The sequence below is a fragment of the Nymphalis io genome, chromosome 23, assembly GCF_905147045.1.
Source record: "Nymphalis io chromosome 23, ilAglIoxx1.1, whole genome shotgun sequence".
Taxonomy (NCBI): domain Eukaryota; kingdom Metazoa; phylum Arthropoda; class Insecta; order Lepidoptera; family Nymphalidae; genus Nymphalis; species Nymphalis io.
Genome location: NC_065910.1, coordinates 9,369,600 through 9,657,957, shown reverse-complemented (window position 1 = coordinate 9,657,957; position 288,358 = coordinate 9,369,600). Strand labels below are relative to the sequence as shown.

The 288,358-nt window shown below is 35.0% G+C and overlaps 9 protein-coding genes and 1 non-coding gene across 13 annotated transcripts in view; 7 read left to right on the top strand and 3 right to left on the bottom strand.

Moving 5' to 3' along the window:
• Positions 1-412, top strand: part of LOC126777502 (sporozoite surface protein 2-like) — an 18,505-nt gene extending 18,093 nt beyond the window's left edge. Inside the window, exon 19 of the mRNA XM_050500515.1 lies at positions 1-412. This exon is cut by the window's left edge and continues 2,505 nt beyond it. The gene's annotated coding sequence lies outside the window, so the exon portion shown is untranslated.
• A 939-nt stretch (positions 413-1,351) lies between these two features.
• On the bottom strand, positions 1,352-24,650 carry LOC126777488 (uncharacterized). Its single transcript, XM_050500496.1, has 19 exons — positions 24,414-24,650; positions 23,802-23,873; positions 21,505-21,621; positions 20,273-20,453; positions 18,904-19,065; positions 17,772-17,899; positions 17,049-17,147; positions 16,434-16,578; positions 16,173-16,324; positions 14,579-14,723; positions 13,738-13,858; positions 12,868-13,179; positions 12,466-12,536; positions 11,880-12,307; positions 11,611-11,742; positions 5,353-5,663; positions 3,434-3,546; positions 2,601-2,782; positions 1,352-2,089 (listed from the first exon to the last, which is right to left on the bottom strand). Exons 1-19 carry the CDS (start codon positions 24,438-24,440, stop codon positions 1,922-1,924), a joined length of 3,066 nt encoding a protein of 1,021 aa, XP_050356453.1. The 5' UTR covers positions 24,441-24,650; the 3' UTR covers positions 1,352-1,921.
• A 1,707-nt stretch (positions 24,651-26,357) lies between these two features.
• LOC126777553 (insulin gene enhancer protein ISL-1) lies at positions 26,358-79,838 on the bottom strand. The gene is made up of 9 exons (XM_050500611.1): positions 79,412-79,838; positions 43,903-44,092; positions 36,137-36,267; positions 35,766-35,833; positions 35,299-35,401; positions 30,291-30,408; positions 29,288-29,450; positions 28,673-28,870; positions 26,358-27,893 (listed from the first exon to the last, which is right to left on the bottom strand). The coding sequence occupies exons 1-9, from the start codon at positions 79,512-79,514 to the stop codon at positions 27,783-27,785; spliced, it is 1,185 nt and encodes a 394-aa protein (XP_050356568.1). The 5' UTR covers positions 79,515-79,838; the 3' UTR covers positions 26,358-27,782.
• A 56,764-nt stretch (positions 79,839-136,602) lies between these two features.
• Positions 136,603-211,362, bottom strand: LOC126777490 (S phase cyclin A-associated protein in the endoplasmic reticulum). The gene is made up of 22 exons (XM_050500498.1): positions 211,345-211,362; positions 210,819-210,929; positions 205,246-205,400; positions 202,101-205,025; positions 201,508-201,703; positions 201,183-201,258; positions 200,765-200,867; positions 200,605-200,694; positions 200,204-200,362; positions 198,267-198,437; positions 194,903-195,064; positions 191,586-191,725; positions 190,806-191,388; positions 190,380-190,492; positions 189,916-190,036; positions 183,049-183,230; positions 152,617-152,734; positions 151,956-152,147; positions 144,079-144,187; positions 143,409-143,509; positions 139,931-140,092; positions 136,603-139,652 (listed from the first exon to the last, which is right to left on the bottom strand). The coding sequence occupies exons 2-22, from the start codon at positions 210,901-210,903 to the stop codon at positions 139,554-139,556; spliced, it is 6,042 nt and encodes a 2,013-aa protein (XP_050356455.1). The 5' UTR covers positions 210,904-210,929; positions 211,345-211,362; the 3' UTR covers positions 136,603-139,553.
• On the top strand, positions 195,399-195,471 carry Trnak-cuu (transfer RNA lysine (anticodon CUU)). Its single transcript has one exon. It is a non-coding gene; the product is annotated as a tRNA-Lys (tRNA).
• A 530-nt stretch (positions 211,363-211,892) lies between the features above and the next one.
• LOC126777600 (40S ribosomal protein S11) lies at positions 211,893-215,366 on the top strand. Of its 2 annotated transcripts, none has more exons than XM_050500675.1 (4): positions 211,893-211,955; positions 212,708-212,824; positions 213,872-214,077; positions 215,217-215,366. In XM_050500675.1, exons 1-4 carry the CDS (start codon positions 211,944-211,946, stop codon positions 215,338-215,340), a joined length of 459 nt encoding a protein of 152 aa, XP_050356632.1. In that variant the 5' UTR covers positions 211,893-211,943; the 3' UTR covers positions 215,341-215,366. The 2 variants fall into 2 exon arrangements, with proteins under 2 accessions (XP_050356632.1, XP_050356631.1); XM_050500674.1 differs by lacking the exon at positions 212,708-212,824 and adding an exon at positions 212,535-212,663 and having other exon boundaries at positions 211,894-211,955.
• A 1,511-nt stretch (positions 215,367-216,877) lies between these two features.
• On the top strand, positions 216,878-225,476 carry LOC126777544 (MIP18 family protein galla-1). 2 transcript variants are annotated; one of them, XM_050500602.1, is made up of 3 exons: positions 216,878-217,086; positions 217,170-217,433; positions 222,519-222,883. In XM_050500602.1, the coding sequence occupies exons 1-3, from the start codon at positions 216,942-216,944 to the stop codon at positions 222,614-222,616; spliced, it is 507 nt and encodes a 168-aa protein (XP_050356559.1). In that variant the 5' UTR covers positions 216,878-216,941; the 3' UTR covers positions 222,617-222,883. The 2 variants fall into 2 exon arrangements, with proteins under 2 accessions (XP_050356559.1, XP_050356558.1); XM_050500601.1 differs by having other exon boundaries at positions 216,891-217,433; positions 222,519-225,476.
• A 1,406-nt stretch (positions 225,477-226,882) lies between these two features.
• Positions 226,883-244,488, top strand: LOC126777493 (cleavage and polyadenylation specificity factor subunit 1). The gene is made up of 28 exons (XM_050500500.1): positions 226,883-227,270; positions 227,741-227,961; positions 228,533-228,706; positions 229,186-229,349; positions 230,589-230,728; positions 230,859-230,969; positions 231,467-231,648; positions 231,732-231,879; positions 231,973-232,401; positions 232,668-232,783; positions 232,903-233,041; positions 233,574-233,713; positions 234,007-234,111; positions 234,882-235,019; positions 235,442-235,633; positions 236,284-236,466; positions 237,023-237,152; positions 237,639-237,817; positions 238,213-238,427; positions 238,712-238,858; positions 239,998-240,070; positions 240,900-241,052; positions 241,457-241,651; positions 242,194-242,308; positions 243,005-243,109; positions 243,390-243,519; positions 243,835-243,943; positions 244,357-244,488. Exons 1-28 carry the CDS (start codon positions 227,108-227,110, stop codon positions 244,435-244,437), a joined length of 4,377 nt encoding a protein of 1,458 aa, XP_050356457.1. The 5' UTR covers positions 226,883-227,107; the 3' UTR covers positions 244,438-244,488.
• Positions 244,489-252,429: 7,941 nt separating this feature from the next.
• LOC126777487 (MAGE-like protein 2) lies at positions 252,430-255,802 on the top strand. The gene is made up of 2 exons (XM_050500495.1): positions 252,430-252,525; positions 255,290-255,802. The coding sequence occupies exons 1-2, from the start codon at positions 252,430-252,432 to the stop codon at positions 255,800-255,802; spliced, it is 609 nt and encodes a 202-aa protein (XP_050356452.1).
• Positions 255,803-258,400: 2,598 nt separating this feature from the next.
• On the top strand, positions 258,401-280,202 carry LOC126777524 (chymotrypsin-like elastase family member 2A). Of its 2 annotated transcripts, none has more exons than XM_050500570.1 (6): positions 258,401-258,958; positions 271,153-271,297; positions 277,683-277,789; positions 278,426-278,569; positions 279,303-279,417; positions 280,011-280,202. In XM_050500570.1, exons 1-6 carry the CDS (start codon positions 258,437-258,439, stop codon positions 280,184-280,186), a joined length of 1,209 nt encoding a protein of 402 aa, XP_050356527.1. In that variant the 5' UTR covers positions 258,401-258,436; the 3' UTR covers positions 280,187-280,202. The 2 variants fall into 2 exon arrangements, with proteins under 2 accessions (XP_050356527.1, XP_050356526.1); XM_050500569.1 differs by lacking the exon at positions 258,401-258,958 and adding an exon at positions 259,902-260,733.
• The last annotated feature ends 8,156 nt before the right edge of the window (positions 280,203-288,358 follow it).

The window sequence follows — 288,358 nt, the reverse complement described above, 5'->3', positions numbered from 1 at the left end:
AGAGAATGGTATGTTACCGTATATTTATTTAAGAAATTGTTTTATAAGTTATCCCGGAAACAGCAGAGGAAAATCTATGAATATTTTAGTAATATATACTAGATAAAACGTTTTACGAATTTAAAGTATTCAATTTTTAAAACGACTTTCTTGCACTTGTAGTAGCGACTTTTCTTTGTAATTTTCCTTATATGCATTACATACATACATTTATTTATAAGGTGCTTATTGTATTATTACTGTCTAACTAATAGACCTTGTTTAGCGTGTGTCTATAGATACACACAATGTCTCTGTCATCTGTAATTTGACATACGAAAGAAAGAGACAGCGCTATATGCAAGAGCGCTTCTGTATGTAAATTGTAATTTGTGTGTCATTTAAACGAAATCAAATAAATTTTTACACTGAGTGTATGTATTTTTTAATCGGTTAATGAAAATTGACAAACAGATTGTTTGATAAGTATCTGTTTTAAGACTCACTTTCGTTTAGTGTTCTAATGTAAGTGCGCGTTTGTATTTATTAACATTGTTCTTTGTATAGATATTTAGTAATATCTGTAACACAATGACTAGCAACGGATTTAGGACTTTTTAAGGCGACGGAAATGAAATTGATATGATTTGACCGTTACCAAAAACAAATTTTAATGCTTTTTAATTTGCTTATATAATGTAATGATATAACTTAACGGGTGATTTAATTATTGTAGATTCAATTATAAGAATAAAACTGTGTCTATAGTTTTTCGACACAAAAAGACGCCAAACCGCCTAAGGCCTAAATCCGATCCTGGTATTTTTTAAGGAATTCGTGTTTCAAGAACATTGTCAGCTCCTACAGTATAACATTACATCGTTTAAATATTTGTTCTTACAATTCGTGTCTAGTTAGTTCCTTTGAGAAAATTTTAATGTGTAATAGTCGATATAAGTAAGTCTTAAGAATTTTAGGTTTTCAATTATCATACCTTGTGACAAATAAAATATGAATAGTTATTATAAAAGTTTATTATTTTGTAACCTGAGCGAGTCGATCTCAAATAAAATAATCAAAAATGAACATTTATGTTGTGTTTTAATTATATTATTAAGGTTTAATTAATTATTTTATTCGTATATAATATGAATAAATATTTTCAATCGTAATTCCTGTTGTAAATATATTTAAGTCATTATCAATAATTAATTATGTTTATAAAATCAATGTTTACAATATTATATGTGAATAGTATAATATTCTAAGCACTGCTATATATGAAGACTGACTTTTAAAATAAAACATCTCAAATATCTTTTGGTATTTTTATTTGAACAACCCTTATATATTTATTTAATACAAATTAATGATATTATTCAACACGAGTATACATAAGTACAATATCCAATTATCACCTAAATGTTAAACTGTATTTGAATAAGAAATAAATTGATACAAAACTAATATCGGGAGATTTTGTTCGAGTCTCGTATATAATTTTTTGAGAATCGTTATTTTACATTAAAAATCACATTTCTTTAAAGCTCTATCAATTGTAGAATCAACTTTAGAATGAAAATATTTTTATAGAGACATATGAATGTCAAAAACACAAATTTAATTATACAATTTGATTAAAAAAAAGAAACAATCCATTCATATAAGATAATCAATTCTTAGGATCACAACCTGTAAATATACTCCAGCTGGTCAAAGATTTCTCCTTTTGTGGATACATAATGTGGCAGATTATCCTTCGACGCTGAGCACATTGAAGTATCAATACATTTTTATATGCTTAATATTTTTTAATATAAAGTAAATTATTTTTAACCATTAAAATCGATATCAAAAATCAATATACTTGCAGTAAATTCAATTTTTCCATGACCCCCAAAGATTTATATAACAGGACTTCATAATTAAATTATTTAGAAAATTAAAAAACATAGTTACTCCTAAAAGATAAACTTGTCGCAATATTAAAGTATTCCGGCATAACGTCGAGCAACATCCGGTACTCTGTGGTGAAGTGTTCCGGGTGGTACACTCTGTGGGCGTGGTGGGAGATGTCGGCGAGTATGTCCGACTGCAAGTGCCGCGGTACCTGCAGACGGTATAGAAAGAATAATATTAAAGATTAAGTAATCCAAATTACGTCACTAATTTAAAAATGCTTGATTCTCGAATTAGCATTTTATTAAATTAAATGTGGACCCATCGATTCGGAATGCAGATTCTATCGAGAACAAGCGGCAAGAAACAACGAAGTCCAAATACATTTTAATGGTAGTTTGTCAAGAAAATACATTTTAACACGGAATACGAATTAGATTGATATAGATTTTTTAAGCAATTGAATCGAGTGCCACTTCCAGTAGTAACATATTTTCTGAATAATGTTACTACAACGAAGATAAAGCTGCTGCAGGTGTATTAAAAACCCAAATAGCTAACGTTTTAAGGGACGCTCATCTAACGTATATTTATACATACATATATAGTTACAAAAATTCCGAACAACGACAAGATATAATATAAAATGTCAAGGCAGTCGGATAAATTAATCAAGTTAAATAAATAAAATAGTCAAGCGAGGGACAAATACCGACACTCACCGAGAACGTCAGCGAGAACTCCAGCGGCTGGAACACGTCGCTGTAGGTGGACGTGAAGTGCGTGACGACGAACAGCGCCCGCCCGAGCGGCGCGCCCGCCGGCAGTGGCGCCGCGCGCAGCGACCACGCGCGCAGCCGCACGGCGGGGCGCGGCCACACTGACAGCGCGCTGTACGCGGGGCCTGCGCGGGCGGGGGTTAGTTTATATTGGCCGCGGGGCGAATGACTCCACTCCGCCTGATGTAAGTAGTAGAGTGCAAACGCGCCGACGGCCTCTTCACGCCGTTTGAAGGAACCTAAGTTATGAGAGGGGACACGTGTGCTGGTGAAGAATTTTGGAGGTGCGACATAGAAGAGTTGCCAAATTTCTTCGTGCGCGATAAAATTTATATCACAATAGGGTGAGCGGAGCGATAAGGTGGAAAAGGGTTCAGCGAGTAAAAAACCTTTCAAATAAAATATGTGGCAAATTTTATGCTCTACAATTTTTATAATAGATGGTAACACGATTGGAACAGTGGAAAACTAGATAATCGCAATTAACAGATTTTTTCTTACGATTGACCTTGAACCCGACACGAGACAACAAGACACTATTGAGACAACTTTTAGAACGCCAAAATGAAGTTATATACGAAAATTCAGCTTATTCATTCCGAGGTTCCTATATATTTGACTAGATTATTGAGATTTATCTCGGTGACAATGAACACGTATGTATATAATAGATAGTTAAATAAACAAAATAAAAGACATAGTATAATATATATTCTCCAAACCAGACTTGAGATAGAGAAAGAGAGAGAAAGCTTTGTAATATGTAAAACTCTTACCGTGCATTATGAAGCTCAGTACACAACTGTCTTCAACGCAGGATCTGTTCACCAATTTCAAAGAATGTTCGAACTCCGCAGGCGGGCCCATTGTTATGAACAAACTGCCTTTCCTAGAAACGAAACGAATAGCGCTACTTTTAAACACATAAGTATTGTATATTTTTTCTATAAAAGTATATAAAAAAGTTTTTTAATATAAATATATCAAACGTTGAAACAAGTTGGTTTTTAATCTACATTTTTGTCGATGTTCAATTTAATGTAGCCTATTGTTTATAGTTAGGAAGCTCATGCTAAGGAAATCAGTATTTCATTATATAAATAAATTATATTTTATAACGATAAGTTATATAATATAATTAAGACTATGCTTTTATATTTAATATTTATTGGTTTTGACGTCAGGTTAGATTCATTAAACGATTCTACGTCGCTTAAGTTTTTGCATTTTCGAATCGAATCGAATGTGGTCTCCACCGAGAAGAACCGACAAGAAACTAAACTTTTGTTACTTCCTTCGTACAATCAGTAGCAGAGAAATAATTCTGCTATAATCGGCAGCCTTAGCAACGAGTGCACATAAAAATAGTTAGTAAGTGAGGCAACGTTACACACAACGAGCATCCCTCAAGCTTGACGTCACGATACAATAAATACCGAGCACAGAAAATATAACATCACTGATAGATGAACAGAATCCTTACTGATATTATAAATGCAAAAGTGCGTTTGTGTGTTTCCACGTTTTAATTACTCACCCAATCAATTGTACTGAAAATAAATAATTAAAATAAGGTGTCTATAAAGGAATCTTATGCCAGTAAACATTTTATTTACGAATATATTTAAATCTTCGGTTAAGATATATTATTTTCCGACGCAATTAAAATAAATTTAAATTCTGCCATATTATAGTAATGTAGTGCAATCCAAAACTCCTTAAGAGAGGAGAAGCCTAGCAGTGAGATGACATTTATTATAAATAATAAAACTGTGCTTTTTTTATCTTTGAACTGTTAAGTTGTTAAAAATTTAAAATATGACGTAATTCGGTCGAAGTCGAAATCGAGTGCAACCTTTCTATATGTAACGTTATGAGTGAAACTTAAATAGGATACTGCGCGCACATACGCAGCATCGGTACTTACCCTCAAGTACGATTGTGGTCAAACGTAAGCCTAGTCAATAAAAAAAACCGACGTATTATTTATCCGAAGACAACAGCAACGATACTAAATTATATTTATATATTATATAGGTAGGAATTATATATTATATAGGTAGGCAGACGAGCAAATGGGCCACCTGATGGTGTAAATTAGACTACCAGGGACAATTAGAATATAATGGCCCACCCATTATATTCTGACTTCATTTCTTGTTAGTGCACCCCCTACACGGGGACAGTTATGTATCCTGTGTCAGTATATTTTTATATTTTATATATATAAAATATATGTATTTTATATCTGGTCAACAGTTTAATCTATCAACGTATTCCACTGTTGGTTAGAGGAATTTGTGAACTGCCTCATGTTAGGCCTTCGACAGAATTTAAGAGAAAGAAATTTAAGGATACATAAAATGGATTACATTTCTTGTGGTTTCTATAAATTGTTTTTTTTATCGGAAATTAGTAGGCAAGCAAATGGGCCACCTGTTGGTAGGTGGTCACCAAAAAAATTTACATAAATATCGGCAATGCGCCACCAACCTTAGAAATTAAAATGTTATGTCCCTTGTGCCTCTAACAACACTGGCTCACTAACCCTTCAAACTGGAACACAATCTGCTGTTCGGCGGTAGAATATCTGATGTAAGGGTGGTAAACGGGCTTTCAAAAAAACCCTACCAACTTTTTAAATATTTCAAATAAATGATCATGCAACAATAATGTTAGTAAAACAAAAAATTACACAAATCTGCCGAACCGCGTCGTGTAGAGCGGCAAGTCGCAATACACATATTTATCGCATTTATCCGACGAGTATATATTCAAGTCGCTGTCAGTTATTTTGAAACTATTCACGTCGCCGTTGTTCCGACTGACAGTTTTGTTCGTCTGGCGGTCAATCTTCTTCATGCCGCTGTCCTGTCCGTACAGCGGACTCTCCTTGATCGCCTGTAGCGCGGACTGCACCGAGTACACATCTAGTTTGCTGACGAGAACGCCCGTAACATTCTCTACGGGCGTAAGATTCCTATCGTACGTTGTTATTTGTGAGTGCTGAAAATCATTACAATTAATTTATTATTTTATACCAACTATTACAGTTCAAAGAATCTTTATTCTCAAAAAAGACGAACGTCACTTACATGAGATCAACACGACATCAAGTTAAATATAATAATGGGCGCCACTTAGGTACTCAGATAACGAGATATAAAGTAAGTTTCTTATGTCATCATGACATCAGTATTAATTTTCCAAAATGTAACGTGTGATCCGATACTTGAACTCGTTAATTAAGCTTACATTTTTTATAGTGGGTAGTAATTTGTTATAAAGTTGTACTCCTTCAAACGATATATCTTTTCGTGCATACTTAGTTCTAATTTTCGGGAGAACTAGTAAACTAGGTCCGCGAGTGCTACGCTTACTTACATGCTTCACAAAGGACAAATCAGAATGTATGGATTTGCTAATGATTTTTCGTATTAAGATACATGAGTTATATATATAAAGCTGCAGCATAATTAAAAAAGCCGAGATGGCCCAGTGGTAAGAACGCGTGAATCTTAACCGATGATCGTGGGTTCAAACCCGGGCAAGCACCACTGAATTTTCATGTGCTTAATTTGTGATTATAATTCATCTCGTGCTTTACGATGAAGGAAAACATCGTGAGGAAACCTGCATGTGTCTAATTTCACTGAAATTCTGCCACATGTGTATTCCACCAACCCGCATTGGAGCAGCGTGGAGGAATAAGCTCCAAACCTTCTCCTCAAAATGAGAAGAGGAGGCCTGTAGCCCAGCAGTGGGACATTCACAGGCTGTTTCGGTTCGGTTCGGTAGCATAATTCTTGTTTCATTGTAATTTTTTTTTAAGTGAAACTCGGATACGTGGACGAAAATTGAGAGTAAAATTTAAAGGACACGTCACGTCACGTTTGTCTAAACATTTCTTTGACATGAGAGAGAAGAAAGATATGATGAAAGAAAGAGAGCTATATATTTTAATAAGTTTCACTTCAAACTATTATGTTTTCTAAATACGTTGTTAAATAAGGAGTAGAGGGTCTATTAAATGGTCTCCACCGTACAGACATTCGCACTCTAAGATGTTTAAGCCGTTACATAATCATTACATATGGAAGATAAGACGTTATAACCCTTTTTTTTACTTTTTTTTTATTTTTTTTTATTTATTTTTTTACGTTGGAAAAACGCATTACGCGTTTCCCCCACGGGAACAGTGGGGGGGTATGTGGGGCTCGCCGATGTCCGAGGCGCCGAGTGCGCCCCGAACAACGGAATATCCACTAAAAAACCAGCGGTATCCTTTCCGTCATAACGAGGAGCGCCACAGGATCGCTTGCGCATGCTACCGCGACGCTCTGACGGGTGGCCTGCGTATGCAGGCCTCCATTCTATGGGGATTACCAGGGTACTGAGAGCCCCCTAGCCCCAGCGACGCCTATTGCGGCGGAGGGAGTAGGTGCGCATAGCGCCTCATTCTTCTCCCCAGTCTTCTTCGGCGGAGCAGGTTTGCAGCGGCGTCCTCTTCCCGCTCCCGCTCCGCGGCCTCCTTCTGTAAAAATGTAATGTCGCATTCCAGACCATTTCCGACCAACACTTATCGCTTCCGAGCATCGCGTTGATGATGCTCGGCAAGGAGAGGTCTCCGCCGACAACTGCCACCAGAGAAAGCCTCTGGGGCCCCCACGCGACACACTCCGTCAGGGTATGTTGCGCCGTGTCGGTTGGCGCACCACACTCGTGGCAGGAAGGTGACATTTCCCGCCGTGCTATCTTGTGCAGGTACTTACCGAAGCAGCCGTGTCCGGTAAGTACCTGCGTTAACCTAAACGAGAGCGTGCCTCGTTTTCTTTTGACCCAGCGATTTAAGTGGGGACGTACCGCCTCCACTGTCGCCGGGCCCGCTGTGGGGGACCTCAGATCTTCCTCCCATCGGGCTATCAGGGCTTGCTGGGCTAGAGCCCTGATCCGCCCGACATCCGCCGACCCTGGACGGTCGCCGCGGTCTCTCGCCTCGGCCCGGAAGCGGTACACCTCTGCCAGCACCTCCGCCTGGAGTCCACAGCGTCGCCGCTGTCCAAGACACCGTACGATACCCTCTTATCGCTCTTACCGCTATGACCCTCTGCGGCCTCCGCAGGAGGGCCCGGTTGTGAGCAGTGAGCGCATCGACCCATATCGGGGCACCGTACAGTGCCATCGACCTCACTACGCCAGCATAGAGGCGCCGACATAGCGATCCCGGTCCTCCCACGTTAGGTAGGAGGCGACCCAAGGCGGCAGCTGTGTTGATGAGCTTCGGGCCGAGTTGCACGAAGTGCTGTCTGAAGCTCCATCGCATGTCCAGGATCAACCCAGATACTTCATCTGAGCCTGCACGGACTGGACGGTGATACTCGCCCCCCGAGGGGGGCCTCTCCGTGGACCGTGGAAGAGGAGAGCCTCCGTTTTGGATATGGAGACTCTCAGGCCTAACATTTCCATTCGGTCCACGGTCAAAGTTGTTCCAACTTCGGCCAGGCGAGCCGCCTCCCCAAAGTCCCGCCCCATCGCGGTAATGAGGGTGTCGTCCGCGTAACAGAACACCCCCATACCGGGAAGGAGGGGTGCCTTCAGAAGCCAATCAAAACCGACGTTCCACAGAATTGGGCCGAGGACCGACCCCTGTGAAACGCCACAGCCTACCCGACGCCGGACCAACTTCCCGTCGCCTCCTGCCCATGCGATCTCTCGGTCCTGGAGGTACGCCTCCAACAGTCTCCTCAGATAGATCGGCACTCCTTGGTATCGGAGTGCCTTCCTGATCGTCTCGAATGGGAGACTGTTAAAGGCGTTTGCAACGTCTAACGACACCGCCAGGACCACTTTCCCCTGGGCCACTGCTTCCGCGGTCCGAGTCTTCAGGGCGTTCAAGGCGTCGATCGTTGAACGGCCCGCCCTGAACCCGAACTGAGCCTCCGAGAGACCCGGACCGGCCTCGTCGAGGTGTTGAACGAAACGAACTGCGAGAATTTTCTCAAACAATTTGCCCGTCTCGTTCAGCAGCACTATCGGCCTATATGCCGAAGAGAAGCCTGGTGCCCGCCCCTCCTTTGGCAAGAGCACCAACTTCCCTTGCTTCCAAGGCTTCGGAAACTGCCCGCTGCGCAGACATTCGTTGAACAGCTCCCGAAGCCTTGTACCTAGGTATTCCAGGGCATCGCACAGAACACGCCCTGGAACACCGTCCGGACCCGGCGCCGTTTTTTTGGTCCTCAAGCGGCCGAGGCCATCTCCATTACTCGCTCCGTGATCAATGGTGGAGCCACTAGGTCTTCTATCACAGAGCGAGAGGCCATCTGTGGAGGGACAAACTCGCCTGAGTGGGGAAACAGTTCCCCGACCAGGCGCAGAACGAGCTCCGGCGGTAGCGTCTCCGTCACGGGGGTAGTTTGGGTGCGGAATTTTCCGCGAACCCTTCGATATGCTCGCCCCCATGGGTTTCGGTTGAGGCTCACCAGCAGCTCTTCCCTCGCCTTCTCTTTGGCCCGACTTATTGCCAGTTGCAGGTCCTTTTTTAGCTGGCGGTAAGCAGCCAAAAGCTGTCCCTCCAGGTCCACATCGAGGCCGTTGCGTCTTCGACAGCGGAAGTAGGCCCGCCGCGATCGATTGCACGTTGCCCGAAGCTCGGCTATTTCGGGCGACCACCAGTACACATGCCGGCGCTGGGCTCTGCGACGGGTCCTCGGCATGGCTGCATCGCAGACCTCTTGGAGGGCATGGCTCATGCGGCCCGCCAGCCCTTCCACGCTGGCACCCTCACTCCGTCCCGCGGAACCCCACCGTTGCACAATGGCGGCCTCCTTGACTAGCTCGCGGTCTAACTGGCCAAGAGACCACCTCAGCAAAGTGGTCGGCACCCTCTGGGGTTCCGCCAGCCTGCGAGAGGTAGAGATCTCGAATCGGATGTAACGGTGGTCCGACAGTCGTCCACCTCTTCCTCTATCCTCCATTCCGACACTCTGCGTGCTACGACAGGTGTGGCGAAGGAGACGTCCACCACGGACCCCCCGTTATGGCGCACGCAGGTGTGAGCCTGCCCCTTGTTCAGTTGGGATAGGCCGGAGAGTAGTGCCCACACTTGTACAGCCCTTCCTCGCAAGTTCGTGGCGGGGTTGCCCCAGGCGCGTGACTTCGCGTTTAAGTCGCCGAGAACCAGAATAGGTTTCGGCGACTGTCTGGCCAACGCAGCTCTGAGCGATCCAAGAGCTGTCTCGAACTCTATCAAGCTGCGGTACGGGAGAAGTACGTTCCCACAACTACGTACTCTCCCCACTCCGCCACTACGTAGCCCGAGCCCCTCTCAATGAGTGAGAGGGGAGGACCTGTTCCGTTGCGAGTGAGGACCGCCACGGTGTCGTCCAAGTCGCCTGCCCAATGACGTAGGGGAGGGACGTAATAGGGCTCGCAGGCCACAGCCAGGTCGATCTCCCACTCCGCCATGGACTGCAGCAGTAGGTCTTGAGCCCCGGCTCAGTGGTTTAGGTTCGTCTGAAGGAAGCTGAGTTCTGCATGACATGCATCTCATGACGACATTGCAGCTTCCTCCTCGGCCTGGTGCCGTCCGACATTGGTGGTGGTCTGTGTGCCTAAGACCACCTTACTCTTCGTGATGGGTGGGTTGCACTCCCTCGACCTTATCATGTGCCCGGAGGGCTTTCCAGCGTCCGCGCACACTGCGCAGCGCAGCTTCCCCGTGCAGCCCGCCGATTTGTGGCCATCGACGCCGCACCGGAAGCAAAGCCCCGGACGTTCAGCCCTAGATGGGCAGAGTGCCTTGATGTGGCCAAGACCCATGCACTTGAAGCAGCGCAAAGGACGCTGCTCCAAAACGTATACCCTGGCTGAACTCCATCCAACCAGAAGACGACCGCTGTCAGACAGTTGTTTCGCCACCGCTATCGGACATGTCACACGAGCCATACACATGTATCCGGGTCCACGTGACATCTCTCCGCACCTAATCGCCTCAACGGGGCAACTCCCCTCACGAACGATAGCGGCGATTAACTTTTCCCTAGTGACGGAGTCGTCTAGGCCCGTCACTCTTAAGTCCACCTTCATTGTGGGGCGGACAACGTTAGCCACCCCATCCAAAACCGTGCGGAGCTTCTCGGCAAGCTTTTCTGCTTGGTCTGACTGCACCCTAGGCAGCTCCAGGACTCTGGCACCCGTCGCAGAACGACGGAGTTTAAGTCCGCCACAGATACCGAGGTCCTGAAGCTTTACACCCTGCTTGGCTCGCTCCAGGACGTGGGCGTACGTGACACCCTTTACTTGCGCCTCCGGCTGCAATGTTACGATCACTGCAGCCGTGCGATGGGTGTGCAACTTCGGTTTCGGAGCTTGAGGTGCTATTGGCTCCATTGGCGCAGCTGTAGTGGGTACAACAGCTGTGGGGGAAGGTTTCTTTCCCTTCCTCCCCTTTTTTACTACGGTGGACCAGGACGACTCCTGGGCAAGACGTTATAACCCTTATGCCTTTAATTAAAGCGACTGACTCACTCTTCGAATCATAATGGAGTAATACAAATTATTATAATAATATTTGACGATATAATTACCGAATTGGGCCTATTTAACAAAAGATACAATGTTGATATATTCGTTGCAACGGCAACAGGAATAAAGATAAAGACACGATATGATTGGTCGATATCTATACATCATAATTACTATGGATTCGTGAAAAAATGGCGTTGTTAATGTCGGCGAAGATGCTATTGGAATTGAAATTAAATGAACATAAGTATTTAAGTTGAATAGTGTCGTATTATGATTAAAGATATGATGACCAAGAACTGTTTGTAGTTGTATATAACTGAGCTATTAGCAAGTCACGTGGAATATGTAAGGTTTGTTTGTCTTTATATCTTTCGCCATTGAAATATATAATTGAATTAAATATTTGTAAAAACCCCCGAGTACTCACAAACCAGTAATGTCTCTGCGTGGTGTGTCCGCGGTACGGGCGGAGCGGGACCAGCGCCGCACACACGCACAGCGCGCACGCACACAGCAGCGCCGCGCACACGCGACCGCCGAACAGCAACTCCAGCCCTGACTGAGAGACTGCGTTAGCGGCGCGGGGGGACGCAGATATTTCTCCTTATTAATTTTTATTTAAACTGCACCACTTTGGTAGCGCTGTGATGGTATAAAACGTTTTGAATTAGAAGCGAGTAAAACGGAGTATCTCACGACAGTGGCGACGGCGAGTGTGACGAGCGCCACGCTGATGGCGGCAATCAGGTAGTCGGGGGTGTCGCTGCCCGAGCGGCCCATGATGGGCACCAGCAGCGGCAGCACGCGGACCGCCAGCGACAGGCACAGCGAGGTCGCCGGCAGCGTCAGTACCACTTCCAGCACCAGGTATTGCCAGCCTGGCGTGGTGTATTCCAAATAAAGGTATATTTTCAAGTAGATCACTGCGATTAATAAGCGGAGAAAACTATGGAGAAGAATTATTACTACTAGTTCTATATATCTAGAGAACAAATATTCAGTATTTCCACTGAGTTTACTATAATTACAAGAGGAATAAACCCAAATAAACAACTTTGGCAACGATATCGAGCGACGCGATGTCATCAGTCGACGGTCGAACAATCTACGATATTCACTATGGACTCAAAATATGTCTCGGGACACCAGGGTCCACGGGCAGAGGTGATAAAATATTGTGTGGGGAGGTGGTCAAATACTCGCTACCTAACCAGTCCGGCCGCATGAGCTCTAAACAAAGGAAGGTGCGGTGTGGAGCGACAAGTGCCGCGCGCAGCGTTACCCCTGAGCTTCCCGCGCCGGCCGACCGTCAGGCACACGAAGCCGGCGAGCGACGTCAGCAGCAGCGGCGCGCTCAGCACGTAGCGCGCGGTGGGCGGCGCCGCCGGCAGCGCCGCCAGCGCCGCGGCCGCCGCCAGCGCGCGCGCCGCCGCCGGCAGCGCCGCCAGCGCCGCGGCCGCCGCCGGCAGCGCCGCCAGCGCCGCGGCCGCCGCCAGCGCGCGCGCCGCCGCCGCCGCCCGCGCCGCCCGCGCGCCGCGCCCGCAGCCCGCCTGCACACGCGCCGCACTCACTGGCCGACCCGCCGGCCCGCGCACTAGGGCTTCGCGGCCGTCCTGAGGCCCGAGAGCTCCACCCCGGCCGTCCCCTTTCCCCCTGCCCCTCTAGTTTATCGAAAACTTTTTACCAGCTCGCCCGGGAGCTTAGCCCTCGAACTCGGGATCTCAGAATCTGACGCCTCAAAAACTCCGAAACGAGGCGTTGCGCATGTCCTCCGGGCCGCTCGAAATAAGCGGTCCTCCGGTCCCACTGGGAATTAGTATCGCCTGCGGTACCAAAATGTAGGAGCAGTCCCCTCTTACCCCCCGTGACCCATCCGACGGTCCACCCTCCTACCTTACTCGATCTCCACGAGTCGAAGCCGTGTGACGCGGCGGTCATCGCTATGACGTACGGTCCTATGTAGAGCGGCACCACCATCCACTGCTCCGATAGATATCTGAAATGTATTATGTGAAAGCGTGCAAATATTTTTTTATTGGAATAAGCCATCATTTATACAGATTAGACATTGTCATTACAAAATCTAATTAATATTATAAACGTGTATGCAGCTCTGTCCGACTGTTTGTTACGTTACATTACTATTGAAGTGATCGAAATAAAAATTGACATGATGTCCTTTCTGACCGATTTCTGCCACGGCGGCCAATCTCAAAGGAGACAAGTGTGTGCACAAGCAAAGATGCACTCTCTATTCCCACACTCTCACAATATGATGGGATGGCAAGAGTTCGGATGCAGGTCCAACGGGTTTACGTGCTTTCAGAGGCACAGGAGTGTACACACTTCCAAGGTCCACACTCCGGGTTGCTACTATTTTTTTTTGACGGAAGAAGCCCAATAAGTATTTATCTGCCCAACCAGGGATTTGAACCCAGGACCTCGAGATTTACGGCCTTATGTCTAGCCACTAGCCCGATCAGGTTATCACCATAATGAAAATTAAGGTAGCTTGGGACCAGGATAAAGGTAAAAAAAATGGCAAAAGTCTAACTTCATCTGTGTAGTCGTGCCGACCATCACAACGGTCATCAGGATGACCGCCACGAGGCCGCACACCACACACACGACGCGACCAACAATCGCCCAAAGCAGTTCTTTGACTGAAGACCATCCTGCAATGTATTTATTATAGAATTATACTCACACGGCTTTTTATTCAATAGGTAATACAACAGTTCACTGGTGGTAGAGCTTTGTGCAAGCTCATCTGGGTAGATACCACCCACTCATCAGATATTCTACCGCAAAACAGCAGTACTTGGCATTGTTGTGTTCCGGTTTGAAGGGTGAGTGAGCCAGTATAATTACAGGCACAAGGGACATAACATCTTAGTTCCCAAGGTTGGTGGCGCATTGGTGATGTAAGCGATGGTTAATATTTCTTACAATGCCAATGTTTATGGGCGTTGCTAAGCACTGACCATCAGGTGTGGTCATCCGCCCACCTATACTAAAAAAAAAAATACATAACGCATTATATTATTCGTAAACAAAACCAAATAAGATTAAACATATATTATATCAGTTTCCACTCGCGACTTCCCTCGTGTGTGAGAAACTTTACGTTCATGGACAACACACAGGCACGCACTCACACATGCACAATTAGATTTCATCTATATACTCATCATAGTTTTACTTTAATTACCATTTTCTAATTTGTATTATAAATGTAAAAGTGAGTTTGTCTGTTACGCCTTCACGTCTACTAAATACTCAACCGATCATAATGACATTTTGCATACACCTTAAAGATAAGAGAAAACCTTTGTCCAGCGGTGGGCGTTTCCGAGCCGTTACCTATTATCAAAGGATATAGAATAAAAACTCACGCAGTCCGAACAGCCACAGAAAGTACACCACGCTGGACAGACCCAGGAGACCAATGAATAGATCTACGAAAAGGGCGGTACTCTTGGAGTACGTCACCAGAAACAGTCCCATGTAGTCGTAGTAGACCTCAGAGGATGGAGACTCCTAGAAGGTAAACATACTTAGAATATAAAAACATTAATCATTATACAAAAAAATTGTATACATATATCAATTTTCAAGTTTCTTGAATTTTTTTTTATAGAATAGGAAGGCGGATGAGCATATTGGCCACCTGATGGTAAGTGGTCACCAACGCCCATAGACATTGGCATTGTAAGAAATGTTAACCATCGCTTACATCACCAATGCGCCACCAACCTTGGGAACTAAGATGTTATGTCCCTTGTGTCTGTAATTACACTGCCCCTTCAAACGGCAATACCAAGTACTGCTGTTTGCGGTAGAATATTTAATGAGTGGGTGGTACCTACCCAGACGAGCTTGCACAAAGCTCTACAACCAGTAAAGTTATACTGTAATAATGTCAAATGAACATGTGTATTTGTCCCGAGTCTGGGTGTAATTATCTATATAAGTATGTATTTACAAAAGAAAAGTAGTATATGTAGCATATCAGTTGTCTGGTTTCCATAATACGAGCTCTGCTTAGTTTGGGATCAGATGGCCGTGTGTGAATAATGTCTTAAGATATTATTATTATTATTTATTTATTTTTTAGTGAAATAAAACTGTACTTTACATCAGATTAGGTATGTGGTGTTTGATTATTATTATTTTAAACAGAGTTTTCATTTTGTTTCAGATGTTCAAAGTTTTTTTTTTACACTATTTCATTTATAGTCATTAAATTACGCAGTTCCACTTTTATTATTTAATTTATGAGTTCTTACTTTTGGATGGTGACAGTTGTTTTATTTTTCTCAACTGAAGTGTAATAAGGTGTTTGCAGCAAATTATTTACAGAAAGTTGTCTTTGCTTTTAAATGATTTTGCAATAATCGTGTTAGCACTTTATTGACGACCTGTATCGGTCTATTGAATATAACTTGTTATAAAATTACATCCGGCCATTAACTGTCATAATGGAAGAAGATGACTGTCATGGCAGCGGTTTTGAAGAAAATGGAGGATCTAAGAAATTCATTATTTTTGGAATAAGATATATCGGAGAATAAATAACATTATATTGACAACGGTATCATATTTCGGACCAGCTTAAACTCGGTACAAGTTTTAATTATATGTCCTTTTAGTACTTACTTATGTAAAATCGCTATCGAACCAAAATAATAAATAATAATTTTAATTTTTACTTGGTGCAAGCCCGTCTGGGCACAGCCCACTTATCATTTATTGAGCCGCCAAAGAGCAATACATAGTGTTGTGTTGTGTTCCGGTTGGAACGGTGGGTGAGCCAATGTAACCAGAGCCATAAGAGACACATCATAGTTTCCGAGGTGGCGCACTGGAAGGAGTGGTGGTATGGGCAGTGGGGATTACATACCATCAGTTGGCCCCCCTGCCCGTCCGCATTTTTTTTATAACACATACATATATATTTATAATTGATTATGATTCCTATTCAGCAACCTTATTCTCCAACTCCTGGCTGTCGGCGAGTTCCCTCACGAGGCTCAGCAGCATGTTGCCCGCGTTCTGGATGACTCCATCCTCTATCAGCTCCGGCCTGTCGTTACGGGTGTGGTAAACGTTACCACCCTTTATGAAAGCTATATCTACACCTGAAATATTACAGATTAAAAATAAAATTTGATGTTTAAGAAATCTGATACTCTATCTCCTGTTTGTTAACCGTTTTTATAACGAACTTTAGTACATTACCAGACTCACCATATATACCACCAAAATCTCTGAAAATCCTGAAGTCAGTATCTGAAGGTATGATCCCCGACGCGAACAAAACCTCCCCCAGGCCTTGCGCGTTCGGTTTCGAGCAAGTCCTTTTGTACGCTTCCAACACCCTCGAATCCGTTACCTGCATGAATTGATATAGCAATTCGTCTGATATATTTAATCTATAATATACATGCAGACTACATGTTATGATACTTAGAATAATCTCCGCTGATATGAGAAAACAGAAGCCATTCCATGATCTGTCAATGTACGAACTATTAAAACAAAATTTGCTTTATATTTTATGCAAAAAATTGAACTGTCTTACTGATCTACCAAACCTTACCATATTAATTCATCGTATTGATACCTGGTAGACCACTCATACAGAAGTATTATTATGTATATTTTTTATCTTCCTAAGCCAAAGTTGTCAAAGCCAAATAGTTTTGCTTTTTGGAAAACTAAATTCTGATATAGATATTATCAAAGAAGAAGATCAAAGGAGGATCGAAGGTCAAAGAGTTAGAAAGAGTCTGTTTGACATGGAACTTTTTTTTAATTTATTATCATTCATTCATCATTTGTAATTGACAAAGTTTAACTCACCTGAAAAACGTTCGGTTTCCCGTTCATTCCGGCCGAATCTAAATTGACAACGTTCGTAACACCCTTAGACCATGGGTGACTCAGGAACCCGTGACTGCCCTATAAAAGTTTTGCTATGATGTACAAACATTTTTCAGTTTCAGTTTACATTTCAAACAACAGTAACAATCCCACTGCTGGGCAATGACACTTCCACTTTTAAGTTAATATTTTGGAGATGTAGCTGTATTGTGGGAGATAGCCTTATAGTCAGACATGGCAACATTGATTATACTGGTGATGATAATGATGATGGTGACGTCCTCCCGCTATGTCATATAGTTTAAATCACGTCGGCTATTCTTAAGTGTGCCTATTCTACTGCGAAGGATATCATATATTCCACAAGTGATACTTTACGAAACTAAATTATCTAAATAAAAACACTCACTGCTTTTATTTTAAGCAGGTATCCACTGCTCAAAGATATTATCAAATCAAAGCGCCACCAAGTTTGGTAACTAAGGTGTTATGTGCTTGGTACTCACTCACTCTTCAAACCAAAACACAACAATACAAAGTATTGCTGTTCGGCGGTACAATTTATTTAATGAGTGCGTGAGACGAGTTTGAAAAAGCCCTGACATCTAATAAGTTTTATCAGTAACCAGACTTTAGCATTTCGTCCACCAGATGTCACCATATACCTCCTATATATTCCTAATAGAAATCAATTCCACTCACCAAAAGGATACTTTCTTCAGCGCCGTTGAAGAGGAAAATTATGTTGTGTTTGAGTTTTGTCTTCCTTCGAGATAGCTTTGACAAAGTTTCCGCCATCGCGGCGCAAAACACGCCATTGTCTGACGCGCCTGGACCGGAGCGTTCTCAGTATTAGAATTGAGATTGAAGTCAACATACGAACGAGATTTACTAACGGTATTTACCATTACAAGGTCATTATGTCTGACCTAACCCTTTAGATACAGTGTATATTATAATGGTTTTGGGGTAAGCCCATTTGAGAGGATCGTAATTATTCTTTAGTTATTCTACCACCCAAGATATTCAATTATAAACCATGGCTATTGTAGATCTATTTTCCAGTTTGACATACAAATCAATTAATGAAAAAACAAATATGCAAATATATAAGCCAATATTGATATCGTCGCATTTAAAAGCTGCTTGCAAGTGGTAATAAAGTACATGAAAAACAGAGGACTTAAATGCAATCCTTGAGGCGCACTTTATATACGATTTTATGAGCCTCTCTGCTATATAACTTTCGATTATTATACGCTTTGTTTATATAAGCCGTAAAATCAAACAGATAATCAAATAACATATTAACTAATAATAAAAATGTGAAAGTGACTGTTCGTTTGTTATGCTTTCACGTTTCACTGCTCAACCGATCATCATGAAATTTTGCATACACATTCTCAGAGATACAGAAAAGTATCTAACAGCACCCTCACTACCACCCACCATTCTTCATCGCGGCTTAATCCGCGGGCGAAAACTAGTATATACATACATAATATATATGTCAGAGATAATAAATTTAAGCTGGTATACGACGTCACTTATTAGAATAGCAACACCACACAACGTGACGTCATGTAGGTTGGTCGGTTGTCAGACGTCAAGTGTGAAACATATAAGACGGGTGGCTATTTTACTATGTAGCCGACTGATGGAAATATAAAATACAAAGGAGTATGTCAGTAGCGCGTGTGACCGCTTGTCGCGCGAGCCCCGCGGTCCCGCGCGCTGACTGATGTAATAAAATGAACATATTGGACGACAATGGCGGCCATTTAAATGGCAATCCATTTTAATCCGCGACATATATATATATATGAATCCTTACCAATAGCATAAGGTACCGAGTCGTAGTGGCAGTTGACCAACAATGATGTGCCGGTGGTACCGTTGGGATGGAAGCCGCTCTCGCCTTCCAACACCGCTATAATATTCGACAGGTTCTGGTAACTGTTCACGTGCGGGGAACTTGATGCTAACCAGTAATCACCTGGAATACATTTCCAAATATCTTTAACCCTAATTTAATCTTATAGTATGTGGTCTTTTGAATCTGGATAGAACAGATAAATCTTTAGCCAAAACAGATATAATAATAATAATGTCCTCCAGACCGATTTCGGCCACGGCGGCCAATCTCAAGAGAGATTAGCCAACTACGCAGGAGATGTTATAGTGCACAAGTGTGTGCGCAAACACAGGTGCACTTTCTATTCCATAACTCTCATAATCCGAAAAGACGGCAATCCGACACGACCGGAAAGAGTTCAGGCGCAGGACCAACGGCTTTACGTGCTTTCCGAGGCACGGGAGTGTACACACTTCCAACTTCCAGACTCCGGGCTGCTACTGAGAATTTTTCTGACAGAAAAACCCAATAACTTTTTATTGACCCGACCTGGGAATTGAACCCAGGACCTCCGGGTCTGCGGCCTTATATCAAGCCACTAGACAATCGAGGCAGTCAAAAAAACAGATATAGAGTAAGTATTAGATCGCGATACATTTTTATAAAAACTCTTGAAAAAAGTAGTAGTAACGCTTTTCTCTAAGAACTCACGTCATTACTAACCAGTGAATTTTTGATAACCGACTTATGTTGATACACTATTTCGATGCGTGTATTCTTGAAATGCTATAATTATTATGGTCAATATCGCATATCACTTTCTGACATTTCCCGACATTTTTGCGACGAGTTTCGAGTTTGTTTCTACAGAAAATCCCTACAGCTTCACAGTTACAGCTACAGCAGTAGCGATGATTCCCATCCAACACATGCGGGTTGGATGGGAATCATCAACAACAAGATATAAATTAAAAAAAAAAAAACAAATTAAGCACATAAAATTTAGCGGTGCTTGCTCAATGAACCCGCAATTTATGAATTAGATGGGCCCTAACGGGCCAGGGGGCCACCTGACACCTCACCTACCACCACCACCCACTTATCAGATATTTTACCGCTAAACAGCAATAGTTCATATTGTTGCGTTCCGGTTTGCAGGATGAGTGAGCCAGTGTAACTACAGAAACAAGGGACATAACATCTTCGGTCCAAGGTTGGAGGTGCCTTGGCGATGTAAAGAATGGTTAATATTTCTTACACCGCTAATGTCTATGGGCGATGTAAGTCACTTAACATCAGGTAGCCCATTTTCCCTCCGATTAAATAACAAAAAAAAAAAAAAACTTACCAGAAACAAATTGCCAATCAGTTCTGATGGGTATATTAGCTTTGCTCGCAATTTCATCAACGAGATCTTTAATGTCTCTCGTTTTTATCAAGTGGTACAAAGTTCCTGCGACCCTGGGCTGGTCTCCGAGGATACGATTGAGGTAATTTTTGGCGTTTTCTTCGCTAAATGTGTTTGAATCCTGGAAAAATAGTTCGATAGTTCAATATAGGCTCATTGGAAAAGACTAGTGAGTTGTCATCAGAAAAAAAAAACTAAGAATAAAACACAATTATGCAAACAAATACATATTTATCTATGGTCTATTCTCATCACAAAGAGAATGGAGAGATATAAAAATATTGTTTTTGAATTGAAGCGATATTTTTGGACCAGTTCATGGTATTCTATGGTATTCATTTAGGATTCGCAAAATAATGGCTTTTTGGGTATCCGAACTTTGAAAGTTTAAATTAAAGTTGCTATAAATAGTTAATTGGAATAATGTTGTATTATAAATAAATAAAAATTAAGCAACTTGTAGCAACTCGCATGTGGGTAGTATATAAATCTAAGGTATTGTTATTTCATTTTAGAAAATATGTAAACGATAATTCATTGTATTACTATTAGCTTAGTCATTGGGCTGGACTGAGTACTTTTTAAAACGAGATAATAGTAAGTGCTCCTCAATCAAAACATTCTTTATTCAAGTATATTATAAGCACTTTTGAATTATCATAATACGTGTGTTCGAGTGTTTGAATTAATTGTAAACAATCTTCGATTCGGAATGCGGATTCTATCGACAGAACCGACAAGAAACTCGGTAGTTGCTAACTTAAGTAATAAGGCTGAAGCCTTATGCGCGCGGCATAATATAGTGCTCGAATGTGCGCGCAAAAATAAGTGCACTCTTTGTTCCCTCTCTCTCATAATCCGATGGGATGGCAAATCCAAAACGACTTGAATGAGTTCAGGAGTAGAGGAGTGTACACACTTCTAGACTTCGGGCTACTATTGATAATTTTTTGACATAAAACCCCAATTACTTTATAATAGTGCGATCCGGAATTTGAACCCGGACCAAGGGATCTGTGACCTTATACGCTAGCAACTAAACCAAAGAGGTAGCTAAATAACTGATCATACGGATAGTTTATTTTGTGACTCACAAGACACAATCCCTTGCAGCCTTAAATTAAATTAAAAAAAAAATAATACATGGAAAACATTATAAAACTGTTACTTACATCGTTTGGTATGTCTCTTTCACGGATAACCGTCGGCATATCATTCTCGATAACTATGATTATATATGTAAGTAGCAAGTAGAAACCAAACAATAATAATATATATGGACCAGGCACCTAGAAAGATATCGTTTCATTTGACATAGTTATTAAGTTATATTGAAACAGAGCTGGTCCTAGGTTAGAGCGAGAGGAGCGATCGCTCTAGGCATCGGGTAATGTGATAATTATTATTTGTATAACATGAACTGAAATGCAATTTATGTAAATTGAAAGCGTCGACCCAAGTGCACTGAAAGACAATCTCGCTGTACCCTGACCAAGAGCCAGGGCCGGCGCTGCACCAAAATGAATATACTTTTTAATATAAACTATTGTTACCACAGTGAGCAAATTTATTATCCAGTACAGTACAGTAATAGCCTGTGAATGTCCCACTGCTGGGCTAAGGCCTCCTCTCTATTTTTGAGACGGTTTTGGAGCTTATTACACCACGCTGCTCCAATGCGGTTTGGTGGAATACAAATGTGGCATAATTTCTGTGAAATTACTTAACGTAACATGTATGTTTTTCTTCACCGTAAAGCACGAAATGAATTATAATCACGAATCAAGCACATGTAAATTCATTGGTGCTTGCCCGGGTTTGAACCCACGATCATCGGTTAATATTCACGCGTTCTTACCACTGGGCCATCTCGGCAAATTTATATACTAATCATTATTGAAAATATATGATTTTGTATGTTTTGAATTTTCTTTCACATTTTCTTTTCTTGGCCGCCGAGCATGAGGTGAATTATTAGGTATATCATAATTCTGTGATGCTTCCCCGTGTTTGAACCCACCAACCGTTAACAAATGGTATAACCACTGGATAATCTCAGCTCTTTTCAGAGCATTTTTTATTATTTTGTTAACAATTAACCAATACAACTTGACACACTAAATAATGAATTGTGTATGTGAACCCATAATGTATGCCATCCACAACTGTACAATGTTTTAACTTAATTTAATATATAATATGCATAGAATATGAAAAGTAAATAATGGCTTATATTATATACATATAACTATATCCAACATTCAATACAAGCCACATATTCCACTTAAAAGAGGTGTCATTAGGAAATTGTTAACCACATTATAAGAAATATAAGGATAAATAATATTATATACCAAATATAAGGAAAATGAAATATCCTTTTCAAACATGTATATGCATGCTTAATATACTTTATATTTGCACATTTTTTTTTTATTTAGTCCACAAAACTGACTGCAATTATACAATCAACAATGATATACATTAATACATTTAACCGAAAATATTTGCAATCGAGTCTTCTCGATGTGGACATTACATGCGTACGTGAAGTCTAAAAAAAACAAAAAAAAAACTACATTAGATAGTAACTACAGCGTAATATTAGAACACACATTAAAAAAAAAGAAATGGTAGAAAGAGGCCAATTATCTCATCAGATATTCTACTACAAAACTTGGTATTGTTGTGTTCCGGTTTGAAGGGTGAGTGAGCCAGTGTAATTATAGGCACAAGGGACATAACATCTTAGTTCCCAAGGTTGGTGGCACATTAGTGATGTAAGTGATGGTTAACATTTGTTACAATGCCAATGTCTATGGGCATTAGTGACCACTTACTATCAGGTGGCCCATATCTGCCTTCCTATTCTATAAAAAAAAATTTAAAAAAAAACTGTATATATTTCTAATATGTTTAAACACATAATATGTTTAGTAAGTTCACTATAATTTGTCTGTATATTATTTAGCGAGTCTTTAATTAAACAGACTTCTCTTTCTTTCATCATTTAACATTCGAAAGAAGAAGACAAATCATTATTTAAATAAACAACCCCTAAACCACATTTATAGGTGAAGCCTTGGACTTTCTATTATTGCCAGGGCTAGGTTTAACAACTGGGAGTCCCCTCATTAGGGAATTCAACAAAGGGAATCCCCTCATTACTTACAAATAAATTAGACAATTTTTTCAGTTAAACAACAACAACAAACAACTTAAAACACTCATATGTAGATTTAGTAAATTACAAGAATGATACTCATAAATCAGTATATTTACTATATAATTGGTATATACTATTAAAGTAAGTAAATATGAGTGAACTACTAATAAAAGTATGAATATTTTTTAAATCTAGCACTGACTATTGATTTATTATGAATAAAATGTCAGCAGTTTGTTATTATGAAAATAATTAGTCAAAACATGCATTATAAATAAATTAAAATATGAATAGAATAACAACCCTTTCTGAAGATTTTTCCTCGTGATCATTAGTCTCGACGGTTGGAAGACCAGCAATAGATTGTCTACTCTTCTGTAAATATCAAACAATAACTACTTTTTTTTAAGTAATAATGTTAATTGTTAATTTTATCTTAATAAAATACGCTACATAGAAAATATTAGTTAAATGAAATATCTATGACTATTATTAGGAATTTTTATTAATTAACATTTCACTATTTAATCATGCTTAGTATTATACCGAACAACCTTTGGTCTATTCATTAGAATATAGATGTCGATGGAAATTTTTAACATACTTATTACTAAGTATTAGAGATAGTTCTGTTATCAATAATTGTTACTTCTCGAAAATGTACTTGTTGTTCTATGCACTCAGCAAAATTTTAGCATATGTATGTATGTACATAGATTTTTTATAAGTATTTTATGTGATAATGAAATTTAGTCCATTGTTTATTAGTAATATAATATTTATCTTTAAGTTCAACTTAAGTTAGAGAGATAAGTTTTTATATAAGAAAGTATACATTTAAATAATATGCAATGGGATTTATTAAAATCATTAATCAAAAAGTATAATAAAATATAATCTTGAATATTTACTTACGGGTGACATTTCTTTAGAAAAACGCATTGATGGTACCGGACACCGGTAGAATTTGTATTACCAAAAAAAACAATAGTAATACTATATTGTTGTCATACTTATTTATGAGTTATCGTTTCTAATATAAAATATCACTTTTCAACCCAATTATTTACATCGAATAACGTTTTATTAAACAAAATAGTAATATTTATATTTACACAACTGTCATCTAAAACCTGAAGACGAACAGTTGTCAATAACGACGTTATCTTATTTTCAAAAGACTTAAACGAATGTTGCCATCGTCTTAATAAGTTACCCTTATATCGTATAATATAAAACTTGAAATGTGAAATAAAAATTTTAAGCACTATGTATAAACAAAATAAAAAGCAAAGATTTTATGTCATTAAATCATAAGTTTAAAAAGGTAATTTTAAAGTGCTATTGATAATCTTTTTAAAATATATATATATATATATATATATATATATATATATATATATATATATATATATATATATATATATATACAGGGTTACAGGGTAATATGTCACGATCCTTTTAAAGGGTTATAGTTCAGGACAATAGCTATCAAATGACCCCCAAAATGCTTATGCAAAAGTGTATCGTTTTCGAGTTATTAATTTTTTAATATTTTTTTTATTTAAAGGATGTTTAAGATTCTAAAATTCAATAAAAAAAATCAACGTATTTTCCCTATTTTTTTTTGTATTTCTTGCTAGGGTACATCCTAGTTAATAATAACCAGTTATAAAACAAAAACAATCTTCAAGCATTTTTAAATTACAGATCCAAAACTGTACAACTTTTCGATTTTTAATTTTGATTCTTTAAGTTACTCGCAATTTTTTTGTAAAAATCACTATGGCTCTTATCGTGCGGATCATTTTAAAAACATCTGCGTTTCCTTAGCTATCCATCGGTACATAAAAAGTACAGTAACAATCATAAACTCAGGAGAAAATTAGATAACAAAGAGACCAGGTAGGAAATTCTAAGAAATGCTATTGTTAAGAAATTAAATCTGGATCAAAGACAAAAGGACCTCAATGCAAAGTAGTTAAAGATTATTTTTAATAGGGGTAATAGGTAAAAAAGGAGAGATAAACCAGAGCTGTCATTGCAATTTTGAATTTAAATCAAAAACAAAATACTTAATCTTTTTAGTTACTCCATACTTTCGAAATTACACTGTTTATTATTCATAATTCGTGTTCAAAATGAGATCCCCTATTTCGTATACAAATACGCATTCTTTTTCTTAATTCACTTTTTACTACAACACTACTCAAGCTATGTCGAATAGAATTTGCAGCATTCATTATTCTTGTTTTGAGTTCTTCAATTGTTTGTACTGGTGAAACATCATAAACCAGGCTTTTCATATGCCCCCAGACATAATAGTCCATCGGAGTCAAATCTGGATGTTTATTTTGTTTTACTCACGGACTGACTTGAAAATTATAAATATGATAATGTTTTCTGTGTAGTAATTGCTTTATTCCCAGAAAACAATAAGTCAATGTACAGAGTATATCTTTTTTTATTATTTTAATAATAAAATAATTTATTCATGGTTAAAATCATGAAAGCCAATCGACTCTTGCAAAGTATCTTAATATTAAAAATTATGACTTACAGGGTAAACAGGGTTATATATTTATGATATTTACTAAAATTCTATGACTAATCATTTAATTTTGACGAATAAATTTTATTTATAAATATTGTGATTTCAATTTTATTGGATAATTAATGTCAACTTTTTTTCCTTTTTTATTATTTTAGTCAAATTTAAAATAGTCCCTCCCGATTTTCACCCGATCATCATTGATTGTGATAGTTTTCGCTTTAAATATTAAGAAAAATATTATAAAACTTAGAAGGGCTGGAGCAGGGTAAGCAATAATAGCCATAATATATTTAGGTACTCAATGTTTTATTAATATTATGCTCACAATCTAAGAAGTGTATAGTTTTAACTACAGAATAAATTAAACGTCCGGTAATCTCTATCAAAGATTAGTATAACACCACCCTTTAATGTTTACGAAAGTATAAAAAAATGATTATTTCATTATTAAAATAAGTCACAATATTTTACAATTACGTCAATCTCATTAGGTATTATTGTATCGTTGAAAAAAAATTAAAAACTTTTTTTGAATTATAATGTTTTTTTTTTTTCTAATTTTTTTATTGTAATAAGAATATTTTAAAGGGTTTTGGTTCGTGCATTAGCATTAAGTCTTATTCTATTTAAAATACGCTTATTCAATAGTTCGCAGGTAAATGTATATTATGTCTAAGTTTATACACTTTATTTACAAATACACAAATACAAATGTATATACAATAATACAGATCTTCGCAGTGAATAAAAGTTGATATTAAATAATAAGTAAATAAGTACATTTAAGTTATTATAAAACTAATGGTAAACATCACATAATTGTTAACAGTAAATAATGCTAAGTAAAATATGGTTTAAGTACGATTTATAAGCATGAAAATATAACTTTAAAAAAAATAATAGTGCGAGTGCCAAGGTACTCACGTGAATTGATGTGTAAATAACAAATCTTACGCTGACGTCATCTGACGCTGGAAGTCTCAGTTAGCCCCTACCGTGTATTGAGCGCTAAGACGTTTACACATCAACCGATTAAAATTTGTAAACAAATCGTTTACAATGATAAAAGTGAAAATCTTATTTTGTAACCACATTTTTTCATACAAATTAAGATTTCGACAAGAAAATATGACAGTGATGTTTTGCTTTCGTACTATTATCAATAATACAGAACAAACCTGGCAAGTCCACTTATGCTATATATTACAATACTTTGCACTGACCCATGTATCATCACAATTTTAAACTCAGTTTTTAAATAGCAAAAACCCTTATTTACGAGTAAGGTAACACAGGCGAGATGTGTGTATATTATATATCACCGACATTTTTACGGTTTTTACTTTTCAAAAGATTGATTTTATTAAAATTGTGACGTCATTACTTAAATATAAAAAAAAAAATCTTTCAGGCTTTTCAATAATACTTGATAATGAAGTACTTCAGAAATACTTATAAGTTTAACGTAAGGCGATATCGAAGGATTTAATTAAATCACATATCACGTTTTTATATTTTTATATATTTTATAATATGTCGAGGATTGTTGCTAATTTATTTTGATAGTAAGAAAAGTCTATACCTATCCCTCTCTACTCGTGAATCTTACATGAGATAGCACTATATCGTTCGCGGCAGGCTATCGCTCTAGGCTGCATATTGGCTTTGTTTCCAACCGATAAATGTCTTTATATGCCTCCCCCTATAGAAGGGGGTTAGGTGAGACGGCACTAGGGAGATGGGGGTAGGCTGTCGTCACTTTCCAGGTAAGTGACGTAGTTGTCTTCCCCGCCGTGAGCAGGCCGTGGAGGCGGGAGTGAAGGTATGTCGTAACCGTGCATCTGGAAACATATAATTGTTTTTTTAATTAAGATAAATGATAAAAGCCGAGATGGCCTAGTTGTTAGAACGCGTGAATCTTAATTGATGATCGTGGGTTTCATGTTCTTAATTTGTGATTATAATTCATCTCGTGCTTGATGGTGAAGCAAAACATCGTGAGAAATTATGTCACATGTGTATTCTACCAACCCGCATTAGAGCAGCGTGGTGGAATAAGCTCTAAACGTTCTGCTCAAAAAGGAAGAGGAGGCCTTAGCCGAGCAGTGGGACATTAACAGGCTGTTACTATAAATGATAATACTTAAAATCTCGTAATTAAATTTCACTTTTTTATTTTACATTATTTGGATTTAAAATGAGTTATATATCTTGTTTAATATAATATTATTCACATCCGTTTAAAATTACAAAAAGATAAAACAAAACGTATTTCCGTAACTTAAAATTAAATTGTTATAAATTGATAATAATTACCTCAATAACGGAAATAACTCATCTTAAATCTACAAGCGACAAATTTCAAATAAAAAGATGTCAGGATATCTTGGATATAAAGACATCCAGATTACGACATGCCGTTGTTGTAGCAGTGGGTACCTGAGATCGGCTATGTTATAAACACTACACTATAAAGTGTATTATGTAAAGACCAGAGTAACACAAAAAATGTCTCATCGTTTTAAAACTCTCGCACAGATAACCATTGGTGATACAAGGTTGGTCATCAGCATCGATCTGTCGCCCGTGTCCCATTTACTGGGGTCGTATAGCTGAGGACCTGGTTCACGAGCTGCTGGAAGGCGGCGCTGTGCTGCGGCGCGCGGTCGAGGTCGGCGTGCAGCGCGAAGTCGGACAGCGCCTTCCACGGCGGCTGGTACGCGGTCACCTCCAGCGCCAGCGAGCCCGCCTCGTGCCGCACCGGCGACCCCGCCACTAGCGGCACACCCATGGACATGTAGCCCAGGCGGCGGCCTTCCTGTACCGCACCGTTAATATCATACCTTGTGGGTTGACAATTACTTGTGTCTACTTCGTTGCGAGTTGCTCTGTGATATTCAGTGGTTTAAGGATTTTAATTAAGTTCCGATCAGGAATCATGAAAGTATTCAAAATTGAAATATGTAACAAAATGTGCTCGAGAAGCTACATGTTAAATCTCATAATTATTACAAACTATACTAATGTACATAGATAATATATAGAAAGGATTATATCTATATATCTCTCAGAGCATTGTCTTTGGGTATATCACTAGCCATCAGCCTATTTGATATTTAACTTCCCATTAATTATTCAAAAAAAGATTATATTCTATGCAACCTTAAAGGTGAAATTCCAATTTCAATTACATGACAGAAATATTCAAAATGTAATCATTTATTCAGATTATCACCTTCTCTTGTTGCATTTGCATTTTCAATTGTATCGTCTTCTTCTTATCTTTGCACCGTTTGTTCTGGAACCAGACCCTGATGACCCTCGGACTGAGACCAGTCATCTCGACCAGTTGTTCTTTCATTAAAGCATCGGGTCTTGGATTCGCAGCGTAACAAGTTCTGAGAAATAAGAGTTACTGCGTTTAATTATTTAATTTAGTATATAATATATTTCATAAGAAAATTACAGTTTCACGAAAAATAATACGATTTTATAAGCTCAGACCATTTTACGTTAAAACAAACCGTTTTTAGTGAGAACAATTTTAGTAGTTATTACATTAACATTTTGTTATTTTATTGTTACATTTAAGTTTTCAATGTACCAATAAAACCAAAAGATATTATCAGTTGTTATAGCTAGTAATGTTCTCTAAGCTTAATAACGTTAAAGCTGCTACTGTGCACACAAATCGAATCGCTTTATTAATATTTCGGAATAATTAATTTCAATTACAAAATTATACATAATTATAAAACATCTTGAAGCGTTAAGCGATTATATTTAACGGCGTATCGAATTAACAAACACACACACTTTATTATGATTTGCAATTACTTCTTTATAATAATAATTCTTTCAATTAAAACATAGAAAATCATTTAAGCGTTTTCGTTGTTAATTCGTCCATAAATTTCGATATAGTTTTTTTTTTTTTATATTCGCCGGGAGGGCAAATGACTCTACTCCACCTGATGGTAAGTGGTAGTAGAGTCCAAACGCGACGACGGCCAGTACAGACGGGAAAAGCGTTCTGCACTAGCCGCCTTCGCCTTGCCGGCCCGCAAGATGCCTCTTCACGCCTCGTTTGAAGGAACCCGGGTTGTAAGAGGAGGGGAACACGTGAGCTGGTATAGTACGGATACTATGAAACTTTATAATTAAAAAAACGGTTTATTTGAAAGGTTAAATGACATATGTTTATAACATAAAAAAATGTTTTAAAATAGGTTAATTACCTAAGCGTGTGTAACTGCTTTTCGTTTAGTACGGTGCGTACACGAGTTGGTTTTCCGTCGGCGGCAGCTCCTTGCCGCGCTCGACCACTCTTATGGGAACCTGACTCACTGCCCGAATCTGAAACAGTTTTAATTCTTAATAATACCCCAACAACTAACAATACCCCAAGTGTGTTTAGAATTATTCTAAATAAATTTTAGCAACGCAAAAAAGTTTATCAAAAAAGGTTGTAATATACTCTCAGATCACCATATTCGATAGATTATCTGTTCCTACAAGGAGATTGTCATCGGACAATCGCAAAAAATTTAAAACATAAAGGCAAATCAGATATCGGTATGATTAATGTATGATCGTATTTTCTCATATTAATCAACTACCCATATAAGATATTAATGATCACCTTTAGATATCTGCAATGATAATTCATATTTTTTTTTTTTTTTAAAGAATTACCTATGAATGATATATAATGACATATAATATGTAGGTAATATATTGTACATTTCGATGACGTCGTGTATACGATATGAACAATATAGTACAATCCCACTAGGCTTATAAGATTTGAATAATAATATAATAATAACTTTTATACAATATGTTAAATAATAATAATGGTATTCCCGAATTATTGGCCACATTGACGTTTAATTTACCTCGTAACAATACAAGAAAGAAGGTAATCTTTTACACATAGGAACATACAGGACGCAATTAGGAAAAAAATCACTTAAACCCCGTTTATCAAATTTATACAATAGCATTTCAAAACAAGTAGCTTATTTGGATATTTTCCATAATAGCCCGTCTCAGTTCAAACGCAACATTTTGAATTACCTAAATAGTTGCACTCGTTAAACTATCTTTCAATCGACCCAATTTGACTTATTATTCACTAACTTATGTGGAATTATGACCTTTTTTTTTTTTGTTTTTTTGTTCTCTAAAATTGTTTCTTGGTTTTTTTTTGTCCTCATTTTTTTTTCTCTAAATTAATATGCAAGTTTATACAAATATTAAATATTCAATCGTAAATTTAATAATAATTTCAAAATATTCTTAATAATTTTAATGATGTTAATGTATTTGTATTTTTATGGACTTGTAATTTTTAACTAAAAACTTTATTTAATGACTATGTTTAATGTGACGCTTTAACGAATGATGTGATAAACCTCTATTTAAGTGCCTATGCCTACTGTTGGTTGTCCAAAATAAATAAATAATCACTTTTCGCAACGAAAATAAATTTGCACCAAAGGTATTATAAATTATAACACTTATATATATATATATATATATATATATATATATATATATATATATATATATATATTAATTAATAAAAATATAATATATATATATATATATATATATATTATAACACTGGCTACATTTATAAATTATAAAAATATTTTAAAAGTATCTAAATTTCATTACTATTATTTAATACCTGTTATTGAATTTAAATATTTAACTGATATTTAATAGAATACAAAGAAGTCATGAAAAAAATATTAAACAACAAAAAAACAAAATTATATTTAATTTAATAATATCCCCTATATTTTGGGATAAAACAAACGCTGAACCCCACTCGGCGTGGGAGTAACTAATCTCATATTAAGCCTACTTCACACCTAGGCTAATGTCACTGGACAATTGGACATCCTTAATTAGACATTCCGTATGACGCCTGTTTATAAATTCATAAAGGGTTACTTGTGGATTGTGCTGGGAGATAGTATTCAAATGTAATTATGAATCAAAAGTGTGAATACGATAATTATGTTCGTCAAAGTTAAGTTTTTGTACATTAGTTGCAAAAAAAATTGTAATATATATATGTAATATACATTTATTTAAATGAGTTAGACAACTGAAAATTTTGATTAATATGGGTATTCTTTCATACAAAAAATGTTTTACATAATTTTAAAAATGTGCAGTGTTTGTTAGAAATTTCGATCACTAATAAGAATTCTTATCGAAGGTTAGAAGAGATATAATTTTCGTTTTTATCTGTTTTACTGGAGTCAAACATTTTATTTCACTATAAGGAATTATAATAACGTCAGTTTTTAAAATTGATTTTAATATATACTTTGAAAATGCACTGTGAAGATTAAATGATTATCAGTCTAAAAACAAAACTGGCTTCAAATAAAATTCGAGCCTAAAAATTTTTTATCCCCTATTTTTTATCCCTTCTACGAGATATATGTCCCTGTAGTGTACACATCTACAATAGTGTATTAATTAGTATTTTATAATATGAATATATATTATCTGTGTAACTATCATCTGTCATCTCGTATGACACAGATCGCGGAGCGCGGGAAAATAGAATATATATTGGTATTGGCGGGAAGAGAAGAGTGTGTGTGTGCATAGCGAGCTGATATATAAAATATAATATGTATTATTAAATTTGTAATACCGATATTACGACTTGAGTTAAAGTACGGTTAAATTGTGAACATTACAATACGCCTAGGTGGTATTTTTCTTCAAATTTAAATGACTCCAAACCGAACGTATGCTTACCCAAATAAACATAAGGGTTAGGTTAGGTATTCAAAATAAAAATGAAAAGCGATGAAGCAGCAAACGGGTAGGGTCTGTTATATAAATCATTAACTATATTTTTGTATCTGTACCTAATAGGGCAGTGAAGGTCAGATTTAGGTCGCACAATATAATTACTAGATAAAAGACACTCGAATTTTCACGCGGCGAATTAAAGGCGGCGGCGGCTTTGGCGGCTAACATCAAAGTGAGATAACGTACAGTGAACAGAACAGGTACTGATATGAAAATGTTTTGATAAATAGCTATGTTTAATATTTAATGGTATTAACCGACTTCAGAAAAATGGAGGGTTTTCGATTCGGCTCTTCGATTATTACTATAATATTATTGCTTAGTTTATAATCAAGTAATAGATATCAACCAAAGAAAGAGACTTTTAGAAAGAGAGAAGAATATTTGTGTGTTTTATTGTTTAGATTCAGATAAATTAAATATGTTATATAAAACACGAATTATGAATAAGGGGTTTTTAAAATTATGTTAACGAATCTTATGTAATTTTTTTCTATTTTTTATTTTATTTCGATCGAATACTTTTTACTACAAAAAGTTATACCGTTTGTATACTTTTTTAACGCTGATAAGGGGTTACGCGTTTCCCCGACGGGAACATTGGGTGGGGATGTGGGGCTCGCCGGTGTCCAAGGCGCCGAGTGCGCCCTGAACATCGGAATACCCACTAAAAAACCAGCGGTACCCTTTCCGTCTTAACGCGGATCGCCACGGGATCGCTTTCGCATGCTACCGTGACAACAAAAAGTTCTACCTCGATCAACTACCAACTTACAAAAAAAAAAACTTTCATGGACCAAGTAGTAAATGTTATGGGTACAAAAATATTAATATGCAAGGCATATAATTATTATTATATATGATTATTTATATAAAAGTGTGGATTTATAAGTTAGTATTCGTTGAATTTTGTAAAGCATAATATACATTGAATGGTAGGTTTATATTAATTACTGATTTTCATACCGAATGTAGCTTTCCATTAATTTTTCACGTTGAAAAACGTGTCTATGTTAATTTGTATAAGTTTAGTATTATTTTCTTATTATATAAATAAATAAAAACATATACAATATATTTTTCCGCTCGCTGTACGTTAAATCAGTTCAATCAAAGCGATTATCACATCAATGTTATTACGATAGCGAGTTATCCCTCATTATGCTTGTTGCTGATAATAGCAACAACATCCGAGTGATTTTATATTGATATACAGATTCTAGGTAGATGGGTGTAACTGTCATACAATTATATATCTCTGGTTAAAAATTATATATATATATTTATAACATATGTACATTACTTAAAACGCTAATGTGCCATCAACCTTGGAAACTAAGTTACACTATAACTGTAGTTACACTAGCCAACTCACCCTTCAAACCGGAACACAAAAATAGCAAGTACTGCTGTTTTGCGGTAGAATATCTGATGAGTGGGTGGTACCTATCCAGAGGAGCTTGCACAAAGCCCTACTACCAGTAAGTAGCATGCTACTTTATAATGGTAATGTAAAGTAGTTAACTACTACATACATATTTCGTAAACTATATAGTTGTAATTTAGAGTTAGACGATACAGTTGCTTGAAGGTATAAAAACCATTATACGTCTACAATTTATAACAAACATAAGTAAGTATGTAATTATAATGTATTTATTTGCCCAATTAACGACCGGAGAGAGTTCGAGAGTATACATATCCGTATATATATATGTATTATGTACGTGTTTTGCGAGGCACAGAAGTGTTAACATTGACTATTTCCCAACTTCGGAATGTTATTCAAAATATGCCATCAGACCAACGAGAGCTATTTTTCTATAGAAGTTTCCGCCCGCGGCTTCGTTCGTGTGTGAGAAAACATAGCACAGACATCGTCACATACAATAATAATATTAGGACCTAAGTAAAAGACAATAGATTAAAAAAACTGTAAAACTCTTGTGTGTGTGTATTTATATTTCTATATAAGTGAATTGTATTTCTGTTAAATTATTCCTCTTTTGCGCACGTACCTACTCATACAAATGTCCTGTTACGGTAAATGGTAAATGGTCTTTAAGGTAAATGATAGAGAATGTTATTCGCATTTAAACCATTTTTTTTACAATATATCTACATAAATTTTGTGTCGTGCAATAAAGTGTAAACTGGAGAATAATAAATGTGAAGACTTTTTTTATAACACCTAACTGAAAAACTACTGAACCAATTATACATAAAACTTATACCAGAAGATGCAGCAAGTTTCGGGGAAAGTTTTATTACCTACACATAATATTTTCAATATGTAGCTGCGCTTAGCAGTTTCACTCGCTTTAAATTTTGACTATTGACGTGACAAGCGTGAATTTCATGTACTTGTAAGTAAATAAACCCCAAGAATCTTAGACTTACCTGACATAGAGCCCAGCTCGTGGGGATGGTGTGAATTATTGTTGCTAAGTGTTGTGTTGTTGTTGCTTTCCGCGTTACCGCTGTTGCTGCTCGTGTTTGCGCTCTGTTGGAATATTATAATAATATAGTTTATGTTGAAATTACAAAGAGTCGAGTATGTTTTATCGGCAGCTTTGTGTGACCTCAATTTTATATATAATATTTTTTATTAATAGTATTTAATAATAGTTTTTGGAGTTTTCTTTCAGAAAATCCTTAGTAGCAGCCCGGAGTCTGGAAATAGGAAGTGTGTACTCTCCCGTGTCTCGGAAAGCACGAAAAGCCGTTGGTCCTGCGCCTGAACTCTTTCCGGTGATGTCGGATTGCCATTCCACCGGATTATGACACACACTTGTACACTATAATATCTCCTGCACAGTTGGCTGATCTCCTTTGAGATTGGCTGCCGTATTATTAGCTATACATACTTTTTCTAAAACATCATGATCTTCTCTACAGTATAAAGCACCACCTTCTCGTAACGCGAACTCATCGCCTGCAACAAAAAACATTACAAATTGTAACTTAATTATATGATTTTAATTACGCAAAACTATATACCTACAGTTGTACGTGTATATAATCGATTTTTCCGCTCGTTAAATCAGTTCAATCAAAGCGATTATCGCACAAATGTTATTACGATAGCGAGTTATCCCTCATTATCCGTGTTACTGATAACAAAAACAACATTTATAATAGCCTTATATATAATATATATAATGAATGAGACAGTATAAGTACCATAAAGTGATATCGTGACTCATCTCGTCTCATCTATAAATAGAAGAATGATTACCTGGTATTAATTGTCTTGCGCACGCGCAGCATCTGAAACAGTCGATGTGATATATCTTCGTCTTCGCTCGCATCACGAAGTCGTTTTTACTAAATGAAGCGCCGCACTTGTCACATTTCGTACCGAATAACCTGTTGACAAATTTATATACAATTCAATAAAGTTGGTACATTATATAAAAGAGATTTTTCAATAAAATGTGAAGCCATTGGAATAGACTATAGATCATACACGAAGGTGGGCTTATTGTAGAGCAGGCTTCACTTTTCATGTTCATTGGAACTGGTTTGATCTGTTCAAGGTTTAATATATATATATATATATATATATATATATATATATATATATATATATATATATATATATATATATATATATATATATATTCGCAGTAGAGCCATGTAGTCCCGCAGACTATTTAACTATTTCAACCGATTTGTCGCCTGGGCCTTATAGAACTTTTAACGGAAGAACTGTCTTAGTTCACCTGTGAGTTTTTTGCGTGCCATTATTTTAATTTATTTTATTATTTTGGAAGCCAACGTTATATGTTAAAAAATACATTTTCTTATCGCTTATTAAAAAATAGTTTACAAAATATATACCAATTATAGGCTAACTTAACATTCAAATAAAAATATCTCTAATTGACGAAAAACAAAAAAATCTTTAATTGTAACAACAAAATATATAAACGAATTTTGACATTAACAATATCTTTAGACATTAACATCATGTGGTATGACTGATTTGTAAAACATTTAAGTATCTTGTCTTAACCACATCTGGTGGTGTGTTCAGTGACGAAATACAACGATCGCATCCTTTATATACCTATATATATATATATATATATATATATATATATATATATATATATATATATATATAATTATAAGCTTGTCTAGAAAATCATCAATTTTCGGTGGGTTCTTAAAAATTAAAATTGTGTTGCCTGTTATAATATATCTAATAAGAAATAGATAATACACAGTACGCGATACATAAGTTAAGCGCTTATGTATCAGTTTCGTTACTCAAAAATATTACATATAACCTTACCCAAATTCAGCTTTGTATTTGAATTTCATTATATATAAAGAGGTATCCGGCCCGGCTTCACAGGGATAGAAGGGTATATACAAAACGTTTATATAGTAAATACATATTTCTATTGGTTTAAGCGGCGCGCGCAAGTAAAGCTCCCAGTGGAGTGGGTATGATTTTTTCCGACATCTTCAACAATAATCGTAATATTTCAAACGTTTCATAAAACCTTAATGGTTTGTACACCTAAACTTTCTAATAAATAAACATAATAAAATAAACGAACTAAAAACTAAAAAGTATATGAAAATCCATTCGGTATTTTTTTTTTAATTTATCGCATTCTGACAGAGAAACAGACACGGAGAGTTTTAGGTTTAATGTTATAGTTTAATGTTATTTAAACGAAATCAGAATATACTTAATTCAAATAGGCTCTTGCATTCTTGAATCGTATTTTTTACATGATTAAATTAAATTAAATCTACCACCGGTTCGGAATGTAGATTCTATCGAGAAAAACCGGTAAGAAACTCAGTAGTTACTCTTTCTCGACAATCAAGTTACATAGAATATTAAAAACAATTTAATTATTATCAATCTTTCATTGAATAATACGCCTTGTTAATTATAGTTTCCATCAAATGATTTAAAATTGTTAATTCAGAAAGCTAATAATATTTGAGGAATTTTATTAAAAAACATTACCCATGGAAGAATGAATTGATTAAAAAAAAAACATCAATCTTATTTAAATACTTCTAATCAACACAATGAAATGTATACACTACGCGAGCCATGTACTTGTATCCATAGAATCCTATAGAGCTACATATAAAGCGGTATATGCGATGCTTTTAGCGAAATTGCGAGGGTGCCTTTACTAAGTGCCGGTCAATACCCCTAGAAATAAGTTTACGGTTAGGGTTTTACGATTTTCGCGTTACAGATAACCGTACCGTGAACAGGTTATTTATTTTGTTATTTTTTGTTTTTTTTTTTTAATCTAAGGAGGTTTTAATTTGTTTTTTATATGATGGTTTTTTTTTCTAGCACGATATGACTTTTTTTTTTAATTTTGTTTTGTAAATCCGTATAAATTTATCCAATACATAATAGTAATAATTTTAGATAAAGAGTTTGTTTGTTTGTACGCACTAATATCAGGATCTGTTAATCTGATTTTAATAAATCACTTTGCGTTAGATAGTTCATTTATTAAAAAATTATAGACTATATAAAATCATGTTACGACACACATGGATAGAGCAGTAATGTTTAAGCCGAGTGAAAGGATGCGGAGCGCCTAGTTAGTTAATAATTTACTCGATATTTAGAAAATTCCAAATTAAAATGTAAAAGACTAGTTTTTCAAGCGATATTGAACACAATAATTACTATAATTAAATGTAATAAGTATTAATATAGTGTATCAAAATAAATCTTTGATAATAATGAACAAATATATTTTGTTCTCAAAGAATAGATCAATAAGGGCTTTTTAGGATTATATACCTTAAAAAGTATATTGTAAATAACATTAAATGTAACCAGAATATTATTCTTTAGATACATCTTTAAGGGGTTTTTTTTACAGGGGTGAGAATCGCTAAGTATCCAATCCCTAAGGGAAAGTAAAGGGCTTAAAATGTTAGGGAACAAAACCGGTAAATAAAACCAGTGCAGACACCTTGTATCTATTAGAAATCTTCCCTAAGAACCAATAATATCGTGAATCTGAACCAATAATATACAAAAATGCCACGACCTATCTGTCTGTCAACGCATAATTTATTCTTAGTGAATTTAAATTTGCAAAAGACGTCTATATACACACGTAGAAACTACCCTTTCCACGAAGCTTCGGTGCGTCGGTGCGGGATGATCTGCGTCCGTCCGTATTATCACGGATCGTGGGAAGTCACTTTAATTTCCGTCCATCATTTTACCGTTGGCTTGTGCAGAAACATCTGGATAATACACCCTTCTCCCATAAATAAACCGAAGAATGTCAGCGAGTGAGCCAGTTCAATTACTGGCACAAGGGATATGACATTAGATTTGGTGCCGCAATAACGGTATAATATGGAGTGGTTTAAACTTCTTGTTACCTAAGGGCGGTGTCTAAGTTTCAAAATAAATTATTATATCTCGCCATAAAATACTAAATAATAATAACAACTTTGCACAAAAAACAAACTTATATAATCGCTTATATAATAACGTAGCTGAAGAACAAAAAGTTAAATCCGTAGTTTAGTTTTCACATTTCATTTTACGATGAATTCGCGAGCGCCATCTAGAGATTTCAACATCTGTTCTTCGTTGGAGTGATTGACAGGCAGCTGTGAAAACAACGACCACACATGAGGTGTCAAACGTAATGCGAATGATATTGCCTATTTTACTTGGCCGTATTTTATACCAATATCACCCTAAATATAAGCAGTTTTCGTCCGCGTCTTTTGACAGCTGTTAAGTATAAGAAAGTAGCCTATGTTCCCTCTGCGATAAGCTTGCTTCATAAAAATTGCATCAAAATCAGTTCAGTGGTTTAGCCGTGAAAGCGTAACAGATAAGTTATAGACAAAGTATTTAATTTAAAAATCATTATTAGGAATGCAGTGTAAGTATTTCCTTGTTGTTTTCGTCAAGTTGTTTAAGCATAGAAGTTATTAACTGTATAGTTACGTATATATGTGTTCGTTCGTTTCAAACGTTGTTTGTACACAGTAACGCGAGACGCGCGTGCGGTTTCGTCTTTCGCTAATTGCGGGGCGTGAGGTCGTCCAGATTTAGGGCTGTGTTACCTACGATTCGATTTCATCTCTTGGCAATGTTTTGAAAAACATTATGAAAATACTGAAGAATAACTCTTTTATATAATAATAATATCCTGGGACATTTTTCACACACGGCCATCTGATCCCAAATTAAGCTTGTACAGAGCTTGTACTATGGAAACCAGACAACTGATATAATACTTTTCTTTTGTAAATACATACTTATATAGATAATTACATCCAGACTTAGGACAAACAGACATGTTCATGCACACAAATATCTGTTCTGGGTGGGATTCGAACCCACAATCTTCGGCATGAAAGGCAAGCATCCACCAACCACGCCAACTGGCTCGTCAAACCGTTTTTTTATATACTGATTTAATCTTGATTCATATCATATATTGATTGATAGATCACGGATAGATTTAAATATATTTAATGAAAAGGTATGTGCTAAAACACACACTTGCTAGCCCCAGTCTCATAAGCTTGTGGGATTGCAATCCGACACGACCGGATAAAGTTCATGCAGGCTTTACGTGCTTTCCGAGGCACCATAGTGTAAAGACTACGGGCTGCTATGGAGATATTCTAGATAGAAAATACTTTTCGGTTACATGGTTTACAAACCCAGGACTCGACAGCCATATAAGGTCCGTATTAGGCAATTTATATAGTTTTCAATGTATAAAAATATGATTGTCAAAAATATTTTTTTAAGATTACTTAATAAAAAAAAATTTCGCTTCTGCATAGGTCTTTGCTAAAATTACAAACAAGCTTATTTTGAGTTTAAGCTAAGTAGTAACTTTGCTTACAAAACGTCATTGTTCATAGAAGCAACGAATAAAACGAAAAATTACGATTTTGTCTTGAACACAGTATTATTTAAAAAATGTATGATTCCAAAGTTTTTAGAATACAGATTAGGTTAAAGTCTGAAGTCCAATTATATATAATATTCATTTTTTTGTTTATAAAATATAGATATTATCTAAAATAAACTTACTTTAATTAGAGTCTTTAATTGATATGTCCTTCCTCTGTGTGTTTCCGGAGTTATTTAATTAAAAATATTAATAGATATACTGTAAGGATGTTTAGTTTGAAATTTTATATGTAAACATACATGTCCGTTTTGTTAAATTTCTTTCTATTTATTTTTACTTTTCATATCGACTGCATTGTTTTTTTTAGTATCAAATTTTCATAGCAAAGAATCTGTATGTATACTTACTAAAAAAAAAGTTTTTATTAAAGAAGCTGTTTTAAAAAGTAAAGCTTTTTGCAATAACATAGATATAATACAAACTGGTAAGTATGTATAGGTGGTATCTATTTTCAAGACCAGTAACGTCCTGTGAATGTCGCACTGCTGGGCTAAGGCCTCCTCTCCCTTTTCGAGAAGGTATGAGCTTATTCCGCCACGCTGCTTCAATGCGGGTTGGTAGAATACATACACAGCAGAATTTCAGTGAAACTAGACACATGCAGGTTTCCTCACGAGGTTTTCCTTTACCGTCAAGCACGAGATGAATTATAAACACAAATTAAGTACATGAATATTTAGTGACGCTTGCCCGGGTTTAAACTCACGATCATCGGTTAAAATTCACGCGTTCTTACCACTATGCCATCTCGGCCATATTTTTAAGTCCAATTTATTTAAATTTATTTAAGTCCAAGTTGTTTAAATAAATGTTCAATCAACAATCATGTATGTACCAACTGATATCAAATATGATCATAGATAATACTCAATTTAAATAATCACACCTATAACGATCGACCCATGGGAAAACACGTAAATTAACACAGAAATATAAAAACAAATAATGCATTAGGCTGAAAAAAGTAATCGATCTTCCGGCGAACGGAAACGAACCATAGACATATCGGGTTCCCGCCGCCCGCCGTGCTGTCAAACTGACGTTTGTTTTGGCGCCAAAATACATAATGCCGGTTTGTTTTTCTCGGCACGTCACCGTTCAAAGCGGCAAAGACAATTCGTGTTTCATCTAAATAATTTTTCAAGGTTTGTCATACGAATTTATTCTTTATTACCTAAAGAAAAAAGATTACGTGGTTAGCAAGAACAAAATCGTGTATAGTTTTGTTTGCTGATGTGTAATTCTATATTTTAGCCGCGAGATAGAAGGGTGAAAAGGTAAACAGCCAAGTTATTTTAGTGAATTCATCTTTAGATTTTGTCTGTGTTTAAAAAGTGGCGCCGTGATGAATTATGATTGACATGTTATGGATATTTTTTTTTAAATGAGTTTAGGGCTTATTCTGTACCAAAGACTAAATATAGAGGCCATCTTTTGAGATGTAAGCAGAGTTATAAATAGAATTATAAAGTAAACGTTATAGTCTTTTAGTTGGTTTGTGAGTACGAAACATCTACAAACAAATTTATATATAACTTGACTAATATTACATAAGTTCTCTTAAAATGTATCAATTTGCGATACGCGTAGTATTTATACTTGATTAACCTGAATTAAGCTTTCGGAGAGCCATTAATAACGCGTGTGTAATCGTGAAAAATATCAACAAACCTTATACCATTACGTTTTCTCATCTCAAGCCCAAAAACTGTTTTTATAACAACTCAACTTGATTTATTTCTGAGCGGCAAACTTATATTGTACGTGTATTTTATGTAGACAGATGTTTTAAGTAGGATAGTCGATGTGACTGTTGTTGGTTGCAATTTATAAAGACATTGAATAATAATTATATAAATAAAAAGAGCGATGTAATTAATATTAATGAAGTAATTGTATGTTTTATGAACATTTCAGTTAATTGACCGTTTAAATGAAATTCTTTCCTCAATATGCCATGTAATCGTAATTATCATAGAAATTAAAATTATCTTCAAGATAGAAGTTTTTAAATTTAGCATCACAGCGCATCAAACGGAGATAAGAGATTTAACATATCTTCTTACTAATTACTAATTGACGTAAATTAAAGGTTGAAGCTTTCGATACACTTCAAGAAAAATATTTTATATAAGCACCGAAGTGTTTTATCTAGTTTGATAGTGCGTGTTTTATATAACGACTGAATACAATATACTGTTGCAATAATTTTGAGTAGCTTTCTTATAATTAAATTTCACTTGTGGTAGGGCTTCGTGCAAGCTCGTCTGGGTAAGTACCACTCACTCATCAGATATTCTACCGCAAAACAGCAGCACTTGATATTGTTGTGTTCCGGTTTGAAGGGTGTGTGAGCCAGTGTAATTACAGGCACAAGGAACATAAAATCTTAGTTCCCAAGGTCGGTGGCGCATTGGCTATGTAAGCGATGGTTGACATTTCTTAGAATGCCAATGTCTAAGGGCGTTGGTGACCTCTTACCATCAGGTGGCCCATATGCTCGTCCGCCTTCCTATTCTATAAAAAAAAATCTAACACTTAATCTAGTTTGCTGTAAGTTTTTCAATGTCGTCTGATGCCAAGTCTTGTACCAGCTGCTTGAAAGCCGTGTGTCTAAAAGTTACCCGTCGATTACTGAACACAAGTGACCTAGTTCTGTAACATCTAAAAATAATCTTAATTCGAGTACTGATATAAGAACTTTTGGATCCCTGTTACAAGATTATATTAAACATATTGATAACGGTTCGAATGAAGATTATATCGAGAAGAACCGACAAGGCAGCAGTAGGTACAAGTGGACGTCCCCAATGTACCCATTTGTATTCACCCCCTAACCGTTGACATTGGCATTGTATAAGATATTCCTTACATTGTCAATGTTCCACCTTTCTTGAGATCTAAGATGATTCCATAATCTCTTTATAATATTGGCTCACACGCTTTTCAAACCTTTTATGAATGGTTGGTACCACGTTGGTGCTACATTGGTACAAAGATGGGGACAAAAGCCAATCAGTCACAATATTACAAGTCCACTTACCTAGTGTAATCTCGTTTGCAATACGTCTTTCCGTCTCGCACGAAACACGTGCAGGATTCGTCTAGGAACTGCCGGCATTCCTGACACTTGAGGCACGCGGCGTGCCATTCCAAATCTGGCGCCACACGTAGTATGTACTGGTCGTGGATTTGACCGCCGCATCCCACACAGAGGGATAGGCGGAGTTTCTCTGTAAAGAGCAAAGATAAATGATTAAGTGTTTGTTAAACTTGAAATCTCTTAATTTCTGACAAGATAATTCTTGGACATTTTTTCCTTTTGCGTGATTGATCTATGGGACCTTCGGTAGAGTTTCGAATAAAAGTTATGTACAGCCTTTAAAGATCCAGCTGAACATAGGTGTCTCCTACTGTCCTCTCCAGGTCAACAAATCTCAAGGAAACTTTGATAATCCTGTCCGAACTATACCTACTAATTACATATAACTGGATTCTGGATTATCAGGACTACTATATTCTGCTATATGACACTATAACATATAAAAAAGGTCAAAATAGATTAATATAAAAGATAAGCATATATATAAATATAAAAAACATCGATACCACCTGCGTTTCGATATCGCTATAGCCAGTTATAGCTTAGATTAAATAATTTTATTTTTCTAAACACAAGAGGAATATAACGGTCGGCATTAACTAATTACTTTGGCGATACATAAAGGCTAGCGCAAACACGACGTTTAAATTTTTAAACGCGGGAAAGAGACGAAACGATGGAGACATTAGTGGGTGTGGTTCGAACAGACCACGCCCATCAGATATTGATTCGGGCACAGATAACTTATTCATAATTCCATGTTATACGTTGTCTATGTCATCAGTGAGCGTTTTATCTTTAAATTCGAGTAAATATTAACAGTTTTAAGAAAGCAGATATTATATTTATAAACAATCTGTCGTTATTAATATCATTAAGATGCTAGTCTAGATAATTTTTTGTAGTTGTTTGTTGATTATCGTGGTGACATTTTGTTTTTTTTTTAGTTTATTTGGAGCGTGTGTATTTGCTAATTATGGGCAAAATATTCATCCAATATATATGTCAATGAGTTATTGGAATTAAAAAATTATATGATTAATTCGATAGAGTAAAATTTTTGTGCAAGCTCGTCTGGGTAGGTACCACCCACTCATCAGATATTCTACCGCAAAACAGCAATACTTGATATTGTTGTGTTCCGGTTTGAAGGGTGAGTGAGCCAGTGTAATTACAGGCACAAGGGACATAAAATCTTAGTTCCCAAGGTTGGTGGCGCATTGGTTATAAGCGATGGTTGACATTTCTTACAATGCCAATGTCTAATGGCGTTTGGTGACCACTTACCATCAGGTGGCCCATATGCTCGTCCACCTTCCTATTCTATAAAAAAAAAATATAGGTATTTTAATTTTGGCTGTAACTCACAGGTAACAAAAAAGACATACCTACCCAATTTAATTACAATTATATTCATGAGTTTTTTTTGCGAGGTGCTATGTCATTTCAATTTTCTGTAATACTATAAAATTACTCATATTTTATTAAGTGTTTTTTCCATTTAGGCTTAAGCTCCCTTTCCCTTTGAGGAGAAGGCTTGGAGTTCATTCCACCACGCTGGTCCAATGCGGGTTGGTGGGTATCCACGGGTCAGAAAGGACAAGACAGGAACAGGTTTTCTCACGATGTCTTTCCTTTACCGCTGAGTACGAGATGAAATTGCCTGGGTTTGAACTCGCGATAATCGGTTAAGATTCACGCGTTCTAACCACTGGGTCATTTCGGGCCTAATATGCAGACACATTTGCACTATATATTTCTTCTCTATCATAATTGGTAAATCGGAAACGAGCGGAAAGACTTCATACGCAAGACGCTTAACGTGCTTTCCGAGGCACGCAATTGTTAACAATAAGTACATACCTACTTATAAACTTCATGCAAATGACTGAGAATTTGTTATAGAAAAACTCAATAACTTTTTACTAGCTCGGCCCGGATCTGGTGCCACTTGCCACTAAACCAAAGTGGAAGTCTTTAAAAGATACATATGTATATAAAAGGAGTAAATAAATGTTAGGTAATGTTTTTGAGAATTTAAAATGTTCAAATTCTCAAAGCAATAAAACTAATAATGATTTATTTAAAAGTTAATTTTGAAATAACAAACAGTTAATTTCGTTTCTCAGTCGACGTTTCTGAGAAAAATACACTTTAAAATTACTGTTTATTTTGAACATTAATAATAATGGTATAATTAATTGCACTTTATTACACTTTGATGGATTGTTTTAAGTTTTTAAAAGCAGTTTTATGATCGTGAATGCTTCCGCGATTTTAATTGGGAAAATTAATTAATATTTCATCAAATTAAAAGTAATATTTGCATTGCGATGTATAAAAATTTATGATCTCACAGACAGGCTGGACGTTTTATGTGAATAATTGCTTAAGCAAACAAATGGAGAAAGGATTATTTTAATGTTAACGGTCTTTTTCTTGAAATATCTTTTTAATATCCATCTATACTAATATTTTAAGCATGAAAGTAACTCTGTCCCTGTTACGCTTTCACGACCGTACCGTAAACCGATTTTGATAAAATTTGGTATCCAGCACGCTTAAACCCTAAGGACGAACATAGACTTTTAACTAACACAACCCCTCTCTCTCCACACGCAGGCGAAACCGCGGTCGAAAACTTTTATTATATAAGTAGGCAAAAAAAACATTTCAGCGATACTATTCTGTAAGAACTCACTTCATTACTCACCCGTGAAATGTTGACAACCGACTTGTGGTGATATACTAGTTTGATGCGTGTATTCTTGAAATGTAATGGGTTTCGAGTTTGTTCTTACCGAATAGCCCTACAGTACCTTTTTCTCCTCTGTTTGTCAAGCGATTCCCTTTTTTGCTTGATAGCTATAGAATAGAGCTTTAGTGTTATTAATAAAAAAACTGATTACAAGAGTAGAAATTTAGTATGATTAATTTTATATTTAAATATTGGCTTCCTAGTATAAATAAATAACACACAGTTAAAAATTCAGGTCGTCTACAGCAATTTTTTGCTCAGCTACTTTTTCAATAGAGACGTTTTTTGTAATACCTAAATAAAAAAGCTACTAAACCAATATACATAAAATATATACCAGAAGATGCCGCTGCATCGTTTTGAAAGAGATTTAGTTTAAGTATTTAATATTACATATTTCGTAGTTTTACCCGCTTTAAAAAATATATATTCATGTTATAAATACAAGATATTAATTACAAGGGTGCATAAACATAGACTTTATTCAATTACTTACGTAATTCGTTGAGACGGATCTCCGACACGGCCGAAAGGTTCACGCGCAAGACCAACAGCTGATGTGTTTCCTATGCACGAGTGTTCCCAAATTCTGGGTATCCACTGAGGGTTTCTTGGCTGAAAAGCCTTTATAATCATAAACAGGATTTTAACCCAGGACCACAGGATCTAGAGTGTGCCGCTTGGGGATCTCAGCGCCTGTCCCTGGCGGCCTTAGTCGGTGAAGACCTCTCGCTGCCAAGTGTGATGCGCCATGCTTGGTAGCGAGAGGTGCTGGTTGGAGACAGCCTCCTTTTGCGAAAATATCATGTCGCAGAAGGAGTCAGCGGAGCGGGAGCGTGAGGAGAGGGCCTCCGCTGACACGCTTCGCCGAAGAAGACCGGGGAGAAGGCGTCGGCACTATGCGCATCTTCTCCTCCCGCCCTAAGTGTTTCCGGGGTTAGGGGGTCTTTGTACCCCGAGAACCCCCTAGGATTTGGAGGCCTTGCAGAGGCGGGCCAACCGTCGGGGCGTCACGGTAGTATGCGCAAGCGATCCCGTGACACCCCTCGAAAAGGCGGTGTGGGTACCGCTGGTTTTTTAGTGGGTATTCCGGCGCATGCTCGGCACCGGCAAGTCCCACATACCCCCCCACTTCAAGTGGGGGAAACGCGTAAACACCTTTTTCCAGCGAAAAAAAAGGACCACAGGATCTGCATTATCAGCTAGCTACAAAACTGACGATGCAGTAACAGCTAAGCAAATTGTATATTTGTACGTCACAGCTTCATACCTTGGAAAATGTTAATATTTTATGTATGTATCGTAAAATCGAAGAGGTCGATAAATAATTATAGTACCAATAATAATTAAACATATTATTTACCTTTATTTACATTTATATATTGGTCATTAAAATATGAGTATATATTTTTTGCTTAATATTTTTTTTTTGCAAAACTGACTGCCTCGTTGGTCTAGTGGATAGGTCTAAGGCCGCAGATCCCGAAGTCATGGGTTTAAGTCCCAGGTCGAGGTAATAAAAAAGTTATTGGGTTTTTCTGTCGAAGATTCTCTGTAACAGCCCGGAATCCGGAAGTTAGAAGTGCACACTCCTGCGTCTAGGAAAGCACGTACAGGCGTTCTGCGCCTGAAATCTTTCCGATCGTGTCATTAAAATATCAGAGTGAGGGAATAGAGAGTGCATTTGTGTTTGCACACACACTTGTGCACTATGTTTTTTTACCAATTTTTTTCTGGACTTGGTTATTTTGTTCTGTGCGTTTATAATTAATTACGACAAACGATTTTATAAGTACAAAAGATTTATTAGTTATGAATACTATAAACGGATTAACATTTGTACTATTTTTGTTTATTACCAATCTTACTTGAATGACTTTATGAAATCCGTATGAAAGTCACTTTGTATCCACTAATCCGCATCGGAGCTGCAAGGTGGAATAAGATTCAATTTATTTCCTCAATACGTGTTGGCCTTTCAATAAAAAAAAAAAACAAACTATATATAATGTTTCATATACTGAAGTTTTCGAAGCTGATGAAAACTTAAAAGTAATATCACTTTAATATGAAGATACGGTCAAATTGATTTAGATAAATAGTCCTCATACAAAGTACAAAAAAAAAATCAATCCATATAAGATACACAAACAATTAACTAAAACATCCAATTAATGATAGAGTCATTAACTTTGTAGACGCCGAAAGGACTTAGTTAATGATGTAATGAATTTAACGATTTTAATAAGACTCGCTTCATTTAACGACTCGATTTTTTTATTATTCTTTAATATGGCAGTAGCTAACAGTTAAATTGCGACATAAAATAGTCGATGATAGTTTTATATGTCAAACTTTGTAATAAATAATTACATTGTAACTTGTGAACAACGAAATAAAGACTGTATAAGGTAAATACGGACGTTAAACCACGTTATTTTACGGCTGTTTTTCTGGTTTTAGACCACGCAAATGGGCCAGCTGATGGTAAGTGGTCACCACCGTCAATTGACATTGGTAACGGTAACAGCCTGTAAATGTCCCACTGGGTCGTGGTGTCGTGGGTCAAGCCATCAACTATATTTTCATGTGCTTAATTTGTGTTTATATTTATTCATCTCGTGCTTGACGGTGAAGGAAAACATCGTGAGGAAACCTTCATCTATCTTATTTCATTGAAATTCTGCCACATGTGTATTCCACCAAACCATTGAAGCAGCGTGGTGGTATAAGCTCCAAACCTTTTTTTTTTTTTTATAGAATAGGAAGGAGGACGAGCATATGGGCCACCTGATGGTAAGTGGTCACCAAACGCCCTTAGACATTGGCATTGTAAGAAATGTCAACCATCGCTTATAGCCAATGCGCCACCAACCTTGAGAACTAAGATTTTATGTCCCTTGTGCCTGTAATTACACTGGCTCACTCACCCTTCAAACCGGAACACAACAATATCAAGTATTACTGTTTTGCGGTAGAATATCTGATGAGTGGGTGGTACCTACCCAGACGAGCTTGCACAAAGCCCTACCACCAGTGAAAAAAAGGAGAGGAGGCCTTGGCTCAGCTGTGGGACATTCACAAGCTGTTGCTTACTAAATCGCAAACTTAAGCATAAAAATAATCCTAACTAATATTATAAATTCAAGAGTGAGTTTGCTTGTTGCGCTTTTACGCCTAAATTACTCAATCATACATTGCATACATATTGTCAGAAGTACAGAAAGGGATAAAGAGTACTTAACACCTCACCCCCTTGTAAGCCGCGGGCGGAAACTATAGGATACTAGAATAACTTCTAGAATAACTTCTAATTTTACTCCCTCCAATTTTAAGCGTAACCTTAAGTTTGTAGTAGGATCTTTAAAAGGATTGAATCTGTTATTTATTAAATCGAAAGCCTTTATACCGAGGAACTATTAATGCCGAAGTTCAGTATTCCAGCTAACGGCATATTTATCAACGGTTGAAACTTATTCATAATATTGTGTTAATTTCATAGCTTTCGCCCTAACTGCGTCACGTTTATATAAACATCACACGTACTATCCGGATATAGACGTCACAATAATACGTAAACTTTACTATATCAAATTATATATTACATATGTAAAGTTCTTTGTAAAAAATATTAGCTGATTTCTTTCCATTGAAAGTATTCTAAAGGACGAGTGAAATTCACTGCCAATATCTTTATTATCATTGGCGTATAACACCTCACCGAAGTTTCGTCATAATCATAATAAAGATGAATAGTTTAGGAATAGTTTAGTTTTTTTACTGGTGGTAGGGCTTTGTGCAAGCTCGTCTGGGTAGGTACCACCCACTCATCAGATATTCTACCGCAAAACAGCAATACTTGATATTGTTGTGTTCCGGTTTGAAGGGTGAGTGAGCCAGTGTAATTACAGACACAAGGGACATAAAATCTTAGTTCCCAAGGTTGGTGGCGCATTGGCTATAAGCGATGGTTGACATTTCTTACAATGCCAATGTCTAAGGGCGTTTGGTGACCACTTACCATCAGGTGGCCCATATGCTTGTCCACCTTCCTATTCTATAAAAAAAAAAAAAAGACCAGAAAGAACATAAGTTAAATATTATTTTATTTAATCTACACGACTGATACTACTAACGCAGACTTTACAGGTGTCCATCGATATTGACACTGTAAGAAATATTAACGACTTCATTTATTTCGTGTTTCCCTGGACTCGAACTTGCGATCTTCGTTTTCGGGGACGATGATTAGTATATAAAATGCATGATTATTTATTGGCGATCCGGTTGGCATGGTTGGTGGATGCTTGCCTTTCACGCCGAAAGTTTTGGATCTGTTTGTCCTGAGTCTGGGTGTAATTATCTATACAAGTATGTATTTACAAAAGAAAAATAGTATATGTAGTATATCAGTTGTCTGGTTTCCATAGTACAAGCTCTGTACAAGCTTAATTTGGGATCAGATGGCCGTGTGTGAAAAATGTCCCAGGATATTATTATTATTATTTAGGTATGTGTGAGCGAACTGGGACATTATAAAAACGTTGTACAAGATATAGAAACTTTTCTTGAGAATTTGTTCATGCTAAGTTTAGTACAAAATTATATGTTATAATTTTGTACTAAACCATTTTGTACAGAAACACGTACTTCTCAGCCGATCACGTCGGGGCTGAGATCATCAGTACCGACATCATTCAGAGAGCGAGATGGCTCCACGTTCAAGGCGAAGTCTAGAACTAGCCCTCCACCCATTATTGATGTAAAAACCGGAGCCAATAACCAATACAGGATAAAAAAAAACAACCGTTTTAAGCATTGATGATATAAAATTTACGACCCTAGGACGCCAAACTTCGAAGCCCTTAAGTGGAATCCGAACATCTGGGTTTAACTAGAAGTGGTTTTGTATATCGAGTTTCATTTCTGTCTATATATCTACATTCATAATAGTTAACGCCTAAAATAAAGGCGAAATCATACAAATGAAAAAATACAGTTAATTGTTATGTGATTTGATTGAATGAATTTAGTTAAACTTGTGTGAACGCAACTAACACACACATACGTAACGAACGTGTGTGGAGCTGGTTTTAAAAACGCGTGCGTTAGAATTTATTGTGTCAATAATGAGTTGCGCCGACGCCGAGATCTTTGGATCTGGGTATATAGGGATGGGGGATAGTCGAAAAAAATAAATCTTTATTTGTAATTTAAAAAAAATAGGTTAATTTTTCGTACGATATTATTCACTTCGAGAAACGCCTTTTTTTTTATTCTTAAGCTAATTTCCGCTTGCAGCTTTGCCGGCGTGTGTATGGGAGGTGATAGATGGCCTATGTCCTTTTCTGTACCCCTGACAACGTGTATGCAAAATTTTATGTTTCATACTTTTATATTTCATACTATTAGTTAGGATTGTGAGGAAACCTACACGTGATTATAAAATGTCGAGTACATAAAGAGTCCTATTTACAATTAAAGTCCAATTTACAATTAAAATTATAAATCTACCAAATCGTAGTTATTTTTGAAGATCAAATCCATCATACTTCAGCAGCGTACCTTGACTGTATAAGCTGACGTTTATAATGCCTACAGTGCCAGTGTATAAGGGCGAGAGTACCAATAATTTACCGACAAAAGACAAAAAGCTTTCTTAAAATGAAAAAAAAACTTTGTTGTTGTTAGTATGTTTGGTAATTAATCACGGTCGAAGATCTGACGATGAAAAGATTCTGAAAAAAACCTTGGTAAAGAATATTATGATAATAAAAATATCGATAAAATCATGATTTGAGACAAAGGGTATTTTTTTATTAATACTTATTTGCAAAAATCGTTTTGTTATTATAATATAAGCGACGCGGTCGCCTATATGTACAACTTTTAAAATATTACATCAAGTACTAACAAAAAAATTAATTAAAAATATTTATTAAAATTCTGAATAATTACAACGGATAATAAATATATTAATTATATAAATAATATGATGAAATAACATTAATGTAGATTTAGATCTTAATTGTTAACATAAATAGTTATATTAACTTAAAAATATATTATTATTGCTTGTATAATAATTGTAATAACTGTAATAACTAATCCAAGCTTAAACAATTAAAAAAAGTGTGAATCTTTTAAAAACAGTTCTCGTATACATGTGTCTTATATGCTTTTTTTTTTTATATGCCCCTGGATGGCAAATGACTCTACTCCACCTGATGGTAAGTGGTAGTAGAGTCCAAACGCGACGACGGCCAGTACAGTCGGGAAGAATGTTCTGTACTAGCCGTCCCCGCCTTGCCGGCCCGCAAGATGCCTCTTCACGCCTCGTTTGAAGGAACCCGGGTTGTAAGAGGAGGGGAACACGTGAGTTGGTAAGGAATTCCATTTTTTGGTAGTGCGACAAATAAAGGAGTTGCCAAATTTCTTTGTGCGCGATGGAATTGGATGGATGTCACAGTTAGGCGGTGACATCGAGAACCAGCTCGCGTGGACTTAAGAAGGAAGGGGGAAGCAGGAATTAGAGAGAATAATTCCTCAGAGCACTCGCCGTGATACAGACGATAGAAAGCGCTCAGTGCTGCTATCTCGCGACGCAATTGTAAAGGTTCAAGGGTGTTTGTGACCTTTACGTCGCCAATAATGCGTACTGCACGTCGCTGCAGTACGCATTACATTTATATTAGCGAGTTTTCGTGAAGCTGTTTTTATAATAGCCTCGATGTAATCCCTTGGACTAAGGTCGCAGCGAACGTCCATCCCCAGCATGGCGATTTTGCTTTGTATCATCAGCGGTGTGCCACAGAGGGAGGGATGAGGGTAAAATGGTGACTTTTTCGCTGTGAGAGCGCACACCTGTACAGCTTTCACGCATCGTTCACCCGGTTTAATTAAGACTTTGTAAAATACACTTTAATGAGAATTTCTTGTGTATCAACGTGTAAGATAGATGGCGCTCAAATCGCAACGGATATTTTTTTTCTACAACACTAGAATAAAATAAAAATAGATACTTATTTGTTTTTTTTTTTCATTTTCATTTTGTACAAAGTCGATAGTAACATTGGAATTGTTATATGCAACCAGTATTTTTTTTTAATTCTTAATTCATTAGGTAATGAGTCGTCAGAAAAACAAAATATTTTTATTTAAGTTATTTTAATCCTAATTCCAATGCTATAATAAATTTTTAAAAAACGTAAGGTCAAACTACCTTTCACGGATTAAATAAAATATATATTTAAAAGGTTCGACAGCCCTAGAGTCAATAATCCGAGTCGGCACAACAAAGGCGGCGCGCTATCTACACGATTACCATCAGGGTAGCGATGGTACTCTACACTTCTGATAGTGAATATATCGTAAGAAAGTAGATTTGTCTGTTTGTGTAAACTATACATTGGAGATAGTACTGCATATGGATCAGAAGCAAGTAGCGGTCTATTAAATGAGCGGAGATGACCCAGTGGATAACACAAGTGGTATAAGTTGTATTCCTGGGTCTTGATTTTGTTTTAATAGGCTATTAGACATAAATATTCAAAAGACCGAGGTGATGACTAAGGGCTCATACCAACACAACTGGTGCTCTTACAATATGGGACTATTCAAGAGGCTTAACAGATACCTCAAAGGTCGGCAACGTATTACGGCCCTTGGTTCTGCAAATGTCCAACGATAATTACTTAATATCAGGTGATCCGCCTGCTCGTTTGCTCGTTACAAAAATGTTTTATATGCTTAATTTGTGCAGACATATTATACATAGTCACACAGTCATTAACGGGCCGGTTGGCGTGGTTGGTAGATACTTGTCTTTCACGCCGAAGGTTGTGGGTTCGATTCCCACCCAGGACCGACATTTGTGTGCATGAACATGCCTGTTTGTCCTGAGTCTGGGTGTAATTATCTATATAATGTATGTATTTACAAAAGAAAAATGTATATGTATAGTATGTATGTATAGCATATCAGTTGTCTGGTTTCGATCGTACAAGTTCTGCTTAGTTTGGGATCAGATGGCCGTGTGTGAAAAATGTCCCAGGATATATATACAAGGATATATAATGATCTACCACATGTGTATCCACCAATACGCATTGGAGCAGCATGGTGGGATTATCTCCCAACCATCTCCACGAGCGAGGAAGGAGGCGTTACGCCAGCAGTGTGACATTAAAAGGCTGTTACTTTTTTTTAAAGAAAATTTCCAAATATTCTGTCATATCTTGTCAGTTATTTTCAATTTAGTATGATTATTCGTGATTTTCTGAAATCGCTTCTTATTTTAATAAGGGCATACTATTAGGTACTTATTCACAAATTGGAAGTGTAGCATTATATATGTGACATCAAGAAAAGACGTGATGAGCAATATACTGGTGAGATATCAGTTTCATCCATTTATTTATTCACCTTTCGTCAATATATCAGGATAGCACCAATAATCCTCAATGAATACCTGTTTCTTAGCTTCGAAATGTTCATATCCATATGATTGATATCAAGATATTATTTTCATAATAAGGAAAAAATGTGTCAACCTCGTCCTGTTTGCAAGCTGTAACGCTGCAGATCGAGGACCCGGGATCAAAACCCATTTCGGGCCATTTTTCAATAACAGCTAGGAATCTGAACACTGGGAGTTTTTACACACCCGGGCATCGGAAAGCACATAAAGCTCTTGGTCTTGCGTTCTTTTGTAAAATAGCAAAATTACTATTTATTACTATTTTGACAAATGTCAGATATATAATGGAGTTACAGATATACAATGAAACGATTAGTTATTCCAATTTAAGTCTGAAATTAACGTCTCAATAACCTTCAAATCACGCATAAAACAGTGGTACTGTGGCTTAATGACTTGGTAAACAATTACATTTCACGTTACACTGCATTTAAGGGCGTAAATCCCATGAAAGATATGAGCAAACATAATAATATTGAATCAGTAAGTCGTTGTAAGGTATGGAATAATAACCCGTAAGGAAAGTCTTGTTGGTTTAAAACTGTTTGTAAAGGACGCGGGTTTGAATTAGCGACTACTACCGCGGCACCAATAAAGGACCAAGGGAATGGGGCAGCCATTTTGTAAAATATATTTAGGATTATTTAAATTTTGTTTAACTAAAATTTTCTTGGTCTTGATTGTCCTTCTAAATTTAAATATCTTCTTTTAACTGAACTTTAGTGTTATACTAGTTCTCGTCTATTAAAATTTATTTTAAGTTGATTTATATAATATAATTTCATAAAAGGATCTATATGAAGATCGTACTTAGTCATTATTGTTTTTATGAAAATATTAAAATCAAATTTAAAATAAATATTAGTCATTTTATTTACGTTTTAATAAATCAGCTTGTACACCGCCTAAAGATATGAGTCTCATAACTTTCCAACGCTTACAAGCTTAAACACAAGCTGTATCAAAAAGGACTTATCCTAGCAGTGGAGTCAACATTGTTGTCACCCTACACGAGTTATAATAGATAGAATAAATACACAGAGATAGGGTTTAGTCGAAAAATACCTCATTGTACGAAGCTGGACCGGTGTTTGACGAGTATTAACACGTTAGGAATTAGGTCGTTGTGTTAGCTTAAGTCTAGGTTATTTTATGATTTGTTGCCAAGCAAATGCTTGGTGGTAGGGCTTTGTAAAAGCCCGTCTGGGTAGATACCACTCACTCATCAGATATTCTACCGCTGAACAGCAGTACTTGGTATTGTTGTGTTCCGGTTTGAAGAGTAATTGATCTAATGTAACAGGCACAAGGAACATAACACCTTAGCTCCCATCGTTAATAGCATTGTATAAGAGCAAACTCGAGCACCGTAGAAAATGGTCGTGAAATGTCAGAAAGTGACATTCGACATTGATCATAATAATTATAACATTTCATGCATACACGTATCAAAATGGTATATCATAAGTCGGTTGTCAATATTTCACGAGTTAGTTATTAAGTTAGTTCGGATAGCACTGCTGTTTTAAGAAATTTTCATCTTTAACGAACGATGTCATGATAAAACTGTTATATTAATTAAATCTATAGGTCTTACTTCGTGTTACAATAGCCATCTTATTGCCGCTACTGATAAACGCAGATAGTCGAAATTTTAATTTAACAGGAAAAAACTGCTAATGTTTTTGTCCCCGTTCCACGTGGTCATATTTTGTTCAGTAAATATATAATTTATATTTTAATTATTATATTTAATTACAAGAACATTGACTTTATAATTGCTTATTAATTCTCTGAATTTAACATGAACTGCGAAGTGCATATATATATAACACGCTGCATAAGATATAAGTTTTATGTATATTGCTTTGACGTTTTTTATTTGGATGTATGTTTTATCGGAATCCCCGGTCACACTGGATATTATTATATCATGGTAGAAATGTTTTTTTTTTATTTTAAGGTAAATAAATGTATGTTTGCATATGCCATTTTAAGTAGGCAAATATTTATAATTGTATGTTTTTTTTTTATTAACTTTACATTTTTTTGTTTACTTTTTTTATTTGAATCAACACCTCCATTTTTTTCGTAATTTCAAAGCATTTTTTTAAGGTTTAATTGCCTTCCATACTTCAAAGTTTTTTAGAAAAAAAAGTTGTTTTCGTTTCGTTTGCAATTGCTTCGTTTATTTTTCGTACAAATTTATTCGAACAACCATGTATGCTTAAATCAATCCTTTACTGAACTCCAATATCCCATATACACATATAGAAATGTAGAGTTGTCCGTGCGTCCACTCAGCTCCTTTTTCGTACCGCCAAAGGGTGCCGGCATACCGTGTTTACGTACTGCGGTAAAAAAACTAACTTTTTTTTCTTTTTTATTTAGTGACCGAGACTCAGGCATGTCGTCGCGGAAGTGTATATTTTAATTGCAAAAAGGTTGTAATGTATTTTGTTTTTATTTATGTATGTCGATAGAATTATTTATAGGATCGGTTGGTCGTAGTTTTTTTTTTTTTTTTAAAGTATAGCAATGTATATTATGGTTCTCTCTACCACGCTGCTCCAATGCGGGTTGGTGGATGCTACAGATTTTTATTAAGCACTTGTAGGTTTCTCACGATGGTTTTGTTCACCGCCATCACGTGATAAGTTGTTAATACTGTTTAAGAACGTGAAAACTCAGGAGCCGCTTACCTGGGCTTGAACCTGTAATCTCTGGCTGAGATTGTCCAATGCGTCATCTTGGCTCGTATAATTAATAATTACGTAAATATTCTTTACATTAGTTCCCACCCGCGACTTCGCCTGTGTTAGAGGGAGGAGGGAGGTGTCAGGTGCCCTTTGTCGTTTTCTGTATCCCATATCTACTTCGTGTATGGAATTTGATGACGATTGAGTTGTTAAGTCGTGAAAGAGTAACAAACGATGACATAGTATTCACACCAGCTAGGGGGCTGGTTCAAATACGAGCGAAGTCGCAAGTTGAAACTAGTTTGTTGATAATTCGTGTAGTGCTCCGCCGTGAAAGAAATCATCTTGAATAAATCTGTACACATCGAACGGACGCCTCAAGCCTCCATCAACCAACTATGAAGCTGCGTGGTGGTGGTGGGTGTGTTTTTAATAGATGCATATGTGAATGTTTTTATTATTGTAATGTGAATTGAAATGTTAATAGTGATTTTTTTTATTATTTCTTAATACAAGTAAGAATTTCAGTAATAAGTTCATCGGGTTTTCTCGGACTTATCTCCGATCGTATGACAGTCAGGGACGCCATGTTTTTTTATTTTATAATTCAAGATGGCGTTCGATATGTGAATTTAGATGTCAAATTGAGGCAGAAAGGAGATTTTATCTCGATCTAGCGGCCTTGGTGTCGGGCCATTAGATGTTAGTTATAGCTCTTGGACATTTAAAAAAATAATACCCAATATTATATATGCCGTACAAAAATGCATTGAAAAATACAGTATATATGCATAACAACTTTATGCCTATGTAACATTCGACTGATATACATATTTACATTTATACATTTAAATAAATAAATAATACATACTTTTACACATAACACACCCAGACTCGGGACGAGAATCGAACCCTCAACCCCGGAGCGTAAGGCTGAGTCTAGCTAATAAAAATGTATTGAGTTTTTTGTCAAGATATTGAAGAGAAAAACATTCTGGAGTTAGGAAATTCAGTCCTGCAACTATTTTCAATCGTGTCGCATTACCGTCCGAATGGAAAATGATAGAGAGGGACACACTTGGTCTAGCCAGTATTGATATTAGTAATAATCATTTCTATAAAAGAACAAATGTCTGATTGATAAAAACTCCAAAGCGTACCGCTTAACCGCGTAACCGCTTTCAACGAATTATTATTATTACTTTATCTAACATTATCTTCTAACAACATTCTAATATTTTAGATGCAATAAGATATTCTTTGAAGTCTTTTACAATCTTTTTTATGTTTGAAAACTATACATATACATAAAAGTATGAATAGAAAATTTCATGCTTCGAATTATCTTATTATAATGAATATTTTTAATATGAATTTAGAATCATACGCTACCGCTCGTGCATATCGCTTGTGTATTTCGCTAGTTTAGCGGTCACACAGAGTCCGGTAGCGAGGTACAATGTAGATATTATTGGTATGATAAAGCCTAATGACTTGTACCTTTTTATTCTCACGGTGAGTCAGGAATTATTGTTGACTGCATTGGTTGTAAATCGGTATTCAGATATTTATATTATAAACTGTACCCGTGATATAGTCTGTGGATACGAACCGCATCCTAATTTTTAGAAGCATGTATGTTATACACTTAGTGGCTGGGTTTTGTACAAGCTCGTCTGGGTAGCACCCACAGCAAACAACAGTATTTAGTATTGTTGTGTTCCGGTTTGAAGGTTGAGTGAGTTGTGTAACAGACACGGGGGACATGATGTCTTTGTTCCCAAGGTTAATATTTCTTACAGTGTCAATGTATATGGACGGTGATGACCATTAACCATCAGGTGGCCTATTTGCCCGTCCAGCTATGCTAGCGATCGTTTCATTCCTAATGTGAGCTTTCGTCCATTCACTCACTGTTATGTAATACTAAATAATGCAGAGGGTGCCAAATGAACGTTAACACTATACCTAATATTTACGCCCACGTTAAGTTGTAAGTATATAAGGTTTGCTTGAAGTAATGACGTCACCAATAATCATCTCACAAAACTTGTCTAGGGATTTATTTATTCCACCCACAGCCTTAAATGACTCCACTCTTTTATTCTGTCTCGCTACTCGTGCAAGAAATCATAGTTCAAGGGTTATAACTTTGAAATACAATATAATATAAGCAAAGGAGATTTTACCGGAGTTGGAATAGGAGCGCCACCTCAGGGGGGTCAGAGATTTTATGGGGAGCCCACAGACTTGTTATCTACAAGGAACATTTTTGACAAAAATCAACTTGCAAATCTAAAATAAGGTATCATAGCTATACAAAAAGGACTATAAACATATTTTTATATAGTTAAAGTGAAAAAAGTTAGGAATATCTGATCCAAACAATAAATCCGCCAATCCACAGCATCTCTGTAAGCTGACAGGTTACTCGCGCGAGCTGACGAAAGAACTTATTTTAACACAAAGTTGTAACGTGTTCAGCTCGCTGTCGTCGCGGATATATCCAAGTTCAACCAGTTATGTACTATGTTAGATGTCATTTATTACAATAATATATTAACTTTATTGCAACAATATATTATCTTTTAATTAATTGGCTTAATTAAGAATAAATCATTAGAATAATCATAAATTAAACAAAAAACCAATTAAATTTGACGGTTTATTGACGACACGAATCTTAATCTTTCGGAAAGGAAATAAGGTTTTATATAGATATACTATTAATAAAATAAGTAAAGTAGCTTTTGTTTGCATGTCATTGATTATATTTAAAAAAAAAACTTTTTGAAACTTTAAATAATTTTCTTTGTCATTGTTTGAGAATTAATAAAAAAATATATCAAAAAGAGGAACATATCACAATATTATTTGTGTATATGTTACAGCTGATCTGAGTGTATAAATCAATTTCTAAATATTCTTTATTCAAGTAGGCTTCTACAAGCTTTTAAAAGCACTGTTATAGGAATGGATTGAATGTAAAGGATTATTGATTCTACCGAGGAGGACAAGAAAGTATTTATCTATTTCTTAAAAAAATACTGTAACCTAACTTACTATCAATCGATATAACTATCGTACGAATACTCTGCTATTACAAAGTACTAACTAATGTGTAATATTTATTCAAAATATTAACTTCAACTAAAGAGATGCTAAAGTATATATTTTAAGCATTTTGATAACCAATGGATAGAATGTTGTACATAAGAATTGATTGGTTTTTATGAAACTTATAATTTCCATAGCTTATTTCTTCTATATCCAAGTCTAACCGAATAAAAGCGGTCAGTGCTAGTAATTATTATAAGCCTTAGGTCGAAATTACTTGTCCTTCATTGATGTCAACTAGTTATGCAAATCAGTGCAAAATATATGCATGCTAATATAATCTGACCTACTTTATAAATAAAGATTACGTTGCGTTGTATGGTATGTGTTTTTGTGTTGTTTCAATTTGAGTACTTTACACGTCGGATTATGAGTCTGAGCAGGAATTACTAAAGGTTGGGTTACACTTGGACTTTTCAATTTCTTATACAATAAAGGTTTTCTGAACAAGTTAGTTTTTGTACTTTGTTGATTCTTAAAACTCCTTAATTATTAGAATATAAAAAAGAAACGATTAAGAGGACTTTAAAGTGAAACAAATATATAATTAAGAATTATTTTATGAATACTGTAACCACAATGAGAGATTAAAACTGCGGTAAAATATGTACCAAATGTACAATCACCCTAATATAAAAAAACTGACGGATCCGAGCTACTGTAAAGGATTTATGACAATGTGAAGGATGGCTCAAAGATTATTAAAAAAAAAGAAACGAACTCATAGGCTGTAAAAGTTTTAACCTTTTTTCTTTTATACAAAAAAATAAGTGTCACATTGACATGACAGGATTGACTCCTTTATTAGGGTTTATATTTAATAATTATCGAAACTTATAACAGGTTTTTATTAATTTTCTATCTGTGAAAAGAAATAAAATTTTCTTATACAATGTAAATTGTCACACAAATTTTTATAAACAGAAACTAGTATGTGTCTTAATTATTTTGCGTACTTAGATCTTTTTATATATATAAAACGGGAATCAATATTAAAATTCACGCGGAAATTGAAATGGCAACATTGACTCGGCATTATTTTAGGCGCGAACAAGTTTGACAGTAATAATACGACTGCGACACTTACAATAACAAAAAAAAACATTGGAAGCAAAAAGTAAGATTAACATATGATATTTTTCATAAATTAAACTCGATAAAATTGTGTCACACGTATCTCCACCAATATGCAGTCTTGTGAAGAAATCATTCAGCTCAGTGGACACATAAAAGAGGCTATTTTATTGTTTTGAAAAGCTATTTTAAAGCGATTGCACGAACAACCTGTATTAGTATTTAGAATAAAGTATAAACAATGAGTAAGCTGGTCTAACTGGACGTGTGAGAAAATTCGTTTTAAGCAAATATAAATATTTATCATTAGTTAATTAATGGTTTTCGTTCGACGTTCAATTGTTTGATAGTAAATGATAGGCTTACGTGATGGAATTAATGTGACATACCTTTCGTTTCAACATCTTAGAGAGAGGTCGATTGAAGATTTTTTACTACTTATCATAACCATTAAATGCATTTTATTAACAGCCTTTTTGTTTTAGTAACTATTTTATTAGGCTGTAGATCCTTAGGCTTTCGGTTCAAATTTAATCTCGAATCAATAAAAAGTTATTGAGTTTTTCTGTTAACAACATTCCCAGTAAGTCTGAAATTAAAACGTTGTCAGTGTGACTCTCGTGTTTTTGAATTTACGCAAATCCGTTTATACGTAGTCCGAATTTGAAGATCAGCCTCGGGCTGAAGCCCAGGTTGCCCTCTCCTAAATCCGACTCAGCTATTGGTCCTGCACCTGATCTCTCCGTTTGTGTCTGATTGCAGCCCCATGAATGCATGAGAATGAGAGATACACAGTTTTTGTATTAGTGCTCAGGCAATTTCAAAGTAAAACTTGTTTTAAAAAATTATCATAGTAGCAATTTTTTTAAAGTGTAACGTTAACTTTAAACTCTTCAGGTGTTTTTAACGAATGTCAGTTATGATTGGATATTTTTTACAAAGATTACGAATGCGTAATAAGATCTCATGACAAAACCCTCTTTCGATCCTCTTAAAAACTCTCGAAAACCAATACCTTTAATAAGTATAGCAACATGTGTTGGACTTCCGAAATAAAAAAAAAAGTGATCGTAGTGTCGCCACCGTCACCGACCTATAAATCATTAGGGCGAGTACAGACAATATATCGACTATGGTCACTGACCTACGGGAGACGTAAAAAAAAACAAAATTCTCTTTCACACACCGGATATCAGAGCTGGCGACAAAAGTGTGGCGCCTAGTTTTTTTTTATTTAAGAACGAAATTTACGAAATTCAACTCTTCTGATTGGTACCAAGGTTCAATTTCTAATTGCTCGTTTCAGATAAGCAGTTCCAAATTGTCACCGAGCTATTGTTTTTACGAATTCAACTCAAATTTCAAGTTCACAAAAAATGAGGCCTAAATCAAATAATGGCGTACTCTGCGTCACAATGTTTAGGAATTTGAGTCTGCTGTGATTATGTTCTGAGCAAGCTACTTATCTTAATTTCAAATACTCTATTATTTATCTCCAAACTTTTATCTTGACATAGTACTTTCGTCAGTGGTAGGACTTTGTGGAAGCCCCTCTGAGTAGGTTATAGGTACCACTCATTACATTTTCTACCGCCAAACAGCACTACTTCGAAGAATACGATGTGAGCCAGTGTAACTAAGGACATAAGGGCTATAACATCCTTAGTTCTTAAATTTAATATGACAACTTTGTTGATAGCATATTGACAATATAAGAGATAATTGATATTTCTTACAGTGCCAATGTTTATGGGCAGTGGTGACCACTTACCAGGTGGCCCATTTGCAAGTCTGTCTACCTATTTTAAATAAAAAAAAACCGCCTAGTGAGACATTTACGAGCTGCTAGTTTGACTTCTAATTGATATCCGTAGACTAAAGAAATGACATTTCAATACAATCTGAATAAAATATATTTTTATTTTGAATAAAAATCATATAAATTAAGTTTTACGAATCGTGAATACTATCACCAGGTTATATTCTATAATGTGAACAATATTTCGATGTATTTAATTTAAATCAATGTATGCTAGGAATTTTAATTATTGCAATAATAAAATAACATTTTAAAATTAATAAACTTAATGAATTATTTATTTCCAACATTTAAATCACTATTTTAAACAAATATTTTACAATGAAGAGACGTCTTGTGGTATAAAGATTCCTTTAATAGATTCAGCGTATGAAAATAGAGCTAAAATACATATAGATTCTATGTATTTATATTTAAAAATTATAACTGGTTTGAAAAATATTTACATATATAGGTGTCGCTAAACAGCAATGTTATTACTAAATACCAATTTTAAGGATGAGTGAGCCAGTGCGGCACAAGGGACATAACTTTAGACCTCAAGTTTGCCAAGCATTTACTGTGGAACAGTTGATATTTCTTAAAGTAAATATTAACCAAAATGTACCATTTGAGCCGAGTTATTGTAGATTATGAATTAACAAAAATAGAAGAATCCTAATTTGTCCTAACCGATTTGAACCGTAATTCGTGCGTTCGAATCCGGCCAAGTACATCTCGAGAGCATTAAGGTAAATTAACACTACTATAATAAAATATAATGTTTATATCAATCAATCAATCAATCAACAGCCAATCGATGTCCACTGCTGAACATAGGCCTCCCCCAAGGTGCGCCAAAGCTCCCTGTCCTCCGCCTTCCGCATCCAGTTGGTGCCCGCCACCTTCTTAAGGTCGTCGGTCCACCTGGCTGGAGGGCTCCCTACGCTGCGCTTGTTTATTTATTCCCAATAATTTATACTTTTATTGAATGAAATAAAATATTCATAAGCTTATAAACTTTAATTAATTCACAATTACAAAATTAAATGTATCAAAATATAACATATATATAAATGTGTAAATATATTAACGCATTTGCGTTACGAAATTAAAAAAGAAAGTTTAAAAGCAACAGAACTAATCCTTACGGCGCCAGACTTATCGATTTAAAAAAAATGAAAACAAATATTTTGCTGACACGTCACAGTTACGGGAAAAAATTGCGCTTGTCAAATCCCTGAAAAAAAAGGCTATTGTTGTTAAAATAGTCGTCACAGAGGGCTATGAAGTTGTCGGTTTAATTTGACAGCTGTCAAAGTGGGCGTTGTTTGCGTTAGTTATGATAGATTTCGGTGATTTGTAAAATATTTTTAAGTATTTATTGCTTATTGCTTCGTCATTACGCACGTTAGATCATTGTTTGTACGTTTTTGTTTTATAATAGATCTGTTGAAATTGTTTTTTTTTTATTTTAGTTTTTTTTTGACTGGAAGACAGTCAAAAATAATCTAAAATATAAAATTATGTAAGAAATTTAAATATTATTATTTCGTACCAGATTTATATAGATATATTTTCTTGACTTATAAATAACTACCAAAATTTCGATACAACACTTAATAAGTTTTGATATTTTTTAATTTGCTGATAATCCAATATGATCAGTAGTTTCCGTTTCAAAATTAATTAAATTAAATGATAACTTATATCAAAACCCAACAAGCTGGTTACAATGATAGAGCGTGCCAAAGAAATAGACACACATAAAAAAATCAATTTACATTAATCTAATTCAGATACAGTCGGGTAAAAAAAAGTTATAAATATAGCTTAAATTCCAAACTATCTAAAATTTAAAAACATATATATTTCTTATTTATTTTGAGGTACAGATATAGATACAGATACAAACAAAATATTAGAAATCAAGATGGCAGCTGTCAGTTTTTAACAGCATCCTAACTAATATTATAAATGCAAAAGTAAGTTTGTTTATGTCAAATTTTCAGTTCTTCAACTACTCAACGGATCATCATATAATTTTGCATTGTTACAGCAAGGGACATAGGGTACTTGACAGAATTGCGAGAAAAGCCCATAGCCGGAAAGTAGAGTAATTTTTTCAAATCCGCCTCTGGTACTATATTGTAATTCTTGATTAACCTCTCATAAATTAAGTTTTCTTATACTTCTTTAAAATCATTCTTATTATAACATCAATAGTAAAATATATAGATTAATAATCCCAGCCCACTAAACTGAACGGGTTAAAAAAAATCTCGCCCTTTATCGAGTGTCCCCATAAAAGACCTATAAGATTTAAAAAAAAAAAAACAAAAGATTTCGAAACCCGGCCTTATCTCAGTCCGGCGCCAGTGGTAGCGAGGCGGGGTGACTTTTTTTTTGTTTCGAAGCGAAAATCCAACCTCGTAATTGACAGAATTTACGCAGCTGATAAAGAAGGTTTTATATCATGAGCCCGCGGCATTGTCTGTTCTGAATTTAAATCACAATTTTGTTGAAGTTGCTATGTGTGAGATAAAATAAAAATATTAAGTGAAACCCTTCCAACCGTAACAAGAATTCTATATATGGATATTTAATCTACATTCGAAAATTTGAACTCATTAAATAGATTTATTTGTTATGAATTTATGAAACTTTTTTTTTATGTATTTCATAGGCAATTCGTTTGTCTTAATAATTATCATAAACGATTACATTTGTTTGAATTTGGAACTTAAGTAATTATTGTAAGGATTTGATCTAGACTATCTCCTGCGATTTTATAATTTCCTTCTGATGAAAATAACTGTTATTGTCACAAATATCTTTCCATGCTTCAACCGATCTAACTGTTACCCGGTTCCACAAAGTAAATAAAATATGATTCTCCGTGTTAATAAAAAGCCGAGATGGCCCTGTGGTAAGAACGCGTGAATCTTAACCGATGATCGTGGGTTCAAACCCGGGCAAGCACCACTGAATTTTCATGTGCTTAATTTGTGATTATAATTCATCTCGTACTTTACAGTGAAGGAAAACATCGTGAGGAAACCTGCATGTGTCTAATTTCACTGAAATTCTGCCACATGTGAATTCTACCAACCCGCATTGGAGCAGCGTGGTGGAATAAGCTCCAAACCTTCTCCTCAAAAAGAGGAGAGGAGGCCTTTAGCCCAGCAGTGGGACATTCACAGGCTGTTACGGTTACGGTAATTTTTATTTTATTAAAAGCCTTATATGGTCCCAGTAAAATTAAAGTCTTTCACATATAATATAGTATTAGATAATATATTATTGTTAATAGAAATATTACAGTCTAATTATAAACACACGCGTGATTAGCAAATCATTAAAAATAACTTAAGTGTTCCTCCCGTCTGGCGAGTCCAATCCAAGGGCCGGCGCTCGCCTCAAATGACATCCGTTCGAAGAAGCGCCGGCGTCTTGAGTACCCTTGATATTGCCGTAGTACTATTTATTGGATTGCATAGCTTGTTTTGTATTAGCCGACTTCAAAAAAAGAAAGTTATCACATTGCTTCACATTTTTAAATTACAGATTTTTTTTATGTTTATAGTCCGGCGGACGAACAAATAGGACACCTGATGGAAAGTAACCATCGTCCATATACATTGGTGTTGTAAGTAATAATAACCGTTCCTTACATCGCCAATGAGTTACCAACTTTGAGAACTGAGCTGTTATGTCCCTTGTGCCTGTAGTTACACTGGCTCACTCTCCCTAACCGGAACGAAACAATACTAAGTACTTACGTCTATATTTACATTCAGACAATTTTTTTATGCCATTTTTTTTAAATAGATTTATATTTTAACACAGACCTTTTGACTGTGATTTTAAATATAAAATATATTAAGAAACTTACAATACAATGAAGGGTGAGTGAGCCAGTGTAATTACAGGCACAAGGGACATAAAATCTTAGTTCCCAAGGTTGGTGGCGCATTGGATATGTAAGCGATGGTTGACATTTCTTACAATGCTAATGTCTAAGAGCGTTGGTGACCACTTACCATCAGGTGGCCCATATGCTCGTCCGCCTTCCTATTCTATAAAAAAAAAAAAATACTATAAAAATTGATTAATATATGGTATGTACCATCGATAGCCTTGTCCACATCTTATTTCTATGGCACATCCCATCTTAGAAGTACTATAATACCTTAAGGTGCAGTTAAAGACCACAAAACGCGCCAATATATATAAAATAAAATAAAATATTTTTTTATATCAAAATATAAACAATATTACAAATGACTGTGCTCTTACATTTTGAATAAATCGTATTATTTAATTAAATAATCTAATAAATCCGTTCAATAGCGAATAATTTACATAATATTCACATAACGAACAAGTTCAATACAAGGTACTAGATCTATTTAAACTGTTGCAATTACTTGTTGAAAACGAATGTTCTGGTTTCATTGAAATTACTAGATATTTATTAAGATATGTAACTTAACTTTGTTCATAAATGTATTTAACTAAATGTAACATCAGGAATACATGTTAATTGTTTAATTATCTTCAATTAAATTAACGATTCGTAGAAGAACGATTCTTAAGAATTGGAGTTTACACCACGCTGCTCCAGTACGGTATACGTGATAGGATTATGTTCGACACATTAAGGTATCCTCACGGTGTTTTCATCGCTTAATACGAGATGGAATATAAACACACTTACTGGTGGTAGGGCTTTGTGCAAGCTCGTCTGGGTAGGTACCACCCACTCATTAGATATTCTACCACAAAACAGCAATACTTGATATTGTTGTGTTCCGGTTTGAAGGGTGAGTGAGCCAGTGTAATAACACACACACAAGGGACATAAAATCTTAGTTCCCAAGGTTGGTGGCGCATTGGCTATGTAAGCGATGGTTGACATTTCTTACAATGCCAATGTTTAAGGGCGTTTTTTTTATAGAATAGGAAGGCGGACGAGCATATGGGCCACCTGATGGTAAGTGGTCACCAACGCTCTTTTGGTGATCACATCAAGAAATTGGCGTGTAGCATTGCCATCTCCTTAAATCCATCTGAGATGTTCTTAGATAAAAATAACCCGATTGGCCCGACTTTGAATTCGAACTTTGAACCTTCCGATCTGCTACCTTATAAACTAGCATTAAACCAACGAGGTAATAAAAAATAAAATAAATTATTCATAAATAAAAAAATTGACTTTCCTAAATCATCAAGATATGAGATTATAGCTAAAATTTCAAATTATATTTTATTCAAGTAAGCACTTTTTAATCGACATTTTGAAATTTTAATATTAATATAAAGCTACCACCGGTTCGGAATGTAGATTCTGTCGAGAAGAACCGGCAAGAAACTCAGCAGAGTTACTCCTTTTTAATTATCAGTTGCAATAATAAATAATAATTATTATTATGAAAAAAAGATTTGATATGGCTCTGACACATAATTCAAAGCGAAACACAACGATAGTTCTACCCGGATACTGGTCTTGGCTTATAAAGTCCTACTAAGCCTAATAGAAAAGTAGCTTGGCACAACTTAACAGACATACAGTATATTATAATAATAATTATTTATTTATTCAAGTAACAAGACTCATATACAAAATTACAAAAAAATAAAATAAACACTACTAATCCAGCTGAAACTGTAATTATTATTATTAATTACGAATCAAATTTTTAATAAAATACATAAAAACATTCTCTACCACCGCGTTAGTTAGATATTTAAACGAGAGAACGTTAATTTCTCGCTTAATAAGATCAAAATCTCCGGCGCCTCATGTTCCAACAATTTTAAGTACTGATAAAAATCTCTCTAGTTCCGGTTGGATGGTCAGACAGTGTCGTTTGTCGTTATATATTCATCCTTATGTCCTATACGATATGGTTGATAATGTTTTTATTGTTATCACGTGTTAAGACAATGTATGTAGGCGTTTGTAAATAGAATATTTGAATACTGGAGGCGCTTTGAAGATGATACCGAATTTGAATGCTTTTGGTTTTATCGGTATTATTTAAGATATTTTATCAACTACTGATCGGATGTGGATCAGGGGATAAAACATGTGCATCTTAATTGAAGATTGCGGGTTTAATTCCGTGAAGTAGTTACTGTTTATGAGCTTAGTATGTTATAATGCACGGTGGTGACAGAAAATATATTGAAAAAAATATGCAGATATCGGATATTATTCTGCCCTAAGTTTTTTTGAAGCAGTGTGGTCGAAGCACCGAACATGGTGACTGTTAATAGTTTTTTTAAATGAACCGACGGAACTAATTGGAACTATAATATTGGATATAAAGTAATCATTATATCAATAAATCTGTTCATAACAAGTATACTTTAACAGTTTATATACTCTTCGATATCCTTATATATACCATTTGTAGATATGTTACACAATTAAGGAATTACAAAATATATAAATACAATATCTAACGCACACACATAAACATTAATGTATTCATTATACAAACACAAAAGCAATGTAGTACTTTCTGAAAATAAAACTCGAGCACAAACATATTTGAACATAGAACCTACCTTTTTTAAAATAGGTTACTGATAATTTGCAGCAATAAGTGTTTGGGGTTACCCGGTAGTATTGGTACTGTGAGACTTTAAAATAAAATCACCGTGAATCATTATAAATTAACAATAACTTATTTAGTACTTTTAAAGAGTAACAGCCTGTTAATGTCCCACAGCTGGGCTAAGGCTCCTCTCCCTTTTGAGGAGATTGGAGAAGTTTGGAGCTTATTCCACCACGCTGCTCCTATGCGGGTTGATAGAATACACATGTGGCATAATTTCAATAAAATTAGACACACGTAGGTTTCCTCGCGATGTTTTTCTTCACCGTCAAGCACGAGATAAATTATAGACACAAGTACTTTCAAAAAAACATTGTTATAACGCGATGTAAAATACATCTAACGCCATCTATTGATGAAAAATAGATAAAAATGACATTTGGCATAATGTATTTTGATCTTGAACAGTAGGTGACATTCGCACAATTCATAAAGTAGTTGAAATAGGTTAAAATCCAATTTGAATGTAAAATTTAATTCAATTCATTAATTTTTAATTAGTTGAAAGAGAAAGGCACAAAATAGATAAACTCATTTCCTTTTTTGGTCAAGAACAAATAGTTAAAACGGAATAACGTTTCGAAGGCTTAGTGATTCTTAAGCTTTAGATCCCAAGGTCCTAGGTTCAAACACCGGATCGGGTCAGTAAAAAGTTATTGACATTTTCTGATCACAAATTAATTAGTTGCGTTTGAAAGTTGGATGTGCACTCCTCGTATAGTAAAATATAAAATATAGACAGCAAACTATATTTTTGAATTAAATATCGAATCGTTGAATACATATTTTAATTCGTGAATATTAATACAATAATTATTTTGCTTAGTATTAGTATTATTTTTATTACATGAGATAAGCGGTAAGTGGCCCATATTCGCTCAGTCATCCATCAAACCGGTACACAACAATAATATGCATTTTTGTTTGGCGGTAGAATATATACCCTATCACCAAGTATTATAATATATTTAATTTTTAAAGAAATATATTTATGTATATATATTGCTTTTGTTTGTTAATCGTTTTATAAAATCATACGCGGAACCCCAAAATCTTTATCAAAACGAAAAACAAATAGAAAATAAAATATAATCAACATATGCGAGCGGTTACAGGTGCATGTTTTATAGTGGTTAGATAATTTCGCGTTTACTTAGCGTTTTACTACCGTAGTGTAGGCTTGTACTAGATAACGTATCTCCGAAACATATGTTCACATTAGCCCCCCCTCGACACCCCATGGCCTACCAGCATTTTTTTAATGGATTCACACTCAAAATTATTGAGTGTATTTAGGTAGCATCGTTAGGTAGCAATACAAGACATATGTTCAGAGTAATGCTATATTTGCTTACATTTTATCTGTGGTGGTTTTGGACTAGCGTAGTGCCTTATAATAGATATATTTATATATAAAATAATTGACTGACTAACTGACATACCAACGTACAGCCCAAGCTACTGGGCTTTACACCATGAAAATTTGCATACGGATTCCTTTTACACAGTAGGCTAGAGATAAAGGAAATGAAGGTTCGTATAAAAAAAATTCATTACTGAAAAGAGAGAGAGAGAGAATTGGAATCTAGTAATTCTGAAATATAACGCGAATGAAGTGCTAGTACATATATATAAAAATATATATTAAAATCAAAATATATTTCATTTAAGTAGGTCATAGCCTATATAAGATTATTTTTTTAAATAAATAATTAAATCTATAAATCTACTACTGCTTAATGCGTTTTATATACAAAATATATGAAAATAAATGAATATTTTGAACATCATATATTATTTATATGTTGAGAAGTGTGAAAGTATGTTTGTATGTTTGTCCCGCTTTCACGAACCGATGTCTCGTATTGACGATTCTAAACGCGGTTAGTTCCAAACACGGATACAGAAATCAAGCTTACATCCACAGAAATTAATATTACCAACATTTATATAAATGTTTTTTTCTGTGGGATTATGTTGGTAATGAAATATGTTGGATTAAAAAAATAAAACCTTATAAAAAGCTTTTATTAAAATCTTGTAGGTGGTAAATATAAAATAATGAGCCGTGATAACTCAATGGTTAGAAGTCGCGAATGTTAATCGACGATTACGAGTTCGTATTCCTCTTCACATAAGTATATAAACATGTGTATTTATACTAATTTTCTAACGCGTATTAGTGGGAGGGATTATGTAAAAAAAAACTAGCCTATATAAGGATATAGATTTCATTAAAATCAATTCAGTAGTTCAGCTGTGAAAGCGTAACAAAAATACAGACAGTCAACTATTTTCTCATTGATAATTTTAGTAATCATTTGCAATTATTTATTAACTCTGCCACGCGATTGGGTCGGTCGGAAGGGCGTTGAATATTTTTAATAAAAACGTAAAAGCCTGGATTAACAACTATTCCATTGCTATGGAAAGGCTTTTGTGTATGTGTATATGTTCCAATGCGGATTAGATGCACATGTGGCAGAATTTCATCCGATATTTCAGGTTTCATTCAGCACTGAGCAATTATAAAAATCAATTTAAGCACATAAAAGCAAAGTCGCAAAGTCCGGATCTGAACCCGTAATCTTGTTTTTACGTTTTATAACCACTGAACCGTCTCGGTTTATGTAAGTTTTTATTAATGTAACAATTTTGATTCTAAAACATTGCCTAATCCTGTGAACGCAGCCTTCGGCACGCGCAATGCTCTTTGTTATGATAAGAGACAAAATTTAAAAAACAATATTATTGTCTAGCGTTACCTGTAGCGGCCACATCTTCGGCAATTTAGTAAGCTAGTGTTCGCTCAATAGTCGTACATAATCGTTATGGAAAACATATGTAAATGTATATATTTGGAACAGTTTTTTTGGCAATATTTTTTTATATTAAATATGATGATGATCCGGACTGACTTCCTCCGCGGCAGCCAATCTCAAGGGAGATTAGCCAACTGCGCAGGTCATATTATAGTGCACAAGTGTGTGTGCAAACACAGGGGCACTCTCATAATCCGATGGGACGGCAATCCGACACGACCGGAAAGAGTTCATGCGCGGAAACAACGGCTTTATGTGATTTCCGAGGCACGGGAATGTATACAATTCCCGCTTCCAGACTCTGGGCTCCTACTGACATTCTTCGATAGAAAAACCCAATAATTTTTTATCGGCCCAACCTGGGGCTTAAATCCAAACTCGAGGTCTGCGGCCATATATAGCCACTGGACCAACGCGGCAGTCAGTTTTTAATATTATTCGAGATATATTTTAATGGAGCAATAATTAAATGTTTTATTACCTTTTATTTTACAATCGTTAATAAAACACAATGCTATATATCATTTGATATTTATCAATAAATAAACTAAGTATATGCTTAATTTTAGTAGTTAGGTATATAGCTTAACTTTTTTTCCATATTTTTATATAAATTTAATTGCCATGAAATGAAAATGAGAAGGTACTGAGCTTCTTGCCGATTCTTACTGGGAGGAATGAATTTCTGTACTTATGATGGCTTCAAATTATATTAATCTGTTCGAATAAAGTATAACTTTAATTTGATTTGACAGAAATCGTCATATTTTATATTTATATAGTAATTTAAAGTACCGTACCGTACCGTAACAGCCTGTGAATGTCGCACTGCTGGGCTAAAGGCCTCCTCTCCTCTTTTTGAGGAGAAGGTTTGGAGCTTATTCCACCACGCTGCTCCAATGCGGGTTGGTAGAATTCACATGTGGCAGAACTTCAGTGAAATTAGACACATGCAGGTTTCCTCACGATGTTTTCCTTCACCGTAAAGCACGAGATGAATTATAATCACAAATTAAGCACATGAAAATTCAGTGGTGCTTGCCCGGGTTTGAACCCACGATCATCAGTTAAGATTCACGCGTTCTTACCACAGGGCCATCTCGGCTTTTTAATTGTATATGTAATTTAAAGTAGCTCAAAGTAACTTTTATTCTGATTATAAAATTAACTTTTTTAAGCTCGAGTTGATTAGAAAAAAATATCCGATCTCTAGCTCGATCCTTAGTTATAGATTTAAAAAAAAATATGTAAATACGTGTCTTCACCTCCGCTTAGACGCAGACCGAAGTGATTTCCGGCTATAAGGCGTAAATTGGTAATGCGGTGATCATAGATGCCGACACGTGACTTACCATTGACATCGGCAAGTTTCTATCAAATTATATAAAATTGTTTTTAATTTTTCTAACTACAGATGAAAAATAAATGTACATTATTAATATTAAAATCATTTAGAAAATATTTAAAAAAAGTAGAAAATGAGCTGATGATCTTAAAACGTCTAAACAAGGCATTCATAATTTATAGCTAAAAACCATCTCGATCACATCGGCTTTAATCAGAAAAAAACCACATCAAAATCCACTCGTTTGGGAGCTACGATGCCACAGACAGACACACAGATACGTGAACACGTTAAACTACGTTATAAAAAATGTTGGTAATAACGGCTTTATCGAAAATATTGTATAGAGTTTTAAGTAATACAATATGACAATTGTTAAATAATCGTAGTATGCAAATTATTACATTACATGCAAATTAGGAACGATCCTAATAATTTGGGGATATAAGGAAACGAGATTCTTTGACGGCTATGTATGGTCTAATTTTGAAGTAAATAATAAAACAACACGCTAATAAAATTTGCATTGAAATTACTTTATTTACTTTTTTTTTATAGAATAGGAAGGCGGTCGAGCATATGGGCCACCTGATCGTAAGTGGTCACCAATGCCCATAGACATTGGCATTGTAAGAAATGTGAACCATCGTTTACATCATCAATGCGCCACCAACATTGAGAACTAAGATGTTATGTCCCATGTGCCTGTAATTACACTGGCTAACTCACCCTTCAAACCGGAACACAACAATACCAAGTACTGCTGTTTTGCGGTAGAATATCTGATGAGTGGGTGGTACCTACCCAGACGTGCTTGCACAAAGCTCTACCATCGGTATTTCTTTTACTATTTACCTAAGAGTAAGATTAACTAGTAATTAAATCAGTTTATAGGTGTTTATGGGTCAATATGTAATAACTTTTTGAGGAATATAATTAATATGTTTATAAAATTGAAAAAATGTTTAAAAAAAAATTAAAATATATAGTATTTTTTTAAATAAGTAAAATTTTATTCACAAGCACAGTACGCATTTTCCCGTAGTATTTTTTTGTGTTGGCGGCAGGGGCAAATGTTTAGGAGGTAGGTGTGAACGCTACCGACTTCGCACCAATAAAACTTGCCCTGGTGGTCTCGCTTTATGAGGACCAGGTATAGGGTAGAACAGATAAACGCACGAATACCTTTTTATCCTATAAAAAATACCAATTAGGATATAATGTAATAAATAATTTGGTATTCGTTTAAAGTTATGTTATCTTTAGGTATTTTTAATCAGGAATAGGGTAAGGAAGGTAGAACATTAATCCAATGTATTTGTATGTTACCTCATAAAGCTTAAATATTGCAAAGTATTTTAATTAATTACTTGGTAAATGTTACCAGTTATTTAAAGATTACATTTAGATATGTGGACAGGAGGCATTTGAATATTATTGTAGGTAATATAATTAACAGTTTTTTATCCTTATAATTTAATAATAAAATTAAAAAAAGGGTACCCAAATAATCAGAAAATATTAAGATCCAGATAAGTATTTATTATAATAATTTTAATATTAATATAAATGAATACTTTTTATAGATTGATAATATTTGTAAGTTATTATAGGTAGTTTATTAAAATATGTAAACTTATTGCAAGTTCTCAGTACAAATCACATTCGTGTGAGAGTCTTCGCATAGAACAGACTAAATTGCATTGATAAATTCATTGAGCGTAAAACCTTTTTCTTTATTTTTTTTACAAGCAAAATGTCACAAGTATTGTGACATATACAAACTCTTTTTTAGTATTTGTTTTTAATATTCGAAATAATTTTTAAACATATAAATTAAACAACATAAAATAATTGGGCGTAATACTTACATTTTTGGAAAATAACAATAATTGTAAATAATTTAAATGTGTTTGAAATAATTGTTACATAAATAAAAAATAAAAAAAAAACAGATTAAAAAATAAATATACATAGATGACTAATAATCACCACAGATTAAATAAAACATTCTGTAGATAGATTTTCTATAAGCACGAGTCAATACTATGCAAGTCTTCAAACGAGTTAAATCTAAAAATAGCCGTTAAGCTGTGTGTTTGTCCTGCTACTTAGTGCGTACAATAAACCTCGCTAAAGGCAAGCGTATGTTTGTCTTTGTGCATTTTTGTTAAAGCACCATTCCCTTTGAGGTTTGTAACTTTATATTTTAAGTAATATTTCAAATTATTATATAAAATATCGCGTTCATAAGTTTTGTAAATATAAGTTCTTATTAATTTAACATATTATTGTGTTAATCAAATAATCTAGCAACTGAATTTCAAATCAGTTCCAGTTAAACGATTGATCTGAAAATTTTCACACTCTTGTGTATTGTGTATAATATAATCTAGCTTCATGCATGTACTCAAAGAGGAATGTGTTTAAAGAAGGTGTGTGTATTAATTGAACTTTTCATTCTTGTTTAAATTATAAAAACAATGTATTTGATATATAGAAAATTATATATTTTATGATATATATGTTCAGAGCTTTTTGTCAGTTATTTCGGTAGAATGTATATTCCGAATTATAGGTATTTTATAAGATATATTATATAATATGAATTGAATCATACGTAATAAAAAAAATATTTTACTTATCAGAAAGTATTTTCTTGTATAATATAGATAAGTAGACAGACGGATGGGTAACCTGATGGTAAGTGGTAAGCACTGCTCTAAGACATTGGCGTTGTAAGAAATACTAAGCATTCCTCACATCACCATTGCGCCTCCAAACTTGGGAAATAAGATGTTATGTCCGTTACACTGGCTCACTATAAGTTTTTTGTTGTAAATTTAAATATAGTATTTTGATTTTCATAAATAAAACTTAAAAAAATTAAACCTATGTGTTCAACGTAACGGTAATTTCAAATTTAAATACTTAATTAATCCATTAAATATATTTAATGACTTATTTACATTAAATAAAATCGTGACGAAATAATGTCTTCCAATTGCATTTATTTATCAGCTAACAAAAATTGAAATAGTTTTGTTGTATCCCATCTTTAAACAATTTTGCCCAGTACCTGGTAACACAAGTAACCCCAAATCACGTGGTACCTGGTGGCCCGAATCCTTCCACTGTACGGTTTAGCAATGGATTATTTCCCGTCTGCTCGATTTCAACCCAACATCAAAGTAACTATAATAAATCTCCCAACCCTCTAATGGCCGGTCTCGCTTGCATTAGCAAAAATAACGCCGGGGTTGATTCCTCCCCGCGATTTATAAATCAATCAAGGCCTCCCCTTACGCATTTATTGGTTAAATTCAGGATGATATGATTAAATTATACGTTTTATTTAAGATTAATATACTGAAGAAAGTTCAAAGATTGTTCTAAATTTAAATTTTACAAACGCTAAAAAATTTTTTTAAAGATCATTTTGTTGTGTATTTTTTAAAAGCCAATAAAAAATAATTGAAATATATTAGTGCTTAAATAATTTTACCAGATTCAATATTTAAAAAAAAAAAACAAATATAATATATTTTTTTATTTATTGTAAATAAATATCTATAGACAATTATTGAATTATATAATTAAAGATTTATTTCTAATACTCTAAATGTGCTAAGAACAATTAGAATTTCCTTGAAACATTTCATCTCAGAAATAATTTGATGATTCATATTTCAAAACTGTCCGTTTTTTCCCTCCATTTATAAAAAATAATAAAAATGTTTAGGTACGATTGTATGTGATGTTAATAAATTAACATACTGATTTAATTGTTAAGTTTAACTGGTGGTAGGGCTTTGTGCAAGCACGTCTGGATAGGATATATCATCAAATATTCTACCGGAAAATAGCAGTACTCAGTATAGTTATGTTCTGGTTTGAAGGGTGAGTGAGCCAGTGTAATTACAGGCACGAGGGACAAAACATCTTAGTTCCCAAGGTTGGTGGCGCATTGGTTATGTAAGCGATGGTTAACATTTCTTACGATGCCAATGTCTATGGACGTTGGTGGCCACTTACCATCAGGTGGCTCATATGCTTGTCCGCCTACTTATATTATAAAAATAAAAATATAAAAAAAGTAATTTTCAATTAAAATCTATTTATTTATTTATAGTAGATAAGCAACAAAACATCGTACGTAATAATAATAAACCTAAGTTAAATATTATAACCTTGTTCCTGCTTTATCTAATTCATGGTTTTGTCATATTTTTTCTCTCATTCTATTAAAAAGATTGTAAGAGTATTTGAATTACGAAAATTTTTAAAGGCCTCCAAGAGTCCACTGACAAAAAGTTGATGTTATGAATAGTTTAAAAAAAAAAATAAAAAAATATAAAGTAGTTTGATATTAATAAATTACAAAAAAATACATTTTCTAATATAAATACACCTTCAATTCAACACACCTGTTTCTATCAAATAATTATTCTTCCATTTGTTTTTACTAGTCTTCAATAGTATGTCGCTTACTGCTACTACTTTAGAAAAAAAAAACTAGGATTTTTTTATAATTGTCACTGCTGTTTTTGTATCTATGGCTTAACAGCATTCATCTTTGTCAACGATATTAATGAGCATGATATAAGTATTATTTTTAAAATTCGTACCTAATTTTGTTTTTTTTTTTAAATAGTCCTTAAACTTCACTCTAATAATGCATTGGTAGATAGAAAAAGTAGATATATAAAAAAATATAAAGAGTTAACTCACTGGGCATCATTTCGACATGAGACGACGTGTCCATGATTGTGTGATGGTGCAACATGTCTGGCGGGGACTGCACCAGCCCGCCACCGCCGCTGGCCATCACCATCACTGATGATGGTCACTGTCCCCGTGATGTATCACGCTCCACGACCGAGCCGTGCGCGTTCTATGCTCAATCGATTGACGTTCTCTAATTAGATATATATTTTTTTTAATTTTCTGTTTTATTTTGTTGTTAAATTTATTTAAAAAAGATATTACTTAAAAACACCTAAAGCAGTTCGAAACGTAACACATATGTTCTATCACAAAATAAAAATTACACTGTAATTTATTAAAGAAAAACGCACTCGGTCATTAGGCACTTCGGCATATTATTTTTTACAAAAAAAACTGTCTGTGCCAGTACACACACATCTCGCCACGGCAGAGGCCAAGCCCACACTGCCGTATTATATCTATAATTCTATGGATCGACGCCAAAGCGCATGAGCAGAGTGCCCTTCGTCGGGATTGGTCAAATTTTAGAACGCCTTTCGAAACGTCGGCTCGCGATACGTCGTTAGCTTCCCATTTTCCCGCCCTAATCGACGTTGCCCTCACAAAATGGCGCCCCCCTTATAGCCTTTTGATGCTTTTTTGAACATTTTCTTCGGTAAAAAATAATCCTGTTCGAATATAATGAGCATGATTTATGGTTTTGATCCGTGGTCTCTTTTTTCTTACCGTGTTAATCTAGTCGTGTTAATCTTTAGAGTTTTTAAGCGTGTTGCCCGTGTTCTGTGGACGAATGTTTTGTAATTGTACATTTGTTTATTTATCTAAAACGCGCATTAAACGTGATCATATATTTAATTTTGCGTTTTTTTTTTTCTTTTAATTTTTTTTTATCGTAGCAAGTGAATTTATTATACGTATTTCAATGTTTAAGTAAATAAAAGTAATAATTACGTTATCTTTTAAACCACCTCGTGTTAATAGATGATTTTTATCTTTTTTTTTTCTAAATTCATAGGACACAAATATGAATATTCATGCTTAGTTACTCTAAGGTAATTGAAAGCATAAAAAAAAACTTATGTTACATTATCTGTATTTTCATGTATTCATGTTAAATTGATAGAGCTAAACTCGTAACTAGAGACAAAAAGAGCTTATGTAGAGATACCTACCCTACACCTACACTTGAGTAAGTGCGCCTGCAACTAGACACATATATTATACACACATACTTATAATATTTTTTTATGTGTTCTGTGATTTTTTTATTTTGTTTATAGAAAACAGAGCATTGATAACTTCAAGACAGTTGAAATACTTGCAGTGGTTACATTTTTAATAATGAAATAAATATTATTCTTAATATTATATGACTGATTAAGCGAAGATCAACTCAATGGTACTTAATTATTATATTATAATCCAAACTTGGTATATGTATCATAGTATAATATACTACAGTAACAGTAACAGCCTGTGAATGTCCCACTGCTGGGCTAAGGCCTCCTCTCCCTTTTTGAGGAGAAGGTATGCTTATTCCACAACGTTGCTCCAATGCGGGTTGGTGGAATACACATGTGGCAGAATTTCAGTGTAATTAGACACATGCAGGTTTACTCACGATTTTTTCCTTCACCGTATAGCACGAGATGAATTGTAATCACAAATTAAGCACATGAAAATTCAGTGTTGCTTGCCCGGGTTTGAACCCACGATCATCGGTTAAGATTCACGCGTTCTTACCACTAGGGGCTCCTAGACCGGCTGGCCCCTAGGCCGGTGCCTTGTAGGCCTACATGTTTATTGTAGTGTGTGAGCATTATTTTTATCTATTTATTACGACTTACAATTTGTATTCAGATATGTAGTGATTATCTACATTTCAAATGACTTAAAATATGTACCTAATCGAGAACGGCGTTTGACAAATGCCATAAATTAAAAAAGTGACTAACAAAAAAAAATGTATTCAATATTAACATAACTATTTTACTATCAAACAACAGCGAGTAAGGATTAAATGGTCTTCGTATATTGTACTTAAGCTAAAAATAAAGTATTCTTGGCTAAAAAAACTATAGATACTTAGTAGGTACCATTATATATTACCCTCCAGCCAGCTGGACCGACGACCTTAAGAAGGTGGCGGGCACCAACTGGATGCGGAAGGCGGAGGACAGGAGCTTTGGCGCACCTTGGGAGAGGCCTATGTTCAGCAGTGGACAACGATTGGCTGTTGATTGATTGATTATATATTTGAATTCTTGCTGAAATTAATTTAGTGAATTGATTTTTATATACCATTTTTATGTTCACCTTTTCAATTACAGATTCCATCAAATACAGTTAAATTTTTGTTTATCTTGAAAATTTATGCATTGGAAAAAATGCTGGAAATTATGAATTTTGTAGAACTAGAGAGTAGGAGAAGTTTTTGTTTGTGGTTAAAATTAACTTATTACGAAATTGGATCGGATAAATTTTTTTTTATTATATTTGGGAAACAAACACCACATACATTATACAACAAATTAACTCGATCACACAGCAATCAAGTTTCCACTTAAAAACTGTTAATTGGGCCACTTAATTGGGCCAAATAACCGAATCTTATTCTTTTTCTTTTTTAAAAAATTCTCAAAAGATAGGTACACTACACATTTTTAAGGTTCTCGTTTATTAACTAGCAAAAGCCACTTCGCTAGCGTGGAAATCAATTTGTAACGAAAATCTTTTAAAATCTGCAATTTTATTACATAATGCATATTTCAATGTACATATAAAACAGTAAAATTATTACGTACATAGTAAGTGTAGTAAATAGTAATGTTGTTTTTGTATATTAACTTAAGAAGAAGCATTTATTTTTATCACAGACGGACACTGCAATTTTATTTATTTGTATATATAGAGTACGTATATTTAATCCTTTATTAAAATGTCTTAATATACAATGTTACCGATATTAGGTACTGGTGGTAGAGCTTTGTGCGAGCTCGTCTGGGTAGGTACCACCCACTCATCAGACATTCTACCGCAAAACAGCAGTACTTGGTATTGTTGTGTTCCGGTTTGAAGGGTGAGTGAGCCAGTGTAACTACAGGCACAAGGGACAAAACATCTTAGTTCCTAAGGTTGGTGGCGCATTGGTGATGTAAGCGATGGTTAACATTTCTTACAATGTCAATGTCTATGGGCGTTGATGACCACTTACCATCAGGTACCATATGCTCATCCGCCTACCTATACTATAAAAAAAGTAAAAAAAGTTTAGTCGTCTCACCTGCACAATCTGAGATCCATCTCAGCGATAGCTCGTAGCAGGTGAGCCGTCCTTGCAGCTCGTACGAAGTCCCCGCATTGTCCTAGAGACGCCCCCTTAGCGAAGAGCATGCAGAATTCAGCTCGGGAGCCGCATACGCTTTTTCCGAGAGCGGTACGAAGCGCCTGCTTCGCGTACGTCCGTTCCGCACCCTGTCGACAATAAATTATTCTAGTTTTTTATTTTCATCATCAAACTACATCTTTGACGATAAAACTCAATAGCAATAAGGTCCGTGTAAAATGAGTTATAATCATTAAAACTTCGCGAAAGGAACCTTACTATAAATACTAAAAACAAAGAGAAACAAACATGATATAATATATAACATGGGCGTTGGTGACCACTTACCATCAGGCCCATATCTATTATTTCTTTTTTCTTCCTATTCTATAAAAAAAAGATTAGAAGACGAAAATCTTAACCGATGATTCCGAGTTCAAATTAGGCAAGCACCACTGAATTTTAATGTGATTGTTTTGTGTTTATTATTCGTCTCGTGCTTAACGGTGAAGGCAAACATTATAAGGAAACCTGCTTGTGGCAAAATCTGTCATGTGGTCCTCCAACCAGCATTGGAGCTCCGTGGTGGAGCCAGTTTTAAATATTCTCCTCAAAAAAAGGGGGGTCTTAGCCTAGAAGGGGGACATTTACCGGCTACATTACAGCGAAAAGAGGGGTGTCAACCATTTACATGAATACCTACTATTAAATAACTTTTCTTATAAATGTTTATACTCCATATTACAAAATGATTATGTCCTATATGGATATAAACAACTGCGCAGGACACATTATAGTGCACTATAGTGCACAGGTGTTTGTGCAATCATAAGTACACTGCCTATTCCTTCACCCTCATAATCCGATGGGATAGCAAATCAGACACTACCGTTAAAAGTTCAGGCTAAGATGTCGGCTTTACTCTTAACTGGCTGAGAATTTCTCAACTGAAAAACACAATGGGAACTTTCTATGGAATTACAAAATATCTTTATATAGGTGCGTATTTTATTTAACGGTTCTCTAATTTTATTGCACAATGTTTTGTTACTTTTTTTGTAAAAGAATGAATCATTAATCTACCTCTAATGACATTGTCAACTTTGTGTGAGGTTTGCAAAAAAAAAAGAAAAAAAAACGGCGCCAAATGCTTTCTGCCACGTCATTAGGCAGATAAAATAAGGCACAGATAATAAAATTATCTTAGCAGATGTATAATTAAAAATTGAAAGTATAAAATAGTTCTTATTTTAATGCAATAGAAGCTAAAATTGATCGATATTAATTAGGAAGGAAGTTGTAAGAGCCCTTAAAAAGATCGCACATGTCGGAATGTCACTGATAGGGATTTTCGCTAGGTTACTTTAGATTAGTAAAAAGTTAGAGATAAATTCTTATATGCTAAGTTAATTCAAAAGGTAATATGTCTTATTTTTCCTATTTACTTATAGTTTTGGTTTTAAAAATTAATAAATATACGAAAAGTATAACTCGTGTCTTGTACACTATACATGTTTTTTATTTTAACTAATATTTATATATAAAAATAATTGATATTATGTGACGTAATTTGTGAAAATAATAGGTAGATACTACTGGTTTTTTTCCCGGAGATAAAAAGCCATATATCATAGAATTTTTTTTAAATCTATAGATTAAAAACCTTAAAAAAGATATATTTTTGTAAATACAAACAAACATAAAATAAAAATTTTCATTTTTGAAATATTAACGATTAAAAAACCTTTTACGTTTTGTAAAGTTAAATGACTTAAACATATTTGATTTGATTTCTTCACAGTCTGGTATGTGAAATTATATAACTCTGAATTTATTAAATGGAATAAAATAATTAACGAGAGTCTACCCATTGTGTCGAAAACAAAGAAATTAATCTCATGACCCCCGGACAGTACCGGACGGAAGCGAGGGTAGAACCGGACCGGAAACCGGGAATAAAACCGACTTATTGATTCGGCTACTTCATTTGTTTTGACCTAGTAGTAAAATAGTGACCTGTGATTCAGTTGCAAAACTTCTACTGCGTTGCAAATTCGATATTTATTTGAGACAAGTATTAGCTTTTTATACTTTTTGCGTTTAGATTAATATAACACAGAGAAAAATAATGATACCACCTGGTGGTAAGTCACCCATGCAACATGAGTGTGTTATCTTAGCGCTTTCTTGCTCGTATTTTTTATAGATTAGGTAGGCGGACGGATGAAAACAAGAAGTGTAAATTACATAATTTATTTTATTTTTTTTAATAGGAAGGCGGACGAGCATATGGGCCACCTGGTGGTAAGTGGTCACCAACGCCCATAGGCATTGGCATTGTTAGAAATGTTAACCATCGCTTACATCGCCAATGCGCCACCAACCTTGGAAACTAAGCTGTTATGTCCCTTGTAATCACGCTGCCTCACTCACTCTTCAAACCGGAACACAACAATATCAAGCACTGCTGTTTTGCGGTAGAATATCTGATGAGTGGGTGGTACCTATCCACACGAGCTTGCACAAAGCCCTACCACCAGTAATTAAACTGGCTCACACACTTTTACTGAAAATGCTCGCTTATATTCTATGCAGGATATTTAAGTGCAATTGTATATGATAATGGACCATGTAAGTACATGGTTGATGAAAATAAGTAACTACTCAGTATCTTTCTGATTATTCTTTGACTAGACTCACAGTCAGTTTATCTTGAAGAACCGAAATTTAATAGTGCTTGTATAAAGTATGTATTTTGAATGATTGTATATATTTTTTTAAATTATGGGTAAGGGCAGATATATCTTTGAATCGATTTTTATAATAAGTATTATTATTATTATATATATATAGTATATTGATATTATTATATTGATGTATTGTCGGTATGTCTTTGTAGAAGTACCTCAATATGTTGTTTGAACATTCGTCGATCTAGTTACCGAAGCACATGTTATTTGATTAGAGCCTTACACGATTTGCTTTATAGTATTGACTCCGCGATATGTAGCCGTAAATGTGCTTTGAAATTGATAAAAAGATAAATTTAACCTGTAAGGGATACTATGTCTTTGATTCCTACAAGCTACAATTTATTCGTGAAAATGTAAAACAAACAGCACACAAATTAAATTCGGAAAAATAAGCAGATTATAATGAAAACCATATGTTTATCATTATGTACTTAATGCCTCATTCATGTTTATCAAAAATGTTCATTCTTATCGTGATATAATCTAAACCATTCAACTACTCATTCACTCGCATTCACTCAGAAAGAACGAGAACACAGAACTGACTGACAAGCGTCTCACAATTAGTACATTGTCTGTCTTATTTAGATAAATCCAAGATTATAATCTTGTTTATTACATAATAAAATGAAAAGCAAAAGCTCATTAAACCATTCAAGTAATCATTCACTTACAATTAGTACAGTACAGTAACAGCCTGTGAATGTCCCATTGCTGGGCTAAGACCTCCTCTCCCTTTTTGAGGAGAATTTTTGGAGCTTATTCCACCACGTTTCTCCAATGCGGCTTGGTAGAATACACATTTGGCAGAATTTCAGTGAAATTAGACACAAGCAGGTTTCCGCACGATGTCTTCCGTCACCGTCAAATACGAGATGAATTATAACACAAATTAAACATGTGAAAATTCAGTGGTGCTTGCCCGGGTTTGAACACACGATCATTAGTTAAGATTCACGCGTTCTTACCACTAGGCCATCTCGGCTACCACTTATATTCATTCAGAAAGAACCAGAATACTGAACTCACGATTAGCACATTGTTTGACGAACCGAACAAAGTACATTTGGTTGTTTACATAAATGTTCTAATATAACTGTAAATATGTGTATCGTTTAAATAAGAGCGATCGTGATTCTCTTGTCAATTAGTAAGAATAAACATTTTTAGGCTTTTGAATGTCTTTATTAGACCTTCAGAGAGAAAACTTCATTTACTCAAAATCAAAACATTCTTTTGTGAAGTACTTGTATGTACTTTTGAATCGTCGACAGCAATTATATTCTGTTAGAACATTATTACTCACGCATGAAATGTTGACTAACGACATATTGTGATATACCATTTTGATGCGTATATCCTTGAATTGTTATGATTATTATGGTCAATGTCGCATATCACTATTTGACATTTCACGACCGTGGTCGCGATGAGTTTCGAGTATGTTCATACAGAATAGCCGCACTTGTTTAAATTTATATTATGTCATGTATGAATACTAGGACGCTCACTCCACCCTTTTTTGTCATCCACATATTCTTGTGTAATGCTCTATATTTGTTAATATTAGTGTTATACTAGTTTTCGTCTTCTTATCATCATGAGATTTTGCATACACGTCGTATGCAAAATTCCATGATGATTGGTAGCGAAGTATACTGTATAAGTAGCTACGCTTCGCAGTTTTATCTGCTTTAAATTCAGACTATTGTTGTGACAAGAGTGAATTTCGTGTTTTTGTTGTTCACTAAACAGGTTTTTATTTGTTATTTTGGCCATATTTCTCGGAGACAACCAGACATTCTGTATAAACTTGTTGACAAAGGATTGTGCAGTCGATTACCTACCCGCTGGTCCGACCTGATCCAAAATATAACGGGACCCAATATTCCGACTGCCCTGAGACAAGCCGAAGACGAGAATGTTATGGAGGAAGCTAGTCGACACATCGGTGAAAGCATTTCAGGACAAGCACGACCTTCAGTAATAAAGCACATGAAGAAGAAGAAGAAGAAATAGGTATTTGGTACCAATTAAATAATGTGCTATATAACACAATATATATGTGAATAGTTAGCTGTTATAGCATTGGTCTCAAAGCTTGTACCAGCTTGGCAACAAATGCCACTTGGTTATCTAATGTATGGCGAATATTTCAGGCAGGGCAAATATTCATCAACTGAAGTGAACACTTAATATGAAGCCCATTTCCTTTTTTTTGTTCCAGTAAATAAAACAATAATATATAATAAAGCCAACGTCCGTTATTCGAATATTAATTAATTATCGATTAATAATTATATTTCGTTATAAACAATAATATTATTGAGCCGAGATGGCCCAGTTGCTAGGACATGTGAATCTTAATATGATTGCGAATTCAAACCCAAGCAAGCACCCCAACAGGGTACGGCTAGCGGCACCCCAGCAGGGTAAAAGTAAGCGAACCAGTGTGACTACAGGCGCAAAGGACATAACATATTAGTTCCCATGTTTGTTGACGTATTGGAAGTGCGTCGGTGGTGACCACTCACCATCCTATATTATAAAAAAGGAAAATATCATAATCAGCCTCACTTTTAACTTTATAGTAATAGACTGTAAGCCATATTGCTTTTTATTATAATATATTTACGACAATCGATTATAATCCTTAAATCCATATCCCATACGACTTTAATCTCAAAAACTATAATAAAAAGAAGCTAAGCATCTCTTTCAACAATCACTATACTTACACAATATCATACAATTTTTCAAGTAAAAAATCTTCAGTCGACACGTTTCCAAAATCATACAACAAAGCGACGAACAAAATGGCTGAAACTCGTGTCAAAAGAAAAAAACTTCACCCACTCAGTGACACTTCGCCGACAAAGCTTAGACGGTAAGACTGCTCACGTCAGTCGTAATGTACAAGCTTAATGTGTGAAAGAGACAGTATTCATTCGACGAGCCGGTTGACGTGGTTGGTGGATGCTTGCCTTTCACGCCAAAGGTTGTGGGTTCGATTCCCACCCAGGACAGTTATATGTGTGCATCAACATGTCTGTTTGTCCTGAGTCTGGGTGTAATTATCTATATATTTATTTACAAAAAGAAAAGTAGTATATGTAGTACAGTATAGTTGTCTGGTTTTCATAGCACAAGCTCTGTACAAGCTTAATTTGGGATCAGATGGCCGTGTGTGAAAAATGTCCCAGGATATTATTATTACTCATTTCTACACGTACTAAAAACGTTTCGAAAATTTAAAAAAATGAGCATTTTTATTGATTCAGAAACAAACTTCCCTTTTCAAACAGATTTCCCATTCTGTGTAGGGTAGTTTTAAAAGCTCATCGGTTCAAGGTCATACCTATATCTACGGTTAAAGGGTGATAGTCGTATTCGATTAATCGATCTTTAAGTTTAATCAATCTGACAAGTTATATCATGGAAAAATGGTACTCAACCGAGATGAATAGTCAAGACCAGGGCATAGAATTCATTGTTACCATGCAACAATAAAGTTTTCATGTGTAGGGTGTAATTAGAGCAGCGTGGTGGAATAAGCTACGATCTTGAGAGGAGACGACGCTTTTGCCCAGCATTGGGACTTTTGAAGGCAGATACGAGTATTTTATAATAACGGTTAAATCTTATTATAACATAAATGTTAAAATTAAACTTATCACCTGCTCCCCTTCTCCGTCCCCAGATGTAGGTGAAGCAGAGGAAACCCAGAAAAAAATACTATTTGTGTTTTTATTATATTTATTGTGTTTTTTTAGTTTTTCTTCCAAACAACCGAAAACACTAAAATAGACTACTTTTCCTGGAAAAATAAAAACTCAAATAGAAAGTTAATATTATTCAAAACTGATTATATTTAACAATAAAAATTAATTATTTAATAAAATGTTCCAAATTTAAAATAAAATATATATGAATCTTTGAAAAAGGCCATTTATAAAAAGAACAATAACTCACTGGAAAAAATCATAGATTAAAAAGGCCATAGATTATATAAAAACCTCCTTTGTCAAAATAGAACGCGTTTAACACTCCGCTTGGCGCCGTTTCTTTGTACAATATCGGTTTTAAGATGTGTGGATATGATAGACTAATACGTTTTTTTTTTAAGGATTGGTCTGACTTAATCTTAAAAGGACGCCCGCACTTTATATTATTAAAAATGAATGATATTAGGAAGTTTTTGTAGTCGTAATAGCTTAGAATGGGACATATAGATCTTAAATTTAGTTATAAAAACAATCAATATTCCCAATTTTCCATCTTTGATCTTTAGATCACATGCTCGAACCCAGGCACGTACTGAGCACAACCAAAAACTTACTAAAGCGGGTGAAATTAGCACCAAACCTTCGCCTTAAAAAGTCAATGGCCCCTCAAGTGAGGGATATTTAATTATTCAAATTAGAGACACGTTGACAGTTCGTATGAATTTTCGAAAGACAAAATAATATTTGCATAACACTATTCGTTTGTTTTAAAACACACTTGCATACAATTTGATAGAACAAAATGTTTGAACTAAAAAAATATACAGCAGCTAGTTTCCAAACAGAAGCCCAAGGTGACAAAAAACACAATGAAAGTCCCTTGGAGGGGATTTCACGGTCCACGGTGATGGGATTAAGTAAATCCGATCCTGGTACGGTGTTGTGTTACACGGTGTTGCCCATTTGCAGCTTCGACAATTTATTGTAAACATTGTTAGTAACTTTAATTGTCAAATTAAAAAAATATATTTGTAGAAATGTTTTTTTTTTTTTTTGAGTAAAAGTCTAACGACTTAACTTTTTTTATGATAAAGATAGACAAACTGTCAAATGAGCCACCTGATGGTATGTGGTCGCCACGGTCCGTAGACTATAAAAAATATTAGGCATTCCTTACCTCGTCATTGCACCACTTAGCTTGAAATTAAGCTTGTGCTTATCATTAGTTATATTAGTTCCTTAATCTTCAAACAGGAACACAACAATACTGAGTATTGCTGGAAGTGAACATGTTTTAAGTGTATGGTGACTACCCAGAAAGACTTGCGCAAAGCTCTCTTTGTACTTTATTTCATTAGTTTATGATGATACAAAGTTGAATTTTTCAGTATACGTTATTACTTATAAAGCATATTTTCCTCATATTTTAAGATATCATACCAAAAAATATCATAATGCCTATACCTAGCTCAAGAACAGTGGGTTTAGATTATATCCTTATTATTGTTGTTAGTGAAATGTAATTTGATTACTGTAATTTTCTTGGTGTGTTATAAGGTACAACAATATTTAGAAAAAAATGGTTTGACAGTTTTCAAGAGAATGCAATAGTACTCATATACAATATAAGTGTATTTATAAAGAGCTACTCAAATTTCATGCAAAATATAAACTAAGTTAGCAATGTAATATACTTTCTTTATTTTCTTAAGCCACAGTCACATAAACGATGTTGATTGATTAACTAATTCAAATAACAGTCTGAATAAACTTTAAATGAAATTGAATTTATATTAAAACTTTTATTGGATCACTTTTAAATTATTTTTTTGTTTATCTGTTTCCAAGACTGATTTCGGTCAAGGCGACCGTTCTCATGAGCAAGACAGACTAGCCAACTACGCGGAATATATTATAGTGCACAAGTACGTGCGTACAAAACTGCACTGCTCTTAAAACCCGATGGGACATCTGAGATGCACCTCCAGATCTCCAGTATAATATGTTACTCATTAAATAAACGAGGCGATGTGTTTTATTAAACAACGAATATTATATATACAAAACTAAGTATAACTACCGTAATCTCCTCTGTTTGTGAAACGACTTTTTTTTATTTCGTAGCTGTATAAGCTGTAGTGGTAGTAAAAATTGGGGAAAAAATATTCATAAAATTATATAATTATGTTTTCCTTAATTTTTAATAGTAATTACCGATTATGGTCGAATTTTGGTCACTAGGCGAAATCTAGTTAAATAATTTCAATATATATTGCATTAAAAAATTACAGAAATCTGTTTTGATTGATTTAAAAATATTATTAATGTACATGTTAATTATAATATAAACAAATATTCGTAATATTATTTTTCATTCAACAACTAATGTAAAATATATGACAATCTTGTGCGATTACAATTTCAACACATTTGCAAAAATCTTGAAAATTTCATATGATTGGAAATTAGGAATATTGATTGTTTTAGAAATAACTCAATCTAAATAAAATAACTCAGATACACAAGGATATACGCAGTTGTTTGCTAGTGTATATATAAAATCTCGGTTCGTCTGTCGGCATGTGCTAATCTGGCAACATTAGGGGTTCTCGACGCTTATTGTGTACGTGTTCGGAATAGGATCAGAGGTCGCTGGTGTGTGAAGGATTAACTTTTTTTTACGTTAAATGGACTGCTCTGGAATGCCACTTTGTCTATGGACTGTTTAAGAGTTTTTTTATCTGTATTATGTTTATTGAATATTTTTAAACGTATATTTTTATTACTTGTAATAAAATTGTGACGTTGTTGTGTCTATAAATTTTATTTAAGTTAAAAATATGTGTTTTAAAACTGTTATTCATGTAAAACCGAGGTGTTCAGTGGATTGAACATGTAGAACCGAATATTGCGGGTTCAAATAGTAAGTAACTGACTAAATTTTCATGTGCTTAAATTTTTGTTGATAATTCATCTTGTCCTCCAACTCGTACTTTTTTATGAACTTTTAACTTTTTAGGAAAAGAATAACGTCTTCAGCCAAGATCCATGCGTTTTATCTATTAAGCCACAAGCATATAATATACAAAAATATTTTGCCGTATTTGAATCCACGGTCCCTAAGGATTGTCAAACACATACCCATTGGGCCATCCATCTCTCATATAAGGAAGCTGTTATGTAATATTTATAAAACATCTGCCACTGATAACTTGCACTCGAGATGGACAAACGAGTCCTTGTAGAAATCTCGAGTTTAGGAGATAACGCAACAGGCATACTAACTTTCTCACGGACTTATTTATTAGATATGACTATAAATCTTACTTTATTGTCTTTATGAATATTACTAGAATTTGTTTTCCTCACTGAAGATTTAAGCCCTCAAGTCCCGCAAGCACCACTCACTTTTCATGTGCTTAATTTGTGTTCAAAATACAAATACAAACGTCCCGAGGAAACCAGCACGTGTACTCAATCCGCTTCGGAGAAGCGTGGAATAAGCTCCGAGCCTTCTGACGAGGTGGGAAGGTCTTTGTCCATTACTGGGTTATTTATAGGTAATTCTTTTAATTGCTACTTATAGCTATTATATTATATAGAAAGTCGAGATGGCCCAGTGGTACGAACGCGTGAATCTTAACCGATGAACGTGGGTTCGAACCCGGGCAAGCACCTCTGAATTTTCATGTGCTTAATTTCTGTTTATAATTCATCTCGTGCTTTTCGGTGAAGGAAAACATCGTGAGGAAACTTGCATGTGTCTAATTTCATCGAAATTCTGCCACATGTGTATTCTACCAACCCGCATTGGAGCAGCGTGGTGGAATAAGCTCCAAACCTTCTCCTCAAATAGGGAGAGGAGGCCTTAGCCCAGCAGTGGGACATTTACAGGCTGTTACTTTACTTTTTTACTTTTTATAGCTATTCCATGACAACTCACTTCATCTCATTTGTGAAATGTTAACCGACATAGGGTGATACGGTATATTGGTGTGTATATCTATAATTATTATTGTTATGACGCATAACACTGACGTTTTACGATCTTGTTCCTCGGTGAGTTTTTAACATTGTTTTATTTAATTGTGTATGTTTTTTTAATAATTCGACAAAGAACACATTTCTTCAACCTACGAAAGGATATTAAAAGTGAAAATAGTGATTTAAGAGCTTGTAAATGTTGCAATGGTGGGTTATGATGTCCTTTATGAGAAGGCTTGGAGCCTACTCCGCACTGCTTCGATGCGGGTTGGTTGCATATTTTACACGTGGCATATTTTAACCACTGGGCCATCACGACTCAAGAATATAATAAAAGACATACTTTATAAATTTTTGACAATTACATTTTATAAAAAAATAACTTAAATTGCTGTAAAATGCAGACAGTCACAGACAATACAATTTTATTATATGTATAGATTTCCAGTCAATAAAAGCACTTGAATCGAATTCAAAGCATTACCGTGTAAGTCGGTAGTATACTGTTATCGCGTACGGTAATTCGTATGTCAACAGATAACACGCGTAAAAGCTTGTTTTATGGGGGGGCATATGGTGTTTTTGCGTTTACAATATACATTACAAATATAGAACGAAAGTGACAGCACGATCGATTGATCAAACATGATTCGAACAAAAAAATCAGACTTAAATAGTAAATAGTTATTGGAATAAAATCCTAATTTGTATCATTATAAACAAAGCTAATGTGATAAAGTTCAGAAGACCATCACGCGAGTAACGCAGATTGCTTGTAAGCTCGTCAGGGTAGGTGTTCCAAGTCGCTCGTCAATATCGCGAAACTCATGAACGCACATAAATAACAAGTATATCCATATCATATCAACAGCCAATCATTGTCCATTGCTGAACATAGGCCTCTCCCAAGTTGCGCCAAAGCTCCCTGTCCTCCGCCTTCCGCATCCAGTTGGTGCCCACCACCTTCTTAAGGTCATCGGTCCACCTGGCTAGAGGGCGCCAGTGATGAAGTGATGAACGTAATATGACCTTCACACTTTTTTGAACATTTTTATCCAAATATACTTTATCCGAGTATTCTTTTAAGCACACTTGGCTTATTTGGTGGTAGGGCTTTGTGCAAGTGTCTGTAAGTACCACCCAATCATCATATATTCTACATTCAAACAGCAAAGTTTTGTATTGTTCTGTTCTGATCTGAAGAGTGATTGAGCCAGTGTATCTACAGGCACAAGGGAGATAACACATTAGTTCTCAAAGTTGGTGACGCATTGACGATGTAAGGGATGGTTAATATTTCGTACATATATAAAAGTAAATTACTTCATAATTAACTATCAAATTCGTACTACGTAGATGTAGAAGTTTCAACGCGCGTACATAAGTACAAGTGCCTTTTTTATTATATAATAAACACCTGAAGTAACCCAGTGGTATTAACTCCAGATACACATTTTAATGAAAAAATTAGGTTAAAATCATATTTTCCCTCATGAATTTGAACCTGCGACTGTAATTAAAATCCACTAAGCCATAACGACAATACTAACAACTGTTTGAATTGATATAATTCAACGGCACCCATCACAGAGACGGACCACATTCCGTGTGGCGACTTTGTTATCGCAGATATAAATTTTTGTCCTGTCCTTTGAATACCTGTTTTATTTTCGGATACCTGCGATTGTATTTTAGATGTCACCGACTTGTTAGTAAGTGAATTCGAGGTCGGGTGAGTCAATTTTAATTTGCGATTTATATACGTTCAACGTTTATCCGAAATTCGTCTTGTAAATATCCTTTATTTCTATGACGGAGCTATTCAAGAAATATAATCAAAATCTTTTACAAGAGTTTGATTCGTCGCCTAATAAAACAAGTTAAGTTAAAACTACGACCGGATTTGAATTTAGATTCTAAGCCGGTAAACTGTAGTTCCTGACTTTAAAACATTACCGGTGGTACCTTTTAATTTAGTTCAATCTTGTAAAATAGCAATTCGAATGTGTTTGCATGAGCCTTATCGAATAACGTGTATTTTGATTTGATTTAATTTTATATTTCTGCACATCACATAAAACTAAGAATTAACAAAAACATATACATACGAATGATATATAAAAATATACTTAAAATTATAATACTATATCAATCCTTAATATGTAAAAAGTCATTATATCTCCTGGAAGATATTTTGCCAAGGTAAACTCAACATTGACATTGGTGCTGTAAGAAATATTAACTGTTCCTTTCATCGCCTCTTACGTCTCTTTTGCCTGTAATTACACTGGGTCACTTACCCTTCAAACCGGAACACAACAATACTAAGTATGGCTGCTTAGCAGTAGAATATCTGAAGGGTTGTTGCTATCTACAGACGGGCCTGCACAAAGTCCCACCACCAAGTAAATTTATTATTATACGTCATTCGCTAGTGTGCCTACCGTTTTTAAATAAAATAACTTACATCATTTTTATACAAAATTGTGGTCATGTAGTTCCGTTCACGTTACTGTGAATTGCGTTTTAATTATTCATAATTACTTTACTAAGAACTACTGTAGCTGGTTTTAAGATAAAGAACTTTTACACAGTTTTTTTACATAAGTTCTAGATATTTCTTTCAAACAATTATTAACGTAATTCTCGGTAATAATTACTACTTGTATACATTAAAGACGAAGATCAATATAAATAAAGACAATTTGAAAGAAGAATGTAAACACACAATAATATATATTTTTCTTTTGTATATAATATATTAAGGTCATAATATGTTGTAAGATTTTCTGATCTGTTTGACCTTATGTTATAATTATTTATCTTTGTACAAAAATTCTAATGTTCTTAATTACCAAATAAATATGTATATATCAAGTTTTTAATAATTTTCAGTATAGTAGTAAAGTAACAGCCTGTTAATGTCCCACTGCTGGGCTAAGGCCTCCTCTCCCTTTTGAGGAGAAGGTTGTGGAGCTTATTCCACCACGCTGCTCCAATGCGGGTTGGTAGAATACACATGTGGCAGAATTTCAATGAAATGAGACACATGCAGGTTTCCTCACGATGTTTTCCTTCACCGTTAAGCACGAGTTGAATTATAATCACAAATTAAGCACATGAAAATACAGTGGTGCTTGCCCGGGTTTGAACCCACGATCATCGGATAAGATTCACGCGTTCTAACCACTGGGCCATCTCGGCTTCATTTCAATTTTCAGTATACATAGTTTAATTTATATTGAACGAATGGAATTAGACATCCATACCGTTTCTTTTTTTTTATTTGTCCCATTACTGGCAAAGTCTGCGATTTTAGGAGATTAATCCACCACGTTTCTCTATTGCGACTTGATACTAGTGAATGAGGCAGATTATATTATTCGATATATGGAGATTATACCCAACATCTGCCCCCCCTCCATTCTAACTCAGACGGAAAACTAGTTGTATATATAATAAAAAAGATTTTACCAAAATAAATCCCATCGATTCAAAATAATTTATATTAATTCCTATAATAATAAAGCATATCATTATACACGAAAGCATTACTATTACGATAGAACCCCACCCTTTTTATATAATGACGAACGATTTTTTAGGTCATTTATATCAATTCATATCAACATTTTAGTTGCTTTTTACCGACATACTATGGAATATATTATACGCGTGATTTTGCACTTTTCTATACCTCGGTTTTTTATTAACTTAAAGATGAGTGTGTTTTTTGTGTCAGAAATATTCTGGATATCAATCGATCTATTGCGAATTAAATGAATGAATGAACAAATTAAAAATATACATACTACACATAAATACATACACACAAACACACATAAAACATACGTTAACTTAAATGTTTAATTTTTATCTTTAATTTATTTCATTTAGAACAACAATTCTTTATATTTTTTGTTTATCTGTCTTTACCAATTTTTTATTTTATTTCATTTTATTAAGGACCATTAGCAGTCACCACACTTTTACATGTAATAAAAAAAACAAACACATTCAAGTTACATAAAAGGCCACAACATGCATATTAAGGTACAGTAGAAACAGATTATAACATAAGCAATATTTTTTATAATACTAAATTACTAAAAATTGTTACCACATTTCTATAGAAAAAAAATAATAAAAATAAATAAATAATAATAATTAATAACACTGAAAATAAAGCTGTAAATTTTATAATTAACGAGTGCACTCATTTCATTTATCACATTAAAAATATATAATAAAATAATTTAAATAAGAAAACAATAAATAGTAATAAATTAAAAATTTCAAAATTTAAGTTGAATAATCATAATAACTTTAAATACATTTTTTCATTTTACTAGGACACTTTTTTGCCCCATTGATATTGGCGATGTAAGATATATAGACCGTTCTTCACATCGCCAATGCGCCACCAACTTGGAAACTAAGATTCTATGTCCCTTGTGTCTGTAGTTACACCGGACGGTAACCCTTAAAGCCGGAACACAACAATACCAAGTACTGCTCTTTTGCGGTAGAATATCTGATGAGTGGGTGGTACCTATCCAGACGAGCTTGTATAAAGCCCTACCACCAGTGTTATCGAAACAAAATATTTTTTTAATTAGCCGACTATTAAATTAACTATTACACAGATGAAAAAAAAAGGTTACGAGTTTCATTGTCTTAATAATATTATTATCCATATTCAAAAGCGTTACTAGCTTGAAGTTTCGAATAAAGTATATTTTGATTTTAGTTTTTATTAAACTCAAAATATAAACATGATTTTTAGTTTATTATGTTTAAACAATCGCTTCAAATAATAATAAAACTCCCCCTAATTTAAACGTTATTGAATAATTAAAATGCACAACATTGAAAAGGCATATTTGAAGAATTATATTCGCGCTTTTTTATAATTATTCAGTGCTATAGAATATAATCTTTTTTACATGTCTATCAAAATCACTCAGTTTCAGTTGACGGGGTGGAGTTGGATTGAGACCGCTTGGTACTTGACGAGCTTATTATGGAGCTAAATTATGTTTCAATATTTCATGTTTATTTTATCTAGATTTATTTATTTTTTTCAAAAGAAAGTTAAAAAAGGAATACCTATTTTTTTGTAAGTTAGTGTTTGTTTATTTAAACTCATCAGATCTACCGGCAAAGATCATTACTTAGAATTGTTTCTACATAACATCTTAGTCCCAAGGTTGGTGGCACATTGGCGATCGAAGGGATGGTTAATATTTCTTACATTGACAATGTCATGGGTGGGTTGACCACTTGCCATTGGGTGTCCCATTTACCCGTCCGTTTACATATATTTTATAAAAAAAATAATGAAAGTAATGTTCCAATAAATAATTTGTATAAAATATAATTACCTATAAAGAAAACCATTTATATGTACACAATCAAGCATCAAGAAGTCATAATGGAAGTACATAAAAATAGGTACAACATATGGGGTGCAACAGCCCCGGGTTAGTTGGCGCGCCTCATTGATCCCGACGTTGCGTTTGATGCACTTTATTAAATTACACTTCATTATGTATAACACATTTTACTTTGAGCTACACAGGAGATCACGTCTTAATGATGCTGTTAACGATTATTGATGAATAAAAAGCATGAGTTATCTATTTATAATCGCTGGAGCTAATTTTAGTGCAACGTAAGTGTAAAGTTTGCACGAAATCTTTCTAACGCAGATTACCGGCAAATTGTCGCATCATCAACCTTAATCGTCAAATCTATGAACAGACAAGCGAGTGTAATCTCGGGACACTACAGTAACAGCCTATGAATGTCCCACTGCTGGGCTAAGGCCTCCTCTCCCTTTTTGAGGAGAAGGTTTGGAGCTTATTTCATTACGCTGCTCCAATGCGGGTTGGTGGAATACATATGTGGCAGAATTTCAGTCAAATTAGACACATGCAGGTTTCCTCACGATGTTTTCCTTCGCCATCAAGCACGAGATGAATTATAATCACAAATTAAGCACATGAAAATTCAGCCATGCTTGTCCGGGTTTGAACCCCTCATCATCGGTTAAGATTCACGCGTTCTTCATTCACAGTAACACATATTAACAATTATTTACATTTATAATGCACCGTTCATCTAATGTAACTGTAACAGTACGCGTTCTTAACACTGGGCCATCTCGGCTCTCTCTTTCATTTAATAATCTCGGGACACTGCTAATTATCTTTATGCCGTGGCATAAACTGACGTATAGCATTATGTCTGTACCTGATGTACAGAATCTACCTTTTTTTGTCAGTCTCCGATAGTGTACGTAAGTTATATGTCTTGCTCTTATAATTGATGAAGAAATAAATAAATTAATTTATTCATTATGTCGACAAAAGATAGTAAAAGATGACACAGGCTATCCTTAAGTCGTGGGTGTAGATCGATCTCCGTTATATAAAACCATACCATCTCAACAACTGTTTTGATACTAATTAACATGTGCCATTATTTTTGTATTACCTAAATACACCTCCCACGAACAATGGTAGGGATGACAAACAAATTAAGGAAACAATACACCATAAATTTACGTTACGAGAAGTTATGTATGTACGTTTAAGGGGACATAGATTAAATAAAAAATATCACAACTCGTTTTAGTCTTAAAATATTTTGTTAGCACTGTTAATTGAAGAGACCAAATGAAAAAGATCAATTGTATATTTTACAGCAAAACGTTTTTCTTGAACATCTCATATGGTCGCAATAAAAACGAGTCCATTTATCGTACTTGTTATTAGTCGAATGTGTTCTATTGATGACATATCAAAAGCACATCCATTTTTTACATAAAATCTCTTTTTATTTATGAAAAAAACACAATTAAATTTATACATAATATCACAAGATAATAGAACTAACGATATCTATTCTAGCGACAGGAAAGTAATGATTTATAATATATCCCTGTATAATCAAATCGACTATAAAAATTATCTGAGAATTCAAATAAAACACTGACTAACGCAAACATCGGTAGTGCAACCGCTGCACTGTGTGCATTTCCATTAAAAAATCACCCTATACAAACTAATCGCTAAAGTCATCGGTGTATCGTCCGAAAATCACACTTCCCGTGTAATTATTGACACAAATTTTCCCCGATTGTCTTCTGATTAAAAAGCAAACGCACAATGCGTAGGAAAAAATGTTTTTTTTTTTACCAAACTATACACGTCGCTTCATTATCGATATGGGAAAGTTTCGACCCCCGTGTTTGGATTTCACACCCATGATTTTTTGATTAAAACTCGCGTTAATGTGATGGGGTGTGCCGCAAGGGTGATGTCTAGGTCGCGTACTTTTTGTGATGCATACGTTCGAGTCGACTCAGTCGGAAGCAATATTTCCCTTGATGACAAATGGGTATTGATATTTTGGAATCGTTGGAGCGATTTATAAGGAATGATGTGAACCGAATGGGCTAACTTGTCGTCTCAATAATTACTGGTATTTCTTGAATAATTCTCATACAAATATGTCCAAATCACAATATTATTAATTACAATATGCATAGTACAGTCATTATTATTAAAAATATTTCATACTCAGAAGTTAATTACCAATATAACTTATTAAAAATTTGACAAATTATTCTCTAAGATAACTTTATTTAAAATCAATAAATATATTTTGAACGAATTTTTATTTTATTTCCTTGAAAGTCAAATATTATGTTACGAACTCCCAACGGCGCCATCCCACTCGGCACGTGTCGCAGAATTTATATTTCACAGCTGCCCAGAGTTACGGTTCTTATTTTTTTTATCCCTTATCTAATTTGTCTCATTTCAATCTCCTTAGGGAAATATAGGTTATAGACGGTTAGACAAGACACACGTCGAAATTCAAGGATTTTAAAATGTGTCATCGTAAATGAATCGCGTCATAAGTGGGTCATTGGTAATCACCTAGGTAGGTCATTTATTATTTTTTTATTACGTATAAAATATTTTATTAAACTTCATATTATTATATTAATTTTCTTATTCGTAGAGCCTACTGTTCTAATGAAATATTTTTAAAGACAAACGAAATAACTAAGACTTTCCTGGTTGTGTCGTAACTTAACTAGAAGCTTATCGTTTTCTCACATTTCAAATCGCTGAAACGGACTGTAGCGAGTGACCGGAAAAAATACCAAGGTTAGCCAGCAAAAAACTGGTCTTCCCCCGATCTGGTATTTCCTTAACATTTATGCTAGAACGTTACCTTATTTGCAACGCTTGATATCAAATCATTTGATTTATTTTTTATAAAAGCTACATAATTATTATAAATTAAAATAAATTTCTTCCATGGAAATCGTAAGACCGCACATTAATCTAATCAACACAAAACATTGTAATGACTGTCAAAAGTCGACGCCATGTCGGCGTGTGCGCGCCGCGTGCTGCCGCGTGCCTTCAAATGGATACTATTGTTTTCTTTGCCATCCTTTTACAAAATAACCTTAAAAAACTCTGTTAATACATATTGTACCTTAAAATGTACAGTTCAAAGTTTATTTTTGCTTCACATTGATATAAAGTCGCTTCTTCTACTATAAATTATATAGGATTATAGTAATTATAAAGGTATCGAATTTTCAACTTTATCGTATATTATTAGAGTATTCTTTCGCTTACCATAAATATCTGTAGAAAGTTTAACTTTTTAAATTGTCCGACGGCGTCTATTCGTATCCGTTCTGCCTTCAAGGGTTGTCCTTAGATTTGATGTTTGAAATTTCGTCTTTATTTCTTAGGATGTAGAGCTTATTTTTATATTTCTTTAGATTACACTTTAGATATCCAAGATAATAAAAGTGACATATTGGTGGCCATTGTATAATTATCCATATTGTCAACAGAAACGCATTCGGAAGTTGAAATTGCAGTCCATAATTGGAGCAATTTGTCTTTGTTTGATATAATCGCTGATATAATGCGAACAGTGACATAACTTTGGGATTTAATGGTAGGTACATTTTTATTTTATATATACCAATTTTAAGTTTTTAAGACGCTGTTTTCTTTATACATTACTTACTGCTTTTACTGGATTATTGTTCAGAGGATAGAAATAGTTAATACAAAATCTTAACGTCCCATTCACATCTGAGTTCAGTTGTAATATCAATCCTAAGGTCCACACCACATCCTGAGCCCTCTGAGCGATTCCATCGGTTTTTCACAGTCTTACTCAAATCCTCCCCTGGGGTCATTCTGTGTTAATTTTTCTAATTCTAATTTTTTCTTCTTCAAAAATTATCTTCCCAGTATCATACAAGCTTAAAATGGAATAAAAAATATTAACGAATGTAATAAGTTTTTTTTAATTAATTGTATAATGTTGTTTATTAGGTAATTTTTAAAATAAAATATAGTGGTTATTCATCTTTAGATTAATCTTTACATTTGCGATCCGTGACAAAATCGGCACGCGCCGCCATACTGCTTTTGGAATGGCGGGAACATCCGGTATTCGCAATGGCGGCTTTTAGGCGGTTTTTTGATAATAAATCGTTCCGCTCCCACTTCCGGCGCAGAGATTGATGTTTTGCGGTTTTACTGATGTTTATACGAAATTAAGGCAGTTAGTAATAGTTTGACGCGTTTGTGTATCACCTTTTAGTCTACTGTAAAATCTATGCCTTTATGTTTTTGCATTACAATCGTTGTTTCGTTATATTATTTTTTCGACTCCTTTCTTTCTCGTGACTTTTATTTTATTGAACCCAGGTTGGGCTTATATAAGGTTAAGCTTTATGGTATACGGTTGATAGGCATATCGAGTGATAGTCACAGCTTCGATCCAATTAGCGAAATTTTCATTTAAATACAAGAAAATATTTTCAGTGATAAATCTTTTTTCTAGATTAAGATAAATAATAATATGATTAGTTGTTGATGGAATTATTTGTATACTTGATGTGAAACATTTGTACAACACGAAGAAGAAATGGATTATTGCCGGTAGTTGTAGTTAGAATAATCATAGTAGCGATGTCGCGCGTTGAGAGGGGTGGGTCATGGACGCGCGGGCTGAAATCTGGAATTTTGCTGGCCTTAGGGTGCTCTTAACAGCTTAATCGCGGTTTCAGAACCGGGAAAAGAACCTTTGTGAGCCGATTTTTTTCTACAATTCAATTGTGCTTCTTGAACTGCCCGTGTTATGGGTGACAAATTACCTGTAATTAAATGAAAATTAAAAAAAAAAAAAGAATTAAAACAAATACTAGTCGTTGTGACCTTTGAAACGGGTAGTTCGATATTTTTGTGAGTTTCTTAACATTTCTTCTCACTGGAAGCCGCTTTCCGAATCGGTGGTAGAGCTTAAACATTAGCGAATAAAAAACGTTTTATTCATTTGGCTTGATACGAAGCTAATCGCCATAATAACGTCAAAGTTAATCCTTGTGTATAATTTTCAATCAGATTTTACTAAATGGATAAGCTGCGTATGGGGCTGTAATAGGTGCTAATGATATGTGCAAACGGAGAATCGAATCCGCAGGATTATAGCAATCTGTCACTGGCTCACCGTGCATTGTGAGTCGCCCACGCGGACATGATTTTATGGTTCTACTGGCGATACTATCAAGATATTACTGCGGTGATGCGAAAGGTCGCCAAGAATTTTATTTTTATTAAAGAAAAAAACAACATAAAATAAATTGAACAGTACCATAAAGTGAGAACATTGACCGATTAAGTTTTTACAAGTAAATAATAGGCCTAGTGGTAAGAACGCGTGAATCTTAACCGATGATCGTGGGTTCAAACTCGGGCAAGCACCACTGAATTTTCATGTGCTTAATTTGTGTTTATAATTCATCTCGTGCTTAACGGTGAAGGAAAACATCGTGAGGAAACCTGCATGTGTCTAATTTCATTGAAATTCTGCCACATGTGTATTCTACCAACCCGCATTGGAGCAGCGTGGTGGAATAAGCTCCAAACCTTCTCCTCAAAAGGGAGAGGAGGCCTTAGCCCAGCAGTGGGACATTAACAGGCTGTTACTGTAAGTAAATAATTTTATTGTATATTTATGGGTGATATTTTTATTACACACATAAAACAATTTTTAAACGCGCGCAGTTTCCTAAGTTACATGCGATGAATAACTTCTTGCGTCAAAAACTGTTCAGTCTTTATTTCATCAAAATAACTTCAAAGTTATAACAACTTATAGTTCACGTACATTTCCGTTGTCCACTTTTTTCGGCCTGAAGTTAAAATTACATATTTTAAAGCATTTATTACGTCCCAATGAATTCTATGCTAGCGAAGCGCTTTCAACTAGACCATGTACAAAAATGTACACTGGTGTACTCGATTGTATTGAGACTATCGCATTGTGTGTGCAATCAGCAATGTAACAGCTTGACTGCTGGGAGCCTGAAAATATTTTATCAATCGGTCAAAACGCTTAGCAGAAGAATAATTACGATGACACACACACATACGGTTGTAAATAACTATTATTTTATATTTACTTATTACATATTTTATTTAACAATTAATTTGAAATTAGATCTTAAGAATAACATTTAAATTTACTTAAGTTAATATTTATATATAACTGCAGAATTATTATTTATAAATTTCATTATGTTATTTCACATATTAAAAAAAAATTAAATGAGTACAGATATACTATTTCAAGTTTTAATCCAAATAAAAAAAGTATAGCATATAACTATTTTGATTCGGTTCTTCCCCGCATACAGCCATCCAAAAAGTTGTATAAACCACAAGCTTAAAATAAACTCATGAATGTTTCATAGTTAGCACTGCCCGGAAAATTACAAGATGTATCCTACAGTGAACAGCGCACCAAAACAGTGTACACCGAAATACCATTTATGGCTATACAAATAAAGACCGTATTTGCAATCGATAATTTCTAGTGTCATTTTTGCGGTGATATAAAATGCATTGATAAATGCTCGTGGTGCATTAGAGAAATTGCTTAAACTAACAAGGGTGGTGTCCCCCTGTGGATATATTGAAATATTACATAACACACGTGGGTAGGGTTCGTGGTTTGAGGATTAAATAAAGAATATTCGCTCTTGTTCAATTATAAGTTGTATTGTTTAAGCGGAATGAATGTAGCATCTACTTATTACGGATTCTACCGCTAAACAGCAACACTTAGGATTGTTGAGTTCCAGTGAAAGGGTCAAAGTGCCGGTGTATCTACACAAGGGACGTAACATCTTAGTTCCCAAGGTTGATGGCACGGTGGCGATATAAGGGATAGTATATTTCTTATACAGTTATATGGTACAGTATTTATTAATTCATTTATCGGGATGTCCAACAGTTAGATAACATATTGGTATTGGTAGCAGCCTGTAAATGCTGCTACCAACCACTGCTGGGCTAAGACCTCTTCTCCCTTTTTGAGGAGAAAGTTTAAAGCTTATTCCACCACGCTTCTCAGGCAGAGTTTCAGTGAAATTAGACACATGCAGGTTTTCTCGCGATGTTTACCTTCACCGTAAAGATGAATTATAATCACAAACTAAGCACATGAAAATTCAGTGGTGCTTGCCCGGGTGTGAACCCATGATCATCGGTTAAAATTCACGCGTTCTAAGCACTGGGCCATCGTGGCTCGGATAACATATATCCAACTCATAACTTATATACACTTAAACAAAATAATAAGAAAACAAATAATTCCCAACCACAATAAAGTTGTATATTTGCTTAAAATTAATTCAACAATCAGTATATATTATTATATATACACCAGCTATATACTATTTATTCTAATAATAGAGTACATAAATAAATTATACAAAAAGCAATGGTTGTTTTGTTTAAAAGTACATTAGCAAAACGACTTAGAAGTCATGCTGTGGACACAATGACCGGTAACAAGACAAAATTACTTTGTGACCTAAAAATACATAAAAAAGCTTTTAAACAAACATACGTGTTAATTAGGAATTGTTTGTGTGGATCGCATTTAACGTTTCCGGTTTTGATTTGACGTCTCTTAAGGTAGGTGGGTAGGTAGGTCGTCACAGTAGCATGCGAAAGCGATCCCGTGGCGCTCCTCGTTAAGACGGAAAGGGTACCGCTGGTTTTTTAGTGGGTATTCCGATGTTCGGGACGCAATCGCCGCCTTGGACACCGTCGAGCCCCACATACCCCCCCACTGTTCCCGTGGGGGAAACGCGTAATCGGTTTTACCAGTGTTAAAAAAAGGTAGGTAGGTACAGGTAAGTAACTGTAGGTAGTCTTACACCTATAAGGTCCTCTAAGTGACTAGATATAAGGCCGCTGTCTCAGAGGTCCTCGATTCTATTCCCAGGTAGGAACAATAAAAAGTTATTGGATTTTTCTGTCAGAAAATTCTCAGTAGCAGCCCGGGGTCTGGAAATTGGAAGTGTGTACACTCCCGTGCCTCGGAAAGCACGAAGCAAGCTATTGGTCCTGCGCCTGAACTCTTCCGGTCGTGTCGGATTGCCGTCCTATCGGATTTTGAGAGTTAGGGAATAGAGAATACACTTGTGTTTGCGCTCACCCTTATGCACTACAACATCTCCTGCACAGTTGGCTTATCGCCCATGAGATTGGCCGCCGTAGCCGAAATCGGTCTGGAGGACATTATTATATCGTTTATCGTGTAGGTTTGTGTGAAAAATACAAATATATTCTTAATTCAAATACGGTCTTACAAGAACTCCCACTGCCTTTGAATGTAGAATATAAAAGATTTAATTATCATTGTTATATTTAGAGAAAAGATGTACAATCGCCAATACCATTTCATTACAAAAACCGACACATTCTAAAACTTATGTCAATATAAAAAGTATTTATTACCGGCCAGTGCCGGCGATATTAACGAACGTTACAATTACATACAATTAAATGTATATATTCTGTATGAAACTCGCTCGGAGTAAGACTTTTATCATTTAAATTACAACTCTAATTATTAATTGTATCCAAGGCACTAGGTCTACCTGTGCATCGATATTCATAATAAAGTAAAGTAGTAAAATAAGAGCCTGTGAATGTTCCTCTGCTGGGCTAAAGGCCTCCTCTCCCTTTTTTTGAGGAGAAGGTTTGGAGCCTATTTCACCACGCTGCTCCAATGCGGGTTGGTGGAATACACGTGTGGGAGAATTTCAGTGAAATTACACACATGCCGGTTTCCTCACGATTTTTCCTTCACCGTAGTATAACACAAATTAAACATATGAAAATTCAGTGGTGCTTGCCCGGGCTTAAACCCACGATCATCGGTTCACGCGTTCTTACCACTGGGCCATCTCGGCTTTTTCGATCGTATCATCGGAATTCATATTTACAATAAATCTTTTCATAAACATTTCACGTACAAGTCAACATTTTGTATTATATAGAATATATCTAACTCTCATACAAACGCAAAAGTATAGTATGTTTACATATTTGTTACTTAAACACGTTTAAACGATTGGTCAGATTTTTATTAAAATTTAGCATGGGCGAGCAACTAAATTAAATTAAAAAAAGATAAATTAATTCCCAATGAACTTAATTAAAAAAATAATGTTGAGTGTTTTTTTGTTTAATACCTATCAAATACCAACCTTATAATTTTTTTTAAAAGTTTTTATTTTCTTGATAAATAATTTCTTTCTCAGCTTTGATTTTGGCTGTGTTTCACTGAGTTTTCATTCGTTTAAGAAAATTGAAAATTTTAGAAAATAATTAAGTTTAATTACGTTTTAAATAAAAACTAATTCATTTGAAAATAAATGAAAATATAAAACAGTTTCCATAGTTTTCAAACAACGCGTCATCAGCCGATCGGTCACGTGACACTTTCGTCACGGTGTCGTTCCCACGCCTCCCGCGTTACAATCCGTCACGGTACCGTATCGGGAGGTGTGAAGTGTCACCACACGCAGTATACTCTACTTACTCAATATACTCGAACACATAATGAATTAATGTGCCTTTAGAAATATATATAACCTACTTTTAAAGATAAAAATTTAAAAAAATTGTAATAATGTGTTGACGTTAACACTTTAATTAAAATTCAATTTGTTCCATAAAACATTTTATTCTATCAAAAAACTTGTTGGTATTACATGCATTGGCTAATAAAACGTGTCCATTAAAAACAGCTACGGAGCTGAAAGCGAATCAAAGAACACGATAGAAACGACAAATTAAATATTATTTGAATTAATTATTCTTTACATATAATAAAACAAATGTAATAAACAAGCTGTATACAGCGACTTTGTCCGCGTTTAAAAATCAAGTAATCGTGTAATTAATAACTCTATCCAATTCTCATAGGACTTCAATATCATTTCAATGTGATTGGTCAATAAAGTAACAAATAGCGTATTTTCCGGCTTTTCCAAGTCAGTAACGTCTTTTGTAACGTTACATAAAGAAACGTTACTTACCACATTTACCCTTTCTGAATGAATGATCAGTTCAATAAATGACATATATCATAATAGTAATAGAGCATACCGCGTGTAGCTCCCATTTGTACTATACAATAAGCTGTTTAATTAAGTTCTCACGAACACACCACTACGGTATCGAGAACAATGAATTTATAATATTTACATCCCTATGGATTTATATTTAAATATGTATAAATATAACATACATTAATCAAAATATTCTCTACGTAAGCTCTTTTAAATGATTTTACAAGATCAATTAAACATAAGATATCTGACATATATATATAATTTATATATATTTACTACTAAAAGCCGAGATGGCCCAGTGGTAAGAACATGTGAATCTTAACCGATGATCGTGGGTTCAAACCCGGGCAAGCACCACTGAATTTTCATGTGCTTAATTTGTGATTATAATTCATCTCGTGCTTTACGGTGAAGGAAAACATCGTGAGGAAACCTGCAAGTGTCTAATTTCACTGAAATTCTGCCACATGTGTATTCCACCAACCCGCATTGGAGCAGTGTGGTGGAATAAGCTCCAAGAATTCTCCTCAAAAAGAGGAGAGGAGGCCTTTAGCCCAGCAGTGGGACAATCGCAGGCTGTTACGGTTACTACTTACATACATATATTTGCTATTTACATAGAGAATATTTTGATTATTTAAGCATACAAATGTAATAGTTATATATCTATCTGAAGAAGAAAAATAAAAAATCATTAACAAATTTATTAGTATTTTTTTATTAAAAAATACACACGTCTTCAGTAAGTAAATATTTTTTTATTTTACTAAGCAGCCTAGCAAATGGGCAAACTTATGGGTATTGGTCTCCACCACTCATAGACAACAGCACTGAAAGAAATATTATCAATCCCTCACATCGTCAATGCGCTAACAACCATGGCAACTAAGATGTCCCTTGTGCCTCTAGTTACACTGGCTCACTCACCCTTCAAACGGGAACATACGTAGAATATGTGATACATATGGGCGTGCACAAAACCCTATTCCAGTTATTATCAAGGATATAATTTTCCTTAATATCTATGCACCCAAAAAAAAACATTGTCCTTATAAAAGTACACAATGTACAGTTTATTATATAAATATATCAAATCAAGCTTCACGATCAACTGAAGTGAAAAATAGAAATACCAGTAATTCCTTTTCAAACTTTCAATGCAAAAAATAAAACGAGAATCCTTAGAGAATCGCATGTTTTAAAAATCGAACAATGCAATCATAATAATAGTACATCAATAAAATGACAAGTCATTAATCGTTATAAAACAATAGCAACGAAACATTCGAAATATTAGCCAATCGCTATCGAGCGAGTCGAAACAATGGCGAAATCTGAACGTCAGATTTGATAGATGATAAAACTTCATCTGGTCGTCTGATTTTCAAACATTTCTCTTAAACACTTGAAATAAGTGAGCTTGTCATTTGAATTAAATGTCTTCTCATTTCTATTTGACGGATGAATTGAACAATAAAATAACCTTAACCTAATTTGAAAGAAATTTCGGCAAATAATAGTGATTACTAAATAAAATTGGACCAATTTTTCGAAAATCGCCCCCATTAAGTGGCTAAAAGCCAAAAAACTCGACCCCTAAAGGAAACACCGATTTTGAAACATCACTTTATGGTGCCGACTGTTTTGACAAGGCATTTTATATTCCTCAAAAGTTGATCTATTTTCGGCTCTATCGTTAAGCAAATAAGAACTACCGGCGGTATATATGTTTATTGCAGCGTAAAAGCTTTTATAAAAAACGCTGATAGAATTGTATCGAGATATGAGGTATGAGAAGGCAAAACTGAATACTGATTTATAATTTTACGAGTTGATTGTTGCATGCGACTCCGTCTGCGGCAACGACAGATATAACTATGGACTTGAACAATTGTATAAGCCCATACTTATATCTGCTCTTCAAATTACAAATAACCTGGACAAGTTTAGTGGTAGTATTAAGAAGTCTAGTTAAATTACTATATTGGTAGCGGGACGTTTTAGTACAACGTTAATGTTACACTGAAACACCAGGTGAAGATGGTCTGCTGAGACTGAATAGATGCCGAGTAACACGATACATTAAAGTCTTACGATAACAGGGAGAGTCCTGGTTTTAGCGTCAAAAAACATGCAATTTCTTGCAAAATTTCTTGCAAAAACCCCCGGTAGGTAGAGCGCTTGAACGAATATCGTTGTTAGCAAGATCAACCCTTTTTTAAAAGAGATAAGGTCTTAACCCAGTAAGCGGTGACATTAATAGGCTGTTATACTTATATATTATAGTATTTTATTAAAGTATTTTTTGTCATCAATCCACAAAAAACAATTTGTTTTAACCACTCTAGGACCACGGATCTTACATTATTAGGATGCTGATCAGTTCCATACACCGTAACTTCAGTGTAGTCGGATAAAGAAAACTTAGTCATACAATGAAAACTGGCCTAAAACGGTCGCAAGATAACGCTGAAAATATTATAATTATAAAGTAACGCCGTGTGTTCAATTTAAATAGCTCCCACAGATCATGAAAAAATTTAGAAATGGCATATGTTACTCGTTATATAACATCATACCTCGTAGAACAAGGTTATCCATCACTTTCAGTAAATCTAATCTGAAAAAAAACTTAAAAAGTAACTCGATGGTGAAATGTTAGAAAACGAAATGTGGAATTGATTACAATAATAATAATATTTAAAAAAAATAAAAATAATACCTACATGCATTAAAATAGTATGAGATATACCTACGTATGTAAGTGGGTTCTGCTCTATTTATGGTCGAGTCGAGATAAAACATCAAATATTTTGTTTCTTAACAGCTTTGCAAAACAAGAGGGTGTTTAATCCTAAGTTAATGTTACAGAGATTACAATACAATTGGAAAAAATGATGCTGATGTATAGAAGTAATTTTTTCTCTACTTATATTAAAAATTGTTTAAATATTTTATTTTATTAATATTTGTAGTAAGCATGTATCAAATTCTTGATTCCATGTCGATTATAATCTTGTTCTATGGTCATAATAAATTAAGACGGCCAATTCCAAATCCATAAAAGTAAATTCCAGTAAATTATAGACCGGGAACCACTAATTTCACGACGATAACATCTTACAAATCATTCTCACAGTGAAAAAACGCCTTTATTGCTATGACATTAAAATTTCACCTCATTATTCATTTTAAAATAAAATAAAATGAAAATATTATGACACGCCATTGTTCCTATAAAAAGTTTTATCATAAAGATCTAAGGCATCGAAATTGTAATTATTGAGAAGGTTCTAGAGCCCCGCCCTTTGGAAACGCGGCGCTGTGATTGGCTAACGGACGGCGCGCGCGCAACGAAATATACGTTTTGTGTTCTTGTTCGTGACTTAAAGTCCATTTGACCTTTAGATATGAAAAAGAAAAACATGATTTAAGTCTTGTTATAACCATACCAACTTTATGACGGCGTCTTTCATTTGATATACATATCATAAAACAGGTTGAATTTGCATCTACAAATATTACAGACGTGTATTTGAATATGTTGAACACGCAACTAGAATTATTTACAAACTGATGATAGGGTTTCTGATGAGGGTACTATCCGTTATTCCATCACAAAACAGTAGTAATTCGTATAACTATAGAAAGCCCTTTAGCGAGCCAACGTAATAACATGCAAAAAAAATCTTACGATGTATTCTTTCATTTTTGAGCGTTCTTAGTCGTTGTACAAAATCATTGCACTTTTTACATATGAGAATGCTCTACTTTCTAACGCTAGACATAAATACTTACTATTGCTGTAACCGGTTAGAAAGATCAATCACCTAGTGTAATTACAGTTACACGAGTTACATGGGACTTAACGGCTTTGTACCAATGGTTGGAAGCGTATTCACATTGTAAGGACTAGGTAATATTGAGGTCCTTACAGTACTAATATGAGGTTGGGACCTGCCTTGCCAGTTTTTTTTCAAAGCACGTGTCTCTATACCCTCGCTCTCAAAATTCGGTGATACCCCAAATCAGACACAATTAAAGAATCCAGGCGCAGAACCAATGAAAAACGTCGTGAGGAAACCTGCACGTGTCGAAAGCAATTCTACCACAATTCTCCAATCTGCTTTGTTGAAGCGTGGTGAAATGAACTCTAAACTTCTTTCTCGAGAGGAGAAGAGGTCTCAGTCCTAGCTATGGAACATTTATTTATCTGTTATAATATTATTGATAAAAAAGTTACTTTAACGAATTATTTACAAAAATACAGTACACTACGTATTTAGCAGTATTGTATAATATTTGAAGTTGTAATTTTTATACGTGTTCATCGTATCTGTAATTGACAAAGGAATAAGTAAATAGATTCTTAACTATTTAAAAAAAAAACTACAGGTAATACAAATTCAAAATTTCAACCGAAGCCAGAAGCAAACTATTGTATCTGAACCAATTGCATTGTTTATTTTATTATCAGTAACGTTTCAATTAAAGCACTTCAATAAGTGAACAAATGTACGAAATCAAAAATACATTAGCGATATACAATTATTATTGCGTACGCGCACCCTGTACTTGTATTTTTAGATGAGAACAAAGTTTTTATACTAATGCAACACAGACAGATTTACGATAAGTACGTCTCTCGTCACATTCCATTATAGTTATTGAAATTACTTCCAAAAATTAACACCGAAATTTAAACAGATTGCTTTTATCGTTTAATGGATATATTTAAGTATAATTATTTGATACAATATAACAAATATTATGTATAACTATTTGTTAAGACCGTGTCTCCTCTTGAATTGATTATTTATTTCAAATTTGATGTAAGAAGTCATTTGGGCAAACAGAGCATCGGGAGGTCATAGAGGACACTGTCACCCATAGATCTTAGTATTTTATTTTCTTCAATTAATGAAATCTCCACAAACGTATTGTCGATGCCTCTGGCGTACCTCTTCTATTGTTTAATTGACGTCAGTTCTGATGTATTCTTTTTTAATTACCAGTAACAGTTACCAGTCCGTATTCTTTTTTAATTACCAGGTAGCATCACGTTGACTTAAGACATATTTTACCACCAAACATCAACACTTAGTATTATTGCGTTTCAGTTTGAAGGGTGAGTGAGTGCTACCACAGGCATGGGGACATAATATCTTAGTTCCCAAGGTTGGTGGTGCATTGACGATGTAACGGATGGTTATCATTTCTCATCATGCAAATATGAGCGGTGGTACTTACTCGTACTACCAGATGTACCATTTGCCAGGAAGCCTAACACAATCTTAATTTTAAGATTCCCGATTATTATATACATTTTAATCGTATTCTAATCTCGTAACATTTTGACAATAATGCTTATAATAGTGTTTTTTATTAAATATTTTCGACTTCTGAAAGAATAACCATTATCCCTATAGTCAAGCGCGATATTTACTCAGATGTTGTTCTTTGTGACGCCAATGCCTGGAACAATAACATATATTTTTATATATTAAAAACAAACTTACTTTTGGCTTTTAAATAATACACATAACCATTAGAGCCGAAAACACATTTAAAGCATACAGGAAATATTTTTAACGATAATGGAAATGCTAAAAATTATTTTGTGATGTGAAAGGAGATATTTTTATTATTTACTAATACTGTCTGCAGTTTCGCTCGCTTTTGCAATAAGTTTTTAAAACATGTAATAAAATGTATTGATAAAACCGATTTTTAAATGAACTTTGATAAACTTATACATCCCTTTTGGGGTCGAATTTAAAGTATATATATACAAGTATATCTCGTAACAGCCTGTAAATGTCCCACTGCTGGGCTATAGCCCAGGGAGAGGAGGCCTATAGGCCTATAGGCCTCCTCTCCCTTTTTGAGGAGAAGGTTTGGAACTTTTCCACCACGCTGCTCTCCAGTGCGGGTTGGTGGAATACACATGTGGCAGAATTTCAGTGAAATTAGACACATGCAGGTTTCCTCACGATATTTTCCTTCAGCGTAAAGCACGAGATGAATTATAATCACAAATTAAGCACATTAAATTTCAGTGATGCTTGCCCGGGGTTGAACCTACGATCATCGGTTAAGGTTCACAAGTATATATTTTGTATTTTTATCAAAGTGGTTATATATTTTGTTGTGGTTATATATATTTTTAGTTGGTGTGGTCTGGGTAGGCCCCATTGATAGGACAAGAAACTCAGTAGTCTCACTTTATCTTAAACATAATACATAGTCAACTGCACTTAACAACAACAAACAGACAAAACTATTTCATATAATAATATCAGAATTTAAAACATTCATAAAAATCATAATCATAGTCATAAAAATAATATGCCAATGAAAGTTGTTTTACTTTCGAAAGGTCATAATCATTTATTTAATGATGCAAATACTTGTTTGTTTTGTAAAAAATTGGAGCGGAAGTTCGTCTGCGATTTTGACAAATTATATAACAATAAACGTCTAGAGTAGAGATGTAATGTAAGTGTAGTTAGAACACGTAAATCTTTTCCGATTATTGCGGATTCAAGCCAAGAAACACTGACATATGACTGAATATGAACAATATTAGGTCTAGCCACATGTGTACACCAGACCCGGTGAAAGGGCTTTGTGCAGACCCGTCTGGGTGGCTACCACTCATTCATCAGATATTTGAAGTGTGGGTGAGCCAGTGTAACTCCAGGCACAAGGGAGATAACACCTTAGTTCCCGAGGTTAGTGGTGCATTGGCGATGTCAGGAATGGTTATTATTTCTTACCTCGCCAATGTCTATGGGCGGTGGTGACCACTTACCATCAGGTGGCCCATTTGCCCGTCCGTCTACCTTTAACATAAAAAAGAACACTTTGGAGCTACGTGTTGGAAGCTCCTAATTTTCCTCTCAAAAGGAGAAGAGACCTCAGCCCCGCAGTGGGGCATTTACAGACTACTATTTACTACTAACTACATAGTTTGCGTAATGCAGCTACCAGACCAACGAGGAAATTATTCAGATTATTTTTTTTAACTATAAGAGACACCAGATTAGTATACTAACAATAAGTATCATAAAGATAACCATGACCTACCAATCCTCATGTCGGTTAAAAGCCGGCCCTCACGAGCTATGAACGGAAGCTAAAAATACTTAGCTATTTGTAGAGCACTCAAGATCTAAGTGCGGTTTCTTATCTCCAACTGAAGAACTCTAAAAAATATGGCGCCGGCGGTTCCTTTGACTTGACGTAAGAAGCAAGAGAAATGATGTAATAGAAATTATTTTAAAAATCAAGTGAACTTTTAGTTCTCTATAAGTATATTACATAAATAATCAATGAATTCTCCTATTATTTAATATGGCTGTTTAATATAGAAATATAAATTAATCGTCATGATCTATTGAATGGAACAGTTTAGTCCTGAGGTCAAATCCATTTAAGATGTACGGATCCCTGAAAGCTTCAGACAGCCCTCAGGAAGACAGTAACGTGGATGGTCTTGCGCGTGCGTAAGCGCCAGTAACACTTGCGAGCTTTTTTTTTTAATTCCTTGCTATTCCAAGATTTTTAGCTGAGATATCCCAATGGCTTAAACATAAATATATAAATTTAACCAGAGTTAAACCCGGGCAAGCTTCAAGTGCTTAATTTGTGTTAAAACAATTCATCTGTTGTTCTGAGTTGGAGGACAACATCGTGAGATAACAAACAATTCGCTTTGAAGCAGCGTGGTGGAAGATTCTCTAAACTTACTCATCAAGAAAGGAAGAGAACTTTGACCAGTTTTGGGACATTTATAGAGCGTCACGTTTATTTTTTTCTGATTTAAAAAAAAATATAATCGATGGAATGCGTGGAAGCAAAAATGAAGTTTTCAAATAAAAGTCAAGAAAACTATTCCTCTAAATTCAAAGTCCAAAGGTCGTCTCATGTGCCTACAGGGTTCTCTAATAAAGCTAAACTCATCAAAATAATTCAGAATGTCATTCAGGCGACAGCGAGCGACAGCCGGATATGAAACACATTTGAATATCGACTCCACGAGTGTTTGACACTCGACTTAGATGAATTTAAAATCAATTCGGATACACTCCGGAAAGCAATATCCTTTGTTTACTAAAACTTGAGGAACCAAAATGTATAATCACTTCCATTTTCATATTAAAACATTCGAGTAAAACTTCTTCGATCGCGAGAAGTATTACGTTTATTTTGATTGTTTATAGTGCAAAGAATGAATATGTAACATTTTAGTGAAACGTTTGTAATGAAAAAATATTTTACATCGGTTGAATGTGATTAGTTGCATAATGTTTTTTAAGTAATCGAATATTATTAATTATGAAAGCAATGTTGACATTTCAATTTGTTCTCATTTTTGCCTGAAGGTACGCTTCAAATAAAAAAATTCTCATGGTATTCGACATAATTTTTTTTAATTTATAGGACCATACCATGGAGCTATACTGAACCCAATGCAAAAAATCAACAACATCAGTTCATGAACTAATTATATTATATACGGACGTATTGAGATTTGTTTCGTTTTATTTAATTCGAAAAAGAAAAAGAAAATAATGAAGTCGTTTCATATAACATGACGATTTATAAATGCTTATAAAAACATACTTAAAGAAATAATATGGAGATTAACTATTGATATGCTTATACACCTGTAATTACACAATTAACACACTATCAGGCCAACAACGCAACACTGTTGCTTGACAGCTAGTAAACTGGTACCTGCCCACTGAAGTAGGTCGCTGAAACTCTACCCATTCGTAAAAGTTGCCAAAACAAATAACCCGACGCGTTGCTTATTCTCGTCAGTTGATATTATACTAACAGTATAATACTTCACTTTTAATACATTTTACAAGTGTAATTAATACAAAACTTTGCTGAAACAGATAAATTAAATATAATTATTCATACATTTCTTCATTTCAAAGAACATCATAATACAACGAATTTTAATGAATATTACAATTTTTAAAAACCTTAAATACATTAAGCAATTAATTTTTTACTAAAAATACATTACAACGACTGCATAACGTATAAGAACTTTTCTGACTATTCTTCGCCACTATTTATTTTGGCGTGATAAATAATGTTATATTTTATTCAATTGTACTAAACCTGTACTAAAGTATAAAACCTAAGAGCTTCACCATCCCGACACAAATGCGTACAACCACACATGTGTCTGCTTCTACCAGTTCGATTTAAAAAAATCTTGACGTTTGATATGTGTTCTCCCTATTCCATTACTCTCACAACCAGGAAAAGGTTCAGGCACAGCACCGAAGAGATTACTTTCCGACGCACGGCAATATAAACCTTGTGAAATGATAAACTCCGGCAACTGAAAATAACTAAAAAATCCACTAACATTTCCATTAGCCTGACCTGACCATTATACCAACGTGGTGGCCTATATTATCTAATATGTTGAAAGTAATTATTAACAATTTTAATCTACCATCAATTCAAACGTAGCATGCTTATTACAAAACATGATCCCCATCTATTTGGGACGATGGTAACAGTTGCGATCAATTGCGCATGCACGCGAGTACCATATGCTTGGTAATGAGGAGCGGTCAGATTGGCTGATCACTTATGACCCACCCTTAGTGTCATCTAAGCACGAAAACTTGTTTGGTTTAAAAAATACGTCCACATTAGCACTAATATTGAAAATAGTGATTGAACAATTCAATCGCAAGGTCATGACTCCAGGTCTTGGTTAGCTGTTTTAATATGACAATTCATTCTCATTTAGCTCGTGATTCAGTGTCGAAGGAAACATCATAAAATAACCTAAATGTATGGGATGATCTTCTGACATATTATGTTATAGTATTTTACTTCAAACCTTCTTAAAAGGGGGAAGGAAGACGTAGTTCATTTCATTCACACTTCACCCGAAGATTGTGGTTTCAAACCAGGGCAATTCTTCTCAATTCTTAAGCGCTTAATTTTTGTGTTAACTTGCATGTATTTTCCTTTATTTATTTAAGAGGTCAACCAACAGTGGACACAATATCACATGAAAAAACAATATTACATTTTCAAATTATCTGTGTATTAATGGTCTACTAAATACAGGTAGTCTCAGCATGCACTATACAAGAAACATTAGCATAACTGTAAATATGAATTAATCACCTAATATATGTCAATAAAAACACATTGAAGTAAGAAGAGATAAAATTGTTGGATAAAAATCTGTCACAAGGCTCGTAACCTTCTACTAAACAATGAGCCCTTAGCTCAGAAGTGTGACATTTAGAAACTTATACTCAGGTGAAATAAAATATTGTTTTTTTTTATTATTTAAGCGGAGACAATAAACCAATGGAGCAGCAACAACCTGCAACTCTCACATCACTGTTCTGCATATCGTCAAGCTATTAGGGATGTGACGACAATAAAATATACATTTATAATCGATCAGCGCCTTCAAACAAACAGTATATAGCTATACATATTATTATAGATTATATAACAAAGTGAAAACGCGGCTTTACAGGTAGCATTTGCCTTAACGTTACAATAAAAAATCCATCGCTAAACTCCACTATGCAATATATTAAAGAGCCGCATCAGTTCCGGGTCAGCGCCGGGACGCGCGACTAATACCGCCGAGTGGCTTCGCTTGACTGCACACCCTACCAGGAATTAATATTGGGTATCGGAGTGTTTCGCGAGAGACGAAATGATGGAATGGTTTTATATGAAACAAAAGAACTAAATCATTGTTGAGATACAATCGTTTTTAATAAAACGAATAATGCAATAATAAATATAACATTATATACTAAGGTAAAAAGTCTTGGACTTTTTGGCAACAAAAGCAGAACAGTTTCTACTAGTTAGCGATTCTTCTCCAACGAATTTACGGCCCTATGACAGTTATTTTAGTAAAATTGAAATGTTTTTTTAAAAGCTGACTCGCATAAAGTTAAATTAAATTTTGATTAAAGCAAATGCGTTTCATTTAAAATTTTCTAAAATTTCAGAAAGAAAGAAATTGTTTTTATTTATTGTAACAAAAATGTAAAGGAAGTGAGTATATGAATAATAAAGATAATTTTACATTGTAAATTGTTGATTTTATATTGTAAATAAAAATATCTGCTTATTTAGAGCGTCGAGACAAAAGCTTCATTGTTGGAATGAATACAGCGTATAAAATTCTTGATTGCTATACTTCAGTACAGTGGGTATGTCAACTGAGATTAAGGGTTGGTTTGTCATTGATTGGGGAATTTATATTACAATGGAATACTTGAAATTGAAAATAAAAACTCATCACACTTTCTTATTAATAATAAAGAATACTTGACGTTGGAAATTAAGTCGTATATAAGTATTTCGAAAGTCGAACTTCATAAAACACATTTTTTATTGATTATTTGGACTAGCTAATAAAGGTTTTTAAACTAAAACATAAAAATATTCATATTCTATACAAAACACTTAAATGCAAGTACAGCATTATTAATGATAAATTACCTTAAAACTTACTTAAAACTTACATAACCGACGTCTGTGGATGGTGGAGACCATTTATTATCGGGTAGCACAATTGCCCGTCCATCTAAAAGGCATGAATTTATATTTTTTGCCATGAATTAAGTTTGTTAGACACTGTTTCATAGAATTGAAGATAGATCGAATCGTCATACGTGCATGTCAAAATTTCATCAATAACTTCGCCAGGCAAATGGCTGTAATTTTATTCTGTCAATATAATTGGCACCCCCATGAGCACGCAACTATACTATTATTCTTATACGGATTTACTCTCTTAGAGTATTTTTATACGTTTTTTATATTAAATATATTAAATATGTCCAAATATTTAATATCCAAATTTAGACATATAGATACGTTTTTTATACTACATTTCCAAATAATTTAAGAGAAATGTGTTTTGTTTTTAAATTATTAATTTGTGATATTTATTTTATTAGTAGTAGTATTTTAGTATGATATGTAATTTAATTAAATTTTTAACTTTGTTGTCATTTTTATATATTCAAAATTGTTAACATATTTTTTTTTTTACTAATTAAGATGTTATTTTAGAATCCTAAAGGTGCGTCCACACCGGGTCTGGCTGACCCTCGTAAGTGTATAAATAAGCAGTTGCGGATGTATATGCCTATACATAATATATTATATTATGTTACATGTACTAGAACTGGAGATTTGTACTTATCGTAATATTATATAAAGTGGTTACAATGTATTATTAACATGTATAATAATCATAGAGACGGCAAATATCTTTTATGTTTTATATTATTCAGTCAGATTTTATTTTGTAATATTAACTTCATTGGATAAGAGCCGAGATGGCCCAGTGGTAAGAACATGTGAATCTTAACCGATGATCGTGGGTTCAAACCCGGGCAAGCACCACTGAATTTTCATGTGCTTAATTTGTGATTATAATTTATCTCGTGCTTTACGGTGAAGGAAAACATCGTGAGGAAACCTGCATGTGTCTAATTTCACTGAAATTCTGCCACATGTGTATTCCACCAACCCGCATTGGAGCAGCGTGGTGGAATAAGCTCCAAACCTTCTCCTCAAAAAGAGGAGAGGAGGCCTTTAGCCCAGCAGTGGGACATTCACAGGCTGTTACGGTTACGGTGGTCTTATAAGTGTACAGATATCAAGGTACTGAAATAAAATCTCGAGTTCGGCCAATAAAAGGTTCAATCAGTTATTGTGTCCAAAAAAATATCTGCCAGGAGTTAGAATTTGCGACACACACGTGCTTCGGAAAGCAAATAAAGATGGGCTTACGCTGTGTTTGCGCACTCCATGTATTGGCCACTATAGCTGACAATCAGTAGGACGTGATGTTCATTGGTGAGTAATAAGAACGTCCACGAGATTTATAAAACATCTCCACGTGGTCCATCTAATTCTTCTTAGAACTGAGGTATTACTGTACGAACCAGTGCGCTGATAGACTTTTGACAGCCAATGACCAAGTATAATACTTCCATATTGAATTAAGATCTTTAACTTTTCTTGTATGGGATAATGTATATATATCACAGGACATTTCCAAAATGAATTTGTTAAATAAAAATACTTTTCTAAAAATAAAAGCCCATAAGTTTATTAACCAAGGACACGCCGTTATGTTTAAAATAAAAATTTACTTTATTCAAGGTGCATCATGTATGAAAATCAACTAATACTAACTGCCAGCTCTTTTATCGTCTATATAATACGATGAATATTATGTCTTTTATGCTTTTTAACATGAGCTTTTAATTTATTTATTGTTAAATGTTAAATGGTGGGCTTATTATAAATATTCGTATATAAGCTTTCAAAATATCCATTGAATACCGCACAGAGCCGGGTCGCTTGGCTAGGTATAAACATTGAAACACGGACGGAATAGCAGTTGAGCTGTCTGTCCGTGGATTATACAGCAATTAGTTGATTACTCCTAACCCTTCCACAGGCTTATATGTGACTGTCGCTTTGTTTGCGTTTTATTGTAATTAAATGGTGCTATCTTTATTATGCTTATACAGTATTTAATATCCTTTAATTAGAATTTATAAATACAAGGCCGGTGCGACCTCAGGCTAAGACATTGTATGTAATCGTAAGATCAACAAATTAATCACAGATTGGACTTACGAATAATTTGTTTTACTTGTTTATGATTACAAAAATGGTGTCCGATTCTTACTTTTATTATTTTTAAAATTGTAACTGCGAACATTAGTTCCTTTTTCTAAATTAGTAGACTAAAGAACTGATGTTCATTTGTCGGTTCTTCTCATGTCCGGAAATTTTTTTTTAAACCGGTCGTAGTTTTTTTCTTTTCATCAATAACTAAGTGAAATTCTTGTTCATCTATGTTACAATACTAAGTTTCATTCATCTTATATAACAAATCCTAAAAAAAAAAACAACATAATAATGTAGAAGCATTCCGTGAGATATTATCAAAATACAAGTGAAAACCGCTTGAAACTCCAGTGGCTAATTTAAAAAAACTGTTTTATACTGTTTAGAGAAAACAACCAAAAATTATAAGTACTAAATATTAGACTTACAAGGTTACACGCAAATAAATAACGTATTACTTATAATTTTGAACATTTTGTAAGTTATTACAAAATGCTGTATATATCAATATCGTATGTCAACATTTCACGGGTGAATAATGAAATGAGTTCTTACTGATCGCTCATGTCAGAGTTAGCTAAGGCAGAGACTTTTTTTAAGCCATATTTAATTAATATAATACATGCTTTATATATATTTAATTGAAGGTATTATTATCGTTGAGTTTTAATACATATTTCGCATCTAACCGTAACTAAACATTCTTAAACATATATATATGTATACTTAAGCTATGGGACCTCGTAATGTCCCCGGGAGAAACTGAGAGCTAAGTGCGTAGCGTGCGGGCTCGCTGCGGCGAATTTGCGATTTGGTTCTAGTACTTGAACTATTTACTCTATGAACTTTGCTACTTTTTATTGCTCAAGTAAGCAATAAAAAGTAGCAAAGTTCATATAAGAACATGAGTCAGGGCTTTTTATACACATAATGCCCGCATTACACTGCTTCACTATTAATTGTTGATGATGTTGATGTCCTCCTGACTGATTTCGGCCACGGCGGCCAATCTCAAGAGAGACTAGCCAACTGTGCAGGACATATATAGTACACGAGTGTGTGCGTAAACACACATGCATTCTTTATTCAAGATCATTATCAGATGCGATGGCAATTAGAGAAAGAGTTCCGGCGCACGACCAACGCCTTAACGTGCTTTCCGAGGTAGTATAAAACCAGCTTCCAGATTTCGGAGTCTGGAAGCAATATAATAAATAAAGCAATACAATAAAAAAAATTGATAGTGTAAATATCAATAGTACCTCGGAGGTACTATTGATATTTACACTATCAAAAAATGTTATTGTACATTCGACATAATATTTGTATGTTCACGTTAAAATGTTCAGCCGAAACGCCGTAACAAGACGCCACCCTCTCAAACCAAGGGGAGACATCATCGTCGATCAGAAACTAACATAAATATGCTTTTACTTCCCCTCGCCGAGCCCGGACCGGAGCCCTAACGGGGCATGAGGACGCATCAAATTTTTAGACCGATGGATTTTCATACTCAGCTGGGATTAGGGATTTGGGAATATTTGGATTGAATTATTTAATTGTTGTTCTTACTATCTAGATCTTTGAAGTTTTTTTTTTGTATTTGTTGTGAACACAGACGTGTTCTCCAGCCCTTTGACGTATCATATATTTAATTTGTATTAATATTATTATAATGAGGCAGCATTACGTGTTCCCCTCCTCTTACAACCTGGGTTCCTTCAAACGAGGCGTGAAGAGGCATCTTGCGGGCTGGTAAGGCGGGGGCGGCTAGTGCAGAACATTCTCGACTGTAGTAGCCGTCGTCGCGTTTGGACTCCACTACCACTTACCATCAGGTGGACTGGAGTCATTTGCTTTCCCGGAATATATAAAAAAATATATATAAAAATTTCAGGATTAATTCGATCGAGATATGGTATTCATATGCAACATAAATATAAGTTTGAATTTGACGTCCTACAGTCCAGGTGACTTCTTCATTAACTTAGAATGTAAGCCAGTTGACTTCCTTGAAGAGGTGTTAGTTTTCTTTGTGGGATTCTGAATCTTAGTCGATCTGGATGGTGTTCGGCCAGTCTTACCATAATCGGGTCTTGAAAGATATTTTAAACTTACAATTTCATATAATATATAAGAGACAAAATCACCGATCAGCCGGGAACATTAATTCAACATTCATTCATCTAAAGACGGAGGAATAACCTTCAAACCATCTCCATTACAGGTGAAACAGTTTGCCAATAGTGGGCATTTACTGTTATTTATGTATGTATTATAGCTAAAGTATAAATAATTCTGATCGCGTCCTGGAATGATATGGTTGAGGTTAATTAAGGTCATCATTATTTAAGTAAGAATAATAAAAAAATAGTTACATGTAAGAGTATACATGTAATCTTACAAGCGTTGTTTAGCGAGTGATCGGCCAAACAATACTCTGTTTTCTTCATTAAAATGTCAAATTAACGATGACAGAAAGAGATGAACGTGTTTAACTAAAAAACCGCTAAGCAAAGCTTATGAGTAAGGCCGGTAATGAATATGTTGATGACCTATTGACCGGTTGGCCTCTATCACCGAAATCTGCACTCTCAAGGGAGACTAGCCAACTGCGCGGGAAATTAAAGCGAGTGCACAAACACAGACGCACTCTATTCCTTTCAATCCGATACGACTGGATAGAGTTCAAGCTTAGGACTAACGTATTTACATGCCTTTCGTGTCACGGGAGTGTAGAAACAACTTCCAGACTCTGAGAACCAGAACTTCAGGATCTATATATAAGCGAAATACCACTCTTCACGAGATCTCCTAAACTATCCGCCCGGTTGACTTGAAATTCGTCATCTTTCCTCGACGTAGACGCTCACTAAGAACGGATTTTACACAAATCATATCCAAAATGCATTTTTCTTCTTATCTACCCGCGCGAAGCCGGAAAATTAGCTACTAACTATATCGTGGTTCCATATGGGCGTTATTTTTACAAGTCATTAAAAATAGTAAAATGATTAAACGATGAATCATAACAATTTGAAAGTCGTTGACTTACCACACCTCGCAGTCAACACGCGAACGTTTAGAAGTTAATCTTTTTATAATAACTGGACACAGGGGTGCGTGACGTCACCGCCAGGTGTCTTCTCCTTGTGACATACGGGTGTCAAGGATTATTTTAAATGATTATATTTTCACGTACTGCAAATGCAAACGGTGTTCGCTGAAATACATATAACATAAATTAAAAAGTAAGTATTTAATTATCCTTTATATATATATTTAGCAAAATAGATTTAGTTTATAAAAATCTTTGTATATAAATATTTCACATTAAATCTTAGGAAATAACAATGTCTGCACCTATTGATAAAGTTCTTATATGTATATGACAATATCAAAACGGAGCCCTGTGTCACGTGACACGAGGGTCTCACACACAGGGTGTTTGTTTTCGCTGCGAGTGACGATCTTGTTACACGGAGTAGTTGTACAGAGTGTTTGAACAGATGATGCGCAGTAAACATTTGCGTCTCATACTACAATACATAGTATACTATATATTGGCTGGCGTCTGTATTATGATACAGATAAATCTGATATGCGTTTGTAGTACTGTAACAGACACACTGACAAAAACCGGAATAAACTAGTTTGTAGTTCTTCGAACTCTCGCAAAAGTAGCGTTAGAAGTTCATAATAAAATATATCGTGAAAGTGAAGTTTTACGTCGCAAAAAAAACACAGTGAATATGAATGATATAATAAGATTAGATATGGAAAACATGAAAGCCCTAACTGTAGCAGAATGGTTTGCCTTCACGCTATTCAAGAGTACTAGAGAGTAGGTAAATGCTTTATATACAATATCAGAACGAATTATCATTATATACATAAACATAACTGACATTTTACACGCAAATAGATGAGATAAACGAGGCAAGAGATTACTATTAACAATAAAACAATTGCTAATGCGGTTTTGTTATGTTGAATTGCTTGAGACGACTCCCAGTGTGGAACCCAGACAGCCTGGACATATCTCCGATATTGATGGAGCCTGGATAAATATATATATACCCATATATGTATTTATAAATCAACTAAAAAAATGAGAAGGTTCCAGAAATATATATTTATGAATGTTCCAATAAAACTTTTTTGTTCTTACACAAAAAACATGTTGAAGTCTGTTTTTTTTAACACAATATACTAAAACTCCACATTGAGAACGTCAACCTATCTTCACACTGAATTGAATCAAAATCGGTTCAGCATCTATTATAACGGTAAGGATGTGACATTAACAAGGATACTATGGTCAAACTGAATATACATTAACAAACAACAAAATAATTCACTCGTGATCGTTAACTCGCCCCTTACAGTCCATCTGGTTAATTACGGGAGGGCGCGTGACGTCATGGTCGTGATGACCACTGCATATATTATAAACGGTGATGTGTTGATTTATATTATGATTGTAATGTAGAATTTATAATAATATATATATTTGGAATTTTAAACTTTGAAAACTAATTTCCCCTAGTGAAGGATTTTCCTCGTCGGTCAAGTGACATATAGTAGCAGATCGGGAGTTCGGATTCGAATCGGGTCTACTTTCATTATCTACAATTACTGGTGGTAGAGCTTTGTGCAAGCTCGTCTGGGTAGGTACCACCCACTCATCAGATATTCTACCGCAAAACAGCAGTACTTGGTATTGTTGTGTTCCGATTTGAAGGGTGAGTGAGCCAGTGTAATTACAGGCACAAGGGACATAACATCTTAGTTCCCAAGGTTGGTGGCGCATTGGTGATATAAGCGATGGTTAACATTTCTTACAATGCCAATGTCTAAGGGCGTTGATGACCACTTACCATCTATAAAAAAAAAACATATATTTATCTTGTTAGTATATTTGTTTATATTTGTACATATTGATTTACCATATTTTTCGTCACTAGTTGTTGAACTACATTGTTTAATTTTAAGAATAACTATTTTTGTTACGAGTTTTTTTTTTTAAATATAAAAATTTCTTTAATAATAAAAAATTTAATTGAATTGACTTGTGTTTTCTCATTAAGTGAACTGTAAATTATTTGTTCTTTATGGGAAATAAATATCTTTAAACCAAAATTCACGTCAGAGAAACTCAACAAAACAAAGCCTGAGTTCTTACTCAGGATCTGCAGTACTATAAGCCTCTCATCTGCAGCATTGAGACAGAAAGGTAGGTTAGGAGGCATTTATATTATGTATATTTATATACTAGCTACTCAACCGACTTCGGACGGTTAACGTTACTAAATAAAACGTTTATATTGAAGGAAAAAGGTACAAAGAAAAAAAATGTTTTGTTGTGTATCTGGTACCTTTATGAGTTAACACAGAACCACTCACCATAGTATCACAATCGGATAAATGGCTTAACTAAAGCAAATAGATATCAATTTTTATTGATAACATTTAAGCTCGTTAGTAACTTGACGGGTCGGTTGGCGTGGTTGGTTACTTGCCTTTCACGCCGAAGGTTGTGGGTTCGATTTCCACCCAGGACAGACATTTGTGTGCATGAACATACCGGTTTGTCCTGATTCTGGGTGTAATTATCTATATAAGTATGTATTTACAAAAAAATTAGTATATATAGTATATCAGTTGTCTGGTTTCCATAGTACAAGCTCTGTACAAGCTTAATTTGGGGTCAGATGGCCGTGTTTGAATAATGTCCCAGGATATAATTATTATTATTATTACTATGCGACAGCCGTGTTGAATGTCAATGAGAACAGAATCAATATGCTTTAAACATCATTAATTGAATTTAATACCAATATTGATACAATTGTCTCTAGAGTGTTATTGCCATAAAAAATCTTTTATGTATAGTTTCTTGTATTTGTTAGCGTTTTGCCGCGTGTATATTTTAAATGTCGTTATTATTATAGTCAATGTCGCATATCTATTACATTCTGTTTGACAGTCGTGTCCTGCGGTTGATTTCGAGATTGTTCTTACGAAAACTACAGTTCTAGCGAAATTTAAATTTGTATTATACTGAAAACTATTGCTTTAAACTTTTCTTAATGCTTGTTTTACTTCAAGTTGCGGTACATATATTATAACTTACTTATACTGAACAACATACTATTTTATAAATTTAATAGAGGTATAAAATAAAAAAATATATTTAACGGTCGATTTATCGAACATCGATAGGCAAAGTCAGCATTACCACTATATATAATCTTTCTATTGTCTAAATAAAAACCAAATTCTGATTAACCAATACCCAACCACCATAATCTGATCCATAATTCTTTACCCGGGCCAACCTTGCAAGGGTCTGGAAAATTTGCTCATTATCTCCCCTTCAATCGCACCATGTGTCACGGATACGAATCTACTACCGTAATTAGATGATGCAGTAATAAAATCATTGCTGCGTCATGGGGGACGCTATCTTTTATCTTTTACAAAAGATAACATGTGTTACTTTACTTGACTAAATGAATTTGCAATATATCTGTTACATTTGAGATGTTTCTCGTTCATTTATATTCGACATTTTAATGAAAGAAGAAGTCGTACGTTGAAAAGGCTTTACTCCGATATTTATTTTTTTGTGTTAGGTATACAGACTGGCCTACCTGTGCCTAATAGCACCTATACTTATAGACATATTTTTACATTTTTTTTAAATATTATTTATATATCTGTCTTGCGTTCAAATATTATAATTATTATAGTTATATGGGCCAGAACTATAGCGTAAGACCAATTATAATTATGAAACACTCCATACATCGACAATGCGCCACCAACCTTGGAAACAAACATCTTAGTTCCAAAGGTTGGTGGCGCATTGTAAGCAAAAGAAACTAGAACACTGATCACTTATTATGTATACTATTTTTGCTTCCTTTATCAACAAATCTGAAAACTATGGACAAACGTAACAAAGTAATGTTATAATATAAACGTGAGCGAATGATCTTCGATGTCGCTAAAAATAAACTAAAACTCGCTTCATTATGCACGCGCGTCAATGCGTCCTGAAAGCTTTTAGACGCGTACCCGGGGACGGCCGATGCGAGAGAGACGCAATGTTTTGAGTTTATTTTATTATAAATGTCAGCGTCTCCGGTAGGACTGACGACAAATATGAATAGCTGTTATACTACCGCATCGATATTCTGTGCTGCATAGCCTTTACAGAAGTTAACATAATGTATAGTAAGCCATACATTTTATTTTTAACCATACATTGATAGTTACAACAAGTTTATTAATTTTATTATTTTCTCAACCATCCATATATAGTCATATCATACATCACTACTTGTAAGCACAAAAATAAATAATACGGTTAATATACAGCAAGCAGGCTTATAAGTCTTCTTCTTCGAGTGCCACTCCTCCTCTCGACTAGCGAAGGTTGGCAGTCAGCTTTAAATACTCCTTCTTGTTCTTCGCGAGGCGAAAGAGTTCGGCAGCACTCGCGATTCCCGTCCATTCACGGATGTTGCATAAGTATCTAGGTATGTATTATAAAAATCTGATAAAATTTTGTATAAAATATTTTCATGATTAAAATCTTTCTGTTTAAAGGACCCACAGAGCGCCTTATTTTCAGTGCGTTGACGATCATTATTCTTAAAAACAAACATTGCTTTATAAAGCAGCTAAGTTGAAACCTTATTTTACTAACAATTTTTTATCTATATATCTAATGACTAGCTGCTTCACACGGTTTCAAATGTTACTACGTCAAATATCACCCCTTCTATCGGTTATAGCAATAAATAAAAATATCGCGTTACTGAACATAAGATAATAGAAGAGAAATAAATAAAAATAATTATATATTCATTATCTGTATATAACGGGCTGTACAACATAAATAAATAAATAAAACTATACATATTTTTTTATAAATTGAAGAACTTCGGTTTTTAATTCTTAAGCTGAATATTATATTATTTAATGGTTTCGTCTCGCATAAAGCGTGACGCACAAGGTCGCCGTCATGTGAGTCGGATGCGTGAGATGAAGGCGAAATAAAATAACTACAATGATTTATTACCGCTTTCAATTGCTTGTCTGTACTTCTCTTTATAACTATAACTTATATTATATGCTTTAGAATGTTATCATTTTTGGCAAATTGTAAAGGCGTTCTGGTTGGACCATCTCGTATTTCTACGTGTAAATGAAATGAAATGTTTATAATGATATTACATTACGAATCAATTCAAAAAGGGTAGTAGGATATTCAGAAATTAACCTGGTAAAGATTAAGGTAAGCACGATACTTTTTATCAAACTTCTCAAACTGAACACTAATGTTGACCCAAAAAATACCCTCTGTCCTATTTAATGACATAATTATCGACAAATTTTATTAACGTCAATAAAAAATAGACACGTCTATACTAAGCAAGTCAGTTATTCAAACTTGAAGTGCTATTGAGTTTTTGAACAAATCTTGCATGTAAAACAGATCCTAATTCCGATAGGCATTATTCAGGATGCAATTTTCTCAAAGATAGATAAATCCCTTTATTACGAAAGCAGCTGTAAATATTTTATTCTATTAAGTAACAACTAAAAATATGTAATATTCGATCCTACATTTCAATAACAATTCCATATACAAATAATAATTATATCCTTTGAAAAAAGATCAAGAAATCTTAAGTAACGTCATTTATTTCAATTTCAACTCACGAAATATTTTAAATATTTAATTTCTTTCAACCAAACATTCTCATTCGTGTCGCACGTGACATTGGCAGAATGTTATGAGCACAAGTCTCACTCGGATATATGAACCATTGAAAAAAAAAAGGATAAAATAAAATAAAAAAAGGAATGAACTGTAGAAACCTTTAAAAATCCGACATTAAAGTATTATGCACACATCGTTTCCCAACAATGGCGGATATGACAAAACATTTTAAAGAAAAATGGTAAAATAGACGCGATGGAATGGAAAAACACTTCCGATGGCTGTCGGGAGCACGATTTATGCGATATTAATGTTGGGCCCGAATACGTATTATGTTTTAAAATGGAAAGCTTTTTGCTTTAATTTCCTAGCCCTTACTAAATGTGATTATATTTTATATTTAATATATGTTTATGTTATGCTTTAGTTACTATTATAATCACATTCGTCGTTACGAAATACAAAAGAAAACATTGAATAGTGTAATCATATATTGACTCGTCGTGATTTAAGAACAAACATAAATAATTTACAATATATTCTTGACCTTAGCTCTGCTTGTTTGTTACGCGTTCACGGCTAAACCACTGAACCGATTGTGATAAAATTTGATATGAAGCATGCTTGAACTCTGAAGAAGAATAAAGGCTTTTTTATAACAACCCCCTCCACCAACACGAAAACTAGTTTTAAATATATTTTAATATTATAAAAAGCGAACTTATTTGTTTTGCGCAAAAACCACTAATCCTAATTATATCGAACTTTTAATTTAGAATAGCATAGTTTCATGTCGGACATGTACTGTTTATTATGTGTACATGTTGTATTTTAATGATAATAGGATTTACATATTTTGTCATTGTAGTCGGACATAATTAGCGGTCCACGCTTTTTCCAAGCGACCGCTACCAAAACTTAAACCATAACACGATTACGTTATATGATAGACACATATCTCCAAAATAAAAAAATTAAGAGTTCATGATAATATATATTTTTGTGTTTCGGAAAAGTGGAAAAAACAAACAACAATTTTGTTATCAAGTGGAAAAAGAAACAGAAAATATGATGGGCATAACTTTATTTTTTCTTATCTATGACAAAAAGAAACAAACAGTTTTTATTTTAATTACTGACTGCCTCGTTAGTCTAGTGGCTTAATATAATGCCGCAGACCCGGAGGTCCTGAGTTCAATTCCCAGGTCGGGCCAATAAAAAGTTATTGGGTTTTTCTGTCAGAAAATTCTCATTAGCTTCCCGGAGTCTGGAAGTTAGAAGTGTGTACACTCCCGTGCCTCGAAAACCATGTAAAGCCGTTGGTCCTGCGCCTGAACTCTTTCTGATCGTCATATTGCCGTCCCAACGGATTTTGAGAGTGAGAAAAGACAGAGTGCACTTGTGTTTGCGCACACACTTGTGCACTGTAATATCTCCTGCGCAGTTGGCTAATCTCTCTTAAGAGTAGCCGCCGTGGCCGAAGTCGATCAGGAAGACATTATTTTAATTACATCTTTTATAATTTAATATAGGTATATATAAATTTTAAACAATTTACGTATGTCTACCTCCTTTACAAGTAAAATGTAATAATTTGTATAGTACAAGCTCGTTTATTACGTATTAAATATTATAGCAATATTACATAGTTATAATTTTTAATAGAATTTAGGTTAGTTACGCGCGCGGTCGGTACTCATTCACAGCTATTAGATATACATACACAGTAATTAAAAGATATGATAATAAAATACAGACGTACATATCATAATAAAACGTTTGTACAATAAAGCGGCCTTACCGCTTAGATATTTCGTCCTGCTTGAAATGAGGAACTGAACTGTATTGAGCATTATAAGAGTCAAATTCCAAGATCGAATTTGATTATATATGTAACGTTTGTGTGAAACGCTTTTGGCGTAAAGATTTTTTTTTTATATAGAATAGGAAGGCGGACGAGCATATGGGCCACCTCATGCTAAGTGGTCCCCAACGCCCATATACCAATGTCTGTGAATGCCAATGCATTGTAAGAAATGTTAACCATCGCTTACATCACCAACGCGCCATCAACCTTGGGAACTAAGATGTTATGTCCCTTGTGGCTGTAATTACACTGGCTCACTCACCCTTCAAACAGGAACACAACAATATCAAGTACTGCTGTTTTGCGGTAGAATATCTGCTGTGTGGGTGGTACCTATGCAGACGAGCTTGCACAAAGCTCTACCACCAGTAATTGTAGATACTGAAAGTAATCTGTATACACTAAGTGTACTGGAAACTTTGCGAGCGCTTTACAACAATTTTAATATGAGCAACAGTGATATTTTACAAATAAAATAAAACCCTCTAAAATATGCAACGTGTCCAATTTTCTTTTGAGGAGTAAAAAATTTATGGGTTGTCGTTCTTACATGAAGTAGGGACAGACAGACATATAAATTATAAACTAAGTGGAGGTATAAATACAATTTTCGAGTGTGGAGCATTAAGTTCCGCTCGCACTTAGCTCTTGCTTCCGTAGGTGGTGGATATACAGCGTGGTCGCTATTCGTTCTAAGATTTCGAAGTTATTTTTTTAAATCTAATTAGAGCTGAGATCTTGTGCACGTGAGAGTGAAATGAGTGCATTGTTACTACATGTAACGTTTTAATACTGAGCTGGCTTCAATCATTATTTCGATTTTTCATAACAGATATATATTTTTATTCCCGAAAATTAACTACAGTACTACTAAGTATCTTTGTAAGATTCATTCTTACAATAGGTATTATAAAATTGTTTTATTATTTATTTATAAATATCAAATAAATAGCTTTTTTTATTTAAATATCGCAATATTTACATCTATTAATAACCCGAGACGGTTGTGCACGCTGTATAACGAGTGTCGTCGCCATATTTCTAACGGCACTTAACGTCGGCGCGTAAATTTGTCTGATCAAAGCGGGACCGCCACTCAGCTACGTAATACAGGGCTCGCTTGGAGCATCGTTCAAATTGTATCAGTGACCCAATGACTTCGCGTCTCGTCTTTCATCTTACATTACCCGTGTTTGATCTAATAAGGCGACATATCATTAATGGTGGCAGGTATCATTGCAACTCAGGTACTATGTAACAGGCGGATTAATTTTCAATTTAAATGGAAATCTCACGGAATTATAAATGGGCTTCCTGGAAGTTGTCACCGCTAAAACAGTTTAAGTGCTATTTATCATCATACACACTTGTATATACTATGTACTGTGTATAGGTATATACTAGGTAAATAATAATTGTTAATATAAATAATACCTACAGAGGTGAAATAAAAGTTTGTTATGTAGTTGTTTGTAATGTAGTTTCCATTTGCAGCTTACCCGCTTCGAAAAAGGGGGGGGGGCTGTGTCAGGTACCATATCTAGTTTTTTGTATCCCTCATCCTAACTAATATTAAAAATACGAATGTGAGTTTATTTACACGTAACGCTTTCAAGTTTTAATTATTTCAAGATCAGAATCAGAGTATTTTTTATTTTCTCAACCATTCATCATGATTTTTTTTGGGTACAGAAAAGGGACATAGGCTGCCTAGCACCCTCGAGCCTTTACAATTGCGTCGAGAGAAAGCAACGCTGAGCACTTTCTATCGACTGTATCACGGCGAGTGCTCTGATGATTTATTTTCTTTAATTCCTGCTTCCCCCTTCCTTCACAAGCCTACGCGTGCTGGCTCTTGATATCACCGCCTAACTGTGACATCAATTCCATCACACAGAAATTTGCCAACTCCTTTCTTTGTCGCACTTTCAAAAAATTCTTTAGCAGCTCACGTGTTCCCCTGCTCCTATAACCTGGTTTCCTTCCTTGGTTGGCGTGAAGAGGCATCTTGCGGGCCGGCAAGACGGGGGCGGTTAGTGCAGAACATTCTTCCCGACAGTACTGGCCGTCGTAGTGTTTGAATTCTACTACCGCTTACCATCAGGCGGTGTAGCCATTTGCCTTCCCGGCAGATAAAAAAAAATCTGCTCCTTCTTCCTTCACACGCAGACGAAACTATGATTTAAAAATAGTTCATATTAGTTAGGAAGCTTTTTTAAATTAAGCTTTCGTAATTTAAAAAAACAAACTAATCTTGTAATAAACGATAACGATATAAAATCATGTTACCTACAACAGAATACGTTTTCGTTTATATAAAATGTTATTTAATAACAACTTTGCGACATTTAACGCCGTCTTTCATCTCGTTTTTTACGATTGTTTTGATTGCGCGTTCTGAATGTGTGTAATGAAATACTAAAGTTAGATTATTTTTTATTTTTATTAAATACTAAATATAATGAACATTTCATTAATCAAAACAGACTAATGGACGATTTAAAAGTCACCTTCACCTGTAAATATTGCTACTGCAGGCCGTCTACACTAACTCACTCTCTAACTAAAACATCAGTAATACAAGTATTGCTGTTTGGTGGAAATTTATTTGAAATTAACTATTAAGCTGATGATGTCCTTCAGACCGATTTCGGCCATGGTGGCAAATCTCAAGGGAGATTGACCAGCTGTACAGAAATATCATAATATACAAGTGTGTGCGCAACCACTGGTGCACTCTCTATTCCTTTATTTTCATAATCCGATGGGACGGCAAATCCGAAACGTCAGGAAACGTTCAGGTGCAGGATCAACGGCCAACCAACCAACGACTTTACGTGCTTTCCGAAGTACGGAAGTACGGGAAGTAAGTACGGGAGTGTACACAAATCTAACTTCCAGACTCCGGGCTGCTGCTGAGAAATTTTCTACAGAAAAAGCCTATAACATTTTATTGGCTCACCTAGGATTTGAACCCAGGACCTCAGGTTCAGGGTCAGGCAGTCAACTAGTAAACTATCGATTGTTCTACCGTCACTATCAAATTATAATATCTCTATTTAATATTGTATTTTATTGAAGAATTACATCAATTTATTGATTGTCAAAAAGGTAATAGTTAGAACTGGCGGAAGAAACTCATCGGGTATCTTTTGTCAAATGTCATATTTTCTCCAATAAAATAAAGAAATAGGAAGTAGATGACCGTTTCATTTCCAAGAGGTATGTAACTTGATTGTCTAAAAAGAGTAACTATTGAGTTTCTTGCCAAAACTGGGTAGATTCTACATACCAAGCCGATGATAGCTTTAAATTTCATTATTCTTTTGAAATGATGATTTAAAAGTGCACGTAAGGAGCCCACTTGAATAAAGTATTATATTCGATACAAAAACGTCTCTGTTCGAGTATTAAATTTATCAACAGTCACTTTGGGCTATTTTTGGAGTTGTTGTAAAACCCCTTACCCCAAAAGACTTACTGACTTCATGCCGTCGACTAATGTGAGAAATAAGTTTGTATTTTTCCTTGTATTAATGCTATATAACGATCATACAATGATCGATTAGACTAACAAATCTAAAGCACGGAAGACATTTTAAATAATTCAGGTTTTAACAAATAAAACAAGAATTTATTGTTACACAAATGTTTATTTATCGCTTACACAAAAATAGACAATGAAAGTTACACGCGAAAGTTATTAAACGCTAAAGGAAAGAAATCACAGATCCAATACATTCATTATAACATGACACTATAGCTAACAAAAAAAAATCTCCTATACATCGATAAGTAGCGTACAACTAATAAACGTAAATCACAGTTTTAATTAAAAGCTTATCACAAACAAAAATTAAATCGCGAACGGTAAACACCATCTACACCATCTCGGTACTTACAAAGGCTTTCGAATGTGTGCATCATCAGTCCATATCAAAATTTCAAATCGATTCCAAAAAGATTTCTCGTCAATTTCTTATTCATGTCTATCTCTCCTTTTTTATCACAGCGTTCCTAAAATTTAATACCTAACAATTCCCTCTCATTACCCATCGTTAGAGGCCGCAACGGGCCGGCGTCCCGCAAGGCACACTTCTAGCACACCCGACATAAACACATCTTACGTTTGTCACGTTGCCAACACAACGCATATTAGAGTAATTGTAAATTAAATATTTATAATTATTTCATACTATATATTCAATCGATCAATTTAGTTTGATGTATATATTTTATATTGTATTAGGTATTAGGCTGATATTGGCACAATAAGAAATATTAACCATTCCTTAAATCGTCTATGCGCAACCAACTTTGTGAACTAAGATGTTATGTACCTTACGCCTGTAGTTACACTGGCCTCTATATCATTTATCATATATATATATATATATATATATATTTAATTTATAAATTTAAGTAACTAATATATAAATCAGAATATCAAGACGAAAGTTGCAATAAATCCTCAACCATTGATCTTTATACCATAAGATGTATTTACGTGTCTCGAGCAGTTCCAACTAATGCACCTACCCTCCACAATCGCGTTCGACGCACCCATTTTAGTGTAATATTTAGCGTAAAACAAATACTGATCAAGGAACACAACGGATCGCAAACATAATACTTTTATATAAAAAAATATAATTGTTTAATATCGTATTTAAAATGGAGGATAAAAAATATTAACATTTCGTTTCACAAATATATATTTGTGCGGATATAAAAGTCAGTTGATCCGAATGACTACTTGGAAATAAATAAAGAGGAAACTGGGTTACAGAGTTCCTTCGTTTTTTTTTTTTCTGCAATCTGCTTACATCCATAGAAAAATATGTATAGAGACATCAAAAATCGTAAGACGGCTACATTAAAAAGTAACATTATACAACATGTTTCAAAGATTATTTGTAGACTAAACTTTTTTTTCCATCTAGATTTTGGATAAATATGTCTGATATTTTTATGTTTTTTTTTTTAGTTTTTTTTCGATACAACACATAACATCAATAGTAAGATCATGCTATCACAACAACTATTAACTATGCATAAATTTATGTCGAAAGCGAGCTACTAATTTCACATTGTAATAATAATAGACAATTAATTTTTTTTTAATTTTTTTTTTATATATATATTCTTTCAAATATATAAATAATTTAATTATAATTTGTAATTTAAAAACGAATACTTTGATATGGAGCAAATTCAAAATATAATTTACAAATAGAACAAAATTTTTACTGAAAATTTTTTGTAATTACAGTGATAATATGAAAAATAATTTTAAATGTCGACGCAAGATAACACAAACCATTAATATACCTAAGGGCATGGCATTCCATGGCATTATATATGCCATAGAATTCCCAACTAAACTTCCACTACTGCATCGCATTAATTACAAAATCCAAATTCAAATAAAAACCTAAACGAAGGTTAACACGAATTAAATAAACTAAGAATGGAAACAACAAAAAAATAATATCATTTCTCTAAATCACCTGTAACATAAAGAAGTAATTTATAGTCACGAAGACGATCACGGAAGCGACTAGTGCTCAAGTATCGTTCATCATCAACGATTGAAACTATAAACCTTTATAAAGAACTTAAATCAATAAGAATACCAAAAAAAATTCATTTGATAAACTTATTACTTTTGATAAAACATCTTCATAATTACTATCTTCAGTAATATATATTTACCGAAAAAAGAATATAATAAATATATAAAGCTGTGTTTTTGAAACAAAGAAAATACAGTTTTAGAAAAAAAATATATATATATAATTTATGGAAAATAAGTATATTTCAATAAATAAGTACCCTAAATTAAACAATAATAACCGATGGAGTGCATTTGTTTAAAGCACAACTTATTTCGTAAAATTAGATGATGATAATAATAATATTAATAATTTAAATAATTTAGACCTTTGTTAAAAAGTTGTTAAAAAGAATTGAAAAAAAAAAACACCTAATGATATTTTATCTCTTTACAAATAAAAAGGCTTAGACAATTTAAGACGAGTTCAGGTAAAATAACTGGTTTAGTAGCATATCATACAATCAAGAAATGAATATGAGGTCTTGAAAGTATGATTACATTAGGCTCTGGGATTGGGAACAAGGGAGGATGGGTGAAATTCGAAATTTAAAAAAGAAAGAAAGAGAGATATCGCTTAAGAGATAAAATATCATCGACGCAACTGCCACACACGCAGTTTGAATACAACATCGTAATCAACGAGAGATATCACGAATTTTTGTTCCGTAGCAATTTCAGCCGATACCTTGTGCCGTGTCATATTCTACTTGTTTCATCTGAGAGTTTAAGTTTTCAATATAGTGGTCGTATTGTTAATGAGTCAGTTGTTTCGTTGATTATAATGAATGTTTAAAATTATTGAAAATCCTATCAGCTGTATCTATTAGTACCGTTTAATATTTATGTTCGTTTGTATCATCATTAGTATTTGGTGAATCGTTATCATTGAAATTAATCTTAAATTCGGTTTTAGTTTCATTTCCATAGGTTTGGTTGTTTATTTTTTAATAATTCTCGTTTCTTCTATTTACTTCTTTCCCGGTGGTTTCTTCGTCCTTCCCTGTTTAATCACTTGGATGAGTTTTATCTTCTGAGCCTCTGGGCTTTCATAGAACTCTTCGAGCATCTGATAAGAGTAAATATTTTATTGAAAAACAACGAAATTAACATAAAAAAACTATTTAGTTTGCTATTTAGGCTAACAAAAATGTCTGCAAAACGATATAAAATCATTGATTATATCCTAAAAACATTGTCACTCGCACCCAAATCAAAAATAAATATTATATAAATTTTAGCTTTCTTTATAAGTGCGTAGTATATATATTTTTATAAATATATTTTAGACTAAGTATACAAATGAATATTTCACCACATTAACGTGTTTGTAAAATATGTACTTACGGTCATGCTGACTTCGGAGGCAATAGCAGCAGCGGACGCCGGTCTTTCGGCCAATGCAATTAAAGTCGGTAACAGTGCGTGACTTCTCGCTTGAGATACAAGCCAATTGGCGGGCAGCGTGCACAGAGCTTTAATCACACTCCAGCCCTCACAGATTGTTTCCTAAATAAAAATGAACAAAGTTAGCTAAACTCTGAAAAGGTTTTTCTTATAATATTAGAATCTATACACTTAATTAGAATCCACGATTACTTCTATTTGGCTTTAACTTCTCAACTCAATACGAATCATTTCTGACTACAAAAGATTAATCAATTTGAACATCAGACTTATAACGCAACTAATAACGTTTCCTTAAGAACTGAATGAGGAAGAAAATGTGCCAAAAAATACGTTACTCTTATGAATTGTTAACGTTTTTCTTGTTAATTATTATAGAATAGGAAGGTGGACGAGCATATGGGCCACCTGATGGTAAGTGGTCACCAAACGCCCTTAGACATTGGCATTGTAAGAAATGTCAACCATCGCTTATAGCCAATGCGCCACCAACCTTGGGAACTAAGATTTTATGTCCCTTGTGCCTGTAATTACACTGGCTCACTCGCCCTTCAAACCGGAACACAACAATATCAAGTATTGCTGTTTTGCGGTAGAATATCTGATGAGTGGGTGGTACCTACCCAGACGAGCTCGCACAAAGCCCTACCACCAGTAAAGATTATAACTTAGTAGTAATATCTGGATTTCAACCTTCGCAATTTCTAAAAAAGCGTACAAGTTTTACAGTGACATTAAATATAATATTTATACACGTCCCAATTACTTATTCAATTTAAAAAAGGGAATTATGAATTTAAATAAAAACATATGAAAAAAGCAGTAGAACAAGCGAATATATCGCTCAGATTGTTACTTATATCACTACAATATTTATTTATATGTCTATTTACATATGACTTCAATAAGTATCATGATTCAAAACTCTAATTTTTACATGTGCAATTTTTACAATACAATGCCATGACGGGTAGCTAGTTTAGAATAAATATAAATTCTCTATAAACACCGCTAGAGACAGATGTGAACGGTCTTTCATAATATTATTGTGAACCAACTTAAATATAAATCAATTACAAATTGAAACGAAAGATACGAAATAAAGCAATAAAAGGCACTTTCGAAAAAACTACAACATTATTTACGCTAAAAAGTCTTCAACATAAAGAAATTCCGCGGTTATCTAAAAATTCCGTCTACATTTCCTTTAGCAACCATAAAAGTTAAGGCTACTCTAACATATTTCAAAGTCGCGATAACCGGACCATTAAAACACCTATTAACGTACATCACCACGTCGAACGAAAAGGTGAAACGCCCGAAACATATAATAATATCGAATCGTGTAAATACAATATTTTAAAGACATTAATCGTTCGAGATAATTCGATGCAGGCAAAAAACACATTTTCCTTAAATATTTATCGTCTTCTCTTTTTTTTTCCATCATTTTATACACGCCCATACACACTGACTCTGTGAGAAATATTAACTATTCCTTAAGTCGCAAATGCACCATCACCCTTGGAAACTAAGATGTTACGTCCCTTGGGCTTATATTTTAACTGGCTTACACGTCAAACCGAAACACGACATTACTATGTATTGCTGTTTAGCGGTAGAAATATCTGATAAGTGTGTGGTATACCCAGATAGGCTTGCACAAACCCATATCGCCAAGTAAGTCTGTGCATGTAGACGCGGTAATAATGGATATTTATAATGACATTCAAAATATTATTTTAACTAAATGTAAATGATCTAACGCTATTTAAATTTCTTAAATAAACATTTTGCTTTTAAAGTTAATCGCTCCATTTCTGCTGTATTTAATTTTCTATAACGTAATAAACATTTCATTCCTACATATCATTTTTAATTAATCGAAATAATCTGTCGTCAGACATTATAAACAGTTCGAAAATAAGTAGTATAAGGCTATAATTTGAAATCGTGAAATTAAAAATACAATAATAATAAATAAAATGTATACGTGTGTGTATAATTTGCCCATAAAATAAAACATAAAAAGAATAGTAGGTTGAATAGGAAACAACTTTTCTACAAGTAGTACAAGGTAAACCTCCTAGTAGAATACAAGCGAAGAAAAAATTAAGGAACATTTTATTATTCAAAACTTAATCGTTCCATAAATATAAACAAATATCGTCAGTACAGGCTCGTCGTAAATAAAACGCATGTGTTCTTACGAATTCATTATTAAAGTAGAAGTATCGTATAAATTATTTATCTTGATGGTCACTTCCCGGCTCTAATGCAAGAGGAACAACAGCGGCCCCAATTTGCTTCCTTGAGCGACTCCACGTTCAGAGACACCTGTGTCCGTGGGAACGACTTCGTTGAGCTATTTAATAATTAACTTCTCTATGTATTGTTTCAAAACGGTCAAGTTAGAATTACTTCGGAAGAGAATAATACAGATTAATAATAATAACGTCGAAATGAGATACTACTAGACTAGCAATAGACTAAATATATATATATATAAAATTGATATTCACTTAAAAAAAGTTATGAAGATAATCTAACACGTTGAGCTAGTAGATACTTATTATATATCTCGTTTATGTTATTTCACAAGTGGTAACTAATACCACAGATATCGTTTTTAATTTTTTTATTATTTAAACAATAATACGTTTTCATTAAATCTTATAATAATAATCGGTTTAACAAAATCTCAACCAAAAACTAATGATTTTCACGTAAATAGCAATATATTAAAATTTCGAAAAGGAAAGTTGAGAAAAGTTTTCTTTCTATAAAAATGATTTCATCTTAATAGTTTAATTTTATTTGAGCTACTGTTCACTCTCGGGCGGAACACTAAAAAATAGCTAATCCCCTAAACCTTTTAAAATATTAATTAGGTATATATATATATTAAACTCAAAGGCGAGCAATCGTATTATTTTAATACAAGACTTAACAGTTTTTCTATAAAAAATTCTTGGTCATTCATTCGCGTGGAACACAGTTCAATAATCGCCATCGTATTCCATGCGACCGTTTAGTTCTCATGCGGGCTACACCTGTCGTATCACGTGCGCATATTTTATAATTAAAACGGCAACAGGATTATTTATCGGTTCAATTTTTTATAAATTTAAAAGTACATATATATATATACATGTACTTAATTATTTCGTAGTTAATTAACTTTACGTAAATAATATAGGATATTTTAATATTTAATTAAGTCAGTGCTAATTCCAGTCAGTCTTACTAATCTGAATAAATACCGAACGCTCATTGGTGCCTATTCCGTCATTAACTGCCGTCGACCAATGACAATTCAGATTAAACAACAATTTGTTGATCTAACTTTGATCAATATTTCAAATGAAAAAATGAATAAAAAATCATTCTCAGTCATTTTTTTAAACATTGCACAAACCTGCAATTGAGGATTGTTGACCACCACGAAGCCGACTAGAACTATGAGGTCCAGGACCATCGTCTCGGACAAAGTCTGATCAAGGCGTTGGTTGCTCAGATCTGAAAATAAATCTGATTTACGAAATTGAACACTGATCTTAACGTAATCCGGTCCTTTGTAATATTATTTTCTAGAAATGGTATGACAATAAATGTTATTAAATTTTATGATCATTTTTGTTTCAAAAACAATTTACTTGAAAGCTCTAAAACATGGTACTTGGATACTTGAAACAATCTCTGTTCCGGTCACATTTAAGTCATCGCTATTGATGGTACCAAGAAGATTAAACATTACTGCTGATCTTTTCTAACTTAAGTTAATTATGAATTAGGTAATTTCCCAAAAAAAATGATCACCATAGTCAATATATATCCAGTGTGATAAAGCGATACTCTCATACCAAAACGTCGTATGTCAAAAAGAAAAATGAAAATTTTATAGTAATGAAATATAATGAAGTAATTAGTTTGTATCCTCACCTGTAAAACAATTTTAACATACGACATTTTGTTCTATCGATAACGAAATGGGCTTCGTCTACCACTATATTACGATTCTCGAACACTCTTATAAAGATTATATACAGTTCTATGCATAAAGATTAAATAGTATCAGATATGCTCACGTAATGCTGTAGTCCGCGGTGCCTCTTTTTCATTCGGTGCGTGTTGAGAGAGCAACCTTGCAACTGCCGCACGGAACTCCAAAGGCCATCCGCCTTCACCGAATGCTTCCTGATAAATTAACAATACCATACACTATTCAAGTAATATTCTAAGTCTTTTAAGTATAACATAAGTACAAATAACAGCAGCACATAAACATTTGACTAATGTCCGATTACTCAAACTGTTTGTCAAGAAACGATTCGTTTTGTTTACGGATAGTAGAATTGTCGAGGTATAATGCAGAAGCTAGGATTAACTTCCTACTTTTTGATGTAAGAGGGGGACAACCCAGCAGGAGGCTCACCTGATGGAAAGTGACTACCACCGCCATCGATGGCGTTGCCGGCCTTTAAGGAATCAGTACGCTGTTTTCTTTAAGTAACACGGCCAAGTAGTTATAAGTTTTGTTTTCGATACTATAATTCAAACCAAAACAAATGCTAAATAAGTAAATACTGAATTCACTTTATCTCAAATTATTTAATTTCAAATGCGAACCGTGTTTTTGGACTTAAAATCCAGTTAATGTCATATCGCCACGAACGTTTCAACTTTCCTCCCCATTCCACCGTGAAACCAAGTTTTCTCACTCAAGCATAGATGGACAAAATCTCTTCTCGTATTCCGAGCACACGGCTGCGGGTCACGCGATGCCATTGTTTCAACCTCTCGCTTTCATGAGACGTGAGCATGCGAGATTTTTATACAGGGGATTGATTTATTAGCTTCTTCACTTTCGACTCTTATTATATTTATTAAATAGATACATTTGTTAACACATATTACATTCATATTATAGGAGTTTATATGACGATTGTACGATGTAAAATCTTATATTTTGAGAACATTAACAAATACCTATAATGAACTTTTAGTTTAAACTCGTAATAGAATTTGATAATTAGTCCTTCGAGCCGGATAAATCTTGTAAATTATTGAAAAAAAATGTTTAACTAATTATGAATGATTAACCAATTATGTATATTACAAATCAATTAAATCAGTGAAACATTAAATAAACTTCAAATTAAGAATACCAACGAAACGAGAAACCTATTAAAAAGGGCGGATGGATTATTAAAAAAAAAATACAGCAATTGCACAACGATCAATCATAAAACTTACCCTGCACAAAAACCATTACAAAAAGAGTGTACCACATCTGTGACCACAGCTAATAAACTTATAATCTTGTTTATTATCTATTACAGCCCACCGTAGACAACTAAACAAACGGAGAGGTCCCATGGGTCGCCAATTATTCATGCCATTATGGGGCCGGTATACAGACATCAAAGTTGGATCCCGTACCCCGGGAGAGTTGGATTGTTTGATTTTTATTATTATCTGTAGACGGTAAGTATTTACATTCTGAGTTTACTTTGAAGTTATGAGTGAAAGGTAAATTCGTTATTTCGCTCCGAGCAACATTTTTCGTAAGTATGTACAGAAATATGATTATAACCGTGTTTTATTATAAATTAAATATATGTTTTAAAACCTTCTCCTCAAAAAAGGGAGAGGGGGCCCTTAGCCCAGCAGTGGGACATTCACAGGATCTTACGGAAATATATGTTTTAATTTATTTATCATCTTTATGTAATAAAATAGATCGACATTATTAATGGATATCATATATACATGTGTTGAATTATAAATACAAATTAAGCACATGAGAATATTCAGCAGTGCTTGTCCAGTTTCTAAGCTCAAACATTGAACCCAAACGGGTTTCGGAATATACATATGGCAGAATTTCAGTGAAATTAGACATATGCAGGTTTCCTTTCGACGTTTTCCTTCACCATCAAGCAAGAGTTTAATTATGAATACAAATTAAGCACATGAAAACTACTTGCCCGGATTTGAACACACGATCATCCGTTAAGATTCAGATTAGAAGATAATAAGTATTGTAGAATGTATTGACAGATAAACCCAACAGATATTAAGAGCTCGTTATGTACAACCTTATCAACAAGCCGCAAGAACAACGAGGCATTTTTTTATAAAATATAATAACAAAAATTATTATCCTTTGACGAGTCCTTTGCCTTCCATTATCCGAAGCATTTAAAATAAACAAGAAAATTCGCAATCAATCAAACAAACAACTTAATACTAATTATAACGGCGATTCAGAAATTAACGACAAAGTTATTCTAAAAGGATTTTATTATTATTTTTTATTTCATGTTTACTAACGGACTGGCAAATGGTCCACCAGAAGGTGAGTGGAACCACCGCCCATTGACATCGGCACTGTAAGAAACATTAACCATTCCTTACAATGTCAACGCGCCAGCAACCCTGGAAACGTTACGTGAAGACGTTAAGCACCTTATGCCTGTAGTTACACTGGCTCAATCACCTCAAACTCGACTATAACAATACCAAGTAGTATGTTTGGCGGTAGAATATGTTATAAGTGGTTGGTACCTACCAAGACGGGCTTCTATAAAGCCATGCGCCACCAAGTGGTATAGCGTTAGATCATTTTCCGAACGTAACTTCTTCTAATAACTGGTATTGCTTCAATTAGAATGAGCAGTGTTCAATAAAAATTCACATATTATATCTATTGAGTTATATATAAGACATATTATATAATATTAGCATGAATAGAAAACGTTATCACTCTATACATTTTCAATCTTTTATATATAAAAGCAAAATATCACTAATCACAAGATCTCCTAAACTATCCACCCGATTGACTTGAATTTTTTTCAGTTTCTTCTTCCCCGACGTAGAACTGACGACGAACGAAACGACGAAGAACGAACGACGTAGACTGGTTGTAGGGCTTTGTGCAAGCTCGTCTGGGTAGGTACCACCCACTCATCAGATATTCTACCGCAAAACAGCAATACTTGATATTGTTGTGTTCCGGTTTGAAGGGTGAGTGAGCCAGTGTAATTACAGGCACAAGGGACATAAAATCTTAGTTCCCAAGGTTGGTGGCGCATTGGCTATAAGCGATGGTTGACATTTCTTAAAATGCCAATGTCTAAGGGCGTTTGGTGACCACTTACCATCAGGTGGCCCATATGCTCGTCCACCTTCCTATTCTATAAAAAAAAGAAGCTCACTTAGAACGGATTTTATACAAATCCTATCCAAGATACATTATTTTCCTATGTAACTGTGCGAAGCTAGGACGATTAACTAGTATTGTATATGAAATGAACCCCTTCTGTTAATTTGCAATTATTTCTAATGGAATATCATTCCTCAATCATACTTCACGTGTCATCATCGTTCACGGACCACTAGTTAGGGTTAAACCGACGGACGGCTGACGACAATGCAGTTCTGAAATGTATGTAGCTTATACATTATTATTATTTAATACAGCATATACTTTGTAAAGAGCCGACGTGGCTTAGTGAGCTAGAACACGTGAATGTTAACTGGAAAATGTGGATTCGAACCCGGGCATGCACCATTTAATATTCATGTTCTTAATTTGTTTTTATAATTCATCTCGCAGGAAAAACATCGTAAGGAAAGATGTATGTATCAGATAAAAATCTTCCACTTGTGTATCCACCAACCCGCATTGGAGCACGGTGATGGAGTATCTTTATATGCTTGCATATTACGTTTTTTTTTTAATTTTTCTTCATCGTGAATATGTGTCTATTTCACCATTAAATTATAAATAAATATCACGAAACTTCACATACGTTTTTTAAAGAAACCATACGCTTGAATATTATTAATAATTACAAGTAAATATGCCAAAAATATTTGCATATGAAAAAATGTCTTTATTGTTTCAATAAAGAATATTTATATATTATTTTATGTATATAATTTGAAAGTTATATTTCCCACATATTTCTAAAAAAGAATCCCAAAAAGTTTTTTTTTTATATCAATAATAATTTAAAAGTTACATTTCGCTAATATTATCGGTTAATGTACATCACTATGTTATCGATTACGGCTCGCTCCACTATTCATGTCACAGTTACCTTAACTTTGACGTTCGAGTGACATCTGTCACAATATGTCCACCGTCGAATGGTTGGAGCTGCTTTTTTTGCAATCGAGTAACGTTTGATATTTTCACGATGATTTCTAAATAGAAATTTTTACTTTTTCAAATAAAATTGGTCGGGCGAGTGCGCCACCTGATGTTTAATGGTCACCACTGCTCGTTGATATCAGCACTAAGAAATATAAACCATCCCATTACATCGCCAATATATTTTAACCAATAACAAAGTATATACAAATCGAAATAGAAGGCTAATAGAATTTATATAAGTTACACAAGCCCGAAGCGAACCCGCACCGGACCCGGTAGTTCTGTAAACAGTATCGCCACGTAATATATTTGCGATGGGCTCCGCAAACGTTATGTACAACGTGTAGAGTTGCGTTTACAATTGAAAATATCGATAAACTAACGAGCCGAAATATATCCTCCTCGCAGATTCTGAAATAATATAATTTCAAAGCTACGGTAAATACTTTTTACTATATGACTATTATATATTAATACATAAAATTAAGGAACAGATTACGCTTTTATTAGTATTATTTTATTTTAAGACTGTTTCTAAACCTATATAGATCTATTGTTATATACGTATATAAAAAAAAATCACAAATTAAAGATAAAGATTTAAAAAATATAATATTTGAGTTTGACTTTTCAATCTCTATTATATTATTATAAAGGGTATTTATAGGTATTGAATATTTTGAGCGATGACAGTATTGAAATTTTTAAACAACTTATTTATTTTTAACTAATTTATTTTTACCTTTTAATGTAAATAAAAATCAACATCATCCTTTTCTCGTCCACTGCTGGACATAGGTCTCTCCAATGGCCCGTTCTTCAGCTCTCAATCTCCAACCGCTGCCAGCCTTGCGTATATCGTCATAAATAAAAACAGTCGATAATATCGATGTCCGCACACGGCACGTCACCATCCACCACAACGCCACGGTTCGGTGAACAGATGATAAATTGGCTCCTTGTCTGTAGCCGCTGCGGTTTTAAATTGATTGAGCCAACCTAACTTCGTTACAAGGATCGGGATTTCGATAGAATTTGCCTTTTATCAATTTTCTTGATAGTGAATTGATTGTTATTTCAGAGTCGATGAGGAGAGAATCTTCGATAAGATTCTAATAAAGAGACTCCTTCAATTTCAAAATTGACATCATTCATTAAGTAGGCTTTTAGAAACCGTTTTGAACCGTGATTTTAAAAGATTATAAGTATTAAATATAAACCTGCCTTCGGAGAACGTAGATTCTGCCTAGAAGAACCGAGGTTCAAACCCTGGTATTGCCAAAGCACCAATGAATTTTCATGTGCTTAATTTTCGTTTACAAATCCTGCTCACTCACAGCCTCCAGTTTCTTTCAACAAATACTAGTGGAGGAATTCTCCACTTTTATCTCGGAGTCGGACAAACCTCCTCCGATTTTAACGATATGTTCAAAGTCAATAGTTAAAAATATTTCAACAGTTTAAAAATTGGCGCTCTAATCGGAAAATAAAATGTTCCAAAACACTTCTACTTCTAGACTTACATAAAGCAAAACTTTATTTAAATACTAATTTCAGCCAAATAGTTAGAGCCGTTTCATTGAATTCTTTCATTGATATACAAAATAATTTTATATATATTCAAGAATTGCTCATTTAATTTTATAAGATATATTACTTCTAATAGGCTACTTCACTTCTACTGGATACTACGGCTACTTCATACATATAATGTATGCTCGCCTACAGTTAGCTTACGTCAATTAATCTAATTGACGTTTATATTAATTGTTCCACTCCATACGATCGTGGCGTGAAGCTACATACCCTGGAATACCCTGGAAAATTTATATATGTAAATGAGCATACATGGAAGTTACCTAACGATATTTTCCTTCTACACTTTAAATACGAACACAAATAAATAAAGTATATGAAAAATTTACGTAGTACAAATTAGTACTCGCAATCTCAGGTTAAAATCCAAGTGTTCAAACCAATCGCCATCTCGGCTCTAAATAATACAAAATGTTAACTAATATCATAGATGCGAGTGAGTTTGTTTACACGTTCGTTTGTAACGCTTTAACTCCGATCTTCTACGTAGTCATGGCTACGGAAATAGACATAGGGTACATAACACCCCCCCCCCTGTTAAAACGAAAAAGAAAAAAAAAGTAAATGTTCTATATAAAACATTTAACTTACTATAAACATGTACATAGCAATTCACACAGTTGACAAACTCCAAATTCTCGTTTCGTTCTCTCGGTTCGTAGTTGTCTAGTCTCCGAGCGTCTCAACACTAATATATTCTCGTAAGACAGTAGTCGTGGTCAAACAGACAAACACGACAATTCACCCGAGACTGATGGCTAGCAGTTTGGTCAATATGGATAAGATTTACAATACAATAAATACTTACAGATAATTAAAAACAAACGTAAGTAATATAACACAAACGAAACGCAAATTAAATCGCGTACAACTGTCGTGGGACACCGAATCGTAACAGAGTAACTTTCGTAATACATTATGTATAAATAAGATGGACAATTAAATATATTAATAAAACAAATGAAAAATAAATCATAAATCAACGATAATAATGAAATATAGTAATTGATAAGTTTTTTTTTTGAAAATATATATTTACGATTACTGGAGACGCACCAAATTTCCAACCAAATTTCAAATTTGGTCCTAAGACCAAATTTCGACGAAAAACTTAAATCTTAAAATAATAATAATTAAAATCAATTTAGAACAACAGACGTTAAAAAAATATATTTAAACTCGCAACATTTTTAAGAAAACGTTCCATAAATAGACTTCTCCATACACGAGCAAGTCACCCTTAGTATCATTGAGATCCCAAAGCCCACACATTACATCCCGCTGTAACCGGACCCCCTGTTTGCTGAGCACACATCCAGCATTGATACTCCGGTTAATTAAGGAGTCTGTACAAATACTATGGTAACGAGATACCGTTTAAACAGAACGAGTGACCTGACGTTCGGTTATCTTTTGTTTTAATTAGCAATTAATGATACAAAAATTACCAATCAATGGATATAAAGAGGGTAGTTTTTATTCTTATTTGCTAAATACATTAATGGTTTTGTTTTATATTTAAATATATCTATAATGTTGACAGCAAGTCTCTCTCCACACTCATGCTTAAAGTTAATTGCCCCTTTAAGTTTTGTTCGCCAAATAGTAGACGAAAACAATTTCACTTTCATTGACGCCGAAATATGAGGTTCTAAATTCTCATACATTCCTCGACTCTATACCTTTGGGGTAAGTATACATATATATATATATAACTCTACTTCTGTAACGGGGCGAGTGTGAACGCGTTTACATGTACGCAACGAGAAGTTTCGCACGCGCAAGTATTGATGCGAGCACGAATGCCTATTCTGGACGGAGAACACGGTTTGAACATACTTGAAACTGTTCCTCGTGTGTGTGTGTGTGTGTGTGTGTGTGTGCGCGTTAAGTTAAAGTTTTAGCAATCACACTGGTGGAAGGGCTTTGTGCAAGCTCGTCTGGGTATTCTACCGCAAAACAGCAGTACTTGCTATTGTTGTATACCAGTTTGAAGGGTGAGTGAGCCAGTGTACTTACAGACACAAGGGACATAACATCTTAGTTCCCAAGGTTGGTGGCGCATTGACGATGTAAGCGATAGTTAACATTTCTTACAATCCCAATGTCTATGGGCGTTGATGACCACTTACCATCAGGTGGCCCATATGCTCATCCGCCTACCTATACTATAAAAAAGTAAAAAAAGTTTAGTCGTCTCACCTGCACAATCTGATGATCCATCTCAGCGATAGCTCGTAGCAGGTGAGCCGTCCTTGCAGCTCGTACGAAGTCCCCGCATTGTCCTAGAGACGCCCCCTTAGCGAAGAGCATGCAGAATTCAGCTCGGGAGCCGCATACGCTTTTCCCGAGAGCGGTACGAAGTGCCTGCTTCGCGTACGTCCGTTCGGCACCCTGTCGACAACAAATTATTCCAGTTTTTTATTTTCATCATCAAACTAAATCTTTGACGATAAAACTCAATAGCAATAAGGTCCGTGTAAAATGAGTTATAATCATTGATACATAGAAAGGAACCTTTCTATAAATACTAAAAACAAAGAGAAACAAACATGATATAATATATAACATGATATATCTAAACATATATATAGAATAGTGCAAACGAGCTAATAGGCTGATAGTAAGTCCAACCGCCCATAGGCACTAGCATTGTATGATATCAGCCATCCCTTACCTTTCCAATGGTAGCGCTTGACGATTCTTAAGTACTTGTAAAAGTTTGATTTTGATTTATAATTAACGCTAAAACTAAAACGGGACGTTGATGAATATATTTACAAAACCTATTAAGCAGCATATTTGTAAATTCGTCTGTGCTGATGCAATATCACATTTAATAGGATATATATGAAATACTCACAATATCTGGCAAGTAAGGATGGCAAAGGTCAGCGCTGACCGTGAGCAACGTCTGGATACTCTCGCGAGCTTCTCCCGCCTTTTCCGCGCGGGTTATGCAACCGCTGAGGCAGAGGTAGCTGAAAAGAAACATACCTTTAGACTTCGCACAGAAATATAAGACAAAAATTAAAAAAAAAGAATATAAATATGTTATAATAATATTTGTATGTGTAAAACGCCACACACAAGTGAGTAAAGAGCGGCGGTGTAGAGAGCATCATGCCGTTTGTGATCACACTTAATAAATTTTACTAGTCATAGAGTATATGAAGGACAAAAATCAGGCGGACGTACAAAGTCCTGTGACCCAGTTTATACATACAATGCAGTACACGCATGTACGTGTCTATACCTACTATGACTAATAAAATATGTTACGTAACATGTACGATGTCCGGACTATTCTCAACGAAGCCTATCCAACCGTCCACTCCCAAATCTCAAATTCTTATAATCAGATTGACGATGATCCGCCACGACCGGAAAGAGTTAAGGCGCAGGCCAATATGCAAATAGTCGTTGGTTTGCGACCAACGACTATATGCGCTTTCCGAGGCGTACCACTAAGTACCGACACGCGATTTGAACCCAGGACCTCGGGATCTGGTATACCAACTAATCACTAGACCATAGTTACAGTTTTTTCAAAATCTACTTTTATACAAACATACATAGGTATAATAATATAATTTATACACAGATTAAGATTTTGTGCGTCTAAATTTCTTATACATTTTATAAAGCATTGATCTACAATAAATCATTGCGATAACGAACATTCATCTCTCTAATTGATTTATTATTTAAGGTACGAAATACTAAATAAATTTCGAAAGAGTAATTTATAAAGTAGATAATATGTAGACTCTTTATAAGAATTGCTCACAGACATGTGTATTGTTTACAACATAGATTATTTTTTGGAAATTAAAATTACAAAAAACAATCTATGAGGATAAAATAAAATGAATAACATGTCACCACTGCACCGTCTTAGCTCTTTTCGTTTTTACGTAGCATTTCAGTTTAGTATTTAAACATAAGCACCCTTAACCGAAGCGAGCAAATCCGAATGAAAAACAAACATCGCTGTGTTGACGACCGCTCAAACAAAACAGAGGAGAGAGCCACAATATTATGGTATGTAATATTATTCAAATTTTAAGTGTGTTTAAATTTTTACGTAAACATTATTTACGTATATACTTTATATTTCCTGTCAATACATACATATATATTATTTACTTATAAATATTATTTATTTTATTATAATATAGTTAGTTCAATCCACAAAACGCGCTCTACTATTTACAGCTTGCTTCTGTAGCGATCGGAAAAAAAATGGAGCTCATCATTGCGGTTTAAAGTTACCGATATAAAAATTGACAATATATAAAAAACATAATACTTGTGTGTTGCAGTGCTATTGTATTAGAACTCACTCACTTCGTATCTCACTCATGTAATGTTTAAATCCGTAAGTCGGATTGGTGAGTACGTGTATCGTATAAAATCTAAATGTTGTAATTACAAAAAAATTTGCACTTAAATCGTCATGTTATACGATGAAATTGAATATGACAGATTCTACCGAGAAGAACCGACAAGATGCAAGAGTAGTTACTCTTTTTTATTAATGATATACATGTAATAATACACAATTAAATCTATGTATCTTGATGATTTTCATAATCAACGAATACTAACTGGAAACTCCAAAATAATTTACCGTATTCATTGCCATTTCTTTAACATTTTTTTTTAGAATAGGAAGGTGGACGAGCATATGGGCCACCTGATGGTAAGTGCTCACCAGCGCCCAAATACATTGGCATTGTAAGCAATGTTAACCTTCGCTTACATCACCAATGTGCCACAAACCTTGGGAATTAAGATGTTATGTCTCTTGTGCCTGTAATTACACACTGGCTCACCCTTAAAACCGGAACACAACAATACCAAGTACTGCTGTTTTGCGGTAGAATATATATAGAATAGAATATATATGAGTGGGTGGTACCTAACCAGACGAGCTCGCACAAAGCTCTACCACCAGTAAAACATGAGCTTTAAATTTAATTATTAGTAAACATAAAGACTAAGACACCATATCCAAGTATCAAAACGATTTGCAAATAAAAAAATCGCTGCAACATCATTCAAACCCTTGCGAATCCAATTATAACTCGGCTAATATTTGAACACGACGTACTTAATATTATGACCCTTATTATGTTAAACTTAAGGTTTACTTTGCGAATGCGATGCCAAGTTCATTATAATGGTACCGTTGAGTTAAGATCGTTTGTTTAACAAAAGCACGATACTGCAAAACTAAATTATAATTCAGATAATATTATTCTGTTGACTGAGTAAGATGGAACCGATGCGTCTAATTTTAGGATATTTCTTGATAAATTTGGTAGATATATTTTATTATTACTAAACTGTAAGGCTATTCTGTAAGAGAAAAATTGAAACTCCCCGCAGAAAACATCACATCATCATAATAATTATAACATTTCACAAATACGGGCATCAAAATAGTATATCACCAAAAGTAGGTTGTCAACATTTCATGCGTGAGTAATGAAGTGACTTTATGAATTCACTTTAGAATAGCTTTACTGTTTGATATTTTTTCAATGGTGAACTTTGTGCTGATACATTTGAACCACCATCCGTCAATTATTCTACCAGCAAATGTTAAACTTTGCATAGATGTTTTTTTTTTTTTGTTATGTGAGCAAGTCTTATTAGAGAAAGAATGAGGTCCCCCTCGGCAAGCCTAGCGAGTGGAGGCGGTCCACCCCCACTTGAGTCACTGGGTGGAACGGAGTCAGGGCACTCTCACATTCAGGCTGACGTCTGCGTCCAATCGTGTCCGGTAAGTACAGGTACTTACCGGAAACGACTGCTTCGGTAAGTACCTGCACCGGATAGTGAGGCGGAAGGTGACACACTGCCATGAGTGTGGTGCGCCCTCGCACTCTGATGGAGTGTGCCGCTTGAGGGCCTCAGCGCCTTTCCCAGGTGGCCTTAGTCGACGGAGACCTCTCAGTGCCGAGTGTGATAAACGCCATGCTTGGTAGCGAGAGGTGCTAATTGGAGACGGCCTCCTTCTGCGAAAATGTCATGTCGCAGAAGGAGGCAGCGGAGCGGGAGCGCGACGAGAGGGCCTTCGCTGACCCGCTTCGCCGAAGCCAAATTTCAACAAAAGGTTAATGGTTTGACCCAGAAGCAGACAGAGTTACATTCGCATTTAACTAGTATATTAGTATAGATGAGTTTTCCTAAAAAAAATCTAGTAGAAAATAATGTTCTCGCCAATTAATCACAACTTTAATCATTTTTTGAAATTTATAAATCAACAAATAACAATAACGAGACAAACATCCAAAGCGAACACGGAACTTAAAACAGCTCGTTAAATCGATCACTAAGTGGGTAAAATGATATATATATATAAATTAAGAAAACTGTGGTCTTGTGTAAGCTCGACTCATACATCGGATATACTCTCGCAAAATAGCAGTACTTAATATCGTTTTACTCCGTTTTGAACGCGGAGTGAGCCAGTGTAACTACTGCACTAGGGTATTTAACATCTTAGTTCCCAAGCATAAGCGTAGCGCATAATAAGGTGCATAAGCGATGTAAGGGATGGTTAATATTTCTTTTAATACCAGTACGTCAAAATCCAAAATCTTTATTCAATATAGAAGCGTTACACTTAATTAGTGATTGTCATAAATCTACCAGCCGTTCGGAAATAAACACCTCAGATCTGAGAAGAACTGGCTAAAGAAACTCGGCGAGATAGACGATCACGAAAAACCATCATGTCCGCTCGGTGCGCATTTTTTTTTTTTATAATAAAGTAAGGCGGACGTGCATATGGGCCACCTGATGGTAAGTGGTCACCAACGCCCTTAGACATTGGCATTGTAAGAAATGTTAACCATCGCTTACATCACCAATGCGCCACCAACCTTGGGAACTAAGATGTTATGTCTCTTGTAACCGGAACACAACAATACCAAGTACTGCTGTTTTGCGGTAGAATATCTGATGAGTGGGTGGTACCTACCCAGACGAGCTCGCACAAAGCTCTACCACCAGTAAACCATTTCTTACATCACCCATGCACCACCAACCTTCGGAACTAAGATGTAATATAACTTGTTCTCTTTATTACTGGCTCATTCTCCCTTCCAACTGAAACACGACAATACTAAGTACTGCTGCTTACACAGCGTAAGCTATTACGATTATTCATTCTATTTGACTTGGTGTTATGACTTTGTGCAAGCCCGTCTAGTAGTGCTACCTACCCAGGCATCACATATTATGTTTATTTGTTAGAAGTCAAAAAATTGTAATTAAATATACATTAATAAAGTAGTAAGTCGAGATGGCCCAGTGGTAAGAACGCGTGAATCTTAACCGATGAACGTGGGTTCAAACCCGGGCAAGCACCTCTGAATTTACATGTGCTTAATTTCTGTTTATAATTCATCTCGTGCTTTTCGGTGAAGGAAAACATCGTGAGGAAACCTGCATGTGTCTAATTTCATCGAAATTCTGCCACATGTGTATTCTAGCAACCCGCACTGGAGCAGCGTGGTGGAATAAGCTCCAAACCTTCTCCTCAAAAAAAAAGGGAGAGGAGGCCTTAGCCCAGCAGTGGGACATTTACAGGCTGTTACTGTACTGTAATAAAAGTAGGATATTGTATATATATGATAAAATGGCGTTGATGCATGTTATAGACGTATTATATTCGTGACGTATAAGGAGGATGTCAGGTGTTAGGGGTAATCTATGCTTCTCTGTACCTGACAACACGTATCTAAAATTTCACGTTGATCATTATTTAAGACGTAACAAATAAACTCACTTTCGCGTTTATAATATTAGTAAGGATCTTTTGATCTTTGCTTATAAGCTTAGCGAATATTTGTTTTTGTTTTTTTTTTTTAATTGACTTTTCAAAACAGTTCGCGTACATATTACAGGGCATTCCATATAAATTTATAATTCCGTATATCCGAAACGACGTTGGACCGATGGATTCCAGGCAAGAAATATTTAAGATAACACTATCTTAACACGCCACTCGGTGAGGAGGTCCAGTGTAATCGTGTCTCGAAAATACCGACAAAATAATAAATACATTCACATTAACCCTTGTATACCCTTTATATAGAGTTCAATATAAACAATGATCAGAACATATATTTTTGTAGCTGACCACATTATGCCTGAGTGACCAATCGGGAAAGCGAGTTTGTAATTCCAATTTCGAATTCCCGGCGCTCGAACGGCGCCATGTTGGTATTTCGTTTTTTAAAAAGCCGAAAAGTTTTTAGTGTCTTATTTTAAGTGCTCTCGTTTATTTAAAATTTTTCATACTAGTTTTTATCAAAAAAAATAATAAGTTAGAATAGTAAGTTATAATCCGTTAACGTATCAAAACTATGCATCCCTTCCATTTAGAAATATTGAGATTCTAAAGTAGAGGTATGTATTAACTTTTAACCGGATATTATTCTATTTACTCTTAGAAGGATTCATCTGAAATCCGGATTACTAGTTATGAAAAAAAAAAGAAGTCCACTGGAAGGACCCAAAGTTCGCGGATTCAAAACTGATTAAATTTACACGGAATAAACAATTTACGCATAAATTAATCTTCGGCTTATAATCATCAAACCATTTTAAACAAATACCTTCTACAATTATATGTCGTATACTTATTACTTTGCTTGGTCAGGTGCTTATGTCACAGAATTCAAGAAGCTGGTAGTGTTACACACCCGTGCCTCGGAAAGCACACAAAGCCGCTGGACTTCAATCCCTGACCTTTCGATTTTTATGGATTTCCCATCACAACAAACTATATCCTCAAGAGAAAAGTAGTGTCCCTGTATTTGCGCATACACACAGCGGACGAAAGTATGTTATAATAGTCACAAATTACTTAATTATTATAAATGATAAAAAAAGCCGAGATGGCCCAGTGGTAAGAACGCGTGAATCTTAACCGATGATCGTGGGTTCAAACCCGGGCAAGCACCACTGAATTTTCATGCGCTTAATTTGTGATTATAATTCAACTCGTGCTTTACGGTGAAGGAAAACATCGTGGGGAAACCTGCATGTGTGTAATTTCACTGAAATTCTGCCACATGTGTATTCCACCAACCCGCACTGGAGCAGCGTGGTGGAAAAAGAGAGAGGAGGCCTTTAGCCCAGCAGTGGGACATTCACAGGCTGTTACGGATAAGATGTTCTCCTTACTAAAAGTAATTGAGGAGTCTTTTCAAAGTTATGTGACATAATTGTTAGCTGCTTCCAATATTATAACAAAAACTAAAACGATTGGTTGATGAATTTATTTTCAAAACATACATAAGCAAAAAGTTACATATTGTTACGTTCCGTTTATTTTTATCATCGCAATCGCAATGTTGCATTAAATCCGAACAAAATAATGGTAAAATATATTTCAAAGCAGGCGCCAATGATTAATGGCCCACGTCGCCCAATCGGGGCACGTTCTAAATTCAAACGCGCTAATGGAAGGCGAACTAAACAGGCGGCGCCTGCGCATCGAGTGTTAACCGACTGGAAAAAAATACCCAAATTTAGATCAATTACATTTTTTTTAAATTTAAATTGAATTATTAAAATTATTGTAAAATTCTTTGTCAATATTTATAAATAATTTTAGACCAAATACGAATAAAAAAATTAAAAAAAAAAGCTATTATAGGATATCCTCTTAATATATTACTCCCTAAATTATACTAAAAATCATAACGTCTGTTTAAACATAAAATAAAATTTCTTAAAAAAAAATATGATAAATTAAATATAAAAACTTGAAAAACGGAAAAAAAGTGGAAGAAGAAAATAATGCAACTGGCAACACTGAACTAGCGTTCGTCTACAAAAATTTATAGCAAGTTTAAGATGTTTTCGTTCTTAATTTCAGTTAGATAAACGTGGCCGTTGAGTTTCGGCGCCTTTGCGAGGTGAATTACGCTCATCCATTATAGAGCCGTGTCTCGTTCGATATGTTTTAATATAACACGACCGTATGTGACTGGTGTTTGAATTTCAACATTTTTAGGCGAACTTCTTGTGTCATTAAGAGCATTTCTAATGACACGTATAACAATTAGATAAATTATTACAAAAATATAAGCCGAGATGGCCTAGTGGTTAGAACGCGTGAATCTTAACAAGCAAGCACCACTGAATTTTCATGTGCTTATTTTGTGATTATAATTCATCTCGTGCTTGACGGTGAAGGAAAACATCGTGAGGAAACCTGCATGTGTTTAATTTCATTGAAATTATACCACATGTGTATTCTACCAACTCGCATTGGAGCAGCGTGATGGAATAAGCTCCAAACCTTCTCCTGAAAAGGGAGAGGTGGCCTTAGCCCAGTAAAGGGACATTAACAGGCTGTTACTGTATTACAAAAATATATATTTTACAAATTTTGAGTAAATTCCACGTGGATTACAATTTTTTCTATGAAATACTATTAAATCAATAGTCTTCTTTATATTTATATAAATGTATACGTTTTTTTTATTATTCAGGTGGTAAGCTCGTCTGGGTATATACCATCCACTCCGCTTGCTTAGTTTCCAAGATTGATAGACTATGTAAAGGATGGTTAATATTTCATACCAATGTCTATGGGCGTTGGTGACCACTTACCATCAAGTGGCCTACTTGCCAGTCTACATACATAATACAATAAAAAAATACACTATAAAGTAACTATTTAAAAAAAAAATCTAAACAAAAGTTGAAAGATAATTATTATACTTTACACGAATTAATTTTAAACGAGACCCAATACCAATGTAACCAAAATGATGAGCTTAATGTATGAGCCGGGTGGGTCAGAGTAAAATGGACGCTTCGAGATTGTTGTGGCATCTTAAGTGCGGAAGGTATGTTAATTTCACGGGACGATTTATATCAAGCGGGACCAATACGGGACGCGCATGCATGTCCCGATATATCGTTGTGACGTTTGATTTGATATTGTTATTAGCGTTTAACAGCTGTAGAAATATTTATAATAAAGAGTAATAAAGAGCGTTTAGGAATATTATAATTATAGAGTGGAGACCGCGAATCGGCAAGCGCGCGCAGGGCACCCTCCAGCCAGGTGGACCGACGACCTTAAGAAGGTGGCGGGCACCAACTGGATGCGGAAGGCGGAGGACAGGGAGCTTTGGCGGACCTTGGGAGAGGCCTATGTTCAGCAGTGGACAACGATTGGCTGTTGATTGATATATATTGATTGAGGAATATTTAGTTCCTTTTTAACGTTACAGCTATTTTATTGGATAACCTAATTTGTATATAATGTATTTTTAAAGTATTTTTATATTATGATACAAAATTATATTTAATATAATACATATATGTATGTTGTATATACCTTTAAAAGTGTTTTGCAAAGAATGTTATATTATATATTTTCATATTTATTTTCTAAATTGTAAAACGAAACATATATTCAATATGTTTTTTTAAGTTAAAATTTACTTAGTTAGCAAAAGCAATAAATTTTTTATACTTAGGAACATATTTAATAGACCATGTTGATCGTATTTATTGACCTTCCGATAGATTACACACGAAAAAATCACAACGCAACGCAACAGGTGTTCAAATCATTACACGAACCCATAAATGCCCATAAAAATCATTCGTTCGTATGAAATAACGACCGTACGAGGCGTGACAGCGGCACATACATTGAGACATCAGAATTTATTTCACTTTAATAAACGCAAATATAAAATGCAAATGTAATCTAAACAAATTCATTGTCCCTTTTCGAATATAAAATTTCAATTCGAGAGGGGGTTTGGGTTTTAAAATAAACTCGCAAGTTTGTTTTGTTATATAAATACAATAGAATGAGTTTCATTGATAAATATAATTATGAGCAATAAATACTCATTGTAAGTAGTAGAAAACTGAATAATGATATGTAGGCAATATTTTTACTTGCCTCTTCACGCCGAAAGTTGTGGGTTCGATTCCCACCCAGGACAGACATTTGTGTGCATGAACCTGTCTGTTTGTCCTGAGTCTGGGTGTAATTATCTATAAAAGTATGTATTTACAAAAGAAAATTAGTATATGTAGTATATCAGTTGTCTTGTTTCCATAGTACAAACTCTGTACAAGCTTAATTTGGGATCAGATGGCCGTGTGTGAAAAATGTCTCAGGATATTATTATTATTATTAGTTTCCGACTTGTTAGATACCCCATGTCCATTAAAAAAATACATGTTGATCGGTTGAGGTGAGTAGACAGGTAAGCGTAACATACAAACAAGTAAACAAATTAATTTTCGCTTTAACAATATTAGTAAGGACTTGTTGTAGAAGCCTAAATAGTTGAATTTAAAATATTTAATAAAAAAAAAAAACAATTTAATCGTCTACACGATTGTTCAGTAATTTGTGCGTCAAACGATGAAACGGATTGAAAAACTAATATATTAAAATAAAATAAATAATCGTCTGGGAAAAAAAATGTATTATTATATATGGCAAGAGATGCCAGTTGTTATACTTCTTAAACTTATTTAGAATATTCATTTGACCATTGAATAAAGTTACAATTGACAATATTTAAGGATAAAAAAACCACGCCTGATATAATCTTTTTTAAAACACAGCTCGCTACAAAATACTTTGTAATGAACATAGCAATATAAGCCAAGTAAATATTATAACAATAACATTACACAGCTTCAGCAATAACTATATTACAACTAATGTGACCTTCTCCTCAAAAAGAGGAGAGGAGGCCTTTAGCCCAGCAGTGGGACATTCACAGGCTGTTACGGTTACGGTACGGTAACTAATGTGAATATGAAATAGTCCAATAAAATATATATATATATATATACAATTTACATTGAAAAAGAAAAGTAAATTAAAAAAATATTTGAAATTATGTTTCAACATGAACATACATCTCAATTTACATATATTAAGAAATCCGCTCATAGTGTTCCAAATTCAAAATACGTGACATATTTACATATGAAAAAAGGGGCGGAGAAAGTCGAGTAATCCGTATAAGTAATTCTCTCTGAGTAAGTAATGCGTTGATAAATGAAATTAAATCGCACAAACAAGTGCCGCCATTCGGCCCGCGGCTCCCCTTTCACGGAGTCGCGTCTATGACAGTAGTGGTGGGTTTAAGAATCGAATTGAAATATAAAGCGTTATATTGCAGTTCAGTCAATGAAACACAACACGAATAAAAATAAATATGCATACATTTTATATAGATTTATATTATTGTTTATTTCAACATAACTTAACTTTCAAGTCTCCATAAACTGAGGCATTAAACCAAATAAGAGAAATAATTAGCTATCTCGCTTGAAATTAATTATAATATATTTACTAGAAAATCATCTATCGTAAATTCCTACACTAACTTATCGATAAAAACAGTAAACCCATAAGCACCCATCCCTATCGTAAAGTTGGCAAAAAGCACATCGCATCTCGACATGTGCGCGCCAATCTGTCGCTACTACTCCACTCTGAAGCGCTTTTCCCTCTCCGTCTACTGTACGACTAAGTGCATATCTCTGTCCCGCTCGCACACCCCAGTCGCGTTCACCCCAGCTCGACGTCGCGAGTACTTAGCGACGCGGCGATAATCGCTAGTTCGAGTATTGGATTGTTTTCGATTGTCCGATTCGATTACGAGGGTCAAAAAAGTCGATTGTTTTCATTCGATTACGCGTCATATGTCCCGGAGAACACATGCGACGCTGTACGAGGGCGTTTTTTGGTGTTCTCGTGTACTTGATTGTACGTGAATTCCATTTTTTTGTTGTCTTTTGCTCTTTGTTCGCTTATTAATTTGATTGAAATATTGAAAATTTGAAATTGAAAAATGTATTATTTCATATTTAATATATATATAGTAAAATACACTACTGGTGGTATAGCTTTGTGCTAGCTCGTCTGGCTAGGTACCACCCACTCATCAGATATTCTACCGCAATCATTACAGGCATGTAATTACAGGCACAAGGGATATAACATCTTAGTTCCCAAGGTTGGTAGCGCATTGGTGATGTAAGCGATGGTTAACATTTCTTACAATGCCATTATCTATGAGCGTTGGTGGCCACTTACCATCAGGTGGCCTATATGCTCGTCCGCCTTCCTATTCTATATAAAAAAACACTGAGCTGATAGCTAAGATAAATTTGAAGATGCCATAGAACCAAATGTATTTGATTTTTTTTTAATATTAGCGTTATGCAGAGTTCTCACCCCGAAAATATTATATTATATAATTAAGTATAATATTTTTACAATATACTTTCGTTTGTTTGCAGGCTGATGACGACTTGGATACAGTTCTATCGCAACACTATGCACGAGAAAAAATACATTAAAACAAATTCTATTACAAATTAATTATTTATCGTCTTATATGTAAAACAATTTGAATATTTATCAATACGTACTCAATCAAGGGGGTACGGAATATGTTAAGAGCCGTGTGAAATGTCACGTGGTGTACGTTGACTGAGAAACGACACTTGTCAGCCCAATTGGGGGCGAAATAATAATATGATAACAATGATTGATTTTTACTTAAAGCACGCTAGACGTAGACGTCGAGCGATGATTTTTCTACTGGAAATTAATTCATGCAAATTATTGTGTGTACATAAAATTATAATTAAAATAAAAACGATTGTTAAACTGTTATATTATTAAAAGTAAAACGTTTATTATATATAGTAAGTAACGATGACGAGCCGGTTGGCGTGGTTGGTAGATACTTGCCTTTTCACGTCGAAGGCTGCGGGTTCGATTACCACCCAGGACAGACATTTGTGTGCATGAACATGTCTGTTTGTCCTGAGTCTGGGTGTAATTATCTATATAAGTATGTATTTACAAAAAGAAAAGTAGTATATGTAGTACATCAGTTGTCTGGTTTCCATAGCACAAGCTTTGTACAAGATTAATTTGGGATCAGATGGCCGTGTGTGAAAAATGTCCCAGGATATTATTATTACTATAACGACTCACATTCAAAAGCTGGGTGGAATAAGCTCCAAGCCTTTTCCTGAAAATCGAAGGCTATTGTCCAGCAGTGGGACAATTAGTGGCTTTTACAAAAACCCATAAGTTGGTCGTCATTTACTTTTAACAATTGATCCATAATATTGAAGCTAATCTTATATAATCATTTCATCCGTAAAGCGTAAATAGACATCCCGTGGCGTTGCCCGTCGCCCGCTGAGCGCTGCCCACACGCCTACTGTACAAGGGCTTTTAATATATTGAACAGATTTTGTTTTGATTACATACTATATGCAAATCGAGGTAGAAATTTTTATTATTTAAAATATTATTGATTTTGATACACAAATTGAATGACTTTTATAATTGTTATATTACCTATTTTATCCAATCGCTTTTGAAATTAAAACCATCATATTGTTCTCGAATAAAAAATCTTCTTATTCCCTGGTCTAGTAATCATTATTCAATTAGTAAAAATTAAAAAAAAATCTTAATATAATGTTACAGTTCAACAATGATAATTCTATAATTTAAGGTAATTTTTTGGGTAATCAAATGTAAACAACAATACTAGCGCTTCACCTGCAGCTTCGTTCGCGTCATAATTCAGAATTGCTAAACACAAATTTCTAAAGATCTATCTTCAAAAATAAAGGATTTTTATAGAAACTGATCCCTGTATCACTTAGCTACCTCAGGGGTTACATTTCTGAAAATCCTTCATTAGTGCTAAAAAAATCCTTTCCTGTGTAAAAGGAGCCCTTATGCAAATTTCCATGGTGCTAGACCCAGTAACAGTTTGGGTTATGCGTTGATATATCAGTCAATTATTCTTTTATATATATATAAAAAGCCGAGATGGCCCAGTGGTAAGAACGCGTGAATCTTAACCGATGATCGTGGGTTCAAACCCGGGCAAGCACCACTGAATGTTTATGTGCTTAATTTGTGTTTATAATTCATCTCGTGCTTGACGGTGAAGGAAAACATCGTGAGGAAACCTGCATGTGTCTAATTTCATTGAAATTCTGTCACATGTGTATTCCACCAACCCGCATTGGAGCAGCGTGGTGGAATAAGCTCCAAGCCTTCTCCTCAAAAGGGAGAGGAGGCCTTAGCCCAGCTGTGGGACATTAACAGGCTGTTACTGATATATATATAGATTATAACGACTGATAGAAATACGTTGCTCTTATTCAGTTTAAATAATTAGTGGACCACTGTTATTATATACACAAAGCACATACAACATTTTATACAGGTGCAACGGGCCTCCAATAAAACGATAATTCTAATCCACTCTATGTTATATTATTAAGTAAAATATAAGTTAATCATACAATAGAAGCATTAGATTTAGTGGACACAACAACACAGCGGGCGCCGCGGGACGTCGATTGAGACGTACGGACAATGGAGGCGGGGCGTTTATTTGCATCATATTCAACTCGTATCTAACCGACTATGAAAAGATTAGTAATGATTTAAATTATAAATCAATATCGTTAACGTCATAAATGTAAATATTTGCGTGGTTTTTTTTAATTATTGGACAGCTTGACCATAAATTGACTTTGGAACTAAGATGTCCCTTGCCTGGTGCACTAATCCACTTTAGAACAGCCCCTCAAAAATAGAAAGCCTTATTATTTTATTTACTTTTGATTAAGATAATCAACTAATCACAAAACACTTGTAATATACATTTCATCTTAATATACTGTGTTATTTACCTTTGCAGTTATATACAACATTTATAATTATTATAAAACGTTCGTATCAATTTGTTAAAGTGAAACAAAAAATCTAACCATTACAATATTTAGCTTCAAACATTCAAGTAATAATAATGTTTAACATAAAAATAACAAGACAAACAAAGAAAAATAAACATCAAATTTAAAACGATATATATATCAAATATATATTATATATATATTATAATATATATGTATATTATAATAACAGTTAAGAGGGCGCACTCACCAACAAAATGTACACAAAAATCACATTGTGACGAGAACCGACCGAGCCCCCGCGAGGATACAGAGAAAACGCATTTGTGACACTCATTACTGTGGTACCTTTGTACCGCCGCCTTTTAAAATGTTGTCGTGTAAGTGTAAGTATAGTTTAGGGCACGGAATGTAATGTATTATAATTAAAGAAAGTAAAATAATATTAAAACAATATTCGTAAAGTTTATACGGATATTAAGAGGTCACCTTTTTTGATTATAATAGGCCAATAGAAATTAGCGTTATAAGAAATATTAAACATCCCTTCAATCAATCAATCAACAGCCAATCGTTGTCCACTGCTGAACATAGGCCTCTCCCAAGGTGCGCCAAAGCTCCCTGTCCTCCGCCTTCCGCATCCAGTTGGTGCCCGCCACCTTCTTAAGGTCGTCGGTCCACCTGGCTGGAGGGCGCCCTACGCTGCGCTTGCCGATTCGCGGTCTCCACTCTAGGACTCGTCTGCTCCAACGGCCATCGGTCCTACGACATACGTGACCAGCCCACTGCCACTTCAGCCTGCTAATTTTGCAAGCTATGTCGGTGACTCCGGTTCTTTTCCGGATAATCTCATTTCTGATCTTATCCTTCAAAGATACTCCGAGCATAGCTCGCTCCATAGCACGCTGAGCGACTTTGAATTTGTGGACTAGTCCCGCAGTTAGTGTCCACGTTTCGGCACCGTATGTCATGGCAGGTAAGACGCATTGGTTGAAGACTTTCGTCTTCAAACATTGCGGTATAGACGAAAAAATATATAAACATCCCTTACATCGACAATACTATAGCCACCTTGGGAACTAAGAAGATATATCACTCGTGCACGTAATAACTTTGGCCTACTTACTTTAAACTCAAAACACAACAATACTAAGCAGTGTTGTTTAGCTGTACAATATGTGATGCAATGTATGCCTGTCTAGGCTTGGCAGGCTCGCACAAAACCCTACCACTAAAAAAAACGTCCCCCAGACCGATGTGTGCGCAAACACAGGTGCACTCTCTCTTCCTTAGCTCTCATAGTCCGATGGAACGCAATCCGACACGACCGGACAGAGTTCAGGCGCAGGGCCAACGGCTTTACGTGCTTTCCGTGGCACTTCGAACTTCCAGACTCCGGGCTGCTACTGAGAATATTCTGACGGAAAAACCCAATAACTTTTTATTGGCCCGACCTGGGAATTGAACCCAGGACCTTCGGGTCTGCGGCCTTATAACAAACCACTAGACCAACGAGGCAGTCAATTATCGTCACCAAGAATATCGTAGGTAGTATCAAATACAAGTAACGTTATTAATAATACATTGTAATTTAATGAATCTTATATTATATAACAAAGTAAAATATTTTTGTTTGTTTAACATTACAAAGTTTAAATTTCGAAGAATATTAAAAACTATACCGACCAACACAATCTTCATACCGAATGATGACACACACGAAGACGAATATTTTGTTTACGAGAATCGTTTACAAACTGAACGTACCCCTAATCCAATTACGAATGTAAACAATTATAATAATTATACGGCACGTGTATGTTAATTACTGGAGATGGCAGAAAAAAAATACAGATTAATGATAAGTTATTATGAGCTCTATTGCCAACAGATTAAGATTTAAATTTTAACTTTAGTTATGGAATGAATTGAACAAAGACTATATTAACGAACGAAATACTATATTATGTAAGATAGAAAGATTTGCTTTTAAATTTGAGTAGTTCTTTTAAACCTCTAACATTTCTACAGCAAGTGAAACAATTCACTTAGTCTTAATTGTAATATAAATATTATTATAATAAACAAACCATGATATGCTTCAGTTACATATTACATATTATACAAGTTTAAATGGATGTTATTTACTAGTCTGTGATTTTATGCAGAATACATAATGGTATTAGGTGCGTTTTTATTTTCATTTAGTTGATTTTTCAGCTAATCCAACAATATTTCAAGATTGCAAGATCCATTCTCAGTTAGCGTCTACGTCGCGAAAGTAATAACTAATCGTAAGATAAATTTTAAAATCTAACGGATTTGTATTTTCGGAGATCTCGTGATGAGTCAGCCAGACAGTTATATTTCGCTTATATTTATTTTATAAGCTGAGTAAATTCCAATCTGGTTGTAGATTTGTTCTCTGCTGTCAAAACTTTCTTTAATCATTTTAAATTTAATATTACTTAAAGAATAAATTAAATTATCAGAAACCGCAATAAAAAAATACGTTACAACGATTGCAGCTGTATACAACATATCCATCGCGTATCACCCGCACACGACACGAGGACTCGTGGGACGGTAATCGAACCGAATACCCTCGAGGATACCGCGACACCACGACACGCGACCTGTCACATGTGAACTGCGAACGTTGAGTCTTGAATAAAAAAAAAAACGATAGTTACCGCAGTATATTATTTGCTGTCGAGTTTAGTCGGATTCTTAATACGTATGGGAATAATGTCAGGTTACTCGTATAGTTAGATGGCAAATACCTACCACAACCAACATATTCTATAAAACATTCCTTTATAATCTACTAAGCTAGCCGTCTGACTTCGCGTGGATATAATAAGGATCTAATTTTGGACTAGGACCTCGCGTACGCAGAACACCTCACAAAATTTAGGTAGGAATGCATAAGAACGTCATTTCTTATCCATGATTTGATTTTGACGTATGACGTATAGTTCTCGTGTGGAAAACGGCGACTTGTGTGTGTGTTACCTATCCCACAATACTATCACCCATCCCATGGCTTGTGTTCTTCAAGTGCATGCTAAGACCAAGGGAGCGCTCCCTGAGAAAAAGAAGCTTCACAAGTAAGAGCCCCGATTTCGAGTTACCCCATTTCTATCCATCTTAATACAGTCCCCATATCCGCTAAGCTATCGCGATTACACATAGAAATATTAATTAATTGCTGGTTCTAGCCAGAATACTTGATATTGTTGTGTTCCGGTTTGAAGGGTGAGTGAGCCAGTGTAATTACAGGCACAAGGGACATAAAATCTTAGTTCCCAAGGTTGGTGGCGCATTGGCTATAAGCGATGGTTGACATTTCTTACAATGCCAATGTCTAAGGGCGTTTGGTGACCACTTACCATCAGGTGGCCCATATGCTCGTCCTCCTTCCTATTCTATAATTAAAAAAAAAAAAAAAAAAAAAAAAAAAAAAAAAAAAAAAAAAAAAAAAAAAAAAAAAAAAAAAAAAAAAAAAAAAAAATATCCGGTGGTAGCTTTACATTTAATATGCTCCTGTGAAATGACCTTAAAAAGGTGACTGAATATGCCTTGAAATTATATTTCAATTATAGATTACAATCATCCTACTAAACTAATATTATAAACGCTAAAGTTAGTGAGGATTATTTATTACCTACACGCAAAACTGAACGGTTTGGATGACGAATAGAGATAGCTTATACCCTGACTTAACATAGGCTACATTTGCCCCCCTCCCATGCGGGGGTAGCCGCGAGCGGAAGCTTGTACAACAGGTTTTTTTTTATAGAATAGGAAGGCGGACGAGCATATGGGCCACCTGATAGTAAGTGGTCACCAACGCCCATAGACATTGGCATTGTAAGAAATGTTAACCATCGCTTACATCACCAATGGGCCACCAACTGGCTCACTTATCAAGTACTGCTGTTTTGCGGTAGAATATCTGATAAGTTGGTGGTACCTACCTAGACGAGCTTGCACAAAGCTCTACCACCAGTAAAATAAGACAAGACATAAACATAAGAGACCAAAATGTTTGTCATATCATATTGAAAATTGAAAACTTTTACAAAAACTGACAAAAACACAGATTTTCTTTCCTCTCAAGTCAGAGTATTTCATTTTCCGAAACTCTAGTAGTTTTTACTTTCAACATAAATATATGAATGTAATCCTTCTACATCGAATTTATTATCATAGATTTCATTTGTTTACCCTTTTCTCTAATTTGCAATAAAACAATCTACGCATTAATTACGAACAGGGGTAGTTTCTACAACTTTCTAACAAAAAAAATTGCACATTTAACACACCCTATTAGTAAATACCTAATTCCGTCACTTCACTGCGCACAAGTCGCCATATGCGCGCGTTGACTGTGAAATTAAATCAAAATATAGGAATAAAAAATATGGCGTCGAAATTCGCGTTAATTGCACTTGCTCGATTGCATCTTACCCCACGTGAATTATATTATTGGATGAATTAAATAAATAGTGCATCTTTTGGCGTACAATGCCAAATTATTCGAACAAGCCAATTTGTTATTTTTTTTTTATCTACAATAAAACATTTAATCTATTATACTAAAGCGTTTTTTGTGATGCAGACTAAAACAATACTAAGCAAATACAAAGTAGCCGTATACGCAGCCTGCAATCTCCCACAGCTGGGCGAAGACCTCTTCCCCATTTCGAAAAGATTTAAAAGTTACTCCACCATGCTGCCAATGCGTGTTATGGAAGATTTCCATTCAGCGGATGCAGGTTTCCTTACGATGTGCTCCGTCACCATTTAGTACGAGATGATTTAACTAGTTGTGGGATATTTAAGCTAAGACAATCAAGCAAATGGGTGACGCAAAGATGTACAAGACCGCCGGAAGACATTGTTACAGTAACACATTATCGTAATATCGTATCGTAACAGCCTGTGAGTGTCCCACTGCTGGCTCCTAAGTGCTAAGGCCTCCTCTCCCTTTTTGAGGAGAAGGTTCGGAGGTTATTCCACCACGCTGCTCCAATGCGGGTTGGTGGAATACACATGTGGCAGATTTTCAGTGAAATTAGACACTGCATGTGTCATGTGGTTTTCTCACGATGTTTTCCTTCGCCGTAAAGTACGAGATGAATTATACAAGACAAGGCAAATGACTACTCCGCCTGGTGGTAAATGGTAGTAGAGTTCAAACGCAACGACGGCAATACAGTCGGGAAGAATGATCTGCACTACGTGTCCCCCTTGCCGGCCCGGAAGATGCCTCTTCACGCCTCGATTCAAATTCAAAAGAGGAAATTATTCAACAGTTCTATACACTTCACTACTGATGGTACAGAGCTTGTCGATTCCAAACCAAATGTAAAATGCGATTTGGACGTTAACCCTTCGATTATTTGAAGTACTACAAAACTACGAGTAACCCAGGTTATAAGAGGAAATTCTTCAACAGTGGCATACACTTCACTACTAGTACGAAACTTATCGATTCCAAACCAAATGTAAAATGCGATTTGAACGTTAACCCTACGATTATTTTAAGTACTACAAAACTACGACAACGTAACATTAAGCAGAGCAGAGCTTCAAGCAAATGAAGACACAAAACACGATAAAATATTTCAACAAACAAAGGTAAAATAATACTCTTGTATAAGTGAAAAGTGGGGTGAAGTTCCGGGCAAACGTCACCTGCCATTAAATAGAGCTCGAATCATTGACAAAACACAAATTGAATGGGTCACCCCCGTCGTCCGTCCCTGCCTCTATTGAATAAATATTGTTTCTTCGATGGATTGAATTATGTTGTTTTGGTTGGGCATTGAGTTTAATAGCTCGAATTTTATTCAAATGTAATAAAATCGCATGTGTACATATATTATTGTATATGTAATTTATATAAGTTTCTATATTTTACACCAATATTTTATAAAAGTAAGTTTCCATGATAGTATAATATATTTATATAAAAAAAAGAAAACAAGAACATCTTTATACGATAAAAAATAAATTGTTCAAATAAACAGTTTCTTTTAATATCTGAGTCTCTATCATCAAAACTCTCCCCGCAATCTTTAGAAAGAAATTATTTAATTATTATAAAAGACGATTACTTTATTTTCTTTCATTTTAATTAATATTTTTACTAATTTAAATTATGATTTTGATATTTGTAATTGTTTTAATGATGTTATTATAACAATAACGTTAGTTTATAATTTAATTTTAACATTTTTTTAGATTGATTCATAATAATTTTTTATTACTTTCAATTTATGAAACTGGAAGTACACTTGTAATTGTCACGCACGTTAGATACATTAGTAATATTTTATAAGTTAATTTGTAAATGCTTTGTATATATATTGTAAGTGTACTTTTACAAATATATTAATTACAAAAACATAAAAATAAATATGTACATACCGATATTAATGTACAAAAATATTTTTTTAACTACAAGTTGAATACATACAAATAATAACGACATTGGCAATAATAAAAGTCGAAGTTTTATCATTATTTTCAACTATAAATGAACGCTGCTATCATTAAATACAAACAAACAATAAAAGCCTTTGTTAAAATGAATCATAAATGTTTATATAACAATAATAGATAAACAAAACGTAAAATGAGAACGAAATTCAAATAATTTGTCTCCCCATCAAACCGAATGTGAGAAGCTAGCGCTAATAAAAAACAAATATTGGTATATCAAATAATCATCGAACCGTCAGAGTTTTAATAAATTAAAAATGTCCTCGTTATAATTGCTGCCCAAAAAAGACTTGGAGAGAGTGCTAGCGACTTAAAGCATATGATGTTATTAAAATTACATTAACTGTTGAAATAACGAAAAAACTGTTCTATATATTTTGTTTCATTTAATTTTTAGCAAAAAATGAAATGAAAGAATTAGGAAAAATTTTATTAACTCATGATATGTTTTCAAATAAATTTAAATTACTTTATTAAATATTAATACATTCAATTGAACAGTAACAGCCTGTGAATATCCCACTGCTGGGCTAAGGGCTCTTTTCTTTTTTTTGAAGAGAAGGTTTGGACCTTATTCCACCACGCTGCTCCAATGCGGGTTGGTGGAATACATTACAATTGTTAAGTACATTACAATCAATTGACTTCTTGGAAATCAAAGTATAAACTACTATTTAAATAAGGACTTTTTGCAATTTTGTTTAAAAGATAAATATTGTTTTAAAACGAACAAAATCGAACGAGCGTTTATTATGAAGCATATCACACTATTATTAAAACGCTGCAATTGTAACTCCAACTCATCGATCGCTCCATCTCCACAGGACGGAACCAAGCTCGTATTAAAAGCTCAACATTTTAATTTAGCAATTGGTAGGCGTGGCGTGTTCCGACGACATGCTGTCTAATTATAAAGCGGCTCATTGGCTTTTTGATATTCAAACGAAAGCGGGGTCGGGAATAGGTGTTCTTACCCTGATTATATTGTTGGCTTTGTCGGACAAATGTTTGACAATTTTTTTAAATGAGAAAATAAACAGAAATTGTGTAAGAAAAAGTAATTTTGTAAGCATTTTGGTAAGCGGTCAATACCAAACTGTAAGCATTGAAACTGTCAGTATTAACTGTGGTTAACACTTTCGATGTGGTATAAATCGTGGTGTTCAGAAATCAGTTGCTTTATTTCTGAAGACAGAAAAACTAATTATTTGGAAGTATTTTAATGATATTATATACTCCGATGGTCAGTGGTGATCACCGCTAAAATATATTGGCACTGTAAAAAACATTATCATGGCTTACAAACAATGCGCCACCAATCTTGGGAACAAAGTAACTTGAGTGAATTCAGCCTGTAGTTATACTGACTCAGTCACCCATTAAACTGAAACGCAACAATACTAAGTATCACTGTAGAATTTGTGATGAGCAGGTGGTGCCTACCCAGACTTGCACAAAGTCCTAGTCTGGTAGTGTAATTGCCACTACCTGTGCTTAAACATATCTGCCACCACCTCACGCGGCTAAGATTTGTACAGCAGCTTAACTATTTCGACCTGTATATTTTTGATCTTTAGCATAAACTTGGAACGAAATAAAGTTTTAAATTGCAAAATAATTTCAAAGCTATTACGCCTACACTTTAAAAATGAACAATTTTCAATGTTCAGAAATAGAATCACCTTCACGATAAGAGCGTAATAGCATTATCGAGTCGGAGAGGTGATCGAATCGAGTGTTTAATTCGATTCCTCCTCTCGATTCCATTGTCCGCAATCGAGTGCTCTCGATACATCCTTGTACCCTTTTACGCCTTTAATTGCGATGATATGATTGGTTATACGATTTATGTGTACTCGAATATAATAATAATAATATAATATCCTGGGTCATTTTTCACACACGGCCATCTGATCCCAAATTAAGCTTGTACAGAGCTCGTGCTATGAAAACCAGACAACTGATATACTACATATACTACTTTTCTTTTGTAAATACATACTTTTATAGATAATTACACCCAGACTCAGGACAAACAGACATGTTCATGCACACAAATGTCTGTCCTGGGTGGGAATCGAACCCACAACCTTCGGCGTGAAAGGCAAGTATCTAGATACCAACCACGCCAACCGGCTCGTCAAATATAAAATCGATTATTTTGCTTACAATGCATCATTACAAAATTCGATTTTTTTTTTAAATAATGTTATTAGACAGATGGATCAACATAGAAAACATTACAACTTAAGCCGTATCTTTAAGTTACATTTAACAAACACACACACAAATACACAGTCCATTGTTCTAAGTATGTTATATTTCATGGCTTTCTATTTTACTTTTTTTGCTCCATGTAATTCCATTGTTTTACATTTTGTACAAGGAGTAGAAGAACCCGCTCTTCTGACATAACGTTTTTTTTAATAATTCAGGCAACCCGACTCTACTAAGAACTGACGTAGATGTGGTCAGATGTGGTGGTAGAAGAGTAGCGCATTTTATGTTAATTCCGAATATGTTTTTACTATTACATGGAAGCATAGAGACTGCTGATGGTACTTAATAAATAAATATAATCCAAAAACAAATTTACATTTTAGAGAATAATAAATAACTTCACATTATCTATTCAATTAGCACCCCCGATTTAACGAACGAATTCGAAACTCGATTATTAATTCAATGAAGAAATATATCTTGAACTAAATTTATTGACACGTACATACAATAATATTGATAAATAAGGGATACATATAGATATTAGTAAATCAGTAACAGCCTGTTAATGTCCCACTGCTGGGCTAAGGCCTCCTCTCTCTTTTTGGGGAGAAGGTTTGGAGCTTATTCCACCACGCTGCTACAATGCGGGTTGGTAGAATACACATGTGGCAGAATTTCAATGAAATTAGACACATGCAGGTTTCCTCACGATGTTTTCCTTCACCGTCAAGCACGAGATGAATTATAATCACAAATTAAGCACATGAAAATTCAGCGGTGCTTGCCCAGGCTTGAACCCACAATCATCGATTAAGATTCACGCGTTCTAACCACTAGGCCTAGGATTGTATGAAAGTAAAATATTTAAAGGTAGCTTGTATGCGACACGATACAAAAACGTCCCCGTTTGTGCAGCGCCTTAGTGAGCGCTAAAATTTTTTTTTGTTTTGTTTTCATTCAATGTAAGTCGGGATGGGCATATAAGTTTTCATGTGCAATAAACAAAACATACATAGCACGAAACATATTTAAAGAAGGAATTCTTTATTCTAAGCAAATTACAATAATCGAAATTTAAAAAAAAAACGCATGAGATGAGATCGTTTACAATTTAAGTACACTGCAAAAACGTTGTCCTTTCAAACGTTTATTGACATTTTATTTAATGATCGTCGATTAAAACACTAAAAGCTGCTAATTGTCACCGGATATTTTTAATACCAAGAAAATAACAATAAAACCTTGAACGTACAAATCATTTTAAGGTATGTACACACGTTTGGACAAGGAGTCATACAACATGATCTATACTAATATTATATATATCACGCCTGAACCACTAAACCGATTTTGATGAAATTTGGTATGAACCAAGTTTGAATCCAAAGGCAGGACATAGGCTTTTTTTATAGAACTCCCCACTTTTGAATCGTCATTTTACAATTTGAATTTTAATATAAGTATAGCCACCACCGCCGATTCGAAATTTGAATCCCATTTAGAAGAACCGGCAAGAAACTCATTACTTACTCTTAGTCATAAATCAAAAAAATATACATGCAATAAACAAACCGTAACCGTAACAGCCTGTGAATGTCCCACTGCTGGGCTAAAGGCCTCCTCTCCTCTTTATGAGAAAGTTTCGAGCTTATATCTTTTCGCAATAAACATATACAATTATATTTACATATCCTGTATGAACATCAACGAATACTAACCCCAAGATCTTCTATCATTTATATAACAGTATTAGCCTTATTTATTGAAAAAAAAAAATAACATGAGTTTTAAATTCCACTGGAGACCACTGAAACAGATCAATATTACTCTAAATTTAAAATCGAGCCAACATCACCTTATCTTAAATTAAAGGAAGCGGGCAGATTACTCTATATAAATTTAAACGAAATAATCATGGGACATTTACTGGTGGTAGGGCTTTGTGCAAGCTCGTCTGGGTAGGTACCACCCACTCATCAGATATTCTACCGCAAAACAGCAATACTTGATATTGTTGTGTTCCGGTTTGAAGGGTGAGTGAGCCAGTGTAATTACAGGCACAAGGGACATAAAATCTTAGTTCCCAAGGTTGGTGGCGCATTGGATATGTAAGCGATGGTTGACATTTCTTACAATGCCAATGTCTAAGAGCGTTGGTGACCACTTACCATCAGGTGGCCCATATGCTCGTCCGCCTTCCTATTCTATAAAAAAAAAAAAAAACATTTATATTATCAAATTAACCCTAATATTACACTTAAGCCGACCCCATGTTCGATCAAACTAACTGTATCAGATTTAAACGATAATCACTTGTAATCTCGCGTACATTGATACATCATTCTGGGAAACTAACAGAGTATCGATTACAGTTGGCCGATTTGAATTGTATAAAGTTTACAAAATGCCCTGTCAATTAGGGCTGACTGGTGGTAGGGCTTTGTGCAAGCTTATCTGGGTAGGTACCAACAACTCATCAGATATTCTACAGCAAAATAGCAGTACTGTGTAGTGAGCTAGTGTAATTACAGGCACATCTTAGTTCCCAAGGTTGGTGGCGCATTGGCGACGTAAGCGATGATTAACATTTCTTACAATGCCAATGTCTATGGGCGCTGGTGACAACTTACCATCAGGTGACGATTGATGACAAACAATTGATGATCTTCTTACGAATGTAAAATTACTTATGAAAGAAAGAGATAGATCAATGTGTAACTTTTGCAATATTTATTATGCTATTGAAAAATTTAATATATATTTTTAACAGACAGACAATAGCGAATTAGCAGTTAAAAACAAAAACATTAAAAAATAGTCAATAAAATAGATACATTATAATTCGACTTTGCTCTTTCGGTTATAAAGTTTTTAAATATAAAATGAAACTTTAGTAGTGTAAACGTATATATGTAATACTATAAAAAAAAACTATTATATACTATAAAAAAACTATAAATTAATGCCTAAAAAAATTATATTAGTTTACTATACGAAATAAATGACTCGGAAACTGGTTATAAAATACCGTAATTATTAGTCTGTGGCGCACGGAGCGAACAATAAGGAAAGAGTGCCCATATGTACACAAAGTTATGGCGCTGTCACACACATGCTCACTGTTCAAGTGAAACGCGAATAAATTGACCACTTTCAATAATTTCTTGTCTTAATTAAGTATAATATTATGGAATAACGATAAGATTATAACATATCAGTCATATCTAAAACTTTTTAATTATAAATAATTATAATAAATTGATTTCAATTATGAAAAATAAAAATGATAACGATTGAATTTCTCGTCGATTCTCGGTAGAATCTACACTCCGGGACCCGATTTCTTAAGATTAATCTTATTAATTTAATTGAATATATCTTGATTTTGTCTTGCCCAACGTACTTGTGTTAATTCAGAGTTGGATATATACTTATTTATTTTATTAATCCTTTATTGCACACACTTTACAAACATTAAGTAGCATATAACAGCAAGTACAACATATAGTATGCGAAGGGGGCCCTATCCCTTGTAGTGCAACCTCTGTGAAGAGAAACGTTTATATGTTTTTTAGCCAGGATCACTAATCGGGCATAGTGTGCGAAAAACTTATACTTAAAATTTAACTTTTACTATTTATTATTAGATTTTATAGCGTTGTTTAAGTATTTTTTTATAAAGACAAATTATATATTTGTACGTTTTATAATATTTTTCATATATTTTTGAGTTGCCGCTACAACGCATATATATAAAGTATCGCTAGTTTTAACAAACAAACTGCGAATCGGCACGATGCGAATTCGCAACATAGTGAAGTGCGACGCGAATTGCTGCGATATGACTTCGCGCGGCAAGGGAACTCACTCGCTGCCTTGTTTCAGGTAAATAGTAATATATTTACATAACCAACGAGCGTACTCTAAATTCTAAATTGAAAAAATTGAAGGAATGTCGACTGCGCTGGTACGGCCATATGCTGAGACGTAACGATGATCCTATCAAGAAAGCCTTAAATATCCCGGACCGACCGCGGGGAAGAGGGCGACCGCCCGCAACCTGGTGGTCAAACATACAAAGAGGCCCAGAAAGAGAATCTGAGTACACAGACAACCCAGAACAGAGCTCTCTGACGCAGATGTACAAGGAGACCCGACCCCAGCTGAACTGTGAAGAGGGTTTGAACAAAGAAGAAGAAGAACCAACGAGCGTACTCGCATATTTCTGCGATGCGACGTCGCCTCGTATCGCATTTTTGAACGAGACGAAACTTTTTTTTACAATTTGAAATTTTTAAAAAGTGTACTTTATTAAATATAACATCTAATAATAACTATGCAATTAATAACTTGGGTTAAATAAAATAAAATAATTAACAACTTGATCTCAAAAGTTAAACGAAATATAAAAAAGAAAATGCTATAATATATATCATATAAGACATATAAATCAAAATATACTTTTAAATATGTCTCAATATATTTAACAAAGACACGTCAACAATACTAAACTTTTCACGTACGGACGAATTGTTCGTCGATACGAAAGCACAACAGCCATTGTTTATAGTGATTAAATGGGACTTTTGTTGTGTTCGATGGGGCGTTAGAATACCATAATATTTGTATTGACATCGTTTTTGTTTGATATTAAAAAAAATATATATATTTTTATTTTTCCAACATTAATCACAGCTGTACACAAAAGAAAAAACAACTTATACAGTAAAAGGTTTTAGCCAAACTTAATTCTTAATCCGTTAGAACAAAGTATGTTATCGCTTGTAATTACATTTGCTCACTAATAGCTAAAAAGTAACAGAACACTACAACGCCTTGGAGTAATGGGCCATAGAACATTGTAAAGGACGACATTAATGTTTATTTTAAGCGTTAACTTTCCATTACGAAAACTATATATTAAATATAATATAATAAAACATAAACCCCGAAAATTAAACCAAATTAATATTTTTTCTGATAAATGGTAAATAGAAACAAACATACAAACAAGATCGCGTTTACCAGAAAACACAAAATAAATATATACAATAACAGCCTGTGAATGTCCCACTGCTGGACTAAGGCCTCCTCTCTCTTTTTTGAGAAGGTTTCGAGCTTATTCCACCACGCTGCTCCAATGCGGGTTTGTGGAATACACATGTGGCAGAATTTCAGTAAAAATTACACACATATGCAGGTTTCCTCATGATGTTTTCCTACACCGTCAAGCACGAGATGAATTATAATCACAAATTGTGACATAAACAATGATAAAAAAATCTTGAATTTGTAATATATAGATACATAATGAATAGACTTTTTGGTTATCTTGTTTCATTCGAAAATCTACATCGAATATCCAAAATCGTAACTTCGCCACACAAGCGTAGAAAATTCGTAAATGTATTGAGAAAAATCCTCCCTAAACATTTTTTACTCGCCTCTCACCCCCCAAATAACGGAGGGCGGTGAGTGCTAGTGCATTAGACAAATTAGATTATGACTAACCCGATGTACATTGCCGAGCGGAACACACGAAATTGATCCTTAATAACAATGACATAAATAACATATTAGCAACGATATTGTGAAAAATAATATCAAAAACGTTTCACAAGCTTTCCGTGCTTTTCGGGTATAGACCAGCAACAAGCGTCTTGGGATTACGAATTAATATCGCTTTTCGCATAAAAAGGTCACTTAAAAAACATTTTAATCCATAAAGAATATTATATAGAGTGATGCATCGTTCAAAGTATTAGAAATTTCAATCACTTGCTGTTCACTGGAGGATCATAGAGAAAGTTAATTTAAAAATTCGTTTTTATTACTAGTTTTCGTCTACGGCTTCAACCACGTATTGGGGGGGGGCAGGCGTTAGGTATAAAAATTAGTAGCATCTTTCATGGGGCTCAAGCTTGCCTTGTAAAAGATAATAATATAATTGGGATTAGTAGTTTTTACGCGAAACTAATAAATTCGCATTTTATAATACTAAAATATATTTAAAACTAGTGTTCGTGTTGGTGGAGGGGGTTGTTATAAAAAACTAGCCATTATCCTTCCTCAGTTTCTTCGAGCATGCTTCATACCAAATTTCATCAAAACCGATTTAGTGGTTCAGCCGTGAAAGCATAACAGTTATTTTCGCATTTTTTATATTAGTAAAGATCATAAGCAACATTGTTCCTTGTAAACTGTGTTTTATTTATCTTTTGTCCATATGGCAAATTTTCTACTTAAAAACGCTAAATCGTACAGGTATGCTTTGTAATAAAAAATACTTATAAAATAGTAAAAATCTAATTTTTCTCTCTTTGTCTTATGTACAGCAGCGTTCATTAAAATTTATTTTGATATTTTTATGAACAAAAGCTTTTTTTTACAATCCAAAAGAAATCATATTGTAACCTTGATATTGTTGTGTTCCGGTTTGAAGTGTGAGTGAGCCAGTGTAATTACAAGCACAAGGGACATAACATCCTAGTTCCCAAGGTTGGTTCAAGGTTCTGGAAGTTGGTGGCGCATTGGAGATGTAAGCGATGGTTAATATTTCTTACAATACCAATGCCACATACCATCAGGTGGCCCATATGTTCGTCCGCCTTCCTATTCTATAAAAAAACCTCTAAAACACTATCTTTTTTTACAATATTTCTTTGAGAGAAATTCATGTAATTGTCAAGAATGACTATAATATTTAGAAGTTTCAATAATTTATTTTCATATTTTTTTAATACATTTATGTCTGAGCCTTTTTTTATTATATATTGTTTATATAGCTTCGTTACGTTGGAAGAGTGGAGCGGAAATGACGTCAAAAATTGACACTACAAAGAAGACAGCTAATTATATACATATATAGACTATTTGAACCGCAAGAGAAGTAAAGAAAAATAAAAAACTGACATTTAATCGACGCGATATCTCATTCACGACATTGATCATGAATTCTCGAAAAAAATGCGTTTTGAATGTCGACAGAGTTATTATCGGAACTTTGGAAGTTAAATTAAAAAAGAAATTAAAGTGGATATAATTAATTGAGTGGAATAGTGTTGTATATAAGTAACGATATATTAATCAAAAACTGTAGCGCATAAGATATCTGAGATATTAGCGATCGGTTGGAATGTAATAAGCTAAGGTTTATTTACATCTACCATCTTTAGAATAAGGCTTTATGTATATTTTGATTGCCTCGTTGGTCTAGTCGCTTGATGTAAGGACACAGACGCGGAGATCCTGGGTTCAATTCCCAGGTCGAGCCCATAAAGTTATTGAGTTTTTCTGTCAGAAAACTCTGAGTAGCAGCTCGGAGTCTGGAAGTTGGAAGTGTGTCCACTCCCGTGCCTCGGAAAGCACATAAAGCCGTTGGTCCTGCGCCTGAACTCTTTCCGGTCGTGTCAGATAGCCGTCCCATCGGATTATGAGAGTTAGGGAATGGAGAGTGCACCTGTGTTTACGCACACACTTGTGCACTATAATATCTCCTGCGCAGTTGGCTAATCTCTCTTGAGATTGGCCGCCGTGGCCGAAATCGGTCTGGAGCACAATATTATTATTATTATGTACATTTACTTATCAATGACTGATAGTACATGAATGTAAGAAAATCGAAAATAAATTATATTTAACTATCACACTCGTACTACGAACAAGTATAATAACTGTTTTTTATATAATTATATGACTTATATATTATATAACAAAATGATTTTACAACCGTAATTAGTAACAATTTCGTGTCTAAAATTCTAATATTAAACAATCCAAAAATTTGACTGACCTGATAATCTGATGCGCTCTGTTCCTCAAGAAGACGAGGACATCCACTTCCTCCTTGGGCTTGTTCCCTTGTTCCTCGTGGATGCGGCTAGCGCACAGCACGGAGTCCAGGGCGACGGACAGACAGTCGGCCAGCTGTTTCGCTAGTTCCATCTCCTTCTGATCGTATTGGAGATTTTTGTCCTACAGAAATAATTACATATTAATACAGACAGTATCTCGTAGTCAGGCAGATATTTCCGTTTCTCAATAAGAGAAGATTTGGAGCTCATATTATCAAGATGTTTAAACGCGGGTTAGACACCCAAGCTGCTGAGTTTCGTCCACTCAGGTTATTCCGTATGAACATACTCGAAATTCGCCGCAGAAAACGGTCGTCAAATGTCAGAAAGTTTTACGCAATATTGACCGTAATCATTAAAACATTTCAAGAAGACAAACATCAAAATCGTATATCACCATCATAAGTCGGCTGTCAACACTTTACGGGTGAGTAATGAAGTGAGTTATTAAAGAATAGCACTACCGGTTTCTTAAAAATGTTATCCTTCACCGCAGACTACGAGATGGGTCCGTGTTGTGCGGAAATTTTTCAACCCACAGAAACATTGATAGAAGTTATTAAGATTTGAAAGAGTGAACCAATGTTATACTGTCCACCAATCATCAAACCAATGGTTTACTGTCACCATAACAAGGACAGCTACATGACTAGCTCGTCTCATTTTTCCTTATATCTTATTACTATTCTATCTCCTACAAAACCAGGCCACTATATCGAGCAGTTCAGTTCCAACCTAGATCCGCAGCCCTTCCCTTTTACGGAGATTTTATATATTAATTTATTTTCATCCCTTACATCGCCGATGCGCCACCAACCTTGGTAACTAAGATGTTATGTCCTTTGAGCTTGTAGTTTTATTGTCTCACTCAGCCTTCAAACCGAAACACGACAATATTACATATTGCTGCATGGTACAATGTGAAATATGCGATGAGTAGGTGGTACCTACACAGACGAACTCGACTGTTGTAGTCGACCTACCATCAAGTTTAAAGTGTGAAGGAACTTCTTTTTTTATATAATAAATCCTTAATCTCGGGGCCTCATAACAGAACGAAGTAGACACGAGGTCGTGAGTATATATTAGACGGAGAATATAGAAAAGTTCACGAACGTAAAAATGCAACGCACGCCGACCATTAGGCGAGGTTACGTAGGTATGTGCTGTATCAACGCGGGGCATTAGGGATCGGGAGCGTTCACTACGCGACAGTTACTCGACTCTTCGACTATTCTGTATTAATTTGACGTTTCTTAAAATACAATCTTAATATTCTTAAATACAGTATTTAATGTAAGTTTCGTAACATAAAAACGAATATTTACTTCAAATTAATAACAATCAATAGTCGATATAACACTAACTCTCGTTTCTTAATCACGCGTATAAAAATACAAATTTCGCATCATCGAATGTACAAAGTGTGACATTAATTGCAATACATAGGCAGTTATATGTGTTAAATTTATATGAATTTTCGAAAAACTTGAAGCGTATTCCAGTAACATAATATATAGACACCGTTGTTCGAAAAGAAAAAAAGAAAAACTTATCTCTAAACTAACAAATTTGGCGCGTACGGCGATCTTATCGTCGAGATGTTCCATCGCGGACCTCGTAAACAACTAGATTTACCGCATCGCGCGAAAAACGTGCAAAAAATCAAAGATGGCGTCAATGATAACGACAATTAACAAGGCGGCCAGCGGTTGTACATTTTAATAAGTCCTTTTTAATTAGCGAGATTGAAATAAAGTATTTCGAAATCGAGACCAAAATTTGAATTTGAATAGCAGGACTTTTTTTTTGTGAATTTATCGACTTTGATATTTAACTTTAATTATAAAATATGAATGCATTTTTATTAATGTATCAGTAATCTATTTAGGTAAGATAAGCATCGAGATAAGATATTTACCAATTTAAGTAAAACGTCAATTAAGTATTATCCAAAATTTGTGATAAGCGAACTGATGAAAAAGATTTATTTTTTTTAAATAATTAAGTATTTACAATTATATCTCCACTTACAATTGTACAGGGGAATTCATTACAAGCAAAAAAATAATAATTTGTTCGGTTTAAGAAATATAAAATACACGGGTTTTATGAAAGTGTACCTGACCTAATTTCAGCCATCTCAAAGACTCGTCCACTTCGCAGAAGATATTATAGTATACAAGAATTTGTGCACAGGGGCACTATTAACTCACATTTATAATCTGACTCCGACCGAAGAGAGATCAGGTACAGGACTTTATTTGTTTTTCTTTGCATTTCATTATAAACTCTGAATCGGCGACCTTATAAGATATTAAGAAGCAGCTAAATCAACAAAAAAGTTAGTCGTATGAACTTTATAAAATGAAATATATATAATAGGAAAAAAAAATACTGTTCATTTAACCAAATCTAATAGCCCAAATTCTGCAGTGTGGCTCTCAAACCGTTTCGTTATTTCCTTTACAACGATTTATATTTTACTTAAATGTTTTTATAAAAGAAAAAAAATATTATTTTTTTAGGATATCATAGTGTACACATATATTGAAGTGGTTGTATGTGTTAAATGTGTTAAAATTAAACGTGTTAAAACTTACAAGTGTGCGGTGAAACTCTGCCCTGTATCTATCCAGCTAGTAGAAAACAGGGTTGAGAGAAAAATATTTTTAACTTATCTTTAAGGGAGGAGACGTTTATCCAGCGTTGTTACTTTAATTTATACTTAACTACTTTACGTATTAAGTTTTAAGCTTAATTTAAATTTGTATAAAAACCCTCAAATGCTAACGACTACTAAAATTTATGATTTTATTCAAAAATTAGATGAACATTAACGTATACCACGAATCGATTCGCATTTAACGAAATCAAAGAGAGAAGATTAACATATAAAATTAGACATTTAACGCAACATATAACGATTATATAAAAAAAATACCAAATGCATATACATTTATTTTGATGTTAAAGATTTCCAAGCGATAGCGATAGCGTCAGATCTTGATCAGATGAGCGTAAATTAAATGTAAATGAAACCTTATAATTAACAATTAAGAATACGACCAATCAAATATGATTCTTTATTACAAATATGAAATCGAAAATTTGGTATGTCGTACTTGAATTTAAAAAGAAATAACATTTATAATTAACATTTATTATTATTTTTTTATAGAATAGGAAGGCGGACGAGCATATGGGCTACCTGATGGCAAGTAGTCACCAAACGCCCATATACATTGGCATTGTAAGTAATGTCAACCATCGCTTACATCAAAAATGCGCCACCAACCTTGGGAGCTAAGATTTTATGTCCCTTGTGCCTGTATTATACTGGCTCACTCACCCTTCAAACCGGAACACAACAAAAACAAGTACTGCTGTTTTGCGGTAGAATATCTGATGAGTGGGTGGTACCTACCCAGACGAGCTTGCACAAAGCTATACCACCAGTAAATGTATTAATCATGTATAGTCGAATGGGCTTCTAGACGTTTTTGCGTTTGTAGTAGTGCACCGTCACCTGATAAATAAATAACAAATGTCGGTAAGGTAGGCTGTGCACGCTCGTCTGGGTACCTCTCACTCATCAGTCATCGTACTGCAAAATTTATCTGACTGCAGTTATCAATATATATATATATATTAAATGATATTTAGTGCAACGTTAATGATTTCTTTAAAAGTATATGTTAATACATATAGGAAGATGGATATGGAAGATATTTAAGAATATCTCAAACATCGTCAAATTAATTAATTTTCAAACTTAATTAATTCATTATATATAGCCTTAAATCTCACTTGTATACACGTTATGTATTTAAATTTCATATTTTTTATACCATTTATCATAATTAAAAAAAAAAAACTAGTTACAATTTTAACATCAAGCTCAAATATGAACGCGTTAGAACTTAGTGCGTATGAGACAGAAGCAAAATATTTCATTTAAAATGTAACATACTAATTTACATAAAATATAATAATAATAATAATAATATCCGAGGACATTTTTCACACACGGCCATCTGATCCCAAATTAAGCTTGTACAGAGCTTGTACTATTTAAACCAGACAACTGATATACTACATATACTATTTTTCTTTTGTAAATACATACTTATATAGATAATTACACCCAGACTCGGGACAAACAGACGTGTTCATACACACAAATGTCGGTCCTGGGTGGGAATCGAACTCACAACCTTCGGCGTGAAAGGCAAGTATCTACCAACCACGCCAACCGGCTCGTCTAATATGTGTATACATATTATCATTAGACGAGCAAGTTTACTGGTTAGTATAAACGCTCCCCGTGGATGCATTAGCGCCGCTTTTAAGGCGCCCGCCCACTCACCGCTACCGGGTGTGTTCAGGGATGACCATTGTTAACGTAATTCAATTATTTCTTTATAGAAACATCTTTTGAAAATAATTCAATATAAAATTTACTTTCAATGAAGGTTCTTAGAAATGCATATTTATATATTTTTTTGGCTATATATTATTTAAATACGAAATATACCATAAATATAATGCACTACATAAATTCTTACGCAAATAAAATAACGATAAAATACATTTATAGTAATTAAAGATTAAATTTATATAAATATATGTCATAACCAATAGGATAAACATAATACATTACAAAATAAAAAATTACCATTAAAAATATATATTTTGGGCTTACAAGCTTAATTTGGGATCAGATGATTAAATGCGTGAAAAATGTCCCGGGATATAATTATTATATATATTTCAATAGATAAAAAGTGGCAACCCTAAGAAGGCAAAGGCGCGGCCGACGTGTACTTTATACGAACGACCCCGCTGTTTAACCGCACACGAGCTATACTAGACATATAACAATAATATTGCTCAAGTGTATATTCTTATTTATTTATATACTTACAGCTCCAGATATTATATTAATTAGTTAGAAAAAAAGGGAAGATGTTGCAGTTGAGTCTTTTTGGTTATAATTATATTAATTATTTATATTTATTGTAACTTAGTATTTAGTACTTAAGTTTTTATTTTATTTAATTTTAATTTACTTGAAGAAAGGGAAGGTGTTGTAGTGGAGTCTATACCTGGCTAGTGATAAAGAAAGAAAGTCAGTTGTCAAAGAGGTGATGTCTATAATTTATATACAGTACAGTAACAGTAACAGCCTGTAAATGTCCCACTGCTGGGCTAAGGCCTCCTCTCCCTTTTTGAGGAGAAGGTTTGGAGCTTATTCCACCACGTTGCTCCAGTGCGGGTTGGTGGAAATTGGAATTTACATATACATGTATATATATGTTATTTAGTATTTGCTAGTTACTAACGCCAAACATGAATATTTAGTATTGTATTTCAGTTTGAAGAGCAAGTGAGCCAGTATCTACACAGCACAAGGGATATATCTTAGTTACCGCATTGCCGTTGTAAGGAATCATTAATATTTCTTCCAGTGCCGTAAAGTGGCACAAGTGGTACAGACAACAAAACAATGGTTCCTTGACCATTTTTTTTTTGTTAACTCAATATTACATTAATGGACTTGTAAATTGCTAAATATAGCAAAGCATAAACTCTATTAATGAAAAAATATATACAATAATATATTATTATTATTATTATTATTATTATTATTATTATTATTATTATTATACATTATATAATTTATGTTTATGATGGTATAACTTTAACTTTAGTTTTTATTTATTTATTTTATTATTAATATGTCTGGTCCTCTCTTTATTGTACTCATTATGTATATATATATACATATAACCGTAATTCATAGTCAGTACCTTATATTTACAACCCTTGTAATAAAACTATAAAACTACTAAACGAAATCGTCCAAGAACATTCGTAAAGGTTGGCGACGTCTGATTGAAGAACATCAAAACTAACAATCCAGAAAACGTTCGTGAACCCTTTTAAACTGATAGAAAAACTTCCGTTTAGGGAGCTTGTTTATGGTCAAAGAGGATACTGGCATTTATTGAAGCTAAATGAAATTATTTTGTTTATGGTTAAATTTATAGACTGCAGTGTAATATGGTAACTAATATTTTATTGTTATCTGTTCCATTAAATTGCGTACACACTTCTATTACTAGACCCCAGTTGAAGAAAAAAAATTAAAATATTTAAATCAATTATGTATTTAAAAAATATTTAAATAGTTGTTCCTTTTTTAAAATGTTTAATCTGTGGATATTTAATTGTTATTTTAAACCAACTTTAAGAAAAAAAAGGTCTATTGTTTTCTACATTGATATTGGTTAAATGTATATTTGTATGGATAAATTAGTTGCAATTAAATTAAGAAGAAATATAAAAAGCATATTATAGCATTAGCATCCTATTGCGTCAATATATTTGTCATTAGGTTTGGGTTTAAGAAATCAAGAATACATATTTATTTCATACAAATGTAATTATTTGAATGAAAATAAAAGTCATTTTATTTTATAATAATTATGTTATTTTAAATCTACTAACCTACATAATATTAAAGCGACAAAAGCTTTGAACCTCTTTAGCTGGAGAAGATTTCCAAAACTAGGTAACTAACGCCATCTATGAAACTTCGGAAGAAGCTTACACGACCGGTTTATAAAGTAACTTCACCAAAAAAAAGTACTTACAAAATCCAACAGATGTCACTTTTCATATTATATTTCTCATTAAGAATATCATATTTTCTTTGGAAATAAAGAAATAGAGTAAGTAGAATCATAAAACACGACAAAGCCGAGGAAGATAGTGGAAAAATAACAGTGTGCGGCACGTACCATCTGTCGCGCGAGCAGCGTGGCGATGTGCACGCACGTGTTGGTGGCGAGCAGCTGCGCCGCGCTCGCCGTGCACGCCGCCAGCGCGCGCGACACCAGCAGCGCGCCCGTGCACACGCACCTGGCGCACCAGCGACACTTCATCTCCCGCGTTCATTATATGCCCGCTCGATATGACCACGATCGTTTTTATTGGTACCGATGTATGGTAATATGAGCTTTGATCATATGTTAAATATTTTTATTGTTTACTGTGATCGAGAAAAGTTCCTTCGTTTTGTCTTGTCAGTTCGTAAAGAAACATATTTTTACAATATGCAATCAAGAATTATACTGAAGAAAAATTATATTTTATTTTATTTCTGTGTTTTTCTTGTAAATCTAAAATATTTCAGTGCCATGTGTCAGTTATGGCTTTTGTTTTTTATTATATGATCAGACAATCAATATATAAATAAACTCACTTGGCAGATATCGGTGGGTTGAGATCCTCCTTCTCAGCGGCCACGGCGAGCATCTGCGAGATCACTTTAACAGCTTGGAACCTTTGTATTGCCATCTTCTCTGTTATGTTTTGCTGTTAAAAAATCAAAAACGGTTCCATAGTTGCATATCTCAAAAAGCTCATAAAATATAACATGAGAATGAAGGAATGTGTTCGTGCATCATGTAGATTTTTAGAGATTTGATTGAGATGGAGGGAGTACCAATCGCCTCAAGCGCCACAAGGCTTAAACATGCTTAATCTGTATATATAACTCGTGTCGTCGACAGCGTTGATCGAACGAGTTCCAGATATTGAATATTCAATTGAACATTTTCTAGAATTTTCTTCAAACATAATAAAAAAGTACAGTAATTTATTTATAAGCAAAATATATCATAAAAACCTTCTCAAACTTCTCCATTATTCTATACAGCTCGTTCATCTGCTTCTCCAAGTACGGCAAGTCTAAGTCGATCTTGGTGTTGTTCCTGTCGCTCCGGCCACTGCCGCGGCTCATGTCACTCATCGAGCTACAAACCGAACTGGCCTTGTTCAGCGTCGGCTTATCTTCTGCGTTCTTCTTTTTCTTATTCTTCTTCTTCGTTTCCTTCTCAGGTTCCTCGGGAACCTTATCGGGTTGACTACTCGTTTGCGGTTCTTCGGGTTTAGTTTCCACGTTTGCGTCTTTACCTTCCCTGTTGACATTTCCTTCGTTGTTAGAGTTGACGTCGTTACCTTTCTTATTTTTACCTTTCTCTTTCTCCTGCTTCGTTTCGACGTCACCGTTAACTGCTTTACCTTTTTTCTTCTTACCGGATTTATCTTCTTCGTTTTCAACAACGTTCATATCGTTTTTTGTGTCGCGTAATAGAGGAGCTATGATGTTCCGTATGGAACTTATGACGCGGTAGACTTTGCTCGTGACTGGATTCAAGAAAGTGTCGAGTGTTGTTATGTTGTCATCGAAAATTGGGTTTGAGTGCCCTCTGTTGGAATAAAAAAACGATTAAAAGGTTGTTTAATTATTTTGTTTACTTCATAAAGAAATAATTGTTATTATTTTTACTATCATGTTAATGTTGGTTAAAATGAAAATTTAAGTTTATCTACTAGATGTAATATGGCTTAAAAAAGTAACAATTTTTTGTATTTCAATCGTCGAAAAAATTATATTGCTTCTTACGCAGCGAGCAATTTCTGCTTCAGCTTCCTAGCCTTTTTCTTAATCGCCTTCTGTTTCTCTCTTTCTTTCCTCTCTTGATCCTTACTGCCAGTTTCTTCTTCAACTTCTTTGGGAATTTGATCTTGGCTCTCTGATGTTGTCTGATAAGAAAATGAGTTGGCTACTTATGACGCACAATAATATGTCCCATATAATAAATATGATATAAATAGTACATAGCAATGAGCACAATTGCCGTGGAGTACCGGCTTAGTATAGTACTCCCCCAATCTCATCCCGTGGGTGTCGTAAGAGGCGACTGAGGGACGGGGAAAAGGGGGGATGGGCAGCAGCGTCCCCCCCCCATAAACATCTTACACCCCTACTGCGCTCGCCAACACGCCTGCCCAGCGCGGCGAGTATGGGCAAACCCTCCTTAATGGCAGATGCGCCCAAAAAAAAGGCCCCCAGTTACCGGCAAGCCCGCTAGGCCCGACCAAGGTAGCGGTCGCGGTATCGGCAGGGCAGGGGGTGCTAAGAATCACCGGTTCACGGCAGGCTACCGTATAAAACGACTGCACATGGCAACGTACAATGGACGCTCGATGAGGCTGGACCATCACCTCGCCAAATTAGAAGTAGAGTTAAGTCATATAAACTGGCATATACTGGGGTTATCTGAAGTCCGAAGACAAGGGGAGGTCACGATAACTCTAGAGTCCGGTAACTTACTCTACATCCGCGAAGGTGATAACCTCTCCCAGGGTGGTGTCGGTTTTCTAGTCAAAAAGGATCTCATTAACAGCATTGTGGAAATCAGTAGTGTGTCGAACCGAGTAGCGTACCTTGTCCTAAAACTTTCCGACAGGTACTCCCTGAAGGTCGTACAGGTATATGCGCCAACTTCGACATACTCTGATGATGTGGTCGAAGCGATGTACGAGGACATCGCAAAGGCCCTCAACGACACCTCGAACGCCCACTACAATGTTGTTATGGGTTTAATGCTAAAGTGGGAGTACAAGATAGCGGTGAATCGAAAGTCGGACCTTACGGCTTGGGCTGCAGAAATCACAGGGGGCAAATGCTGGTAAACTTTCTCGAAGCGCAGGGGCTCTTTTTGATGAATTCTTTCTTTCAAAAGAAGCCTCAGAGGAGGTGGACCTGGCGAAGCCCCGATAACGTGACAAGTGACGAGATAGACTTTATCATTTCGAATAAAAGGCACATATTTAGAAATGTTTCAGTGATCAACCGGTTCAATACCGGAAGTGATCACCGCTTGGTTCGAGGCACTCTAAATATCGACTTAAAAGCCGAAAGATCGAGAATGATGAGGTCTACTCTCCGACCTACCATGCTCCAAGCTGCTCAAGGCTCCGAAAAGTTCCAAATGGAACTTCAAAATCAATTCACTGCGTTGGAAACCGTAAGCAGCATTGATGAGAAAACCGACACGCTGGTCAAAATACTGCAAAACACATCCCGCAAGTGTTTTCCGCCACAGAGAAGAGACAACGCACCAAAACTCTCTGCTGAGACACTCGAGCTCTTGAGAAAACGACGAGAACTACCATCGTTTTTGTCAGATAAGGCCTTAAATTGAACAATAAAAACGCTGACGCGACGCGATCTCCGACGCTCCAATACCCGTGCCATCAAGGCTGCGATTGAGCAAAATCGGGGATCGAAAGTGTTCACTCGCAAGTTTGGGAGGCCGCGTCTGACAAAACTTAAAACTGAAAATGGTGGGGTCGTTACCTCTAGGCCTGAGATTGTCGGAGAAGTAAAGAGTTTTATGGGCAGTTGTTCTCTTCAAGATCGGATAAACCCGTGGGAATCAGTATTGATGACCAGCGCGCCCCTCTTATGCGCCATTACTCCGAGGAGCTCCCGGTCGTTGACCAAGGCGAGATTAGGGCGGCTCTAGAACAGCTTAAAAACAACAAAGCTCCGGGAGATGACGGAATCACAACAGAGTTACTTAAGGCAGGCGGGACTCCGGTCCTGAAAGAGCTAGCAAGCCTCTTTAATTCCGTCATCCAACATGGCAAGACCCCGGAAATGTGGAGCGGGAGTGAGGTGGTACCGTTTTTCAAGAAAGGTGATAAAACCCTCTTGAAAAACTACAGACCAATCTCCCTCCTGAGTCACGTGTATAAGCTATTCTCAAGAGTCGTCATGAACCGTCTCGCCAGACGACTTGACGAGTTCCAGCCCCCAAAGCAAGCCGGCTTTCGATCAGGCTACAGCACCGTGGACCACATCCATACTGTTCGGCAGATTGTGCAGAAGACCGAAGAGTACAATCAGCCGCTGTGTATGGCATTTGTGGACTGCGAGAAAGCCTTCGACTCTATCGAAACCTGGGCAGTGCTCGACTCATTGCAGAGATGTCATATCGATTGGAGATATATCGAGGTACTGAGATGTCTGTACAACGCCGCTAAAATGACTGTCCACATCCAGGACTGTAAGAAAGGCGATCCAACTGCGCAGAGGGGTGAGACAGGGGGATGTAATATCCCCGAAACTGTTCACCAACGCGTTGGAAGACGTTTTCAAGACGCTGGATTGGACTGGGTATGGAGTCAATGTAAACGGCGAGTAAAGCTCACACCTTCGATTTGCCGACGATATCGTCATCATAGCAGAGTCGCTGGAACAACTCACCGAAATGCTGCGTAGCCTAGGCGAGTCTTCCCGGTGTGTCGGTCTCGGTATAAACTTGGACAAGACCAAGGTCATGTTCAATAGGCATGTCGTGCCGGGACCGATATACGTCGAGGGGAAACCTCTCGAAGTTGTTAGTGAATATACCTACCTAGGACAAATAATACAAGTCGGTAGGAACAACTTCGAGAAGGAAGCCGATCGAAAAATTCGCTTGGGATGGGGAGCATTTGGCAACCTTCGTCAAGTCCTCAAGTCGTCTATACCGCAATGTTTGAAGATGAAAGTCTTCAACCACTAGGACTAGTCCACAAATTCAAAGTCGCTATGGAGAGAGCTATGCTCGGAGTATCTTTGAGTGTCCTAGAGTGGAGACCGCGAATCGGCAAGCGCAGCGTAGGGCGCCCTCCAGCCAGGTGGACCGACGACCTTAAGAAGGTGGCGGGCACCAACTGGATGTGGAAGGCGGAGGACAGGGAGCTTTGGCGCACCTTGGGAGAGGCCTATGTTCAGCAGTGGACAACGATTGGCTGTTGATTGATTGAATGAACACAAATTCACTTAAGATTTCAATGAATTGTTATGAAAGAAAAAATAACTTTCTTCAGGACCTAAAATCAACTTTAAGCCCTCATTCATGGAGTTGATAATATTTAAATTCTCACGGCTTGTCGTGGTCCGGTGGCCTTTTCCCTAATCGCTTGCAGATGCGACTCGAGTCTTTGTTGACTTGCGTCTTGTTTGTCACGTATCCTGGATCTCAGAGCGTCCGCTTCGAGCTCAGCGGCCGCGGCCAGTGCTGAGAGACGGGACTTTACACCTTCCGCCTGTGAAAATAAAGTTTAATTTAGATTGACAACCAATTGCAGTAATATCTCGATCATTGGCATTAAAATATTTTTTATAAATTGGGAAGTGTTTACAAGATTCAGATATCGCCAAAGATAGCTAAGCCCTTTTTACTTACTGTGATAGATAATGTATATAATATTGATCATCAATACGAATTTAGTACTTGATTGATTTGTTAAATACATACTATAAGTATAAAAACTATCTGCTAATTATAATTACTTTTTTTATTGGCACGCATTGTACAAAACTCATGAAAACGACGAGTTGTTTTATCATATTATGAGTAATTTCGAAGTATAACTTACAGCCCGGCTAGCTCAGTCGGTAGAGCATGAGACTCTTAATCTCAGGGTCGTGGGTTCGAGCCCCACGTTGGGCGAATTCTTTTTTTTTTTTGTAATTTTTATTTTTTGTAAATATTATAATTTTTTGTAACATATGATATTAAAAAATAGAAACTTCAATTTTTTTGTTAAGGATGGCAAAAGTCTGAAAGATTTGAAAAGTAATATATTTCCTTAATATATGTAAATAACAAGTTTTTAAAAATAAAACTATTTTTTATGTCAGTATTTTTTACACATTTTCATTATTTACAATATTCTTGGTTTGTTGGGGTCAAATTTTTTTTTTTTTTTTTATATTCGCCGAGAGGGCAAATGACTCTACTCCACCTGATGGTAAGTGGTAGTAGAGTCCAAACGCGACGACGGCCAGTACAGACGGGAAGAATGTTCTGCACTAGCCGCCTTCGCCTTGCCGGCCCGCAAGATGCTTCTTCACGCCTCGTTTGAAGGAACCCGGGTTGTAAGAGGAGGGGAATACGTGAGCTGGTAAGGAATTCCATTTTTTGGAAGTGCGACAAAGAAAGGAATTGCCAAATTTCTTTGTGCGCGATGGAACTGATGTCACAGTTAGGCGGTGACATCGAGAGCCAGCTCGCGTGGATTTATGAAGGAAGGGGGAAGCAGGAATTAGAGAGAATAATTCCTTTAACTTTAATTTTTTTTTAACTTTTGCAAGTTGAATTAGAGCGATTTCTGTTACTGCTCAAAGTTAAAACTTTACATGTTCGTTCAGTTCCGATCAAATCGCATTATGGTAAGGATGACCTGATTCTACGCCACGGATCGACTGCAGTCGTATGAACTCCTCAACTCTAGGAAGTCGGTCAAAAGCGTGGACACGATTTTTTTTTGTTTACAATGTTTTTTAACTACCATTCTATTTACTATTTTGCCTTATGTGTCAAAATAGTTGAAACTATTATAAGGTTACGGGTTGACTTTAGTTATTTTAATTAAAAAATTGTTATTTTAAATAATAACTCCACGTGCAGCCGGCGCCCACCGCCCTCCCCCCCCACACCTTCTCGCGCGCGGCGTCGTCGCGCTCCTGGCGCCGCAGCTCGCGCAGCTCCTCCACGCGCGCGTCGCGCTCCTTGCGGCGCTCCAGCATGCTCTCCACGTGCAGCCGGCGCCCCCCTTCCCCCCCTCACCTTCTCGCGAGCGGCGTCGTCGCGCTCCTGGCGCCGCAGCTCGCGCAGCTCCTCCACGCGCGCGTCGCGCTCCTTGCGGCGCTCCAGCATGCTCTCCACGTGCAGCCGGCGCCCCCCTTCCCCCCCTCACCTTCTCGCGAGCGGCGTCGTCGCGCCCCTGGCGCCGCAGCTCGCGCAGCTCCTCCACGCGCGCGTCGCGCTCCTTGCGGCGCTCCAGCATGCTCTCCACGCGCCGCCGGCGCCCCCCCCCCCCCTCACCTTCTCGCGCGCGGCGTCGTCGCGCTCCTGGCGCCGCAGCTCGCGCAGCTCCTCCACGCGCGCGTCGCGCTCCTTGCGGCGCTCCAGCATGCTCTCCACGTGCAGCCGGCGCCCCCCTTCCCCCCCTCACCTTCTCGCGAGCGGCGTCGTCGCGCTCCTGGCGCCGCAGCTCGCGCAGCTCCTCCACGCGCGCGTCGCGCTCCTTGCGGCGCTCCAGCATGCTCTCCACGCGCAGCCGGCGCCCCCCGCCCCCCTCACCTTCTCGCGCGCGGCGTCGTCGCGCTCCTGGCGCCGCAGCTCGCGCAGCTCCTCCACGCGCGCGTCGCGCTCCTTGCGGCGCTCCAGCATGCTCTCCACGTGCAGCCGGCGCCCCCCTTCCCCCCCTCACCTTCTCGCGAGCGGCGTCGTCGCGCTCCTGGCGCCGCAGCTCGCGCAGCTCCTCCACGCGCGCGTCGCGCTCCTTGCGGCGCTCCAGCATGCTCTCCACGCGCAGCCGGCGCCCCCCGCCCCCCTCACCTTCTCGCGCGCGGCGTCGTCGCGCTCCTGGCGCCGCAGCTCGCGCAGCTCCTCCACGCGCGCGTCGCGCTCCTTGCGGCGCTCCAGCATGCTCTCCACGTGCAGCCGGCGCCCCCCTTCCCCCCCTCACCTTCTCGCGAGCGGCGTCGTCGCGCTCCTGGCGCCGCAGCTCGCGCAGCTCCTCCACGCGCGCGTCGCGCTCCTTGCGGCGCTCCAGCATGCTCTCCACGCGCAGCCGGCGCCCCCCGCCCCCCTCACCTTCTCGCGCGCGGCGTCGTCGCGCTCCTGGCGCCGCAGCTCGCGCAGCTCCTCCACGCGCGCGTCGCGCTCCTTGCGGCGCTCCAGCATGCTCTCCACGTGCAGCCGGCGCCCCCCTTCCCCCCCTCACCTTCTCGCGAGCGGCGTCGTCGCGCTCCTGGCGCCGCAGCTCGCGCAGCTCCTCCACGCGCGCGTCGCGCTCCTTGCGGCGCTCCAGCATGCTCTCCACGCGCAGCCGGCGCCCCCCGCCCCCCTCACCTTCTCGCGCGCGGCGTCGTCGCGCTCCTGGCGCCGCAGCTCGCGCAGCTCCTCCACGCGCGCGTCGCGCTCCTTGCGGCGCTCCAGCATGCTCTCCACGCGCAGCCGGCGCCCCCCGCCCCCCTCACCTTCTCGCGCGCGGCGTCGTCGCGCTCCTGGCGCCGCAGCTCGCGCAGCTCCTCCACGCGCGCGTCGCGCTCCTTGCGGCGCTCCAGCATGCTCTCCACGTGCAGCCGGCGCCCCCCTTCCCCCCCTCACCTTCTCGCGAGCGGCGTCGTCGCGCTCCTGGCGCCGCAGCTCGCGCAGCTCCTCCACGCGCGCGTCGCGCTCCTTGCGGCGCTCCAGCATGCTCTCCACGCGCAGCCGGCGCCCCCCGCCCCCCTCACCTTCTCGCGCGCGGCGTCGTCGCGCTCCTGGCGCCGCAGCTCGCGCAGCTCCTCCACGCGCGCGTCGCGCTCCTTGCGGCGCTCCAGCATGCTCTCCACGTGCAGCCGGCGCGCCGCCTCCAGCGCCTGCCGCCGCGCTCCCACGGCCGCCTCGCGCGCCGCCTTCTGTTCCTGCGCACCCGCGTCGTTACACGTTACTCGACATTGCTGAATACTATTCAATATCTCCTTTTACTCCTCCTTTTTTTACTTTTGGGTAATCCATGGGACTATGACTAATTTCTTTATTACCTTCAACATATTTAGGAAAATTTACGGTCATTTCTGTTATTTGTAGTAGCCAAACCTCAATGCTTTCTAGAAAATCGACTATAAGAAAAATTAAAAATTATGAAAATAATTTTTTTTGCTAATCATACTGTTTTTTACCTATCGATAGACCTCCAAAATTCATAGACAATAGGCATAGGTACACGTCTACTATTACTGAAAATAATTTTATTTCCGCAATAAACTAACTGTTTACGCAAATAATTGCATTTTCATTTACTTATTTTGAATTTCGCTCGTAAACACCCGCAGGTGTCATGGCGCCTACACGTGACGTCACGCCTCAATAAACGACAGTAAATTTTGTATTATGTCTATACTCAACGAAGAAAAGCAGAAAATACTGCGTATTTCCTAAGGTTAAAAATTAATTCCAAAGTTTACAAGTGGTGTGCGGTCCCTCTATAAAAATACAATCGAATGCCAACCAGATCGAAGAACAATCTACAGAAGCAGAACGACCATATAAGTAAGTAACGAAAGATGATGGTTATTGAAGAATGTGAAAAGCAATTAAAAGAAACTATGGTTACAGAACATTTTGAAGAAATTGCCAATTGAGGCAGATTCATAAAGATTTATTATATAGTAATGATATATTTAAACTTATAGAAGTATTCATAAATATGTAAATTCACAAATTCAGTACTAGTGAAACTAAATGAAATATTGTCTTAAAAGTTCTTACTGGTATAAATATTAGGGCTCTTCATATGCGAGTAATACTATAAAGCTAACAGAAAAAAACCCTAAGATAACACTAAAGACAAATAAAAATGTACTTACAAGGATGTTTTCACATTTCGAAATTCAGATGAGCAAAAGCTTTTTTTTGATGAAAGAAACTCTCCTAACATGAACAACTCCTGGTTAAATTAGAGGAATTTGCCTTAACAAGAACTTGTTCCATCATTGATAGATCTTGGATGTTTTATTTTCTTCACAAATCTCTTTTCTTCGCGAATAATCAACGACTCAACTAATTAAACGATGCAAAATAATTTTGAAACGCGTAAAAACAACAAATGTTCAAGAGAAACGGTTATAGATACAAAGGCGTGACGTCATTCGCTCTGATAGGTGTTTCAAATAAAATGGCCGATTGCAGAATTTTATACTTTTATTTTATTAAAAATCTTTTTAATCTCAATGTGTATATTAAAATGAGATCATTTTTTAAGAATCCTTTTAAAATAGTTTCTTCTCTAAAATCATTTATTTTTTAATTCTTTAATACTGTCATAATGCTTTTTTTCTATACATAGTACAATATACAGGTTGGTTTGATACTAAACTTATTTTCTTAAATAAACGTCTATATTTTTGTTTTTTTTTTTAATAACCTTTTGCTATTGAAATTGATAAATAAACAACTTTGACTTTCAATTGACATAACATTTGAGTTTAACTAAGGAGAAGGTGTGGTTTAATAAATGAATGATAAAGTAAGGAATAACATATTTCATTGTTTTCATTTCATTACTTGTAATACATAGTTTAAAAAAAAAAACATTCTAATTCCGTTTCCGATCTCTCAACGTTTATTGTTTTTTAGGGTTAGACGTTGTTGTATCTAAGACCTGCTTTGCAATGACAAAAAAACTCACCAGTTTATGAAGTCTGTCGCGCCTCATCTGCCTCAGCCGAGTGGTATGAGACCGGCACTGCTCCAAGAACTCGTGACGTCTGTTCTCTGCTTCCAACTGCTTAATGAAAGCTATCTCACGCAACTTTTCTTCTTCGTCATGCGCTTTGCGAACAATGTCCTGGAAAAATATATAATTTTTAACGATATAATATATCTTTAAAGTGCATACATATCCATAGAGTTTATTATTTTAATATAACCTTTTTTTTATTTTCAATGTGGTATAAAAATAAATGTTTCCTGAGACACATTCTCTGAATCTTCAATGGTTTCAGTGGATTTCTCCACACTTCTTAACCTTACTTCAACGAGACTTCCGGTATCATAGCTTATTGTCAAATTTTAGTATTACATTCTTACCTTTAAATGTTGATCACGATTTTCTGTCGCCTTTTGTAGTCTTCTCTCCATTCTGATTCTTTTCTCGTCTATCAATTGATTTTTCGCGATCTAAAATAATATTAATAACTCATTAATGATTGTCTCCATCGAAATTTAAATTACCAAGAGATATATTCACCTTTACTTCCTCGACTCGAGCCAGTAGCTGATGAATCTTCTTGGCCCGTTCAGTCTGAAATTCGAGCCTTTGACGTTCAGCCCTCTGCTGCTTCGCTTGGAGTCTGAAAATTCAATAAGAGTTTTTCGAATAATACTATACAACAGTAAAAACAATACATATAGCAAAAATGTTTATTTACATTTTGAAGTCGCTAAGCTTCTGAACAAATTTTGTTGCAGTTTTCATTGCTGTAAATTTTAGTACCCTAGAATGTAAATAAGGCATGAATAATATGTGACATGAAGCGAGTTATTAGTTAGCCGACATACTAGCATACTGCGAATGTGACAACAAAACAACACCACCACGAGCGTCCATAACCACCCAGCACCACCACACACCACACCAGTTAGTTCAAAGTACTTGTATTTAATACCTGCGTAAAACATCTTGCAGGCTGCCTCTACGTTTGATACCTTGAGACAATTTAGCATGCAACTGTTGCGCTCGTCCTGAAAAATATTTATTTAAAATAATTAATATAAACTAATTAAATTTAGGATGTAATAGATTCTAGTCTATAAAATTTAGATTATAATAGATTAATTGGAGGAACGTAAATTTTTATTATTATATTATTGTTTTAAGTAAGTTTTACATAAAACGTTAAAAGTCATTTTAATAAGCCTTCTGTTCGTGTCAACGACATTATATATTAACCTTTAAAATACCATTATTTTTGCATTCCTCCAACTCTTTACCTGGATCCCTGGCGACCAAGGCTTCCAAAACGACAAGAGTATCGACGCGCTCCGCCCACGACATCCCGGCGAGAGCCGTCTCGTATTGGTCTTCCAAACTCGCAGCCAGCGAACCGAGAGTTTCAGATGGACCAGCTTGAGGCTCATCCGCCTGATCCTCAAGCGGATTTGAATCGGATTGAACTTCTGCCTCCGTCTGAAATTTTAAGTTAATGTTGATAAAATTTATATACTATATTCAATTGATGAGAAAAAGGAAATACTGAGTTTTTCTTAAAATTTAAAACGCTAACTTTAAATTTCATTTATCTTGTAAAATGACAAATTTATTCAAAAGGGGTTTTAAAGAATAGTTTGCCGATTGTAAATCGCTTTTAGTAAATTTGACGGTAAAAATTATATGACAGTAAAACATTTTGTTGGTCTCATGTATATCTAACTTATTTTTGGAGTTAACGATGTCAAAAGCAAAACAAGACAATTTTTTAACAATTTTTTGTCGCTTTATTAAAATCTTTTAATTTTTTTTGCCTGGAATTTTATTTTTTTATCTATTTAACTATATATTCATTTCGTAGTATAAAATATCTTACCTCGGTATCGTCGGTTTCAGTGTCTATATCAATGTCGTAAACTTGTTGTAGTTCAAATATTTGTCTATTTAGTAAATCTTCCTCCTCACAGAGCTTCCTTTGATCAACTTCCGATTGAAAATCTAAAGCCAAGCTAATTTTCCTTTCATTTTCTTCGATCTGTGACGTCATCTCCGCTATTTCGGACACTTCTGAGGGATCTGCCGCCTTCAGTATCTCATTTTGATCAGGGATCTGATCATCATCTTCTAAATACTTAAAAGTCGATTTAAATTGCTCTTTCCATTTGTCAAAATCGAATACTTCTTCTGTACTTTCTTGAGATCTTGCTAGAGCTGTAGTAAGACTCTCCAGGGACGAATGCAATCGATTTTTCGTCAATTCAGCATCATCATCTTGTTGTGCGTCCTTTATTCTCTCAGCTCTCTTTGTCAGTACCTTGTTTCGAGACGATTTCGTTCTTAAGCCAGTAACATCGGATTTTTGTCGGATCATTGAAGGGTCTCTCGGTGTAGCTCCATAATTTGGCTTAGCAGGCACGTTAACGACCTTCTCAGGTTCTATATCTTTTTCAATTTTCTCATCCAATTTTTCCACTGTTTGAGGTTGTTCTGATTTTGCACGATCTACGTTCGATACTTTCGGATCAATGAATTCCTTAACTTCTTCTTTAGGAGATTCCAGCATATTCAGAGTAGGCAGACTTGTTGTAGCAGATGGTTGATTGTATCTATTTGCCCAATGCGATTTTGAATGTTTCTTTGATTCGCGACTCAATCGTCTAGACTTTACAGTAAGCCAGCCCTCGTTATCGTTTTTATTACTATCAATGTTAAGTACTTCTATTGAATTGGCAACATCTTGCAACACCTGATCATCTTCTGGAACGAGAGTTTTCAGACTCTCGCTCGAATCTATTCGTGACATATCTATCTGTGCCATTGCATTATCACAAGTACCATAATCATCACAATCTTTATGTTTCTCAACTGTTACATCGATCTTTTCTTTTTTATCACTTTGCTCGGCAGTCTTAAAAGAAGTAGGTCTTGGAGAGCGTTTTTTAAGGACTTCTTTACCAGATGATGGTTTGGCATCACCAGAAGCTAACTGCATGTTTCTGTTCCGGTCTATCGGTCTTTTATATAATGTACCTTTATTGGTTGAACCAGTTGGATTAGTGTCAAAAAGACTAGTACGACCGGTTGTCAAATTAAACGGATAGCTACATTTATTGGTTTGATGTTTCTTTTGGAATGGTCTTTGAGTCTTAGGTGCGGTCGTAGGTCGCATTTCCACAACAGTTGAACTTCTTGCTAATCTTGTTGGGGTTTTAACTTCAATTTTAGCTGCGCTCAATGATTTTGGTTTAGCTGCTGCTTGAGAGTATGCTGGTTTAACAGGCTGCTTATTGTCATTGCTCGTTCTAGCAATATCATTAGTTTTTCTTAAATCATGATCTTTTTTGTTGTCATTTACTTCATCGGTTAATACGTCTTTCATAAACTCCTTCAAAATTGTAGGTTTATTTTCTTTTTCATTGTCTCTGTGTGGTATATCTGCGGTTAAACCACTAAACATATCATTTTCAATGTCTTCGATTGATTTCATTTGTACTTCAACTTTTATGTCCTGTTTATTTTGTTGTTTGTCAAATTCTGTTGTATTTTGAATTACTTGCAAAATTTCATCATTCAAAACTTTAAGTTCACTATTTATTTTAGGAAATGAATCTTTAACAATAATTTGGTTGCTGTTTTCTTCGCTTTGATCAATACTGAGAGAGTTTACTTTTTTAAAACGTTTAGATTCTTTGTCATTACCATTATTTTCATTTGTATTGGATTTAGCGCCAATCAAAGGATCTTTTGTTTTGATAGGTTTGTTATAAATACCCGTTGTATTTTCAGCTGGATTTTCAATATTATCAATGTGATTTTTGTCAACGTCAAATTTTGGTGAGCTGTCATTTGAAATGTCGGCAAAGTTTTCTTCAGATTTTGTTGGTGATTCAGTGGAAAAAATGTCTTTGTCGTCAATGTTTTCTTTCATGGCTTCACCTGGAATGATTTCTGTTTTATCTTTTTCTTTCTCGATATCTCGATTAATCATATTTTCATTTTTTACTAAATTAGCGGATATTTGCTTTTCTAAAAATTCACTTTCCATTGCATTCAGCTGAGCTGTAGTAGCTTTGGCCTGGCAAGAAATGTCTTTAGATATATTATCAGAATTTACTACTTTTGATTTAACATGTCTGGGGGATTTTATTATAACTTGTTTTGCACAAACATTTTGATATTCTTTTACTGTTCCTATTTCAACAGTACAACTGTTCTTCAAAAGCTTCGGCTCTCGTTTGTCCGGAACATCATTCTTATTGTTTTGTGCGCATAATTCAGATACATTCTCTTCACCTGTATCTTTTACATCTTTTTCTTTGATATCGGATAATCTAGGTGACTCCTTAGCAGCTTTAGCTTCTGGTTTAGCTGTTATTTTAGATGGAGCAATTTTGTTAGTAAAAAATTCAATATTGGCTTTAGGACTAGAGCTAGGCTGTGCCGTTATCCTAGGACTGATTTTACCGCTTCCTGGGCTAGCTTTACCGGTTAAATTGGGACTATTTTTTCCACTTGGAGTGTTATGACCAGACAAACAAGGGCTGTTTTTGCCAGACACGGATGGTGAACTCTTGACTGAGTAAGTGCGTCTTGATTCTGGTCTTACGAAATCCGTCTTTCTTATCTCCCAAGCTAGGCTCTGTGGTCTATGTGGTGGGGGTGTATTATCGTATTCCCATTTCAGTCTAAACCATTCTCCCAATGCTTTAAAATCACGCGTGTAATTCTCAAGCACTAATATAACTTCTTGGCACTCATTTAGATTTTCGTGAGATTCGACAGTATTGTAAATTTCACCGACCTAGAAAAACGATTTTTATTTTATAATTAAGATTTGACGTAATACGATTTAGTTAACAAATACAAAGTATAGGTTCTTAGCCTGTATGTAATAATATAATAATAATGATATAATGCAATGAATTTTAATATCAATATCGGCAATTTTTTATGTAACGCAACATTATACCTAAAGAAATCTTTAAAACAAATCTTAATACATTATTTTTTTAAATACTTACAGCTCTTTGTAGATCTCCAAAAAGTAAAGCCCAATAGCGAGCCCTTAATTCGGACCGTTTATCTCGACCAGCTGACGCGGAACGGAGACGAGACGCCCGCGGCAGTGCTCGCCGAACAGGAGGAATGGCACGAGGAGGCTTACGGGAAACCCGAGCTTTGAAAAATAATTACAAATACATAAAATTGTCATCAACGATATATAAAGACGCTTACGATTAATATATAAAAAAAAGTAATCAAATGTAATAAAACTTGATATACCAGACCAGATCAGCATTAACATTTGGGTGATTTAAAAATTAGTGACAATTTCGATCCACACATATATAGTATATATAAAAAATGCTTACGTATCATCCCTATATGCTAGTCCTTATTTAATCCAAAAATGTGTACCAACACATGCACTTTAAAGAACAAAACATTGTCCATTCGACGCGAGATTCAAAAATTGAATAATTCTTAACGAAATACACGTCCAGCTCTATTTCCTACCGCTAATCTATAGTCCATTCCACCCACACCACTGGGTATAGGGGTGGTAAGATATTAATACTTGAAGTAAATAGTTCATATATCATAGAGCGACATTTAAAGATTCGTGTCGTTGTCGATATGTTTACAAGAAACGATGAATTGAAACATCGGAAACTTTACAAGGACAAAGAGAATCGATTCAAATCTAAATAGGAAGTAATTTACGAAGACACATACGGATGACGAAGTTCCGCAATCGATTATGTAACTAAATCGAAGTTTATGGTAATTTGATTCAAGTGAATAAATAAATAAGATATTACTGGGTTAACATAATGTATAAAGCTTGAATAATTTATATTTTTGAACGCACAAATTTCTGAAACTTTTAGAACGATTTGAGAAAATATTCTTGCGCTCGATTTTTTTAATCTAAAATACGAAGGCTAACCACCTGATGATAAACGATCACCACCGAACCGATACCGATAGACATGGGCTTACAAGAAATATTAACCACTCAATTCCCAATAAAATAAGCATTCATCAATTTATATATTTCGTTGTTGATGTAGTCATTTCAGTCAAGCTATGTGCCTCGATGGTGCAGTAGCTAAATTATAAGGCTACAGATTCCGATGTCTTAGATTCAAATCCCGAATCGAGGCAAAAGAGATTTTTCCTTCCTTAAATAAATTCACAGCGGAAACCTCAGAGTTTGGAAGCCGACTCTGTTTACACTCGTATGCCTCGTAAACACGTAAAGCTATTGGAGATGCTCCTGAACTATGTATAACATGTACTTCGCAGTTAGCCCTTCGTTTAATAGGTCGGCATGACCGAAATCAGTAAGTAGGATAAAAATAAATATACACATATTAATAATACTTGAATTACAAAACACTTTTGAGAACATACCACCTAAATTACCGTCCCTGTAATAGAATAGACATATAAGTAATACGAATAAATCCACTGGGCGCGGGACCTATAGGGTACAAGAGATTATTTCAAAACAAAACCTTTATTATAATTTACGCTTTTACAGATTTACGGACTACAGATTGGTTGATAATTAGACAAATCATTAGATTTATATTAGTCTCATTGATTATAAAATACTATATGATGAAAAAGCATGAAATTGATTTTCATGACGGATAAATAATATTTTTTCATATATATTGTCAGGGGTATAGAAATGGATATAGGGTACCGAACTCCTCCCATCCCCACCCATACACTCGGACGAAGTCGCGGTCGGAAACAAATAAAATACAATAATAATTCCTATTCACTACTATGTATTGAAGATTAAACAAAATACGTACACACAGTTTCTATTAAAATGAACACAGCTAAACCAGTCTACTGGGAAATTAAAAGAATCGATTCACTCTTCTGACTCGGAGGCACAGAGTAATTAGTCTTTTGATTAACTGTAAATGGATATGCGTAACTTTAGTGAACTTGGTTTCTGCATAGAAGTTTCTAATTTAAAGTTTTTGCTGTGTCTATTGGGTTTTCGAAATATCTTTTTTAGCGTGTGAAAGTTATATTAGTCATAAAAGTAATCTATAAATATCCCACAGCTGGGCGAAGTCTTTTAAGGAATCGGTTCGGAGCTTATTTCATCCCGCTGCACGAATGCTAGTGGGAAAACATGTAGCAGAATTTCATCTACACAACCATATATACCACGTTTTACAATACCGCCGAGCACGAGATGAATTTAAAACACTATTTAAGCACATGAAAATTCAGTGGTACTAGCCTTAATTTGAACCCACTATCTTCGGTTAAGATTCACGTCTTCTAGCCACTGGACCATATCGGCTTCTATACGATATTCTTAGTATTCATTAATTCATTTTAAAATATTTTTTTAGTTTTGATTTAAAAAAATTCAAACGTTTCGCATTAAAATATTTCAAAAAAATATGAAAAGATATTAAAATATATTAATAACCTAACATAACAAAAATATATCTATTTTATTGAAATAAATGCAAAAATCGTGAAGTTATAAAGTAGGACGTTAGGACGTTAAGTATTATATTGTTGAGGGTAAAAATAGAAACCTAGACGGCAGACAATCGATATGGCCTGCTGCAGCTGTCGACACACGTGCCGGTCCGGACCATCAAATATTCAAATAATGTATTGATTCAAAAGCGATTACATCGTATATTGGTATTGAAATACTTCAAAGTCAAAACACTTTTAAGTTCATAATACACAATGATATATACGATCATTTCAATTGTTACGAACAATTCGTCCCTGACGTCATCAGAATATTCACGCTATCCTTTTAAAAATATATTAAAGCTCGTATTTGGTAGAGATGGGATTAACACATCTGAGATTTCGATACTATGTTTATTGATTAGATGTCAGTTATTTTGCGTATTAATTTGTCGCGTAATGTTTGTTTTAAGGGGCGCCATTTTTGTTATTACCCGAGTTTGTTATGACCAAAGCATCACAGTTTTTTTTTCCTTTACTGATGCAATGATAAGACACTCTCGAATTATCCATACAGGCAGTGTGAGCTTCGGACCGGGAAGCGACGAGGGCGTGGGATAATAATGATTCCGAGTAATTTTCTGTTGGTTTTTTAAAGCTATTTTCTGTTTTTAATGGAAATCAATTTTGTATTAGGCACTCGACTTTGTTGGTAACAGATTTACATACCACCTACTTATCTAGAGACAAGCCTACCTAAAAGGGAACAGCATCCACTAGCATTGCCTATGGACTTTAACCTGGTATAATGCGGCAATGGTTGCGATATTTAAGCCTTTATAAAGTACATCATTAATCATTGCTAGAAATTAAAAAATAATAATAATAAAGTTCGCCAGCCCCCGCGTTTCGCCAGCGACACAAATCAATATCAGCCAGAAATATTCGCTTCAGCTAGCTTTTAGTTCATTGGGTAAATCTATTATTATATATGAACTAATAATTTAATTCATACAGATTCCGTCTTTAAACAAAAACAGTTTAACAGAGAGAGACTTCATTAAACATTTTCACTCACAATAATATAATGGATGCATAATATAGGAGTTAAAACAACTACCTGATATGTTGTAATCAGAAAATGTTCTAAACATATAAAAAGGTATATAAGTCCTACATTATCAATGTTGGAACAAGCTTTAAGCTGTAAGAGAGAAGCCATTCCCAGCCGTGGGACATGATCATTATCTGATTATAGGAAATACAACAAAGATTTTTAAGAATATTGTTTACTAACTACACTTACTACTTTTTACTAGAAACACAAAAACCGAAAGGAACACTCAAATAAAAAATAGTAAAAAAATCATATCATAGCAGATTCTTTGAATTAAATAATATCTCAATTTGATCTCTACAACACTGATGCTGACATCACCTCCATTTGAGAATACACATGCTTTGTATATTAAAATATATAATTTGAATTCTGTTAAGTATTTCACAGATTTTCCTTTGTCATTTTTGACATTAACAGCATATTGATTTCAGGCAATTCTAAATCGAAGCTTAGGTAATTTTATTTACCTAATTCTGTTGTGTAAAAGTGACCTATTTTTAAATAAGGAATAGTTAAAGATTAAATGGATTTTAATAAAAAAAATAGTCCCTTTTCTGATAAGACAAATGGTCCTTTAGCACTACAGTTTTTAGTGGAAATCACTCAATGTTATCCTAGCTATTCATCTTCTTTATATCTTTTAATAGCAAAAACATAAGTGAAATTTTCATGAGAAATCAAATAAATGAAAAGGCAGTACCAAACGCCAAGACTAAGAAAAAGGATATAGAAATAATGTGCTTATAAATTAACTATAACAAATATACAATACAGTACTAAGTTCTTCTACATACCATTTAGAAATGGGAGTGAAAATCTAGTAATTTTGTACATAATTAGTTAAATCAAGTTAGAGATTATTCAAAATATTATTTTTCTTCTTCTTTCTTTTAGAAGTTTCACTTCATAGTGGCCAGTTTCTTATGAAATCTCATACTCATCAATCATGATTAAACTAAATAGCAATTGAAAATAATTTATAAAAGCTAATTCAGATTTTGTTTACTAAAATCACTCTCTTTTAAATCGCTCATCAATTTTGAACAAATAAGCCAGCTGTTGGTATGGGATCGCCTTCAATACAATTTTTCACAATCCCACTCCTGAATTGTTGATACCACATGATGTCTTAGATGTTATGCTTTTTATGCCAATAATTACATTAGGTTGCTCACCATTCAAATGAGCTTTATACTTAGGTTTAGTGGTAGAATAACTGAAAAAGTGGACCAAACTTTCAAAAACAAAACCTTAGAATTTTCATTCATAATTCACTACAGTACAAGATACCGTAAATCTTTTTAAGAACCTTGTTGTAAAAAATAATAACAATATACAAAAATAAAGTCCTCTTAGAAGCCAGTTCCATATTTATTAATTAATTCCCAAGCTCAAAGCCTAGCTTTATTCATGTGCAGAAATTATTATATTGCACGAGTGTGTAGTACAAATATGTTTATCAACATGCTACCTTAATATATTATCAAAATCAATTAATTTTCATAAAAGAAAATCTGACAAATATATAAAATATATTAACAAACAAAACTGTTGAAAATCATCAATAATTTAATGCATATAATAAATCTAATTAATAAATAGATGGTAAAAATGTAGGTAGGTAATAATAAAATTTTAAAAAATATTATTTTGCTCAACATATGTAACACACAAAATAAAACATCATTCTCTCTTCATGATTCCTATTGGAATAAGCTAAACTTGATTTCAATACAATTGACAAAATAAAATAAATGATGTAAAATAATAAATATAATAAAAGAAAGCCTACTCTCTAAAAAGTAAGTTACATTATAAGAATATTTAAGCAAATTATATACGTATATTTTTATTTAACTATAAGAATGTAGGGCAGTTAAACGGAATCAATACCTATGTAATATTAACAGTCGATTTTTATTGCAACTGCTTCCGCCCACGGTTGTTATCACTATTGACATGAGACATACCGTAATATTAATTTATAATAAAAATGTATTGATTTACCTGGCGTATCCACGGCGACGTGGAATGCCACTAGGTTCCTGGCCTCCCTGCCTTCCTCCTGCACTAGCTGCCTTACTTCTTCCATACCAAAACAACCAATAATACTACTGGCTAACGAAAAACAAATGGTAAAACTGAACACATCGCTCTCACAAATAAACTCGAGTTAAACAATAAAATTAGATGAAAATATTGTAAAAAATATTAAATAATAAATAAACTATGAAATTAACGCTTCAAAGACGGAATTAATAGCCACAATCGAAAAAATGGAACGTTAAATATTTTCATAACAATTCCCGATGTGACAATTTGATTTGTTTTTTTTTCGCAGTTCTATGGTACGCAGTAGCTTAAGTTTATAGAGTCTACTATTCATTAAAGTATTGATTTTTAGATTCGTACAAATATGTGATATTTTTTTGAGTATAAATATTAGATATAGATGATAATTTAAAAAATTGAAAATATTTAATTTAATATTTATCATGCTAGTTATAGAATAAATAAGGTTTATTTTTTTTACGGTTGAGTAGACGAGTCGAATGGCCGTGGAGTTCCTTTGCTGGATGACCTGATCTGACTACCTAATAATAACTAGCGATAAGCCATTATAGAACATTATAAATTTGCGTATACCGCATATCACATATCAGGAATACTACCGTGCTGTTCCAACGACATTGAATATTTATAATATATAAATCTACTGGTTCCGACTATATAAGGGTCAAATTTAGTGATTTTAATTAATAGTAATTGGTCGTGTCTAAAAGATTATAAACATTATAATATCTTTATAACTTCTGGTCAAAATTTTAGATTCTTCAGAATAAGTATAATGTTTACAATGGTATATTTATTCTCAAGACTGTTTAAAATTAATATGTTATTAATATTTTGTTATAAACAAATTAAATTAATCGTTTATTAGTTCTAGTTTTTGCAACATAAAATTATTGTATGTATTATTAAATTGGAAGAGTCGACATATACTTATAATTGTTTTTATCGTGAACATTAACGAGTAACCTTTGGTATTTTTAAATTTTTTTATATTATCTGTTACCAAATCCTTGATACAAGTATTGTAATCTGTGATATTTCTTTTCATTGTCAAGCAAAATGGCGGATCAGGTACGTGCAGATTTTATTCAAGAAAAATAAGTTTTTGCTTAGTTTCTATCTATTTCTCAGCATTTTTTAGAAGCAACAAGTATATCCTATTAATGTCTTGATATGTTTCTGTGAAAGTGTTATTGATGTTTATAAAAATGTGTTTTAAAATATCCACGTGGGATTCGGCTATTGTATTATTTCTTTTAAATAGTGTAACTGTTCCTAACGTGGATTTAATTATATCTAAATTAAATTGTTATTTTGTTTTAAAAATAATAATACATTATAATCGATTTTAAAAATTGTGCTAAAACTATCATCATGAATAGGTTAGTTTTTTCCAAAGGTTTGACTCGAAAATTTTCAGGAATGCATGGTTTGTAAGTACTATTATTACGGAACGGTATATTTCAGATAAATTAATCTGGTGTTAGATGACAGATGACCAATATTGTCTTTATATTTCAATTTAGTTTGTTTTAATTTATTATTTGGTATTTTGAATTAAACTATTTTTAGTTCTCATGTAATCTATGGTACATTTCTTATCTAAAAGCAACCAATTATTAGGGATCTAATAATTATTGCCAATTCCAGACCGAACGTTCATTCCAAAAGCAACCGACGGTCTTCTTGAACCGTAAGAAAGGCATTGGTGTGAAAAGGAGCCGGAAGCCATTGAGATACCACAAAGATGTGGGACTCGGCTTCAAAACACCGAGAGAGGTAACGCATGGAGTGGTTATTAATGTGTGTTTTTTTTTCCGTAGACAGAGAAAGCGTTTCAGAAACAGGCGACAGTCTTCCTCAACCGGAAGGGGGGTATGAAGAGGAAGGATATGAGACATCATAAGAATGTCGGTCTAGGTTTCAAGACACCACGAGAGGTCTGAGTTTACCATTTTGGTATCGGTGGCAGGCGGTGGCTTCTACGTCGCTAACAGTGGTTTTTTATAGAGTAGAACAGTCAACATACCAATAAATTGTTCTTTACTCGGAATTAAACCATTAATATGACTATTATTTGGCAAATTTTGTTTACTGTTCTATCTGTAAAGGTGCTAGTCCATGTTGATAATTAAGCTATTGGTAATTTAAGATTATAATAGATCACAAAATATATCTCATAGTGCTTTGAAAACTTGGTACTTAATACATAATTATTCATTCTTAAATTACAGCTACTAAGGCTTATATATATAATAAGCAACAAAAAATGAGTATATTATTACATTTAAAAACAATTATGTAGTATGCTATATTAGACAGCTAAGTTATTTTGTGGTCTATAATCACTTAACGGTAAGTCTGCATGAGTCCAAATGCATGTTATATATAAGTCATATTTTATACCATAATTATATGTATAATGCTATGTTAAAGGAATATTCTGTCTGCCGCATTGAGCTAGTTAAGCTATGGTACTACTTAACATGGGGGAGGAATGGAAAGCTGTATAAAAAAGCTTGCTATATACTTTGGTGAAGTTATATACATACTCTTGCAAGTCTGCTAATAATACTTTTATTCTATCTATCTAAATCTTACATTTATATTCATGTTATAAAAAGTAAATTTTGATAACAAAATAGTTGCTTTGAAAATCCAGTGTAAACAGACATTAGTATGAATAGCTTCACCAACCATTTCACATAATTATAAGTTTAAAATGATGATAATCACACGACGGTCTTCTGATTTACTAAATGATGAAGACAAGTGTTTCAACCCATATTCTGATTTATTATGTATTATTAATATAACAACTGCTGATAAAGGTTGTAATAATTTTTTCTAAAAATTTAGATTTTAATTACATTGATATTTTCAACAATTATTTAATGCAGCTGTTATTTTTAATACATTTTAATCACATACAAACATATCAAATTATATTAAAATAAGCTTTAACCTTCAATATATGAAACTTACAGGCGATAGAAGGCACCTACATTGACAAAAAGTGCCCATTCACCGGTAATGTTTCCATCCGTGGACGTATCCTCACCGGTGTAGTCCAAAAGATGAAGATGCAACGCACAATCGTCATCAGGCGTGACTACTTGCACTACCTACCCAAATACAACAGATTCGAGAAGCGACACAGAAATATGTCTGTTCATTTGTCACCTTGCTTCAGGTATTTACCATTTTTCTTTGAACACTTCAATATTTCTTATTTTGTATGGTGTCGTGATAAGCATTATTATTGAAAAAAAAATCGGATTTTTACTGAACTTATGAATATATACTGGTTTTTACTATAAATAATAATAATAATTACACAACATAACAACAAGTCAGTATTTGTATACCCTATTCTAATCCTAGAAGGAGTAAACATAAACTATATTCCAAGTGATTTTTAATAGTAAAATTTTATGCACTACAAACAGTTCTTGATTATAATATATCTTTATTTATAATACCACACTATTCAACTCAACTGCTTATATTACTTTAATTTTACTTCAAATTATAACAACAATTTCATCGACAATGCAATTTTTTCGCAAATTCCTAATGAATATCATAGATTAAGTTCTCAACCAACAATATCTCATCAATGAATTGATATGAAGGACTTTTAAGTCTATTTGAATAAAAAATATATTGATTTTGAATTCAATATAGCCCATAGGCTATATGAACAGGCTATAGCTCATTACTACTTTTACTATGATGTCCAAAATAGTATGGTTGAAGTTTTCATTATTTTAAATACAATTACTCCTAGTAATCTTAAAGTAAACTTTACTGTTTGGATGACAAATTCAAATTTATTGTAAGTGAATATTGAGTTAAATATGCATTTCCTTATTTTGAATATATAAATTTTAATAGCTGCTTCCTGCAGTTTTTCCCGCATAAAACATTACAGGGTTGTATGTGAACCTTTTTTTTCGAATGTGTCGAGATTAAAGCAACTTGCCTCTTTATATAATAGTAAAGAAATATATATATTATATAGAAATATTTAAAAGTGAAGCAAAAAAAGACATAAATAAAAAATCTGAAATTGATACTGTTTTATTTTGGTATATTATCAGTATTTTTCGCTTAACTTTAAATAGTATGATTATTCGTTTGCACAAATGTCACTGATATTTGACATACGTCATGAAATATGCCACTTAAATGATGATACCCACACGACGGTCTTCCGAATACCAATTGACGAAGAACGTGTTCTAACCCAACAACTGATTTATTTTGTACAATTATTGAAACAATAAACAACCTCGAAAGATATACAATGGAATACCCATTTATTTCCAGGGATGTGGAACTCGGAGACATTGTCACGATCGGAGAATGCAGGCCACTCTCCAAGACTGTGAGGTTCAACGTGCTGAAGGTTTCCAAGGGCAAAGGGTCCAAGAAATCGTTCAAAAAATTCTAATCTATTAAAATTACTTCATAAGTAAATATGTCTTTTATTTATCACTTATATTAGGGAAGGAAATAATATTAGGGTTATGTTAAACACTTATTAAATCGACTTAATCCAACTTAAACATCTCTTTGATAAATTCTAATACAGCTAACCGACTGGCGGAAAATGTACTCTACGGCAGTAAGTGAAGCATAAAAAAATTGTAGGATGGACACCATGTAAAAAAGTATATACACCAAACCTGCTGATGCAAGTCTGCGGCTCTCATCTCGTTACTATTTGGAAAACCTTAAGTTTTCCAGCGGCACGAAATAATGCACCTTTTGGTTGGTTAATGATTGTCAAAATTGATTGTCGTCTGGCAGACACACTGCGGTGCGTATGCAAGTCGCGGGCGTGTTGACATATAGTATTACCAATCCTTAATCACTCGCTTCACATTTCTAAATTAATATTATTATACTTGGTGTATGCATTGACTACTAATTTTATTGTTTTAGTAGCAATCTTACGCGAAAGGAAAAAAATAGCAATAATAACCACTCGTCAATACGTGGGGTATTGATGAGTGGTAATTATTGCTTACACTATTGGAACCTGAAATTATAGCTGTTCACCCACCGGAACACAGCAAGACTAATAAATGCTGCTTAACGGTAAAATAAATATTGTGTAGGTGGACTACCAACCATTATTCAGGGCTTATTTATAGTAATTTATTTACAAATAGATGTATTATTTATAAATTTAAATCATAACAACTCAAAAATGTAACATAAAAATAATTAGTTACGTACATTCATAAAAGTAGGAACTTATGATACTCCTGTACATTGGCAAACGGAATAAAAGAATTATAATATGTTAATAATGGAATTACTCCAGAATTATTGGAGTTATTTGAATTTTTTTACGAAATTGCTAATAAATTACTATTATATTAAAAAGTAATGTTTATAGTCTGCGTGAATGAAAACGTTTCAATCGAAAATATTTAATCTGTTCGAAGTGAAACATTGATAAGGATGTACGTGAGACATAAAATAAAATATCGATAAAATTATTAATTCATTTTATATTATTATAAATTAAGAATTAAACATACCTTTTATTTTTTTATTATTCAAGCAATAAGTGGTACTTTTGGTAAAACAAATATTTACAATATTTCATATAATTTTAAATAAATTTTTAATCAATCTGTGTTTTAGCTTAAATGATTAATATATGACTTCTTAGACTAATTGACCATCATGATTTCATATTGTTTCATGTTGTAAATGCAGTATAAAAATGTGATATGGAAAATAATTTTAAAATAAACAATATATTATTCAAATTTAAAATAATTAAGTAAATATTGCATATTATTGATTAATATTATAATTTAAGTTTCCTTAATTTTTAATCAGTGTATGAATAATAACACTTTTAGAATAGATTCGGAATATAAATTACAACAATTTAAAAAAAATAAACTGCTAAATATCGGTCAATAAAATCGATAAAATTTTTATACTACTTCACTAAGAATTATAAATATGTTCAATGTCCATCTTGTGAACTTGGCATCTTGCACGTAACAGCGACTAGATCTACTAAACGATATGATATCGTTCTTCTCGAAACTGTCGTTGAAGAACTCAGAAACGCCGGCTGAAGAATTAGCTAAACCTGCGTATATGGACAAAAGTGCTACATTGCAGGAGCTCGGGTACAAAGACGATAATGACCTGAGAGAGACAATATATGGTTTGTTTTGAACATTTTCGAGTGCTTTGGGACTGTTTTTAAAGGGATTTTTCGTGGTTTTAACCAGTGTTGTGGTGTTCTAGACTTTTTGCGGACAATACGGGACCCAGAGAAGCCGAATACGTTAGAGGATCTCAAGGTTGTTTATGAAGAAGGAATATTTGTTAAGGAGCCCACAGCTGATAAAGTTCCAGTTCTACGGGTGGAGTACAATCCCACGGTGCCCCACTGCTCACTGGCGACACTCATTGGACTATGCATTAGAATTAAAATATTGAGATCAATACATCACCCTGTGAAATTAGATATTTTTATAAAGAAGGGAGCTCACACAACAGAAGATGAAAGTAAGTAATTATGTATTTTAATAAAAGTAATTATCATGATGTCTGTCTAAAATGTTTAATTGTTAGGTATGAGGTAATAATTTTAAAACTTATACAATTCAAGATAAGGTTGATAAATATATGCTAATAGGTATAGAATACCATAACTTATTAAAAACAGTAGCTTTTTCCCGCGAATGTTGTATTTGCCTGCAAGTGAAGTGCGGCCATTTGTTAGGTAGTCAATGAATTAAGTCAAGCTATAAGTTATTCCAAATTCCACCTAAATTTTATATGATCGAGTAATATTCATCCAAACTTCCACATCTTTATATATTATACATAGATGTGGAAACACTGGTTTGTCACACTTATATACTAAAGTTTTTTTCTAATTATAAATTTGATTGAAGGCTAATGAAATGGCTTATGTACATGTACTTGGCTTGAATGTGTTGTATGAATTCTCCATGACAAAATTGATTCCTATTGATATATAGAGAAAAATATGTTCAATTTTATTTGGATATCTTATGTGTTAAAATTATGGTTTACATGTGCAGAGCCTTGTAGAACCTAATTTCATGAAACATATGTCAATTATTAATATAAAGTTCTGTATGACAGCCTTGAATGAAGTTAAAGCTATTACAAAATATATATCTAAACATAATCTCTTGTTTATGTAAAACATATGCTTATTAAAGCAAATATTTTATGTAATAAAAGGGTTATCAGACTGTTTTGCTTTCATATTATAAACTATTGCTGTGTCACGACTTTACATTGTTGTAAGTAATGTTTTAAATTGACAGATATTATGCACCTTACTAGTACAGACATGCAATATATATATATATATATTTTTGAAAATATAAAATTAAAAAAAAGCAATAAAAATTTTTTTTTTTTTAGTAGAATACTTATGCAATTATATATTTGATTTTGCATCTCACTAGAACACTTGCATTTACTAATGAAAAAGCAGTCTTCTGTCAAGTAGAATTTTTATGATATTAAATTTATGTATGTTTTGTTTTGTACCAAGCCAAAATATATGTAAATAATATAAGATAACATTTGATTCATAATTATATTTTATTTGTTATGTAAACAATGGAAAATACTCATAACATTCTTTATAATTTTTTAAACATCAGCCTCAACTGACACATCTTAGCCAAAGATAGCTGGTTCAAATGCAAGCAAGTACCACAGAATTCATTGGCTTAATTTGTGTCTAATTTATCTCATGCTCGGTGGTGACAGGAAATACTGAACAAATTGCAATTGCATTTGTCGGACTTTCAGTGCAGGAGTGTGGTTTTGTTTATACCCAATTCTACTTTTTAAGAAAACAAGAGATCTTTGCCCAGCTTTTATGTTTTGCCATATAGTGAATGTGTTATGATATTGCTTAGGTGCAACTAGTAGTTTGTATAAACAATGTCATATATTGTTATTGATGTAACTTGTAGGAAATGACTGGTATCTATTATTGTAACATTTTATACAATGTATTTGTCTCGAATGCTATTGTAGAATTCCAATTGATAACATTATAATCTCATTTTGTGTCTGAACTTTGTTGTCAAGCTCATTTATCTGAGATAGGAGAATTACTTTCTTTTTTTATACAATTGCTAAGTTTTGCTTATGTTTAAATTTATTGGTGATTATTGTCTCAATCTATTATAGATTAAATTTCATTTAGATTTTTGTGGTGAGTGCACATTTTGTTTGTTTTTCTTCTTTTTTTATTAATCACAATACTATCAGAAATTTCAAATTAATAAGAACATCCCATCTAATTATAACTTATTTTCAAGTTTTAATATTTATATTTGTTTCTTTAGTTCCACTTATGTCTATAATTTGTCAAGAACTCCAGTCAAATTTGTGAATATAATAAGTTCATAAAATACCTAATAACTATGAATCTACTAAATAACTGTTCTACTTGAATGATCAGAGATAGTTGGGGTTAATCTGAAGGTCACGGGATTGAATCTCGATGAAGCAGAACTGAGTTTTCATGTATGAATACATAATAATAATAATAAAATGAACACATAATTCATTTCTATTCGGGACGAAATTCTGCCACATGTATATTTTAAGCACTATGTTATTATATGGCTATTATATGGGGTCTGGGTGTTAGGTAACCTATGTCCTATTCTGTACCCCTGTTAACATGTATGCAAAATTTAATTATGATCAATTGTGTAGTTAAGACATGAAAGCGAATCACAAAAACAAACTTATTCCATTTATAATATTAGTTATAACTGGTTAGTGATACAACCATCGTATACAATATAAAGAAACACCATTTAAAATTCAAATTATGCAAACTATAATTTGGGTCAATGGTTTCTTTTATCATACAAAAAGAATACACGTAAGCGCATCATAGTGCCCGCATAATGGACAATAAATAAAACATACTCTGCATTGATACATTAATCTACTTTAAAGCTAAAATTTCCACTTTTGACTTCAATTCTTGATTATAATTTGCTGCAAATATGTAAATATATATTAAATTTGTATATATGACAACCAATTTTGTGTTTGTGTTTTTTGCTCGTCTTGAGGATCTGCACATTCGTCCTAGCATATATACAAATGTTATATTTTATAATTAATGTAAACACAGATAGGTGAACCTTATGTTTTATAATAAACTCTTAAATTATATTTTATAAGGGGTCTTACAATTATGAAGATTATTAGTTCTTTCAATATTGTCAATGCAGCCATGTTTAGTATTGTTGTGTTCCAGTTTGAAAGGTGAGTGAGCCAGTGTAAATACAGGCACAAAGGACATATAACATCTTAGATCCCAAGGTTTGTGGCACATGGGCCAATTAAGGTATAGGTTAATATTACAATGACAATTGTCATGGGCGATGGTGACCATTCTGCAAATTGTTAAAAAGTTCTCTAAATTCGAAATAGTGAAAAAAATTTGTTTTTTTTTTTTAATTGAAAATTTTGAAATAGCGGAGACTACCTAAAAATTTTTTAAGGCTTAGTTTTACTATGACTTCTTCTATTGAATCTCAAATCAATAATGATAGAAAAAGAGAAATTAGTGTTCAATTAAAAGCCACAAAGCAACACTTAAGGCCGTAAATTCTCTTTCTGTTAGAAAGAGTAGTTACATTTGAATTATATTACGTTTGAGAATTTTTAGTTGATTTGAGATTCGATAGAAGAAGACACAGCATGTTTAAATAATCACCCTCATAACAACATTTATAGTTAAGGCCATAATTGTTTAATATGATAGTGCAATTAAATTGATATGAATTTGTTATTCTAACAACCTGATAGTGATTTATAAATAATTCATTGTTATCAATATGTATAATGATTATTATCAATAAGTCAAGATTTTGTTTATACACAATATCATATTATAACAAATAATTGTACAAAAATATGCACTGCTGTACAAATAGCGTTGTTATCGCTAAAAAGCAAATTTTACCATACCCAAGGGTAGAGCAGAGATATTGCTACATAAACAAAGAGGCAGGTGTTTATAGAGAAATATCACAATTTCGTACAATAATTAAAAAGGATTTTTTTTTATGTAATGTATTATTATTAAATAAAATTTTGAAACCGAGACGCCTTGATACAGTGGATACATAATACGTAGATCTTAAATGATGACCGCAATTTCAAATCCGGATAATTAATTCATCTCGTATTTATGTGATTAAAGTAAATATCGTGAGAAAACCTGCATGTGTCGGATGAAATTCTGTGACATGTGTGACTAACGCGTTATGTGATTTCATTCTAATCGTTATCCTTATAAGGAGACCTTTGTTTAGCAGTTGTAACTTTAATTTTTCAAAAAATATATGTATAGCGATCAAACAAAAAATTATAAATTGCTCTTTATATAATATTAAATACTTTTGTTCACAAGTAATTAAACAGGACAGCAATGTTCTTCATTTAGTACAATTGATTTTCTAGAGTTAAATTAAAGTTAAAATTTTAGATCCTGATAAGAGGAACTGACAATGTCGTAATTACCTGTCATAAACATGCGCGTGTTGACAACATAAAAGTTGGCAATTTTTCTTTTCTACTGACGTGGGTTTGTTGTTTTGCGGTTGATGAATTGTAACAATCTTGGCTTACACGCCAATCAGGTTTTAATAAGGAAGTATTGTTTTCCTTGACTTTAACAATAAACGTGGGTAGTTTAATGGAGTTACGAGTGTAAATCAATCAATATGCAACAATAGTGTGTCTTGGAGCATCGACGGTCACGCTTTTTTAAATTCTGTTTATGTATATATATACATAGTATATATAGTATGACAATTGCACTGTATTTTTATGGCGATTTCAAAAGATATTAATAAAATAAGATTTTAAATTTAGAATAAGTACGAATTATAAAAAAAAATGTAAATCGCATATAAAACACACTAACATGTTTTAGGCCAGTGTCACGTACATCTGAATAATATATATAATATATTATTAGATATTCTGTAAGAAAAAAGTTAACGTAAAACGAGATCTTGAAATGTCGTATGTGAGTGATATTAACTTGCTATTATAAATAAATAGGCAAAGGAAAAATATTTTAGTAATTTTTTCTCCTGTTTGTCGATCGATTTTCTTTTTTAACAATATAATAAATTATTAGAAAATGAAAGTTCGAAAGTGACATAATTGATATAAATGTTTTCCTCAATGATGATTATGGCTGAATTTCGAACACTAGGCTAACATTAGTAATCTTTTGAAGATACACGGTATAATATAAACGAAATGAGCTTTACTGTTTTGTATTTGACATACATTACATATATTCCGTAAGAAAATATTTGAAACGCTCGAGGAATTGAAATCAATATGCGATATTTACTTTACGATCGAGTATCGAGTGTAAAATTGTGTAATACAGATTAGCTTTGAACCCATAAAATATTCTCATTTATGTAGTTTTACGAATGACAATTAATAATAAATCTGTTTCATACAGCATGTCGCTTAATTTGTAATAGGAAGACACTAGGGTACAAAGCTGTAAGGCAAGTGTATAATGCTTTTTGTTCTTTGTTACAGTTAACAAGCAAATCAACGACAAGGAGAGGATTGCAGCCGCGATGGAAAATCCTAATTTAAGGAACCTCGTAGAAAACTGCATCGCTGACGAAGGATAAAGAAATATTAGAGTAAATTAAAAACTTTAGATCGAGTTCGTAGTGTTGTTTAAAATATATTATCATAGAAAACATGGCGCCAGATGCAGCTTTTTCAAATATAAGTGACAAGAATGAGTTCACGAAATTCGCTAAATTCCTCGCCTATAAAGGTGTTCAAGTAATCGTTGAATCGAGGAAAGGTGTCAAAATTGAGCCGAACAGCAAAATGAACACATCAGATTCTGATTGGTTCAACCTTCAGATACCAGATTCGCCTGAGGTCAATCAGGCAACCAAAAATGCCCTACCTTCGGATAGAATACTGGAAACAATTAAGTCACAACTTCACGTTGAGATATCCGTACAAACTGAGGATGGAGATGAAATGGTCCTGGAGTTATGGACTTTGGAACTAGACGATACACAATTTGACACGTCGCTGAAAGCTATGAACACAGTATACTTTCGAATGGGTATCCTCCTAAAGTCGTTGATAACTATAACAAGAATAACCCCTGCATATCATCTATCTAGGAAGCAAAGGACAGAATCATTCACAATATTCTACAGAGTATACAACGGGGAACCGAAACTTAAAACGCTGGGTGACTCGGTTAAGAAAATCCAAGCAGGATTATTAAAAACACCTTTGGGTGGTTTATGCTTTACCGTGTCATATAGAACTAACTTTTCGATATCGCCTAATCGTTCTCAAACCGATAAAACACTTCTGTTGAAGAGCGATCACTTCGAATTGAGTCCGAAACATGTTATTTTCGAATCCAAAAAGAAAAAAGAAAAGGAACATAAGTCGTCTCAAGTTGATTTAAATAAACCCCTCCGATTACCGGCGTTCGTTGATGAGGTACTTATCCAACAAGTTATCAAAGATTTTTTTGAGCAAATACCGATTCCAGTTTGCAGAGTGCGACCAAAACCGAAAACTCCAGAGGAAATTGTAATAGATTGCAAAAGTACACAAGAGTTGGATATGAATGCCATGTCGAGGAGTCCGAATTCACTGGAATTGCCTCCGAAAAAGTTTCCTGGTTTCCGAAGTGAGACAGAGCCACCATTAAAATTACTACACTTTCCATTCGCCGCTGACCATCCTATTCGCGAGCTGGCTGAATTTTATAAGGATTTTTTTAATGCTCCTCATTTGAAGTTGGCTGATGATTACTCGACGAGGACTATAACTACAGATTATCAGGAAGCTGAAATTGCAAGCGACGACCTCTCAAAAGACCTGGCATTACACGAAAGTTCGTTACTGGAATTTGATGAGTTGCTGGCCGACATGTGTAGATCAGCGGAGTGGAGTGGAAATTAAGGGATCATTGGAATAGTACGGTGTTGGAAGACTGAATGTTATTGATTATCAAATATATGTATTTATTCCTTCAAAATTCGTATTTAATTTACAATATATATCTATCTATACATATTTTTTCTTGATAAATTCATTTATGTATTACTATGTTCAAGACACGATTCGTTTTTCTTACGTGTGGTAGAATTATCTACGGAAGTTTAGTCAGAAACTACCATTGGCTTGCTATTTCCTGGTCACAAGTCGATACAACGGATAGTAGGTAAATTTTATGATGATGAAAGATTAGAAAGATACTAATGTACGTAAGAAAAAAGACTCGTATTTTGAATTTTGTAACCACTCTATAGTAATTTTAAGTACCTGACTGAAATGGAATTAAAGATTGAAAAATAAATAAAGCGATAAAGAACGTAGTTACGACAAAAAAAAAACAATTTTTTTTTCTTTATCTGTTGCTTTCTTTAGCCTATTGTCAGTGTTTTGCTATTTTAAAGTATTGTTCTATTATATTATATTTCATTATATGAATAAATAGTTAGATCTCAGTGTTAAGTTTGCTCATGCAATTAATTGTAAATTCTTTGTGGTAACGTATTAGGATTAAATCAATTTAGTTGATAAAGACACGTTTCATATAGTTTAGCTTTAAATAGCAGCATTTGTAATTTAAAAAAAACTAAGTAATGTTTTGGCGGCAATTTAATTGTCACCCGTGTGTGCATGTTTTTATTCATTCTAAATTCAATTCCTAAATATGATATCATACTAAGAAGAGGAATTATATAAAAGCTTGTAAAAAGAATGGGGACCAGAAAACCTTAGATGTCCAAGACATGGTTGTCTAGACATTGATTTGATTTTTCTATTAAATTAACTGTTTTTATTCAGTTTTTATTGGTTATTATTAACTATGCCGGCTTAATTTGTGTTATTTGTCGTGGAACGACATGATTATTTAGTAATAAGCAATTTATTGACGAATAAATCGCCGAATAATCAATTGATCAATCAACTGTTACAAGTTGACTATTACGATGACATATCCAATGAATTTCAAAATGGCGGCAATGTTTATTAATGATAATATCAAAACTTAAAGTTATTTTTCGGCCGATTACCAGCTGTCGTTGTCGGAGTGAATAATATGATGTTATGATTATGCCCAAATTCTTTCCTTGAAATATAAATTATAGAGGTGTAATTGATCAGGTTTTCAAATTACCTATTAAATTATTACCATAAACTGATGGTATTGTTAAATATTGGTTATTTAATTGATTGAATTGACTAGTGTTTGTATGAACTTGTAATGGACTTTAAGAATTAAATATCTAGCTGAGAAAGAGGTAAATTAATTTTTTTTAAAGACATTTATATCATAATTACATGTTTTATCGGTATTTAACTAAGGCATTGAAATGTATTTTAAATATATATTCTATATTTACGTTACTTTGTAAATGAATTATTGTGTACTTTAATTAAAATACTTTAATACTTGAATGTATCTACTTTTCAAATAGATTAAACTTTTATGAAGTTGATAGAAGTTTTATTGATTTTTCCTAATACTCTCATTGATATGCTCACTATTTAATTTTCACCGTACGCCGCAAAAAAAGACTCAGTCGACTGATTCCACGAACCCGGGATAAGGGTTCACAATCTAAAACCAGGCAGGTATCGTATCAGGGCCCGTAAAATTATCGTACATGGAGCAAAATTATCGTATATAGAGCGGCTGCAATGACAGTAAAAACAATCGTAATTGTTTATTGTAATTAATTTTTTTTGCATCATAATGGAAATTATCGTACAATACTAGTGTACCATCGTACATCGTACGTAGTCATGAAACTATCGTACTTGTGCGATAATTATTGTACGGTTGTGAACCCTGCCCGGGATTCGGACACCGTTCACGCACACTAGCGAGAAGGGTTTTTAAAAATACTAAAATATTTTTTAGAAATTTATTGATAGCATAGTAACTATTGTCCTTTTTTAATTATTTAATTCGCAATGCTGAATAAATACAATTAATATTTAATGATAAGTTTATTTAATTACACTTATTTTATTTAATAACACTTATACTTAGTGCTAAAATTAATAATGTACTAATAATTTAATTATTTGCAACTAAAGAAATATTTCTTAAATAGTGTTAAAGACCATTATGGTTTTAATCAAATAAGTAAGCCGACTAACATAAGAACTATAAGAAATTAAATAAAACTACTGTGTTAAACATCAATTTATTTATATCAAATATAGTAAACATAATATTACTAATTAAAAAGCAACAAATGTTTTTTTTCATATTTATTGTGTTATGCGAATAAAATAAATTCATAAAAACTAAAGAAAAAATTTAGTTATTACCAACCGTATATATATATACCATATATACCAACCGTAACAGCTATAATCGCTCGTAATCGTCGCTTCTAGCTACCAATAGTTACAATTCATTGATGTAACGTTTCATTGTCGTTGTTTCATTTGAGGACTGATATGGGTACAATACTTACTAGAAAGAAAATGATAATGATAATAATAATGTCACACAAAGTATTATTTTGCTGCTATGCAATACGATATTAATTACACAGTTTATACATTCAAACATTATGTAATATGTTCCGAATCTTTATATCGATAGATGAACACACAATATCCACTATTTTTCTGTTAATAGTAAAATATACGGAGAAAACATCTTATTTCAGTTTCATTATTAGGTATAAAAATGATCTTGAGTAGGGGTAGACTAGGGGAGTAAAATAATCGATTCCACAATTGTATTATTTATGTATAGGGAGTGATATATTATTTATAACTCTAAAATTATTTTATACGGGCTTGCTTTTCTCGTAAGCGGGTTTTAAAATCAGGTTATGTGGCAACTTTACAAGTACCTGTCGTCTGTCTAAGTGTCTAGCACCCGCTGACATTTGATGTAATTGTTTAATCTTAATGTTTTGGCAAAAACGGAATATTTTTAAGCTCATAAGATATAGTTCATGGAATAATAAGTTAAACTAAGTGCTATTAATGTAAAATGTGACATTTTCTTGGAGATTTTCTTCAACCTGTAGTAGATTAAAAGCTTAATATTAAGCTAAGATAAATACTATCCTAACCTCAAACATTATTTAAGTTTCGTTAAAATGTTTTCCATTTGTCGGCAAACTCATCCTGCTACGGGTATAGAGCATGCAATAAGTTGTTGCTTCTTCAATAATGACGAAGTATGTCTTATTACCGCTGGTGCAAATATTATTAAGGTTTTCAGGCTTTTGCCTGAAGGACACACGAAGGAGGTTAACGCCGGTATGTGTTAGTTTTTAAACTGATGGTTATTCTATGTTCTACTTGAAAAACATGATATCTCTATTTTGATTGTACTGGCCAGTAGCAAATTTCGTAGTTACTGGTTAAAACTTTTTTATTATTTTACAAATAAAAACTCTTGAATTTACTAAACCAAATCGAATTCTATAAAGAAGTAATAGGCTTTTTACAGTAATTAAATACAATAAAAACAATATATAAATTTTAGTTATTATTTTATTATATCTTTTTGTATTAATTTTATATATTTTTTTGTATATATATCTCTACTAAATGTGCTTTTGTTTTACTTTTTTGTTTTCACTTAGTTAACTAATCAGGTTAAGGATAATTAATGTAAATCCAAACTGGCTTAAAATTATTGCAAACATATTTTTTAGATATGCTGTGGGTTTTGTTAAATAAAAATATTATTATTATATAGATCTTTACAATATAATGTGTTTCAGCTGGTCAACCCATTCCGCCTAAAATGAAATTAGAATGTTTAGCAACATATACACTATGGGGCAATGTTATGTCTATTGCCTCTGTTAAATGTCCGAGTGCTGGTCGCGATTTATTACTTGTTTCATTCAAAGAGGCAAAGCTCTCAGTATTACAATATGATCTGCAGACAAATAATCTGATAACACTAAGCATGCATTATTTTGAAGAGGATGATATGAAGGTATGTCAAATTTATACACATATGTATTAAAATATGCTTGATGTATTATGTTCTCCTATTTCTATCAGTATCACCCATTTCCCTGGGGGTATTGTGTTATTTTATTTTGACAATTATAATATTTTTTTTTGTAGTTGCACATTTGCCTGGGAAAATACACCACCTAAAGGTAAGTGGTCACCACTGCCCATAGACAATGCCGTAAGAAATACTTATCATCACTTATATCTCTAATGTGCCACTAATCTTGGAAACTGAGCTGTTATGTCCATTGGGCCTGTTACACTGGCTCATTCACCCTTCCGATCGGAACACAACAACCCTGTTTGGCAGTAAAATATCTGATGAATGGGCGGTACCTACCCAAATGGTCTTGCAAACAGCCTTACCACCAACTGCTTATGTTTCATTGGTGTACAGTAATAAGTATTTGTATTGCATTGTGGTCAATTTAAAAGGAAGTTAGCTAAATAATATTTGTAATATATTATTATTATATTTCAATTATGTAAATAGCTTCTTAGTTTCATTCATATTCAGTATATCCATTTTTTCTATGCAAATATTCTAGGGTGGATGGACAACTCACCCACATATACCATGGATCAGGGTGGATCCAGAGTTTCGTTGTGCGGTCATGTTGTTATATGGACGGAAATTAGCAGTATTACCATTCAGGAAAGATATAACTTCTGAAGAAGGTGATCCTTTGGAGGCTAAACCACTGGCTGATAGTAAGAAAAATGTAAGAGATTTATCTAACTTTTCCCGAATTTCTAAACACTTAATTAATTTATATATACAACAGCATTTTTTGAACTTTAATTTAATTTTAATTCAACTCTTCTCTCTTCAAACCGAAACATAGCAACACATATATTCTAATGGCAGGAGTAATGAAAACTAAACAACTTTGTCCTTGAATCATGTATTATTATAGACTTGTTAAAAATTAAAAAAATAAAATTTTCGCGCTTTGAATGTTAGCAATAAATAGCAATGTTGATGTTATAATTAATTCAGAGGATAGTGCTGTATTATAAATAAGATACCTTAATCAAAAGCTTTACTTTTTATGCCATTGGAATACAGTGAAGTAAAGACTTGTATGGGCAAGTCAGCCCAAATAAGTAATTAACCAAATTAGAGCAACAATATAACCCTACAACTGAACGGAGTGTGAATCTCTTTCTCTTGTGAATTTTTGTTTCCTCTTGATTACAGCAACCTGCACAGCCAATGACTAGAGCACCTACACTGGCGTCGTATGTCATCGTCTTAAAAGATCTCGATGAGAAGATAGACAATGTTCTTGATATACAATTTTTGTATGGATACTATGAGCCAACACTTCTATTGTTGTATGAACCTGTTAGGACTTTTCCTGGGTATGTAATTTTGACTGTCTCGTTGGTCTAGTGACTACAAATAGGGCCGCTGACCTGGAGGTCCTGGATTCAATTCCCAGGTCAAGACAAAGGTTTTTCTGTCAGAAAATTCTCTGCGTCTGAACTCTTTTCGGTCGTGTCGGATTTTTATTGTTTAATTCTTATGAACTGGAAGACATATTAAATACTTTTGCAAAATACGTTTATCTAAACATATGATTAACTACAAATAAATGATACTTAATACAGTTGTCCATTATATTTGTCCATTATACAAAATTTCTAATTATATTGAAATTATTAGCACTATACAGTCATGTTTAAAATTACTTTAAAACATTTTAATGAGAATAAGCTTTACCTTTCTACAGGTATGGTGAATGAATGAAATAATCAATCGTTCATATTTGATAATTTGACAAACTGGCACCACTTGCCTGGCTAGCCTTATCATCATTTGTTACATTTTCTATCAAAGACAAGCTGCCTTATTGGTGTAGTGGCCAGCTTATAGGTTGCATATATTACTGGTGGTAGGGCTTTGTGCAAGCTCGTCTGGGTAGGTACCACCCACTCATCAGATATTCTACCGCAAAACAGCAATACTTGATATTGTTGTGTTCCGGTTTGAAGGGTGAGTGAGCCAGTGTAATTACAGGCACAAGGGACATAAAATCTTAGTTCCCAAGGTTGGTGGCGCATTGGATATGTAAGCGATGGTTGACATTTCTTACAATGCCAATGTCTAAGAGCGTTGGTGACCACTTACCATCAGGTGGCCCATATGCTCGTCCGCCTTCCTATTCTATAAAAAAAAAAAAAATCAAGTTCATCGTATCAAATTACGGCTCTGAAACCGCTTATGGCTGTTAGTCCTATGACTAAACTCTCCCCATTCGTGCGTGATGTTCTACAGGACTATAAGAGAGACTTTGCCTGAGTCCGTATTCCCTGATAGGTACAATGTTGTTGTCTTCAAATCCAGAGTAAACAGGTTTCTTATAGGTAAGCGTTCTAGATCCTAGACCGTGTCGATGCTTAACATCAGGCAAGTCAACTGTCAAACGCTGGCCTAATAATTGTAAAAAAAAAAGAAAAAAAAAGAGTGGGGTAATAAAGAGCGTGCTTGTGTACTAGCATAATAATATGTCCTGGGCATATGGCGCCTATTGAGAATAATTGCTGCGGTCGAAGTCAGTCAGGAAACATGATCGTAATCAAACTTTATTATATTTTCAGTCGCACAGCAGTGCGTAGCGACACATGTGCGATGGCCGGTGTCAGCTTGAACATGAGCGCTAGAGTCCATCCAGTCATCTGGGCCACAGGTGGTCTGCCTTTTGACTGTTTACAGGCTGTTCCCGTACAGAAACCACTAGGTATGTTGCTCTGTTTAGTTTATATTTTATTCATTGGGATTTAAATGTTTTAATTCGAATAATATAAATAATCAAACTACTACATGAACTATTAAACATTATTATATATAATTATTCTTTTTTTTTTAAGGCGGGTGCTTAATAATGGCTGTTAACTCGTTAATATATTTGAATCAATCCGTTCCTCCATATGGAGTATCGTTGAACAGCATCGCCACACATACGACCAACTTTCCATTACGTGAGTACATATAATAATATAATAAGAATATGGTAAATATTTGAAATTTCATTTTTTAAATTCTACACATGGATTGTAAAATTAGTCTTATAGAAATTATAGTTAAGTGAATATGGCGTTTTAATATGCCAATATCAATCATATTTAATATGAAAAGTTAGTTGAATACCAATGTTTTTTTTTAATTAAGTTTTTTTTTTTTTAATTTGATGTTGAAAAATAATCAAAAGGAATAACGCTTGTAATCTCCTGATCGATTTTGGACAATATTTCTTTTTAATGGACATTTCAATGAAAGGAAGAAACATGCACAAAGATAAATAAAGCACAAATTTGTGCTTAAACACGAGGACACCCGTTTTTTTCACTCTCTTCTATTCGATACTCGGATAGAGTATTTTTCGAGGCACAGGCGTGTAAACACTGGCGACTCCGAAACTCAAAACGCGTATTGAACGTAGAAGCGTTCCATGTGCTAACCGGGGGCTGGTGGGCAGGCATCCAGGAGGGCGTGTGCGTGACGCTGGACGGCGCGCGCGTGGCGTGGCTGGGCGACACGCGGCTGGCGCTGGCGCTGCGCGGCGGGCAGCTCTACGTGCTCACGCTGCTGTCCGACTCCGTGCGCTCCGTGCGCAGCTTCCACCTCGACCGCGCCGCCGCCTCCGTGCTCACCTCCTGCGTGAGTCCCGACACACCCGCACCCCCCGCACCCCCCGCACCCTCACACCGGACCCACTCTCTCGGCACGCTTTACGTTTGCAGATGTGTGTGATAGAGGAGGACTTCCTGTTCCTCGGCTCCCGTCTCGGGAACTCGCTGCTGCTTAGAGTCACGGAGAGAGAAAATCGGATGCTCTTCTCCGTCGATAAGCCGCTCGAGGCCACGGTCGATCTCACCGTATCCGAATCAGGTAACAGACGATGAAAATTACAAGATGACAATTAATTATTTATTGAACGGAGGCAATGAAATTATTATTATTTTTTTTCCTATTTTTTTTCAGATAAAGAGAGGGAAACCGCCGCCGCCGCCGCCGCCGCCGCCCCTGTCGCCGCCACCACCACCAAGGAACCTCAAAAGGAGACGTCGGACCCGAGCGCTAAGAAGCGACGCATGGACACGATCAGCGACTGCGTGGCCAGCAACGTGATCGAGATCTCGGACAAGGACGAGCTGGAGGTGTACGGGTCCGACATCCGCACGTCGACGCAGCTCACGAGCTACGTGTTCGAGGTGTGCGACTCGCTGCTCAACATCTGCCCCATCGGCGACGCGTCCATGGGCGAGCTGCAGCTGCAGGCCGAGCCCGCCCGCCGGCCCGACGCGCCGCCGCTGGAGCTCGTGTGCTGCAGCGGCCGCGCCAAGAACGGCGCGCTCACCGTGCTGCAGCGCTCCGTGCGCCCGCAGCGCGTCACGGCCTTCGACCTGCCGGGTGAGCTGCACACACCCGCACACACGAAACGCGACGTATACGCACTTTTTTTTAAACAATTACACCTATTAATTAACATTGAAAAAGCAAAAGCGTATTCAGATCTGTAATCATAGTACTCGCATTTCCCGCACTTTTCTGGAACCTGTTTCCGTTTAACCTTTGGGAGCTAACGTTAGTTCGGTCATACTTATACTTAGTGCCTACCATAGTCTACGATAAGATAAAGGCATTACCAATAAGAGTTATAAACTACTATATCTCAGGCTGCGTGGACATGTGGACGGTGATCGGCGAGGCGGGCGAGGGGGCTCGGGACGCGCACCGCGATATGGAAGGCTCGCACGCCTACTTGCTGCTGGCACAGGAAGACGCTACCATGGTGAGCACACTCGTTCGATTACATATCTACTAGACAGTCTATTGACATAATAATAATTAATGATTTTTGTAATTACCTAAAAATGTCTTTTTAACCGTGTTAAAAATCCTTCACTCCAGGTCCTGCAGACGGGTCAGGAGATCAACGAGGTGGACAATTCGGGGTTCATGACGAGTGCGCCCACAGTGTTCGCAGGGAATCTCGGCAACAACAAGTTTATGGTGCAAGTGACGACGTGCGCTATAAGACTCGTACGCAGTGAGTAATTTTGACGTAAATAAATTTGTGCCGTGTGCACAGGCCCTTATAAGGATGCAGTGTAAACTCTTCTCGATGTACATCGAAATGTTTTAATAAATTTTATATTGTAGTCAGTCGTTCGTCTACAGTGCTAATAAATAGACGCAATACAAAACTGATTTTATTTTATACTTTAAATTTTATACCTTAAAAAAATTGCAAAGGTCGGGACTCGGTAGAGGTAAACGATCGCACGACTCCAGTATTGGTAATAGACAGATCAGTCGAACGGTATAGAAGTTGAAACGCTACAGCGCCATCTAGCGACTTACAAATATTTCAGTGCCAACTTTTTACTCATTAATATATATATATATATCATATTGAAACGAGAATGTGATTTAATTAAAAACGTTTTGATTTACATTTTGGGGATCCGTTTGCCTTAAAAGGTGGGAGGAAACGTAAATTAATTGGTCCTTTCCGTTTAAATATTTGACAAGGCGTTGCGAACGTTCGTCACGAAACTAGTGAGTGTGTGCGTGCGCAGACGGCGCGCTGGTGCAGTCCGTCTCGCTGGAGTGGTGCGCGCGCAGTGCGGCGGCGGCCGACCCGTACCTGTGCGTCGTGTCCACGTGCGGCCGCGCGCTCGTGCTGGCGCTGCGGGAGCTGCGCGCGCGCGACGCCGCGGTGAGCGCGCCGGCTCCCTAGCGACTGACGTCTCAGCAGATGAGGCCGATTCGTAGCCGATCATCGTTCATGAAATTAATTAATACATATAAAACTTACAACATTCATCGAGAGAGTTACGAGGCTATGCATATTGAAACGCATTATCTATTCGATGTAATTCAAAAGCCAAATACACAAACATAAATATAAAACATAAATTTGGTACAGCGCAGGCTCGTTGATAAGTTTAACATAATAATAATAATAATTGTACTACGATTTGTATACGTAATAAGTCCCTCCGGTTGCAGTCGGCGCGGCTGGCGCCCACGCGGCAGGGCGTGGCGGCTCGGCTGCGGCGCGCCGTGCCCTACCGCGACCTCAGCGGCCTGTTCGCGCCCGTCGACACGCCGCAGGTACGCGCGCTCACGCACGCACACGCACGATGCCAACGTGTCATATACTCAATGGCTTTCGCTCAGATTGTTAAATACCCCATTTCTTAAAAATAACAAACACAATTAACACTTTCAATTGCAAAAATTTAATAGTTCATTTATTTAAAATTTACTCAATTTTTTAAAAAGTAATTTCCAGCGAGTCGCGCATCACTATGTTTTTTTGTGCTTAATTGTTTTTATGATTGATCTCCTGCTTGGTGCATACATACATTATAAACAGTGGCGTAGCTATCGTAGGGCCAGGTGGTGCACCAGGGCCCTGGAGCTCAGGGGGCCCCTAACCTCAGCTTTGAAAAGAGAGGAGCAGAAAGAGGTTCTATCCCTCATAGAAACGACGTATGTGATTTAGCCTACTAGGGATAAGATGAACTCACTGTTTCCTATTCTTGTTCCTATCTATAACTTTGAAGGCCAATATAAGTTCAAGCTACGCGGAAAGAGGGGATGAGAGCCCGATTCTTTTCTTATGAACCAGGGCCCTTGTTCACCTAGCTACGCCACTGATTATACATGAGAAACTTTGTCCGTATTACTGAATGAATTTTGAGCCTGAAACCCAAGGAAGGAAGTAGGCTACTTTTTATACCTAACACCTCTCCTCCTAACAAATGGGCGAAAACTAGTACTTTTATATACCAAAGTACCAAACCTCAATAAAACTTATAAACATTATGTATCTATATAATATATATATATAATAAAACGATGAATGAATACATACTCAGGTGAAGGGCGAATTTACCGGCAAGGTGAAAGGGAAGAACGTAAAGGCGGAGGGATTCAAACCGGATACGGTGTACGAGTTGAACGACGAAGACGAATTACTTTATGGTGGGGACCAAACGCCAGCCTCTATGGCCAGTGTAAGTATAATAATGACTTAATTAAAATTAATTAACCGGATTGATTAATTGAATTGCATATTTTAAATATTTTTTAATATAATAAAATTTGTAATTACGCGGCTTACCATTGTAAACTTTTTTATTTATATATTTACAACTACATCGAAATAATACATAGAAATAATTATTACAAAGGTTATATAACCCTACTATGTGTAAAATAAATTAGCTGTTTTATTTTTTTATTAAAGGGAGAACATTGTAGTATGATTTGACAGTCTTTATGTGAATTTCGTTATATGTATTATATTTTTGGTAAAATCGTTCAAAGGGCTTAACAGTTTTTTTACTCCGGTGAAATCGCTAAGATCGTCTCGTTGTATATCCGATATTAACTGACAAAACTGAGATGTCCCCAAGTAACGGCCCGTGGCCCGCAGATCCTGCTGCAGGAGCAGTCGCTGAGCGCCGGCGTCCCGCGCCGCGCGTCCCGCTGGTGGCGCGCGGGGCTGCAGGAGCACAAGCCGTCCTACTGGCTGTTCGTGGTGCGCGACAACGGCAACCTGGAGATATACTCGCTGCCGGAGATGCGCCTCGCCTTCCTCGTGCGAGACGTCTGCGCCGGCGAGCGGGTAACCTCCCCTCTCCTCCCCTTTCTTAAGCGATATTCTCATATTTCAAGTAATAACGCAGCTTAGATACTAGCCTTGCAAGCTGCTTATTAAGTCGATAATTGTATTTAGTATTGCTTACGTTTATACTTAACTAGTAACGTCTTTGTGAGCTATTATACTGCTTGCATTTAATTCTATTATACTAGCTTTAAAGCCATGCTCATGTGTTGCTACAATCGCTTGAATTGTATAGAAGTTGATGTGCTGCAGCGCCATCTAGCGGCGAGTAGCAACAAATTAATATTTCAAAACTTTCTTCATAAAAATAATGAGATAAATTTCACGGAAATCGGTCAAACGTATATCTTTTAATCGCAAACAAATATACGAACATCCCTTAGATAAGGTAGTTCAAATAAATAATTTTACATTAATGAAAAAAGTGTGCATGATTGGTTCACAGGGTGCGGGCCAGCTCCAACAAGATTCTAATCATGGTTGCTAACAGACTTGACTGTATATTTATAAAGCACTGTAACAAAGTTTCAGCTCGACCACTAAATTGTATAAGTAGTAGATAGTAGTATTTTTTTTTGTAATTTTGTATACGAGTCTTGTTAGTTGAATAAATAAATTATTATTATTAAAATATATTTAAAATATTGCAGGTGTTAGCTGACAGTCTAGAGTCAGTGCCGATCATGACCGACATGGCGGACGAAGAGGAACTGAACACTGGCCACAGCACCAACGTTGACAGCCTCCAGGAAATCTTAGTGGTCGGTCTCGGCTACAAGGGCTCCAGGGTACTGATGCTATTGCGTCTCGACGACCAGATCATGATTTACCAGGTAAGCAGTGCAGTATAATTATCTTTATACATTCATTAATTAATTATAGATACATTTTTGACAGTAGTACAATAACGATATTAAAAACTGAGCGCTAAAAAATTCTTTATGTTTTTTTTCGTGCATTTTTATGGGAGAAAATGTAATATTAATGTATTTTTTTATTATATTTTACAATCTAAGCGGAATTTATTGTCAAGGTTGGAAATTACAATGTAAAATGTTCAAGATCAGATTACATTATGCCTAGTATTGTTTAGTTTACCTTCATGTCAATAGATGGCGTTAGATGTATTTTTCATCGCGCTATAGGAATGTTTTTTCTAAAGTACAATATAAGTTTTTGTAAATTCATAAAGAGAGAACAATTACACTATTTGACCAGCAGCACCTACTCGGTGGTTTTATTTTTGAAGTCTCACAGCACCAATACTACCGGGTACCCCCAAACATAAAATTTAATGTAACGGGTACACGATCGGTTATTTATCGGCGCGATGTCGGTGTCACGTGGCGCCCCAAGAGTCCCCGTGAGTTACCCGTGTGATGTCCGCAGGCGTACAAGTACCCCCGCGGGAACCTGAAGCTGCGCTTCTCGCGCGTGTCGGCGGCCTTCTCGTTCGGGTACCGCGGGGCCCCCCCGCGCGCCGCTGACGTGCCCGACGTGCGCCAGCTGCGATACTTCGGTGAGTGCGGGCACATTCCATATCAACCTGCTATGGAGCTAGCGGGAAGGCACCAGGCGAAGAAATGTCTTATAGCAGGGGTATGAGGATGGTAGATCACGCGATGACGTCACGGTTAAAGAGATGTGACCTCTAGATACTAGATGTATGATGTATATATAGAAATATATTGTTACATTAAGAGCTTTCTTATTTCTTATTTAACTGTTTTGAGCTTTTTTTTTAATATAATGGTATAAGATAGCAATGGTGGTAAGTGGTTCCCGTTGCCCATAGACATTGTCACAATAAGAAATAGTAACTATCGCTTACATCGCCAATGCGCCAACAAGATTTTGTCTCGCTCACCTTTCAAACTGGAACCCGACAGTACTAAATATTGCTGTTTGGCGGTAGAATATAGGAATACATACAGAATACTGATAAGTTAAAAAATTTAAACAAACATAACAAAATTATATGTAAATTTTGCCCTTATGTTGACAGGTAACGTTGGCGGTTACAATGGGGTGTTTATTTGCGGTCACAACCCTTACTTCCTACTATTGGGTGCTCGAGGTGAACTCAGATTGCACCCTCTATGTCCCGACGAGGGATCGGTCTCCTCGTTTGCATCCTTCAATAATACCAACTGCCCACAGGGATTTTTGTACTTTAACGCTAAGGTAAATATGTTCACTAGTGATATTAAAAAAATAAGTCACTCATGTATTTTAGTTTTATAGATATCATCAATATTGTCTAATAAATTTAAATAACATTTTAAAAATAATTTGGGTACACTAACCGCCGGTTTCCGCACGCGGCTTCGCTCGCGTCCTAGGGGAGGGGTTTGCCGATCTCGCGTTTAAAATATACAAAGTAGCCCATGCTCCATCTCGGGGTCCAAGTTCGCTTCGTACTAAATTTCATCAAAATCGCTTCAATGATGTATCGGCGAAAGCGGCACGAATAAACAAAGTTTTTTCGCATTTATAGTATTTTTATGAATAAAGGCTACGATAGAGGAGCGGTCAGATGATAAACAAAGCGCGAGGGTAATACTCATGAACGGTCGCAGGGCTCGCTGCGCATCTCGCTGCTGGCCACGCACCTGTCGTACGAGGCGGCGTGGGCGGTGCGCAAGGTGCCGCTGCGCGAGACGCCGCACGCCGTGACGTACCACGCCGAGTCGCGCACGTACTGCCTCGTGTGCTCCGCGGCCGCGCCCTCGCCCTCCTACTTCCGCTTCAACGGCGAGGACAAGGAGCGCGCCGACGAGAGCAAGGGCGACCGGTGAGCTGGCGCCCGCGGGTGGCCCGGTATTCTAGCGCTAGCCGGCACGACCGCGGCCCTGGGACGTAACGTCCCGAGGTTGGTGGCCCTCGGTGATGTGAGGAGTACTCGATGTTCCTAGCGGCGTCTATGTGTAGAGACGATAGTGACCGCTTCCCACAGAGTGGCCCATCGGCTATCTATTAAAAATAAAAAAAGTAATAGCACTTCATTGAAGAGGTGTTGTTTGGTGGTAGGTTATTTTTTTTCTTACTTATGGATTTAATAAATTAATATTTAACCAGGTTCCCGTACCCCATGACGGAAAAGTTTGCAGTGATGCTGTTCTCGCCGGTCTCGTGGGAGGTGATACCGAACACGCGGATAGAACTCGACGAGTGGGAACATGTCACCTGTTTGAAGAACGTGTCGCTATCGTACGAGGGCACGAGGTCAGTGTGATATATGCGAATATTATGATTCAATACGTTATGTAAAAAAAATGAGCTCAGGATCTGGGCAATTATTTTATGGATATATGTTTTTAACGAGTTTACTGAGTGAAACAACTTATAATCCACCTTTAGTTCAAACATGTAGCTTAATCGATTTATTTAATGTGTATCTACCGACAAGTGGACGAGAAATATAATTATTTAAGCATCTACTGGTGGTAGGGCTTTGTGTAAGCTCGTCTGGGTAGGTACTACCCACTCATCAGATATTCTACCGCAAAACTTGGTATTGTACTTGGTATTGTTGTGTTCCGGTTTGAAGGGCGAATGAACCAGTGTAATTACAGGCACAAGTGACATATACATCTTAGTTCCCAAGGTTGGTGGCGCATTGGTGATGTAAGCGATGGTTAACATTTCTTACGATGCCAATGTCTATGGGCGTTGGTGACCACTTACCATCCGGTGGCCCATACGCTCGTTCGCCTTCCTATTCTATATAAAAAAACTTAAACACTTAGTACTTGAAGGGGTTTTGTCGCATTTTTAAACTTTTTAATTTGTTACATCAGCGTAACGTTTTAAAACTTAAATAGCTGTAAACGTACAATGTAAACGACAATGCAACATAATATTTTTACATTTCGTCTATATATATGTCGCGGATTCAAATGGATTGCCATTTAAATGGCCGCCATTGTCGTCCAATATGTTCAATTTATTACATCAGTCAGCGCGCGCGGGACCGCGGGGCTCGCGCGACAAGCGGTCACACGCGCTACTGACATACTCCTTTGTATTTTATATTTCCATCAGTCGGCTACATAGTAAAATAGCCACCCGTCTTATATGTTTCACACTTGATGTCTGACAACCGACCAACGTACATGACATACATCGCGTTGTGTGGTGTTGCTATTCTAATAAGTGACGTCGTACACCAGCTTAAATTTATTATCTCTGACATATATATTTGTTAATTGATTATATATTTTTCGTTTTTGTTGTACAGTTATAATATTTTTTCTTATATTACTTTTGTCTGCAATACCTCTTCGTTCCGAATAAACGTTTTCTATTCTATTTTAAGTTCAGAGTCGGAGAAGTGCTGTCATTAAAATAAACTTTGTTCCCAGGTCTGGTCTTCGAGGTTACATCGCGATAGGGACGAATTACAACTACGGTGAAGATATTACGTCTAGAGGAAGGGTGGGGTTCTTGTAATATAAGTTTTTTGCTTCGTTTAAGTGACCCAGTGGTTAGAATGTCTGAATCTTAACCGATGATTAAGGAATCAAACCCGGGCAAGCACCACCTAGTGTCCATGTGCTTAATTCGTGTTTATTTTCATCTCGGCGGTGAAGGGAAACATCGTTGGGAAACCTGCATGTGTAATTGTAAAAAAACCTGTAATTTCGCTGAAGTTCTGACATGTGTGTATCGATCAACACATTTGAAGTTGCATGGTTGCATAAGGTCCAAATCTCCTCAAAAGGTCTAGGTCTAAGCCCACCAGACCGTTATTCCACATATTGCTTTACTTCTGGAAGAACCGTGCAGTCAGCTATTACGAATTATATAATATATTTATTATTGAAAAAAAAAATATATTCAACATTACAAAATCTAAATAACGAAACTTTGGTCCATTACCGCCACGGTAGCATGCGCAACCGATCCCGTGGCGCTCCTCGTTAAGAAGGAAAGGGTACCGCTGGTTTTTTAGTGGGTATTCCGATGTTCGGGGCGCTCTCGGCGCCTTGGACACAGCGAGCCCCACTTACCCCCCACTGTTCCCGTGGGGGAAACGCTAAATGCGTTTTTTCAGCGCTAAAAAAATGGTTCATTACCGTTCAGTTATCACTTATTTATGTCTATAACAATATGTAAGTGCCGGCAGTAAACCCACAATAAAACAGCGTGGTGGAATAAACTCCAAACCATTCGCTTAAAAGTTTTATCCATCAGTGGGAAATCTGATTAATATTTTAAACAATTATAGTCATTGTAAAAATTACTCATTTTGAATTTTTTACAGATAATCATATACGATATAATAGACGTCGTACCCGAACCGGGCCAGCCGCTAACCAAGAACAGGTTTAAGGAAATATACGCGAAAGAACAGAAGGGCCCGGTCACGGCTCTCACGCAAGTTCTCGGGTTTTTGATATCAGCTGTCGGACAAAAGGTAAAATTTGTTTTAAACAATGTAATAAAGCAATGCATTCCGATTATTAGAACATAATATTCCTATATTTTTGCTGTTTCTTTCTGATTTGGGTAACAGGGATAGCAACCTTTTCGGCCTGAAAAATACACCACTCCCCGATACAAAGACATCTTATATAAATATATTACGAATTTAATAGTATTTCTTTTGAAAAAAAGTTTCAGAAAAACGAGTAAACTAATTAACGAAACTAAAATATGTCACAAAATTATTCAAGACCTATCAAATTATTTTAGTTGGGTAAAACTTTTGACAGTTATGAATGACCTTTGAATGATTTTATCATACTTCATTATATCGATACTCTGTGTCTTTTCGATTACAAAAATAGTTTAATTAATTAATTAATTTTTTTTTTCTAGATCTACATATGGCAACTCAAAGACAATGAACTGGTGGGCGTGGCGTTCATAGACACGCAGATTTACGTGCACAGGATGCTAGCTGTGAAGAATTTAATCTTAGTAGCGGATGTGTATAAATCGATATCTTTATTGAGGTATCAGGATCAGCACAGAACACTCTCGCTAGTGTCGAGAGATTTCAGGACGGCTCAGGTATGTTCATTCTAATGATTCTCAATCTTAAGTATTAAGTAGACCTTGGATATACGGTCGCAGATTATGTAGGCTAGTAAATAGTTATTGGATTTTCTTGTCTTGAAAAAAAAAAACGGAGTTCGGAGTTGGAATATTTGCTTTGTTCCTCGTGCCTCGGAAAGCACGTAAAGCCGTTGATCCTGCGCTTAAACGCTATCATATAGTGTGGGAATTCCTGCATCATCAGATTATGAGACACTAGTTTAAAGTTTGGGAGTTGCAGATGTTAGGTTAGGTTATGTTAGTTATATAAAAATATGTTATATAAAAAGTAGCCGATTTCCTTCCTGGGGATTCGTGGTTGCTTTAAATTTTATCAAATTTGGTTTAGTGGTATAGCCGCGCAAACGTATCAGGAAGTCAGATATACTTTTGCATTTATCCTTTTAGTATAGATGAAATGAAGTAATCATAACAATACTTTGGTATATAATTATATCGTATCCCTTATTACGTAAATTACGTAATTTGAATATAAATATGTTTTATTCCCGAAACAGATTTACGACATGGAGTTCATGGTGGACAACACGAGTCTCGGCTTCCTCGTGAGCGAGGCGGAAGGGAATTTCGCGCTCTTCATGTACCAGCCGCAGGCCAGGGAGAGTTATGGAGGTATAAGAACAGACAAACATTAAGTTATATATCAATATAAGGATACAAATAATATCCGTATCACCCTTTTTGTATTAATCTCGACACAAAGTTGCCTCTAAGAGATCGCTATTAGCTATAAAGTGGCTTCGTAAGTAACGAATATAAATTTACATAATATAGTGTAATTATGAATATCATATATTTGATATGTCATATTTTTGCTAAATATATGAATCATACTAGCCAAGATGGCCAAGTGATAAGAACGCGTTAATCTTAACCGATGATCGGCACCCGGGCAAGCACCACTGAATTTTTATGTGCTTAATTTGTGTTATAATTCATCTCGTGCTTGACGGTGAAGGAAAACATCGTGAGGAAACATGCATGTGTCTAATTTCACTGAAATTCTGTCACATGTGTACACCACCAACCCGCATTGGAGAAGCGTGGTGGAATAAAATCCAAAACCTTCTCCACAAAAAAAAGAGGAGAGGCTGTTACTATACTGGCTTCACAGGCTGTTACTATACTGTATATAAAGCAATTTTAAGTAATAAGTATATATGGAAGTCTATAATCGCAGCAATTGCGTCACTAACATTTATTATAATTATATTATTGAAGTAAAAATATAATTGTGATTTAAGAAAATATAATTTGCTTATTTTGTTTTTATTCATTATATTCGATTTAAAAACTCTTTTGTCACAGGTCAGCGCCTGATCCGCAAGTGCGACTACCACGTGGGGCAGCAGGTGCACGCCATGTTCCGCATCGCGGCGCGCGACTCCACCACCCGCCACTGCACCGTCTACAGTGAGTACACCCGCCACGCGATGGACGATCGTCCGTCACAGATTTTATTGTACATTTTATAATATAAATAGATTAAGTAACCGATTTTTAGTAAATAAGTAAATGATTTTCTACATGACGAATTGGTGATACTTTTACTAATTAAAAGATATTTTGAATTTGGAACAGTTTGCGCTTAGATAATTTCTAAACGTTAATTTTATTGTTATCTACAATAATCACCCGTCGTTTGGAAATTGGGCCTTTGAATGAATAGCTACATAATAATATATCTCTTCAGCGACCCTCGACGGTGGTCTGGGCTACGTGCTGCCGGTCTCCGAGAAGGTTTACAGGAGACTGCTGATGTTGCAGAACGTGATGAACAACTACTGCTGTCATATCGCTGGATTGAATCCAAGAGCGTACAGGTACAGAAACGGAGGAAAACCGAATATATTATATACAGATAACAGCGTTATATTATACAATAATAGTTATTATTTGGAACATCAATTAATGAGTCTATATTGAATAAATGATTTACAATTTGTATAATTCCAAACAACTCCTTCCAAACAACCATGGATATTAAAAAAAAAACAAAATAACAGTCTGTAAAAGTCCCACTGATGGAGTATGTTTTCTAATTTTTTTAAAAGGTTATCCTTTACGTTTATAAGTAGCTTATGAAAATGAGGTCAAGTGTGTCCGGATTTGATCGTAATGTCCGTTCCGCGCCGCAGGACGTACAAGAGCGCGCGGCGCTGCGTGGGCGGCGGCGCGGCGCGCGGCGTGCTGGACGGAGACCTCGTCGCGCTCTACACCGGGATGCCGCGCGCCGACCAGCACGACGTGCGTACACACGCTCACACACATACACACACACACGCATATAATACACACACACGCATGCACACACATATACACACACGCATGCACACACATATACACACACACGCATGCACACACATATACACACACACGTATGCACACACATATACACAGACACGCATGCACACACATATACACACACACGCAAGCACACACATACACACACATACACAAACAAACAAACATACACACACACACACACATACACACACACACACACACACACACTCATAACTATAAATACGCCAACACACACAAAATACACGCACACACACACACACATGTATTCAATACCAAAATAAATTATTTTAAAACCTGCATTTATACCTATGCGTACTCTTTATATCCTGTTTAATTTCAACACATTTTTACAGATTGCTAAGAAAATAGGTACGAAGGTGGAAGAAATATTGGGAGATCTCTACGAGATAGACAGACTGACCGCTCATTTTTAGTTTTAAGATTATCTTGTAAATATTATGAATTACATTATTTGATAAATGTAAGGTGACATTTTTATTTACCTATCATCGTGTACAGAGTAAATTTATAAAAACGATCATAAACGCTTTTCATTTTCCATTTGTTACATTTTATATAACATTACTACTTAATATAACCGTTACTTACTTTCTAAAAATATCTAGATAAATCCAATTATTAACCAATCAAATTATTTAATTTATATATTAATAATCTTGTTAATGATAGCTAACATTGTAACTGTTACTAAGTAACTTAAAGTAAAGCGTTTCTTTTGTTAGCGAGATTTTTTCCACTACCCTGTTTGTTAAGTTAAAGAGCCGAGATGGCCTAGTGGTTAGAACGCGTGAATCTTAACCGATGATCGTGGGTTCAAACCTGGGCAAGCATAACTGAATTTTCATGTGCTTAATTTGTGTTTATAATTCATCTCGTGCTTGAAGGTGAAGGAAAACATCGTGAGGAAACCTGCATATGTAATTTCATTGAAATTCTGCCACATGTGTATTCTACCAACCCGCATTGAAGCAGCGTGATGGAATAAGCTCCAAACCTTCTCCTCAAAAGGGAGAGGCCTTAGCCCAGCTGTGGGAAAAAATATTATTATAATAGTGATTGAGACCAAGTCCACGCGAGCTGGTTCTCGATGTCACCGCCTAACTGTGACATCAATTCCATCGCGAACAAAGAAATTTGGCAACTCCCTTCTTTGTCGCACTTCCAAAAAATGGAATTCCTTACCAGCTCACGTGTTCCCCTCCTCTTACAACCCGGGTTCCTTCAAACGAGGCGTGAAGAGGCATCTTGCGGGCCGGCAAGGCGAAGGCGGCTAGTGCAGAACGCTTTTCCCGTCTGTACTGGCCGTCGTCGCGTTTGGACTCTACTACCACTTACCATCAGGTGGAGTAGAGTAATTTGCCCTCCCGGCGAATATAAAAAAAAAATACAAACCAAAACAAGAGCTATACTACTTAAGCCTTAATATAAAAATGTAATTAAAAAAATAACCATTTTAAGCTTGTATGTACTTTTATGTTTATGCTGTTGACAATTTGTCTGAAACCGATACTGCATGTGGAATTTGGTCATATTTTTATAGAATAGGAGGGCGGACGAGCATATGGGCCACCTGATGGTAAGTGGTCACCAAACGCCCTTAGACATTGGCATTGTAAGAAATGTTAACCATCGCTTACATCACCAATGCGCCACCAACCTTGGGAACTAAGATGTTATGTCCCTTGTGCCTGTAATTACACTGGCTCACTCATCCTTCAAACCGGAACACAACAATACCAAATACTGCTGTTTTGCGGTAGAATATCTGATGAGTGGGTGGTACCTACCCAGACGAGCTTGCACAAAGCTCTACCACCAGTAATATTGAAGGCGATATCACTAAATATTCAATTTTTTTTTTGCGTAAATCACCAGCACTGAAACATCAAATCTAAAACGAAAAGTAAAATAAAATATCGTCATAAGAATCATTACAATGATCGAGAGTTTTGTAGGGCCGTTGTGTTTGTCTAGTGCGAAATTATTTCTTTATTCGATAGCGTTGATGTTAACTGCGATTTGTATGTACTACCGATTATTGACGATAGACGGCGCTGTTTTCATACAAGACGTAGTTACCGTCAACGCTATCGAATAAGTAAAAAAACTCGCACTAAGCACATTAAGAACAAGTTCGAAACTAACCGGAGATCAGGATCGTGAAATGTCAGAAAGTAACATGCGCAATTGACTAAATACATGCTTTGTTTGAATTAAAATATATTTTCGCACGTATTTACAAAAAACTGCCCTTTATATACTTATATAAAATTTTACCATAAAAAAAAATTACCGTCAAATTATATTTAACAGTTTCCAGTTTTTACTTCTATCGGCAGTTCCTATGACTGTCTGATTTTTTTTCGGGAAACTTTCAGCATGAGCCTGGTTTCCGGAAGCTAGCAGTGTTTACAAGTCCGTTGTCGGAATGTATGATCGGTTGCTCGTCGGTCCTGACTGGTGTACACATAAAATAAATATAATAAACACATGAAACAATTTACTAAAATGTAGAATAGCTTAAATGTTTCGTCGAAGCGGAAAGTAAGATTTTGTCTTCCCGATCAGATCTCGATTAGACAAGACAATTGCTTAGAACAATGTAATCACTTCGCAGCTACTTGCACCGTCAGCAGCGACATCGTAGTTAAATATTACCGATAGCGATTATTTTAATATTTGAAATGGAATATAACTTTAGCTTCAATGATGTTATAATTGTACACCAGGTGATTACTTTACACCAGGTGATAGGTGGAAAAAGGTAGTCTTACAATTAAGTAAATAATGTATCTATAATATTTATCTAATTATAATTTATTTAAAATAAATAATATATATATATATATATATAATATATATATTATATATTATATATTATATAATATATATATTATATAATATACAATTTTTTTGAAATATTTTCAGCAATACCTTTTTCTATAATGTAACATTTTGAAATATGTAATGTTTTCTTCAAATGCAGAATACAATTTACGTTAAATAACCAAAAAATATATAAACCAACATCCGTTCCATTATGTATTGATTATGTCGTAAATTACGAATAAATTATGATGAGCCCGGCTGATCGCTAACATAATCCAGATGCTATTAGTGCTCGCACTCCGATAACCATATTAAACTAATCGCTTGGTCAGACTCGCTAAAAACATTGACACGTACATATGTACTATTAAACTTTCACTTTATTATCGTTAAATAAACTCATTTACATTATAATAAGGTGAAAAAACGAACAAAATAACAAAATTAGTTTGTAACAGCCAGTGCTGGGCAGCAGTAGGACATTTACAAATTGCTTAATTTACAATGGCTTTTGAGAAAGTTTGGTTATCCATCCTCACTGCTCTAGTGCGTATTATTGGATACATATGTAGCAGACTTTCATTCGACACAAGCAGGATTCCTCACGATATTTACATTACTACCACGTGTTTACGCTTTCAAGGCTAAATCACTGAAACGATTTTGATAAGTTTTAGTAAGAAGCTTGAACCCCGAGGTAGGAGGCTATTTTTTATACCTAACACCTAACCACCCACCAACACGCGCGTGAAACATATAAGTCACTTGTAAGTCTGTACATGCATGTAATAAAAAAGTGCATGCTGAGTTGCTAACCCTACGTCATACATCCAACGAAATATAGTTCCGGTAAAAGTACTATATTGTTTCTTATGTAAAAGGCATTAGGATTTTTTATTCCGGTCTTAATAAATATGTAACTATTATGTAATAATTCTAGATGGCTCTGATTGTGTGGTCTTGTACATAACTAATTGCATCTTAGCGCATGCGGTCTTGTCCGTTTTTTTATGCTTACGAAAATCTTTTGTCTAGGAAATGATAAGTAAAAATTTCATACATTAAATATAGACATTTATAAATAAAAATTATTTACATTACTTAAAGACAACAAGACAAGGAATAATAAATAAATTAATTTATTTAATACGCGTATAAGATTATTGGAGATTCTTTTACTATTCTATAAAAGACATACAGTAATGGAATAAAAATAACAGTTATTTTTTAACTTTTAAAGTAGATAATTAATAATTTTCATTTAATGTATCACGGCTGGGTAAGTCTCCCTTCCAATGTCAAGTAGAAGTATAAGTTATTTCTGTTAGGAATTTATTCCACCATGGTGGTACTATTGTTTTGTTTCATAGCTGTGGTGGTAGAAAGTGAAATGTCGATGATATATCGGTGTTAGTTTTACGTATTCTAGTTGTTGTGAAAGAGAGAAAAGGTATTAAAATATATAACTCCATATATATAAACAAAAGTAATATGAAAGTAAAATCGGACACTGGCATTATTTATTCATTTAGGACAACCAACAGTAGATACATTCGATGAAAAGTTATTCGATACTCTAACTAATTATACGTTATCATATCATTCATAAAAACCATCACATTATAAATAGTCATCAAATATTACATTATTATAAATACACAGATAATGGCTGAAGTATATTAATGAAAGAAATGAAGAGCATTATCCCCTGGGATATACGTATTTCTCCCCGAAAATGCAAGGACGCGTTGAATTTGTCTAGCTTATATTTCCATTTTATAGAAACCGTAAGACAGCTCATTAGCATTTATAAATAAAGGTTATGTAATAACTATAATTTGGAGCTGAGATAATAGCAATTGCATTGCAATGACTAGATTTTTTTGTGACTGACGCAAATTAGACCGAGAGTGTTTGGAAGCTTTCTGTTATACTTTCGATTATAGTACCGTTAACGTCTTACGATTTGATAAACTGCATTCGGTTCTAAGTTTACTGCATCGTTTTTTAACTCGAGTTACGTAGAAGTAAAGGTGTTGTTACATCGTGGGGCTAAGGCATGCTTTGAAGGTTTGTTAGGTCATTCCTTATTTATTTGTGTAAACAAATATGGCAGACTAATGGCCTGGGAGGAGGCGTTGCATTTACAAAAATCATAGTATGCTGGCTGATGTTGACGATAGTTGATCTTATATAGCTAAGAAACAAATCAACCGTCAGCTGCCCAAGTAGCGGTGGATTTGGCTGTGGGAGAGTGAGAAAGTGGCAAAATATTCGAATATCTATCTTTACTGCGTCGTCTTTCCACTGTTACCCAGGCAGCAGATTATTATTGTTTTCGTACTATAAAATATGTAAGTAATGACATAGTAAAATTTTATATGGCATATATGACTTTATTTTACATATTCTTTACAAGTTCACGCGACCAGCTGATGCATAATCGCCCCTCCACGATGCAGCTATTATTCAGCTGACTACTATTTTCCAGCTCAATATGATGTTTACTATTCATGAGAAAAGTTTCAGCCGGCGTACTATAAGTTTTTTTTTGCTTTAATTTGCTACTTTCGTATCATCCCACAGCCAAAGCCACCGCGGGTGTGTCAGCTGACGCTTGGTGCACTTATTAGCCATTTGAGATCTATCGAAAATGATGGCAATCGATCGGCTTAAAATCACTAACTAAAATGTAACGCTACCTCCCGGAATATAAGTTCTAGCACCGCCGAAGATGAATTATAAACACAAATTAAGTATATGAAATAAAACTCGTGCATTAATACATTATATAAACATATTATCGTTTCTGACTGATTCACTACGAGCGAATGTATGCTCCTGAGCACTGAAGTCGTAACAAACATGTTATGCACATTTTCAGCAAACATCGTAACGTGTGACGTATAGTGATCGGTATAGTTGTCTGTGGGTGAAGTTTACTACTCGTTCTTGATAATATGCTGAGGCGGTCCAGCGAATATGATACTTGGTCCTTAACAAAAGATCACAAATTCATATATATGTATATATATTAGTTAGAAAAAAAACTTGATTACTTTGTAGATGGGGCTAATCACAAATTCTACCGCCAAACAGCAATACTAAGTAAGTATTGTTGTTTTCCGGTTGGAAGGGTGAATGCTCGCTCACTAGTGTAATTACAGACATTTACAGGCAAAATGACATGACATCTTCGTTCCCACGGTTAGTGGCATATTAGCAATGGTTAATATTTCTCACAATGCATATGGGCTTTGATACTTATCATCAAATGGTCCATTCGTCAATTGAATTGTCTATTGTCTATTGTAAATTGAAAAAAAATTGTGAGACGCGACATTGTGAGTATACGCAATTATTACCTAATGCGTATACTCACAATGTCGCGTCGGCTGTTATGTACTGGGCTGTTACGTAATGCTCAAATCGGATTCGTTGAAATCTGCCAACGGTGTTGATGCACACGATTCTTTGCACATATGTCTTCTTGAATGACTTCAGCCATGTCTGCTATTCTGCTAACGGAGACGAGCAAACAGCACAGAAGAGTGTATTTAAGAGTGAATATATGAGAGTAATATATAAGAGTGTTTGCGCAAATACAGGTTCAATGTCTATATCCGCACTTTAATCATTCGACATACGATTCGAACACAATGAGCTCGGCGAAGCTTTACATACTTTCCAAAGCACTGAAGTGGAAACACTGCCAACTTCCATTATACATATATTCATATTACATTTGAATATTTACTCGGGAGCTGCAACCATATAGATAGCCAGAGGAACCACGAGTATACGATAAATCAAATAAGTCGACGAAAAAAAGTTTTGTTAAATAAACACACTATTACCCACAATAGACTATTTTACTGATATTAGGATGTAAATACATTTTAGCATGTCACTTTTAAAATTGCATAACGTCACCGGAAGCTACTAGCATCTGAGACCGGCTCGGCCTAGTTCAGGCGCTTGTACTCATTAGCAAGTTTGTAATTGTTATGTATTTATAATTTAGGGACACTAAATCTTTACATTATTGTTTGTTAAATAAATATTTTGAATTTCGAACATAAATGTGACATAACTTCATTACACTAATTTCTTTTATATTCGAATTGACTTGTTGTTAGCCCCCGTCCCCTGCATTTCGAATCGGTTAGAATGTAAATATAATATTATTTCAGGCTCAGTTGGACCCCATCAGTATGTCGGTGCCTTATAGGCCTAGATATAATTCTAAAATGAATCTTCGCCTAGATTCGCGTAGACTCCAAAATAAGCTGCCCTTGTGCTGAAAACCACGAGATCAAAGATTTTTTAGTACTCGAGTAATTACACGCTCACCCTTTAAAACTACCTAGGTAGGTATATTGCTACCAAAAAATATATATTATTTAGTTTCCAATAGATACATTTCAATAGATTTAAATATAGAATATAGTTTTATAATCCTCATATCAATGCCTAAAAGCGAATATGTACATATTTATAAACTGCTAAAACATAATACAAAATTATAACAAATTTCTTATCCCGTGTTAAATAATATAATCATTTGGTTAGTAAATTAAAAATGTATTAGAAGAAATATTGTTTTATAAAAAATATATTAGTGCGTGCTTAAGATTTAAAATGAATCAAACATTTAGATCACTGAATCTGTTACAATAAATGAAAATAAAGTTCCTATTCATATAAAATGAAGAGAATATATAACAATAATATACAACAAGAATATATAAAACCAATACCCACAGATTCATATGAATATAAGCGAACAAGAGGCCACATTACAATGGTAAGACATTAAAAAAAAACATAGCACGCGAAAATGTCTGAACCTGTCACTTCACTATAAAATGGCGCGCAATTTCTTGTGACATCACAGTTACTTTTTCGTTCTGAAACTAAGCATCGAAATGTTGGCTCTTCGGACATATGTGAGTGTTATAAATTTTAATTAATTTAATCTGTGGTGTAACGTGAAATGCGTGCGGTGAAATTCATGTGTTACCAGTATGAATATTCAATTTATTGGCTGAATTTATTATATTGATTTCAATGGATTTAATTTAAATACTTTATAGAATCACACTCGCTGGATATATTTATACATTATTCAGTATATATATTACTTTTTATAAAAGCGTTAAAAGTTTATTTGTAGTGAATTGAAAATGTATATTTGAAAAATTTGGAATTTGTGAATTGAATAATGTTGGCAAAATAGGCTAAAATTTAAATTTCTTAAAAAATGTTTATGCAGATTTCCTCGAAGTATGATATTATAACAGTTTAGCCAGGTTATGTTAGATCTATTTTTCTTTATTTATTATTTATTACCTTATTAATACTTTAGAAGTCATGTAATATTAAGAGTACTTGTTTCCGCATATACAACATTTATCATGTGAAAATATATATTTAGTTTTTGTTTAAATGTCTTGATAAGAACCTATTTGAATAAAATATATTCATTTTTGTGTTTGTGTCTTCGTTTTGTTATTGTAGTCGTTTGAAAGATTTTGAAAAATACAGCTTTTTTTCTTTCACAGCTTATAGCCGCTATGGCAATGGCAACCGCCGGTCAACAGCAACAACAACAACAATGGTCTCCATATAACACTGATCTCCAAGGCTATTTACAACAACACGACCAACAGGTAAAGAAATATAGTTTTTTCTTTAACTATTTCTTCCCTCTAATGAGGTCTAGGGTTCGAAACGTTGTTTCACTACAGTGAAACGTTGTTTCATATAGAAGATCATTTAAATCAAATCTTATGTATGACGTCATGGTAGATTTACATACTTTTTTGTATGTAAAATTTGCAATTTTCTTTTTTTTTTGATACAATGTATTTTGGTACTTACATATATATAGCGCTCAACAGGTAGAGACAACAGAATAAAAAAAAATATTTCAGTCATTTCGCTTATAAAAATATCTCTGGTTTTATTATAATTTAATACATTTGGGCAATGTAGCTAGCTTAAATATACACCATAAAATACATAAAGATTTTTGTCCTTTTTATCTCCACGCCTAAGCATGAGATAGCCCAGAATACTTGAAGCTCAACCAAAGATTGCCGGTTCAAAGCCGGGCAAGCACCGTTCATACAATAAATTCAGTTTATAAGGAATATACGACTCCGTTAGAGCCAGGCTTTGTCCATCAGTAGGGCATTCATTTACTTACATTGTCACTACATATTGTAAAACAAAGTTCTCCCTGGCGCGTCTATCTGTCTGTCTATGGCTGTCTGAACGCGATAAACTATGAAACTCATAATCATCATCATCACCCCTTTGCCATCTACTGCTGGACATAGGCCTCTCTAATGGCCCGCCACTGAGCTCGATCTCCAGCTCACAATCTCCAACCGCTGCCAGCCACATCGCGTGTAGTAACTATGAAGCTACCGAACGTATTTTAAAATAGTTTTCACCAATGGACGGTGTGATTTATGAGTTTACATGCGTAATTCATTAGGGTCTTGATTAAATTGGCTGAAATATTACCATGATCGTTGGATATGTCAGAAAATAACATTCCGTTTGGGAGCTTTACTAAAGCGCCGCGTAAACCAATAGAGTTTTGTATCGAAGCCGGGATGCGTAGCTAAATGTAGTGAACTAAACTTCCGAAAAAAAAACAATGTACCTGAAAATATATGTACCGGTACCGTAACTGAATGTCCCACTGCTGGGCTAAAGACCCTCTCCTCTTTTTTTTGAGGAGAAGGTTTGGAGCTTATTCTACCACGTTGCTCCAATGCGGGTTGGTAGAATACACATGTGGCAGAATTTCAGAGAAATTAGACACATGCAGGTTTCCTCACGGTGTTTTCCTTCACCGTAAAGCACAAGATGAATTATAATCACAAATTAAACACATGAAAATTCAGTGGTGCTTGCCCGGGTTTGAACTCACGATCATCGGTTAAGATTCACGCGTTCTTACCATTAGGCCATCTCGGCCCATCTGGTCGAAAATGTATGTACTAAGAGATTTTTAGCAACATTAAATTAATAAAGTATATGTGTATTTAAAACGCGTGACGTCTCACGCGTTTTAAATTCAGCTCTCATAACTCGTAACAGAATACGAATTGAATCACGTGATTCAGATGTAACATTAAAAAAAGTCATCATTGGCTCAAAAATGTATGGATATTTTAGCGTAATGAAAATCGTATCGTAAAGTGGGTTATGAGGTGGGATTCGAAGCGGTAAAATGATTTTTATTATGAGCAACAGTACAGGTGCCGTTTTAGATTTCATAAATTGTTATTTCGCGGCCGACGAAATATGAGAAATATTGAAACGTACCGTATTACATTACCCGATGAAAGAGAACAGTTTTTATATATTTTTTTCCATTAATGGCGAGCATAACATTTTTATTTCTTTTTATATTATGATAATGGAAAAAATAGGGGTTTCCCGTCTGTGTCGTTGTTTTAACGTTTTAAAATAATCGTAATAATAGCTAGCTAATAAAAGTGCGATGCGGACTAGCATCAGAGAATCCGTATTGCGAGTTAATAATAGTGCAGGTTTTATTCATCTATTTTTTTTTTATTCACTCAAAGTAAAAGTAAAATATGCTATACTCATGCTATATGAATGTTCAGACAGTCAAATAGACGCAAAGAAAACTAACTGAATTAGAAGAAATTTTGTTTTTTTAGAATGTAAGAAAAAGTTATATTATATTTCCTATAAAAAGCGTCTTCTTTAACTGCGTGTAGCGAGTTCTTTTTTTTCTCTTCTTCCATATTTATTTTATTAATATTTACTTAATATTTCTCCAATGACTAAATTGCAATTTATTATAAACTTTTTATATGTCTCTCACTAGAATACAAAATCGTTTTGTACAAATTGTTTTTTATCATCGTAACCGAATGACATAATATTCCATAGCCATTGAACTGAGAGAGTGTATTAAATAACAGTTATTCAATAAAAAAAAAACATAAAAATCTATCGTCAGTTTACCGCTAACTAGCCGTAACGCGGAACTGACGCGCCCCCATTTTGTTCTTTTTCGCGCCACCTTTAATAAACTTACACAGCGGAGTGAATAAAAAAAGTAAAATTCAACTTTCGCGGTACGTTCGCTATTGTTAGGAAAAAGTTTATAACGTTTTTTCTAGTTTGAAAACTGGGTCGTATATAATACTAATATTATAAAAAGAGATTTGTTATTTTGTTCTCCAGAATCACGTAACACCTTTTAATCTAATATATATTGATATTTCATCTTTAATAGCCAAATATGTACATATACGATGGTCAAAAATTTATGCATTTGTATGTCTTTAGAACTTAGATTCAGATGTGTGGACCTCAAAAATGTGACGCCAAAAGTAAAGGATATAGTTTGCTTTATTTTAACTTACAATGTATCGTTCACAGTTTCAACCCAGCGAATACTCGAGTGGTTACGATTATGGTGGTCATGATGGAGGCAATGGCGGTGGTCATGATTTCAGCGACACATCTAGCCACGGAGACTTTGGCCACTTCGGCGGTCACGATCTAAAAGCCCACTCCTATCCCGTCCATCAGCACGTTGAAGAGGAAAACCCTGAACCGATCAAACATTATAAAGAGGTCGTTGTCCCAGTCCCAAAGAATGTAGAGTTCAAAGTCCACCAGCCAATCCTCATACCAGTTCCTCATCCCGTTCCAATCCAGATACCGGTTCCTAAAGCTGTAGTTATCCCTATAATAAAGGAGGTATCTATCCCAGTTGAGAAATCCGTCCCATATCCCGTTGAAAAGGTTGTCCACGTACCTAAAATAAAGGAGGTTCCCTTTGAAGTGGTAAAACATATAATTGTACCTGTAGAAAAGCCTGTACCATTCAAAGTGCCCGTTTACGAAACGATTATTCACACAAAGAAAGGGTCACACAAGATCCGTTGAGTTTAGATGTATCGTTGTTATTTATTATGTTGTTATATCTTACAAGTTATTTACTTTTAATTTAATCTTTACTTATATTTTATAATCTATAATAATTTGTTTGTCTTTGTTTATCTGAAAATGCTGAACAATATTCTTCTTAAAGTTACAAAACCATATTGTTTGAACTCCATCCATTTTGTAAATGTAATCACCTGACCGATGTAAATAATTTTATATGGAAGGTAATGCTTTAATATGATATTGTTTTATGCATTTGTTGTTATTAATTGTGTTGTGTGTTTGTCTTGTAAATATTGTTGATTAGTGAATAAGTTTAATAAAATGTTTATATTTGAAATGTGTTTTCAATGATTAAAATCACTTTGATCCACAATTTTAGGCAAAGTTCATGTTCAATTATATGGACTTGAAGTAGGATTTTTCTCTTACAATATATTTATCCATTCCTGTTGCTTATTAATTCAACCAAGAGATGACTGTCTTACCTGCCATGACATACGGTGCCGAAACGTGGACACTAACTGCGGGACTAGTCCACAAATTCAAAGTCGCTCAGCGTGCTATGGAGCGAGCTATGCTCGGAGTATCTTTGAAGGATAAGATCAGAAATGAGATTATCCGGAAAAGAACCGGAGTCACCGACATAGCTTGCAAAATTAGCAGGCTGAAGTGGCAGTGGGCTGGTCACGTATGTCGTAGGACCGATGGCCGTTGGAGCAGACGAGTCCTAGAGTGGAGACCGCGAATCGGCAAGCGCAGCGTAGGGCGCCCTCCAGCCAGGTGGACCGACGACCTTAAGAAGGTGGCGGGCACCAACTGGATGCGGAAGGCGGAGGACAGGGAGCTTTGGCGCACCTTGGGAGAGGCCTATGTTCAGCAGTGGACAACGATTGGCTGTTGATTGATTGATTGATTGATGACTGACCTGCACCTTGCTAAGAAAATCCTTAGCAAAGGTGACTGCTATAAATAGTATTTACAAATTTGAAAGCCGAGTCGTTTTTCATAAATGTTCACTGTACCACATTTAAATAGAAAACGCTAAAACAAGATCACCCTTATATAAGTGTGGATTAGTAACAAGTTATCAAGATACAATAAGTGATTACCAGTGATTGCCAAGGACAACGACGAATAACGTCTAAAGCGATTTGTTTATTTAAGATAAATAAAGCTGTCATCCGTAATCCGTCACAGCCTGTGAATGTCCCACTGCTGGGCTAAAGGCCACCTCTCCCTTTTTTGAGGAGAAAATTTGGAGCTTATTCCAAACCTTCTCCTCAAAAAAGGGAGAGGAAGTCTTATATTTATTATTAAAGCTGTCATCAGATACATCAAAATGTATTTGGAGTATTAAACTTATTGAACTAAGACTACTATTTTAATGTCGAATTTGTGTGGAAAGTCTATAACAGTAACATACAAATAATATAATAATATAACAGTACATGACAAAAAAAACCCTGCCACTTCTGCCACGTGATTATTCTAATAATTGCTTGTTATCAGGGGCTTGGTTTATAGAAAAATATTTGTATTTAACATTATTACACTTAAAAATAATATATTGGTATTGGTAGCTTAAGCTAGAGCTGAGATGTAATTTTCTAATTTTAATGTATAGAAAATGATCATGTATTGCATGAAGATATTTCTAAGTATTTTGAATAGAGAGATAGACTACGCATATTTCTATGAATTCATAAGCTGTATTAAATTTTATAGAATTTAACGGTCTTTAAATCGAAAAAGTAACGCTTGTTTTTACTTAAATACATAGTGAAAAAGTAAAATAAATATTTTATAACGTTTTTCTAACGTAGTAGTTTTTAAACCTTTCACAAAAGTTTGGTTAGATTGGACCTTTAATTTTTTAGTCGCGACTCCTGTCAATAGTTTCATAGCAAATATTTTGTTACTAGTAATTGCTATCAAAAGTTTTCGTTAGAAAAAAATCAGCGGGTTTTTTGTTTTTTAATTAAAACTATATCTTTATATGAGAAAACAATTCTTATAATAATACCTAACTTAAAAAACTAGTAAAAAATTGTACCCACATAAAACTTTTATCAGAACATGTATTACGTTTTGGCGAAGGTTTTATTACATTATATGATCATATCAGTAGCTGCGGTTCACAGTTTCACCCGCTTTAAATATTGATGTGACAAGCTCAAGCTTGATTATCATCAAAGTGTATTTTTAGGGGTTTGTGCTTACGATAAAAAAAATCTCTTATAGGATGATTCTCATGTCTGCCTGTCTGTCGGAAAATTTAGTACGCATATATTTGGTGACCTAATTACAAATGTATATGTATAAAAACTTATTATGATTTTAGACGTTGCCTTTGGGGCTCTCGTTAAATAATTAAAATATATTTTACTAAATCTTCATATGCCGTTATGAGAAATATATATAATTTTATAACTAAAAAATCTGATTATAATTACGAGTTCGTTCTTACAGAATAGCTCTACAGGATAATATTGAATCACCTATTGTTTCGAGCTGCGATTTGCGCGCCATATTTGACATAGCATAATATTTTTATTATGATCCTACAAGATTTATTTATTAGTTTCTATTTACATATCAAACTAACAACAACTTCAACCGGTCTTATTAAAAATGAAACTAAGCTTATCGCTAATGAAATTAATAATTAAATTATTAATTATATTAATACTTATAGTGATGTTATTTATAATAGTGATGTTTTTATACAGCGCAAAGTACTGGCCGGATGTTTATAATTTTGTTAATGCAAATATAACGATAACACACATACCGAAAAGATCAGAAATTGTAAAAGAGACAAGCTTCGATGAAACGACGGAATATTATGGAACAACTAACGTTTATGATTTCACCGATGTCTCGATATCTGTCGATGTTATTGATGACGATTATTTCAATTTCGATGACGTTGAAAATGAAAGGAACAAAAGAAATTCGATAATCGTTGAATCCAAAGATTATAGTGAAGTTCCGGAAAAGAAAATAATTGTTGATTATTTTTTCAATATCGATGATCAGAATCCTGAAAGAATTAACGATTTAATTGATGAAAGTAAATTGACAACAACTGATATGGAAGACGTGGAAATGATTACTGGAAAAGTTTTAAATGCGCGAGGATATTTGGAAATTGTAAGTAGTATTACTTAGTTTATTTTCTATTTTCTCACCCTTAATTTTTAATATACAAAACCAAATGTCAAAAATGGGATCCTTATAATTCGGGTCTCATCCGGTCACCCATGGTTTGAACCCACTTACTTCACGATCTGCCAATAAATAATCGAGTAAGATTCACGACTAAGCCACTGGACCAAACCACTGGCTCTGTCATAAAAAAAGTAACAGCGTGTAAGTGTCTCACTGTTGGGCTAAGACCTTCTCTCCTTTTTGAGGAGAAGGAGCTACTCCATCACGCTGCTAATTTACTGGTTGGTGGATACACGTGGCAGTTTTCATCTGCTACTATAGGTAACCTAACATCAAGAATCAACATAGGATTAGGCTAACAATGTTTTCATTCACTGCCAAACGCGAGAAGAATTATCAACAAAAATTAAGCACATGAAAATTCAATGATGCTTACCCAGGGTTGAACTCGGCACCACATTCTCGTCTTTATAAACAGGGCTATCACGGCTCTGTCATAGTTTTAGTTATCCTTCATTAACGTATATAATGATATATATAATCAATAAAATATAAATTAATAGTTCTATCTAAACTTAATCTATTAAAAATAAAGTACATATTGTAGATGGAATTGCTTTTCACAATATCGTTATACTAAAAATGTTAGAAAAGACATCTGTCCATCAATTGTTATGTTTCTAAGCTCCGAGCTTACACCACGAATAGCCTATTATCCGCTCATTGTCCACCATAATCCATCAAAGTCAATTTTACCACAAAACTCTCAAGGTGAGGTCACACGTTGTTTTAAATTTATACGACTTTGAACCTTATGCTTATTTTGAATAAAGTTGAACAAAATATTTTGTAACTGTATTATATAGTAAAAATCTTGAGAAGGAGCTTGCATTCGTTTAATCTCATGCATAAAGTGATCACGTTTTTACTTGCGATATAAACTGTTCGTTAAAAAGATGAAACTAAAAGTTGCGATATTTTTTTGTTGTTTGTTAGTAAAAGTTAATGCTTTTAAAAGTGACTGTGATTCGTATTTAGAATGTCTTGGATCATTCTTTGATAATTTTTTCTTAGGCCGCACTAATTATAATTTAACTGAAGTCAGTGATATAGTTGTACCAGGTTTCGATAATGTGAATCTAGAAAAAGAAAATTTAAATAACATTTTAAGTGGGGTATCTGGTTTTCTTGGAGAAGAATTGGATAGTGATACCAGATTTGGATCTCCGATCAACATTTTTCAAAATGTTAACAACAACACATCTATATATGTAAAAACTATAACTATTCATGATAACACTGACAATATTGATTCAGAAGATATTATTATAGATTCTGACAGTATAAGTAAAACAATTGAACCTATTAATTCTTCAACTATAGAAACGACTGCTTTTATAAAACCACTTGTAAAAATAAATATCACTAAAATAGTTCCTATAAATAGTTATAATACTGTAAATCAGACGAATAACAATTCGAATGGTGAAAAATTAAAACAAAACGTTAATGAAAACGAAATACCAGACATAGATGATTATGGAATTAATTATGATAATAACGATAACAGCACAGATTATCCTATAATAGATTATATAGATCTGTACAAAGATACAACAAATGAATATATAGAAATCAAAACAACACCAACGCCAGAACATTTTAATGACAATAATTATAAAACTGAAACTTTACTTGAAGTTACAAATACTACTAATAATAATATACGTGAGAATAATAGAAACAATGGCAGTAATGTAAGTAAATTTTAATTAGATTCTTGGTCGTGATTAAAATTACGGACTTTGTTTGTAATAAAATTTAAAATAATATACTTAATGAGGCTCCGAAATGATGTAATTATTGTATTAATGTTGAAATAAAAGTTGATATGCGATTGTCGTACGTGAGATGGGAGCTCATTTTAACTAATAATAGTATAATTAGGGTACTCATTTATATCCAAAATATTATATATATTTTTTGAAAGAAACAGTTGCAATCGTATAAACACGACACAACAGTAATAGTAAATTTATATCATCTAGTTTTCGACTTCGCAAAGACAATACATGCTTACTAGGGCTTAGTATTTATTTCTATAATTTTCGCAGATATTTTTAGCACGGTCTATTAATTAATTTAAGTCTATAAAAGTCTATACTTATCTACATCATAATATTTGTTGATCTTCACTAAGGATAAATAATAAATGTAATTGTATTTAATTACAAGCTATGTGAATTAGTGTTTGTCTTTAAATCTACATTAAATCCAATACTGGGGCCGAATTTTACTAATCTATATTAATTACGATACGTTTCCGATTCAATTCCGATCCAACTTTGAATACTCTATATTCATTCGAATCGGAATCGAACCGATAATATGTTAACATATACCGTTATGTCAGAATCCAATTTTATGTGTAACTTTTATGGCAATAGTCGATAATTAAATTAAACAATAGAAAAACGGATAAATGGCAACGATCACGCTACGATTCGATTGCGATAAAGTGACAATTTGTTAGTAGAAGTGGTCCCCCTGTTTGAACTCTATTTAGTGCTTGTATTAACATATAAAAGTGAAAAAAATAATATCACTTATGAATATTTATCATAATTCTTCAGCCTCTCTCAAGACACAAAATTAAAACTAAAATTAACCCTCGGTCGAATTTCATTAATACAAATAAAAAAGTAATCTGTCATCGAAGACCTTGGAACTTTTTCCATTACAAATGTTTGATGGTTTTTCTAGCAGTTTATTAAAAAAATACTAAATAAGGAAATAAAGATTTTTATTAATTTAATTATTGGAATTAATTAAATTTGTAACTTAATAAGTAAAAATTGATGTCAAAATGAATGTGTTATATTATGATGAGTATAATTTTGGAACTTTGTTAAAAATGTAAATATCGATGTAAAAGAACTTGCAAAAATTCAAAGACGTTGGTTTTGGTAAAAGTAAAAACTCTAAAATAATTTTGCGATAAATAAGCGCCTTTTTTACTTATTATGTAAAGCTGGAACGACTTTTAAACTGCGTTAAAAATAACAGAATAGATCGGCTCTTGTTAAGCGGATTTGAGTCAGAAATAATAATATTTTGTATCCAAAATTTTCGGTCTTCCGTAATTTCTTATTATACTGTTAGCGATACGAGACTAATTTATCAAAGTTTGAGTTTTGTGTCGATGAATTATTATTAAGCGCATTAGAATATCAAGTATTTTTCCTTTTGTATTTGCAAATACTTTTTAAGAAAATGGTATTAAATTTGGGATAGTATATGAGGTTTTAATGCAATTTAATTCTCGTCTACGAGATCGAAAGGTCGTAAAATGTCAGAAAATGATATACGACATTGAATATCTAACATATAAAAATCTCATGTCACGGTGTGGTCGAACTCCTCCGAAACGGCTCGACCGATTTTTATGAAATTTGTTATGCATATTTGGGAGGTACGAGAATAGGTCGTAAAGTATATTTCATACCGCTAGCTGTTAAGGGTGTCTATCCAGTTTTTTTTTCTATTTTTTAGACATTTTTTTTATTTGTATTTTATTTTGCATCAAAAAATATATATAACCCTAAATCTTCACCCTCCTAACTCATCATTCCATTTTGTAATCACAATTTTAGTATTTTTATATGAAAACATCAAAATAATTACTTATAGTGAACCTCGTCGATTTTTCGTCTACGTCATTTACGAGAAGCGTCGCGTCATTTTGATATTTAAAAATTTGCAAAATGCTTAACGATTTATGTAATTGGTAAGAAATATAAACGTGTTTTATGATATTGAAAAGGTTGGTAAAATACTAAAAGATCAAATACATTTTTGTTTTGATTTTATTTTCGGGAACTAATAAACGGTATATATCTTCCTCGTTGTTTTCTCAGCACTTTTGTGGAGATAAATTTAACAAGTTTTTTAGATGTTGTTGTTAAGTTTCCACTATAATGTTTACACTTAAGTATTACACACTAATAAACGATTTTATAATACTTTTATGAGATATTGAGAACTTTAATAATTTTAATGTAATTTTATAGCGCGGAACAAAAAGTTTTGTTTGTTAACACGACGAGTGACAATGACAGTGTGAGTGACAATCAATAAATACAACAATTTGGTCTATTTGTGTGTGTGTGTGTGTTACAATGAAAAATGCCAGCAAGACGCAAGGAGCTGGGCTTTCGAACTTATAAAGCATCAAGCATGGGTAATAATAGAGCAGAAAGAACAGACGAACAAATACAACAAAATAACGAAAATGAGCGTTTGAGCATGTTACCATTGAACGGTTTGCTCATCGGCACGTATCCAGTAGCAAGGCTGTTCCATTCGCACACGAAAAAAAATCGCAAAGGACTTCGTTCCTCCCCGGGTCTCTTCTTCCCCAACCGTACATTGTTTTTATGTTATCGTTTTAATTTACACGGGACTTATATCGTGTCTTCATCGCAATTTTATGGAGGAAAGTCAATAAACCCAAGTTGTAGCAAGTGTAAATAATGCAATTTTGAAAAATAAGTTAGTAAATCATGTAAATTAATTCAAGTATACATACATTAAATACATTTAATATAAACATGATTCGAGTGTTTACTATTGACAGTATAATATAATCATTATGTTAATACAGTATACTCATTATGCTCATCGTCAAAAAAACGATCGAAAGAAAAAAAAAAACAAAATCAATGACCATTATTTATCAAGCAATTATAACAATATTTAATTTATAGTAGACTGTTTTGATTGTTTGAAACTTTTAAAGGCATTTTTGATGTTTAATTTGTTGTTAAAGGGTTTAAATTACTTTGACAATATTAAAAATAAAATCCTGTAGAAATAATATCATTATTCAGAATCAAATTTAATTATTTTATGCAATACAGTACAGTAACAGCCTGTAAATGTCCCACTGCTGGGCTAAGGCCTCCTTTCCCTTTTTCAGGAGAGGGTTTGGAGCTTATTCCACCACGCTGGTTTCCTCACGATGTTTTCCTTCACCGAAAAGCACGAGATGATTTATAAACAGAAATTAAGCACATGTAAATTCAGAGGTGCTTGCCCGGGTTTAAGCCCACGTTCATCGGTTAAGATTTACGCGTTCTTACCACTGGGCCATCTCGGCTTAACTAATATTAAACTCTATTAAACTTAATTCCATTTGAATTCTGTTAGCAGTGCCACCTTTGAACAGACTATGTTTGTTTTTATAGTTTGTGTGAAATAAATCATCTTGAGTTGTGTAAAATATTAAACTATATTTCAAAAAATATTTAGCAGTAATTCAATTTGTCTGTTTTAATTATTTAAATTTTTGTAAGTTGCTAATAATTGAATCGCTTGAAAGGCAATAAAAAGACCTGGTTGCCTCACTGGAATTATAAAATGACAAATTTAATTTAATATGTTAGGAGTCACTGCAAAATTATAGTGATGCCAACGATGTGACAACGAAATAGCCAACGCCATGTTTATCCCATATTTTACCGCCAAACAGCAATATTTAGTATTGTTGTGTTCCGGTTTAAAGGGCGATGGAGCCAGTTTACCTACAGGCACAAGGGATAATTTAGTTAGGGAACCTAGGGAGGTTGGTGGTGCATTTGCGATGTGAGGAATGGTGAATATTTTTATAGTTCTAATGTGTATGGGTGGGCGTGACCATTTACCAATATTAAAAAGAGAACTAATAACGGACCATTTTTTTCAAAAGTTCTGTCTCATAATGTGGGATGAATGTATGATGAGCCACAGCTCACAGACAAAATCCTTAGACAGAACCTAAGAAAACAATAATAAATAAACGCATGAAAAAAATCACAGGGTTTTATGCATATATGTATAATGACAATCAATAAGTCACAAGGCCAAACGACGTCCTTTTGTGGCTTAGATTTGCCTAGTTCTCGGGTGGGACCCTCGAGCTTATTTGTGTTGGCTAAAGATGGAAATTAATTAACTGCTTTAGGATAAAAATATATTACTATTTTCATTTTACATTTACCTTTTAATTTAACAATGAATATGTCCATTACATCAATGAAATACATTGAATTGAGAAAATGAATGGTTGGTGTTTTTTATTTATCGGCGGTTATTGTCTACAGCACTCTTTTCCTTTTTCTGTCATAGATCCCATCCCTACACACTTACAATATATTCGTTACTTTTTATTTAAAATCCAAAATATTCAGTAGATATAATTTATATGGCAGAACAACGTTTGCCGGGTCAGCTAGTTATTTATAAAATATTAACGCATCAAAATAGCGTATCGCCTTAAGTCTGTTTTCTACATCTCATGTGTAAGAAACACTGTGTTCTTATAGATTACTACACCGATCTTCATTGAGCAATCAGATATAACGCAGTAATTATATTATAAATTGTTGTAATATATTAAATATATAAAATCTACTAAAAGTCCGTAAAAATCCAATACGGACTGGAGAAGAGCTTAACAAAAGGCTTTAAGGTTTTGACTTTGGTTTATAATAGGTGACGACTTAGCCCAGCTGTGGGCAGGGACTTCAACGGCTTAAAACCTTCAGTTTAATATCTTACACGCAGATATGTTTAGCAAAACATCCGACTTTCCTATACAAGCTCGTGTACTCTCTGATAGTTCGTATCACGCGAGCCGGCACATCAATCACTCCCTACGATCCTTGCTTCACACGCTAGGACAACATTCGTAGTGTATTAAATATGGACGTGGTATTAAAATCAACAAACAAAAATTCTCTTGGAAGACTTGTACTCAAAACAACATAATAATCTAGGACTGCACATTTGAGTTATTTTTTAGAAATAGGCTTTGCTATATTGGGTTGATATTTAATAATTATATTATATAAACTTGCGTGAATTTCTAAATGTTGAGGCAGTCGTTGGTAGAACTGATCAAAAAATATTGGGTTTTTCTGTTGAAGATTCGCAGTAGCAGCCCGGAGTTTGGCTCCCTCCTGTAAACATACGTATGTTTACAATAAAAGACTTTAAGTATTTAAAACATAAGAAATTATCACTTGCTACAAAAATAATGTTGCTGATCTCCTCTATTTCATTGTCTCAGTGCTTTAACATTTAAATCTGACCCAGCATGGCACAACAATTGTTTGACACGTCACAAAACATATAGAGCTCAGAATGAAGAACAGCACAAAATGAAATCTTCGGATGGACAAATGGTAGAAGCCAATACCTCGTCCATTTGTCTTTATAGCTCCGTATCATAAAATGCTTTACTCACGAATTTTCAAGGTTGGATAATTAAGGGCAGCCTTTTGTTTGACGTTTATATTTTTTATTAGCAGTTGACTATGTTATTATTTTTTATGTGATTCTATTTATGTTTTATTATTTCCTAACGTTTATTAAGGCAAAAATTGTACCATCTCTTTCTTTCAAACTACTTTTAGCTTTGTAAGACTGAGATGGATTTTCACGTCACGCCTTCTTTTCAAAGTATGAATATATGTTTTAACCGTTAGCAATAAAATAATAAATACATATTATGATACAATCATATCGTGTCAAGCAATATACGCCTGTATAGAACAAGTATATTATACATTACTATTAAATATTAGTGTAGCCAACTTCTTTTTACTATTATTTTTTTAAACGAGTTAATATAAACAACGGTACAACGTTGAAGGTTAAAGCCAAGAAAGATTATTTAAAAAAAACATCTTTACAACAACAAATAGATAAATTAATTAAAATTAAAATTGAGCGCTCAGTCAGTTAAAACGATTAAAATATAATATGTTTTATATTTTCTATTTCATTCTTGTCTAGTTTTAAAACATTTTATTAAAAACCTCTTAAACGCGCTGCATATTCTGGTATAAGTTTTATGCATTGTTGTAGTAGCTTATTCGTTTAAGAATTTTAATAAAAGCCACATTTATTAGTACCAACTTAAAATATCTTAACCAATCTTAAAACGAAAAGTTCAAACGATGATAAAACCAAATAACGCAACGGTATTAAAATTAAAAATTATAATGCGTCGCCATTTTGTATTTCTGCTTATGGCGGGAAATATTGTATGAGTCTTTAATTTAATACTAATGGTGGCCGTAAAAAACAGACGGGCCGCGGTATGTTTAAGCTATGCTGTATAATAATTTTTTCGTGAATTATTCTTAATATAAATATTTTTTTCTTTTAAATATGACTGCGTTATTCGTAAACAAAATATGTTTTAAATTGGAACTTTGAGCATTTTGATATATTATTATCACTATTGGCCTTTCTGCATGTTTGTCTGTTATTCTGTTTCGCTTTCACGGCTTTTTTTTTTATATTCGCCGGGAGGGCAAATGACTCTACTCCACCTGATGGTAAGTGGTAGTAGAGTCCAAACGCGACGACGGCCAGTAAAGACGGGAAAAACGTTCTGCACTAGCCGCCTTCGCCTTGCCGGCTCGCAAGATGCCTCTTCACGCCTCGTTTGAAGGAACCCGGGTTGTAAGAGGAGGGAAACACGTGAGCTGGTAAGGAATTCCATTTTTTGGAAGTGCGACAAAGAAAGGAGTTGCCAAATTTCTTTGTTCGCGATGGAATTGATGTCACAGTTAGGCGGTGACATCGAGAACCAGCTCGCGTGGACTTAAGAAGGAAGGGGGAAGCAGGAATTAGAGAGAATAATTCCTCAGAGCACTCGCCGTGATACAGTCGATAGAAAGCGCTCAGTGCTGCTATCTCACGACGCAATTGTAAAGGTTCAAGGGTGTTTGTGACCTTTACGTCGCCAATAATGCGTACGGCACGTCGCTGCAACCGGTCCAAGGCCTCCAGTAGGTACTTAGCGGAGCCATCCCAAAGGTGCGAGCAATATTCCACGCAAGACCGTACCTGTGTTTTGTACAGCAGGCACAGTTGTTGTGGCGTGAAAAAACGCCGCACCTTGTTCAGAACTCCGAGTTTCCGTGAAGCTGTTTTTATAACAGCCTCGATGTAATCCCTTGGACTAAGTTCGCAGCGAACGTCAATCCCCAGCATGGCGATTTTGCTTTGTATCACCAGCGGAGTACCACAGAGGGAGGGAAGAGGGGAAAATGCTGACTTTTTCGCTGTGAGAGCGCATACCTGTGTTTTCTTGGCATTAAACTCAACAAGATTGTCAGAGCCCCATTTGGCGATGAGCTCTAACATCCTATCGAGTTCAATAACAAGATCCTTCCGCCTCTCCTCAATTTCCGCCCGCCCAGCCACTGCGCGTCCGTGGTATCCACCATGCACTGTACTGTCGTCTGCATAGCAATGTATGTTCCCAAGAGAGAGCATATCATTGATATGCAAAAGAAAGAGTGTGGGAGATAGCACAGATTCCTGGGGGACCCCAGCATTCACTACATAGAATTGTGAAGCGCAACCATCAACTAAAACACGAAGGCTACGCTTATGTAGGAAGCTGGCAATCCAGGTGCATAGCTGAGCAGGCAGACCATATGCCGGCAGCTTGGAGAGAAGACTTCTGTGCCAGACCCTGTCGAAAGCCTTGGAGATATCGAGGCTGACAGCCAACGATTCTCCATGCTTGTCGATAGCTTCACCCCAGAGGTGCGTTACGTACGCTAGAAGATCACCTGTGGACCGTTTTGGTCGAAACCCGTACTGACGATCATTAATTAAACAGTGATCTTCTAGGTAATGGATCAGTTGGTTGTTTAAAATCCGTTCCATCACCTTACAAAGTACTGAGGTGATAGCTATTGGCCGATAATTTGCCGGGTCAGACCGATCCCTTTTTTGGGAACCGCTTGCACATTAGCTCTTCTCCAAGCCTCCGGCACACATTCCGAAGAGAGAGAAAGTTGGAACAGGCGCGTTAACACAGGAGACAGCTTCGCTGCGCACTTCTTCAGCACTATGGCTGGTATTCTATCGGGACCGCTAGCTTTCCGTACATCAAGTGATTGCAGCTCCGCACGCACATCACGTTGTCTGATTTTAATGTCAGGCATCGTATGGCCACATGAAGGTATTGTAGGTGGCAGCGCACTACAATCATCGATGACGGAATTGTCGGCAAAGAGTTTAGCCAGGAGATCAGCTTGCTCTTGCGGACTGTGAGCTAGCGATCCGTCCGGATTTCTGAGCGGTGGCAACGAAGGTTGGCAGAAATTGCTTTGCACAGACTTGGTCAGACGCCAGAAGCTACGGGAGCCCCTAGGATGCGAAACAAGGTCATGACCAATCTGTACAATGCGCTGTGCATCCGCTCTCGTGTATGCCTTTCTACAGGACTTGGAATTTTTATTATAGTTTGCTTTCAGTGAGTCAATGTTAGATGCCCCGCTAATGCAGCCGTTGATCCACTTGCGATATGCCGCCTGCTTAGATGATACAGCATCGGCACATTCACGAGTGAACCAACGGTTACGCGTACTCCTACTGACGAGATCTGAGCTAGGAATGTAGTATTCCATTCCCAACATGATCTCGTCAGCAACAGCAGCGGCACTAGCTGTCGGGTCATTCCCACTGAAGCAACGTTCCTTCCAAGGGACCGACGCATAGTAATCGCGCATACCGTCCCAATCCGCCGACTTATAGTGCCAAACGCGACGTTTGCATACCGCAAGTGGCGGCAGCTTGGCCTGTGGCACTCTGGTAGATATAAGGCTGTGATCCGAAGAGCCAAGAGGAGCCTGAACCACAACCTGATATTCCACCGGGTGAGAAGTCAGCAGAAGGTCCAGTAGAGAAGGTGCTTGCCCATCAATGTCTGGGATCCTGGTGGGCTGATCGACCAGTTGGGTCAAGTCATGTGTGAGAGCAAACGCATGAGCAGTCCTTCCGGCATGGTCAGTTTTGAAGGATTTCAACCATGATTCGTGGTGAGCATTAAAATCCCCCAAAAACACCAATTCCGCGTTAGGAAATTGCTCTTTCGCAGCATCTGCAACCCGACTAAGATGGTCAAATAATCGGCTTGTCTCCAAGTCACCATTGTGGGATCTGTAGAGGCACACGTAGACTCGGCTCTGACGAACCAGGTCCACACGTACCACCAACATGGAGAAGGAGGGGTCCTCCAAGCAGCGCAGTCGGTGACAGCAAACATCCGTCCTGACGAACAAGCATACTCCGGCTTTCGCTTTGAAGGATTCTTCAAGCGTGTAGCCGGGATAATTAAGGTAGCTGGTATCGGCAGGATGGAGTATTTGTGTCTCCGTGAGAAACAACATTGCTGGCCGTGCTGTCTCGAGATGGTGGTGGACAGCGTTGAGGTTAGTGTGGAGTCCACGGATGTTAGAGAACTCGACCTCAAACAGCGAGGGTATGGCGGGGGTGTACACCGCTGTACGACCGTTATTTCTGTATTGTTGCGCCATTTGGGAAAAATAAAATGGAAAAGAGACGTGAAGCGAGCGATGTATTGCAACGATAGGGATGGGCAAAGTGTGGAGGCGTGTTTCCCCAGGTGGTTGCCAAAAGGAAAAATACACTGACCCGCCGGACGGAAGGGCTCCCACCTTCCGGTCACCAACCGGCACGACGGTCCACCCCGAGATTATGCGTGGCCTGGTGGGGCAGCCTCGCGAGCTGGTTAGGCACGGTCGGGCCCCTGTACTATGCCACGGGCGGCCAGCGGAACAGCCGTTTCTTCGGGTCTCCCTGTCCGGCAGGTCAATACAGTTTCCCCCGGCATTGGTTCAACAGCCGTCTCCATTGGAACAACACCCATCGCGGCAATACTCGCTCGGGCTCTGGCTGTACGCTGGCTGACCTCGAAACGCGGCTGCAAGCCACTTCACGAGTTTTTCACCATGCGTAAGGTGGTAACAAGCCAGGCGGATGTTTGTTATCCTACCACCAGAAAATATTTGAACCGATTTTAATGAAATCTGCTTTGAAACACAAGGAACGGTAAAGGCTACTTTTTAATAACTAACATCGCCCCAACAAAAATGCGCGTGAAGCCGCGGGCGTATACTAGTTCCCTATATATGTACGTTATAGTATTAATTTTTATATAATATAATCAAGTTCATATTTTAGTTTAACTTTTTAACTAGTAATTCTATTTTGAGTTTATTTTAATGTTTAAATTTGGAATTTATAAAACACTTAAAAAAACATATATAGATAATATAAAAAATATTAGTGTACATTTATTTTTTCAGATCGAAGGATATAACATGACCGCGGAGTCCGTGAATCGGACCGTCTTTCCCTGGGTGGCGGCCATTTTTATAAAGAACGACACGAGCAATCAATTCGACTATTACTGTGACGGTGCTTTGGTGTCCGCGAAAGCGGTTCTCACTGGTAAGCCAAATTAATAAAACCTTGTGGTTTGAAAGTGGAAATTCAAATATTTTTATATAGTCAATTAATGCAGTATAAGGACCAAAAATAAATAGTATATGTATTACAAAATTATGAATTCCTGGCCTGTATGGTGTTCAGCCAGACTGCGCCTGACACGGTCATCTCTATTAAGGATTTGGATATATATTATTCATGTGCAATATTAATACCAGTGATACAACGGTTGTATATCGAACATAAAATAGTCATTTTTTATAGAATAGGAAAGCGGACGAGCATATGGGCCCCCTGATGGTAAGTGGTAAGACATTGGCATTGTAGGAAATGTTAACCATCGCTTACATCACGAATGCGCTGCCAACCTTGGGAAGTAAGATGTTATGGCCCTTGTGCCTGTAATTACACTAGCTCACTCACCCTTCAAACCGGAACACACAATACCAAGTACTGCTGTTTTGCGGGAGAATATCTGATGCGTGGGGGGTACCTACCCAGAGTAGTTTGCACAAAGCTTTACCACGAATTGTAGTACATACCATTCAGTTAATATTCAATCATCAATATGTTGAATCAATTCGTTGATGACAAAAGTGACAGGCCGCGGCGCAATTTGACTGCGACTGGTCTGTTTGAAAGTCAGTTTTACTTTTTTTTATCAGTTACGATCGGCTTGTTACTATATTTTTTTCAATGTACACACGGTTTCTTTTGCCTCATGATATATATATATATATATATATATATATATATAAATGAAGGGTAGAGGTGAGGAGAAGTACTTTTAGGTATAAAAAGCGTCCTTCAAAATGTATAAAATTTAGACGGCGCTGCTCGATCTAGTGAGTGACAATTGAATGAACGCGTAAATACTCGCTTAAGTAAAAATTAATTAGAGAGAGTAAGCGAGACATTCAAAAAGAGCCTATTTCAAACTATTCTATTAATTAAATTAGTAAATCCCAATTAATAAACCCATAAATATTAATATCATAATAATATCTAGCGACGATATCACCACTTTATGAAACCCTTATTAACGTATCGGTAGGCCATTTTCGGGAGGTAGTGCATATAAGGTACTATTCTTTACCTCTACACTCTGTAATAATAAATACATGATGATGATTCAATTTGGTATCTTTTCCCGGACAGACATGCATTCTATGGGTGTCATAATTACAGAGATGATAGTTATACCACCACATACGCTCTCTTCGAAGGGAGCGTATGTGGTGACATAGGTCGCCGACTAATGACGTCACGCAACCGCTAGTGATATAACTCGCAGTATAATGAGCAGACGCGCTGCCCGCCCCACCAAATACGTTCTGAGCCAAGGAGCGATATCATAGGAGACACCATCAGGTTGACGTCTCTTGGAGTATACGAAATCTCAAATGAATTACAAATATTAAATAAACACGTGAAAATTGAATGAATTGCTCGTGTTTGAACCTAGGAACTATAGTTATGATCACAAGTTACATCCACCAGACTTCTACGGAATCAGTAAATAAAAAAGTTTTTGATCAAGAATCGAATCAACAAAAGGTGTTAGAAGAAGAATCGTCCCTGATACAACGACCTTCAATCGAATTGTCTTTGAACTCCACGACCCTTTGTTTAAACATTTACAAATTTTATTTAAATTATCTCGGTTGTCTGCTTCTCATTTCCATGAGAAATTTAATTAAAAAGTTGTAAAATTTAAACTAATTGAAATTAATAGATGTTCCTTGGTGTTACGGCTTTGCAAGCTCGACTCGATAGGTAATATCCGCTCATAACATGTTTTAAACAGCAATGCTTAATATAACTTGAGGCGTAAGGGAGATAACATATTAGTTAATAAGGATGGTGGCGCATTAATGGATGGTTAATATTTCTTACTAATGTCGGCTTCAACCCAGCTGGGACTCTTACAGACGGGTACTTTACCAACTTGGAAAATTTAGGTAAAATTTGAAGTGGAAGTTATTATTAATATTTTCAAAACGCTTGTTTAACTTGTTTGGTAAGGTAACGCGTGGAAAAATAATTTCAAGAATTCTGAACACAAACTCTGTGTTTATACAGACGGAACCTATACGCCGATGTGTATATATTTTTTATTTTTTAATTTAGATTATTTTTATTTTCCATTTAAATTAAACCATATCCAATCGAGGTGATAAATAGATGTCATAATCATGTAATGCTGTTGAGCCATTAAATTTCTGCCATTGTATCGTTGCTTTGTATGTTTGGAGGCAAATTGCTATTATCTAGTTTAGAGTAAGCGCACATATTATTATTTATTAACTCATAGTATTATGTATATATGTCAATATATCCTCATTATTCGTCTCGTTATACCTCGTTGTACCGGTAAGTCGGTTCAGCTGCTGATCATTTTATGGACATGTCATTTCATTTCGACTTTACTTTCTGCTAGGGCTTTGTGCAAGCTTGTTAGGGTGATACCGCTACCGATCAATAATACTCGTTTGAAGGGTGAGAGAACCACTGTAACTACAGACACAAGGGACATTACATCTTAGTTCCCAAGGTTAGCTGTGCATTGGCGAAGTAAGGAACAGTCAATATTTCTTACAGCGCCAATGTTTATGGGCATTAGGACATTTGCTTGTCCGCCAAAGTATTTTATAAAAAAAAAAAACTATGTGAAAATCATTTACGTAGAAAACAAAGTGGTTATTTGGGTCTCAGGCCTAATTTTTTCTATTTTACACTTCTGACGAATTCAAAACCAGAATAATCTTAATTCAAGTTCAAAAGTCAGTGACCGTAAAATACGAATTCAGTCCCAAGAACCACGGGATTTTCATATGCTTAATTTGTTTGTTTTTTCATTTTTTCAATTCATCTCGTGAGCGGCGAAGTATTGAACGCGATGGAATAATTTTCAACCATCTCCTCAGAAGGAATCCCAGTAGTGGGGTATTTGCAAGCTTATTGCTTATTATTTATATACTAAATTAATATGGAGGCCAAAATTAACGAAAAATTATATTATATAGTATATTTACCAAGCAATAAATAAATTTATTTTAAGTAAGCCTAAATTGTAAGTTAAATGTAAGCGATATATAAATATTTAAATATTTTAATTTCTAGTCGATATTTTTTTTCTTTAGGATTATTGTCAAAAACTTTATATCTAAATGCCTAAAGTAATAACGAAACAGATAAAATGTTGTAATGTGCGTTATATTTTATTTAAAATTTGAATAGTTTCCAAATATTTCATGTTTTATGAGCGGTGGATGAGTTATTAAATTGTTCCGTTTATAATGTTTATTGGTTTTGATAAATGAAAACGATGTATTTAATTTATTTACGATAAACTATTTTATATTGAAACTCCTTTGAGCTGGTTTAGTCAAATTTTAGTATGTAATTTGAGTGCAAAGTCTCTATTTATTTATTAGATATAGCACACATAATAGATTAGTACAGTTAACAAGCAAAATACAATACATACATTATACGTGAAATGTTGACAACCGACTTATAGTGGATATACTATTTTGATGCGTGTATTCTTGAAATGTTATGATTATTATGGTCAATTTCGCATATCACTCTGACATTTCACGACCGTTTTCTGCGACGACTTTTGAGTCTTTTCTTACAGAATAGCCCTACTGGTAAGAGATATCTGACAACATGTACACATTGTGACGATATCCTCCTAACTGATTTTGGCCACGGCGGCCAATCTCAAGCGAGATTAGCCAATTGCGCAGGACATATATATATATATATACATGCACAAGTGTTTACGCAAACACAGATGTACTCTTTATCTAATGCGATGGGATGGCATTCCTAACGACCGGAGAAAAACAGGTGCTGGACCAACGGCTTTAGGTGCTTTCCGAGGCCTTAGTGTACACACTTCCATCTTTAACCTCGGGCTGCTACTGAGAATCTTCGACAGAAAAATCCAATAAATAAAATATATATAAGGTTTATATTATGTACATGTATGTAACCCTAAAGACAACGCATATACATATAGACGAGCCGGTTGGCGTGGTTGGTAGAACACTTGCCTTTCACGCCGAAGGTTGTGGGTTCGATTCCCACCCAGGACAGACATTTGTGTGCATGAACATGTCTGTTTGTCCTGAGTCTGGGTGTAATTATCTATATAAGTATGTATTTACAAAAGAAAAGTAGTATATGTAGTATATCAGTTGTCTGGTTTCCATAGCACAAGCTTTGTACAAGCTTAATTTGGGATCAGATGGCCGTGTGTGTAAAATGTCCCAGGATATTATTATATTATATTATTATACATATATAAACATCTATCGGCCTCACTTACAAACGTTGTGTAGCGTAGTTGTGTTTAATTAAACACTGAATTAAAACTCTCTTTCTAACATCATCGATTTGTCATTAGAAAGAAGAAGGCAGCATTTTTTAAATAAACTATTTAATTAATTATTGTTTGGTGTTATGTACTAAAAAATATATTAAAATCTTTAAATCGTGCGGAATCGCGAGTAGAAAAAGTAGAGTAATTAATTATATTTATATTTATAATCAATTCTTGTTTATATATAGGTACTATATTTTATATTTACATGTTGTTATGATTACAAATAAATAAATAAAAATATTTAGCATCCAGGATAGAAACTAATTTAAAAAATTCGAATTGGTTGATTTAAAATAAAAATAGAACACCAAATCATACAAATTGATGTAAATTACTTACTGAATTACTTTAAAAAAATCAAATAACACAATGGAACACATTCAACAAATCACAGGTTGCGTCATTAATGAATTAATGACTTACCTTTCTGTCCACCAACAATATGGCGGTTTGAAATTAGCGCGTGCTTTTTTTTACAAAGCTGATTTACAGATAAAAGAATCTCCTAACTATATAGTAAATATATAGTTTAATTAATGAAGTAAAAACCGTTTTGTTTTATTAAAAAATAAACATTTATTATTTGTAGTTTTTTCACGAATACAAACTTAATATTTAAAACCGACATAGGTTTTAACTAACAATTGATTTTAAAATTTAAAGTTGAAAAGGCTAAAAATATTTATACATTTTTTTACTAACAGTGTTAGAGCAATCGCTATTCAACGCTTTCAATAAAAAAAAAATATGCAAAACGTCACTTCGTAAAAGCGGTAAACGCCATTTCTTTTTTCATCTCGTTCTAATTTGATTAAAACCTCCTTGCCTTTAAAATGCGTTTTATATGAAGTTATAATATGTTTTATTACATGGAAATGAATTATGACATCGTGGCACTGAACAGACGAAAGATTTTCAAAGGGGAAACGGGTGATTATGACACAATTTTGGCTTCAAAAAGTCTGACTCGAAATTTTTTTGTGTACATTTTTATTAAAAGGTTAATGCTTGATTTTCAGTTTTGTTACTGTTTTGAGTTAACAACAACATTATGAGTTTTCAGTTAAAAATATAATTTAGTATCTAGAACGAATATCTTTGAGTATAAGTAAAAATAAATAAATTTTATTTGTAATAAAAATATGTAGGTGCTAATTTAGAGAAAATGGAGCTCGAATTAGTTTAGTGTAGCTATTGAGAATTTTCGATAGAAAAACTCAATAACTTTTATTGATCCGACCTAGGATTTGAACCCAGGATCTCTGAGTCTACGGCCTTACATCTAGCCACTAGACCAACGAGGCAATCAATACAAGTGTAATAAAGTAGATGAGTAATGATTGTAATAAAGCAAAGTAAACCAAGTTCATTATACCTCTCGTTGCTTAGATACGAAGAACGCGCAATTCATTTGAGGTTTACGGTATTCTACTTGGAAGGGATTTTATGTGTGTATTAAAACTTAAGTTAGAACTAATAATCTAAGAATATCAAATGTATTGTATTGTATAGTGTAATTACAGGCACAAGGGACATAAAATCTTAGTTCCCAAGGTTGGTGGCGCATTGGCTATAAGCGATGGTTGACATTTCTTACAATGCCAATGTCTAAGGGCGTTTGGTGACCACTTACCATCAGGTGGCCCATATGCTCGTCCACCTTCCTGTTCTATAAAAAAAAATTATCAAGAAGATAAAATCTTGTCTTATCCTTTTTGAATGTACGTGAGTGTGTGCGTGTATGATTTTAAGTAATAATATATATATTTATCATGATAATATATATTAATACAAGAAAATGACATTCGCACTTCTCACCTGCAAATTGCAATGCTAGCTTATATAATAATATTATATATTATCTATTATAAGTTTTATGTATATTGTTTTAGTAGTTTATTCAATAAGACATTAAAAAAAACATTCTTATTTATGTATACAGAGTAGGCCATAATATAATTAATGTAATTGTTAATTGATGTCTCTTTTCAGCTGCACGCTGCGTCCAAAACGATATGCAAGTGAAGCCAGAGGATTTATTAGTATTATTGGGAAAAACTTCGCTTAACTTGATGAACGAATACGAGAGATTTGTTAAAGTAAATACATGAAACAAATAAAAATTACAAACCTTTAATTACTTTATTGACAACTCACATTTTACTTTGCACACACAAAAATGGCGATGTCCATTCGAATATATTATTACAGTGCACAATGCGATCACAGGAGCACTTTCTATTCCCTCTTATAATACAATGGGACGGCAAATTCAATAAGAGCGGAGAGTTCAGTATCAAAGGTTTTGCGTGCTCTCCGAGGCACGGGAGTAAGCTGGCAAGTTCCAAGCTCCGGGCGGTTGCAAATTACCCGCAGTTTGAACTCATAATCTTTGATTAAGATTAACGTTTTTTCGATAGATGGCGTTGATTAAATCTGTCACTTTTCTGAATCACGCTTCGGCGTAAACATTACGCGTATGTGATTTATCAAATAAGTCATCTGATTTGGCAAAGTTTTGACTCATCACACATTCTGATTGCGTTTTTTTTTTGTATTAACGTGGAATTTTTGGATTCAGTGTGAGAGAAAACATTAATATGAACGAACGGGGTTGTTCTCATTATGACGTTATAAGAGCAATCTCTAGTTTTGATTAAAACCTTCATGGTTCCATGTTTTTTTTTCTTTAAAAATACAGAAAGTAATAAAAATATAACGACATATTTCTATAGGTAAGGGATGTCATATTACATGACAACTACACAAAAGATGGATTCGAAAACGATATTGCAATTCTTGTAATGGAAGATCCGGTGGTATTCATCGAACGGATACAGGCTGCCTGCCTCGGGATAGAGGACTACAAAGAGTCGATCGTGAGTATAATTTACGTGAAATATAAGTTGTATACGAAATACATCAGGAGGAATGGAATAGAAGAGACATGAGTATTCATAGTTTGATATGTGTGTTTGTTGAATTTTAACACACTAATTAAAAAGGTTACAGCCTATATATTCTCTATTCTTCTTTTTTCTTTGGATTGGAGGTTATTATTATATTGTTTTCTTGCAGTACAATTGTAGGTTATTATTATACTATATTTCTTTTGTTTGGGAATTAAAAAAAATAGCCCACGTGTGAGGATTGTAGGTTATAACAACGTTTAATATAATTAAGGATTTTGATTTATTTAGCACGCTTACATACAATCTTTTTTTTAACGCTGGAAAAACGCATTACGCGTTTCCCCCTACGGGAACAGTTTGGGCGTATGTGATGCTCGCCGGTGTCCAAGGCACTGAGTGCACCTCGAACATCGGAATACCCAATAAAAACCCAGCGGTACCCTTTCCGTCTTAACGAGGAGCGCCACGGGATCGCTTTCGCATGCTACCGTGACAATGCCTCTATACAACCTGTCTTAAGTCCACTATTTGTGCAATATAATTTTATTACGCTATAAAGTATTTATATAATATATAAGGATTATGCTTCTATAAATATACACGTGTCTGATACGTGATTTGTCATTTTTAATATAATTCTTATATTATGTGAACTTAATTTAATTACCTGCTTTTATAAATATGTGTCTTTATTTCGCAGACAACCGGTTGGGCGGTTACAGGTGACTTGACTGTAATTCCTTTAAATACAGGAGAAAGTGCGAAGTGTAATGATATTGGAGGGAACAATACGTATTGTGCTGTTTATGAAAATGGTGAGATTTTGTTGTTGTCTTTAAAACGTGTTTAATTAAGATTCTCGCTTTACTTGAGTGTAATTTCAATCATCATACGAGAAGGCTGAAAAGTTCTATGTCTAGGGTATTAAAACATTAAATAAAAATCTATTTTTTGACTTATCATCCCTTTGTATTTGAATGCATTTCTTAAATCTTTCTTCATAACGTCTGTATCGCGTTTAAATGGCCACACCCTTGCTCTCATAATACTCCTCTAAAGCTGCCTTTATTAATATCCTTGATAGTTAGTTCCTAAAGCTTTTTTTTCATTTTTAAATAGGAAGTAGACGCTGGGAGATAGATCGGGACTGTTGGGTGTACGGTTGAGTTCGAAGCCAGTTTCTCGTAAAGTCTGGGATGCTTCGCAATATGCATCGCTAACTCAATATCTACCTTAGGCACAGATCTTTTCAGCCGGTTCTCGTGTTTTGTGTGCAACGTTTTTATGTGTAACTTGTGGTAGGTTTAGATGCGAAATGGTGTGTTTATTCGCTTGTAAGATGTTCAAAGTGCTTGTTAGAACTTTGAATAAGGTAAAGTCTGATTTTTTATTTTGTCTATTTTTTTAGATTTGAAAGTATGTCCAAGTTACGGAGGCTTACACGTAGCGAGACATACAGACACATGGCATCTTCACGGTATACGTCACGCTGATCCAAGCGACCGAGGACTTTGTTTTGATAATATTATCACTTTTACAGATTTAACTTACTATATTAATTGGATTAAACAATATATTGAATAAATAAATTTAATAATTATTTTTTTTTTATTTCATTTTTTTAACACCCGATAAGTAGTAAGTAGTAACGGGAGGGCGATTATTATCTATTGAGCACAGGCCACGCCTCTGTCACAGTTGTGCATATAAATACCCAAATATAAAATAAAATATAATAATTTTAATTACAAAAAAGCCGATATTAGCCAGTGGTAAGAACGCGTGAATCTTAACCGATGATCGTGGGTTCAAACCGGGCAAGCCCCACTGAATTTTCATGTACTTAATTTGTTATTATAATTCATTTCGTGCTTGACGGTGAAGGAAAACATCGTGAGGAAACCTGCATATGTCTAATTTCACTGAAATTTTGCCACATGTGTATTCCACCAAGCCGCATTGGAGCAGCGTGGTGGAATAAGCTCCAAACATCCTTCTCAAAAAGAGAGAGAAGGCCTTAGCCCAGGAGTGGCACATTCACAGGCTGTTATTGTAATTAATTTATGGCCGTGGAAAAAGCTGAATCGAACTATATTCCGCCCGCAGCTTCGCCCGTGTGTGTGTGTGTGTGTTTAGGGGGGAGGGGGGGGGGTAAATGCAAGGTACCCTTTGTTCTTTTCTGTACTCTTAAAAAGCTTAACAAACAAACCAATCGCTTTCGAATTTCTGACATTAATTAGGATTTCATGTATATAAACACGTAATCCTTAAGGGGGTCTAACGAGTATGAGCAACTAGATACTCATTTAATTGTCATCATTACCTCTCGAAGCACGTATGTACTTAGCGATTATGCGAAGACAGCTAATGATTACCTAGCCATTGTTCTGCTATATATAATAAAGTCATATGTATGTATGTCTGTTAATAAAGTCAGTAAAGAATATGTTTTATTGAGTATTATTGTTTGTGTATTGTTATATGTGGCTCTATTTTTATAGCTCGAGGACAAATAAGTGGGCCACCTGACTGTGGTCGTAATCCTGTTTGTGAATAGCTAAGGTGCGTTCTATGTTCTTTCACTTTTATAATCCGATCTGACCAGACAGAGTTCAGAAACCGAGAGTTTTAAGTGCTTTTGTAGGCAGGAGATTAATACAATATAATTCCAAATTTTAAGGTTTTACTTACGCAAATATTCACTTAAAAACAAATCCTTTATTAAATTAAAAAGCATTACACGAACTTATTGATTGTCAAATTAAAAATTACGATCGGCTTGGAAAAGAAAATGCCCTGACTTGATCGATGAAAAAAACTCATCGGGTTCTTTGTTTTAAATACAGCTTATCATTCTCAAGGTCTACTTTCGTTCATAAACTCACTAATTGGAACCATAACATTTGGCACATAGGCGTCCCTTAACATTTTTTTTTAAATCTAGCAACTGAGGCATTTTGAACGCTTTCTGGGTTTCTGTTATATAACCGTATACATTGCCCCACAAAAGATTTACTGACTATGCAGTCGTGTAACAGGAGTGATTTTTTTGTGTTTGTTCCATGTACCGTTTACTACATTTTCTCAGAAAATCATTAATATTTTTTCATACATATATAATATTATGTATTGAGAAGCAATAGTTCGTTATTATTGACTGAACTTGTGGTTTGAATTCAGTAAGTCGGGATTTGCAGCTATATTATACAGTCCAACTTCGTAATACTAAGCCTTATTTATTAAAACAGCAGTGCTGTTTTAAGCACACTCATTTATGATAGAAATGTTTACGATAAGTATGTTTTCTAAGCACTCGTGATTCAAGAAACCATTCTGTCATTTGATATGTAAATGTATGCAATACGCACATGTTATGCATGACTCACGTTGGCATGTACGTTTTGTAATTTTCATATTTATAAATATTAGTTGCAGATGTATTCACTATAAATGTATGTTTTGTAGAGGTCTCGAGGCCAATAATTAATGATTTAATATTCAATTTTTAGTACAAAGCACGTAAAGTCGATGTTCGTACACCTGATATTTTATAAGTAAATCCTATAACTTAAAAAAGGTATGAGTTCAAAAACATTTTTTTTTATACTCGGATATTATTATTTTATATGTAGACGGACGAGTAAATTGTTGATCTTGATGAGTGGTCACCAACGCCCATAGACATTATCATTGTAAGAAATGTTAACCATCGCTTACATCGCCAACGCGCCACCAACCTTGGGAACTAAGATGTTATGTCCCTTGTGCCTGTAATTACACTGGCTCACTCACCCTTCAAACTGGAACACAATATCACCAAGTACTGCTATTTTGCAGTAGAATATCTGATTGGTGGGTGGTACCTACCCAGACGAGCTTGCACAAAGCATTTTGTTATGTAAGATAACATAATCTAATGTATAAAAATTTAGGGTCACGGTGTTTGTGGTGGAACTCTTCCGAAACGGCTTGACCGATTTTTATGAAATTTGTTATATATATTTGGGAGGTATGAGAATAGGTCGTAAAGTATATTTCATACCGCTAGATGATAAAGGTGTCCCTATCCAGAATTCTTGTTTCTATTTTTTTTTATTTTGTATTTTATTTCGATTTAGCGTCAAAAATACATATAACCTCAAATTTATACTCTCCTAACCCATAGACCCATTTTTATCACGGTTCTAGTATGAACAATGTCCAAATAATTTAACCATTGTTTGTATTTTAAATTATTCATAGTGTTGAATGAAAGATGGTGCTACGTCCGCCTCATCGAACTTCATCCACTATTGCGCAAGTCATTTGCGAGAAGCGTCGCGTCATTTTGACGTTACATTCTGCATTTGTTATGTAGCACAACGCAGTGCGTGCAAAATTTTATACGATTGTTTTTAATTATAAGAAATATTATATGCGTGTTTTATGATTGTAATACTAAAAGTACAAATACATTATAAGTATACCGTTTTTCATCGGTAAGTACTATTTGATTTTGTTTGTTATAGACGCGTGTAAATAAAATGTGCGTGTGAGCATGTCACCATTGAACAGTTTGCTCATCGGCACGTATCCAGTAGCAAGGCTGTTCCTGAAGTCCATTCGCACACGAAAAAATATTGCAAAGGACTTCGTTCATCCCCGGGTCTCTTCTTCCCCAACCATACTGTGTTTTTATGTTATCGTTTTAATTTACACGGGACTTATATCATGTTTTCATCGCAATTTTATGGAGGAAAGTCTAGAAACCGAAATTGTAGCAAGTATAAATAATGCAACCTGAAAAATAAGTTAATAAATCATGTAAATTAATTCATGTATACAAACATTCAATATACACATGATTCGACAGTATAATCAGAGAAATGATAGTATTATCATAGGCTCAGCGTCAAAAAAACTATCGAAAGAAAAAAAAAACAAAATCAATGACCATCAAGCAATTATAAAAATATATAATTTATAGTAGACTGTTTTAATTGTTTGAAACTTTTAAAGATATTTTTGATATTTAATTTATTGTTAAATTATATTTCAAAAAATATTTAGCAGTAATTCAATTTCTGTTTTAATAGAAACTGTTAGTTGCTAATAATTGAATCGATTGAAAGGCAATAAAAAGACGCGGTTGCCTCACTGGAATTATAAAAGGATTAATTTAAATTAATATCTTAGGAGTCATTGCAAAATTAAAATTCTCGCGCAAGAAAAAAAATCATGGTGATAGACAACGATGCGACAGCGAAATAGCCAGCGCCATGTTTATCCCATATTCTACCGCCAAATAGCAATATTTAGTATTGTTGTGTTCCGGCTTAAAGGGCGATGGAGCCAGTGTAACTACAGGCACAAGGGATAATTTAGTTCCCTAGGTTGGTGGTACATTCGCGATGTAAGGAATGGTGAATATTTTTATAATTCCAATGTATATGGGTCGGGATGACCATTTACCAATATTAAAAAGAGAACAAATAACGGACCACCTTTTTCAAAAGTTCTGTCTCATAATGTAGGGCGAATGTACGACGAGCCATAACTCACACACAAAATCCGTAGACATAACCTAAGAAAACAATAATAAATAAACGCATGAAAAAATTCGCAGGGTGGTTTTTATGTATAATGACAATCAATAAGTCGCAAGGCCAAACGATGTCCGTTTGTGGCTTAGAATTGGGCACACCATGTTTATCACACGGACAATTATACGTGGCATGTTCTCGGGTGGGACCCTTGAGCTTATTTGTGTTGGCTATAGATGGACTGATAAAAAATATTGTCCATTCAATTGCTTTTCGAAATTAATTAACTGCTTTAGGATAAAAAAATATTACTTTTTTCACTTTACATTTATTTTTTAACTTTTAATCAAACAATGAATATGTTAATTAATGTAATGCATTAATGAAATACATTGAATTGAGAAAATGAGTGGTGGGTGTTTTTTTTTTATCGGCGGTTATCGTCTACAGCGCTCATTTCATTTTTTTTTGTCACAGATCCCATTCCCGCACACTTAAAATAAATTCGTTACTTTTTATTTAAAAACCAAAATATTCAGTAGATATAATTTATATGTCAAAACAACGTTTACCGGGTCAGCAAGTTACATTTATAATATTCAATTAAAAACGTCAATTCGATTACATCTCCTAATTCTGAACTATTAATAAATTCATAGCCGGCGTTTGTCTGTAAATCATCTTGTGGAGGCATGGCATCGTAGGAGAGTTCATTTGTATGGTAATGTGAAGGTTGCCTGCCTATGTTAATGCAAGAAGCGCGCGGGATGCATATTAATAAAATATCAATGACTTATATAAAGATTTATATAAGACAAACAAAAATTCCTATAAGTTTTTCTTATTTGATATAGGAGGATAACAAAAAATGTATATTCATTGAGCGCGAAATAAATTATGAACAAAAATTTAGCGCAGAAAAGGGTCACCAACCTTGGAAAGATATTTAGCGGTAGAATATCTGATGAGTGCGTGCTACCTACCCAGACGGGCTGCTTCAAGAATTTAAAAGTAAAAAAGTAAGTAACAGCCTGTGAATGTACCACTGCTGGCTAAGGCTACTCCTTTTTGAGGAGAAGGTTTAGAGCTTATTCCACCATGCTGTTCCAATGCCGTTTGGTGGAATACACATGTGGTTGGTGGAGTACAACATACGTTCTAACCACTGGGCCATCTCATGTGTGTGCAAACGCAGGTGTACTCTCACAATCGGACACAACCGGTAAAAGTTCAGGCGCATGACCAATGGCTTTACGTGCTTTCCTTTTTTCCTTTACTTGCTATTTTGATGCACGGGAGTGTACATTATTCCAACGTCCAGACTCCGGGCTGTTACTGAGAATTTTCAACAGTAAAACTTTTATAATTCTCTTATATGCTTATCGCTTCGGAATGGAGGGAGTGACTCAAATTGGCCTTGGGTCTCTAAATCTGGGCCTGGAACATTAACAACGTATTTTAGTAGTACATCTGTCAATAGATACTTTCTTTGCCAAATTACAATCACCTGCAAGTTACATATCTCTAACCACTTTGGTTTATGAATAAATTAAAAAATAAATAAATTAGAAATTATTTATTTTTCAAAAATATATATATTATTGAGGCTTTTAGCAAAGATTCGTTCAAGTTCTTTCATCATTCATACCCTGGATCCTCTCGCCTCTTTCTATTCTATAATAGTTCTATTTCAAATTCATTTTGTATCAAATCAAAATTTCTTCGTTTCCATTTATATATTGAAAAAGTTTTTCATTTAAATTTCCATAAACCCTGTTCTGCAGGAAGTTGGGAAGACGTCCGAACAATGGTTACGTGACCAACGTCAGTCGGTTCTGAATTATTTAAATTCAATACTCGTCTTTAATATAGGGAACACATCTTTGGTGAAGTACGCAGCGAATCTGCATACAAATTACCACGCAGCACGACCTGATGCACCACAGACTAGCGACTAAGACAATTATATCTCACATAGATTTATATATATGTATGTACAATGCATTCGCCCTTTAGGTCCTGCCAGCATCTTAATTCAGGGTTGTCTGGAAGAGATCACTACTTGAGTGATAAGACCGCCCTTGTACGCATCATGTTGAGGTCCACAAGCCTTCGTTTCTCTTTTTTTTTACTTGTGTTTGTCTTTTCTTTTTTCGTCGTGAGTGTGCAATAAAGTTGTTTAATAATAATAATAATAATAGATTATGAATTTTGTAAGTGTTGTTGAAAGCCATCTTTATATATTTTCATAGAAAAACAAATTGAAATATACAGACAAAAAATAAAAATTGTAATCTTAAGTTGATAACAATATAATAAAAAATTCAATCAATATCATAGAAAGATACACCTAATGCAAGGTCAACAATTTTTTAGGGATTTATTGGTTTACAGAAAAAAAGCTGATGTTTTTTTTTGTATAGGTAAACATAGAGTAAATATTACATGCATTATACATTAAGAAGTACATAAAACAATCAAGTTACCACTTAAAACCAATTCATATATATCAGTAAACACGCTAATCGGTACATTATAAATAATTAATATTTACAAACTAGGATAAAGATTCGAAACGTTAAGTAAACAGTGAAGAAAATTTTGCAACAACAATTATTGTAGATGTTTATTATATATAAGAAAGTGTACATAGGCGGACTTATTTCAATATCCATCTTTATCTCGAGAAGTTTGAACAGGCTTTTTGATATCTGTCGTGATGTTTAATGCGTCCTAGATCCATGGCTCATTGTATATAACACGTAATAGTTAATCGAATATTCATTTCATAATAAGCGGATACTTTTCACTCAATTTATTTTGTTTCCATTTTTAATATCACGTGTTTTATATAGACTTTTTTTATATAATGTTTAGTTATTTTTGTACCTGCATATTTTATTTTCTAAATGTAACATTATATACTGGTAAGGACGATTTTGTGTATTGTTAGGACTTTACATATTCAACGCAAAAACAAAACCGTTGTTGTCGGTCTTGTGTGCGTCAAAATCAGTTGAAATTTCGTATAGATCAGTGTCCCGATTGGATATAGGTTAAGAAATTACACTTATTAGTTAATAAAATTAAAACATATTTCTAAGAGCATCATGTGGCATATTATGTTGTCGCAAGTCTACAATGAACTCTACTACGCAAAACTATCAATCGTCAATTAGTCCCCAGAGTGTTTTTCCTCAAAGCGACCGCTTTAGTAAGACATTAGTTATCAACACGGTAACAAGTGTTACTTCCTACAAATTATAAAACAGTTAAATCAAAATGTTTGAAGAAGAAATAAGATGAGACAAAATGTTGTGTCGTGTATTGACGTTTTGCGTGCTGGTTACCATTGTTTTGTTCGTTGTCCTAAGCTGTCTGTATCGCCGACCTGTCTACCATCTATTCTTTCATAGATGTTGCGGTGAGGACATTGAAAATGACCAAGTTATTTTTGAAAATTTTGGCAATAACTTTCTGAGAGAGCGATTGGTTGGAGCTGAAATCGTTGAAGTTGATAATTCAACGTTATATGATTCTGGTACCGATTCATCTGATGCTGAAGATATAAAAGTGATAACAAATGTTCATGATCCAGAATCAAGAGATAAAGCTATAGGAAAGAAATTTAAGATCCGTGACAAAGAAATTATGTTCATAGAAGACATCGTATACAGTGATACAGAAGTTTTAACAACTACAGAAGATAGTCTTATTTAGAATTGTAATAATGTTGTGATTAAATAGAAATTATTGTATTAATTATTAGAAGAATTAAATCAAATCAAATGAAAATATACTCTATTTAAGTATGTTCTTGTAAGCACGTTTGAATTGTCATTTCACACATGTCAATTTGTCACCGGTTAGGAATGTATACCGAGAAGAACCTGCAAAAAAATACAGTAATAGTAACAGCCTGTGAACGTCCCACTGCTGGGCTAAGGCCTCCTCTCCCTATTTGAGGAAAAGGTTTGGAGCTTATTCCACCACGCTGCTCCAACGCCGGTTGGTGGAATACACATGTGGCAGAATTTCAGTGAAATTCGACATATGCAGGTTTCCTCGCGATGTTTTACTTCACCGTCAAGCACGAGATGAATTATAATAACAAATTAAGCACATGAAAATTCAGTGGTTTTGGCCCCGGTTTGAACCCACGATTGGTGATTATATACTGGTAAGGACGATGTTGTGTATTATTAGGACTTTACATACCGTAACCGTAACAGCC

Coding starts and splice junctions, on each gene's coding strand:
- LOC126777488 (XM_050500496.1), bottom strand. CDS start 24,440: ATGCGTTTTTCTAAAGAAATGTCACCC. Junction 20,454..21,504: donor AAAGAGACATACCAAACGAT/GTAAGTAACAGT, acceptor CTATTTTTCCAG/GATTCAAACACATTTAGCGA. Junction 5,664..11,610: donor CGCAGAGACATTACTGGTTT/GTGAGTACTCGG, acceptor AATGATTTTCAG/CACTCACAAATAACAACGTA.
- LOC126777553 (XM_050500611.1), bottom strand. CDS start 79,514: ATGGTGATGGCCAGCGGCGGTGGCGGGCTGGTGCAGTCCCCGCCAGAC. Junction 36,268..43,902: donor TGCAAACGAGATTACACTAG/GTAAGTGGACTT, acceptor ATTTGTCAACAG/GTTATTCGGTACGAAATGTG. Junction 27,894..28,672: donor TCCAGCAGCTCGTGAACCAG/GTCCTCAGCTAT, acceptor ATATGTTTCCAG/ATGCACGGTTACGACATACC.
- LOC126777490 (XM_050500498.1), bottom strand. CDS start 210,903: ATGGAAGAAGTAAGGCAGCTAGTGCAGGAGGAAGGCAGGGAGGCCAGG. Junction 183,231..189,915: donor CGCTGCTCGCGCGACAGATG/GTACGTGCCGCA, acceptor TTATTTCTGTAG/GACAAAAATCTCCAATACGA. Junction 139,653..139,930: donor CCTCCGAAGTCAGCATGACC/GTAAGTACATAT, acceptor TACTCTTATCAG/ATGCTCGAAGAGTTCTATGA.
- LOC126777600 (XM_050500674.1), top strand. Junction 212,664..213,871: donor GCTTCAAAACACCGAGAGAG/GTAACGCATGGA, acceptor TGAAACTTACAG/GCGATAGAAGGCACCTACAT. Junction 214,078..215,216: donor CATTTGTCACCTTGCTTCAG/GTATTTACCATT, acceptor ATTTATTTCCAG/GGATGTGGAACTCGGAGACA.
- LOC126777544 (XM_050500601.1), top strand. CDS start 222,690: ATGGCGCCAGATGCAGCTTTTTCAAATATAAGTGACAAGAATGAGTTC.
- LOC126777493 (XM_050500500.1), top strand. CDS start 227,108: ATGTTTTCCATTTGTCGGCAAACTCATCCTGCTACGGGTATAGAGCAT. Junction 227,271..227,740: donor CACGAAGGAGGTTAACGCCG/GTATGTGTTAGT, acceptor AATGTGTTTCAG/CTGGTCAACCCATTCCGCCT. Junction 243,520..243,834: donor TTGAATCCAAGAGCGTACAG/GTACAGAAACGG, acceptor TCCGCGCCGCAG/GACGTACAAGAGCGCGCGGC.
- LOC126777487 (XM_050500495.1), top strand. CDS start 252,430: ATGGCAATGGCAACCGCCGGTCAACAGCAACAACAACAACAATGGTCT. Junction 252,526..255,289: donor TACAACAACACGACCAACAG/GTAAAGAAATAT, acceptor TATCGTTCACAG/TTTCAACCCAGCGAATACTC.
- LOC126777524 (XM_050500569.1), top strand. CDS start 259,933: ATGAAACTAAAAGTTGCGATATTTTTTTGTTGTTTGTTAGTAAAAGTT. Junction 260,734..271,152: donor ATAGAAACAATGGCAGTAAT/GTAAGTAAATTT, acceptor TTATTTTTTCAG/ATCGAAGGATATAACATGAC. Junction 271,298..277,682: donor CGCGAAAGCGGTTCTCACTG/GTAAGCCAAATT, acceptor GTCTCTTTTCAG/CTGCACGCTGCGTCCAAAAC.